Raw genomic sequence first — 288,358 nt, 5'->3', positions numbered from 1 at the left:
ATCTCGCTTTTTCGGAGTACACGACAAAAACAAGGGAAATTATATCACTGAGTGCTTCATCGACGGGATTGTGAAATACAGAACGCTTTACGAATGACAGATGTCAAGAATATAAAAAGCGCTCTAGTGTAAGGTATGAAATTCGAGGAAACCTAGCAAGCAACTCGTAGAGATCGCCACCCAGACAGAACTGATCAAGTACACGAGACAGTGGATCAACTGATGGCTCGTTTAGATGATTTTTCCAGACTAGTCAATGCTTTTATACAGAATAGGAGTGACAAGAAACTGACTCTAAAGTGCTGGAAATGTGGTACTGAACGCCATGCTTGAAAGAACTGCAGAACACCCCAGTGCACCGAAAATAAGACAGCCGATTTAAACAGGGAAGCCAGTGCCTTGAGATGGAAGAGTTGTGACAAAAAACCAAAGTGCTTAAATTGCGGTGCTGACGGCCACTATGGAGAAATAGCAGAACATCCCAAGCCACGGAAATAAGACTACTCTTCAGCAAGGACGCAAGAAACAGATTAATGATCATATCACAGAGAGGAGTTTAAATGATAGTGAGAAGCCCCATTCTAAGCAGTTCCTGCAGTAAGTGGCGGCAATAACGGACGTTTCATCATGGGACATAATAATTGAGTTCCTTGCAGTATGCTGATCAATACAGGAGCGAATGTTACTATCATTTGGAAAGATTTAACTTAAGAGTTCAAAGGTGAACTCATTTGGACGCCATCCTGTGTTACCCTCCAGACTGCGTCTGGTGATAAAACCGATATAGATGAGAAGTTAACTGTAAGCTTCACATTTGTAAGTGCCGCCTACTATGACACGGCCTACGTGCGCACATTACCGATTCCTCGTATACTTGGATTGGACTTTCTAAGGAAATACAATCTTTCCTTGGACTAAAAGTAACGATCTGCATTCAGCATCTTAGCATCCACCATCAGATGGGATCCTCACCTGGAAATGGCGACGCCTTCTCTGGAAGACCCTGCTCAGAAAGCTGCCGATATAATTTCAGGGTCGAAAAGAAACGCGAGCTGCTGATTTCGGCCGCAAAACAAATTATAATATCAACAACGGCTGATCGAGACCCGTGGAGTGACAAGTCAGGAAAGATCAGCTAGAAAACGGCGACATTAAACCCATAATTAAATTAATAGAGTCTTCAAATAGAAAACATGCGTGGCAGGACGTTACCATCTATAGTCCTAAGACAAAATAATATTGGGCTCTCTGGGACTCATTCCATATTCGAAACAGCGTCTTTTACCGGAAATTCGAATTGTATGATGGAAAAGTATTCCGATGGCAGCTGTTACTTCTAAGATGCCGGATGCCAAATATCCTTAAAAAACTAAATAGCAGCCGTACAGGAGACCACTTTGGAATAATGAATACCTTGCCTTGCAGAGAGTTCGTGAGCGTTTTTATTGGAATAATGAAATGGATGACGAGCAGAACTGGTGTCGAGCTTGGGATGCCTGTACAGGTCGGAAAGAACCGAGGAAACACAGCTGAGGCAAACAGCAAAGGTACAACCTAGGAGCAGGTTTTGAACATATCGAATCTGACATTTTGTGAACTCTGTCACGAACTGCTGATGGCAACAATTGCATCCTCATTGTCATTGATTAATTAACTAATTGGCCTGAAGCTTATCCTATTCCTGATCAATACCCTGTTACAGCAGAGGTGATGATACAGCACTGGATTTCCAGGTTCGGAGAGCCTCTTCAGTTACATTCTGATCAGGGAAGGAATTTTACCTGGGCTGTAATCAAAGAACTCTGCAAAATACTCGCCATTGACAAAGCCCAAACGACGCCTTTACATCCCAGATCAGATGGCCTGGGTAGAGACGTTTAATCGAACCATCCTTAATAACCTCTCATTCCAGTAACCAACAGGACTGGGACAACAGGTTACCGCTGTTTTTATTGGCTGATCGCAGTGCTGTCAACGAGGGTACCGGCCTTTCCTCATGTCGATTATCTTTGGTAGTGACCTCTGTCTGCATTGTTATCTCTTGTTTGGTCTCTTTCCGGATGAGACTTCGTCCTTCGATACGACACGATAACTACAGAATACCGATTCAACGAAGGAGACAAGGTGTGGTTCTGGAATCCGACTTGTCGGAAAGCACTCTGTCCTAAACTACAGTCACCTTGGGATATTACTATAATTGTAATGTATGTGACATATCAATTAGTTAAAGTTTATGAATTGTGCATATTATAAATTGTTCTGTAATATGTTTTGTTTAGTTTGTGGTTTACTATACGGATGGTTTCTTGTAATGCCTATCTATTTTTGGGTATTATCCCTTGGAAGTACTTGTAAGGTTAGATCCTCTTGTAAGGTTACCGCATTTTGTAAAAAACTATTGTTGGAACTTTTATAATATGAAAGTGTCTCTAATGTTTTGTAAACTGTACTGCTCTTCACAGAATCCAGCAAAGCATGTGTTTCTTTTAGTATTGCAAGTGGTATAGACTGTTGTCAATAGTATAGTCTAATGCAATGCCCTGTGTCATGTCCTGAATTAAGTTCAATATTTGGCATGCAATGCTGCACAAAGTACTTTTTACTAGTGAGGTAATATTATACAGAAAAAGCATGATTAGCAGTGTATATATTTAACCTTTTATTATATAAGGCATGGTAACCTCACTGTTGCATGCAGAATTCAAAGAACTTATTCTGTGGAATAGAAATACTTTGTTTCTGTGCTAAGCTGTTAACTAATAGTACCGCAGGATGCATTCAATGTATCACAGCCTGTTCTAAAGTGTTATACACAAATAATAAATTTATAAGAATTTACATGCATTAAATGATGAAAAAACATACATATCATGTTAATATTACACTTATCTGAATATTTAATGATAATTCCATAACCTATATAAGATTCATTAATTAATTTCCATATGTAAACACATAAAAAATATCATTTAGCTACATATCTATAGATTAAGTCTTCTTGTAACAAGCATATGCTAAACACATATAGTGAAAATAATCCAAAAAATAGAATTTTTTTCACTCTTTTTCCTAACGTAGTGCAATTCATTCCATTATATTAAAATTTTATTAAAATGCAGCAGTAATTTGATTTTTTTCTATTATAAATCAACGGTTTTAGAATGATCTTACTTTACTGGATTTTTATTTAAATGAATGTATGTTTAAATATCAAAATAAATGCAAAAAAAAAAAAAAAAAAACCGTCTGAATAAATTTTAGCCAAAACTGCTAAGATAATATTCTTATTTTCAATAAAATTTTTCAAGGTATATCATTTATTTTAGTTCTTTTTCTAGTATTAAAGCAGCTAACCTAAAACATATATCTCATTAATTGTTAAAAGTATAGCTTAAGTAAGTTTTATGTGCATACTGAAAAGGCAGAAAAAAATAGCCTTGATTTAAAACCTGTTTTAAAGCAGTAAGTAAATAAAATACACTGGTTCTATTAACATGTCAAACACATTACTGTTATGTACTATAAAAACCAATCCCAAGTATCACATCATGATATATAACACTCTTAAAAAAGAAGAAATATCAGATTAGGAATATACTTTTTTATGCATTTTATAACAAAGAAGAGTAAAACATGTAACATCACATTATGAAAAATCCTGCAAGTCATTACAATAACCATAAGACATTGACTAATAAGGTAAAACTCAGCTGATCATTCTTTCACAGTAGCACAAAGTTTTTCATTCAAAATTATTAATAGGCCGAAACAGATTTACAATTGGTCCCTAAATTTAAGGTCACACAAAAATAAATTTGATTTAGCTGAACACGAGATCTTCCATGACAAATTTATGAGCATTGACAAATTTATAAACAAATAGATTTTCTTTAAAATGTACTTACAAATTTAACAAACGCAAGCATGAAATTTAACATTAAAATCTAAAGCAGCAGTAGGTAATAAAATGAATTTAATTACACATTTAAGAATGCAATTTGCCGATAAATTTAAATTTTTATACGAAAATAGAACAATATTAAGGAAAAGTAATTAATTTTGTAAAGCTACTTAAAACATATTTTCTGTTCACACATTTAAATAAATTTAAGGTAAGTATACTTAAAAATACAACATGAAGATTTACTACTAGGTAAAGCATGATAATGGGATCAAAACAATTTGTCGAATATTTAAATTAATACTCAACATCTTCATAATTCCTAAAAAATACTGAATATATTAATCTTACTATAAGGAAAAACCAAAATTATTTGTAATTTAGGTCACACTATCAAGGTTTCAACATTGGCGCCAACTAACAGATTTGGCGACAATATATCAGAATCAAAATGGAATCCCAGTCGTACAGTAAAATTAAATAAACATAAGGCATATCACATTTTTAACCTTTGTGATAACCTAGCACAAAGTTTACGTGAAATGTAGGATACAATTTTACAAACAGTATAAACCATTTGTGATAATAAAAGAAACATCACAAACAGTATTGGCAATACTTTACAAACACATGCACATTCCTCAAATGATTTTGTATTTATAAAATCAGTTGATAGTCAATAAGTGACAGTTGTATGGAAAAATACGAAGCTGATCTTACCTCACCAACGACACACTACTGGGCCCGGAATTCATTAATCTTGAGGATAATTAATTATCCGTCAATTTAACGCTAGCTTTGACGAGAATACCAATACTTGCGATTTAACTACTTGTGACGTGAGAGTCCCGCGTGATTCCTTAAATCTCACTTAACGCTGTGGTTAAAAATGTCATGAATAGGGCCCTTAGTTTACTCCAGTACTGCAAGTACATAGCTGTGTATGTTATCCGTAGTTAAGTTTTGTACTTATTTTTCTTCTAATGTTTTATTTTTAGCTTATGTTAATAGTTTAATCCAGTGATAATATTTTAACTACCATTGATCTTATAATTGCATCTAGCTATTTCAATATGAATGTATACGCTGCACATAGTGCAAAGTTCGTCTAAACTCAATCTTGCAATGCATCTGTAAACTTTTATTTCTCCTTAATTATGATTTAAAAAAATGCCGCTGGTCTGTTGGGCTGTGGTGGCAGCTTCGGTTGTACTACATCCTTTTCCGCTGTGGCAGCTACAATACCGTTAGGTTAACCCTTAAGTCGGGAGCTCTCACAGTGGCGTTAAAGTCACCTTGGGATGGTCGTCCACAGTCCTGAACAGGTTGAATGACGTTGTAGTTCGGATCCGTAAGTCATTAAACTCTAAAGTCGTTTTTTTACGACAGGCTAGCTTTTTACTATGGCCTCAGTACGTAGTGTATATAATGTAAACAGGATACGACCATAGTTATTTTTGTTTCTAAATTTGTAAATTTGTGTACTCATGTATTTATTTAGTATTTGATTTTTTTAAAGTTAGTTATTGTAATTATTGTTTATGTTGTTTGTTATTGTAATGTAATGCGTATTGGAGCTTTAGTTGTAAGTATGGCTTCCTGTCCCGGGATTGCAATGCCCGGTACGTGCAGTCCTTGGGAGGGGCGCAGTGTTACTAAATTTGTATTTAGATATTTAATGTTAGTAGATTAAAATTAAAATCGTTTTATTTCCCTGTGCAATGCAGCACGAGGCTTATTTTCAAGAGGAAACTAAGCCAGAAAAGTAAAAATACAGGAGCACGTGCATTTAAAATTTAATAAATAGATATCTCGTAATTTATATTTAAACTGAATGAACGTAATTGACTACTGTGTTACCTGTAACCGTAATTCAACTCTTTTGCTTTCCAGAAATGTCGAGAAACAAAAACATTATTAGCGCTCTCTCGCACCCGAACTGAAAAAAAGCAGGAGAGAAATATCTTAGCTCAGTTGTTTACTTAACTGCTGTAATTATTGTTTATCGGATTAGATTTCTCTGCGCTGTGGATTGTGTTCTATTTAAAGTTTTAGTATTTTAAAGTATAGGTACTGATTGCATTGTGTGATATAGTGATATTGTATGAATATCTCTGAATTAGAGCTGTGTTATATTTCTTGTGATAAGAATGAATTTTTTTAACCTTTTATCGGACTTGTGCATTCAATCTGTTACGAACCCGTTAGCACTCAACACATTTTTGTGTCAGAAGTGGCATTGAATATGAATAACAAAAGCGAATCAAGAACAATTAAGATACGTGGCTGCTTTTCCTGTATTCCAAGAAAGGGTGGAAGCTGGGCAAGCATCCTTTAAAGAGGACAATAAAGCGGGACAAGAATCCGTTAAAGTAAAATGGAAGCTAGTTCAGAAACTATTAAAGAGAAGGTGAATTCTATTCAAGCAAGGATTGAGGCAGGTCAAGAGGAATTTAAAAGAGGAATTACCTGCATAATAGGAAACAAATTTGAGACTATGGAACAGAGAGCAGATGCTGTCGAAAATAACGTTGGACACTTTGAAAAGAGAGTTTCTTCTGTCAAAGGACAAATAGAACGGATATTTTCTGCTGTTCAGTAACGAATCGAAGGAAGAGTTTCTGCCGTCCAACACCAAATCGAACAATAAATTGATGACAGGGTTTCTGCGATCGCCAAAGAAGCTCATACCTTGAAAAATTCGTAACGACGGCTGGATGCAATACGGATGGTTTTCAATTTTTACCGATGCCTACTCGTCTCTCTCTGAAGCTAACTTATGTTGGGAAGACCTGCCTATGATGGAAGACAATATTCTAAGAAAACTATCACTTTAAACCAGGGTTTCTTAAACTGCGGGTAGCGACCCCCAAGGGGATCGCGGGAAGTGGAGCAGGAGGTCGCCAAAAATTTTAGCAGTTTTGATATCTCTTTAACTTATTATAATAGTTTTACACTTATTATTTCACACACTTAAATATTTTTGCACAATGTATCTGAAAATAGGTAAAGATAAGACAATACAGACAAAGAAAAACACGAAAACGGTTCAACGCATTCTTTTTATAATATTGTAGATTCCAGTTAATTAACTTCTGTCTGTATACTGGAGTAGAAGGAAACTACACAGGAGAAGGGTTCACGTACCCTTTATTAACTCTTTAAAATTTACAATGCGTCAACTAGAGGATGACAAACTTCGCCTCTGCTTGGGCGGTAACTCTAAGTCAGATAAAGAAAATAAAATTTGAAGATATTAACAAGCGATATGCCACTTGAACCAGCAATAAGCAAACGTGCATACGCCAGAAACGGCAGCTAGAGCCTAACTCTCCCTTTCTCCTACCGAAACTCGGCTTTTAACTACCTCCTTCGAAATAGAAAACTTGCATTCGTTCACGCGCGCTATAACATTTAACTATTCTGGCACTGACAATTAGGGGAATGAAGGCTTATATGAAAGTTTCAAATACAACTTTAAATTATTTGTTAAAATAAATATAAATCCCTTCAATATAAACTTTCATTTTCCTTGCTTTGCACGTGACGCTGTCATTTTGTCTGTTACGTATTTAAAATTTTCACATTGTTCTATGTCTTAAAATTAGAAATTAAAGTTAATGACCTAAAACTGCGATAGTATATTACAGTACAAGGGGGAAAATAGACAATTTCACTCACGCGTGTGTCGGATTTGAGCAATATTTATTGTGTCCCACAAAATGTTTGTAAATATTCTGGTGTCCTGGCGGTCGCGAAAAAATCTCAGTGATAAAAACGGGTCGCGACTGAAAAAAGTTAAAGCATCCTGCTTTAAGCAATAGACAGAGTGTGAATACGAAGTCTATATCAGAAGTTAATACGTAAAATTCACTCGTACATATGCTGAGGCAGAATTATGTAAACCCGATGATTACATTTAACAACGACAAAGAATTATTATGTATGGTGGTAGCTGTTAGCATATGCAAAATTCTTTGAGGTATTCTAAATTTCCCGCATTTTTGAGGAGGGAGATGATATACTGTATCATTGCAAACTGGGTTTTCTTAGACTGAAACCATCATAGACTATTAGGTCCAGATCATAACAGTACATATATGTGAGAACTCAGAGAGATATTTGCATAAAACTACGTTTAATACAGTTTGACTCTTTAACGATACAATGCGTACATTAGCTTTTGTCGCCGTACGTATATAAAGTATTAATATAGGTTTGAATGCTGACCCATATGACAAGATTTATTTTTCCGTCAGAAGTCACAAGAATTTATAATGCTGTGTAAAATTTGCTCTGCATTTCACGTGGAAAAATTAGTCGGATTTTAGCTTCCATGGAAATAGCAAAGTAAAGATTCGCCTTGTTACTAAGCAATAGAATGTTTTGTTATTAATCTTCTGCTAAGTTCCGAACAACGGCTTTAATAGCAGATTCGGAATTTTACTAGATACTATTTTTAAGGTTGTAGGAGCCATGATGATCGATGAGATGCAGAGAATTTTAAATATTAAGGATTTATTAAGGACTATATTTCTGTATTTTAATCTTTGAGTACAATGCTTGGTTATTCTATGCTATATTCATGAATTTAAAGATCTAAAAAGAGTGGCTTACAGACTGCAACCTCCGTGAGGCTCAGAATGGTATCGGAAGAAACTTCCTGTTATCCTAAACATGTAAAATAACTGAAATAAGCCTGAAAATATTACAATAAGTAGTTTAACCTTCCAGCACGCGCGCTTGGCAATTTTACATGAGCACGCGTGCGTCGTATTTTTTACAACATCCGTTATTTTACCGTTTTTGGCATGAAAAACGACAGAAATGAGTGAATATTGATAATAAATTTGTTAAAAAATAAAATATTAATTTTATTATTGCAAAATACAAATGATATCACATTCACATATAAGTAAATTATTTTTTTTAATTCTTATGTTAGTGACATGGAAATGCAATGATGTATTTCATGATAGAAAATTTTAAATTTATTATTTAATAAGTATATTTTAAAATCGAAGCTAATTTTAATATTCACGAAAGACAAGTATAGACAATAAGAAAGGAAAACACTTTGGTAGGAAAAAACTTTAGCATTACTTACTTCTGAAAGGAAATTTACTTCTTACTGGTTACAAAAAGGCACTTTAAACTAACTTTAATGTTTTTATTTATTTCTAAAAAATAGAAATAAAAAAAATAAGGAATGGAAATCGCTATTTTTCTCTCATCCAAAGATTTTCTTGTCTTCCTTTTCTTCATCATATAATTCTTGAAAAATCCGAGCAAAATCAGCTAGTTGCACATATTTTTTTGCCATGAAAACCGATATAAAATTTACAGAGCCAAATGTATTCAAATTAAAATAATACATGGCAATTAATAACACAAAATTACAAAATATTTTCCGAATTTTAAAACACGACCACGCGCGTGTCGTAACTATTTTGAAAAGGCTGCCACGTAGCACAAAAAACCATTTAAAAAAAAGTCAAGTGACTTCCTGTTGGCACATTCCATGACGTGGGGAAGGGTAGAAAGGAAGAATAGAAATGACCTTCAGACGTCTCAGCTTCGATATGAGAAAAATGTGGTTTAAAAACTGATTTTGTCGCAAATTTTGCGCGAAGAAGAAATAAAACTACTACAAATGACACTTATTTCACACAAGAATGGACACTTTCTCACTTTAATGAACACTGTCACAGCCAGCTCGGGTTAAGTTATTAAGGGAAAACATGAGGGATATTTGCTTAAATAAAAAATACGTTCGTGGAGGATCTTCTAACGAACGTGGGCTCGATTCAAATAACACATGGAGGAAACCTGCAAATGGGGTGGGGGACATTCAGCCTGTTCTCTTCTAATTTTTCTATCAGTATTCAGCGATTCTTTACGCTTGGCCCCGGAGGATATTTGATGCTGAAGAGTAATCTCGCTTGTTTTTTGGAAGCAGTATTAGGATTCAAACTTTGTACAGTTGAAATTATTAAAAGCATCGGCGGATTTTCATTGCTTTTGCATTCAATAAGCTTCCGAGTGCAATGAAAATATTAACCGACTAAATTCAAGAGTGTCATGTATTTAGTACTTCTCATTTCAAATCTTTTGCAGTTGTGTCATTTCATTGTTTCATTGCGTCACAATTAAACGGTGGAGTTTTCAGTGCATGTTAGAAATATCAAAGTCTATCTAGTATATTGTTTTTTTATCAAGTCCGCCGCTGTCTTGATTATACGTCTTCCAAGCTATCATTGCCTCCATCCTTTTTCTTTTCCTCCATCATTCCTTCATTTCTTTACGCCACCTATCTGCGATGGCAATTCCCCCATTTAATATATCTAGTATCCAAGATATATTAAAGGCTGAAATTCTAGCAAAAATACTTCTGCCATATTTTCAAGAAAGGGACGTCTAATGAACAAAATGATCTGTCAGCGATAAAGTTACAAGAGGATAAAGAGCTGAGATGACAGCTGATACAGAAAGATACTCTTAAGATGCGAATACCAAGAGAAAATAACCCAAAACCAAAAATACTGATGAAAGAGTATTAGCAATCTGCCTGTCTTCAAAAGGGATCAACAGCAATAAAAAAAATAATAATCGAAGAAACTCTTTTCAATTTTCGTTTCCCAGCATTAACATTATAGTAGGAAATCAAGCTTCAAAAGAAAATCTTTCTGTTTGTTTATTTGTTAGAGCAAATGAAAAACTCTAATTTATCAGAAATTGCTTTGAGATTTTAAAAGCATTTCTGAAACTGTAATGGTAAATACAGGAATATTTTAAAAAATTTGATAAGGAATATTTAAAGCCTGTATTTTCTTTAAGAACTGTTTTTATAGAAAACGGTTTTACAGTTTTTTCTTAACTTGTCCTGCCACATTCTCCATAAAAGCATTCTAGTACTTAAGTTTATCTTCGTAAACATATAATGAGATTATAATAAATTTAAAATTGAAATATTATAAAACAGTCATTTGTTATATTTTGTACAGTAACAAGTAATGTACATAAAAGAAACCTATAAATAAAAGTAAAGATGTTAAATTTCCAGAAGAAAATAGCATGAGAGTTTTTGCACTTAATTGCGATATAAATACTATAATACTACAAATAAATACATTATATATTGGAACTTTTAACTGAGCATTGAAAAGAAAATCGCAAATAAAGTGTAGATATGCTTGTATATACGTGCACACACACACAAAAAAAATGCACACACACGTGCGCCGGATAGCTGAGATTTTTAATCTTCTCAATGATTTTTTTTTTTTTTTTGCTTTGTTTTTTTCATTTTTAAGCATGCGTTTGGTAACATAAATTATGCATTGAAAATGAAATGCGCATAAAAGCACGGCTTCTCTCGACATCCATTACCAATTAATACGCATCGATAATAAAAGTACTTTTTCTGTAGTTCGTTATTTGAAAGCATTTCCTCCTTCCTATATATACACTCCTGAGCAATAGTTAAAATCAATCATATTTTAAATCTTCTAATAACATTTAAGGAATTTCAGGTCTCAGTAAATATGTATATAATAATGAAATCTATATGTGAAAATAAAAAATTAAAAACTGAAAAGATAAAAATAGTAAAATTGTGTGTAAAGGTAAGTAACCATTATGCTGAACACAATGAAAACTAAAATTTTCAAAATAAAATAACAGAATTATAAGAGTCATATGATAAATATTTCAATATAAAAGGAATTTTTGCTATTTCAGAAAAATTAAATGCCAGTTAATTTTTTTTAATCTTATTTGCTTGAACAATCGTGAAAAGAATTTTCAAAAAGGATGAATTTGAAACTGGATGTTATCTCAATCTGACTGTAAAGATGTATAAATTCTAAGGGAAAAAAAAAAAAGACACTTTATCATTTAGCTTTGATTATAAATCGAGGATCTTCCTGACTGTAGATTGTAAACGAAAGCTAGCAATCATACGTTTTATGATGAAAAATTCATGTGTAATTTTGTTTAAAGTAATTTTCATCAACGACTGAGATGCATAATAAGATGTTAGAAATGATATTCAGAATGCATTTCTTTGTTAAATCTCCCTAAGGACAAATTTGTAAAAAGTATGCAAATATGGTGTAAAGTCATTAATTTTTTTTTAAGATGAGGGAAACGGGGGAAATGAGCAATGCCTCCGTTATCTGCCTAACGGGAGGAATGCTTTTGAAGGACTTTATAAGGGAAACTGGCTTGTATACACCTGCGGAAAACCACGAAAACGCCCATGAAACAAGCACTTTTTGCAGGATTCGAACCTCGAACCGATCTAGCATGCGTTCAGTGGCTTTACCGCTCTGCCGCTGTTGGGCCGACAGTAGAAAAAAATACCCTATAGTTCTTTTTGCCTGTAGCATTGAAATAAAAAAATTAAAGAAAGATCAAATCAAGCACAATATAATATTCAGATAATCGAATTTTGAAAACTGTATAAATAAGTTGAAGAACTCCAAATAATAATAATAATAATAATCAGGCCAATGAAATTTATTAATAAATGCTATATTTAGCAATAAGACTTAAATTTTCTTTAAACTCCTTAGGCAGACTAAACTTGAAGCACCTGTTTCTATACCTGCTGAATATTTTTCCTGTACTTAATGACTAAACAAAATTAAATACTTAAGCTAAACAATATAAGTTCAACAGCTATCATGATTTAAGATAACACGTAAGCTCGCAGCACATTTTATAGCAGAAAAAGAAATGCAGTCGGAAAATAAATCACTGAAGCAACTTTTAGTTTAATTAACAAGCAATAATATCACAAAAATTTTCTGGATATTTAACCTGAACCGTTTTTAAACAACTAAGAAGTTTAGAAGAAACAGTGTACTTTTAATTATGACCTGTGGAAATAAGAATCCAATGTTAAATATAAGTAATTTAAATCTCTGCATTCGCATATTATCTTGGGAAAAAATGCACGTAATTGGTGTTTGATAAAACACATAACATAAACAGTCTCATATTAGAGATATAACATAGAGATAGAACAGTCATAGAGATAAAACAGTCTCATATTTTACGTGAAAATATATTATGAAACAAAATATTTAACTTATAAAACTGTTCTTGAACAAATTATACAAAACTCACTGAAAGAAAACAAAACTAATATGCTCAATTAGTTAATTGTCATATGCAAAATATATAAAACAATAAAAGATATTATGATTAAACGTTAATGAACTGTTCCATTTATATTTTACCGAAACAATTAGTTTTAAAGTATAAAATTATATTTCTTATTGTTATTTTGATCTGCAGCAGAAGTATCATGTGTTTAAATACGGCAAATACGTGGGTAAACCTTAAATAAAATCCGCAAAACATCAGATTAAATTTTACCTGCATTAAAATACTACTATTTTCTAAGCAATATTAGTGTAAAATAATCATAAAACAGACTGAAAAGAAAAATCCTCTATTATTGATCACAAAACGGAAATTTTAAATATCTTTGTACATAATTTTTTTTTTTTCATTTCATTCAATACAAAACTTGTAAAGGGCATTTGGAAGAATGTTTCTTACTGTAACTAAAACTTTTTTTGAAGTTAAAAACACTTTATAAGAAGTAAAGAAAGCATCAGTGAGGAAAGAGTTTTCAATTGTTAGTAAAGTTTTATTTCAGATATAAAACTTTTACCCGACATGGTATTAAACAGGAAGCTTCTTTTATGGGATCTGATTTTCTCCCGTCTTTACTGACGTCTAAATTTTGTATTGAAATAGCAATGATGGGAAAAGTACTCAGAATGAAACTAAATATCTTAGTTTTGCTTCAAATTTTATCTCATAAGGTATTTCCTGTTTCCTGACTATTTTGAATGCAAATAAATGCATATTTTAAATTCTTTTCAAAAATGATTGTTTCCATTAATTCGTTTGAATTCATAACATGCGAACTGATTATTTGGCGATAATGCGCAGTAATCGCGATAGTATACATGCATAATATTTTGAGCACACTAAATAAAGAAGCTGTTCGTACATTTTTAGACGACTTAGGTTTGCTGTAAGAAACAACTTGCTTGGAAAACTTTTCTAACTACAACTATATTTTTAAAAGTATAAATTGCCATCTACTTGCCAGTTTTATTTCCATGCAAAATGGTGCATTTGAAGGAGCAATGAACGGAAGTCTATTCTTCTACTCTTTCCAAAGAAAATTATTCCTATTTAGTTATTAAAAAAGCTGCGAAAGTCATGATTTTTCGGTATCTAAAGCAACGATAGATAATATTGACAATAAGAAAGAAAAAAAAAAAAAAAAAAACTTCAGAGTTTGGCTTCAACAATAAAAATTGTTCAAAATACATATCCAAAAAGAAAAGCCGAATGGTTTGAATGTTGCAAAGATAAGAACTTTAATGTTAAACGAAAAACTGTGAAATAAAAAGACAGTTGAATAATCATTAAGATATGCTCAGGGTCAACTGTAACGAAAGTGATTAATGCTGATTAGAATAGGAGAAAAAACGTGATGTGCAACGTCTTTCTACACGACATCTAGCCGAAAGTAGAACGCGCTGCAGAACTCTTTATGAGAAACAATTATTCGAACAAAAATGGAAAAATGTTGTCACAATAGATGAATCTTGGATATATTTAAATGGCCGCAATAAAAAGATACCCATTTATTATCATCAAAGCGAACCTAAAGCTAAACCTAAACTCAACTTACAAACCATACTGCCAGTACTGGCAAACCGGTAAATTTAAGAAGCAATCAAAGCAAATAAATTAATTAACCAAATTAAAATACTGGGCAGCTAGCCCTTAACTCTTCCTCCGAAGTAGATTCCCTGGCCTCGCCAGCAGTTTTACTTCGATCTTTATTCTGAATAAATTCAACATAATAGTTAGAATAAAATATGATCCAACTAAATATTATTTTGTTTTAATAATTTTGCGAATGGATATTTTCCATCTTTATACAACACGGAAGGCTTATTCACTTAAATTAATCAATTTTACATAACTTTTAAGATAAATTCACGTTTGTGAAATACATTATTGCTTACTAAATAATCTTTCTAATTAGATTATATAAACAATCACAAATTCACAATTCAAGTTGGTGTCAGTTTTAGAAATTTACTATATAATCAAACTATTTCAAAATATTCATATCTCATTAGACTATTTACAATTTTTATAATTTCTAACTTGAATGTTTCTTACGTAAATATATACTTTATATGACCTCTTGAAATATTAATTTAAAGTAATAAATTAAGTAAATATTAATTTAAGTTATTTGGAAACGTAATGCGTTTTATCGTCTGCAATGTTGAATTTCGTATTTGTATTCGAATTAGTTTCAATTTTCAATTGAAATGCTATGCGCTAAATCGTCTGCAGTGTAAACGTAGAAAAGGTTATGCGTTAAATCTTCTGCTGTGATATTCAAAATAATTTTGTTTTGTTGTATTATGAATGTTATGACATATTGTTATTCATTTTTATTATATTGAGTTATATTTTTGGAATTGCTGAGTAAAGACGTTTTTGAGGATTTGTCGGATTGATGATAACATTACAGATTTTGAGTTTTAAGTGGGTCTGCATTTAAAGATAAAAATGGATGTTGATATGTTGAAAAAAAGCGTACAACGGCATGCAGTGCCTTTACTAGGACGGCTAAGATTCTAAAAACCGAACTTTGTAAAAATGTTCAAGCGGATAGAAATGTATTAAAAGACAAAATTTTGAAGTTGCAGATGATAATTGCTGAGTTGAGATCTTGCGATTCAGAAATACTAGATTCAATGATTAAGGGAAAAGCCGCTGAAGATGATCTGGAAACAGAGGTCATAGGCTGCGAAGAATATTCAGATGAGTTTATCACGCTTAATCGTCAGGTGAAAGAGAATATAGATAATGCGGTTGACCGTAGTGTCAATACGAGTTCTAACACGGATAGTAGCATAAGTGCTTCTAATGAAAAACGGTACAAGTTGCCGAAAATTCAAATTAAAAAATTTCGATGGACAATTATTAAGTTACCTTACATTTTGGGGTCAATTTAAAACGATCCATGAGGATAAGGAGCTTAATGACGTTGACAAATTCCATTATTTAGCTCAATCAATGTTACCCGGAACTCGGGCTAGTGAGTTGATAAATAGTTATCATTTAACGGCTGAAAATTACCCGAAAGCCATTTCTGCGTTTGAGGAGCGTTTTGGAAACAAGGAAATTTTAAGTGAGATATATGTGAGGGAATTGTTAAAATTAATTATCCAAAACGTACGCTCACAAGGGAAGGATCGGTTGCCGCTAGTGTCACTGTTTGACAAAATCGAATCCCATCTAAGATCTCTAGAGTCTTGAGGCTTAGCCCTGGATACTAATGTTTCCTGGTTATATCCCATGGTCGAGTCTTGTCTGTCTGCTGAGATGCTTCGAGTATGGCAGAGAAGAGTTTTGTTCAGTAAAGAAGGATCACGTCTCACAAATCTCCTGGAATTTTTGCGTAAAGAGGTCGAAGGAGAGCAGAGAGTTAAACTAGCTAGGTCTGGATTTGAAATTTCTCCTACTTCACGCAATGAACATTCTAAAGATGTAAAAGTTAAGGTCAAAAAACCAATCGCTAGCGCAGCAAGTCTAGTTGCTGTCAAAGAACAAAAATGTGTTTTTTGCGGAAAATCTCACGAAAGCAAAGAATGTTTTACAGCTCGATCGATGAGCTTAAAGGAAAGACAAATTAAGAGAATTAAAATGCTACCTCCCCTGTCTTAAACCAGGGCATTTTGCGAAGAAGTGTCCACAGTTTATTCAATGCTATTTGTGTAGGCGATCTCACCCTATAATTTTATGCCCGGAGGTATCAGAAAATAATGCTGACAATAACGAAAACCGAAACGAGTCAGTAATGTTACAAAGTACAATGTTCTCTTCCTTATGTATGAATGAAGTCACTCATATGACGTTAAATGGTTGAAATAGTTGTAGGCACTGTAAAGAAGGTGGTCAGGTGCCTCTTGGATTGTGGATCTCAACGATCTTACGTTTTACAATCCACAGCTGAAGCTTTAAATCTGAAAAGCACTTCCTCTGAAGCTTTAACTCACGCGTTATTTGGCGGAACAAGGACTGAGTCAAAAAATCACAAGAGATACTCTATAGGAATAAACCCGGTTGGGAAAAACAAAGTGTGCCAATTTAGTTTTCTGGATCAAAATACCATTTGTGGAGGCATACCACGCATACCTAAAGGACCGTTATCGAAGGAATTATAAAGACACAGAATTTGGATTTCAGATGTCGGTGAGGGTCACCCGGAAATAGAAATCCTCATAGGGAGTGATATTTATGGGCAAATACTTACTGGTGAAGTAATTCAGCTTGAGGGTGGTTTGACAGCCATAAATACTAAACTGGGATGAACGCTGTGCGGGGAATCGAAAAGAACGATTATCCAAAGTTTTGAGGGTACCCCATCTATGTTAGTAACTAATCTTCTTATTCAAGACATGGAACCTTCCTTTATGTGGAGGTTAGAAACTATCGGCATTGCAGTTGATGCGCAAAGCATTTCCAGGGTCGCAGAAGATCAAGCAGCGAAAGAGCAGTTTCTTAGGGGCCTTCGCAGAACCGGAGATGATAATAGCATAATTTTAAAATTGGTTTTCAACTTTATTTCAAAGAAATATATACCAAAGAGCTTAATCTACATTGTCTAAAAAATTAAAAATTTCTCTTTCGAAGTTTTATTACGTTACTAATTGCTCCGAGATAAACATTACGCTATATGTTCAAAAAAATAAAACTTAAATAATGGTCTTTCATCAGAATTTCGTAGTTGAGAATAATGTAAATCTGATTAGTTTATTGCTTTAAGAATATTTTCAAAATATTTGGAGCTTCAGTTTACAATGGAAATTTTAGACGATTGCCATATATTTGCATAAATCGTGTTAATTACTCAGAACTGGAGATTTTTGTGAATGTAATTGCCCATCCTGCACTAAAGCGTATACTTTGCTTTCAGTTAACTACATGCAAATTATATGTAGTTCACCTTAAGTATACAATATTATCGAACCAGTGACTGGTTAATTACCATTCAGTAAAAATAAAGATGCTGTTAGTCTAGTTCTTCAGTAGTGGTGTAGTGTTTATATTTTAGCTCCTACTTCTTTTGAGCTTCTAATCTTAATAGTTCCTTGTTTGCATCTCTCTTAAATATTTAAATTTGCCTTATCGATCTAACGGAGAATCTTTTTTTATTCTTCAGTATCAGAGAGTGGTTCTGAGGAACTGGTTTAAAAATTTTATATGGATATGATTAAACATTTAAGATCATTATAAAATGCAACTAAATAATTATCTGTATTGCTCGGAAACAAAGGTTTCTACTTGTAGTTGCCATGTTGAAGTAATATTTTCCAAAAACCAATCAAGGAATTAAAAATCACCAGGCACAACGAAAGATTTTGATATAGTTTAAGGGAAGAAAGTTTACGGGTGTTTAATGCTTGCAGTGAACTATTAAGTTCTTGCGTTGCCGCATGAGGAAGGGTCGTCAAAATAAATATGTGGGAAATGTAGTACCGTTTATGAGTCGAAAGGAGCGGTGAACCAAATACTTACTAGAAAGAGTATGGAAACCATAAAAAAGACTCATTAAGATCCCAATGAGGCAGCATCTCGATGAAGTAAGGAAACTAGTTGCAGTTTTACTACTGTCTAGTGTGGAAGTAGTGACATGGATAGGAATGTTCGTATTTTCTTGTCACTCCCATCAGAAGGTGAAACTGTAAACGTTGCATTAGAAAATTAACCTAGGGTGAATTTCACACTAGCTTTTCTTAGTTCGAGATAGATGCAGAAATATTGTGAAATGATGCAAACATTAAAGGAAAACTGTCTTTTAGAAAGATATAATATTTTGTTTTTCTAAAGTCAAAAGGAGTTTTCTGAAAACAGGAAGGCATGCAGGAAAAGAGGATAAGAAAAATATTTTGTGTTTTGACGTTGAGAAACATGAATATATGTAACGTTATTGTAAATCAAACCCCCCTCTAAATAGGAAGAGACAAGGATTTCATCAGCGATTTCATTTGCTGTATTTATAACAAGTAAAGACATTTTTTCTAAATATAAGAATAGGAAGCTGAGGAAAAATTATAATTTTCTTTTCTGAAGATTTTTTTAAAACTCGTTTACTTAAATTAAAAAATGACAAACGTGAATATTTGCGTCAATTAAAAAAAACATTTTTATAATTGACAGTATATGTTTGCCACCATCGGTTGTGAAAATAGAAATCGGGTGAAGTCATTTGTGAACACGGTACATGCTGTCTAATTACACCAGTTATATGAACAAGTAAGAATTGTTTCATGACAATAATAAATAATTTCTCACTCTTTACTAATATTTAATTGCTGAAAAGGAAAAGTTGTAGGCAAGCTGATATCTTTCCTTAAATCAAATTCATTGTTGAGGAATGTCGGATATGGTAATGCTAAATAAAACGTTAGGTAGTGAGCTAGGTAAAGTTGCTATTAAGCTCAGTGTTATAGTTCATGCAGACACTTTGCCTGCTTTATCTGTAAATGGTGTTGCATAAATATCTAGTTGAGCCCTGCTGGAAAAAGGACGGACACTAATTTTTCAAACAGAGTTCCCAAAATGTCTGCGGAGTTGCCATATTAAAACTGTTCCCGATAAAGTTCCTAATATCTCTTTTGAGATATTTACGTCTTATAGCTGAAGATATATTAAAGGACCTGGTCTGAAACTATTCAAAATTCTGAAAATTCTGAAATTCTAAAGTATCAATCGAGAGTCCCTTTGTGAATGATAATGTTCCTGTAATATGTGTGGAGTAAATTTTGGAAATTGTAATTATGAGTTGATGATTTAAATATGTTTCTTATTGATATTGTAAAAATCAGTCAAATGCTCTCTATTCAGATCTTCAGCATTTCCTTCCAAGCTGATTTTCAAGGTTTTAATTCACATTTCGCTAAACGTGTTACACCAGCGTTTTCAAACTTAAATTACCCTCGGGCCGTATGAAAGATCTGAAAACAACTGACGATTGAGTTTTTTTTTTAAATTTAAAACTTTTTATTAACGAAATAAACTATATTTTAAATTTCAATTATTAATATTTTTCAAAACATACATAAATAATAATAATGATATTATAGCAAAAGGGAAAAATTAAAACTTATATTTATTTTCTAACTCAAATCTAAAACTTGGTACCTGCAAGATATTTCTGTTGATTACACTCTGCAATTCAAATGCTTTGACTGCTAAATATTAAATTTTCAGAATAATAACTTATTCAAAACAGTTGTTAACATGTTTAGTTAATCATAAAGTATTTTATTTTAATTTAACCTGAAATAAATTATGAAAACACTCTTAATTTTCAGATAAAGTTTTCCAAATCGGAAAAAACTTGACAATAAATAATGACAGCTTGATATATATTTTCATTTATTAAATTTTTCTTCGTGTAAAGAAAAATGCATATGTTTGTAAGTATAATTGTAAGTATAGTAAGTATTCGTAATATAATTGTATTTATAATTGATAATTGTATTATTTGTAGAATAAGTATTATTTATTTCTTACTACAGCCTGATATACGATGGAGTTTCGATTTTCATAAAGCGTTAAAGAAAAATTACTATAAATTATCTTCATAACAGATTGTAGACGCACATCGGTCAATCGGGTTGATTCCTTATTAATTTTCAATCGTGAAGAAACACTATTTTTACATCAAAAATTCGTAACTTATTTATTTTTCGACAAGTGCGAATAAAAGTTAATGAAAAAATAAAATCTATATCTCCAATAATAATAAGATTTGAATAAGATTTTTATCACAACATTAATTACACTCATGTCCATAAATTAAGGATAATTCGGAGTCACGCGGAAATCGAACTCTAAAATAAATATATCACCTGTAAAATCACTACACACATCTTCAACAATCATATACAAATTTCAGGAAGTAACCAGATGACACCGATGGTACGTCACAATGACGAGAGTGTAAGAGAGTGATATATAAGGAATACAGGCAAAAAAGTAAAATTGTTCGCAGGCGCTTTATAAGCATTTCAGTGCAATAACCGAATAGTTATGACACAAAAGACGCATTTGGATGATTTTTTACGTGGTAGAATTATCGGCCGTCTGGAATGTGGGCGTACAAAACTGGAAGTATCAGACGAACTTCGAATTGCCCAGAGTGTCATCTCCAGGCTTTGGCAACGATTCCAAGATGATGGTAATGTGAGTAGACGTTACAGTACAGGTCGGCTCAGAGTTACAACGCAGAATGAGGCCCGGTATTTGGCAGTTACTGCCAAAAGAAACAGGCGGAGCACAGCCTCAGACCTGTCTCGTCAGCTCTTTTCAGCCACTGGTACGACAATTTCAAGGCAGACCGTGTACAGACGCTTAAGGGAGATTGGTCTATATGCTCGTAGACCTGTCAGATGCGTTCCACTTACTGCAACTCACTGTCGCCTGCGGTTAGCCTGGAGTAGAGAGCATACATTGTGGATACCGCAACAGTGGGCTTGTGTGATGTTTTTCGACGAGTCCAGGTTCAGCTTGCAGTCTGATTCTGGCTGGACTTTCATATGGAGAGCTCCAGGTACCCGTTACCACCAAGAAAACATCATTGAACAACACCGTTACGGTGATGCAAGAGTGCTCGTTTGGGGTGGAATTATTCTGGGTTCCAGAACGTATCTGCAATTTCAAATTGGAACCATGACTAGCCAAATCTATCGGGACGTCATTCTAGAACAACATGTAGATTTTTTTTCGGGGCGCCATGGGCGCACCTTTTGTGTTTATGGATGACAACGGCCGTCCTCACCATGCAAACATCGTAAGAGAATGCCTTGAATCGGAGGATATCAGCCGTATGGACTGGCTAGCATTCTCACCGGACTTGAATCCAGTAGAGCACGTGTGGGACATGCTTTGTCGACGAGTTGCAGGCCGTCAACCTCCTCCTACATGTCTACCGGAACTTCGGAGAGCATTGCGTTTTGAGTGGTGTAATACCTCCCAAGATCAGATCGATAATTTTATACTCATAATGCCTAGGCGTTGTATGGACTGTATTGCATCGTCTGGGAGACATACAATGTATTAACAATCATACCAACCATGTAATATTGGTTTTCTGTAAATAGGTTTTTTTTTTTTTTTTTTTGTAATTTCCTCCAGGGAGAAAAAATTGCTAATTTTTTTAATAATATCTAACATATAGCATCTTTTTTTGCTCTTTACCTTTTCTTTAATAAATAAGCTTTACAAATAAGTCAAATTTGTTTTGCTTTTAAGTCTTCCTTTGCCTGATTTTGCATTATCCTTAATTTATGGACATAAGTGTAGATAGCTCCCTTTACAGATTTTTTGAAACAATATTCAAATTTATTTTTAGTAGTAATGAAAAAAAAAATTACACTTGGTCGGGAAATAATTAAAAACTTGATATCTCTGTAACATTGTATTTGCAACAAATTCATAATTGAAATGTCTTCGACAATCGCCAATTTGAGACCACTGTGTCACAATACATAATTAGTCTCGCGAAATGCGAAAACGCACTGCGTAGCATTTCATTGTATTTCGTACTTGTATATCTTCCAACACAATTAAATATCATACGTTCATCTGAATAATATGTGTTTATATTAACTTTAAATATATATATTCCACAGTTATAATCAAATCAATTTTGTTGCTTTATCTTTTAAATACTGTTACGTAATCTTAATTAGAAAAGGACTCGAGTGAAAAAAAAATTTTGTAAGGTGTGGAAGCACATAGCCGGTATTACAAGTACAAAAGGGAAACCTTCTACGATTCTGTCTTTCAAAACGTAGAAAAATAGCCAAATTTTTCCCTTCCTGCAGGCGATGCGGTCATCGCATCAGGTCAAAATGCATTTTTTAGCATTAAATTTGGCGAAATTTATTATTACGCTTTAGACATTTTATTAGTGTTTAACAATGCATAACCATATTATAACGTGAAGCACTATCTACAATAAAGTTTTTAATTGATTTCATGATTTATTTTGTTAACTATACTGCTTATTGCTGCTCCTAATTTGAGTTATGGTTTTATTTAAAACAATAGAATATTGATCCAACTTATTTAATATAATCCAATCTTATTTAATATTATTTATGGTAATTTCATTTAATCTTATTGCCAAGTCTGAAAATGTACGTAGAACTTTAATGTTAGATTTATTCTCTAAGTTTTAATTCTCCCTTTCTCATTCCCATGCAGTTCACATAATAGCGGGGTTTACGCGTTGCTTCTTCTATGTTTAGAGATTCAGTAGTTTGTTAGCACATACAGGGAATACGCTGACTTATGAGAAAAATCTCTTGTATCTATACTTTTTTTTTCTTTAAGCACCATAGACATATTCTGTAAGCATTTTTCATCCAGTATTATGTCCAGTCGACAAATCTCAAATTGATAAAATGATGAAATATAAAACTTTTATTGCGTGATTTTATAACACTGTGTACGCTATTCGAAACATTATCTAAGTTTACAAATGATTTATGTTCTGTTAAGCTGCATGAAAGACCTTTGAGACATATGATGACGAAACAAAGCGCATTAACGCAACTAAACGTTTTATGCGAATGATGTTAGAGATGGTTATTTACAAAGTATACAGACAGCTTAGAGAATTATGCTTTCAACATGTTATGTTTTGTTATTTCCAAACCGGAAGACATTTAATATACATTTATCAAGCAATTGCTAATTATACACTATTTAAATCAGGAAGTTCGCTTTTATGAATAGATTGTCGCTTTATCAGATTAATGGATTAATAAGTCATATTCTTCATGCCGCTGTTTTTTCTTAGAAATAAATCTGCTGAGATCGGATATTTTAAGATTTCAAATGAAAATGAACATTCAGTTTACATTCAGAAGCTCATTTTGAGTGGCCTTAGAGCTAAAGATTCGAAACTCCATTTAACCAGTTGGAGTTTTCCCTCTAATTATATTTGTTTTATGTAACTCATTATTTCAGGAATTATAGGGTGAAATTTTATTTGCTCATTATACCTAAGTGTAGTTAAATGTCTGACCACGAACAAAAAACTACGCTTTTCGTGTTATGTTTTTATATTTCCTCAATGCTCTTTGCCCTTTACAGTTTGTGTATCCTTGGATCAATAGAACGTTGGCAGTTTGATCACAGTGTTCATATTCTTGCAAAATGTTCAGCTGCGGTAAGATAGCTCCCCGCAAAGAGGAGTTAGGATTACCAGAAAGTACCAGGGGAAGGCAGGTTACCACATTCGTCGCAAAACCACCCATTGGCTATATTTGGCGACAGAATTGGCCGTATGCATTCTTAGCGGTTTCCTCGGGAATATTCTCAAAGTAGGTTAAAGCTACCCTACCTGTAGGGAGAAAATAGAATAGTAGTATTATGTTGAGTTCAAAGAGTAGTAGTGTCAAAGAAAGTGTATATGAAGAAGGAAAGGTTCCGTAGACGTAATATAAACCAGTTTGTCTTCTACGCCGCTAGAAAGAAGAGGGAAGGCGACCAAGGGATTTGGCGACGGAACGTTTTGGCGAGAATTTTCCCCTTTGTGATGTACCTGGCCGAGATTTTCCACCTTTGCCACGTGTACAGGAAATTGAGGAACACGGGTTAAGATGAACACGGGTTAAGAATCGTATTTTGACTTTTCACGATAAATTTAAACTCGAATTTTCGTGCTTTTTTGCTTTACTAGTTGAACTTGTATCATCCATATCGCAGTTTGATGTCTGATTTTATATCTCTCAATATGTAGGGGAGAAAAATGGAGTCACGCAGCTTTAAACTCTTGATAAACGTGACCGTCGAACCTGTTCGAACTTCGACATCAGCTTCGAGCTTTGGTGCTTTTTGGCGACAGATATTTCACGCATGCGCAGTTGTGTCCCTTTACGTTCGGAGGGAGCCACTCCTGCTGCTGTGAAGCTTTCCTTCTTAACAATACATATTCTTTGGTAGTGTCTTGAGTTTAGGGATTAGCTTGAGAGCGACTAACTGGATCGGGAGCTGTATTTTAGTGCTTTGCCGTAAAGCTGTTTTTACCGATATAGCGTGAAGGCTGTGTTGCTGATTGTTTCAGCGTGTTTATCGTAGGCTGTAAACTGGAACTGTCTTTGGAACTGTCCTGTGTAATATTAGCGAATAAATTGTGTTTTGATTCTTCATCAACTGTTGGCATCAATTATTCAATCCATGAACCCGTAAAACGCAACAATATGAAGATATTATACTATTTATATGTGTGATATGTTTTACAAAACGTTAACCGCTCTTGAGAGAAGTTTAACATTAACGGATGCAAAAAGTGTTAATTTCCTATAAATATACCATAACAAAGTTTTGTAAAAATGAATTAAACTCTTTGTTTGAAACTTTAATTTTACTAGGTTTACTATGACATAGAGAGAACAGATCTTCCAACAGTAAATGTTCAAGAAGTTTCATGGAGAAAAATCAATTTATTTTAAACATTCTGCATTCTCTAATTTCGTAACTCGGTGGATTAAATATAATGTTTACTTCAAAACATGTTTCATTATAAATGTAAAATCTCAATAAAGCTTCAAAAGGTTAAACATTGGTTTAACGTTTGTATAAAATTACGTGTTACTAAAATAGAAATAAGGAGAAAAGCGAGCGACACAAAATACGTAGGATGGGAACTTGCAATTTTAGTTGTTATATTGTACGCCAAAATATGTTTTCTAAAATATATGAATTCGAAATGTATCTTTAGCGGCTACTGTTATGCTGTAAAAGCTTGCCTTCTGAAAGTACCTGAGCAAATATTTTAAAGTCAAGTTTTGCTTGGGAAAAGTATCACAAAGTTTTTATAGCTGCACGCATTACAGAAAGTTAAAATTAAAAAAAATTTAAACATCCTTCTTTAACTTTGATGTTTATCGCTATCTTTAAGGTGTATGTTATTTCGAAATTTCAACGTAGAAATTAATGCCCTTCTTTTCTCACGGTAGTTTAGAACATATAGTAGTAGGATGGAATGCATCTAACAGAACAAAAAAGATCCCGAAAACTATTTATTATAGACACTGGGAAAACATTGTTCCGTGCAAGCGACAAAGAACTATTTCCATACGAAATTACAAAAAATTAAAAGTGTCCCCGAAATACCAAGGAAAAATAATTAACACTGAAAAGAGAATAAAATACACATATAAAAATGTTAACATTCACCATTTTAGGTAAATGCAATGACAGTAAAGAATAGTATTTTAACGAAAAATTGGTTATCATTTTTGATTCTATTGAGCGGGGAAACCAATACTTATAATAAAATAATCAGTGACTCTGAAAGATTTGAAATTATTTCTGAAAGTAGCAAAAATGTATGCGTGAACACATCTGATATTTTCAAGGTGTTCGGATCGATCCAAAAATATAAGATTACTTATATATTTCTGTTTACTTACTTTTATTACTATATATACTTCAGTTACTGCTATATATACTTCTGTTTAGTTTTGAAATACGACCTCATTATCTTTTAAAACTATTAAGATGTTAACAGCAAAAGATTAAATTTTGGATTTAAAAGTTAATCAGCTTAATCTATAAAAAGCTATAGTGTCTGAAAATTACCGAAATTCGATAAATTAGGTTAGAGATTCTAAATAGTGCAATTTGGAATATTATTTTTCTATCTATCTAAAGCTGCAAAGATTATAATTCTGCAATGGTTAATATCTAAGAAAAAATACGTGAGTAAAATTAAGGAGTGAAGGAAAAAAATCTCTATCGAACTTTGGGAAACATCTCTCTGCAATATCGAATTCTAATCGAAAATACGTAGCTATGCAAAATTTCAAGAAAAGTAGATTTGGGAAAGAAGATCAAATGTCAGTCTGAAAATTTGAAATATAAACAAGAAAACCAAGGTTGAAAAAGTCGGCGCCATAGCCAATACAGCTGCGGCGGCCACACCTGGTTGCATAATATAAACAAGAAAAAATATTTACAATTTTGGAAGTTCCAGGCGTCAAAAAGCTCAGCGCAAGCCCAGAAATAAACTAAGTAAAACTGTGGGATAATAATATTCTTATTAATACCGAAATATTTTATCTCAACGGGACATTAGTCCCGAATGGGATATTAGCCTCGAAATGGCATTTTGCGTCGAAACATTTAAATGCGATGTATCCCGTTTCAAGTTGTTGCCACCAAATATTAACGCCCGGCATTGTAGTTAAAGAAATTAAATAATGAAGAACTTCCATAAACGTATGCATGTTCTCCCATTGTGAAGAACAACGGTGCTTATGTAGAGACATTAGATTTTTTTTGGAAGCATGAAAGATAAAAAATGAGCAAACCTCTCGCCAGAAATCGAACCATGGACCTCTGGAATACGTGTCTAGCTTGCAGACCACTCACTACACTACGAAGGCATGCTAAGAAGGCGGGAGAAATACTTTATATACCAACCTTTTTAAAGGGCGACTTGGGTTTTCGGAGACCCAGTTGCCAAATCCTGGGTGTGGAGAATCATCGTCCACCACCCTTTTAGTTTGGGCACCACTGTAGAGACATTCATTTTTTTGGGGGGAGGGAAGTATGAAAGTTGAAGAATGAGCAACGCTCTCGCCAGGAATCGAACCACGGACCACTGGAATACGCGCCCAACGTGAAGACCACTACACTGCGAAGGCATGCTAAGGCGGGAGAAATACCCTATATTTAAAGCCATCTAATTTCGAATAACGTAGTCCACCGAACATAGGCACCTGGAAGCCCGAATTATGAACCTTGAATTTGTTTTATTATCTGCTTCATATTTTGCAAACTTCAACGAATTTTTTATTAGCGATTTGAAAGCAAACAGTAACAACACAGTCTATATATATATATATTAAAAAAATCTAGTAAACGAAAGTGTCTCTTCGAAATTCTAGTGATATACTGTTTTTAAATTGTATGCAATTTTGGTGTTGAATCAAATTTTTGTGGCGTAAGCGCAGAAAAGCGTTATTTAATAAACATAAATAACATTCATAATGAAAACACAAAAAAAGACTTCTTAATAAAAAAAAACTGAGAAAGGACTGAAGAAAACAGAAAGTGTATGCCAACTTCAACTGCAAGTGCAAAGAAAATTATGCTTAATAATAAATAATAAAAGTTAAAAAGTTAAAACTAAACGCAAAGTTAAACAAACAAACAAAAAAAAAAAAAAAAAAAAAAGAAAAAAAAAGAAAAAAAAAAAAAAAAAAGGTGGTTAGTAGAAGTGAGTGTAAAGCAGCTTGGTAGCTGCAAGACAAGCGAGGGCTTAAAAAGCTTTAACGAAGACTTTTAAGCGACAGTTAAAATATGAAACCTTCCAAATTAAAATAACAAAATATGAAACCATTCAAATTTTGTTAACCATAGTATGCATTCTTTTTTTTTAATATACTACAGCTTCTTTGTTGAGAATCTTTATGATTACAGTATTAAATTGATTCTTATTCCTTCAGTTTCGTACGAATATTGAAAAGAAGAAATTTTCTAAGAAATCTGTTCAATAGATTTCTATTGTGTAACATACGGCTTATCGTGCCATCTAGCGGCCACCGGAGGGAATACAGTGCTCTGTAAATAATAGGAAAACTGTAAATAAAAAATGTTACAGCAAGACAGAGTTCAGAAAATGAAAACTAGAAAAAGTGAAAAAAAAAAAAAAAAAAACTGATGTGTGCACCATATGACTTCCTTGTACGGAATATTAAATTATACGCTTTTATTCTTGCCTTCATTTAAACTTATTGGATTGAACTAAATCTACTTCGTCGATAGCGCATAAATTACAATAGAGTAAATGCACTCTTTAAAATTCACTATATTTGTTGACCATTAAATCTTTTTCGTCGATAGCGCATAAACCACAATAGAATAAATGTACTCTTTAAAATTCACTATATTTGTTTACCATAGCGACACTCTGGCTCTAGGTTTGCTTAACAGCGTTACATTTCGTTCATATTGTAGCTCAGAATGCATACAAATTTATATCATTTGAAGAATTATCTAATCTCTGCGACATGTTCTATTCAAATACTATAATAAATATAAAACAATGTATAAAAGAAAATAAGCAAGCAAAACAAAAAAGAAACAATTTTTAACACACGATTCAGTATTTCTCATTCAATTAATTCAGTTCTCCCTTCGCGACAAGGCAAAAATATATAAAAACTCCAAATATCTGTATTAAAAATTACGAAGTAAATCTTAAACACTTATTTCCTCGAAAAAATTCGAAACAGGATTAAGCGTGATTTAATTCGCAGTAATAAATGAAGGCGTTATCTTTGTTGTTGCGAAGCTAAGTTTCTCTAGATTGGCAACATATCCACTATCCTGCTGTTTCAAATGTAAACAAGCAATGGCCGCCATCAAAAACTTATTTGGCTTAGCGGCACTTAAACAACTTTAAAATTGTTGATAATTCTAAAAATATTGCCTACAGATTTACTAAAGGCATAAAAACCTTAACCGAAAGATAAGAACAACATAATTCAATCATTTTGAAAGCAAAAAATGCACAATTTACAAACATATAAGAGTAAAGAAACTGAGATCAATGAGCCGGGTAACAGAGGGGATATATATATAAATATATTTATATACGTTTGGCGCGGCCGATTGTAACCAAAATACGAGGTGCACATCTACATGTTATAGCAGTCTTATATACAAAATTTCAACCTTCTGACGCTACTTGATTTTGAGTTATGCGAGATACGTACGTACATACGTTCGTACAGACGCCAAGAAAAATTCTCTTCAGAATTCATTTTAAAGCAGTTTTATAATTTTTTTGGTGGAAAAGAGTCTTTTATTCTGTTCTATGTACAGATATCACGCAAAATCATCGTTAAATTGCATTCGATAGCGGTCAAAATGGATATTTTCGTTGAAATATGCTGCCTGAAACTTTTCGCGATTACAATACTTCCTTTTTACTTCGTACAAGGAGGTAAAAAAGAAGTTTCAAAAGTTATTTTTAAGAAAACAGTAACTGACGTAAGCACAGAAGGCTAAACAATGTTTTAATGATGCTGAAGGCCAAACATTGAACGATAAATGTCAGCGGTGGGATAAACGATGTATGAATGTTTTGTCTTCTAGTTTTATGCTTTTGTAAGTCTCGTATTTCTTTCTTTTTATGATGTGGATAATAGAATGCGAATGCGTTTTAGCAATAAAATAATAGCAACACGCATATCTTCAGTGTAAGGCTAGTTTTAAAGGAGAAGAATAATTAAAAAAAAAAAAAAAATTAAAAGCTAACAACACTTAGATTTATGGTGCCATGTTTATAATCGTAACTTGTGTGGGAATTTTTAACAATCTTATCACCGTAATTGTAGGAACTATAAACCCTAAAAGGATAAAGACTAGTATGCCGAATTTCTCAGTAAACTCAGTAAAGAAGCAGTAAAGAAGTATATATAGAAACTTGTAAAATGTCGAAAGAGAATTTTCCAGCAGATAGTTCTAAGGGCAGGTAAAAGGGTAAAACGATATTGATACATATTCTAATCTCAAAATTACATTCATGAAACATTAGATGAAAGAGACAAAATTAACTCAAAATGCAAAATATATCTTGGAAAAGATTTTACGTATTATAATAAATAACATTAAGAAAATCAATTCCAAAAATGAACCTGAGTTCACTTGGAAACACACATGATGTCTAAACAAAAGAACCTCAAATTCGCAGTGCTCCATATTTGAAAAGCAGTCTGTTAGGCACAAGAGATTTTCATATGATATACCATTTCCCTAGATCAGTGATCGCCAAACCTTCGATCGCGAGCTACTAGCTCACGAAGACATTTTCTGTAGATTTGCGTTAACCCTTTGGTTAGCTTACCCTGATTCCTCCAATGAAATGATGCTAAGCACAAAAGGCGCTGACGACAACTGTGTGTTCTTCCGTGCAACTGCCATTGTCAGCTTCAGCTAAGAATTGATTGCATACGCGTAAGATGCACGTTATTAATTAATTTATTATTATTCCGCCTGCTTCACCGCTCAAAGGGCAGTTTTTCGTGTGTATATTAGCCATTTTCTAACTTGGATAATTTGATTTACCCATTGGTACTAAGCTAGGTCTGTTTCTAATAATGGCATGTTCAAGCAAAAAAGGGAAAAAAAAAAAAAAAAAAAAAAAAAACTTATCACTTTCATTCAGAATTGGAAAATTGATTACTTCTTTACACAGGTAGAGGGCAAATGTGCGGGTGTTTACTGTGCTGTGCAACTGTTTCAATTGGGAAGAAAGGGAACGTCGAACGCCACTTCAAATCCGTTCACGCAGGAACAGAAAAGGATTTCCCACTGAATACTACTGTACGGAAAGAAAATGTATGGCAGCTAAAACCTGAACTTAATGCTCAACAATCAACTTTTTCAAAACCATTAAACAAAGAATAAAGCAGCAACTGAGGCTTTATTCCCAGTTTCAAATATCATTGCACAGAATAAGAAATCATACGAAGATGGAGAAATAATCAACTGCATTTTTAGAAGCTGCAGATTCATTATTTGACAGTTAAAAAAATAAAACTGAGATAATGCCTGCTATTAATTTTGTACAGCTTTCTGCAAATACAGTAAGGAGAAGGGTTGAGGTTATGAGTTCTGACGATCTAAATTGATTTTCATCTCCTCAGCTATTTCTCTTTGAAAGTTGACGAATCTACTGATATATACAACTCAGTTGGCTCTTTTTGCTAGAATGGGTTTTTGATAATTTCGAAATAAGAGAGGAGCTGGTAAAGATTATTCAATTAACAGGACCACCAAAGGACGGGACCAATTTTTAGCAATTAAAGATCTTATCAATCCTGAAAATATTCCTATAAATGACATGGCGGGCTTAGCAATTGATGGAGCTCTGCGATGATAGGCCGAGGGAAGGGATTCATTACTTTGAATCGTAAAGACAATAGCTTTCCGAATTTTCTGTCTTACCATATTATATTTTATTGAGATTGATGCTGAAGAGTTCTCTACTTTTATCACGGAGCATTTTGATTTTCAAGAGACAGTTCTGTAGTGGTGTTGGAACTGATTGATTTTAAAGAGGATTTATGTGTAAATTGCTTTCTTCAAGCTTTAAGAATGTTTGGCCTCTCGATCCTAAAGAAAAATACCCTAGTCCAGGTTTATCTCAAAGTGAAGGCAATGCTCAGCTCTACATATCTGTGTCAGATTTCGTTTTCCAGTACGAAATTTATTAAAAATAAGTACAAAAACAGACTCACTGATGAACACTTGCACAGTTATTCGAATAGCAGCCATTTGATGACAAAAGAGGTTCATCCTTCTCGTTAAAGTTAATAAGTCTGATAAAAAATCTATTACTACATTTGTTATTTATTACTAACTACATTTTAGTTTCGTTCTTGTTTATGTAAAATTCAATTTGAATTTATTTTTGTTAGATACAGTTTAATTAAAACTGATTTCATATTTACTAGAAATATAAGTTTTTAAAGTTTACGTACCTACGTATGTGTGCATATATATTTCCATAACTCCTTGTTGCAATCAGCAGCACTACCCAAAGTATATATATATATAGACATATATATATCACGGTCCCCCGGGGCTCGATTTAGAGAACTATGTGAAGTTACTTCCTAGGATCTGTACCTACCGGCAGTCTCGGCGACAGGAGTATCCCGTAAATGGGGAGGTGCGGTCTCAGAGACCGCTACAGGTGTTGTTCCTATCATCCCTTTTCTATATTTAGTCTGATTGAGTGTATTCTCCTGCTAGCTTCTCCTTTTGTAACCTTGATAATTCTTACATATTGGCTAACATTTTTTGCGCCTGCTTCATTGTGAAATTCTACTCCATTGTCTGAGAGCGGTATGTCAGACCGCACCTCCCTTTCTGTGTTACTCTTTCTGTCCCAGGTGGAAACATGGCTCTGAGACTCGATCTATAGCCTTCTAATTTGCGTTATGCAGAAGTGCTGTAAAGAATTCTTGATGAAGTGGAAAGTGAATTTAGCGATGAAGATGAATGCCAAGAAGATTTTGCAAATGAAAGTTCGCATTTCTCGACATCAGAATTTTCTGAATCTGACAATGAATGCAGTGAACCAGAGACTGAATCCATTTCATCTATAAAATGTTATTATGAGGGGATCCTCTTCAAGTGGTCATCTGTTGAACCTCAACGAAATGTGAAAACTCCCGCGCATAATATAGTTCATCTTTCACGATTAAGAGCATATGGAAAATTGGGTGAAAATACGAATCCTAAAAGCGTTTGGGAAGTTCTTTTCACAAACGAATTATTAGAAAAAAGAAAGAACTGAAAACTTCGTATTTATGCGTAAGTTGTAAAACGCCAGTTTGTTTGGTATGTACACAAAAATTATGTCATGAATGTGCACAAGAATATGCTGAGTTAAGTTGATATCTTTTGCAAGAACACAATGGTATTACTGATAGTAAGGCACTATCATTTTTTTTTTTTTTTTTTTGTACAATATTTGTATTTTTCATCTGAATGTATCTATCACATGTTAATTTAATGGAAAATAATTATTATTCTTAAAAAAATAATAGTTATTGTGGTTTGTTTTGCATGATTTACATTTGCAAGTGGTTTTTCATAAAAAAAAAGTTCATGTTGCAGAAAAGATGTTCCTAGTGTTGATTGATTTCTTTGTAAAATAATTTTTCTTTCTGTTCGAAGATAAGTGTTTATAGAATGTATGGGTAAAATAAAATTTTAATATTTTGATTAGAACATTTTGTTTGAACCATAACGACACGCGGTCTCTGTAACCGCACGTCCCCGGACCGCATGTCCCAATATTTGACCTTCCCTGTTACGGGGTATAAAAATTACGAACCTAGTGGTTCTGTAATCCCCGGAAAAGTCACTTATTGGCCGGCCCGTGGATACATTGCGTCCTAGAGCAGATGGCTCTAGTAGCCCGGGGATGGCGCCCAGGGTTTTCTGGGTAACGTCCTCTCTGCGACGGGTAGCCCAAGCGACTGGGAGGTGGCAGATAGACGACCAGCGCCGCCGTATGGCGGCTGGTGTCAATTCTCTCCAAAGCATGGAGGTAGGAAGTAAGTCTAATAGTTCTTACCTCCATGCCTTTCAATGTTCTTACCTCCATGCGGGGAAAGGAGTTGAACTTCCGGACCTGTTCTGAGGGTGGCTTGGCCGCGCAGTGCCAGCCTTGCGAGGCGGAGGGTGAAATCCATTAAATTACTAGTTACACGGCCTTTGTTTTCGGAATACTTTGTTGTAGTCATGTACTTCCAATTATAGAAATGTTAAAACTAATGGAAATATTCGTTTTTTGGCAATGCCAACTTTAAAAAAAAAAATGATTTTGGACAAATAACGAAATCTAACGTTTATTGTGGTATTCCGTTCCTATACTCATATTTGGGAATTCGTTATGAAATAATAATATTATAAGAAGTTTGACTCCCGTACGACAAAATTTGACTGGAATATTTAACTTCAAAATTTGCAATTTTTGATGTCATTTACAACTTGCTATGAAGGATCGGCCAAATAAGTTAGAATAATCCAAGAAGGTAAGTTTAAATAATGTGCATCAAAACATATGTATAATTTAATAGACCGTAAAAAGAAGTCATTTGCCGTGTATTATTTTAATTTGAATACATTTTGCTCTGTAAATTTTATATCGGTTTTCATGGCAAAAAAAAAAAAAAAAAAAAAAAAAAAAATATGTGCAACCAGCTGATTTTGCTAGGATTCTTCAAGAATTATCTGATGAAGAAAAGGAAGACAAAGAAACCTTTGGATGGGAGAACAATAGCGATTTTCATTCCTTATTTCCTGTCAAATCCTTATTTTCTTTTATTTTTATTTTTTAGAAATAAATAAAAACATTAAAGTTAGTTTAAAGTACGTTTTTGTAACCAGTAAGAAGTAAATTTCCTTGCAGAAATAAGTAATTCTAAACTTACTTTTTTCCTGCCAAGGTGTTTTCCTTTTTTATTGTTTATACTTGTCTTTGATGAATATTAAAATTAGCTTCGATTTTAAAATATAATTATTAAATAATAAATTTTAAAATTTTCTATGATGAAATACATCACTGCATTTCCATCTCACTAACATAAAAACTTTAAAATAATTTACTTATATTTGAATGTGATATAATTTGTATTTTGCAATAATAATATTAATATTTTATTTCTGAAAAAAAAAATATTATCAATATTCACTCATTTCTGTCGTTTTTTGAACCAAAAACGGTAAAATAACGGATGTCGTAAAAAATACGACGCGTGCGTACTCATGTAAATTTGCCAAGCGCAGCTGCTAAAAGGTTAAAGGAAAGTATATATTTAATCTAGGAAACCGCAAACCAGCTTTTGCTAATGCGTTTAATACAATCCCCATTAAATCTGCAATTACAGTAATTTTTAAATTAGAGTAGTTTTTGCACTAATAAATGAGAGCTTCCTGTTTGGTGTTTGCACTCAGCAAGAGTTATTTCAAGTCTTTCTAAAAGATGAATAAATTTAGTTAACGGATGAAATACTTATTTTCAAATTCTTAAGGCTAGTTAGAACCAGAGCATGAGTAGAATCATTTAAAAATATCTTACGTAACTTTTTACTTGCGAGTAGAAACCTTCCTGTAGTTTTCTTATGATCGCGAGGAAAATTCAATTTACATCTACTTGAGATAAATTATAAAACTTCTTACGATGAAACTTTCTCGGCATGTAAGAGCACATTTCGTCACTTAGGAGCTGTTGAATAAAACATATCGAGCTTACGAAAAGCTTATCAAAAGGAAACCATTAATAGGTTAAATTGATTTCCTTTGAAGAGTCTCTTTTAGTAAAAAATCCTGCCAGGAATTTACTAACAGAGCGTTTAGAGCATCAAACATATTAACAGCATACTAGTAAATATAAACATTAACATTTTTGTTAGTTTCGTTATACTTAATTTTAAATTAAACACTAGAATCCCATACTTGGTATAATTAATAATACAGATTTCACGTGAATAAGCATGCTGCATTATAACGCTATCAATTAAATTAATTAGGTGATTTGGTCGATTTCATGTTTTCCATTTGGATCGAATCCTGAAGTTCAATTTTGATTCTAATCTATACACTCGAACTTTATGAATTTATAGCGATAGCAAAGCCATATTTTATTAAAAAATCTTTTCAAAAGTCATTAGAATTTTTTTCTAAGGGTTGAAAGATTTCACAATTCTTTTTTTAATGCTGAAACTAGTTATCCTTTTTAGTCCAAAGCGGCTTTGGGTCAGAGCCCCTTTGGACAAAGCCCCTTGTTTTCGTTTTGCGATTTTTGCGTCGAATCACTATAAACGGCGTATCACTATAAACGGCCAATTGTTGTTCTTTCTTTATTATTTTTAGGAATTCTGTAAGGCAACAAAGTATAACATAAAATATATAGAAACTTTCTAAGTTATAAACTTTCAGTTAAATTGAGTAAAACTATAAAAGTAATTTTTTAATTAGCATAATATTCTCAGTCGTATATGACTCAAAAATTGTTGGTTTCTCATAAATTAAGCGTAGTTAGGCATAATAAATTTCAAGAGAAAATAGAATTGGCAATATGAAAGTAACATATATAAAAATGATTACAATAAAATTTTTAAGTTTTCTGTGGCACTTCAATTCGTGTAATAGCAAACTTATGACTTTCAGTTTCAAAGGAATAGCAATATATATGTGATATCTAAAATTATATCATGTATTTTTTGGTACATTAATATAAAACTGTGTAGATTGTTTTAATTATTTTTATTAATGTATGCCAGTAAATGTCTATTCTTTCAAATTTACGTAAGCTATCAAACATAAAATAAGGCCATGTGTTTGAGTTATTGTATGTCATGTCAAAATGCATATAAATAAAGACGTATTCTAATTACGTTTATTTCAAGGAGAGTACTATAAAAGCTATAGTCACTTGAATAACCACTTATGTTCCTCCATATGAGCTTTAATTATTTTCAGATATTTTTTCCGATAGTCTGGAATTACATATTTACCCTATCCTCTTCAGTGTGCTTTAGTTTTTCTAGGATTCTCTGTTTATTCTTGTAAAATTTGCATCCCGTTTGTGATACGAAACTGTACAAGCAGCTTTTTCCATTCCCTTTTTCAATATCTGGTTTCGATGCTGTGATATTGCAATGGCAGCAGTTGTGGGCACTTGGCCGACTAACACTTCACATATTACACATTAAACTGGCATGCACATTCAGATGGTACGGACAGTTAGCTGACTCGACATATAGTAGATATGCACGTTTAGTTGACAGAGCATTTAGTCGATAAACCAGTAAGCATACAGTTACCTTTAATCACCAGAACACTTAACCGACAAGGGACATTTAAACTAAAAGGCATTTAGCCCACCGCATATTTAGTCAACAAGCAATTCGCCGACAATCCGTTTAACTGACAGCATGCTTAGCTGACAGAGCATACATGTAGGGAAAAAATGCGATAATGTTTTATTAAACATTTGTTCATATTTACCTGACAGACGGTTATATCAGACATACATCTCTTTATTTCAGAAGGATTAAAGGAAATTTCAGCCTTCGGAAAAATGCAGTAATATTATATGAAAAGAAATGAACGGAAAAAAGCAAAAACAAATGTAACGGAATCTGTCGAGGAACATAGTACTAAAACGGAAAAACTAAGATCTCATGAATATGAAAGGCGTTAAAAATTAATGACGTCAAACTAAAGAAGAAAAATTTCATAAATGTGGAAGTTTCAAAGAAATGTAATTTACTAACTGAAAAAAGCCTTTTAGATAATTTTAGCAGATCTAATTTCAGAATTTGGATTAGGTGTCGAGTTGTGATTAGCTATCAAAATTTATTTTATTTCTTCTTTTGGAACATGCAATTCACGTTCATTGAAGGAAAACTTTTATGCTCTTTTCTGTCAACCTACTTTTATGCTTTTTTCTTTCAACCTACATATAAAAAATTATACTGACATGATAAGCTAAATTTCTACAAGAATTAAAATCAGAGATTACAACTTTAAGAAGCGAACAATGAGATGTTAGTGATAGTTGTAAAAAATAAACTGAAAATTAATTTGTCTAGAATCAGAGCAATTGTATAATTGAGAGATATATGAAATGTTATGATGATTAGATTGTTAGAATTATTTTTATTAGCTGAAATTATTTTAAGATAACAAGAGGAACACTTTAAAAGGCTTCGTCATTGCTCGCGGCAGAAAATACTCTCTTAATGGAAAGTTATTTATAATAATTATTTTCGCAAAAAGAAAGTATTCCGAAAATCAAATTTTAGGAGTATGAGATAAGTAATAGCAAAAAGAAGATGTATGTTTTTTAATTGGCAGAGAGACATGATTTTGAATGGAGAAGCAAATAAACGGGAAAATATTTACGGTAAAAAATTTCATTTGTAGGTGAATTTCTAGATGATCAATATCGATATATAAAATATTAGAAATGGAATAATGTAATGTCTTTCTCAAATTCTGTAACAAAGCTTTTTAAGTGATAAGTTATAAACATTTTAATGAAAAGAGTCTAGCGCTACCCATTATAAATTCAAAGAAACACGAGGCATATGCTAGTAATGAGAAATATGACGTAACGTTTATAGTAATTATTAGGAAATATTTACAGTTCCAAGCTCTGATGAAACTGCCGCGAATAGCATGCATTTTGCATGCTTCGATCCGGCTGTCCTGAGATATGCTTCATGGAGCACATCAGGTAAACAATTGCTGAAGTGTGGGTCCACAGGACAGGTTAGATGGTGGCAGAGTATTAGGACATAATGTGAAATAAAATATTTAACGCCGGAGAATTTCAAATGAGGTTCAATTGAAATGTACAGTTATTTTACAGGAAAGTTGTTCCCCTTTTATTTTGCCCGTATATCTATTACATTTTGCGTCTCAAACAGAGCAAAGTTTTAAAAAAGAGCTATATTTTTCACTTATCAGACTTCTAACAAATCAAAAAGATATTGTAATGTCAAAAACGTATGCCAATAAAATAAAATTACTAAAAGTTATGCAACTATAATAAAAATACAAGTGTTTTAATAAAAATTAAAAACTTTTCAATATTTAAATCACAGTTGAACACTTTATCATGATTTTGAATTGCAGTCTTCAAAAATTACCCATGGAGTGTTTTCAGTTAGTAAAGTGCACTTTGTTGAATTCTTTCACCTGAAAAATTTCTTTTTCTTTAGTTAGTGACAGTACGTTTTTCAACGCTTCCAAATTCTAATATCTTAGCTTAGTGGTCTTGCGGTTTTCCCGCACGGTCTCAAAACAGCTTCCGGAACAAAAATGTTTTATTTAAATATAAAATATCTTCAATAAGTTTTAAATTTTGCTTATTAAGTATTCTTTAAAACATACATACCGACAAATTTATAAACAAATTTATAGAGGGGTTATAACAGGCATCAAGAGAAGAAAATGGTAATAATCGCAAAAGTGAAAATCGCAAAAATATACGTCTACAGGACAAAAAGCTTGACGAAGAGAATGGCTCACCAGCTTGTCGAAGATTAGGAACACTGCAGTTGAACGCGTTGAAAGAAGAAGACGCCTTCTCGTATAAAAATTTCCAGTGCGGTGTGGGAAAAATAAAAGCAGCAAGAAAGTGCTCATTAGTGGGGAGTGCAGAATTCGTAAAGGTGAAACTTCATTCGGAAACATTTCAGATTATAAGAACTGGGATATGCATCTGATTGACGACCAAGTAGGTGGCAATGTACGCCTAGCGAAGAGGGTAAACCAAAATCAATATTTGGGAAGGTGTTAATCGCACCATACCACGTTCACGAACATAAATCGCAGGGCAAGAACGCAGTGCGTGCTGACTTGAAACAAGAAAACCGAATATTGCAACGGTGTGACGTTTCCCTGTTGCCTTGTACACTATCGTTTGCAGGTAAACTGAGCATTTCGCGCAAAAGTATATGGAAACCTCTGGGTCTAAAAAACATGCACCCTTTCCATGTCCATCTCCTAGGCGATGCCAAGTTGTATGCTTGATGCCGCACAGAATAATTCACAGTTTTCCACCCCTGTTTTATTTTAAAATGAAGCCTGCTTTACGACTGAAGTAGTGGCCAACACGCTTAATGCGTATATGTGGTCCTCCAAAAATCCACACAGTTCTGTCTTTGTGAAAGTAAGCTCGGTATCAACATCTGGGCAAGCAAACTCGGAGATAATCAGTTGAGACCGTTCGTTTCCCCCGAACGCGTCAATGGCGTAAATTATCTTGTTTTTTACAGCACGTCCTCCTGGATTTGGTGCAGAGAATACCGGCCACTGTGCGCCAGAACATGTGATGTGTCATTCTTGCAAGATAATTAACCAGCATAGTTTTCGATTGGTGTGCATAACTACCTTGATGCTTCATATGCCGGGTGGTGACTTCCCTCTCCCTTGACATAAATCTCTCGGATTTCTTACTTTGGGATCACCTGAAATCGGTTGATTCTCAGACGCCTGTGTATACACTAGAAGATCTGACGGCAGAGATTGTCCAAGATGTCCAAATGTAACGTTTTTGCGAATATATTGCTCTGACTGTTCTGTCATTATAAACAAGGACCGCTCGAGATTTGCTCTGTTACTATCGATGTACCTGCACAAAGCCCAAGAGAAATTCAACTAGGACAACTGAAAGATAAAAATATCAAGAAAATTGTTGAATCATATGAAAATCCGGATTAAGAGCAGAACTTTGTTAATTGGAGTTCTCGAGGTTAGATCATAAATCAATGTGTTTCATATTAATATCCACTCGAGAAAGCTCCACAGGAAGCCCAATTAGTAGTCCTGATTTTTGAGCGAGAAAGAGTACTAAAAAGTATAGCGATGCTCCATCAGCTGGACATTACAGAATCGAAGGAACATGTCATAGAAATGCAAGGCGATACACATAAATCAATGTGTTTCATATTGATATCCTGTCGAGAAAGCTCCACAGGAAGCCCAATTAGTAGTCCTGATTTTTGAGCGAGAAATAGTACTAAAAAGTATAGCGATGCTCCATCAGCTGGACATTACAGAATCGAAGGAACATGTCATAGAAATGCAAGGCGATACACATAAATCAATGTGTTTCATATTGATATCCACTCGAGAAAGCTCCACAGGAAGCCCAATTAGTAGTCCTGATTTTTGAGCGAGAAAGAGTACTAAAAAGTATAGCGATGCTCCATCAGCTGGACATTACAGAATCGAAGGAACATGTCATAGAAATGCAAGGCGATACTATTGGACTGGTATGCGCAGATATAATACCGAATACATCAAGAACTGCCATGATTTTAGTCGTTACAGTAACAGTCATTACAGTTACAGAAGGCTATTCAAAGATCGATTTATAATCAAGGATTTGAATCTTTTTCAATAGATCAATTTGTACATTATTGAACAGTAATTGAAAGAAATGTATCTTCATCGTAGAAACCTGTACCATGAAGTTTGTACAACTGTTTGCACTATCACTACAATAGCTGCAATTACACTAACACAAGACCTCTCCCTGCTATATTATCCACCTAGACGTGTCATTGGTGACAATGGACAGCAACCTATATTAGTGTTGCAATGCAACAAGTTGATTTTTTAAAATTATACACACATTATCTCCAGTTTACCAGGCACACGAAAACCCTGTGCAAAGGAAGAACTTATACCTTAAGCCTGGTTTAGCTCTGTTAGTGGAAAACTAACATATTTCCTGGAGTGACACGCTACCAACAATCAGATTCACTCTTAACATAACTAAATGCAACTCCACCGGTCAGAGATCTGTACATGTTACCTTTAAACGAGGGCTACCTACTACAAACAGTATTGCCCATGATTTACGATATGTAGCTAAAACTGATAATTCCAGATAAAACAACATATCTAAACAAATTCGCCAATTTTATCAAACACGTAAGGGAACAAAGATATCGATAAGAAATTTAAGAAAGCTTCCCGCTTATAACTCAGTTCGAAGAAGAGGTGGACCAATAAAAGCTTTTGACCCTGATAGATGATTTGGTCTGGTCTGGTTTATATAATTACGCAAGGCACACGAGGGCTATAAGCCTAAAGGGAGACATGTTTCATGATGGACATTCTAAGAGAAACTGACTCGCATACACGTTACACATGGGGAAAAACAGGAAAACGCCCATGCCGCCAACCCGTTCGCCGGGTTCAAACCCGGGACCAAACTACTAGTGTTCAGCTACTTTACCAGCCGACAAGTGGTGAATCCTTTAACCTGATGGAAGTGTTGTCTCTACTAGAAAGCAGCCACGGAAAGCAAGTCCACTAAAGGGAACTTATTAGGTTTGAGGGGAAGAGTACAAATGCCGTGCATCATTAGTTCAAACAGAAGGTTCTAGGTTACATGCTGAGAGATTCACCCCCATATTTCCGTTGGGCTTGGAACTATTCTTGCGGACAACGTAACATACAAAATTATCGCTTTTTATACATGTGTGTTTATAAATAGTTTCATTAACAAATTGGTGTCGTATCTTATTATCTTAATTATTGACTCCGAGATGTCTTGTTTTAAGTTATAACAAATAAATCTGTTATGAACATTCTTTGAAACAGTTTCATTTATTAGCTTTAAAAATTCCTACAAAAAGCAAATACGATTTAGAACTGGAATGACTGATTACATGCATTTAAAAAGATGATGCTGTGGAATATATGATCTATTCGCAGTGTAAAATGCACTTCATTCCAACTGAATATGTTAAAAGAATGTACCAGTTTATTTTCACAGCGCAAAAATATATTAAATACATTATCCCAACTTTTTGATAATCTCATTTCACCTACAACATTAGATGTAGTATGATATAGCAGTGCATGCTTATTTTAGACCATATTATAAAAAGGTTTGTTGCTTTATGTGGTAGTTGTTTAACACCATTAATCTTTATGACGCTTTTGTAAAGTTGGAAGGTTTTCATAAAATTAAATGCATTATATTTAAAGAAATATGATTTTCGTTTCTCGTGTTTAATACCACACGTCTTATATTTATTATTTAGCTGCGGAAAGTATTGTAGTCTACCAACATAATTAGGTAGAATATTATAAAATAATTTTCCAGGAAACTGATTACATAAAACTTCAAAAAACGAAAGAAAGTGTTCACTTTTAAGCTGCGTAAAGTGGCAAAATGCATAAAAATTAAGTCCCAATATATAAACAATTCTACTTTAATTACTTTATAATAATGCATCTTTTTTCATAATATTTGAAATTGTTGTATATTTTTAAGCGTAACTTTGTCTTGTTATTTGCCCTTTCCTTAATGATTGTTTATATATTTTTCTTTTAAGTATATATCACATGAAAATTTTTTTCAAGCGACAAGGGTTTGTTATATGATAATTATCTTGGCTTCTACAGAAACTCCAACGCACTGACGAACAAACTGGAGGAAAGACTAGTTACCTGTTACTGTGTGAAGAGAGCAGTGGTCTTCAGGTTTTAAAAGACAAAAAATAATTGTTTAATTTTTTATTTCTTATAGTTACAGAAATAAAAGCTTGCGCTCTTTGTGCGGGGTACGTTTTAAAATTAGGTTCAATTACGCTTAAAAGCTAAGAGACACAAACGCAATGCATTATTGTAATTCACTCCCTACACATGGGCATTTATTTTTTATTTATTTATTTATTTATTTTTTTGCTGATTTGTTGACTTGAATTTTAATTACTAAAATTATTTTATCCATTTACTATCAGAGTCGAAGATATTTTTGCCATATGTAGGAAAATTTCTAAAACAACAAAAATTTAAGAAAATAAATTTTTAAATAATATATTGTTGCTCCAAAGAGTTTCATGTTTGATTTTGCTGAATAACAGCCCGAAAAATTTTGTAGTAGTTTATTTTATTTCCGTTGCACCGTACTGCCACTTGGTATTGCAATCTACCACAGATTCTTCCTTAGGCTGTTTAAAATGTAATTCCAGAGGGTACTGCATTGAATATATACTATATATGTGTATATACACTCACGTTTGTGAAAATTGCAACACCATGAAGGACTTACGCGAGTGAGCTGAAATTTTCAGGAAATGCAAAGTAGCGCATGATATGCAAATGATTAGAATTGCAAATCCGTAGCGCATGCGTATGCTGAGCAGCGCCCTCTGAACGGCTGATGGATCCGAGTAAATAGACGGCTGTAGCGAGGCGTGTATGGTTATAGGTGGTTATCTGCTAGTGGTAAACGTTAACTCAATCTGTACTTATGCCTCGTCGACGAAAGAGAGCGAGATTTGAACAACTTACAGAGTTTGAACGAGGGAGAATCATCGGCCTTCGTGAAGCTGGATTGTCGTATCGTGCAGTAGCCTCTCGTGTGCAGCGTAACAGCAGCACAGTGATGCGCGTTTGGAAGCAGTGGACGGACGAGTGTCGGACAACTCGGAAATCCGGGAGTGGACCCCGAAATGTGACGTCATCTCGCGATGATAGACACCTGGTCCGCATGGCGCGGACGGACCGTACAGCTTCCTCTAGACAATTGGCAGCGCTGTGGTCAATAGCTACAGGTGTTTCATTGTGTGCTTCATCAATTCGTAGACGTCTGCTGCAGTGTGGACTGCGCGCACGGACTCCTTTATACAGGATCCCCCTAACGCACGACCATCGCCGCCTGCGGCTACAATGGGCCAATCAGCATGGAGACCGGCGTGCTGATTGGCAGCATGTCGTGTTTTCTGACGAATCCCGCTTTAATTTGTGGTACCATGATGGCCGCATTCGTGTCAGACGCTATGCCGGTGAACGCCACCTTCCGGAGTGCATTATCGAACGCCACAGTGGACGAACACCCGGAGTTATGGTCTGGGGCGCCATAGCATATCATAGACGATCTCAATTGCTACGAATTGTGGGCAATCTGAACAGCAACCGGTATATCCGTGAAGTTCTACAGCCCGAAGCTGTTCCCTTCCTTCAAAGCTTGCCAGGCGCTGTATTTCAACAGGACAATGCCCGCCCTCATACTGCTCGGATTGTTAAATCCTTCTTTGCAGCGCGGCAGGTACAGCTTCTTCCTTGGCCTGCGTGTTCCCCGGATATGTCGCCAATTGAACATGTGTGGGATGTCATTGGTCGGCGTCTTGCTCGTGATCCTCGTCCTGTTGCGTCTGCAGACGAACTTTGGGTACGCGTACAAACGATATGGAATGCTCTTCCTCAGTCAGACATTCAAACTTTGTTTGACTCCATGCCACGTCGTGTAGCAGCACTTATTGCGGTGCGTGGTGGCCACACAAAATACTGATTCTGATCTCTTGTTCTTGTTTGTTTGCTTTGAACATTTAATCATTTATTTGTACCACTACCACTCAACTGTGTATTAAATTGCATTCAATTATGACGATTCCTTCTTGGTGTTGCAATTTTCACAAACGTGAGTGTATATATATATATATATATAGATAGATAGATAGATAGATGGGTGCTTCAGAACTCCGCATGACAGTTAGAATGCAGGTAGAAAATATTAATAAGAATCAGAATCAAAGAGGAAAGCAGGGTCCCAGATGCTGCCCTCAAGTTATAAAAAGATACAAAGACAAAAGAAGGACACAATACAGAAAGCAATAATCAGTGCTTTAGTAAACAAAAAAGGGTGTAGAACAGTTAGAAGAATTGCAGGAGGATTTCAAAATTCCGTCTAACAGCATTAATGCATGATTGACACCAACACTGCATGGATTGGCGAACATCCTCAAAAATACTGAGCGTTTAGAGGGTCAAAGCAGCAGTGATGGCGATTCTTGCAACAAGGTCAATTTCAGAATCTACTGATGTTTTGTAGACAATGGCGTTCATGGCACCCCAAAAACAGAAATCAAAATACGACGAATCAGGTGATCTTGGGAGGCATGCGATGGGATCACCACGCCCAATCCGTCCAGCTCCATATGAACAGATTTGATGATCCCGTGCGTAAAATGTATAATGAAATGGAGCCCCATCGTGTTGAAACCACATTCTTCGCTAATTTGTGAAAGAACATAGGTCAGTGATCCCGGAAAACACTCACAACTATCTCATTTTTCTGGAAAAACCTTTTCCTGAAAAATGAGGTACTTGTATATGTTCATTCTGGTTGGTAAAATGTATGTGCCGACCTAAGAGTCACCCACGATTCCCGCTCACGCATAAAAGAGCAAACGACTATTGTTCGGCACATAGTCAAGTTCCGTGTGGATTGTCTCACATGTGCGGATTATGGTGAAAAGAACGTAAGCCTTGCGTGCAGAAGGCGCCATACAGTTAATGCAGGGAAAGTAGTGGCAGCGCAAGTGCATGTACATTGTTGTCGGAATATCGGTCCACAGTATTCAGCACACTCTCTTCCAGGTTAGTTATTCGTATTGGTAGCGCCGTGTCGGTGTTATGCAACGGAAGTCTAAAGGATCCATATTAAGACAGGTTCTGATACACATAAGCGAACATCTGGAGATGTAGTACTCGGAGCGTTAGAAATACTTCTTCATACAGCGGTACAACAGCGTGTCCATTTCCATTAGCTACACTATAAACTAAGTTATAATCAGCTAACTGAGTGTTAACAAAACAGTGCATATTCACCTCACTTCGACTACAATGAAAAAATTGCGCTTGCTGACCTCGAGAGCTCACTTGCAGCTCCACCTCTCCATCTGGGACCCTGATTTCCTACGTGATTATGAGAAATATATGTGTGAATTTGCTTTCCTACAGGTGGGTGTATATAATTCTTCAAGTCTGTATATATAATTCTACAGGTTTGTGTATATAATTCTACAGGTTTCACTAAAATCTAGTTAGACTTGCTGTATTCCTTAACCAATAGTCAATTGTTGAATTTTCAGAATTACTACAAGATTGCGTATATTGGTCTATCAATTTTCCTGCAATAGGATCAAAGACACAGGTCTGTTTTAAGTATACTAAAGCACTAAGTAACTGGCTTGTTAACCGTCATAAAGTAGATTTGGCAGCATTTTGATCCAATTTATACTCCATTTTTAGATTCTTATCATAATCACATTCTTACTGGCAAACTTGGTATAGTTACTGACGTTTCTTTCTAAAGAAAGCTTATGAAAACATCTAATGTAGAAACTACACAACTTCCTGCTATGGCATATTGCATATTCTTTCTAGAACAACAATAAATCGATATTAAATATTGTTAAATATCTACAACAATAAACTGATATTTAATATTGTTAGATATTTATCGTTAGAGTAACTGCATATGTAAATTTATACAGGGTGTTTCAGCAAATCGGTTACAGACTTTCAGGAGAGATAGAGTACACTTAGAAGATGGAAAAACACGTAGCAGTGCAAGGTCGGAAACTCTTTCCTGGGACGGTGGTAAAGACACAAAACACAAGAAAGAAAGGACATGAACAAAGTGAGAATATATGTTTATTATGCTTAGTGCAACGGCAACCGAGAAATAAGTACAAAAACAGGACAGGACAGGACTAAGTGTGGGAAGCACCAACACATCGCCATTGGCACAATTGGTGTCGCTCCTTCACATTAACCGTCTCAAGATGAACACCTCCACAGGGCGTACTTCCGCTACGCGTCTGTGTTAATTGAAACTTCAATCATAAGGGCATAAAGCACTTGTGGTACAGAGCATGGCCGGGAGATACAGCTGCTGATGACAATGGCATTACAATACAATACCATACATTACAGTTGATGGGGAAATTATAAATATAAATATATGTACACAAATAAACACAAATAAAGAAATAGAATTGAATGGAAAAACATTAAACATTATTATCTTGGCTAAGTTATGGTGATATTAATGTGATGTTTTGGGGAGAATCTAGCAGTTTATAGATGGTTCACAGTTCATTGACAGTTCATGAAAAGTTCATGGATTGGGTCAGAGTTGATACATACAGTAGAGTTAACCAGTTCCAGTTATGCCATTTTTGATGTGCATAACTGTGGTCGTATTGTCTAGGTGCTAAATCAGTACTGACCTTGATACACTAAGATAAACTATTGCAATGACTATAAAGGCCCCCCATTGGAAAACTGGCGTTCGTACCAGAGAAAAAGAAGAACTTATAACAGTTATGGTGCACACAGTTTTAAGCCGTGACGATGGAGTGTGTCAACTATGTTTTTGATACTAATGTGGATTTTTCGGTGCTTTATCAGGAAGCGTTTGAATTCTGTTCCTGGTGCTGTGGGATGGTGGATATGATAGTCTGCTGTTATTGGGCATTGGAATAAATAATGGTCTGGATCACCCGGATTGCCACAAGCGCATATTTCAGTCTCTGAAAGGTTTCGTTCATAGAAGTACTTTGGGTACGGTCCATGACCAAAGATATATTGAGAGAGATAATAATTATAAATGGTGCGCTCAGTATCGACACATGGGAGAAGTGAAAGCGTCCTCTGTAGCTTGCGGTCCTCGATCCCATTGTCTCTGCCACTCTTCTTTGGCCATCACTTTTAGCGTAAACTTCAGTGTGGAGCGTGGCCATGGTATGTGGATGGTAGTGCCTGACTGTTCGAGGGCTGCCTGCTTTGCTAGGAAGTCCGCTCTTTCATTCTCAGCGCAATGGCTATGACCTTTCGTCCATGTAAGAACGAATTTCTTTTGGCTGGAATTGATAATTATTTATATTGTCGGGCTATTGGTGAATTTGTGCAGGGATTTTTAATAGCATAGATTGATTGGCTGTCACTGACGATACGGACTGTGTCCGTTGGTAGTTGGTGGAGCTCTTGCATACTGTAGAGGATTGCTGTCAGTTCAGCTCAGTGCACGCTGTTTAGATCTCTAAAGTGCCCTTGCCATTCTGTGTGTGAGCTAAGGTTATATTGGATGGTTGCAGCGCTGCAAACCTTTTGTTCGATCTTTGAACCGTCAGTGAAAGCTGTGGATTCCGTTGTGGATGGTGGTTTGACGAAAATGCAGTGCAGGTTTTGAAGATTCAAAGCTGGGTGATGAAAGTACATTTTAGGCAGATCTTCGTAGTCTGTTGGGTGGAATGTGGTATCATTAAAGTTAGTTGTTTTCTTGAGTTGGAGGACTATTGCGGAGATTGCGTCCATTTGTGCTTGGATAGGGAGCGAGAGCACACCTGCCAGTGTCTGTAGGGCGTTGTAATAGGTAGTTGAGAATGCTCTGGTGATATTTATAAGGAAAGGTCTTTGTATGGCGTTTAGAGCTCGTACCTTTCTGGTGGTCATAGGTATTGCTCAAATAGCGGCTCCATATGTGATGATCTTGTTCACCACGGTTGTCAGTAGTATTTTCATAATTCGGTGGTTCAAGCCCCATGAGTAACCGCACATTGTCTTCAGAGCTCGCGCTATTTTGATAGTGGTGAGTCTTTTATTGTGTAAGTGCTGAATCCAGTTGAACTTGTTATCAATGGTGAGGGCGAGGTAGTTAATCGTTTACACGCATCGGATCCTGTGGTTGTCTATTTTAAATGTGGTATTCCGAGTTATACTTCGTCCCGGTTTGTGGACAATCAGTGCCTGCGATTTTTGGTGTGAGATCTGTAGTTTTATTCTTTTCCATAGAGCGTTGAAAATTTGAAGGGTGCTATTGCAGTTTTCCTGGAGCGGCTGTTGATGATAAAAGTTACATCGTCTGCAAATGCTACGATTTGTGTGTTGGCAGGCCAGTGATGGTCGATAATATGGTTTCTGTTACTTGTTCCTTTGCGATGATCGAGTTGTTGTGGAGAAAAAGATGTATACTTTTTCTATTATGCAGGTAGTCAGTTGTTGTTAGATAGAGGTTTCTTGGACACTGAAGGCCTCAGCAGGCCACCAGAGGGAATCAAAAGCGTTCTTCAGGTCGGGGCATAGCAACGCAGAGTGTAGCTATTGGCCTTTGTTAACTTGGATTTGCGTTAGTGCTGTATCGATGGCAGGAATTGTGGAGCTTTTCGGTTTAAATTCGAATTGGCGAGAGCTGATTTTATTGTCCTTGAATATATGGTATTTCATTCGGTTTATGAGGAGTCTTTCGAGTAAATTTCCAATAGCTGGTAGAAGATTGATCGGGCAGTACGAGCCTGGATCCTCTGGATTCTTTTTCTTTTTTGAGAAGAGCACTATTTGTCCAATTTTAAAACAATCGGGAAAACAGTGGTGAGCCAGACATTTGTTGTAAAACTTGAGCAGAATTTCTGGAGATGCTTTGTTGATGAGCTTAAGGACTTGGTTATTAATGCCATCGGAGCATTCTGCTTTGGCGTTGTTAAGGGATTTTACGATTTGAAATATTACCTTTCTTGTGAATGGAATGTCATCTGGTGTGTTTGGTGCTTGTGTGGATGTTTTTAGTTCCTTTTGCTCCGATGTATCTTTTGCACTGTCGTCTTTCAAGAAGACTTGGTCCAGGATACTATTGATGGTGGTGCTCGTGAGGTCCGTGCCATTACTTTGTGATGTATGGGTTGTTGCGTGGATTTGAGTTTGTTTATAAATCATGGAAGTGGTCATTTTTTAAAGGTCTCCATAGGTAGTTTGATTTTTAGTAGAGTAGGTAGTCCAGGATTTTAGTTTTGCTTCAGTTAGTTTCTTTTTGTAGATTGCACGTTGCCTGTTAAAGTGGACCCATGCTGCTTTGCGCTCCTCGTCGGTCGTTCTCCTTTCATTTTTCGTCTTAGAGCTTTGGTTTTCTGGCGCTCTGCTCGTAGTTCCTTGGTCCAACAGTTGGCCTTCGTGTTGTGGTTGACTGTTTTCATTTTAAGGGACGTATGGCTGATTTCTTGTATATGCTTTGTAAGATTTGTGGCATATGCATTAACTTCATCTTTGTAGTTGATGCTTTGAATTTCATGGATATGTGCTTTGGTGTTCAGAGCTTTAGCAAATTTCTTTTCACCATTTCGGTTGATGCGATAACGTAGCGTTTGGGTGTGCGGAACCTCAAATACGATATCAGAAGTAATTATTTGATGGTCTGAGATGCACTCATCTTCGCAAATACGACGATTGTTAATCATGTTGATTAAGTGATGGGAAGAGAGTGTTAGGTCTGGCCACCCTTTTCCGTTGATTGTGACAAAGGTTGGCGGGTCTTCTGGGGTATTGTGTAGTAAGAGGTTGTGGGCGTTGATGTTAAATCTGGTGTTGTTTTGGGGATAAACCCATAAATTACTGTGGGCGTTCTCCAGAAATCAAATGTTGGCATGGGTGTCTTTGAAGTATATGGTGGAGATCGTGAAGTGTAGTCTCTAGTTCCTCAATTGGTGACGCATAAACACTGGTAAAATATCTGATACTTGAGAAAGAGATCTGAACTTGATGTTGAAATTGAAATAGTGATGATATCTCTGTACTTCTTAATGAACAAATGTACAAAAACAGATTACTGTCGTCAAACAAGGTGTGGTGCTACTTTGGTAGACGGTTGTACGGATTTTTGGCGATTTAAGTTGGCGCGGTTTTTAAAAACGTCAGCCATCTTGAAAAACCCTGTTTTTTGTATTTTACGCATAGTAAAGTATTCGAAACTTTAAAAAAATAAATATCGTTAAAAATAATGCATTAATTTTCTATTGAAAATGTTGTTTTTTAAGATGGCAGGCAAATGTAAATTAATACATTTACTACGAGCATAAAATCCTAATGTAAGGTTAAATTATTACTTTGATATGGCAAAGAAATAGAATAAAAACACAGCTATAAAAACGTTGCGCCAACGTTTAATTGGATTAAAATACTACTTAAATTGAATATCGAATTAAAAACATCATACCAACTTTTAAAAGAATTAAAATATTACTTAAATTCAAATCCTTTAAAATAAGCTTTATAATTATTTAACATTAAAACTTACGTGGCAATAAATATCTCGGCAATTTTTGAAAACATTGAATTAATTTATTTAATAAAAATTGAGGTATACAATTATAAAGTAAAAGAAAAATATGTGCTTACATTATTTTGAATATTTAACCTGTCTGATATAGATAAGTACCACAAAAAAAAAAATCGGAATCATAATTTAGGTATCAATGAAAAAAATTTTGAAAAATGTAATATAATTTTAAAAACGTAATCTAAGAGAAAAATGTTGAAAAATGTAATCTAAGGATTCGAAGAGAGGAATAATAAAATTTTAAAATGGCGCGGTGATGCACAAATATTCAGTAACCATTCAGGGCGCTGATTATATCACGAATAGGATTAAAATTATTTAAATAATCATACATAATAAAATTATTTAAAAAATGCAAAGTTAAATTGTATTTTAATATTTAACAGCCATAGATGGTGTTTAAAACATTAGATTAAATTTATAGATATTGAAAACAATTACTTTTAAAGTAATGTGAAGTCATTCATTACATCATTCATAACAAAAAAGTCCATAAAGTATCTTAAACAATAAATTTTTTATTTCAAATAAATATGCAAAATTATTTAATTTTGATTTTTAATATTTAGAAGCCGTAAGTAATATTTAAAACACGGAATTTATGCATAATAAAACGCATTTTTTAAAAATAAAATGACAACAAAATATCGGTTACCATAAATAACTTGTCTAGCAATAGGTTTGCCAAAAGTCGTGTGGCTCGCCAAAACAAAATCGCCAAACTCCGTGCAACTGTCTACCAAAGTAGTAGCACCCAGGGTGTTCGAAAATACGTTTGATGCGGATCTGGAACATGGTATCGCAGGGGTGGTCCGGTGCATTGACCAGCAAGTTCATCAGACCTCTCTTGCATTTACTTCCTCTGAGGACAAGACATTGGTGTAAGATATTCCCGTTAGAAGTGCTGAGGAACTCGTTTAACTTATCATAGTAGGTGTTGTTGAAGTCTGGGACATGCTCTGCATTTTCCAGAACATCAGATTTTCCATGTGTCGGGGATGTCAGCCCTGCATCAGGTTCCGGAGTCATAATTTATAGCACCTTCTTTAATGACGATCGTTGTCTATTCTGGTTCTTGTTTCTTGATATTTTTTGTTGTACTGAATATAATAAACATGCTTCCTCACTCTTTTCCTGTTCTTTCTTTCTTGCGTTTTGCGTTGTCACCACTGCACCAAGAAAGTCTTTTGACTATGCATTGTTGTGTAGTTTTCTATCGTCTAGGTAAACCCTATCCCTCTTGAACGTTTGCTACCTATTTGCGGAAACACCCTGTATATGCAGTTAGATTTCGTTACTTCTCGAAAATTACTTTTTTTAAATTTTACATTGCCGAAACATAAATATTTTCGTCACTTGAAACACTTTTAGAATCGGAAGTGTACGACTGCGCCTAACGATTCCGAAAAGTAAGGCCTAGTAGAAATTTTTAAGCCGGGTAAGGGGGTGGATATATATATATATGTATGTATGCGGGGGGTGCAATGTGATGTCTTAGTTAAATAATTAATAATTAAAGGTTAAATTATTCACTTAACCAATGATTAAACATTTGACAGCTGTAATGGTCTGGCAATGACTAATTGAGTAAATGCAACTTTGAAATGTTTTACTGCGTGGATTCAATGTTGGACTTGTAGACTGACGTGGGCGAATTTATTATTGGATAAAGCAATTGTAAAGGCACAGTATTTGCTTCACACGGGATGATGAGTGCAATATGCACTCACGATATAAGTTTATAATTCTAATAATTTCCATAGTTTGGAAATTATCTTCAATTTCAACATTACTGAGGATTTTAAAAGACTAATAGTATTTATTATATCTACAAAACATTCAATTGTTTCAATATCCTAAATTATTGCTCTTAAATGGAAACGGTATAAATTTCTCTATGATTCACAGGAACTTTCGTGTTTTTCATTTAAAAGTCTCATTGCGTGTACCCTCGCTCATTTATTTTTGATTATGCATTAATGACTTTCATTTCAGGCTAATCTTCAGCAAGATAACAGCAGCTATCTGAATAGTTGAAAAGCTTAAAATATCTCTGATTTCGGAGGTTGTGAATGCATTCCGTTTTTGAATATGAAATGAATTTCTTATCATAGTTTGTAGAAATTATATTCTCTCGATTGTTTTCACAGACACAGGCAGGCCTAGTCTTTGTGATCGCTCAAGGAATCAGGAATGAATGCCTAATAATTTTCTTTGCTATCATGATAAGTAAATTGGAGTTGTATAAAAATTTATACTACTTACTCTTAATTATTTTTATCTTGATTAGATAAGTTCCTTGTACCATTCGTTACATTTTTCCTATTTATCTAGTATTCCTGCTAAGTCCTCTGGATTGTTTAATATAGGCCACTCGTCGATAAAGTGTTTACGATCTACAAGAGAATTTTCTTATTCAATTAACGGGATAGCATGATTAGTTCCTTCAACACCATAACTTCGTTAATACTTAAACCCATTACTAATTCTTTAAAGTAATTGCTGATCTCAAAAGATAATCAAATTAAAGGAGTTGACGTTAAATGACTTTTTTCATCAAGTGCAGGATAGATTTTCATGCTCACTAAATAATTGACTAAATTGATCCGCACTTAATTTGAATCGGCGGAACAGTAAATGCTTTATAAATTCGTAATTATTCACATTCTGTTCAGTCTCTAGCAATCAAATAATTAATTTCGTACGACTCCAGTCCCAAAGACTGAGACACCCTAATGAAGCACTTCTAGTTAAACACACCCTGCTTGGTATCCAAACAAAACTAAAGGATAGGTAATGTCACCGTCATTCATTTCGTACTCGTGCACTAAATCATTAATTTCTAAACATTTCTATTGATTGTACTTGAATTACTGCACTTGTTTTTGAAACTTCTAATTTAACTTTTATTTTCAACTTTTGAAGCTTAGTCTTTCTTTGCTCATTTACACTATTGTTTTGTTTTATTTAATAGATTACTTAAAGTCTGTACAAAAGAAGCTTGGCGATTTCTTTTTCATAATTCTTGTATTTTAAAATAACATATTTTATATTTACAAACTTACTATTAAAAGGGATTACTTTTCCTCAGTCGCTACTCTATCAAAGCGCATTTCTACCTTCAGCTGGGTACACCATCTCTGTATTAAAAAATACCATTAACAAATGGTTTTTCCCCAAAACAACTATTTTTTTTCTAATTGTATTGCATGAATCGTCAAAGTTGAGCTGTTAACGTTTCAGCACAACTTTACAACTTCACTTAAATGTAAGCTTTGTAAACAATTTTATAGTTCCTAATTAATTCTGATAGTAAACACATAATGCTTACAAAAATGTTTTGTAACGTGGGAACATCACGCCTGTTTCTAATGCAATATATAATGTCCTGAAACATGTTGCCTGTACCCACTACAATAGATAACATCTTAAAATATGCACCTTCACAACTATGTATTTCGCAATGTATATCATGTAATTTAATCCCTTTTACTTGAGCTAATTTAACGCTGAAGGGTAGGAGTACCGTTGATGCCGCCGCCGGTGGCAGTACTTATAGTGCTCACTGGAGTCACAATTTCCGTCACGACTCGAGGATGATTGTTAGTTTTCTAGTTAGTGTGTGGGGCTAATACCTGCTTACTTAGGGTAAATATTAAGTGGCCCCCTCACTTGTACATAACATAACATAATTGTATTGCATTCAACGTATTCCCATGAATATATCAAATAATTCATAAATAATTACTTCCATAACTTCAGTTTCATTCTTTCATTCGCAGCACACTTAAATATACGTAGGTATTCAACAAAATAAGATGGAATTAGATAATAATCCTAATGCGAGTCCCAATTTTTAGATATTAAATGTTATCTGGCTTTATTCGTTAGTTGCTATTTTTAACACTCTGTTGTTTCTTTAATTTTACTTTTTAATGCGATATATTATTTATATCCTTACATCCACCAAAATGCTGTAAGGTACAACGCATATTACCAATACATTCACTTACCTACTTCCGCAAACAACTCAACTCTTAGCTTTCCTGTTGTTGTTGTTGTTGTTGTTGTTGTTGTTGTAGTGTCCACATTACTTCGAAGAAAGGTTGCAGAGCCTACTCGAAAGATACGATGCGCTTTCTGTTGGCGTCTTTTTAACTCTAACATTACAGTGTTTTTGGTTACCTCTAACTACGGTGTGCCTTCATTTTCCCTGCAGTGTAGTTAATGGAAAAAATACCTGTCATCTTAAAATTTTTATAATAATATATGTTGTAGATTATTTTATGAAATAAATTTTGATTACAGTGTTAAAATTCTTAAAATTTTTTTAACTAACTCTTTTACAGAATTACATGGCAACAGCTTCTCTTTTACAATATAACCATTAATATTATTATTATACCTAAGACAAAATTCTTTAAACAATTAGCTAAGCCATCATAAGTGAATTCTTTATTCTCATTTCTTTTTATTAATTTAAAGGCGTAAAGAAATTGCCCCGAGCAACATTTATTCCGGTCTTCTAAACGAGCACAGTCAACCGAAAATGCTCTTCTTTCATCTTTTTCAAATAAAGATATACATTTGCAAAGCATTTGTTTTTCTTGAGCTAAAATCCAAAATTTATGCCAAATTTATAGGTTTTCCAGCACATACTGAATAAAGCGGCATTTTCTTTTGCATGAACAATTGTTCACCAACTGTGATATTTTCATCTGTGTTTTAATATAATAAAAATTTCTCAATGAAGATATAAAGAGAAAGCAAATGTATCAGTTTGTAACTTTTACGATATAATTGACTTAAAAGGTCCAAAATATTTTATTATTTCCAAATATCTATCCCAAGGCATTGCCTCACTAAAGACTTTGGGGCCTGAGGATTTGGCCTATAAACTCAAATAGAAAGTCCGTTATCATTAAGCATATAGTAGAGAAATAAAAGCGTATAGCTCCATGAAGTGACCAGTTTACATTTCCTGAATTTTGACATGCCTCATTTAGTACCTTACCGTAAAGATGCAATACTTTTTCATTGATAAAAAGTCTCTTTGCGATACTTGTATTCCAATCAATTACTTTCTGCAAAAGTAGTTTCTCCACCAGCTTTTGGGCAAAATATTTTTATCAGTATATTTTCCAAATGACTTTACTGAAATAATTTTCTTTCTCTCCTTTTTACCATAATTTTCTATTTAATCATCTTCTGATGGATTTCCTTCATTTCCTCAAAATCTAATGTACAACACCTTATCTGAACATCTGATTTGTTCCATGTCTTTGTCTTCCTTTCATATCACGACTGCTTCCTTGTCCTGACCGAAATGCTTAACGTCTGCAACTTCTTTCACTGCAATTTTAATTTTTGGAATCGATACAAGAAAAAAAATGATACACCATATAGCCAGACAGTGAAATATTGCAATAATTTCCTTTTAAAATATTTACGGAACCACCATTTGTCATTCCTGTAATAATTCAGTCTTTATCAGATGAAATAGAATACATTTCTTTATTATATTTATCATAAGAATTGATTTATCGAACCACAATTGTCTTTGGATAATTCTTGTAAAACTTTCACCAACCGTCTTCTGATAGATATTTTCCTCCAAATGAACGGGTTTCGCTTTTCAATAATATCAGCAAGTCCGTTGGCCAAAAGTTTAGGAGAATCAGGTTTCAGCTTCTTAATCATGGTATTTGCAACAGCGAGTTAATGACGAGCTTCCTTGATAATAGGAATAACTTGTACTGCAGCGTCATAGTCCATAGCATTGCATACACAAAATTCGCAACTAAGAAGTAAAAGTAATTCACATCCATAAGTAAGTCTATTAGAGAGCAGTATTTTAGCAGGAAAGACAAAGAATCCATCTTTAGAGATGCACAGTCTTGACTCCGGTGGTGTCGCATGCTCAATGAAGAAACTAATGACTTGCTTCACTATGTGGTCGTCACTAGGGTTAGCAACTAGGTTATGTAGAAATCTCAATAACCGGGCCTGGTCCTGGAGCTTAGGTGTTTCACTTTCCATGTTATGCATATGCTTGATTAATTCCATAATTCCTTGATATATCAGCTCCTCAGTGTTGCATTGGCTTCAGCAGTTTGAATGGCTTCACGTAAAACATCCACTTTGCCTAAATGATGGTCATAACGCGTTTCATGAAGAATCACATCCGCAGTTACTGTAGAATAATTCAGGATAGTATGAGATAAAGCAGCCAAAGAGGCGACTCTCGCAGTTGAAGCATAGCTGAGCTGGTCATTCGAAATTTTATCGGCCGATAACGGCATCAGATCGCTATGCCCCTTAAGAGCAGTTTCGTCGGACATTATGCTCAGCGTTTTTGCACAGACGTAGTGCAATCTTCAATAACACATTACGGTGTATTATTCAAAAACTGAAATCTTCAATAACACGTTACGGTAAAACAAAATGTATGCGGTTTTTTCCTAAAAATTAATATTCTTTAAAAACTTAGTGTTTAATTCTTTATTAAAATATAAATGCATTTTATAATTCTCGCTATCTTTTCCAGTTAATATTAATGCACTGAGAAGCTTCAAAATATTAAAAGTTATCTTTTCCGGCTGATGTTTGGAAAAATTAGTTTAATTGAAAATTAACTTTTTAAATAAATATTATGGATTAATGATATCGCTTGGTTTGTTTGCCTGTTTGCCTTTGTACTTAAGTTTTGATTAAAATTGATACGTATTATGCAAATAAAAGATTACCAAATTACCAAATGAAAAAAGAAAGATGTTCCCTCAGACATTTTCACTTTGTATGGGAAGCAAATATTTTCGGGTAATTTCAAAAAAGTTTCACGGATTTTCTTTTACATGGTGACTGGGCGTATGAGTACATGAAATGGATTATTTTAAGTTTTTTTCCGTTTGTTCTTCCGATCACACATTCATGGCATTCTATTCTCATCGTTTACACACTCTCTCTTTATAAGAAGGTAAGAGATATTTTTGTCCCACACATGTTGGATTAGGCGATATTTTTTTTAATTGTATTGTTACAGTCAAGTGCTATATATCAGACTTTCAATTAACAATTAAAAGATTAAATTTTTTTTTACAAAAGAATTTCCTCTTTAAAAGCATCTGTTCTAAGGTGTCTAGTTTCCAAACATTAATTAAAAGATTACAACCTATTTTCCGAAAAAGTGTTCTTTTTAAAGGCATGTGTTCTAAGATAAAAGAAAGCTTGATAATTTTGCTTCAATGCATTACTATAAAACTCGCATCTGTCTGGAAATTAACGACTTTAATTTACGGGATGCGGTTGTTTAATCCCCAAAACTAATTAAAAAACTTAAGCTTGGTAAACATGGTTACACTCTTTTTGAAATTCCCATATCGCCGCTAACGTAGAGACAAACAATCTTAGTATCTCCGATATGCGTATCCAAATATCCACTTATTATAACTCCCTTCTTGAATATTATATATCACTGAAATCATAGAGCCAAACACGAATCCTCTGCCTCTCTCAGAAGTGGAAGATGACAAACTTGACCTCGTCCGTAAGGCAAGACGGTAGATAGGATGAAGCCAGCGTGGGCATTCAGTGATTTAACTCCATGTTGCATATGCGCAGCAGTAAGTGAAGTTTAAGCTTGAAAACTGTCAAATCTTCTAATTTGCAATTTTGTGTTTTAATACGGCGATATCTCTCCTTTGAGTATACACTTTTCGTTACACAATTTGTTTCATTAAAATGCGCTTTGCGGAAGTCAGAAGAACAGCGGGTTTGTTTATGGGAGATTTCGGTTTCAATGATTACAATTCGGTTGAATAAAAAAGATCCACATAAATAATTTGTCAGTTAGCTCTTTTTCAATATTCTTCTGCAATATCCAATATTATTCTGCAAATCGGCAGAGGATGTCAATAGTGTCGAGAAACACCTGGAACATGGCACTGTACATGCCAAACTACTATATAGAAGGCAGAGAAGAAAACCACGATGTGCCATTCACAACGTACCAGAGTCAGTAAAAAAAGCAGATATCATTACTGAACTCAGCAGGGCAGCAAATGTCTCACACAATGCAATTAGTGCCCTCTTTGTAAGCTCAAGGAGAGAAGATCTAACAGAATTAAGTAGATCTTTGAATGTGAGCCTTCCAGTTTTGCTGCCATGATTAGAGTCAGAAAGGTGTTCACAAGGTGGATTGTGCACACTATCTCAGAATGCCTCATAGCACGAATGTTTCAAATGTTAACAGCTGGGACATACATAGGATGTCTGTAAGAACAAAAGGTGCTGCTGTTCCTTCTGCGGAGACAACCATAATGTGCGGTAATGTCACTTACAGCACCCTGTCTGTATCAACTGCAGCGACTCGAGCTACAGACACGGTTCCATATACGATTTCAGGCATCCTGCCTATTCACCGCAATGTCCGAAATACCAACGAGCTATATATCACAGCTATATATGTTACATCCGTAGCATCACAGCATACTAATAATCCATTCCGAGCACTCATTCCTGATGAAGAACCCGAAATACCTCAAGCAATTTTATGACACACAAGAAAACTTCCACCCCGCTGCAACGAGTAACTGGTATTTGAATGAGCTGACCACGGATATTAACGGTATGAAATTTATGTAAATACACTTGCAAAGAATACGAGAAGCAACGGCTCAACTCACGCAATTCGTAATGCAGCATGAAATTGACTTCATACTTATTCAGGAACCTTATCAGCATGGAAATAGAGGCATCAACTTCCCACGTTCTTGGTTAATGCAGAAGAAGCATATTGACCAGTCAGTGCCACTGACGAACCCATAGACGCCACCATTTGCTGCCGGCAAAGACGGTCTCTCAATATAATCAGATGTGCAAGAGACGTAATCGCTATAACAATTGAAACAATAGGACTGAACCTACTAATTACTAACGTTTATATTCTACCTGCAGTAGCCGTGCCAGTTTCATTTCGTCACCAACAACAAATCCTGGAAGCATATCCAAAAGCACACCATTTACTAGCGGGTGATTTTAACGCCCCCTCGGAAATGTGGGGTTATTCAGATACTGACGCTCGAGGGCAACAGGAGGACTTCGTTGCCTGTAATGATCTCGTTCTGCATAATATTCCAGACACTCAACCCACATATAATACTATCCACGGGTAGAGATCGCCATATTTTACCTTAACAGCAGCCTTTGCATCAAAATTGCACTCTGGATGGCTGATGATATCCTGTCTAACTCGGACCATAAATACATTTATTATAGCATAGGACACCATCATGAAAAATTCTCAATCAAGAGCTACAAACTCACGCGTAGGACGCTAAAAATTTTCCGCCAAAAGGTCCGCAGTACTTTCACACGTGCAGAACAGAGTTTAAAAGACTGCCGCAATATAGATGACGTTGATAGCTTCACTAGCACACTAATAGAGCTCCAGGACATTTGTGCCTCGACGTTTTAGATTAAATCTGCAAAGGTACACTATGTTTCCAACTGGTGGACCAAACGTCTCAGGACACATAGGAATAAGACCCGAGCTCTTCGTAGAAAAATGAAGTCGGAGCACAATCCAGAACGCCGAAAAGAACTAAGTATTATCTACAAAAAAGCATAAGCTCTGTATAAAAAGGTCATTCTCCAAGATAAGTAAGTGTATAGCTGGAAGGCGTTTTGCACAAGCAATAAAAAGCCTTATGAGGTATTGCAAGAATTCGCAACGAATACGTTCTTTGCCCCTCTAATTCACAAGGTCTACCCAGGCGGCACCAATAATGTGAAACCGGCAGAGGAGCATACGAGCACTATTGCGGCAACACTCACTAAGATTCTTGATGTAGTCTTTCAAGATGAATCTACATTGGACGCACACAATCCAGAACACCCAGCTTACCTTCTACACTCTCTACAACAGAAGATGACGTGTTATTTACGCAGCCTGAAGTTTGCGCTGTTTTACGGACTCTACCCCAGAGCCCGACTCGCTAGACTACAACATTGTCAAGGGGATGCATCAAGCAAAACCAACGTTTCTTAAAACATTTTTACAATAGGTTGTTGCAACTGTATTATTTTCCGAAGCCATTCTCTTCCAAAAGAAAGAAAAGGACGTCAATGATCCGTCCTCTTTCCGGCTCATCTGTCTCCTGAGAAACATTGGCAAAATTTATGAAAAATTTATAGTTCAGAGAATAAAGCATTACTTGGAGATTAAAGGTGAAATCACGGACTCTCAGTATGGGTTTCGAGAGCAGCGCTCAAATATCCATGCTCTTAGCGTCATACAAAAGGAAATCTATTACGCGTATGACTCTGGCAACTACGTAGCCGTACTCAATCTCGATCTGGAAAGTGTGTTTGATTCCTTGTCGTTGCCAGCAATTTGGAGGCACTTCACGAAGCGCATATCCCTAATAGTCTGCTGCAGGTGTGCAAAAATTATCTCTCTAATCGCTCTCTTGTAGCAGTGCATGACAGAGGAGTCGTCGAGAAGAAGCAGACCAGGTGCATGACGGAGGAGTCGTCAAACCCCAGGGTTCATGTGCGGGTCCTGACATATGGAATGCAACTTTTAATTCCATCCTGAAGACACTGTGACCAACCCACACAAAGGTGACTGCTTTTGCTGATGACGCGACATTCATCATCAGAGGCAAAACGAGAGACCAGCTGGAAAGAAACAGTAATGAGGCCATAGCGCAATTTTTACGGCTCTGTGAAGACAGGAAATTCACAATGTAGGAGCAAAAGTCAAAGTATTTGATCGTACACGAACCAGGCCAAACAAGAAATCCAGTTTTGAAGTTAAAGGGCTGTACAATTGAACTCTGGAACTAAAACTACTGAGGCTTATAATCGATGAAAAGCTTTCTTGACTGCCTCACCTCAGAGAAGTTCGCACGAGGACACGCGCAATTGCAAATACTTTAAAGGGTCTTCAAGGCTCAGACTGGCGTCTTGACCACGTGTTTTAAAAATTCTCTATCCGCCTGTCGTGGAAAAAACGGCCCTCTTTAGAGCTGCAATCTGGCCATCTCCAATGAATGAAAGAAAAAGAAAATTGCTCAGCAGTAATACAACGCCCCTTTGCTTTGGCTATTACGAAAGGATACCGTGCGACAGCAACAGCGGCAGCTACAATACTGGTGGGACTTTTGCCACTATATATTAGAGCGGCACAAGAAGCAGCAGTAACGACTGCCCTACAATTACATCTTTGCACTACTTTTTGGGCCGCAATGTTTTGATCCAGAGTACTATGAAACAAAATGTCTCATAAATGCAATCCATCCATTACACCATGGAAAAGGGGTTATAGAACACACCACCTCTCAGTACAGCTCCCACTCCACGGAATCTATACACGTTTTGACTGATGGGTCTAAACTAGATGGTCAGTAGGCTGTGGCCTTGACCTGATGCGCGAAAATCCCTGTCTGGAAACATGGAAGTGTCACCTGAGACCCAACAACTCGGTCTTTCAGGCGAAGGCAATACCCATACGTCACGTCATAACGCTCTCAGATAACTATGCAAGTTCCCGTTTCCACATCCATACAGAAGCCTATCAGTCATTCATGCCCTGGCGCAGCCCAAGACACACTTCCGAAGTTATCGCGGAAATACAACAGATACTCAAAGACCGCTTTTCACTCACTGAGATCCGCATGTCCTGGATAAAGGCACAAGCTGGAATCCAGGGAAATGAGGAGGCGGACCGCCTCGCCAAAGGATGAGCACGGAACCTGAATGCACAAGCACTAGAGCTCAAACTCAAAGTCCCATCTCAAGAAAACAACACGGAATACCGCAATTGAACAGTGGCAGCATGAGTGAGACACAGTTCCCCAAAAAAGAACCCATGATTACTACCACAACGTTTGAACTCTCGGCTAGTCTCTTCCCCTTCAATCACCAGGTGTGTTACCGGGCAATGGACCCTTCCCCATATTTTATTGGGAAAGAAATATCACTATAATAGATTGCGTCGTATGCGGAGACACAGGCAGCCCTGAGCATTTAACTTCATGTTCCCTTACAGAGCAGCTGCATGTAAATCTGCCAGGTCAGACGACGCAGAGTAAACCAAACAACCTGCTTTTATAAAGAAACTAGTTAAAATTATGACAAAATTAGAGGCATTAGGAATTGACCTGTGCAGTGTGAACTAAGACGCGCCATGCCCAAGCTACAAGCAAAGTGATCAGATCACACGCACAACACATTAAGCTTGATTTGTATAATTCAGTATCCGTATGTAATCCGTTAATTGTGTAATTCAATAAATGTAGGTATGGCACGCAACAATTCAGAGTATGATTATGTATCATGAATATTATTCTACTAGGAATCAGTATCAGTAATTGTATGTACATACGATTATATTTTATGTATGTTTTTCAATTATGATTCAGTATATACTATGTATTTGAATTATGTAATTTCATTACATTTTTGGATTTATATTTTATATTTGTATTATGTACTAGTACGTATGTACGTATTATGCACGATGGGTAAGAGCTTCGGCTTCCTAAAAATACAGTGCAATTTATATCTTCAAGGGCCTTAACTCTTTCGCATCGAAGCCGCCCGTAGCGCCCGTTCATTCAGGCAACGTCAAACCGCCCCAACGCCTCGTTTATTTTCTACCTAGTTTTTTCACCTCCACGTTAGTGTATGGCTCATTGGTTTCGCGAGTTGTTAAAAGACATGTCAATCATTCTTTTGAAGTAAATAAAGGAGAAATACGGAAAGCTATTGACGTTCGCAGGTGCAATGACGTTCGCAGGTGCAATCCGGCCCTAAGGTGAACCTGCACACAATGGAAGAAACCGTAGAAAAACCTCCAAGAGCAGCAAGGGGGAAAGGAAAACTATTCCAAGAGAAATTCGTAAACACGGGCGTTTTCGATGTTTGTTGAAAACAGATTTGGTCGTCTCTCGATGCGAAAGAGTTAAACTGCTGAGTTGTTAATCAATTCTGTATGGATTATGTAATACTCTGGGACGGAAGCCAACTCAGCGAATTTCAGGCTTTCAGTAATTGTGTAATTCAGTATTCTGTATATAATCCAGTAATTGTGTAATTCAGTAAATGTGTGTATGGCACGCAACAATTCAGAGTATGATTATGTATCATGAATATTATTTTATTAGGAATCAGTATCAGTAATTGTATGTACATGGAGCAATCTACATGTAGTTGAACGATTATATTAAATGTAAGTTTATCTATTATTTATTTATTATGATTATCAGTTATCAAATGTATCATGTATGCAAGTAAACGAATGTTACATATGACCTGTTCAGTACGAACTAACACACGCTATGTCCAAATTACACACAAAGTGATCATATCACGCACACAACAGACTAAGCTTGATTTGTGTAATTCAGTATTTGTATGTAATTCAAAAATTCTATGATTATGTACCATGTATTTTTATCTCATGTATGTGTATCTTATGTATGTTTATCTATTATGTGTATCAATTATCCACGTCTCATATGTGTAAGCAAGTATGAATAAAAGTTATTATGTACGATGCAACCAGCCCTTGTAAGGCAATATTCATTCTTTCTATTTACGAGTTGTTCTGGACATTTGCGGGATTAGGACAGTCCCTGAACAGTCTGTATAAGCCTTCCGAGTGTCCGGATTCTGCTCGTAATTGTCAATTGTAGTTCAATATTACTCCACTATTTTATGATGGTATATGTGTATTCAGCCCTAGAAGTAGCAAATATCATGGTAAGATCAAGAACTAGGCATTTAAAATTTGATTTTTTTTGCTTGTTTGAGTAAATAATTTGGAAATAAAAATCAGAAGTTATTTTTATTTTTGTTTCGTTAATGGCATACCATTTGGCTCTTTTTCTTTTGGCGCGTATTCTCGGCGTTAGGCATCCCAGTTGGGTGAGACTCATTTCCGTGCATTAACTATTCGTATAACTGTTAATTACAGATACGTTTTTTATCTATTGTTTTTCCCCTGTTTGCTGTCATGAGTTTGACGATGTAGGAAATGTAAAAAATGCTGAAGCGGCTATTCTATTTTCTCAGAAAAGCGATGTGCTTCAGAAACAAATATTGCGCTCAAATACCTATCTCATTAAATGATAATAAGATTCGAAGTTGACTTACCCGAAAGAGAAGGCACTCAAACACAACGCATGTTGCTATATACGAGGGCTATCCAGAAAGTAGATTACGTTTTGGAATAAAAAAATAAACAAAGTATAGGAAACAAATTTTATTATATACAGATGAAAGCCACACTCAAATACTACTTTTCTACATAGTCACCATACAAATTAAGGCATTTATCGTAGCGATGTACGAGCTTGGAAATTCCTTCGTCGAAAAATTCGGCCGCCTGCGCCTTCAACCACTTCGTTACCTCTTCTTGCAGCTGTGCGTCGTCATCAAAACGCTGCATAGCCAGCCACTTCTTCATTGCTGGGAATAGGTGGAAGTCGCTCGGTGCCAGGTCGGGACTGTACGGCGGATGAGGAAACAACTCCCACTTAAAAGATTCAAGAACTTTACGAGTGACATTTGCCGTGTGGGGCCGGGCGTTGTCGTGAATCAACAAGATCTTAGAGCTCAACATTCCTCTGCGCTTGTTTTGAATTGCTCTTCTGAGTTTTTGGAGAGTTTGGCAATACCTTTGAGAGTTTATTGTAGTGCCTCTTTCCAGGAAGTCCACCAAAATTACACCTTTTCTGTCCCAAAAAACAGTCGCCATCATCTTCCTTGCCGACATTGTTTGCATGCATTTCTTGGGTTTTTGGGGAGAACTTGTGTGCCCCCACTGCATTGATTGCAATTTCGTTTCACAGTTTACATGTTTCACCCATGTTTCGTCACCAGTAACGATGCGATCGAGTAAAGAGTCACCATCCTTATGGTAAGCGTCCAAAAAGTTCAACGCTGCAGCCATTCGCTGATTTTTGTGGTCCTCTGTCAAGATTTTTGGAATCCATCTTGCACAAAACTTGTGGTAACCAAGTTTTTCGCTGATGATTTCGTGCAACAAACTTCGCGAAATTTGTGGAAAACTCAAAGAAAGTTCCGTTATTGTGAAATTTCGATTTTCACGGACTTTAGCATCGACTTTTTCGAGAAGTTCGGCGGTCACTATGCTGGGTCTCCCACTTCGATCTTCGTCGTGAACATTGGTTCGGCCATTTTGAAATCTTATGACCCACTGACGCACTCCACCTTCAGTGATAATGTTGTCCCCATACACTTCACGAAGCTGCCGACAGATTTCTATCGGTTTACAGTTTTTTGCAGTCAGAAACCTTATTACTGAGCGCACCTCGCAGCTCGCGGGATTTTCAATTAACGCAGACATTTCAAACCGTCACAGTATCTGAACGGAGCACAGCACGAACCTCTCACTAGCACGGCTAGATGCAGACTGAGCTGCGCAACGCTCTGACCCCAAGATGGCCGCGCTAGCCCCGCCCCTAGCGGACACAGACGGAAACGTAATCTACTTCCTGGATGGCCCTCGTACCTTACGCCTTTTATTACCGCCGTAGGATATATTTGCTTATGGTGCCAGAGTTAAATTTGCTGAGTTTTGTGAACTGTAAATTGAAATAAATCGCAGGAAAATAGTTGACTGGGATAATTACATACGAGAAGTACCAGCCAATTCTTTGTTACCTCATCATACGACAAAATCATGTGACATTTGTAGAAAGCCAAAATCGTAAAGAATGAAACAAGTCGAAATGGGCAAATAAGGCGTTAAGATACGTGGTATGGTTTTAATAGAAACAAACCTTATTTTCATATTCATTAGGCTAATAAAAATGCATGAAATATATATATATATATATATATATATATATATATATATAAAGTACATGAAATATTAATATTAATGCACAATTTATGGTACTTACAGGACAGGACAGGAACAAGTACAGGGGGTACTATATCATAGCTATGAGCAAAAATGGTATTGCCCCGGTGTACTACCTTTCCGTATTTATTGAGAATTAAACAAAGTGACATACAATCATACAGATGATATTAAGGTACAATAACATGCCGAATAAATACTAATTCAAAAGTTAAACAACAAAAAACAGCGTTATATTTTTTAATTTTCACATGACCAGTTTCGATGGTTTTACCGAAACGCCATCGTCAGCTGCAAAAGCGCAAAGGAACGAGATAGGATATAATGATCAGATAAGATAAAAAAGCCTGAACAAAAAATAAGCTAGTGGCTCCATCTGTTCATGAAACCAGAACTGAAACATAATTTCTTTAAAGGCCGAAGGCAAAGATGGATTGGAATTGCGCATTTGCAGCTGATGATGGTGGTTCGGTAGTCCTGTGAAAATTTGAAAATATAACGCTGATTTTTGTTGCTTGACTTCTGAATTAGCAAGTGTATCATACTGATAGTCTAGATAGTTCATTTCAGTTCAGTGTATAGCATTCGATGGAAATCATCTCTGTTACATAGTATGGAGGTAAGGCACAGATATGAATGAAGACTGTTGGCACGATAAAAATGTGTGTTTGGTGGAAATAACAATGACACTCTGAAATTATTGCAGAATGAGCTTGATAGATTAAGAAGGAGAGGATTGAAGATTAAGAGTGTCACATATTGAGTCCTTGTCTGTGGAGGTAGTCGAAGATGTTCTTTATCTAACTGAATGATTTTCGGTGCTTGATTAGAAATCGCCTGAATTCTAGACCTGGGTTGCCTGAATGATGGAAATAGTGAACAGACGTCATTGGGCAGTTGAATATGTAGTGCTCTGGGTCTCTGTTGCTTCCGCAAATACCTCTGTCAGAGGAGGCTTTATGTCTGCTGTATAAGTAGCGTGGAAACGGGCCGTGGCCCGAGATGTACTGGGAAAGGACATAGGATGAAAAGTGACGTTTTCGTCTACTTTAGAGAGGAATTCATACATTCGTCTTCCTTTTTGTCCAAAACCCGCCTAACCCGTTGACAGAGGAAAGACGTGCGATTTGGAGCTTCACAATTAACAGCGATGATTAGCGAAATTTTGTCACAATGTTCTAATTTTTTTTAAAGTGCGCGTGAACATTTAAGAAATAATTCGGTACAAGTTTTGTGTTTGTGCGCGCAGTGGTAAAAACATTAACAAAGTTGAAGAGTTGTTAATGTTTTTGTGATTCGTGCTTTACGTAGATTATGTCAGCGTCCTTCATTGTGCTTCAACATTGTGCTGTGTCATATAAGTATATATAAGTGCTTCAAACATTTTCGAAGTCCAGAAAATGATGCTTAATTTAGTATATAAAAAAATTATTACCTTTGGATTACCACGTCTTAGTGATCTGCACTCATCACGGTCAAAGTAGCCAAATTTTTTTCTGTCTATTGAACTGTGTATTATTCTGTTATATTAAGCGGCTCGTGTTTTATCACCGAAAATTTATGTATAAATTTTGCGTAACTTTGACTCTTATTTACTAACAATTTGTGTCAGCCTTATCGTCAGATTTCACGCAACAACAACTCGTCCTTGAGGAAGGTCGAGCTAATACACAGTTCAACAGCGCCTAGTAACAAGCACTTGGTTTCCTTTGCAGGCTAACAATCTTTCAATGATATTTGAGCGCTATTATATATTCGTATGATTCTTAGTATGTTCAAATTTTAGATTTCGGCGTTCTTGTTAATTAATATTTTGTACTAATTGATTTGATTGCACACTTCTTATTTTTCATTGATTTTAAATGTTTTGATACATGTTTTATATGTTGGTTCCTTTAATGCTAATATGTTAACTCAATGGATTGGTGCCAAATGTTCATATACGTACATAAAATTATGCTACAGTTCAGGTTGTTTTTTTTATATATGTAAAAAGTCAGTAATTGAAAGATCTGTCGAACAATTTGTTAAAATTCAAAATTTTTAATTATCAGTTTTAAAAAAACTGTTTTTCCGGTTCAATTTCTGCATAACCATAACTGTTTTGGCTGTTGGCCCCATGCATTATTGTTTACTTTCTCTGCCTGTAATACAAATTCACTGCAAGGACAGTGTGAGTACGGAAAGCCTGTTTTACAGGTTATCATCTGTTACTCTAACATCATATGTCACTGCTATACCATCTTTTGAGCACAGTCTATTAGCTTTTTCTTTAAATTAACCTAATATTTTTGGTATAGCTTTTTGTGACTATTAAAGTAATATATGCATTATGGAAAGACTCGATACGTCTTCTTATAAAAGTGTTCTAAACATCGAAAAACTTCTACTGAATTGTCCGATCAAGAAAAGATTCTTGCTCTTCACGGCGACAGCGCCAGGATAGTTAAAACTACTCGCGGTGTTAAATATCTCCTGCCACAAGAAGTACGAAAACTTGTTATGTCTAATCTTGAAGTTCTACGAGATCTTTCTCTGGAAGAACACCTCTATAGACCTGAAGTTACTGACAGTACTGTTAATACTGAACAAACTCCAAGACCGGATGTTATAGACAGTGCAATCAATACTGAACAAACTCCTACCAACAACGCAATAATTAACGAGAGGTCCTCTTTAGTTAACACTGCTATAACTTGTCAACCCTTATTACCGCAACAAACACAGACCTTTACAGACGTCTTACGAGGCATAAATAAACCTAGTCTACTTATCCATCCAAAGGATAAAACACATCCAAGCGACTTACGACGTGAATTGCAAAAAAAGGTACTACTTGCAAAAATCTCAGTGGTAATGAATAGAATACAGCCAGCTCCACCGGCTGGTCGAGAGTTCTTTTTTAACACCAAAGAAGATGTCAACAAACTCCAGGAACATATACAGAAGGCCGCAGTGCATGCGAAGGTCAAAAAACGGCAAAAGCGACGTCAAAGATGTACAATACATAACGTCTCGGAACGAATCAAACCGTAGGAGCTCACTGCAGAGCTTAGCGCCACGGCAGGAATTTCAGCCAAATCCTATAAGCCACTGTTTAGACTTAAAGAATGACGCCTTAATAGGGTCAACTTGATTTTGGAGTGCACTTTAACCAGCTTTGCGGCCGCACTCAGAGTCAGAAGAATTTTCACAGCTTGGCAAACACATAATATCACGGAGTTCCTGGGAATACGAAGATGTTACCAACAGTTTGGACACTCCCAAGACACGTGTAACACGATGTTCTGTGCCTTCTGCTCTGGATCCCATAGAGTTAGCGAATGCGATGCAGAAACACCAGAGTGCATCAATTGTGAAGAAACCAACAACCGCTTCGGCACTTGCTACAACTCCCAACACCCGGCGTATCACCCGAACTGCCCAATCTACCAGCGAGCAGCTCACAACGTTCGATGCAACACAAAATATTGATATTTTTCCACTACAATCTACTCCCACGCATAATGTCACTGAAATAAGTCCTATAGCTCATATTAATTCTTCACAAATAATCTCAACGCAGCCAATTAAATGCTCACAAATTAATTTACAACACGCTAAGGCTGCCATTGCTCAAGCAATTCAGTATGCAATAGAGTACGGAGCGGATATGATATTTGCACAGGAACCGTACGTCAGGAATGGAGTCGCTATTATCTTCCCGCTGCAATGAAACATCCCCCTCGTGCTATTATAATCTGTTGTAAGGCACACTGGGCTCCCTCTATCATTTCTCGAACGCGGAACAATGTTGCAATACTTCTCGACGTTCAAAATCTGACCACGATCATGGTTTCGCAATATTCTTCTCCAACAGAAGACCATAGTAATATAACACAATTCATGAATAACACGTTACAACGTTTCCGCATCTCAAACATGATTTTTGCAGGGGATTACAATGCCCATAGTAATGCACGTGGGGATATTCAACAACGAATGATAAAGGTCGAGAGCTTGAAGATTTTATTTCTTTACATAACTTAATTATTCAGAACACCTCCGATGCGCCTTCTTCATTTGACACCAACTATGGCCATGCATGGCCTGATCTTACAATTACAACAACACAAGCAGCGGAATTAATACAAGATTTGAAAGTGGAGGACGCTATAAGTCTCTCGGATGATAAATATATAACATTCGATATAGACAAGGTTACTTCAATCCCTATCATTAAGCGTTACAATCTTCCAGGTCATAGAATAGCTTCTTTCGATAGAAAAATACGAACCCTCCTACAGACAGACAGAAAGAAGTACAGGAGGCACCAAAACATCGCCATGGGCAAAACTGGTATAGCCCCACTGCACTAACCATCTATAGAAGTGTACCCTGACCGGGCACGCAAACACCCTGATCGGGATTTAGTTTACATTGCAGCATTCATAATACACAGTTATATATTAATGGTGCATAAATTGCATTGCAGACAATATTGTCTCAGATATACTTTACACGGGTACTTTGCAGTTGGATTGATAGATACAATAATTACAATAAGATATTTACAGATGTATATACATATTTCTTTCGTGTTTCGGTTTGGAGCTTTGTTGGCGGGGAGGAGTGTTTATGGTATGTGGTTCGTTGTTTGTTTAGTTTTTTATTACACGATTCACAGTTTATAAGTTCTCATTCATAGTGCGATTCATAGTAAAACATACAGTTTATGAATTTATTTCATGGTATATAGTGTTGAGTACGTAGTACTGGTGCATCTTTCACACATTGTACAGTATGAAGTAGTTCATAGTTCGTAGTATGAGAAAAGTTTCGGTTGTCTCAATAAATGGATATATTTAAGTGTGTTTTCTAAAGGCACTCCTGTACAGTATGAGGGTGAGAGTGGATATTCTTATTGTTGCGTTTTATGAACTTAGAGGATTATTTGGGGTTGTAAGCTATGGATGACAACACAGGTCCAGTCTTTGTCGGTGTAAGAAATCAATAATATTTTTGATGTTTTGGAAAACTTTACGGTGCTTAATAATGAATCATCTTAATTCTATTCCAGTGTCGGTGGGATGGCGAATGTGATGGCCTGACGTTAGCGGACACTGAAACATGTAATGTTCAGGGTCTCCGCTTTCCCCGCATATGCATCTATCCGACGTAGCCACATTGCGATCATAAAAATACTTGGGGAAGGGACCGTGACCCGAGATGTACTGGGTGAAGAAGTAGGTTGAAATTGTGGTATTTTCATCAGCCTTGGGTAGTAGTTCGAATGTACGTCGTCCTTCTGGTTCTTGTTCCCATTGACGTTGCCACCTTTCATTCGCCATTTGTTTTAGTATGTACTTTAATGCTGATTTAGACCATGGGATATGAATTTGAGATCCTGTTTGTTCTAGAGATGGCTGTTTTGCTAGATAATCGGCCCTTTCATTGCCTTCACAGGCGTTGTGCCCTCTGGTCCATGACAGGACAAATTTCTTATTACTTGTGCTTATGATCTCTTCAATTTGCAGGGCTGTAGGAGAATTTGTGTGCTGTTCTTTGATGGCATGTATGGAAGACTGAACGTCGGTGACTACGTGGATGGTATCTGTATTTAAGTCATTAAGTTGCATAATGCTGTTTAATATGGCTATGAGCTCTGCTTGATGTACGCTGTTTTGCGGCCGAAGGTAACCTTGCCATTCAGAGTGGAGGCCTGTTTTTTTTATGGTGACTACGCTTTCTACTTTATTTTCGATCTTTGAGCCATCCGTGTATGCAGTAAAGTCAGTTAATGGAGGTGGCTTGTCGAGGTTGCAATGAAGATTGTGAAGATCCAGAGCGGGATGTCTGTTATATTTCGGTTGCTTTTCTTCATATTCTTGTGGATTGAAAATTACGCCGTTGTACGTCGAAGTTTTCTTGAGTTGTAGGATGATTGTGGACAGTGCGTCGATTTCTGTTTGAATTGGTAGTGGAGTCACCCCGGCTATTGTTTGTAGTGCGTTGGTGGAGGTTGTTGAGAATGATCGGGTAATATTGATCAAGGAAGGTCTTTGAATTGAGTTAAGAGTCCGAATTTTTCTTGCTGTAATGAGAAAGGCCCAGATAGCGGCTCCGTAGGTGATTATTTTATTGACTACTGTTTTTAATAGAATTTTAATAATGCGATGATTAAGGCCCCAGGAATATCCTTTCATCGCCCTTAATGCTTTTGCGATTTTGACGGTGGTTAGCTTCTTTTCCTGAAGATGCGGTATCCAGTTGAATTTCTGGTCTCTGGTAAGTCCTAAGTACTTAATGGTCTTCACACATTTTAGTTTATTGTTTCCAATCCGTAGCGTGGGGTTCCTGGTTATTGTTTGTCCTGGGTGGTGTATTATATGTGCGTGCGATTTTATGTGTGATATTTGGAGTTTTATTCTATGACAAAGGTTGTTGAATATATTAATGGTGGTGTTGCAGTTTTCCTCTAATTGTCTTCGTGTAGATCCTTGGATTATGAAGACAACATACAACATCGTCGGCGAAGGCTACAATCCTTGTGTGATTTGGCCACCGATGATCGATAATATTATTAAAGGTGATGTTCCAGAGGTTCGCGCTCATACACAACCCTTGGGGACATCCTAACACAACTTTTGCATGCACAGACCCAGAAGGATCTCGAGGACTTCTCGGCTTCTCTACAAACTACCATACACCAAGCCTGCAATGACTACCTTCCAATACGCAATGCCAAACGCTTGTGTGGAGTTAATTGGTGTAATGGATCGCTTCGTACGCAAAAACACAAATGCAGAGCACTTCGACGGAAGTTAAAATAGGCACGCAGACTCAAATTACAAACAGATGCATTAGAACGTTATCAAAAAGAACGAGCCTTATAAAAGAAAATGGTTATAGAGACGAAAATTAACTCATGGAAACACTTCTATACGGACACTAAGGACATTTATGGTATTCAGCACAAGATTGTGCCTTGGAAACTATTTAAACCAGCCCAGTTTCACGTCTCAACTTCCATCGAGACCAACACCGACTTTACTGCGAAAACTCTTCAGCAGGTCTTAGATACAGTTCTCTGTCCTGACATCTCTTCAGATGATACAGACTACCATCACTCTGTCAGAAATGATCCAACACTATTAACAGCTCCTCCGGAGTTGAATTTTACGCGTAAAGAGCTCCTACACGTGCTTACACATCTCCCGCGAAAGAAAGCCCCGGGACCTGATGGCATGGATTACACCATTGTCAAACTTATAATAAGATCGGCTCCAGACATCTTTGTCAATTACGTTAATAATAAGTTTCTTTTTACAGGGACATTCCTGAAAATCTTTAAGATTGGCCAAGTGGTGCTTTTTTTTAAAAAAGAATCGAAATTCCTCAGATCCTAGTTCCTTTCGACCTATTTGCCTGCTTTCGTCTATGGGCAAGGTGTTTGAAAGATCACTGATGAGTAGCCTCCGTTCTCATCTTCACTGCAATAATGTCCTTAGTCCTCGTCAGTATGGATTTCACCCCGGCCTGTCAACCATCCATACATTATTTGACATCAAGGAAGCTGTCTTAGAAAATAAAAACAATGGTTACTATACAGCTCTTGTGAGCATTGATTTGAAAAGCGCGGTCGATAATCTATATTGGCACATCATCAAGAAAGTACTTAGGGCTCATGTTGACATTCAATGATCCATTTAATCGTGTTAAATTTATCTTTAAGTATGAATAGTGGTCGAAAACTGGTGATGTCGCTGTTCGTTGCTCTGGCTAATGTAGCACATACCATTTCTGCTGTTGTGTTTTGTGGAAGTTCATGAATTGTGCATTTCGGAGTTCTTAGTTTTAGTATTCTTGTGTGAATTAGGTTGCTGGCGAGCTCTGTATTGTTAAGCTTGCTGTTCAATTCATTAACATCATTCTTTGAATTTCAGCATACAGGTAGCCCACCTTGTTTAATCCATTCAGTTTTCTTTATTTGGTTCTGAATGAACATTTTCAATAGGTAGGATGTCTTGTAACTTTTCTTGAAGTTTTGAGACATTTCTGGTATCGTCTGCATAAATCAAAAGGATCGGTTGCTTTTTCTTTTGTTGCAAGACTTGTGCGTATGAAGCCTTGTTGGCAGATGGTGCTGAAATGTCATAATTCATGTTTTTTTTTTTAAGCATCAGGGTGATGGCGATCTGACTGTTTGTTAGGTGATGCTGAAGATTCATTAAATATGGGTGACATCTCTTCATTTGCTGTATCAGTATGATTGGGTGTCGGTCTTGAGGGTCTGATTGAGCAATTATTCGGTGTATAGTCTTTGAAATAGACGATATCAGGGTGCTGATGATTTAATTGCAGAGGTGAAAGATTTATAGGTGATGTTGAAGTATCGCTCAATAGAATAGCTGCTAGTTCGGTTGCAGTATCTTGAAGACTGGGTGTTCGTACTGTTGGCTTGCTTGAGCAGACGTTCCTTGGATATCGAAGATGCAGGTGATGGTAATGGATTTTGTTGAGCAGTCGGATTAATTTGATAAGGGATATTGGAATTAAAGTTATATAATGATGAGGGACTGAACGACCTCGAAATATCGTGGTAATATTATAAGGTATTTCTCCCGCTTTTCTAGCATCCCTTCGTGGTGTAGTGGTTTTGCACGCTAGGCGGGTATTCCAGAGGTCCGTGGTTCGATTCCCGGCGAAGGCGATTGCTAATTTTTAATCTTTTCTGCTTCCAAAAAATACTAATGTCTCTACAGTGGCGCCCGAACTAAAAGGGTGTTGGATGAGGTTTCTCCACAACCAGTATTTGGCGACTGGGTCCCCTGAAAACCAGGTCGCCTTTAAAAAGGGGGAGTATATAAGGTATTTCTACCACTTTCCTAGCGTCCCTTCGTGGTGTAGTGGTTCTGCACGCTGGGCCGGTATTTCAGAAGTCCGTGGTTCGATTCTCGGCGAAGGCGATTGCTAATTTTTCATCTCTTCTGCTTCCAAAAAATTCTAATGTCTCTTCAATATAAGTGTGAATGTAAAACTGTAACGAATTGAAGTATTATAAAAATTATGATAATGGCTATGCTGTATGATAATGGCATGTACCTTAAATTTAGCTGTTTTCTTCCTTCTCTATTTTAATATTATTTGGTAATATTTGTTAAATACATAAAGTAAAGCATCATATAGTCAAATTATTATAAAATAGTGTTTGAATTCGCGTTTTACTAATTCAAATTATGATTTGATCAACAATGGCTTCTAAAAATTTTTAAAAATAAATATTCAACAAAATTCAATATTTTAATTAGTAACTAACATAATTGTAATTATTTTTATGTAAAACTTATATGTTTGGAAGGACAAAATTTAGGGCTATTGATTTACATAAAAATTCTTATATTAGAATATAAATTAAAACAATATATAATAATATAAATGTTTGAGTATTGACAGTTATATGTTATTATATGGTAACGTATTGTTAGAAATTCTAAACTTACAAATACCAGAATTCAAATGTAAGTAACATTCGAGTGGCTTGTCCCACAGTTTTCGAACTTATATAATACGACTTGTGTCCTCGATGGCTTTAATCTAATATAAAATGTATCCACTTAATGTCACCTTTTACGCAGTCCAAAGTAATCCTTTAAGAGCGCCGGTGCTACTTTGGTAGACGGTTTCACGGATTTTTGCCAATTTACATTGGCGCAATTGTTGGCGTGGTTTTTACAAACGTCAGCCATCTTGAAAAACGCTGTTTTTACATATTTTACGCATAGTAAAGTATTCGAAAATTAAAAAAATAAATATCGTTAAAAATAACGGATTAATTTTTTGTTGAAAACGTTGTTTTTTAAGATGGCTGGCAAATGTAAATAAATGCATTTACTAAGAGTATAAAATACTAAAGTAATGTTAAATTATTACTTTCATATAGCATAAAATAAAAACATCGCTATAGAAACATTGCGCCAACATTTAATTGGATTAAAATATTACTTAAATTTAATATCGAATTAAAAACATGATACCAACGTTTAAAAGAATTAAAATATTACTTAAATTCAAATACTTTACAATAAGTTTTATACTATATAATTATTTAACATTAAAACATATGTGGCAATAAATATTTCAGTAATTTTTGAAAACAGTATATTAATTACTTAATAAAAATTGAAGTATACAATTATAAAGTAAAAGAAAAATATTTCTTAAATTTTTTAGAGTCGTCGAGATTACCTGTCGTATATTGATAAATACTACAAAAAATCGGAATCATAATTTCGATATCAATGAAAAAATTTACCGGTAAAAAAGGAGGAATGTTTAATACTTTGTAAACGATACGATCTACACGTGTGATCCACATCTCTCGCACTTCATTGAAGAAGCAATTAGCGAGGTTTCCTCCAAAAATTTAAAATAAATTTCCTCTGACCCTTGTAACAATTTTTAAATAAATCTTTGATTAGGAGAGCCAGGTTGGCCATAATAAGGTCTCAAACGGCAATTTTTTTATTCTGATACCAATAATTCTTGGTAATTACCAATAACAACATTCATCTTCGAAACGGACATATCCATTCGCTTTGAAATCTAAGGAATTCGAACAGATGAATAATAAACCTTTCAAATGGCGCGGTAATGCGCAAATATTCAGCAACCAATCAGGGAGCTGATTACATCACGCGTAGAAATAAAATTATTTAAATAATCATACATAATAAAATCATTTTTAAAAAAAATGCAAAATTAAAATGTATTTTAATATTTAACAGCCAAAAATAATGTTTAAAAATTAGATTAAATTTATAGATATTAAAACCAATTACGTTTAAAGTAAGGTGACGTCATTGATTATATCAATCCACAACATAAAATTATATAAAATACCATAAACAATAAAATTTTTATTTCAAATAAAAATGCAAAATTAAATTGATTTTTAATACTTAGAAGCCATAAATAATATTTAAAACACGGAATTTATGCATGATAATAAAAAAGCATTATTTTTTAAATAAAATGACAACAAATTATCGGTTACCATAAATAACTTCTCCAGTAATGGATTTACGTATCGCTTGCAAAAACAAAATCCGTGCAACCGTCTACCAAATTAGCACCAGAGCGCCATAAAAGCACGTCTTACAACTTAAAGGTCTGAGAAAGAACTTTTATGGTACTTACATATTATTTCTTCAAACGGCCAAGTAGGACGATTTAGCGCCAATTATGGATTACTCAGTTCCTGTAAAATTCCGCGGTAACAATTGGCGATTGGCGACCATTGATGAAATTTCCGCCTGAGGTCGACTGAATAATACTTAAATACCGAACGTATTACTGTATTATCAATAGTACTAATAATTTTTTAACGTCACTTATTCATTTCATAATTTCAATAACTTTATGTCCAAGCAGATTCTGAAATTCCATATCCATTTTAAAGTTTCTTAAACTGAGTGATTGTCTTTGATTTTAAAATGCTGTTGAAGAAAATGTGCTTTTCCCAAGCTTAAAAAATATGTAATTCAGCGTGATGTCCACACAGTGTTGCAAACTTAGCCGATAGGGGGCGTTAGTGAGCCCTTGAATTTAAAACTGATTTGTTTACTTTTACCTTTAGAATGTAGTTGAATGTAGATAAATGTGTAAGATGTGTCTTGTCAAGTGAATTGTCCTTCGTTATAGTGTGTCAATAAATGATTAAAAGCTAAGTAATTTTCAATTACTCTCTTTAGAAGTTCAGACGATCAAGAACCAGGTAAGATCTATTATTTATATAAGATTTTATTTTATGGTGCCGAACTACCGAGAGGTATAGTAATTGAAAATGGCACAGCCTAGTGAATTAGAGAAGTTAAAGAGTAAAAGAAAAACTATTCGAACTTCTTTAACTAAAATTGTGAATAAAATAAATGACACATTAAAAGGGAGCAATATTGATTATGATGATTTGGATGATTTAAAATGTCAGAAGAAAAAGCTCATCAGAACTATTAGCTAGATTCTATCATAGAAAGCATTTTGAGTTATTTAGAAATGCTTGAACCTGATGTTCTGACAAGCCAGGAATACCGCGAAAAGATTCCGAGTTCCAAATCGAAACTATAAAGACACTTTAAGCGTAAACGTGAAAACCAAAGTAAAATTGATTCACTCAATGAATCCTCCAGAATTTCTGAAAAAAGGGTAATTATTAATTATCCTAATGTTAAGCTGTGGAAATTAAAAATAGAACCGTTCGACGGCAAATATGAAAACTGGCAGGGATTTTGGGGACAGTGCAATTCATGGGAATAAACAGTTATAAAAAATTAATAAATTTAACTATTTAAAATAGTTCTTAAAGGATTCTGTATTAAAATATATACAAAGATTGACATTAACGCAAAATAATTACGATTTAGCTGTTGAGCTATTAAAAGAGTGATTTGGTAAAACGAAATTATTGTACGTTCACATGTAAACAAACTTTTGGGCTTAACTCCTGTGAAATCATGTTCAAACTTAAAGGAACTGAGACAATTACATGACACAATTACTATACATATTCGAGGTCTAGAAACAGCAGGAATAGAACTAAATAATTACGGTGGAATTCTTTTCGCCATTTTGGTAAAAGAAGAGAATTATATTATTAGAATATTAGAATTATTAGAATATAATCATTCTGTTAACGAAGAAGACTCGTGGAATTGTTCAACATTACTTCAGTTTCTTAAAAGGGAGATAGAAACATGCGAGAAAACATTTTTATTTCGCAAGACCGATGAAGCCGATAAAATGAAAATTTCACAGGTAAGGAAATATGAGAATTCTAAACGTCTACCGACAGCAGCAGCGTTAAATACTACTACAATAAAAATGCGTCTATATTTTGTTCTACAGATGAACATACGATCGATAAATGTCCTTTACCTATAAGTGAACGGAAAGCTAGTTTATTACGTCTTGGATATTGTTTTAATTGTTTAAAAATCTCATATTTCTAGATTTGCCACAATTGAATACGGTGCAAGAAGTGCGGTAAAAATATAGCCATTATATTTGCGAAGAGGGATCAGTTACAAAAGACTTATCGGGAAATGAAATAAACAAAATAAAGATAAATAACAGCAGCGATATAAATCATACATCAAATTATTCCGTTTCAAGTCGAGAGGGCTGCAACATATATTTGCAGACAGTCATAGGTATGCTAACTAAAGGAAAACAGGAAGTGAAAATGAAATGTTTATTCGATACAGGGGAGTAAAAGAACTGTTATTGATAAACAGATATCTCGTAAATTAAAATGATATGTCAGGAACGTTTAAGTATTTTTGTTTTTGGTTACAAAGCAGGAAAAACAATCATGAGTAATCGTGTGAAGGTAAACTTGAAAAGTGTTTATAATTCGAAGGCAGTAATAACCTTGTATTTCCGAAGCTACAGTTGAAGCACCTGGTAGAGAGATTAGTGATTATTGTAAGCAGATGAAAATACAAATGGCATATGAATTAGATTCTGAAAATTTAAGAATATCGTTGTTAATTGGTTCAGATTATTTTTGAAGTGTCGTTACTGGGAAAATAAAAGGAATGTCAGGATCATTAGTAGGAATGGAAACGAAACATGGGTATGTGTTCAACGGATCTGACGCTTCAATCAGATCAAACTCTAAGGAAGTCAGAGTAGTGAAAACTATTATTCGAAATGAAAACGTAGAAGAAATGGAGATTTTAAAGAAAATATTTGATTTAGAATGTTTGGGAATCGTGTGCAATTATAATTTTAAAGATGATGAGGTTTTAAGGGAATTCGAAAGCTCTATAAAAATGGTTAATGGTGGCTATGAAGTCAGTCTTCCGTGGAATGAAAATGTTGAATTTTTATCCGATAACTATGCTATTGCCGAAGGACGTTTTCAAAAATTAGTTTAATTTAAGAAAAATTCTTCCTTTCTTAATCCACACGAATTTATTTCGAAGCATGTTGCAGAAGGAATAGGCGAAAAGGTTGATTCCAGTATGTCTGAAAGTAAAGCTAAAGTTATATGCCTCACCAAGCAGTAATTCGTGAAGATAAATTAACTACAAAAATGAGAATTGTTTTTGATGCATCTTCTAATGTAATAAACTCCGTTTCCCTTAACGACTGTCTGAAGCCCGTGTAACGAATCTGCATTTTACTATGGCGGCCCGAAGACCCAATCAAAGCATCCGGTGCTTCAGTTTTCGCAAGCATAAAATTCTCCACGGTCATAGAAGGGGCAAGTTCTAGATGTAAAGCTCGAGTTGTAACACATGTAAACAAAAGCAGATAATGTTTATTCTTGCTATCCTTTGTAAAGGAGGGACCAGCATTATCCAGCCCTGTTACAGAAAATGGAGATGATTGAAGAACACGATCAGGTGGTAAAGGAGCGGTTTCCTGTGTATCGGCACGCACCTTGTATCGTTTACACAAAAAGCACTTACTTAACGTGGACTTGACGAATTGGCGTCCTTTTATGATCCAAAACTTTTCTCTAATATCGGCTAAGGTAGCTTCGACTCCAGCATGAAACAATTTGGTATGAGACTCAAAAATTACTAGTTCACTGTATCTATCTTCATAAGGTAACAGCCATGGGTGTTTTTCTTCGAAAGCAAGGTCTGAGAATTGAAGTCTGCCCTTTAAACGCAGAAGACCATCGGTATCCAATTCTGGGTTAAGTATATAAATCGACGATGTCTTTTCTAAACATTTTTCACTTTATAGATCTAGAATCTCTTTCGCAAAGTATTTTTGCTGTGTAACATTCACCCAATCGAGCTCAGCTCGCGAAATCTCAACAGAGCTTAATGGACCTTTGACTTTCACTGAATTTCGTTTTATATTGTTCGTAAACCGCATAACATAAGCCGTAATGCGATACCCTTCAGCAGCCTGTTGAATCGCGTTAACTCTAGTAATGCCGAAGATTCTACGTCTTGAACAGAAACATGAAGATATATTTTCATCCTTGCTTCGTTCTGAACGCTCTCCTCGTCGATGTTGGTCTGTTGATTTACTGGCCAAACACTTTCAGGTCGAGAGAACCAGCTAGGTCCCTGTAACCAAAGGGAACTTCTCACGAGATTAAAGCATTTTCTCCTCGAGATAAAAGGTCAGCAGGGTTTTCACTCCCACTGCAGTGAAACCAGCATTCAGGATGCGTGAGTGAGTGAATATCAGAAACCCTGTTTGATACAAAGGGTTTCCAGTTTTTTGCGCATCCCTTTGTCCAGTAGATAGTTACTTGCCTATCACTCCAAAGAAACTTTTGATGACACAGTTCAGGGAATAGCTTTGTCAAATACATAGACAATTTGGCTGCTACTAAAGCAGCCATCAACTCCACTAGGTAGAGTCATGACTAGGTAGAGTCATAGTCTTGATTGGAGCTACGCGACTTTTCGCTGTGATGAAACTGGTGCAAATTATATTTTTTGAATCAGGGTATCTAAAGTATGCTACTGCGCACATGAAGGCTAACGTTAGATTTTTCACTACTACCAAAATATTTTCTCGGAAGAGAAAAATCCTCCAACACCTTTAATTCAGCTTGCCAGAGACTACAGTCCTCAATTATTTCTAATGGAAGGGTATCATCCCAGTCCACACCTAATGTACAAATGTTTTGTAACAGAATTTTCATTTTCATCACAAAGGGTTGAAATACACAAATTGGATCGTAATCTTTGGCCACCATTTGGAGAATAGTCCTTTTTGTGGCCTCAGCATTGTCATGGGATAAATTTACTAAAAATTCGCAATTCAACTTGATCTTATCTGCTTCAGAGTTCCAGATCATGCCCAAAAATTTTGATTCTTTAGCTGGTTCTATGTTATAACCTTTTCCAATCCACCAGGAATTAAGTTCCTCGGAATTTGACCTTCTTTTTCTCAAATTCATCTCAGGGTCTTTAAAAATCTTAACCTCGTCTGAGGATAATCGACATGCATCTTCAATAGTTTCTGCACCGTAGTATAAATCGTCTACGTATAACGAGGAATCTAACATTTCATAACTTTCTGAATTTGTGCTTTTATATTTTTTAATGTGGAATTTTATAGTCATCACTAAAATTGCTGGACTACAGCAAAGTCCGAATGGAAGACGTTTAAACTTTAAAACTATATTTTCCCTCACTATTCCCGAACCAAAGAAATTTTAAATATTCCCTATCCTTTTATAAGATTCCTATCATTAAAGAGGCCTTAGCTAAATCTCCGCTGAAAGCAATTTCATATTTCCGAAATTTTAAAATTATGTCCAAAACTACAGGGATCAAACTCAGCGCTCGCGTCGTAAACAATCCTACACCTTGTGGTTTCCTTAGGTTTTATTATTTTCCTGTGCGGCATAAAATACGATACCTCCGTTATTTCCCTATGAACACTTCTCAACTATACCCTCCTTCATTTGCTCTTCAATTACGGATTTATACTGCTGATAAATCTCAGGATTTCTAATAAGTCTCTTTTTAGGACTTTCAAATCGTCTTAATGCTATTCCGAAATTATTTTCTAACTGCCCTGCTTCCGATTTCCATAATAAGCTGACATAGTATCTATTACCTTCTACCCGTACTTCCTTTTCAAAGCTCTGAGTAGGCGCTTAATCCCGGAACGAATTCTATTGTTTGCTGGAAGAGTCCAAGATTTATAGCTATGGTACATGAAAGTAGGGATGAGCTAAGAGGAAAAAGGAAAAGGGATTTTGAGTATAGGGAATTTGAGTCGTTCCGGGATTGAGCGTCTACTATGAACGGGCTCCTGCTTTGTGAGGGTAGCTAGCGTTTCGTTAGTAAGTGTATTATTTATTATTCTTATTGATTGTCTGCCCTTTTTTTTTTGCAATTACAATTTTCTACAATACCTTAACCCCTTCGCGCCGACTGTCACGTATAGGTGCCAGCAACGAACGCACTTACCTACCGGCCGACACGCAGGCGTGCCAGAGGATTGTTCCATTCTCTACCGACTGTCAAGTATTTGTGCCAGTACTTTGGAACGTTTTTCAAACTATAATTTCTGCCACAAGATGGCACTGTATGTCCATATGGTTTCAGATACATGTAAATTAGATCTTCTACTCGAAATGAGAGAAGCATGACTCACATACACGTGTTTTTGATTATATAAACAAACGGGGAAATAAATGTTTCCGAATGGCGTGATTTATGACGTCTCTTTAAATCGCACTTTATTCGCACGTGGTAGTTGTTTACTGTAAGTAGAGAAGTTTTATTTGCTCTAAAGCGTTGGGTATTTCGGTTTGCAGTTCAGTTTTTAGAAAATAATTAGATCTTGTTAGACGTGAATTCTTTGTTTTTACCGTTGCAATGTCGAAGCGTCGAAAATGTTTAACAGAGCATGAAATAGCAGAAATGATGCAAAATATTTCAGATATTGATTCTGAAATTCTGATATTGATTCTGAATAATTAACTGAAGGACATTTTCCAAAACTTTGTTCAGAAGAGACTGATAAGAAAATGAGACGACGATGCTTCGTTTGTTCACATTCCGGAAAAATCCTCCAAAACGGCAAATGAGTTATTACGAGTGCAAGGAATGTAACGTAGGACTGTGTGTAGATCCCTGTTTTCAAATTTTTCATACGAAAAGAGAATTTTAAGTAATATATTTAGTTTTCAGATGTATAATGTTAAAATTCATAAAATGGTGAGTAATTAAAATAAAATGTGTAAAATATGCATTTAAACAAGAAATAAGGTAATTAAAGTATATATATAAAAATATTTATAAAGCCGTTTAAATACTCTATAGAGCATTATTAAACAATGCGTTGATACTTCGGAAATTTCATGGATTTAGGCTTAGTAGCAAAAAAGCCCCCGGCCCTGGAGAGACGCTCGCGTAAGACACTGCCGGCCTCAGCGATAAGCGCGCGTTTTCGCTACCCGGCTCGAAGGGGTTAAGTAAATAAATACTTTACAGTTACGTATTGTAACTTCATGTAATACTCTGTTACTTTACAGTAATAACAGTTCTAATAAATATTAAATTTCGTTGGAATAAACAAAATTATGTAATTTCGCCAAAACGTTATGCCTTTAAGCAAATTTTAAATGAGCATACAATTTTACATTGCAAACACGTATTTCTCTACGAAATATTGTTTTTTGTTTCATAAATTGATAAAAATTAATCTGTCCTTAAACAAAATGTTCAATAAAACATGGAGCATAAAAATAAGCAGTGAAATTCCTTCCACGGTTCGGGAATAAGTCAGCGAGCATATCCCTTTTTTCCCTATTACCCACTGAAAGCCTGTCCATGATCTAATTATTTCCGTTGGTAACTATTCCGGAACTTTTCCTTTCTATTCCTCTCACCTGCGTATATTGAACTCGCCCAGCTAACAATAGCAGGCGTTCCGAGATTGACGGTCTAGTAAAGCTCTGAATCATTTCCCTCACCTCGTTAGAAATCGCTGAGTCATCGGTAAGGCCCATCGAATCTAAAGCCCTTAACGATCTCAATGAATCAGTAACGCAAGAAGAAATGTTTACTATTGCCGTGTCTTGAGATACTATTTCGCTCTCTTTACTTTGAAGGCCAACTGGGACCCATCCAAACATAGTAAAAATCGCTTAAATTTCTTTTCCTAATTGGAATCCCCCCCCCTTACCATCTTCCAGTAATAATCGACACCTTATTAGAATTCCAACGCTTCTTTTACATAAACAAGCGATTCGCAATCCACACTCATTCATCATTTTTAGTCTTTGTTTTGACGGCGTGGTCATCTGCGCAGCCATAATGGCATCAGTGACGAGACAGCTGATTTTTATTTTGTTTTTTTGCTTCGCATCCGAAACACAGAATTCGACAACTTTATATGTTTTAGGTACTGCGTATTTCATTCCGAAAGAATAAATAGACAATGTTTCTTCTCCAACAAATTTTAAGTTTAATTTCTTAACTACACTAATATGAACAAAACTTCGTGTACCACCACAATTGAAAATTAAATTAGTTAACTCTGACTTTCCGTCATAATGAGCTAACACTGAACAGGTTTGCAATAAAGCATTTTTCTTAAATGATTTATTACATGGAACAACAGAAAGCGTGTGTTCTTTAGGGGAGTTTTGTGTTTCATCTATTGAATTGTCTTGCGACCTTTCGCACAATTCTTTTATATTTTGATTTGAAGTTGTTCGCGTTTTGTTACGATTTGAACTACCCGTACATAGTGACTCACGATGCGACTTATTCTAATGAAGATACTACAATACTCGCGGCACCTGTAAGTAATGTTTTCAAGTACGCGTATTTTTCTATCTTACTAAGACTTTCGTTTTTGTCTATAATGCTTTCGTAACTGTTCCAAAACTCCGTAAATTTTTCAGGATCACCTGAATATTTCTCTAAAACTATTTTTGGAAGTTTTACAGTACTTTGTACATTTTGCAGTCTAACCAAGTTTTGTTCAGGATCTTTAATACTTATTTTATCCTCTTGCAACATTCGATTAATTCGTTTAGCTCGAGAACATTTTTCCTGATATTCCTCAGAACTAACTACATCCGCTTATAGAGAATCTATCTCAATTACGGAATGAATTGCCTCGTCTTATTCTTTCAAATTACTTTTCTTTTCTATTAATAATTCATGCACTTTGCATAATTCATCTGTATCTTTCTTTGCTAAGCTATCTCAACTTTCTTTAATAGTTTAGATACTACCGTTCTCAATGCGGTTCTCTTTCATTTTAATTTATCTAGTTCTGCCATACTTCGCGTTAATACGTAAATGTACCCAAGACTGCAAATTATCAAAATTCAAATCCAACAAGTTCAAAATTTAATAATAATCATGCTCTTACCTAGAACATGGTCTGGACACATACTTCCTCGTGAAGTTCACTTTAACAAATCCAAACATTTCCCTATGATGCACCATTATAACAATCAAAGCATCCGGTGGTTCAGTTTTCTAATGCTATTTATTATCCGTTATATTTATATATTTACAACTGTCCTATTGTTAGGCGGACTACCTTCACAGAAATCATGTTGCCTAATCAAAATGATATTTCGTTTTTACTTACGTGCATTGCGCTACTGTTAAGTAGCGCCCTCTACTTCTCTCTTTAGAATAGCCCGGTTCGAATTTAACACCAGATTTGTTGGCCTTATTTCTGCAGTTCAGATTGAAGAGGGTCACCTTGACAGGTAATATTGAAAGTGCATTTTTGCAGATAGCATTTGCACCGGAAGATAGAGATGCTGTCAGATTTCTGTGGATTAAAGATGATACGAACATATAACCAAAAGTGCTGAGAATGACGCGGGTAGTTTTGGACTAAGGTTAAGTCCATTCTTGCTTAATGCAGCATTGAAACACCACGTAAGTAAGTACGAAAGAGACTACCCAATTGCGTTCCAAATCCTAAGTAACAAATTATATGTTGATGATCATATCCATAGTTTTCAAGATGAGGAAACTGCCTTTGAAGTATATCTACAGGTGAAGTTCGTTTTAAGAGAAGATGGATTTAACATGAGGAAATGGCGAACAAATATATCTCTACTTCAGAATCGATTCAATGAGAAAACTGCTCCTGATACTTCGCCCTGTAAGGTAATCGGCTATTGCTGGAAGTATGTGGAAGATTGCATAAGCATTGACAACGAAGAACTGATGACTCCGAACAATGTATATGAATTCAAATCGTCGAAAAGAGGTGTAATAAGAACTGTTGGAAAGGTGTTTGATCCAATTGGACATAGTTCTCCGTTTACAATTAGGGTGAAAATGATACTTCAAGAAAGATTGGAAGAGAAGACTGAAATCGGATGAACTCTTACCACCAGATGTGGCGAAAACGTATGAATATTGGTGTGAAGAATTGCAATACTTGAAACAAGTGACGTCACCACGGCATTTATTTGAACTAAAAGAAGATGACTAATTAACTAATTGGCAACTTCATTGTTTTGTAGATGCAAGCAAAACAGCCTATGGAATTGTAATTTATTTACGTTACAGCGATTTAGTTGGAAACTCTAGTTCGGTTTTAGTAGCTTCAAAATCAAGAGTTGCACCAGTGCATGAAATTACATTACCTAGGCTGAAACTTCTTGCAGCGCTTGTAGGAGCTAGATTATTTCAATACATTCGAAACAACTTGGAACTTCCGAAGGATACTAAATTTTATTACTGGTCTGATTCAATTATTGTTCTTCATTGGATCAAGGGAAGTTCTCGAAAATTGAAGGTGTTTGTGAAAAACAGAGTTGAAGAAATAAGGAATATTTCTAATTCAGATTGGTGGAATCACTGTTCTAGAAAGTAAAACCCAGCAGATTTGCTATCTAGAGGAGACAACTTAGTGGTTGTTAAGGACATGGAACTGTGGTGGAATGGATCCCCTTGGATAAGGAAAGACGAAGACCACTGGCCGCAATCTAGTAATGAAACTGCTGATTCGTTTGAAGCTGAATCTGAAATAGAAAATTCTATCACTTTTTTCGTAGGAACTGAATCAGAAACACTTTTTGACATACGGAAATTCAGCAAACTTACCAACGTATTACGAATCACAACTTGGATTCAGAGATTTATTTACAATGTGAAGAATTCACGCAATAAGAAAAATGGGTGTTTGACAACTGAAGACCTTCAACTAGCTGAACAGTATTGGATCAAAATAACACAGATAGCATACTTTTCGCAAGAATATTTGGCCTTACCTAAAGGAAGACCATTGCTAAGAAATTTAATCATTAGGCAATTTAACCCTATTCTAGATGAAAGAGGAATAATTTTAACACTCCGTTGAGCGCGCCTGGAATTTCCCTCCGTCGGGCGCGCTGCATCCGAGAGACGCACATCGCATTTTTAGTAATATAAGTGGTGTATTTAATTATGGCAAAGCAGACTAGGGCTATCTGCCTAAGGGGAGGGATGCCTTCGTGGAAGACTTTCTAAGGGAAACTGGCTCATATACACGTTACACATGGGGAAAACTACGAAAACACCCATGCAGCCAGCCCGTTCGCGGAATACGAACCTCGGACCGAACTACCAGTGTTCAGCTACTTTACCGCTCGGCCGCTGGTGGGCGCTTTAGTAATATAAAATGTTTTATTTGATTTTCTAAGTGTCCCTTCTGTTTCTTTTTCGTTCCAGAATACATCTGGGACTTTTTTTTTTTTTTTTTTATTAATGAAATGCAAATTACAGAATTCAGGAAATACGAAATACAACATACAGGAATACAGTTACAAAATCAAAAATACACAAAACAGTGACAGAAGATTTTGTAAAAAAAGGAAAATGTATTTATTTATTCATCAGAATGATATTCTATTTGAGGCTCTTCTCTTCAGAACATATTTTGCACATCATGACGCCATGATTCAACGAAAAATATTCATTACGTTTCGTGCATGAGTATTGCGTCATTCTGCTTTTCTTGAATCCGTAGCATGCAGAACACCCTTTTCGCTTATTTGGAGCGTTTGGACATTTTACGGCATTTTTATATTCTAGAGACGGCTTGTAATTTTCCAACGTCCTTTGCAAAGCTCTTGATAAATTAGTTTTTGTGAGGCGTCTAGTGATTTCTTCATTTGTCAGTTCTTTTACTAATCCTCTTAGATACTCTCTTCTGTTTTTTGCCTAGATAAACCACTAGTCCATTTATTGCTGAAATATTCAGCATAGAATAAAATACAACTATTGGCTATCTTCTGGTGCTACGGGCACAAATATATGTTCCACACATTTTATCAAGAGCATCCACTCCAAACTTTGTGTCGTTATAAAAAGTAATTATTTCGGGTTTTCTTTCCTCTCCCGTTTCACAATCAATGGAGTTATTCATATACATAATCGATGCAAGTTCTTTTTTGGTATATATGACACCAAAGTGCAAGTTTCATGAAAACCAGAGAGACTTGAATAAACTTTACTCCCCTTTGAATTTATAAAGCAAGGAGGTATTTCTTTTTTCTCAAAGTACCTACGTGTGAAAGTTTATTATCTTTCAACTCTTTTATTAGGTCAATTGATGTGAACTAATTATGTCCTATTATGTTTCTTCCGCTGTTGAAAATTGGTTTTGCTAATCGAAGAACGACATCTGAAGATGCATTGCTCACATTGTATGGTCCTTCTGGTTGTCTCCCGGCATATATTTCTATATTTGATGTATATAACACTTTTGCGTAAACTATGGCAAATATTTTTATTCCATATTTGTTAGGCTTTGTCGGTATATACTGACGAAAAGGGCACTTTGCTCTAAAACCTTCTAACTTTTCGTCAATAGTTACATTTTGCCCTATGGAATAATTTCTTTTGCAGATTTCTACAAATAATTCAAAAATCTCTCTTACCGGTGCTAGTTTGTCTAATTTCTTCCGCTCATCTCTTGTCTCTTTGTCGTCGAATCTACAGCGTCTAAGCAAAAATTTAAAACGTTTTATAGTCATTACTATCCGAAACATTTCTACTCCCATTCCTTCTGTTCACAACAATTCTTCTAAAATTTGCCTATTGCTTCGTAACAGACCTGCTAAATATAGTAAACCAACGAAAGCTCTAGTTTCGATTATATATGTTTCGAGTGCGTCTCTTTCTCAACTGAATTTACCTCTAATTGAAGAAATAAATTTATTTGTATTAGTGACGATTATGTCTAGTACTTCATCTGTAAAAAAAAAAAAAAAAAAAAAAAAAAAAAAAAAACAGTTCCAAGAATCGTATATACTTCTTGCATTTTTTGCAGTACCTATTACTCCAGGTAATTTAGTTATAATATTATGTGACCTTCGTTTAACATTTTTACGTCCCTTTGATTTTGCTCATCTTGTTGATCCATCTTTACCGATAAAATTCTTACCTTCAGAATTAAAATCATCACCTTCATTTTCTGAATCACTAAAATCATTTTCAGTATCCCATGGAAGCTCACATATTTCTAAAATTTCTTCTTCATCTTCAGTTTCGTCCAATTGTTCATCATTTAATTCTTCTTTATCACCAAATAAAATTTTCTGCGCAATTTCTAAATCTGCTGGGTTATTCAAATCTAAGTATCTTTTGGAATTCATCGTAAGGGACAACCCTTGTCGGACGCGTGCATCTGATGAATGGACAGCTTCGAATAAACTCCCAAAAGTGTACTCCTTCCCCCTTCTCCCTCAAGGACAACTACATTCCTGAATAGCGCGCGACCGGAAGGGCAGATACTGTGAAGATCAATGACGTGAATTCCTGTTTTCGGTAAAAAACAAAGATAGTAGAAGGCTTGCATCTGAGAGATCACGCGCCCCCGACGGAGTGTTAATCGGAGGGCGTATTCATACTAATATTTCGCAACAAGAAGCACATCCAGTTTTGTTGCCAAGTGCTTGTAACTTTTCTGATCATTAAGGACTGCCATGAAAGAGTAAGACATGGAGGTGTAGCACAAATTCTAACTCATCTTAGAGCGAAAATGTGGATTTTAAGATCCATGCAAAGAATTAAGAGTGTAATACATAAATGCCTTTTATGCCAGAAATTTCGAAAAGCCAGTGACTCAGATTACTGCGCCACTGCCGGCTGACAAAATATCAGAAGCATATCCTTTTCAAACGACCGGATTGGATTACTTAGAACCATTATATATTAAAGATCGAGATACCATGAAGAAGACTATAAACTGCTCTTCACTTGCGCAGTAACAAGAGATACAAGTAACAACAGATAGATTTGGAATTGACGCTTGACTTAACCACTCAGTCATTTCTACAAGCCTTTCGAAAATTTGTTGGAAGAAGAGCCATTTGCAGTGTAATCTATAGTGAAGAATAGTTATATTGCCTAGAAGTTATATTGATAGAGACAGAGGCAGTTATCAACTGTAGGCCTCTCACTTATGTTTTTAGCGATCCAAATGAATCCGAACCGCTAACACCTGGACATTTCTTGATTGGACGACGAATTGACATTTCTTGATTGGACGAATTCCTTCCTCCGAATCTCAACTTTTGAAAATGAGAAGGTACCAAAAAGATTTACGTAATCGAATTTGGAAAGGGTGGAATGCATCATATCTTCTTGAGGTTAGGTCAGCTCACCAATCACAATCAGCAAACCGGCTCTCAGAACATCGAGAGGACATTAACACCAAGTCGGGCCACATTCCCTCGCTGCCTCTTGGGCTGCCTTAACATGATCATATAGCCTTCCTCAGACGACTGTGTCGACGGGGCGCCAACCCACCGAACAGCTCGCAGAGACTTTTCATGTTCATCGCCACAATCCATCGCTGGGGACTGCACGGGGAGCCGCCACCCCCCCCGACACAGCGCTTATATCTACATGAGTAGCCCTCCCACAGCGAAGGCAACGGACACAACAGCACCAGTACGGTCCCTGCCAAGCCCGCGCCTACCATAGGATGGACCTATGGTTCTAGTCCTGTGAAGAATGATTATTTACCACGTCGAATCGAAGCTGACAGGATACAGATTCAGTCAGTGGTCTCGGTAAACCCCGGGTCTCCTTCCATAAATGGTCGGTTCCAAAAATTCACACCAGTCGATCCCACGGGATAGTTGCTCAGAGTCATTAGCCTATACGGAACTAGGAGCAGGCCACGGAACCGTATAATTTCCAGCGGGGCCACGAGGAGGCTGACTCTGAGCTGCGGGAGACGCAAGCAGGCGCACCTGAAAACATTCCCACAGCCCCTGCCTATCGATCACACGCCGGGTCTCCTGCCTTCCGCCACTGCCTACGACGATCTCCCGCGCACGGTTCACGCCGCCTACAGTGGTTTCCAACCGGTTCCGATCATCCGACCCCCAGGTCAGGGACCGGCAGATTGGTCCTCAGATCAAACGCCGGGTCTCCTCCTGCTGTAGCGCAGTCGGTTCCGGACATTTGTCCTCCGGAGGCCAATCGTCCCCGCCACATCGAGAGGACACTGGTTTTTAAAAAAAAAAAGGTGAAAATGCGCCTATACTTGTATGGCGAATGGGTATTGTGACAGAATTACATTCTGGACGTGATGATCGTGTCCGTGCGTGCACCGTTAGACATTCAAATGGAACTCTCATTAGGAGACCTGTGCAACTGTTATGTCCTCTGGAACTCTCAGTCAACATTTAATGAAGATTTGCGTCTCCTGACGAACTGTTGACCCCGGAGGATGTTGCAAACTCATGCGATAGCGGGCGTTAGTGAGCCCTTGAATTTTAAACTGATTCGTTTACTTTTATCTTTAGAATGAAGCTGAATGTAGCTAAATGTGTAAGATGTGTCTTCTTAAGTGAATTGTCCTTCGTTATAATGTGTCAATAAAGGATTAAAAGCAAGGTAATTTTCAATTACAGAGGTTGTTCACACATTTTTTAGACGATGTATATTGTATTCACAAAACTAAATTACATAAAATTCTTGTGTTTTAAATGTTCTATTTGACATCCCTTATTCTGAACTATCGTTCCACACCGCAATTTCCAGGATAATAATGCCTTTTGAAGTGGTAAAAGAGGTATACTATCCCATTCCTCCCGAATATCTTTCCAGAGTCCTGTTAGCGTTTTGGGCCAACGTTTGGATAATGCAGTTTTTAAAAGTCCGAAAGCACAAAAATCTATAGGTGACACATTAGTAGGGATATAAGTGAAGGGTATGGCCTTGATACCAGTTTTTTGTTCCATTTCTTGTAGGAAATTTACAGTGGATTTTGATGTGTGACTGCTAGCTTTGTCGTGATGGAGTCTCACAGATTGATGGCACTGTGGGTAAAGCGATGGTATTTCATACAGAAACATTGGCGATAAAATATGTTCTTGATAGTATTTGGAGTTAATCTTGACTTTTTTTGCACTCGCTTTATTTTTAACTTGCCATTATAAGCAAAACCAGCAACAATCATGAATCCCTTAGAAAAACTCTTTCTATTCTTTGAACCATGTACTTAAATTTTTTTCTCCCCTTTTAAGCTAATAAATGGCTCTATTTTTGTTACAATCATTTAAATACTCCCATGCTTCATATATTGTGACAATTGTTTTCCATTTTTCTTTGGATGAGTGTTTCTCATATAGAATTGTGCAGCGTGTCCTGCGTTGAGCGATATGCTTTGGAAGAAGACGATGCACATTGCGTTTTTTCGCTTTTTTAAGATTTAAATCAACGTTTATCATTTTGTTTACAGTGGACACCGAGCATTTTAATAATTTTGCAACTGTTCTTTGACTTAAGGATTTTTTTTTAACATTTAACTTTCTTTTAACATTAAGCAACGTACCTTTGCAATAGTAGAAGATGTCCGCTTTTTCCTTGGATACTTGTTTGGAATTTTTGTCCCACTTGAGGCTCCAATTTGACGTTTGTTTCCTTTCTTGTTGATGATATCACCTATCGAGGCTGTAGATATCACAAAACTATGACTCTCACATCGTTTTTGGATAACGGAGTATGCATATTTCTCTTCGGAAAGAGCTTAAATGTAGCCTTAGAACCCCTGCTTTGTTAAATTCGCCGTTTTGAATAAAAACAAAACTTTCAAGCCACAGACGATAATTTTGACTTTTAAAAACATAGTACAATTGCAATTAATTCTTTATCATACCGCTTACCAAAATCGTGTAAAAAATGTTCGAACAGCCTCTGTACTCTCTTTAGAAGCTCAAAAGATCAAGAACCAGGTAAGATCTATTATTTATATCCGATTTTGTTTTAAAGAGAACTCATGTGAAAGGTATTCATAAATTCGAAGTTTGCAAAAGTATTTAAAGTAATACTGTTGGATATTCGCGGAGCAAATATACGCGATATCCGATTCTATGAATTTACTTGAAAGAATTATTCTACTACATATTTAAACCCTTCGTATGAAGCTGTGAAGTATCATATTGAGTATATATAATTTATTGACTTTTTCTGGTACATCCCAGAAGAATTTACCAAAGTATCTGCATAAATATGGAGCGGGAGGTTTTATAATCAGTATCAAATATCTTTATTATATTTCGCTGCAAAATATTTTGACTTTCCTTTGTATATGTTAAGTCTCAAAATTTAATTTCGCTTCAACAATATTATTCCATTTTATTTCCTAAAAAAGTGACATATATCCTCTCATCTTTTTTTAGTGTTTTCCAAGAAGAAACATGATACGGTTCCCAACACATAAGCTCTTGTTTACATTATTATTTCCAATTTCCTTCCGTCTTGATTTTTGAATTTAAGATTTATATAGAATGAGCATTTTCAAGTAGATCACGAGTCAATTTTTTTAAATGCCATTACTATGAAACTAAAAACATACATGGTGAAATAAAACTGAACTTTACTGGTGGTAGCCTTAATAAAATTAATGGCCGTAGAATTCATTTTGATTCTGAGTCTTCCTTTCTAAGAAAGAACAGAATAATTTATACATCTATTTTCTTCTTTTCCTCTGTATTGTTTTAGACCGTCATCTAAATGATAACACGAGCAAAATAAAATACTTTGTCTTATTTAAATCAAACAACACTTCAGGAATAAAAGTCTATAAGAGATTTTAATTTCACATTGCTCAACTACAGGCTTCTCAAGCAAAACAGAAAAACAATATTAAATCTCTGGTAAAAAGATGCAAAAAATAAGAACCCTGAATTAAAAACCTTACACCAAAATACAACGGTGTGCAAAATTAAGAGAATTTGCATATTACAGGGAATTTCGGAAAAAATAATGGATAGATTTCAATGAAATTTGCTATGAATGTGCGTTTATAACAAAGAAATAGATGCAATCTTCATAAGTCATTTTATTTAAGAACGACTATCAGTAAAGCCCATAGTGCAGGAGATCTAAAAATCCACGTTGCGATACAAAACTAAAAATGAGTCTAATGTCGGGTATTATCCCCTTTTAACCAAACAGGTCGCGCAACATGATCCCATGCTGACAGGAGGCAGTTGATGAGTCCTCGTGGAAGACGATCTCAGTCCTATAGCAAGGCTGTTTTCAACACGAGAATGGTTCTCGGAGCAGCGTGGCGAGATAACATTTCCTCACCAAGAGCGTTTGAGGCATTCTGTATGTTAAGGTCATGAAATCTGGCTGGCTAATCTGTCCGACGAATATGCTCATTTGTTTGGTAATCGTCGACCAGCTGCGTTGTATGGGGACAAGCGCTGTCGTCCAATAACAGGAACGCAGGACCAACTACTCCCCTGTAAAGTCGAATATACGGCTTTGAGATCTGTCTATACCTCATAACAGTGAAAACACCTCGTCAAAGAGATACAGGGATGTGTAGCCGTCCAACATAATTTCTGCTTAGAGCATTACAACACCACCAGCTTAGCGATCTTCGTCCCTGAAGAGGTAGGGATGATATCATATTCCAATAGCCGCCCAGTCGGTATGGTGGTCAGGAAAGCTGACTGCGATGCCGAAGGGCTTGGGTTCGAATTTCGGAGAAGGCATGGTTTTAACTGTCCGTCATTTCATAGGAAAGGCAATGGTGGCCCACCTATTAGGTACCTCCATAATAAAGAGACCACCACATCTGGCCATGTATAGATTAATGGACTGGGTTACATTTGGAATTGTTCACAATCTGCCACTGTAAAAAAATCATATTCCTGGATCATTCCAGATATAGGTACGCTGAGAATCAGTGTCCAGTCTGAATCTCTACTCGTCTGTAAAATGCACAGTGCTTCTCTGAAGTCTGGTCCAAGGCGCATGCCGTTTGCACCATGCTAAATGCACCCTCTTTTGTGTAATGTGAGTGTAACGCAAACAGCGTGTCTTCTGACCTAAAGCCCTATTTCATGAAATCTTCGGGCAACTGTAGATCATGACACTCGAGTTACAGTGGCAGCGTACATCTCACGTGAAAGCTGTGAAGCTATCTTAGTCTTGTGTTACCACTCTGGGAGTGTAAAATAAAGGCACTCACTCATCGTTGTGGATCTTGGTCAATCTGGTTAAGGTCTTCTCAATATAGTAGATTTAGTGTCCTGAAAGTGTTACCATAAACTGCAGACGACAGTGAGCAATACATCTAGATCTGTAGCTATCTGCGTTTGTGATTGGCATGCCTCCCAACAACCGACAATTTTGCATCTCGTTTTGTCACCCATACGTTCGTGGCCACTCACGTTTACTTGATACTTTATAAAATTTGACCAGGGCTTGCGAGAAGCACAGCGAGTGATATGAGGAAGTACGAGTACGCATATCTTAAAAAAATTCCTCATGCGCTTGTATCTCCTCCACAATCACAGGTCCCTAAACGTGTGTATTCAACTCTGAATATTTGCATAATTTTTCAGTAGGATAAGGTTCAATACGTGTCGTAAAATAGACATAATTTGCAAATTCTATTGCACACAAGGGAACATGCACACAGTCAGGACAAGTGAAACTTATCTTAAACTATAAATTTTCGGGAAACTTAATGAACGGTTATAATGAATTTAGTTATTACTGATTCTACAACCTTTCTCTGCCAAAGCTGTAAATATCCATACAAACTGTACGATGACATGTGGAAGGAGACCACTCACAGCAGATGCGTTCCAGGTTTAGTGACGATAGACGTTATTTATCGGATGCTTGTATTTTGTAAAAGTGATAAACATGCCTTCAAATGTTACAAGAAAACGTCCCGTATATCTCAAAAAGAAATTGAATATCTTGTCAATATCGTTGACGTAGAATACACTGATTCTGAAGAATCATGTAGTATTCACAGCGAAAGCAAAAGTTTCTGCAAATGACTATCATAATTTTTCGAATGACTGTGAACAAAATGATAATTTTTATCGAAAAACGCACTTCAAATGAAACAAAAAAGAACCAAGTTGGGCGATACGAACACCAAAACATAACATAATAGTTCGGTTCCCTGGTTTGAAACATCCTGTAAAAATAGGCTCTAGAACAGAGCCCGAAGATACTTGGAATTTATATTCATGTATATTGTTCCAGTCATATCCTCATCCTACAAAAGGGAAAGAAAAAAATATCCTTTCATTAGTTAATCAATTTATTAACATCATCTAAAAGTTGGAATAACTTCCGCTTTTTTGCCAAGGGAACTGAAGATAACAATTAAAAGAATCTTTGGACAGAAGGAAATGAAGAGAATTGATTTATCAAATCAAGAAGAAAAATTAGAAGAAAGAAAAACACGTAGTCTGTACCCACTTTGGAGAGAAAAACAGCACACAAATGCTTGGAAGGCAAGAAACCAGTGTGTCTTCCGTGCTTTAAAAAATGTGTTTTGACAGTATATCATCTCACGATTTATCCTTGTGAACAAAGATATGCTAATCTATTATTTCCTTAAAACGAAAAAAATAGTCATATTTTTATATGAATTTAACTGCGTAAAATAAAATTATTTATGTTTAAAATATATTGATTTAAATTAGCTAGAATTCTATAAATATGCATAAAGCATCTATAACATCCCTTAAAAAGGCATAAAAGCTTTGCGCTTTTATTTAAAGCGGTCTATGAGGCTGCTCACAATAATTACGCAAGAAATATTATCACAGCAGTTAAAGGTTAACTCATTTAACGTATCTCTACCCTTTATCTAGCTAACTTATAATGATTTAACTTCTATACCTAGCTAATGATATAAGATGCCTCAGGTATGGCCGAATGGGTAAGGCAGCTGCATACTGATTCCTCAACACGCGTTCGAACTCAAGACAAACGAGTTGGCTGCATGGTTAACTTTTCATGGTTTTTTCCCCATGTGTAGTGTGAATATGAAACCAGTTTCTCGTAGAAAGACCTCTAACAAAGCAGCTCTCCTTTTATGCAGGTCGTCAGTATGTGATTTTCCGTGTTTTGATAATTTAACCATGAAATGCGATAAAAATCAAATTCATAAAACATGATACACGATGCATAATTTTTAATGATATTTTTGAAATTTGCTTCTAAAAGGATATTGAGAAGAATTTAAATCATCGAAACAGTTTTTCATTGAAGGATTGTGTTACCAATCGTTATGTAGTTTGGTTTCAAATATTTCATGCAAACAATACACCAGTTTATAGTTTAATTTAAATGATAAATTAAGTGCAGATTTGTTATGCTGAATGACAACTTATGTGAGTGCTGGCGATTAACCGTTGAATAAAACGTACCGTACGTTTCTCAGAATGGCAAAATTTGTCACATGCCTAGGATAAGAAATATGTTATCAATAACTGAAACGTAATGTAATGTTTCGCAAAAAATGGACAAACTAAGCTGTAGGATATTCTACTATAAAAATTATTTGAATACTTCTTTTAATATTTTAAGAGTATATAAATTAAAACTCGATTCCATGTTTTCAATCAGAGTTGTGACGAAAGTTAGGATAATCAGAGCTATGAAAAACGTGGAATATGCTGTTGGTAAAATTAAATTGATGTTTTCATTTGCTTCTTTAATTTTTTAAAGTCAAAGCACAAGAGGGCTATCTAAAAATGTAGGAATGTGTTTGTGTAGCGCTTTGTACGGGAAAGCGTGCTTGTATGCAGGTTACACATGGTGAGAGCCATGAAAATGCCCATGCAGCCAGCCGGTTCGCCGGGATTCGAAACCCGGACTGAACTATCAGCGTTCGGTCGCTCGTGGGTATGGTAAGAATGAGAGGGATAGCAAAATAATAATGTCAAGATAAATAATTTCACATTTATTCATATTACATACAGATATAAATAAAATTTCACATTAATATATATTGTGAATGCATTAATTCACTTTAAATAATTAATGTGAAATTTATGAGGGGAGTTTACGAGCAGAGAAGGCACAGTCTGAAATTTGAGCGAGTGTTAAAATCTGAGCGCATTGGCTTTGCCCTGAGTACATGACTATTTTTAATGACTTGGGATTATTTAAAAATGTCACTAATATTTAACAATCGATGTTAGATGACATTTAAGAAAGTGTTTCAAAATATATTGATAATCATTCTTCTTATTATTATGAAACGCAATTTAGATTAGAAATATTTTGTAATGTTTTAATTATTTTTCCCAGTTGAAAACTTTGTTTATTTTTCTTATTAATGATTTCCTTTTTGTATCAATCCCATACCAACAAAACATTAAAATTAGTCACTAAATAAACAAGATTGAAAATAGCAAAAATGATGTTAAATTAAATAGTACTGCGAATCTGAAAAGGCACGTTGAAGTGAATAGATAACTTGTCTTTTCTGTAATTATTCTCAGATTATTCAAATTACTTTTATGCTAAATTTTATGAACTCAGATATAATTTAATAAATTGTAAACTAAGGTTTTTAAACCTGTGTGTTTATTAAATATGAATTATTATTCTTAATGAGTTTTCTATGGTTAAGTTTGGTATTGTTCTGTTATTAGAAGCAGATTCAGGAATGTATGTATGTATATATTGATGTATGCATGTATATATGTAATGTATGTGTGCGTATATAGTATATACGTGTGTATGTCTATACATACATACACACGTGCATATATTCAAACATTCCTTAATCCGTTCCCGATAATAGAACAGTACCTTAAGTTTCTGGAAATAATCATTCAAGTGAACACTTCGCAGCTGATAAAGTAAAGCTACTTGCTATCCTGTTATAGCGTAACCGATGATGATATTTCGATATACTACTTAGATCTGTTTTACAACGAGGCTGAAACATGCATCTAAACTATTTCAAGAGAAATGTTTTGAAGCATCATTTATTCTAGTATATAGTGATATTATTATTGGGGTATTTTAAGCAATTCTAATTGAAACACTTTCTTTAGATTACAGATTTACGAAAAGTTGAATACAGAATTAAAGTCATAAAAAAGCTGGAAATAATCTACCTACCGCACTTGGGTGAATTGCATCTTGGAAATAGCCGTAAATATATATTTAAGCTTTAGGCTTGTGATTGCCATAGGAAAACTGCAGTTGTGGTGCTCAAGAGAGTAAATTTAGACAAGTCTTATGACTTTCAATATGATGCATTGTTTGCAATCAGAAATGTGTTTCAGAATTAGTTCTCATTTGTCCAAATAATCTATGAAAATTTATTATTGATATAAAATGCAGTCTTTAAAATGTTCACTTCAGCTGTAAGAAAAAAAGTAGACGTATTAAATTAAATACATGCTATTATAGAAAATGTAAAATTGGATATTAATATCTGTAAATTAATGAAAATGTTTTAAATACAAGGCAACAAATTCTATAAAGCTATAAACTGAAGATTTATAGTTATTGATCCAAAAACTAAATTTCGATTTACACTGCATGCAAAATAGGTTTCTATCGAAGTCGTACATGTAAAGTATTTTCCTACAAAGGAAAATTTAGTACTGTCTTTTGTTCTGAAATTTTATTGTGTTACTGGAGAATCTAGAAGAAAATATAATTCTTTAAAGAACATTTTAGTCGCATCGGAGAAAAATATCATCTTACACTCTCAAGAGGATGCTAGTACGTTTATTGAAGTATTGAATGGCATCTAAAACTGAAAGAACACTCACTGAAACTTTTGTGTCTGCAAGATAGGGTTGCCAGACTAACTATTAAAAGGCAATCTCTAGAAATCTTGCCTTTTTCTCGGTTTAGTTGGCTTTGGGCATTTATTTGGCACTTAAAAGTTCCGATCTTTTTAAATAGGAAAATTATTAAAATGAAAATCAAAAGTAGTGTCTTAAAATATGTACTAAAAATAGACATTCTGTTGTTAGAATCAGGATAATAATACTGCTGACAAATTAATGTGAGTAGTATTATTGTCCTAGGGCATACATCGTATATTGAAAATTACATATATTTCTTACATATGACCGTATTTATCCTGTAAAATGTATTTACTTCAAGCGACTTACCAATGACTGACGAACAGAAGACTTGAAATACTGGAAAATCTTTGGAATGATTTCAGACAAAATTAGCATGTAGCTCAGGTAAATAGTGCATATTTTCTTTTGTCATGTCTTCACGTTTGTTACATGATCTCATGTTTGTTCAAATCATCCTCATGTTCAGTTAAAATTAAGGAATTCAATGTAACTTTAGAGTTTATTTGGCAAACCCTTACGGGAGTGAAATGTTTGAAAAGAAATAATGATGTATCTGCTGATGCTAACGTCTGACTGCGTTTCTACAATATATATAAGTTAGCTTCACTAAAATAATCTGAATAAACATCTACTTCTGTATTAGTGTATCAAAAACTTTCATATTCTCTCTAGCAAGCCTGTATTCTTTTATACGTTATTATTCATACGACTATATCAAACACCTGTTTTCAGCATGCAGTATTCGTAAATGTAACGAGCTGTTTTACCAAATGAATCAAATATTTTTCGATCTCATTTAAATTTCGCTGCATTACAAACTGGAAGCGATGCAGCTTCCAGTTTGTAGGTTTGCAGTCAAAGGAATTTGCCGAAACATGCATATAGACCAACCAACTTGACGCAGATTGGTGACTTTTACAGAACATGAGAAATTAAAATTCGTATTTGGACAGAATTGTTCATTACATGCACACACACACACATACATATATATATATATATATATATAGATAAGATAAAAATATGAAAGAAAACTTCTAATTTTAATTTGCCATAACCTCTTTTATTTTTTATTTAATTCGGGAACTTTTGGATTTGATGAATAAACGAAATCAAAACTGATCAGCCAGAGCATTTCGTAAGTGAAATAAATGCTTATTTTAGTCTTAAAAGAAACAGTATATTTATTTTTACAATTTCCAATTTTGTTTGCAACATGCTACGTATTTTTTTACGTAAAAATATAACAAACTTTTAAGAAACGCTTATCAAGGAACACTCCAAGTAACGACGTTTTAATCTCGACTCGTTGTTGCCACACGGCGAATCTTAAAAACTATTCAAAAGATTACATCATGTTGCCAATTAGGAAGTCTTAATAATCATATAGAAACATTAAATTATGTTCCACTACATTACTCCCCCTCCAGTAACTGTGTTACGATTTAAGAGATTCTGGAAGTGGAGTGATGTAGCGTAAGCTAGCATTAGAATTAAAAATACTGAATACAATAAATAAATACAATTACAACTAAACATATTCAATAATAGAAGTTAGGAAAAATATTCAACATTGTTACTAAAACGTAAAGGACGTTTTATTAGTCGTCCAGTTCGTGAGATTCCAGATCGTTCATCATTGGTCTCAGACTTTAAATAAGTCTGACGTTTGGGCTGGGTGTGAGAAGTTTCTGGTTCCAGCCTTTGCTCATCTGATGTTAAACAATAGGCTGGCTTCAGCCTGTCAATCGAAATGTTTACTTCTTACCTTCGATTTGTAACAAGAAGTATTTTTCTATTCTCTTAAGTACTTTGAAAGGTACTTTATAACTAGGTTCTAATGGTTTCTTGACTCTATCAGTTCTTAGGAAAACATGAGTACACACATTTAGATCTTTATGGACAAAAAAATTTAGGAATCATTTTTCGCTGTACCGCAGAGGGCTTGAACAATTCCATTTGTGTTTGCAAATTATGCAAAAATGTTTGAGGTGTTGTAGAAACTGTCGGTTTATCAAAAACTTATCCAGGAAGTTTGATTGTTTTCCCGTAAACCATTTCTGCAATGGAATTTCCAGAGTCTTCTTTTAAGGCTGCCCTAAGACCTAGAAGAACTGTTGGAAAGGATTCGCACCACTTAATGAAATTATGACATTTGATAGCAGCTTTCAAAGTTCGATGAAATCTCTTAATTTTGACGTTACACTGTAGATGATAGGAAGTTGTGTGTTGAAGTTTGACACCACATATAATTGCCAAGGTTTGAAATAGTTCAGAAGTAAACTGTGCTCCACGATTCGTAATAACTTGGTAAGGAACTCTAAAACGAGTGATCCAATGTTAATAAAAAGCTTTGGCAACGGTTTCTGCTGTTATGTCACGCAAAGGAATGGCTTCCATCCAACCAGTACAGCGATCAATGCAAGTCAAGCAATACACAAAATTATCAGATGGTGAATATGGACCTATTAAGTCAATGTGAACTATTGTAAAACTTATCAGTCTGAATTATTTACTTATCAGGCTGCTGATAAGTTCCTAGTTCAGATTTTGTATGTGAAATAAATTTGGACGTCATTTTCTTAACGGTCGACTTGATTCCTGAATGAGCGAGCCCATGGATTTGTTAAAATATATCCATTCTAAACTGCTTGGGTATAAATGGTCGGTAGTATTCGGTTTTGAGGGCCGTAAGAAATCGCCAAACTATTGTTGATGCCAGTGCTGCCAAAAATAATTACGGCAACCCTAACGCAAGAAAGGAAGTATAATAGTAAATAACTATCTAAGATTGATGTTTTAATTTCATATACTACTTTTTTATTATTATAATTTATATAGATAAAAGGCTAAACATGACTGAATGGAAGCATACGAGTAAATAACTATTTCAGGTCATTATTATAATTTATATAAAAATTGCTAAACATAACTGAATGGATGCCTGCATCGCTATTTCGCTACCGAGTTATCGCTAAAGCATAATTTCATGTCGTTGGTTGTTCAAGTATAATTTTCTCTAATGAATGATGCCTTTTCTTTGAAAAAATTCTCGGTAAAGTGCAGAATCCCCCACGTATTTGTTTCCGCTTTTTACAAGGGTAAAAACAATTGGATTTTTGTCAATTTTCTTTTACTTTTTAAGTGAAAATAGGTCGATGTGTACATAGATAAAGTCAAGGGTGTGCGCAGTGCTATTTTTGTGTAATTCTGGGATTTTTTTTAAGTGAAAATAGGTCGATGTGCACATGAATACGGAGTATGTGCAATTCTTAAAAACGCGTCAAGCAGTGGGTGATTCTGCACTTTGCCCAAAATTCTATTGCCGACTTTTCGTCATGGGCAATTTCCAAATCGTTAAATCCATAGGATATTAAAAAAGGATTTAAAATCAAAAAAGGATTTAAGAATTAAACTAGTATTTCAATGGCGTCTTAAGAAATATAGAACTATATAAACTTACGCAATCTGAAATCAGCGCGTACGCTAGATTTGGCGCGCTGTTAAATGGGCTAGATTCGGCGCTTTTACCCATACATTTTCGCTGCAATTTGTTACGGTCCTCAAAACGGAATAGTACCAAATGGTCTAATGGTAGAAGAAGACGAATCACACCACAGATTTTTACCAGATGGAAGTATATAACTTTTGAAATTTAATGTTTTATTTTGAGCTTGTAAATCTTGTAATTCTTTATCATTAACTTATTTGTCAGCAATTTTATCATAATCAGTGAGTGAAAGAGACATCAGCTATTCTTCATAACTGATCTACGACAATTTTTTCACTTCCACTAATGTGGCATATGTTTGTAGAAAATTGAGATATGTATTGCAATTGGCGCATGTCTCGGTGATGCCTTTTCGCTCTTTTGTCTGAAAGCATAAACTAGTGGTTTATGATCCGTAAAAATTTTGAAATCACGACCTTCTAACATATGTTTAACCCGCGAGCACACGCACCGATCCGACGAACACGAGAACATGCGCCGGGTATGTCATACCCGAATAAAAGGTTTGTAATTAAAAATTTGCCGAATAAAATTAATCAGTTTTTAAAAGAAATTAAAATGTAAAACCAAGTTAATACTTCATTTTAGACAAGATATGAAAGAATAAAGAGAGGTAAAATTATTTACTTACAATTTTTTTAACATTGTTTACAAAATGAGGTCATATGTTCCATACATATACTTTTGCTACAATTTTCACAAATGAATCTGGTCTTTCTATCTTTTTTTTTGGGGAGGGGGTACTCTGTACACCTCTTGTAAGTAATTTTAGATTTTTTTTGGAGGGGGTTGGTTCATTGTTAACACGTTCATCGATGGTCAGTGTTTGTCTAGAATCAGGAACTACAGATGCTCGTCGTCGTTCATTTTGAACACTTTCTATTAGCTGCATCCCTAAGGCTTTGAGAAAAGTACGCCTGGTACGGTATTCCGTTGGTAGTTCCTTCTTTGATAGTAGAATTATTCTAGCATTAATGGCAGCCACGTTTAACACTGAAAAGAAAATCACCATAGGCAATCGACGTGCTACTCTTGCTGTAGAATACGCAGCTGTCATCTCATCTACAACATCGACTGCTCTTTTTGCCATGTTATAGAATGTAATGATTTCAGGCTTTTTAGATTCCCCAGTAGATTCATCGATTTGATCGCCGGAATGCATTGTGGATAACAGAAGCGCACTCTTATTTTTTTTTTTTTTTTTCGGCACATAAGATACAAGTGTTGCTTCTTTCTGAAAACCGAAAATTGAAGAATATACCTCTATTTTCTTTGCCAGAAACTCAGGTGGCATTTCTCTCTTATTTTTACGCATTGTACCTACTATCGTAATTTTCTTCTTTAGGAGATGAGATAATTCATATTCCATATACCAATTATAAACTGTTAAATTTCGACATGACATGTATAAGGGACTTATTAAACGTTTTACAACTTCGCTTGCACCATTTTCAACTTGAAATGGCCCATCTGGTTGTTTACCAGCATAAATTTCCTTACTCCAGGTATAAAATACCATTGCGTCTACAAGAGCAAATATTTTTATGCCATACATTGTTAAGTCCCTCTGAAGCCAGATGGCGCTGCCATCGTTACTGTTTACAAAAAGAATGTTAATTACTTTAGAGTTGGCTTCAATGGCGAAGCAGAGAGTGATTGTGGGAGCCTGAGAGTCTCTCAAAAATTAGTATAATAAAGATAAAGATATGTTATAAAGTAGTTTGTAAATTAGTTTAATTGAGAGTTACAGTCCATTTAGAAATCGCCGGAACATTTGAGTGGTCCAGTAGAGCCGCAGGGATATCAGCTAAGTAAATAATCTAGTATAAAACAGTGAGTTGCCATTTTGTTTCTATGGAATTTGTGTTTGTAGATTATAGCCAGTTGCTGAAAGAAAGGGGTAAGTAAAATACCCTTGACACTCTATTCATTGTTAACTGTTTAGTAAATTCTGAATTAAGTTTGTGTGATAATTTATTATTGATAAGTGTAGCGAAAATGACTACGAAACTGAAAGATGTTCTCACTAAAAAGAGAAAACAAAAAACTATCTTATCGAAGTTGCAAAAGAAACTTTGTGAGCCAGATTTAAGTGTTTGTGATTTAGAATTGTTAAAAACTAAATTTAACAATCTGCAAAATGAATTCGATAATGTTTTTGATTCTATTATCAATTTAAGTAGTGAAGAAAATATCGAAAAAATCTTCAGTGAGCAAGATGAAATCAATAGTAGTATTATTGATATAGAATTTGAAATAAATAATAGATTGTCGAACGTTGTTAGAGAAAATAAAGTAGAAAATGCAGTAATTTCTGAAAATACTGTTGTGCGTTTACCCAAGATTTCGTTACCGACATTTTCAGGAGAAATACATTCTTGGCTTTCCTTTAAGGATATTTTTAAAGCGAGTATTGATCAAAACCCAAATTTATCAGATGCTGTAAAATTGCAATATTTGAAATCAGCACTGAAAGGAGATGCTTTTAGAATTATCCAAACGATAACTATAACGGATAATAATTATAAGTTAGCGTGGTCTCTCCTTGAAGAAAGATACTCGAATCCTAGAGAACAAGTGTATGCTCATCTTGAAAGATTTATGAGTATTCCCGTTATTCAAAACGAGTCAGCATCTGCGATTCTAAATTTAATTGATGTTACAAGTGAAGTTGTAAGATCGTTAGAATGTTTAGAACAAAAGTTAGATGGGGTTTCATCCGCTACATTTGCCTTTATTCTTAGCCAGAAACTTGATCAGAATACTAAGTTATGGTGGGAAAGGAATTTAAAGAAAGAAAAAATACCGAACATTACAGAGTTATTAGAATTTCTAAAGGATCACGCGAGGACATTAAACGCTTCTAGAATTCCAGTAATGTCTAAATCAAAAGCTTCAGTAAGTCAATCAAAGGTTTCTTCAATGGTTTCATGTGTGACTGAAAAACGTGCTTTAATTTGTAAACTGTGTAATGTGGAACATAAATTATTTAAATGCCCTAAATTTAAAAAATTCAGCTTAAAGGATAGAGTAGATTATGTTGAAAAGCACAACTTATGTTTCTGCTGTTTTGGAAATCATGGAGTGAGAAATTGCCCTTCAAATTACTCTTGTAGGCTATGCAGAAAAAAGCACAATTCGTTACTGTGTTGTGAGCGAGAAAAAGTTTCGATTTTCCCAAATAGAGACAGTTGCGAAATCGCGTCTCTGTCGGATCAAAAGTCAGACGCCAGTTCGTCTACGGAAGTAGCGAAATTGAACTGTCACGCAAAGCCATTTATAAATAAGGATAGCGAGTGTTTTATGACAGCTAATGTAAATAAAAATTTTAATGCACTTAATAGAGTCCTGCTATCGACAGCGGTTGTTTATATTGAGGAAAATGGAGGAGAAATATTTTCAGCCAGAACATTGCTTGACAGTGGAAGTATGATTTATCTTTGTTCATCGGAATTAGCAGACAAGCTTCATTTGCAAAGAGAAAATGTAAAATCAGTAGGATGTTTATCTGGGATTTCAACAACGGTGAAATAAAAAATAAGTGCGGTTATTTTAAATAGAGGAAACACATACAGTCGTAAACTAGATTTTTTCGTAATTCCTAAAATTACTCATTTGATGCCTTCTAGACAAATTGATGTCTGTAATATTGAGATTCCACAAGGGGTTACGTTAGCTGATCCAGACTTTCACAAACCGGGTAAAATTCAGTTACTTTTAGGATCTGAAATATTTTTGGATTTGATAAGATCCGGGCAAATTTATGTACCAAATACAAATTTAGTGTTACAAAATTCAGCATTTGGGTAATTGGTAAGCGGTAGCATTGAAGATTTACCACATGAGAAACAATTAATGCATTGTGGGTTAATTTATGACAATGTCGAAGCACAGTTGAAGAAGATTTTTGATTTGGAATCAATTGGTATCAGAGATGATCCCAATTCTTACGATGAAGATAAAGCATTAGAGATATTCAACAAAACTGTTAGTTTCAAAGATGGTCGTTATATTGTTAGTTTGCCTTGGAAGAAACGTTGGGAACATTTAGGCGACAATTTTGGTGTCGCAGAAAAAAGAATAAAAATCCTGATGAGAAAAATGCAGCATGATAATACATTATACCTGAAATATAGAGAAACTTTAGAAGAGTACCTAAATCAAGGGATAATAGAAAGAGTATTAGATTCTACGAAACCAGTAAACAAGCCAGTTTTTTATATGCCGCATCAGGCAGTTTATAGAGACGAAAGCATTACAACAAAAATGCGTATTGTATTTGATGCGAGCTCACATGAAATAGGTAGTCTGTCCCTGAATGATTGTTTGTGGCCAGGTATTAATCTGAATCAAAATATATTTCACTTGCTGATATATTTTAGACTTAATAGAGTTGCAATCTTAGGAGATATCGAAAAGGCATTTTTACAGATCGTGTTAGCTGAAAAAGATCGAGACGCAGTTAGATTTTTTATTTGTTAAGAATATTGATACACCTTTGCAGAATACCGACGATCAGCTAGAAGTGTATAGATTTAAGCGTGTACTCTTTGGTGTTAATTCCAGTCCTTTTTTGTTAGCGGCAACTATAAAGCTGCGTATCCAAAAGTACAGAAATGTGTATCCTGATACCTTTCAAATTATTGATACATGTATTTATGTTGATGATCTTGTTACAGGAGCAGATGATGTATCAGAAGCCTTAAAAACTTCAAGGGAAGCAAAGGAAATTATGCGTGGAGCTGGATGAATCTACGCAAATGGGTGACGAATGATTATCATTTAGCTAAAAAATGGGAAGAAGAAAATTTTGATATTCATCCCCTAAGCTCAAATGGAAAGATACTGAAAGTATTAGGAATTCAATGGAACATTCAGGAAGATAGTTTGAGTATAGAGACTTCTTGTTTGACGAAAATTTCGAGGAGAAAGAAAAGTACCAAACGCTTCATCCTCCAAACAGCTGGAAAATTATATGATCCTCTTGGACTCATCACACCATTCACTGTTAGAATAAAACTTTTACTACAAAAGCTATGGTTACGTAAATTACCATGGGATGAAGAGCTTCCTTCTGATTTGAACGACGAGTGGTCTCAGTGATGTAGCGAGCTTTCAGAACTTAGTAACATTAGCGTTCCAAGATTTGCTTTGGATTCATGTGATGAAAATATAGAGATCCATGTTTTTTCTGACGCAAGTCAAAAGTTGTATGGTGCAGCCGTTTACGTAAAGGTACAGAATCAAGAAAAAATTTCTATGAATTTGCTGGCTTCCAAGAGCAGAGTTTCACCTGTCAAAAAAGTTTCCTTGCCTCGACTTGAATTGCTGGGTGCACTGATTGCTGCAAGATTGGGAACGGAAGTTAAAAATGTTTTAGATCGTAAAGGTTCATCTAATATCTTTTTTTGGAATGATTCTAAAGTTACACTGTATTGGATCAAAGGATCAAGCAGGAGATGGAAGTCTTTCGTTCAAAATCGCGTCAACGAGATTCAGAAGTTGACTAATCCAGATTCATGGTTTTATTGTTCAACCAAAGACAGTCCAGCCGATCTTCTAACGCGTGGAGTTAGTGCCTCTTCTCTAGTGAACAATTCTAAGTGGTGGACTTGTGCAGAATTTTTACAGAGCCGCATCTTCCCTACAAGTGCTTACAACCAATAGTTCCAGAGGTTGAGAACCTAACACCAAATGAAAGGGAGTCCTTTGTGCAAGAAAGAAAAAGATCTAGTGACATTAATGACATTTCTGAGAGAACTATGTTGATTGACATGAACTCTAACGTTTTAGACGAACTCTTGAATATTAGTAACAATTATTATAGAATAATTAATGTTCTTTCTTATATTTTTAGGTTTATTTGTAATTGCAGGAAAGGTGAATCAAGAAAGGTAGGCCCTCTTCAACTAGAGGAGGTAAGAATAGCTGAGGAAATGCTTATTAAGCATGAGCAGAAGTTTCTATTTTCTAAAAAGGACATAACAGGTAACTTAAAAAATTTACATCCCTTTGTTGATCGTAAAGGAATAATTCGCGTTGGTGGCCGTCTTGAAAAAGCTTCTTTACCAGTTTCTCAGAAATATCCTGCAATCCTACCAAAAAATTCTAAGCTAAGTAAGATTTATTTTTCTAGTGTGCACAGAAAATTATTGCATGTTGGCCCCCAAGGATTATTGAATGCAGTACGTTTAAAATTTTGGCCATTAGGTGGTAGAGATTTGGCGCGAAAAGCAGTACATCTTTGTGTGACATGCTTTAAATGCAAACCGATTTTGTCTTCACAGATTATGGGCAATTTGCCATACGAGAGAGTTAATAGATCACCCCCATTTAGTGTTTCAGGTTTGGATCTATGCGGTCCCTTTTATGTGACTTACAAGCATCAGAGAAAGGGCGTGCTAAATAAAATTTACATTTGTGTATGTATATGTTTTGAGACACGAGCTATTCATCTTGAGCCTTTGTCAGATTTAACTTCTAGTGCTTTAATTGCCACTCTTAAGCGTTTCATGGCCAGACGTGGCAAATGTGCGAAAATATTCACTGATAATGCCCCTAATTTTGTAGGAGCAAATTCTCTGTTGAAGAAATTTTACAATGTAATTAATTTTCCTGATAAAACTTTGGCCTCATTTCACTTCCGAAAGAATAGACTGGAACTTTATACCTCCCAAGTCCCCTCATTTCGGAGGGCTATGGGAAGCCGGTGTAAAGTCCGTAAAGTATCATTTAAAGAGAACGATAGGAGATTTGCGTTTTACATATGAGGAGTTTGAAACTATAATTGTGCAGGTAGAGGGAATACTAAATTCGAGACCTTTTACACCTATTTCCAATGATTTTGATTGTTATGACGTTTTGACCCCAGGTCATTTTTTAATAGGGAGATCAATACAGACGATTCCGGAGCCAATGATAACAGAAGTAAATGAAAATCGGTTAAGCCGGTGGCAGAGAACAACGAAAGTAGTTCAAATTATTTAGAAGAAATAGTCAAATGACTATTTAGGAACTCTGCAGCAGAGAAACAAGTGGATGATAGAGAAGGACAATATTTCTGTTGGTACTATGGTACTCGTTAAGAAGGATTATCTGCCAATTTGCAAATGGATATTAGGTCGGGTTATTAAAGTCTATCATGGATCTGACAATAAAGTAAGAACGGTTAAAATCAAAACAAAATCAGGAGAATTGAAAAGAGCGATAACAAAGATCGCCGTTCTTCCGATAGAAAACTGAAATGATATTTTTGCATATGTATTGTATTGTTATAGTATTGTAATAGCTGTAGTTATAGTAATAGTATATTAAGTTGTTTATAAGTATATTAACTTTGTTAAGAATGTTTGTGTAATTTCTTGAAATTTTGTAATTTCAATCCGGGGGAGTGTTAAGTCCCTCTGAAGCCAGATGGCGCTGCCATCGTTACTGTTTACAAAATGAATGTTAATTACTTTAGAGTTGGCTTCAATGGCGAAGCAGAGAGTGATTGTGGGAGCCTGAGCGTCTCTCAAAAATTAGTATAATAAAGATAAAGATATGTTACAAAGTAGTTTGTAAATTAGTTTAATTTAGAGTTACAGTCCATTTAGGAATCGCCGGAACATACATTGCTGGCTTGTTGGGCGTATATTGTTTGAAGGAACAACGACCTCTGAATGATTCCAACTTCTCATCAATGGTCACATACTCTCCTACAGTATAAGCCTTTTGGCAATTTGTGACAAAATTTCCAAAAATTCTCTGATCGGAGCTAATTTATCAACGTCTCTTCTAATGAGACGATCTCTAATGTCATCAAAACGGAGGCATCGTAAAAGAAAGAGGAATCGGTTCACTGACATTGTTTCCTGAATATATCCATTCCCGTTCCGTCTGTTGCCCACAAATCTCTTACGTTCACATGGGATGATTTATAAACTCCACATAAGTACAGCAATCCAATTAAAGCTTTGATTTCCAACTAATTTGTTGTTTCGCTTCCAGAGTTTCACGAGTGAAATTTCCACGTACTGAATCAATATAAATATTTGCATTGTCGACTACATGTTTTAACATATCTTCATCGATAAGCAGTAACCAGAAATCTAAAGGTGTTGAGACGTCTTTAGAATACTTCATATTTCCAGGGAGTTTAGTTATAATATTTTTGGCGCCAATTATAACATTAGTCCAGAATTTATTTTTGTTCCATTTTAATCCATTTTTTCCAACATAAAACTCATTGCTACATTCCAAAGTTTCATGTTCTGTTTCTGTAGAATCACTACTCTGTATGGATAAATCATGATTACTATTATATTCTTCGTAATCAACATCTTCACTAAATGAATCCTCATCAGAAGAAACGGTTTCAAGAAGATTTCTCAATCTTTTCATCTCTTCATCGTAAGGAATATACGGCGCCATGCTTACAACTCAAGAAAAACCTATAGTAAAAGCTTGAAAACGAGAAGTGCGAAGTGACTCACTGAGAAACGCGAGTACACGCGCGGGTATGACATGCCCGAACAATGGTGTTCCTAAAAAACCGTTGCACCTGTCACCTCAGGAATTTCCCCCATTTAAGTATGTGACCTTGAACTCAGCTACACCAAGTTTCGTCCTTTTATGAAAGAATGGGTGAGAAATATACAAAAAGAAAAATGCACATGGGTATGACATACCCGTTGCGTATGCTCGCGGGTTAAAATGTTTAATTGCAAGATATGTTCCCAGTAACTCGCGGTCATAAGTACTGTAATTTTTCTGAGTGCTATTTAATTTTTTTTTTGAATAAAACGCTAAAGTTTTCCATGATCCATTTTCAAACTGTTGGAGAACTGCACCAATAGCCCAATCAGATGCATTCGTGCATAGTGACAAGGGCAAATCTGAATTATGATAAATTAAAAGAGCTACGTTTGCCAAATCCTGTTTACATTTTTCAAAGTTAAATATAGCTTCATCTGAATTTGAGGCTATGGGGAAATTTTCTGGGAAAACTTTAATTTCACTTTAAAGTGTAAAAACATATTTTCTTTTCAGAGTAAAATGTTCAAAGAACATCTAAGTGAACTATCCTGATGATATTTTAATTAGACGATTTTTAAAAATTTATTATAATGCGCGATCTCTGAGACCGCACGTCCCCTGCTATGTTCAACTTTTTCACCTCCCCTGTTACGGATTAAATTTAAAGAGGCCAAATGGCGTAATTATGGCAGTTTTCTGTTTGTCCTCTTCGGCTATAGGAATTTGTAAATAGGCTTTGAAAAGATCAATTTTGGAAAATATTGTTTTGCCTTTTAAAATGTTGTTAAAATCATTAATCCTAGGGATAGGGTATCTGTCAGGAATATTTATAGAATTAAGTCTTTGATAGTCTCCACAAGGACGAAAATTTCCATCTCTTTCTAAGTGGAGAGGACTAGCCGATGCAGAGTAGACTGTCTTATTATATTGTTTTCCAACATTCACTGAAATTCTTGCTTGGCAATCTGTAACTTTTTACGGTCTAGCTGTCTTGGCTTGGAATACACCGGTTGACCTTCAGTTAAAATGTGATGTTTAACATTGTGCTTAACATTTGTTATCAAAAGATTAGGTTTTGTAATATTCGAATACTTGGATAACACATCATGATATTTTAACTTATCATATACTAAACTTATATCATTCATTTTAGAGATGGATGTAATGTCACACTGAGTAGTAAAGTTAGTTACACAAAGTTAGTAAAGTCGCTCTTTGTATTTATCGCTACTACGATTCCAAGACCGAGATTGGCGAGAAACACTTGAAGTTTCTATTTGTTTTTCCAGAAAAGAAACTTTTAGCAGTAACTCATCAACCGAAGTTAAATTTGTGCCAGAGGAATAAATTTCAGGCTTTGAATTCATTTCCATTATTTTGTCGGCCATTAAAGCTATTTTGTCTAACCAATCATAGGAAACCAGTAAAATATTTTTTATCAAGTCAGGCATTTTTTTCAAACCACAATGTTTTGAGTACTTTATGGGAAACGTCATCAGTAGCGAGCGATCTCATTTTTTGAAGTAATTGACTGGGTTTCACATCCCCAAGGTCACGGCCAGTGACTAAGCGCTTAATTCGCTTATTTTCGCTCTCTTTGAATGTGTTTAACAGTCTTTCTTTAACTAAAGCATATTAATTATCAATTGTTTTATCCGTAATTATATCCCAAATAATTTCAACATATTTTGGCTCTAGTTGAGAAACTGCGTAATTAAATTTGGTACTATCAACAGTTATTGCAGTAATTTCGAATTGAGCTTCTATTTGAAGAAACCAAATTTCAGGCTTTTCTGGCCAAACAGGTGGAACACTCACCTTGCAAGTTTCCAGCGTTGATGTTCCTTCCATAATCCAGTGTTACGGTCACCAATCTTTTAATGTGGATTTGATGAATAAGCGAAGTCGAAACTAATCAGCCACGGCATTTCGTAAGTGAAATAAATGCTTATCTTGGTCTTAAAAGAAACATATTTACTTTTACAATTTCCAGTCTTGTTTGCAACATGTTACTTATTTTTTATATAAAAATATAACAAACTTTTAAGAAACGCTTATCAAGGAACCAAGTAACGACGTTTTTACCTCGACTCGTTGTTGCCACACGGCGAATCTTAAAAACTATTCAAAACATTACATCATATTGCCACTTAGGAAGTCTTAATATAGAAACATTAAATTATGTTCCGCTACAAACTCCCCCCTCTCTCTCTCTTAAAAACAGAACTAGAAGTCTAAACTGTGTCATTCAAATTAATCATGCGATCTTACGTAACGCTTAATGCAGGTACATTTTACCTAATCATCAAACTGTAAACTAAAACTCTTTTAACTCGACTTTTGACTATACCCTTTCACTCCTCTCCTTCTTTCTCTAAATTGATGCGTCACTTTTTCACTTCAGCTTCTCTCTGTGCACTGCTTGGGCGTACTTTCGCTGTGCTCGCTTCCTATCCCAACATTTTTCAAAAATGTAAATATTCTTTAATAGGCACGAATAGAGTTCCAAGTAATTGTAGCCACAAATGTGAATCTAAGTAAAAAAGGAAATTTAATCCGGCTCGAATGCTTCTTCTTCAAAATAGATGGATGCTGTAAGCATCAAATATCTACGCCATTCAGTATTTCTACGCATCTACATTTCAGTGTTTTTACATCAGTACTTCCGAAATTGTGCAATTGTTATGTAAGATAAAAATATGCAAATCAAAATTAATTCCGTAATTCTCCCTCTGTGTTCTAGAAATCGTAATTTTTCTGGACTGCATCATTTCTAGATCAATCCATCTTGCATGGTTTGCATAACGCTGATGACGTAGCTAACTCGGAACCTAAAGTCAAAATGTTGAGAAATGAAACCTTTCTGATTTAAACTAAAACCTTCTTTTAGTGAGCCTCCATAGTGGATAATTGCTCACTTTTAGCTTCAGCTCTCCTGCAGTCAAGATGCTACTTCACTCCGTTTCGTTTGTCGTGCTACTAACTATGCCATTATCTAAAATATGATTCTGTATATAAAATTGTCGGACACGAATTGCGCCAATAATACGAATTAATTATCAAAAATGTATATGTGATGAATAATACATTTTTGATAATTAATTCGTATACACGCATAAAAGTGATATTCAATTGGGCTACTTCTGTCTACAAATGTGTTCTTCAAGAGTCATCTTTCTAACTATGTAGTAAAATCTACCCAGGATATAATGCATAGAACCATTATCAAGCTGTAGCAGCTTACTCATCTTATTACATACATACATATATATATATACATATATTTACATAAATATTTAAAACTTCAGTTAGATATTTATCCTGAAAATAAATCAATAAATTTACTTACAAGCCGGTTTCTGCAATTTTTGTTCCGATAGAAATTTTGGGTGTGATCCATTTTAGAACAAATTTAGCGAGCTCTTCAAAAAATATCCCTACAACAAAAATATTTCTGTGGCAGTTATTTCTTCCATTGCAGCTACGAACAATAAGATATGTTTTAAAAATTGAGTTTAAAAGGAAACAAATATGACGATTAGTCTTTAAACAGTATTGAAATCCGGAATACTAAACAACTGTTACGTCATTGTTATAAGGGGATGGTGCATTCTATACTCCTGGCAACGTCTACTATGGTGGTTTACAGTGATAATATTCCGTATATTTCGTTGTGTAGAATAAACAACCGAGTATCACTGGAAAAGTAAAAAATATTGACTTAGAAAACGGCAACAGATTGTCAAGGTCCTTTGGAGAAAATTCCTATCATATGATCAGCAATGTACTATAACTAACAAAATGTAGGTTTGAGTGCTTTCCAATAACTGTGTGCACCACACCAGCTACATGTAGCGAATTAACTCTTTGAATGCATCCACTGAGATACTCGAAATTCAAAATTTAATTTATAAGTAACTCGATCTACAAAAACGTCTGTGTCTCATTATATACAAATAAAATTTAGACATTTTAAAAAAAGTGCACCTTTAGCTTTCGAAGTATCCTGCTCTATTTTAGCTACAAATAAACAAATTTTGTTTTAAATAAGTAAAAATATTGTTAATTCCGTTCTGTAATATTTTTGGCTGTACCATAGCCTCCATTTTAGTCAACTTTTATGAGAAGAAAAATAAGTGCAAACTAACTTCTAGTTTCTATACTATTTCAGACAGAGAAAGCTTAGCTGGCATTCATTCTGCCTTCTGTTGGAATTTCACTCGCTGGCACTTGGTGTTTCTATGATTCAACTATCGCAAGCTCAATTTTGTTTGGCATTTTGCTAAAACACTTAGAGTCGTACTGAAATTAATTACCATGAGGTGAGGAGTTACATTAAATTTCTCGCTTGGAAGAAAGAGGTAATTTATTATACCTGTGGTCATTCTGTCGTCAGTGGCTTTCGCGCCTTTTTTTTCATATTCACAGAAATAAGTGCCAAAACTTAGGAATCGTTTTCAGCTCAGAAACTAAGAATGCTAAAAAAATATTCTTAATTTGTGATTTTTAAATGAAGAGTATACATATTTCGTTGCTTAGTTTTAAATAAAAGTCACTATAAACCATATAAGCATATTCTTTGGTAGAGATATTCTTTTTTGTAACAGAATGAAATGAGATTTAATCCCATTTGAGCGCATTCTGCCATAATCGCTATTGAATTAATGGGGCACTTGCAATATCGTGATCTTTTATATAATTGTTCGGGAATTTTTGTGTAACTGATGATATATAATTGTTAGTTCTTGTTTTTACGTTAAGTGAAGTTCATGCAAGTGGTAGAAATAAGGCATTTTACAGCACTGCTGAAAAATCGATGCGTAATTAATAACATTTTGTGACATAGAAGCTACAAATATGGAACTAAAAATTACATCTCAGAACCCACGAAGATAGCCAGCAATACTACAGGACTATCATGATAAGAAGACAAATGAAAGAAACCTACAGGGCCAAAAAAAAAAAAAAAAAAAAAAAAAAAAAAAAAAAAAAATTCGTCGAAAGCAGAAGAAACAGTTTGTTTACTGCAGAGAACGCAAGGGCCATCTGCTTAAGGAGACGGATGTCACAGTGGACGAATTACTAAGTGAAACTATCTCGCGTCCACGTTTCACTCGGGGAAAACTGTTAAAACGCTCATCAAGCCAGCTCGTTTACTGAGATTTGAGCCCGGGTCGAGAGTTCTGCCAGAGTGCAGCAAATTTACTACTTGACTACTTTTAAGCTGGTAGGAAAGAGACGAAAAGGCGATTTTCTGTTCACTCAAAAAACAGCCGTAAATGAGAATGATGGAAAGCTTTCGCTTAGATGGTTTTGACTGTAATATGATGAATTTGGTACTGGTTTTAATATTTAGAAGAAAAATTCAATCGCTTTCAAAAACACTTCCTGTGTTACAGGAGAAGACATTCAGATAAAAAAAAAGAGAAATATTTATCCTGAAATAAAAAAAGAGAAATATTTCCAACATAATATTGAATTTCTATGGAGAAAAATTCTAAAATAAAAGAGAAATATTAATCGAAAGAACAGCTCTTTTGTTGAAAAGAACGCAATATCTCATAAAAGTGTGTATGTATTTGTGTGTATTTAATTATGGCAAAGCGCACTAGGGCTATCTGCCTAAGGGGAGGGATGCCGTTCGTGGAGGACTTTCTAAGGGAAACTGGCTCATATACACGTTACACATGGGGAAAACCACGAAAACGCCCATGCAGCCAGCCCGTTCGCGGGATTCGAACGTCGGACCGAACTCTCATAAATGTGAAACAATTACTTGGATGAAACCTATGTGGGCGGAAGTACGAGATTTTCAAAATGCTGTTTGATAACTGGATACAGTGTTGGCATCGTGCAGAACGAAAAACGGTCTGAAAGACTCAGTGTTTCATCTGCTGAAGACAGCGTGGGTTTTTTCCTTATTCTTCCGTCGTATACATAGAGACTACATAGAGAACTACAAACTAATACTACATAGAAAAAAACTATGGCAGGCAACTGAATTCCTCTGTCTCTGAGTGCAAACTTCATTCCAAATGTTCTAAAGAAAGCCGCGATAATTTTAGTCAGTGGCTCTTGTCACACTACGCAGTAAAATAAATATCCAGCTGCGTTCAAACTGAAAAATAGGAATTACACAAAAATATAGAAAAAATAAGCATTGCTCGCCAAATTTACGAAAATAGAGGTGATAGAGATTTTTAAGCAACACACTTCTTTCGAAAGTTATGTAAATTATTTGGATTCTTTCAGCGCAGAGTTTTGCGACTGTACGTCTCGATCCGTACCAGTGCGACAATAACCTAATTGAATTCTTTTAGGAAAGTAAAGCAATTTATATGGATCCCAACACAGCTGGAGACATGGTATCAGATGTTTTCAAAATTTACGGAAGAAACTGTAGTAACATAAAATTTTAACAAATGCTGCATACATCACGAAAGCGTAGAAAAACAGTACTGAGTAAAAAGATAGTTTAAATGGAAGATTTATGTGAGCCTTCAGTCATTCCATCTGAGTCCCATCTGAGTAAGCGAATGATAACTTCGATATGAGTGTAATGACTTAGGCATAGTACAATGACAAGTACTAATGTAATATCTATGTATGTATAGTAATGAATATATGTTTTAAAACAAACGACCTAAAAGTGATGTAATTATTTATCATAATATAATTATTACAGTTAATTAAATAATAATAAGTTACATTGATTTATTTACATTGGTCAAACTAAAAGAGCCTTAAACTTTCGATTTGAAGAACATGAGGCATATGTTAGGAAAAAAGAAACACAGAAATACTCTGTTGCCCAGCATTGTTGGCCCGAAAAATCAAACTTTCCTTTTCTCTGCAACCAAATTTATTCAAACAACATCCTCCATTGATGAGTTAGATTTTCTAGAGATGTTTGACGTTCAAAAGAATCTTTCTGTTCTAGTTAACTACCCTAATTCCAAACCATCTTTATCTTCAGCCTTTAAGGAATTTCTGTTATAGTTTTCTTGTTTCATCAACAGATGGTGCCAGTAGATTAGCTTCTGTCCAGGCATTCTAATCTTATATTATATCATTTCTGTATTGTATCTTGCTCATTTGCACTTAGGTTTATGCTTATGGCAGCTTAGGTTTACGATTCGGTAAAAACATCAAACTTAGTTCTGAGAAAATTTGCAAATATAACGCTGATTTTGACTTCTAAATTAATAAATGATAATACTCGTATGTCGTTGTACAATTATTGTAATTAATTAATAAATTTAACGCAACGATTAAAAAGAATTACAATTATTAATTACAAATACAAATATGATATTTGTTTAAGAGAGTATAATTATTATAATTAATTAGAACATTAGATATATTATTAGGATTCATTGCAGTCATAATACAGTAATGAAAATTATACATAAATATTAAATAATTATAATAACCTTTTATAACACTATAGTAATATTCATTTATTGCACTTTGTCATAAAATTACGTAGAAACAACAAAATTAAATTTTTAAGACATCTACACTTTTAACAGTATATAAACAAATGAACAAAACTAACACAACGTAATCAAACAGTTAATTACAGATATTAGCGTATGAACTTAGATTATCAAAATGAACCTTTTTGTTTCCGTACGTATGCGGCTCTTAGAACTGTTTGAAAATAAGCAACAAAAAGACGTCACAAAATAAGTGTATGCCCTATTTTTTTCTTATCTTATTAGGAAGATCACATAAGGAAATGGTCTGCAGGAATAATAATTTATAACCCCTTTAAAAAATCTGAAAAGTTAATTTTTTTTTTGGTGCTCTCGCCGAGCTCGTAGTCTACCAGTCTTCTTGTACTCATTCTTGTTAACCTTTTTTGTCTTTTTAGCTGTATTAATAAACATCGTTTTCTTTGCACTTAACCATATACAGTTTAACAGCAAAAAAACAGCGTAACTTATAAGTATGTTTAGAATTCTGGATGCAGTGTTAAATATTAGCACAACATTCGCCAGAGAGAGAAAACAGAGAAGCTATCAAAACAACCAACAGAGAAGCTAGCACACATTCGCTAGATAAGAGAAAACATCTCTAGGGTAACTAGAAAATTATGAAAATTGTAGCAAATTTATTGCAAAACAGTAAAATCTCTCATATAGCAGATACATCACAGCCGCATGTACATCAAACAAAATTTTCATATTACGCTAAGTAATGTGAAATAAAGAAAAGGCTGAAAAGAGAAATTTCTTTTAACTGCGTAAAATGTTTGGTTACTTATATCACCTCTTCGTCAGCGTGTATTTAAAAGTTCGTCTGGGAACAGAAAAATAGAGAACATACAATGCAAGACACTTCTTGTTTTAAATGTCTTTATCCGAAAAATCGCAGACTGCATTAATTATGAATTTATTACGTAATTCCATTAAAAATTAATTATGTCTTTTCAAAACGTAAAATTTAGAGGTATTTGCCATTGCAAATTTTTGTACACTTATTTGTGCAAACATGACGCCTCTGGGTCCAAATAACTCTGGATTTAGAAAAATTATTTCTGCTATGTTACTAATATTCAATTCGGTTTTCCCTTCAAAATATTGTCCATTTAAAAGTTGGAATTCTAATAAAAGGCTAAGGACGTATTTTCGACAAAGAGACCCTTTACTTAAATAGACAAGTGACACTTTATTGTTTAAAGAAAAAAAAGTCCCAAAGATTGAATGGTCCTTAAAAGTTCTTTCATTTGCCTAATGGTATGAAGTTCTTAAAAGTTCATTGAATTGGCTAATGATTTTATCTTTTATTAAGTTCATATTAAATTGCGGCGTTTAAGTAAAATCAAGTTTTAAATTTTGAAGCATAAAGCTCGAATATTTGCTCTTATAAACTCTTTAGAAGGGGAAAAATCAATATAAGAAGAAATTTTAATGAAAGTTTCATGATGAAATTGTCTCACATTCCTTTCTTATATATAAAAAATGCAATTAATGATACTCCTATGGATGTTTTTACTCTTTTACAATAATTTACTTTTCTACAAATTTTATTTTGTTTTTTAAACTTCGTAGTATTTCCTAATTCCAAATAATATTTGCTTTAAAATTTGAAACTTCTACCTCTCCGTAATTTGAATAGCTCTGCCATAAGATAACGCTGCCCTAGTTTAAAACCTCATAACACGACAAACAAAATGAATGTAGATAAAGATAGCCGAAAGTTTACTTTTCTTATTTTTGCGTTGAAACTATGATATATTTTTATCATATTCTTCTGAATTGTATTCGAATTTTATTGTTGTTGTTGTTGTCTTGTCCATATTACATGGAGCAATGTTTGCCAGAGTCTACTCCGAAGAGAGGTTGGACTTCTATTTTCCGCCCCCGATTGTGAAGGAGAGCATCACGGGGGGGGATTCCGGAGGTCTCCCACCCCTCTTCAATCCCACCAATCCACACGAGAGGACTTTCGGCTCACCGCATATTTAGAGAGCCACGATGCCGCACCGACACTATACATGTACAAACATCCATGTCTTACACATGTTTCGAACCCAGCCCTTCTGTACTGTAGTTGGTTCCCCTAACCACTATACCGTCTGGGCGACATTCGAAATTTATTAGAGGAAAGGATTGCTTTTTTAAATTCTGAAATATGTCGGGTACAGGTATGTCCGGAAAGTAGTACGACTGAAGTTTTTTAAAAAATGTATTCACAGTTTTGATACATCGACTTAATAGTTTCAAAATATGCCCCTTCTGCAAAAACGCAGTGTTTCCAGCTACTCTGCCAATTAATAAAGGCTGTCTGGAACACAGAAACAGGAATTCTCTTCAGTTCCCTCGTTACGGCCCCTTGAATGGCCTGGACCTAGCCGTGGTGCCTTCTTTTCCTGATCCTTTTCCATAGAGGGAAGAGAAGGAAGTCCGGAGATGAGACATCTCGGCTGTAGGGTGGCTGGGGAATCCGTGTGATGCCATGCTGGGTCAGGAATTCCATAACAGTAAAAGCGGTGAAGCTCGCCACATTGTCGTGATGAAGTCTCTATGATCCAGCGACTGTTGAACGAAGGCAGGCGACTAGTTTTCTTTCGCCCAAAGATTTCGCACTTTTACTAAGTTTTCGTCCCTTTTTTCAGTTAAAAGGCTTCCTGACCGTTGTTTATCTTCACCTTGTTCTCTTCCCTGCCGAAACAATTTATGCCACTCAAAAACTCTTGATCGACCCATGGCATCACTCCCATAAGCAGTCCTGATCATGGCATAGGAACTTAACTGCAGTTTTACACAGTTTGCCGCAAACCTTTACCGTATAACACTGCTGTAACAAGTTATTCATGGTGGAAATGACAAGGCACATTGAAAGGAGTTCATCTTAGCCTGATCCTCTTTTCGTAATAGCTCGGAGACGATTGGCTACTGCTGCGCTGCTAGCTAAGCTTTTCCACAGCTCAAAATCAGTCTTTCCACTTCGCGGATAATCCTTGCATACTTTACATGCTTTAAAAAATCGGTTTAGCTCCATAGCTCAAATTTCCCCAAGTTAAAAAACATCTATGGTAAACTGGCAGCAGTATCATTGAGATTCATAATAAATTAATTTTCTCCTGCAGCATAGGTTTGTTGTTAATATAATCAACCGAGCATACAAATTACGAGTAATTAATATCTGTAAGGATGGTAGTGAAACGCTAAAACTTAAGCTCCTTCTGTGAGAAGAGTATGTCTACACTCAAATTCTTTTGACTTTTTCTTTCCCTTTAGTAACATAGTTTAGTTTTAAATCGATATTGGCAAAGCTGCTCTGCGCGAATAATAAACGCTAGAGCAAAACCAAAGGTGACAAGCTGTTAATTTACTTCTCAAATCGTGACATTCGATATTCCCGAAAGTTCAGATGAGAAATTTGTTCAAAATTCTTCGAGTAATGAAATTTAGCTGTAAATATAATTAGATTGAAGAGAAATACAATTATTCGTTTCGTGGATTTTTGCTTCCTTAGATTCTATTCTCGAATTTATTGCTTCCAGCTTTTCCACTACTTCTGCTATTTATTTGAAACGTACCGCGGAACTAGAAATTTAATTCTAATAAATTATATAATCCTATTTCTTTAAAAGTGACTGTTTATGGAGCAAAGGTTTCGCAGAAAGATGCTGATTGGACGAATTCTTTATGTTTTAAAATTGAATTTCCATTTTAGTTTTCTGTTCACGTCGTTGTCATGGTTTCTCTCAGAAAACTGACTTAAGAGTCGATAGAAAAGTTTTATTTTTCTACACTTATGAAATTCCATATTTGCATTTCTTTCCTAATAAACTTTATGGCTTTCTAAAATGTAACATATGCAACAAGTAGACGAGATATTTCATATTTTTTCCTTACATTCAGCAGCAAGCCTTCAATGCCTCTTTGTTTCTGTTCTTAGAAAGAGTCTATGAAGTTGATTACTAAACAAATGTGTAGGCAGACTTACCCTTTCTTCAAATAACTAATTTAAAATTACAGTGCATGGCTTGAAGGTTATATGGAATTAGAAAGGTGGCAGAAATTAGTTCAAACTAATCGGAAGCATGTAGATTCATTAGGTTTATTGGAAGCAGAAAATATGAAAAATATGCAACCGCCTTCGCCGGGAATCGAACCATGGACCTCTGGAATACCGGCCCAACGTGCTACCGTTACACCACGAAGGCACGCTAGGGAACGGGGAGAAATACCTTATAAGCAGAACAAAAAATATTAATAATGGGAGGAGGGCAATCATAAAAGTAATGAAGTATTTATCTTTTATATTTTGTATGATTTGATGAGAAATTTATTAACAATAATTTAGGTTAGCCTATATAAATTTAACTTAACTTCTCGCTTATTATCTTATGCGTGCTCGCACCCAGGTGTCTACTTCGGCACGCGAAATGCGGTATCACTTAAAATATTCTTCAGGTGTTAGTTTCTGAAATTTATTTATTTTCTAATTGGAAGAATGAAATAAACCAATAAATTTAACAATTTGTTATCTACGTAGGGCGATAAAGATTTTTTGCACTATTATCAATAAATCTAAATTTGATAGAATTTTTATGAAATTTTGGCATTGGTAGTAAAAAGACAAAAAAGACTCTAAAATTGTTGCTCACTTCATCAGTTTATTTTTTTAATTAAGAGAACAGATACAAAACTCCTGGTGTTCCACGAAGCTTACAGATGTAAGTAAATAACTCACAGTACAAGGAATTCAACAATGAAAACTTAAAATCTAGGCTTGAAGAGAGAAATCAAAGGAAAAAAAAATATATAAAAAAGGCAAATACTACAAGGTGTGGCTATTAATTTTCAGGACTGCTCTAATAACACCAGAACAGATGATGAGAAAAACTTAACCTTTTAATATGTTTCGAAGTAATCCCCATCGGCCGTAACACACCTCTGTGCTCGGCTGTATAAGTTGTGGGAAAAACTTGTAAACTCCTTTTTTGGAAGGCTCTTCAATGTCGACGTCATGTTCTTCTTGATGTCTTCAACATCCACAAAGCGTGCGCCTTTGATCGCAGTTTTGAGTTTGGGGAACAAAAAGAAGTCTGCGGGGACGAAGTCAAGAGAGTATGACCGAACATTCCCAAACTCAAAACTGTGATCAAAGGAACACGCTTTGTGGATGTTGAAGACATCAAGAAGAACGTGACGTCGACATTGAAGAGACTTCCGAAAGAGGAATTTGAAAGTTGTTTCCACAACTTATACAGCCGAGCTCAGAAGAGTACTACGGCAGATGGGGATTACTTCGAAACTTATTAAAAGGTTACATTTTTGACATCATCTCTTCTGGTGTTATTAGAGCAGTTCTGGAAATTAATTGCCACACCTTGTATTATCATAAAAATATTAAAATATATTATGCATAATTAAATGATGTTAATACTCCTATAAAAGAAAATAAACGAACTTATACCTAATGTACCAACTTACCTCAAAAACCAACCTTCCTACCTCAAATAGCCTACCTACCTCAAAATACCAACCTACCTCAAAAAAATACCTAATGTCTCTACATATCAACAGTACAAAACATCAATACATAACGTAATCATACAGAGACAATACGCAAAATAATACAATCATATAAATAATAATACTAAAAGTTCAAAGAACAAATAAAATAGCGCAAGACTGCAAAGGCCTCGGAACTCTTAACGAAATTATAGAAAAGAGGAGGCCAGCAAATAGAGAGTTGCCCTAAACTCACTTTGCATGCACTTCTGGCAGTCGCACGCAACCTACAATGCAATAAAATATGTTCCACTTGTTTTTTCAATTACGTAACTTTCTGAAATAAATCTTTCCAACTTTTAATTCTTTTAAATCCCTGAAATTTATTTATTTTCTTTTTGCTTTGATCTAATATATCCTTTTCCTTTCCAAAAAAAAATTATTTGGTAAACTTAGAATAAAACTTGCTCTCAATATGAAGTTGTCAATATCTCTTGAAATGCTTTCCAAACGATTGATTTTAAAAATGTATTTTACTAGTCTAAATTTTGCACCGTTTTTCATGAGCTGATTTAATTCTTGTTTCTGTACTATGTATAGATTTCCTGTAATTATATGTTTATATTGTTCTATATTGATATCTGGATAGATCTGGTAGGAATTTCTCTGATATCTGGTAGGAATGATATCTGGTAGGAAATATTAATAATAATCTGAAATTAAAAATACAAAAATTTCAGTGATAGATTCAAATGCAGAACGATTCTTGACGAATTTAGTATCGTAAAATATAAATTTTATACAAGAAAACTTTTTATTGTAATTAACTCCAAGATAACTGTAAGTTTAAGGAATTTTATTTCAATCAGAATGCATATATTATACTGAATATAACCAAAAAAACTTGCACTTTCCAAATGAATAACATCTAACGACATCTAATCATAATTACATATAACTTTCTTTATAACACAATAAATGCATAAAATTAATTTTAAGTTAAGATTTAAGGTAAGATTTTAAGATAATTTTAATAGGAAGGTAAAATTTAAATTATGTTCATTATTTAAAAAAAACTTTAAACTATTAAAGTTTTGAAATTTAACTGCTATACTATTAATGACTATTAATACTTAATAAATTCTTAATATTAAAATAAATGTCAGAAACATGCTATAAGAAAGAAAATACGTGATTGAAAGTAAACATATTTGTTATATTTGGATGCAAGAAAAGGGGATAAAATAAGGTCATTCATGTCAAAAACATCATAATTTTATGCAGTTCTTACACAGTGTATTACATCGACATTACAAGTATTAAATACATACATTACTACTTCGTACATGTCCGCATAAGCAAATGCATACAAAGAACATATAAACAAACGCATTTAAAGCAAACGCATTTACATTTTGTCGGCGTATAAAAATGTCCCCAAAGCAGAATATTAATTAAAATTATATCATATTACTAAATTTTAACATTTTTTTCAGAACACAATTATTAAAAACATACATATATATTAAGATACTTTTATTTAAATGTTATTTCAAGTACACATATAATATATAAAATTAGAAAATATATTTTTATTAGAAAACGGCAAGTAGAGTGGAATAAAAAAACCTCTACATTTTATAAAAAAATAGGTTTTAAACATTAGAAAAATCTCACCTATGAAATGCTACTCCTCCACCTTTAACGTATCTGGAATTACATCCATATGCGGTGCACGAAATTACCATTTTTGAAGTTTCTCTCTCTAGTGCATTACAGCTCTATGGTCCAGATACCTTCTGATGATTGAATTTCGAAAATCTCGATATCAGGATTGCATAATATCACTGAGCTATCTTTAAGTCTGTCATTGATTGAACTTGCCAACAGAATAAGTAGAATACTGCAATGAAATAGTCTGACATCAAGTTAAGCGGTCGTCAGCATTTTCCCGGAGAACACAGTATTAAGCTCTTTTTTGTTTTATTGCATCGACGGGATCCAACAGGCTGAAGAGAACCTAATCCAGTGGGCCAGCTGTTCTGTCAACGGCGTAAATTAAAGTAAGCATGCTAACTACAGTATGTATTGGTTTTACTCAGTATACCTAAAACGAAGAATATATTTTAATACTTCCTATGTTGTCAAAAATATTCTTAATACAAAACCAAGAAACAAGATTGCTGCCTGGCTTCTTAATGGTTATAATATTTATAAAACTATTATTAGTTTCTGAGAAGAAAAATTCTTGTACTTAATATTCTAACACGCACTACAAATTTAATAACAACTTCTGAACTATTTTATTTCCTTGTCACGAAAGAATTTATTCGAATGAAATAAATCGGTCGTAAACTGAGAAAACTGCGTTTGAAATTTCATATTCAGATATTGTGCTTTCTGATGTTCAGTAATATAAATATGCAGTGCTTTTATGAAGAATATAATCTATTTTACGTCTTAAATCTAATAAAACCCTACCCAACCTCTACTATTGTTCAATATTATTAAACAGAAAAGGTCTGGCAAAGAAAATACCAATAGCGTTTGAATTGAAATTTCAAAATAAAACACCATGTAGAAATTCATTTAATGTTTTTCAATAAACGATGAGCAAATTAAATTTGACATTAAATTTCCCAATAACTGTCTTCGAATCCAAAGATGTAACAGCAGAATTTAAATTACAAAATACGTAACTTCACTCATTCGAAGTAGAAATAATTAAATTTATTTTAAATGATGATTGTATAACAAATTGCAACGTCCAAAGAAATATTTTGAATGCCCTAAATGCGATATATTAAAAAAAGAAATGGTTTAACAAAAAAAAAAAAAAAAAAGCTTGATATTAATCACTTTTTTTAACATCGGCAGAATGTAGACTATTCTTCAATTATTGCAATTAAAATTAAAAGTAAGCATTTATGTAATTCTTCTATAGCAGTGAAAGTATAAGTACCTACATAATAAGGACGTTTGGCTAAATGGATTAAAAAAACTGAGTAAAATAAGGATAAAAAAAGACTTAGTATATTTTCTTTTATTTCAAAGAACAAATATTTTTTGTGACACTGTTCAAAGTATGTTTTGTCTTTTTGGTACATGCATAGACCCACATTGCACGTTTCGCACATGTATCTTCTTCTATGATGTTTCTTCCTTGTGCTATAAAATGTACACTGATTGGATCTAAATTTCACTGATATATGTCCAGCGTTATTTAGTTTCTTTTCATCTGGCACATCAAATTTGTGGTTTTTTTATGTTAATGGGGGGGGGCTTGGTCTTTTTGGCTTTGGTACGGTTCATTCGTTTCCCATTCATACTTATTTTATTCGTATTTCGTCTCAAAATATTCAGAAAATATTTTTAATTTAAATAAAACTTACAAATTTATATTTGCATTAAATTTAAACCACAGGAAATAATTTATAAAATCACAATACTAGTTTGGGGAGCAAGTGTGTTGAGGTCGAGAAGAGATTTTGGAAAAGAAAGACTTTTACTGGGTAGGTGCATGTATTTTTGAGTAATAAAATAACTCTGTGATTTCAAAACCCCTTATCTATATCCGGGTAAAAATAAACAATTCTATTTGAGAAGCAAGCAAGCGCCATTGTGAAGAGCAGTGGTTTCGAGGCGCGACCACAGAGCCTCTAGAGCACTGTGACACAATGCTCTAGTAGTCGCGCCCTGAAACCACAAAGCAAATGCCATACATATAGAGGGTTTTTTTATATACGCAGTTTAATTATTGCTATTTTTATTGTTTATGATAGAAATCATGATGTGCGATGAATAACGTTTGAAATTTAAAGTTGTTTATATTAATAAAAGAAAGTTATTTTGTCTTATTGAAAACGAATTTGAAAACGCATCCGATTTGAAGTACTAAGACCTAAAATATATATGATTCTGTAGTCATTTTGTGTTATTTAGAGGTAAAAGATCATTAATCAATTGACTTTCACTCAAAAATTTCGGAAGGAAGAGAAGAAAAAAATTCGAAAAATTGGTGGTTTCAGGGAGCGACCATCGCGCGAGTTTAAAGCAAAAAGTGCACAATTTACAAACATATAAGAGTAAAGAAACTGAGATCACTGAGCAGGGTAACAAAATGGATATATATACAGGGTGTTTCACAGATCATGGGACAAACTTGGAGGGGTGGCGGACCGTAATAAAACATGCATTTTTTTGTATAGGAATGTAAAGTGACAGGTTAAGGCAGGAAAGCAAAAGAACGACACGAGTGTTTATGTACAAAATCAACGAAAATTGCTTCTTTGTAGCAATACAGAATTCACAGTAAGCGTTCATAAAAGGGAACACTAACAGTAATAGGAACTACAGCTGTGATTGGCTGGCAATGCAAGCGGTAGAGGGCGGTAATGAGCCGGACAAACCACGATCCGATGTCGAGCGTGATGGGTGAGTTTACCCTCAGGGAAAAGCTGACATGCATCTCATGTATGGTGCTGCTAATGGAAATGGCAGAGCAGCGCTACGGTTGTACCAGGAACGGTTTCCGAATAGGCGAATGCCGAAGCGCACAATGTTAGAGAGTTGTATCGGTCTCTGTATGAAAACGGGCCACCTGAAGCCAACTCTGACACTAGGAGTGAGAGAAGAAGTGCACGACAACCTCGCATTGAAGAATCCATCTTGAGCATTGTGCATGAATCACCTCAGACAAGTACAAGAGCTATTGCACGTCGTCTGACACTGAGTCATTCCACCGTTTGGAGATTATAGCATGAAAATAGTTTGCACCCATTTGCAGAAAGTCCAAGCCTTGCAAGAGACAGATTACTCTCTTCGAGTTCATTTCTGTCATTGGTTCTTGCAGCAGTGTGCGGCGCAGGCGAATTTCCCATGGGATGTGCTATTCACGGACGAGGCAACTTTCTCACAGGATGGCACCTTCAATAGCCACAACATGCTCGTGTGGGCAAGTCATTATGACTTGTCAGATGGCCCCCATAAAAAAAAGTGTTGTGGATTATCCACACGGCACACATACACAGGCATTCCAAACCCGCTTCTCTGTGAATGTGTGAGCGGGTATTGTTAACGACTACCTCGTAATCCCATACCTCTCACCTGCACTTACAAATGGCTTATGTTATCACATTTTTCTGCAAGAGGTGCTACCGGAATTGCTGCAGAATGTTCCGGCTGTCGTTCGTGATCGCATGTGGTTAGAGCATGATGGTGCACCAGCCCATAACCACGTGCGGGTCCGCAATTAGTGTGAGGAGATATTTCCGGGCCGATGGATTCGCTGTGGTGGACCCGTTTGATGGCCACCCGGTTTGCCAGATTTATCCAGAAAATATTTTTTTATGGGGCCATCTGAAGAGCATCATTTACGAGACTCCCGTTCACTCACTGGAGGACCTCGTTGCACGACTATCCATTGCGGTTGCAAGCGTGCGCGAAACGCGTGTCGTTTTCCAAAATGTTTGTCAATCCCATCTGCGACGTTGCCGAGCATGTATTACTGCTAGTGGTCGCAATTTTGAACATCTATTGTGAATACTGTATTGCTACAAAAAAACACTTTGCGTTGATTTTGTACACATTTTCCTCTCGTGTCGTTTTTTTTTTTTTTTTTTTTCGTTACTTCTTTAACCCGTCACTTTAGACCCTACATTCCTATTAAAAAAATGTATGTTTTAGTACGCTCCTCCACCCCTACAAAATACGAGGTGCCCATCTACATGGTATAGCAGTCCTATATACAAAATTTCAACATTTTGAGGCTACTCGTTTTTTAATTAAGCGAGATACGTACGTACATGTACAGACATCACAAAAAATTCTCTTCAGAATTCATTTTAAAGCAGTTTTATAATCTTGTTGGAGGAAAATAGTCTTTTACTCTGTCCTTACGTACAGTTGTCACGCAAAAATATCGTTAAATTGCATTCGATAGCGGTCAAATTGGATATTTTCGTTGAAATATGCTGCCTAAAATTTTCCGCGATTAGAATACTTCCTTTTTACTTCGTACAAGGAAGTAAAAAACAGAAACGTTCAACACGAATGTAGAATAAAGTTATGCATGTTAATATAATGTTCGTGATTTTATTACTCTATAAATTATGATTTTAAATCAAATTTTTTCTTTACAATTCTCCTAATTATAATATTATTAAGAATAAAATAATTTAAATGACTTTCAAATCGAAGCAACCCCAGATTTCTAAATTACAACGCAAACAAATTTAAGACCGAAAGAAGGCAGCTTTTTTAATTGAAAATCAGATTCCAATGAAGTGAAGTAAATTTAACAATTAGAATCTAGTGAAGTGAAATAAGTTCGAAAATTGAAACGGAATATTAATTTAAAGACATTAAGAACTAAAGTAGAGCTAGAAAAGAAATTCGAAAGGATTTAGTTTTTAACGTTATAAAGATTTTGTTAAGGTTTTTTATGCTCTCGTTGAGCATCGCACGGTCAAAATCTGCTCTTGGACTCACTCTAGCAAACAATCTTTTTTTTTTCTTTTTTTTCATTTTAACTTTTACTAAATATGGCTTTCGCTTTCTTCTCACTTACACTGCATACACTTCAACAGCAAGATCACTAAATATTTAGAAGTAGCATGCACATTTTTTTCTTGTTTATTTTCAATCTTTCCCAAGTTCACATACCAATATTCAATTTTCCTGGTAGGATGACTTATAAAATGTTGTTTGGATTTTATTATTAACGTTTCGTGTGTTATATGTATTAATTAAATATCACCCTCTCCCCTCTCTCTACATATATAACACAGTTCAAAAGTAAAATCATAAATTATGTAAAAACAGCATATCTTAAGAATTCCCCATAGAGTGTTTAGAGGTTTAAATACATTTTTAAAATTTAGTTTCATAGTCATTATATTATTTCTTTAAAAAATTGGACGCTCGAGCGGTCAGCCGCCCAAAATAATTATCATAAAAATATATATATATGAAGATGTTAATGGCTCCAGCTAGTGTCATCTCATAAATATATTTAATATTTCTGATTAGATATCTCATGATTTTAATGCATTTGTATTTCAGTCAATAATATTGAAAAGCAGACAAAAATGTTCTTAATAGCTGGGTTAAATCTCTTTGTTTGTTACTAGGTAATCAGATAAAATCTAAGTCAATAATCAGATAAAATTTAAAAGTTAAATATCTTAAGTTTTATTTAATGGCACACAATTCATATGGCACTCTAATCGTATTTAATGGCAGCACAATTCATTTGGCACTAATCGTGCGTATTTAGGAACATTTACATTTTTGATAACTATGCACAAACAAGGACGCAGCAGACAGTAGTCCAGCTAGGCCGAAGAGTAGCGAGGCAGTGTTTTATGTTCAGGGTGAAATCTTAATTCAGATTGAGTTAGTTTTGGTTCTCAATGCATTTTGATTGGATAATTAATACTGCTGTAAAATTACTATTGGTTGTTTTAGTTCCATTTACATCATCAGAATTATGTAACAGTCATATGACATAGATTAATCTCGAATGACGCAGTGCAAAGAGAGTTCCAGTTTTATCTTTTACATATTCTTTATTTTTCTTATGTATACTGTTACATACTACTTTCTAGTATTTATATATTACTATTCTACTTTTTTTATACGATTCTACTTTTATACTTTCTATTCTAGTACATATATATACTACTTTCTAGTATATATATATACCAGAAAGCCCGGCGGTCATCCGAAATGACCGCTGTTCTAGATATTATAAATTGTAATTAAAATGATTTGTGCAAACGTGTCAAACTGATTTACCCAGAGCAGGCGGCGAGGACGCCCTTTTGCGTACTGCCCAAAGGGGTTTTCCCCTTCTACTTACTTAATTGCTTAAAGTAGTGTGCTATGAAGGAAACCGCAGGCGGTACATTTCTTATGAGCCACCGCTAGCTCAATAAACAGAGGTGATTTAAATAATAAAATGTTAATTCACATGTCAAAAATCTCTTTGTACATAACATTTCTTTTGTAGATCTTTCCATCATTTTTAAACTGGCTTTGCAGAGGGCCATCAATTATTTTTAATTTTACGTCCGTTCTTTCACGAACTCTTGAACAGGCAACATAAAGTTGACCGTGTCCAAGTGCAGGCTCAGGTAAAAAAATGCCAACTCGCTTAAGCGTTTGGCCCTGAGACTTATTGATGGTCATAGCAAAGGCAAGTTTTACAGGATACTGTCTACGTCTCAATTGAAACGGCAACCCTGTGCCGTGGCAACTTCAACCCATTGCTAGTACAGTTGCGCAAGGAACCAATAAATTTTCGGCGACAAACAGACACTTAAGCCGATATGATAAAAACTTTTATTTATTTCATTTTATTTGTTTTTTCATCGTTGCCGGTTGCATATTTCCGAATTCTAATATTTATAGGTGTAAAATTTATTTATTAAATGTTAAATGCATGTGCTCTTGTAATTTTATTTTTTCCGGCTTAGCTTTCTCATAATATTCGTCACGCGCTGCACTGCACGGAAAATAACACAATTTTCAGTTACGCAAGCAACCACTAAACTATCGGCGACAAACACTTAAGCCGCATATATATATATATATATATATATATATAAACCAATAATTCATAATAATTTATGATAAGAAAACTATTTTATTTTGAATTAATATATATATATATATATATATATATATATATATATTAATATGTAGTATCTGTAAGGGAGACACAACCACCAGAGGGCCTCAGCAGCGAGAGCGAGGTGAAAGAGGAGTATAACAGAGACTTTCTTCTGCTATCCCACGCGAAGGTGGTGAGACGTCTACACGTGTAGGTGTAAAATAAGGAACTGTAGTTTTCCACGCGAAGGTGGTAAATTGACTGTATAATACATCAGCAAGTGCGAGTAGGCACTAATCGGTTATGTGATAAGACTGGCAAAAGCTATACAAAATCCTGTTTGGATCAAACGGCACTTGTGATTAATCTAATCTATACCTTCATCGAATTTTCTTTATTAAATGTTCTGTGGTGTGAAAAACAACGTTGGAATTGTTATCTAGCTTCTTCAACTCCCCCTCAGCCGCTGTACTGTTACATCCAGGATCTTCATGGTGTCCCACTTATATATATATATATATATATATATATATATTATTATTATTATTATTATTAATTTGAAATTAAAAATTCGGGCTTCGAGGTATATATGTTCGAGTGGAAGACATTTTAAAAAATTAATTAAATTAAAAGTTCAAAAGTTAGATTAAATATTTAGTGGCTCTAGCTGCAGTCGTGTTTATACACTTGTGATATATATACATACATATAAATATTTCATTACATCGCTGTAACATTAGAAGACAACAATTTTAAGAAAGGTTTGGATGAAAAGTACATTTCAAGACTAATAGCACCTCTGGGGCTAAAAAATAATCCAAGAACTTTAACCGGAATTGCTACTACAATGTTAACAATCCAAACGTGAGAAAAATCTAAATACGGGTAGGAAGGAATTAGCGAAAAAATGGGAACCTAAATTAAGTTAGAATTAATTAAACGAAGGAGATTTAAATAATATAATATTAGCAATCTGGTTTTAAGATTTTCATCAAAACTAATAATATACGTATAATCAAAATAAAATCCGTAACCTACTTAACACTCGGAGACTCATTTTGTGATGATGGCAAAGGTCATGTGATCTTACGAACCTATAACATCACAAAACCAAATGATCTATAACATCAGGAGCTAATTTTGAGACTTCTTGCATCTTCTCTTAATGCTTTAGCAACATTAAGAGAATTAGTTTAATTTATGGCAGCACTGATTGATCAACTAATATCAAAAACAATATTCTGGTATCACTGCATTCGTCGTTCACAAGCATGAGGTGATAGTGACGTGTGGTGATGAAAGCGAAGTAATAAGTAATGATTTGCCAGGAATATAAGAAGTGGGCAGTAAATTAATCGGGCAGTGAGCAATGTATTTCCATCTTTGATAACTGCAGTGGCCGTTTTGGCTGAAGTATTCATTACAATGGCTTGTGAAAATGAAGAAATGAGCTTCTTAACGTGAAAATATTTGCTTTAAATTGAAATTGTATTTAAGATTCAGAATATGAGGGAAATTTGCTTTTCGGATGATTACCAATCTAACCTAAATTTAAAATTCAACTCTACTGGAATGTACTATAATCCCGTACAGCAAAGAATTACAAAATAATAGTATTTTTAATGTTTTTATTTCGTTTATTAGGAATGAAACACATCATGTTTATTTTTATACAAATAAGCTACAAATCAGCTCGTCACTTCAATCAGCATGATTGCTAACAACATTTGTAATGCAAATATATCTCTACGCATCTCAGTGTCAACAGCTGTCAAGGTATATATATGTTGGTTAAAAATAAAGTGATGTAACCATCCATCCATATTCGGAACTTGAAGTCACGCAAAATTTCGAGAACTGAAACTTATTTCGTAATAAGCTAGCTAAACCAAATGCTTCTATTGGGGAGCCTCCATATTGGATAATTGCGCACTTTAGCTTCTGCATCTCTTCTTACTAAGACGCTGTTTCTCTTTGCTCTCTTCCTATCGCAACAGTAACAGAAATGTAACTGTTCTTGAATAGGCACCATTAGAGTGCCAAGTAAATTATGACTGCAAAAGCCAATTGAAATAAAGTTGAATCTTTAATCTTGTCCGGCTGCCAAATTTGCTGTTTAATGTGAATAGGTATTCTACGCCATCAAAAGTCATCATGGATATACAATCAATGCTTCTACGCCATCAACATTGCTACGTCTATTTTCATTACAATATCAATCTATATATATATATATATACACTCATGTCCATAAATTAAGGATAATGCAAAATCAGGCAAGGGAAGAGTTAGAAGCAAAACAAATTTGACTTATTTGTAAGGTTTATTTATTAAACAAAAGGTAAAGAGCAAAAAAAGATGCTATGTGTTTGATATTATTAAAAAAAAATTAGCGATTTTTTCTCCCTGGAGCAAATTACAAAAAAAAAAAAAAAAAAACTATCTACAAAAAAAACAATATTACATAGTTGGTATGATTGTTAATACATTGTATGTCTCCTAGATGATGCAATACAGTCCGTACAACGCCTAGGCATGCTGAGTATCAAATTATCGATCTGATCTTGGGGGATATTATACCACTCAAAAAGCAATGCTCTCCGAAGTTCCGGCAGACATGTAGGAGGAGGTTGACAGGCTGCAACTCGTCGGCCAAGCATGTCCCACACGTGCTCTACTGAATTCAAGTCCGATGAGAATGCTGGCCAGTCCATACAGATGATATCCTCCGATTGAAGGCATTCGCTTACGATGTTTTCACGGTGAGGACGGTCGTTGCCATCCATAAACAAAAATTGTGCGCCCATGGCGCCCTGAAACAAACGTACATGCTGTTCCAGAATGATGTCCCGATAGATTTGGCTTGTCATGGTTCCAATTTGAACATGCAGGTCAGTTCTGGAACCCAGAACAATTCCACCCCAAAAGAGCACTCCTGCACCACCGTAACGCTGTCGTCCAATGATGTTTTCTTGGTAGTAACGGGTACCTGGAGCTCTCCATATGAACGTCCGCCGAGAATCAGACTGCAAGCTAAACCTGGACTCGTCGGAAAACATCATACAAGCATACTATTGCGGTGTCTGCAATGCATGCTCTCTACTCCAGGCTAACCGCAGGCGACAGTGAGTTGCAGTAAGTGGAACCCATCTGACAGGTCTACGAGCATATAGACCAATCTGTCCTAAGCGTCGGTACACGGTCTGCATTGAAATTGTCGTATCAGTGGCTGAAGAGAGCTGACGAGACAGGTCTGATGCTGTGCTCCTCCTGTTTCTTTTGGCAGTAACTGCCAAATACCGGTCCTCATTCGGCATTGTAACTCTGGGGCGACCTGTGCTGTAACGTCTACTCACATTAGGATCATCTTGGAAACGTTACCAAAGCCTGGAGATGACACTCTGGACAATTCCAAGTTCGTCTGATACTTCCAGTTTTGTACGCCCACGTTCCAGACGGCCGATAATTCAACCACGTAAATTCTGGCTAAGCAGCCATGTTGGATTCTTACCATCTGTCATAAATGGAACTCAGTCATCGCTTTTTTGATTTTAATTTGTGTCACACCTCCTGCTCGTTCAAACACGAGGTGGGTTCTTCTGGTGAACTTAGCATAATAGGAAAATAACACTTGTCCGCTTTGACATTTTGTTCACTAATTTATTACACATACTGCATTATTGATACACCATAAAACGAACACACTGTAAAATAACTATACACAATATATATACAAGGCGCGCAAAGAAATTAAAACCTGTTTCAGTTCTCTATACTCCCACACGGCATGCTTGCCGGGCCAACGCCAAGTGCCAACCAATCCAGTCTTTCCCCCCTACCAGCCTGCCTTGGCCGGTTTTTCCGGGGTAGGTCACTTCCGTTCGTCGTCTTTCATCAGGGGAAGGAACTTCACACCTCCCCTCTGGTTTGTAAATATTTACGACTGAGTCGAAAAATTTGAAAACCTTATTATTTTGTCCAGGTAGTCCTTCTTTCCCAGGTCACAGCACAAGTAATCACAGTAAAGTCAGAGAGCAAAAAAAAAGGGTCATGCTACAGTTATAAACACTAACACAAAAACACATTACACATATAAACATAAAAACTTCACATGTCCAAATTTCTATAGCAATACAAACAAAACATTGCAATATAAAAACAACTCTCTGACACTTCTGTAATGAATTATTCTTTTACTAGAGCTACCATAATAACACAATAAAACAATAATGACATATAAGTAATGATATTACCTTTTCTAGAATAACCACAATAATACAAAAAATAATAAATGAACGTTACAATATCCATATACTTTTTGCCATACTTGCATTGAACTTTATCCTTTCTAGTGTTACAATAATAAACAAACACACACAGAAAAACTATATGATACCAAACATTAGTTTCTTTTTTTTTTTTTTTTCAATTTACACTCATGTCCATAAATTAAGGATAATGCAAAATCCGGCAAAGCAAGAGTTAGAAGCAAAACAAATGTGACTTATTTGTAAAGCTTATTTATTAAACAAAAGGTAAAGAGCAAAAAATGAGGCTATATGTTTGATATTATTAAAAAAACTAGCGATTTTTTTCTCCATGGAGCAAATTACAAAAAGAAAAAAAAACATATTTACCAAGACCAATATTACATAATTGATATGATTGTTAATATATTGTACATCTCCCCTAATACAGTCCGTACAACGCCTAGGCATGCTGAGTATCAAATTATCGATCTAATCTTGGGGGATATTACACCACTCAAAAAGCAATGCTCTCCGAAGTTCCGGTAGACATGTAGGAGGAGGTTGACTGGCTGCAGCTCGTCGGCCAAGCATGTCCCATACGTCCTCTACTAGATTCAAGTACGGTGAGAATGATGGCCAGTCCATACGGGTGATATCCTCCGATTCAAGGCATTCGCTTACGATGTTTGCACGGTGAGGACGGGCATTGTCATGCATAAACACAAATTGTGCGCCCATGACTCCCCGAAACAAACGTACATGTTGTTCCAGAATGATGTCCCGATAGATTTGGTTTGTCATGGTTCCAATTTGAACATGCAAGTCAGTTCTGGAACCCAGAATAATTCCACCCCAAACGAGCACTCCTGCACCACCGTAACATTGTCGTTCAATGATGTTTTCTTGGTGGTAACAGGTACCTGGAGCTATCCATATGAAAGTCCGGCGAGAATCAGACTGCAAGCTAAACCTGGACTCGTCGGAAAAAATCACGCAAGCCCACTGTTGCGGTGTCTACAATGCATGCTCTCTACTCCAGGCTAACCGCAGGCGACAGTGTGTTGAAGTAAGTGGAAGGTATCTGACAGGTCTACGAGCATATAGACCAATCTGCCCTAAGCGTCTGCACACGGTCTGCCTTGAAATTGTCATACCAGTGGCTGAAGACAGCTGACGAGACAGGTCTGAGGCTGTGCTGCGCCTGTTTCTTTTGGCAATAACTGCCAAATACCGGTCCTCATTCAGCGTTGTAACTCTGGGGCGACCTGTGCTGTAACGTCTACTCACGTTACCATCATCTTGGAATCGTTGCCAAAGCCTGTAAATGACACTCTGGGCAATTCCAAGTTCGTCTGATACTTCCAGTTGGGTACGCCCACATTTCAGACGGCCGATAATTCTACCAGGTAAAAAATCATCCAAATGCGTCCTTTGTGTCATAACTATTCGATTATTGCACTGAAATGCTTATAAAGTGCCTGCGAACAATTTTACTTCTTTGCTTGTATTCCTTATGTATCACTCTCTTACACTCTCACCATTGTGACGTACCATCGGTGTCATCTGGTTACTTCCTGAAATTTGCATATGATTCTTGAAGATGTGTGTAGTGATTTTACAGGTGATATATTTATTTTAGAGTTCGATTTCCGCGTGAGTCAGAATTATCCTTAATTTATGGACATGAGTGTATATTTACTAAATAATATTGATTATATTATCTCCTAAGATTAGTTATAGTAGAATTATCTGAAAATAGTGAATTCATAATAACAATCCTGCCATTAATGCCATTCAAACAAATAACATAAAAACATTAACTGCTATGACTTTGAAAACTTATATACCTCAGAAATCTTTACTAGTCTATTAGATCTGCTTAACTAGATATGCTCACGATTATGAATCTTAAATGGATAACCTACCTAAAATGCACACTTTTTCATAATAACATCAAATTTCAAAATCAACTTTTGAACAAGTCAGAGGTCTAAAAATAGGATCCCAGTCCAGTACCTCGCTCTGTAATATCTTTTTATTTATCAAAGAATTTAACTTCCAAAAAAATCTACAACCATAAGAATTAAATTACTACAAGCACACTTACAGATATATTGATGACCTTATTACAATCAATAATTTTAATAAAATTGAACACTCCGAGATTTATCCAAATTGTTTTACACTCAATAAAACTAATAATTCACAAAATAGCATAGACTATCTAGATCTTCAAATCATTAACTACAAAAGAATTTTACTTTTTCACAAAACAAGAAACTTCAATTTCATTACTAACACATTAATAAATTGGAATTCCAACATATCCAAAAACGTAATTAACAATACAATAATAAATAAAATACAATGAATTAAAAATATCTGCACAGATACTATAGATCTATAACGCGAAATTTTGCTCCTTATTAAAATTCTCAAAAATAATCTAATACCCAATCAATTTATTAACCATTGCCTTAAAAGAGCAGGCGTTAAATACTCACTCTAAATCATTTAACTGATAGGGATGTGATAATTTGTTCCTAAGCCTGAGAAAGCGGTATAAGTTGCATGACTATCAGTTGAAGGATTTGTACATAGTGTAATTACTAAGCTGTATATAATGTAAAAAAGCTAATTGTCTTCAGACTTATGCTGTTACTAAAAAAATGGGCCTATTTCATAATCTTTAGTCTGTCAAATAGCTCTTTGACAGTGAAAATTCCTTTTTTTTCCTTAATTTCTTAATCGTTACGACACGGCAATTAGCCAGAAATTTTAAATAATTAATAATATTTAAAATAATTTCTGGCTAGTATTTTCAAAAAAACTTTAATAAATGCTTTCACTCAAATAAGAGCTCCTCAAAGAATTCCAAGTCCCTCCCACTACCATAAATTGCTTCACACAAGTCTTACCGACTGATATAATTCAAAGCCCCCCGCTGCCGCTAAAGAATTTTCTGAAACACAACCCTTCTGAGTCAGACGCGAAGAGAACACTTTTCCTACTTCCAACTAGAAAGAACGTAAGTTAATTAGTGCTTTTTCTGGCCTTTATATCTTCATGTACATTCACTTTTCTTATTATATATTTTAAAAAAAATATTATTTATTATTTATTTTTTATTTTTTGATATGTTTTTACAAAGATTGCATTATTTTTCTTATATTTTGCAATTTTGTAATGTTTATTTCAACTACTTTGAATTCTATTCCTAATGACAATTTCCAATGTTTAATTTTTACAAATAATATTGAACTAAAACGCATAAGCACGAGGGTGTCGGGGGACAGTTACTCGAGCGATATCAATTTTACTGCAGAAATTGCTTTTCACTCAAAATTGAATTAGCTAAAATGCTTAATCGGAATGAGTTCTTTGGTTCTCTGCATTGGTTCTTAATCCCTTCTATTCACGGAAATGTTTGGTCTAGCTTAAATTGCCGGTTTGGCATAGCCTTATTGCTCGAGTAAAGGACGAAACACCTTCATATTTATTTATTAATTATTGTTCATTGACCGGCAGTTGGTTTGTTCCCTTTGAAAAGTCAACTAATTTCCGAACAATGGCAATGATTAATTGAATTTAACTTAATTTCTCCCTTTTGCAATGGGAATTTTGTAATTCATGATTTAATTCAAGCCTCCGTTAAACATTTTTTACAATTTACATTCAAGTTACTTCAAAACATCTTTCGAAATAGAATACTAAGTATGGATTCACTCTTTTCAGATGATTCACTCTTTTCAGATAATTCTACTATAATTAATCTTAGGAGATAATATAATCAATATTATTTAGTAACTAAATTATTATTAACTTACTTTGCAGCAATTGCGCAAGTAGTAGAACAACTCGATTTCGCACTAAATAAATTTAAGATCATACAACATTCGATTTGCTAAATAGCAGCTATTAGCGCTATTTATCTCTTTTCTAATGTACCCACTTTATATATATATACGTATATGTATATACATATATGTATGACAAAAATATCCAAATCAAAATTATAACTTCAATTAGCAATTTACCTTATTTTAATTTATGTTTTTCTCTTTTCTGCTCTAAAAGTAGCAGTTGTTTACAATAACGTTCTGGATTCCGTCTTTTTAAAATTATTCCGTTTCCTACTGTTCCGATGTCAAAAAAGAAATTCTTTGTTTATGTAATCCCGCTTTGTGGATAGCTCTAAATCAATCAATTTTAAGAATCTTTAGACTATTTTTCTTGAATGCGCACTTACCTCATTCCTTTTTTCACTTTCCCTTGCTCTGTTAGCCTGCATCATTCAGCTCTCTGCTGTGTGTCCATTGCATGAATATACAATATGCACAAAATTGTGGGGTGTATATGTGTATATGGCACGCATAATGATGTTAAAGAAGAATCTGAGTATTAAGAATTAGCTCCCGAGCAATAAATTACGTATTGTCTTCGGCCACTTCTGAATGTGAACAAAATCAAGTAGTTTTGTATTAATAATCCTTCATTCTGGAAACGAATTTTAACGTAGAATAATAAAAGGATGAGATTTTCTTCATTTAATATATCGCATAATGCAGAGACAAAAAGCTCAGAGCTAATACATTTAACAAACACAGTTATTAAGAGACGGTCATTATGCACCCTCGAGGCGATTATTTCAAAGCTCATATTACTTTAGTACCTTTTATTTGTTTTTTTATTTTTATCATTGGCTTACAGAGTTTTCGCAAATATCTTAATGATCGAACACCATTTTACAGGAATGGTTCTGTAAAAAAATAGCATTCCAAATTACGTTTATTTCGAATTGCTAATTTAATTTACACACCCTTTGTAATTCTACAAAATTCGATTGATGTTTTCAATTATCATCTAACAGATTTAAATCCCAGCATCGAACAATGTAGGTTTAAAGCAGTCTTGGAATTTTCACATGCTATCACAATAACTTTTCGCTTTCTTTTAAAATGAAAGTGACAAAAAGAATACAAAAAGCGTGTTCTACTATTTTTCTATGCAATTTTTTATTTCAAGTAGAAAAGCTAGCTTTCTTTGTGACTTCGTTTACAGATGCTTTTTCTAAGAAATAACGTCTGTTGTTTTTTGTTCTTTGTAAAAATCTGCAAATCCCACAGCTCTTTTTTAAGCAATGACTTAGTAAATATTTTCCTTCAAACTGTTTGAAGATTTCCATCCGCTTCACATTAGATTCTATAAGATAATTTCAAGCAACAGTGCAATACTGCCGTTTTCCTTGCTTTTTCTACTGCACCTTTTTTTCCTTCATAATTAATTTAAATTTTCTCTCTTCCTGCTTCGTAATTATATGTTTGTTTATATTTTGCCAGTCATCGCATTGTATTGCTCGTGATGTCATACAATTGCGATTTTATTTTATTGCCATACTTAATTTTGTTTTCTTTCTTATGGATAAATTCTTCATTCAATAATTACTCTATTCCTTGAACTAACGTTTTCACTTCCTATAAGGAATTCTTTGCAAAGGCATTGCATCTGCGATTCTTTTTCCATTTTATACCCGCACTTATGGCATTTCACTTTAACAAAGAATGTTCTTAATTTTCTGATCATATTAAATATTATTTTCTTTATTTCCAGGATAGATTTTTCATTTAACTCTGACTTCGTTTCTTTTTCCTTGCGACAGATTTTACTTCCTTATTTTATTGCAATGATTTAATTCCTCCTAATTAGTAGATTCGTTTGATTTAGTATGTATATCCATAGAATCTAAGAATTTATTATCATTTACAGGTTTTTGCAGTGAAATTTGGTATGCTACGCTTTTGTCAGTTTAATAAATTACACACATACTTCTCAGTTATTTAATTTTTATATTTGAATTCATTAATTTTATAAATATCTCTAATTTTATATCTCTAACGTCATATGTATTTATAGAAAACTCGGTTTCGGATATTCGCATTTAATGCTCACTTTTTTAATTAATCGCATTTTTATTAGTACGTTTCTGTATATGATTTAGTGCATATCATTTGAATTTTAAGAATAGGAACAAGAATATCGTATATGCTAGCGCAATTTCTGCCTTTTGCTTTTACTAATTTCATCATCCGAAAACAACGAGCGTTAAATTATGCGTATAGTGGAACTTCCAAAGGACAGGGTTACAGTAAGACCATATAAAATAAAATGTGGTCTTGGGTAAACTACAAATAGCTATCATAGTATTATTTTCTTAAAAAAGTCTTCACTTTAATTGAAAACACATAGCAATATTAACATTACGCTATCTAATAGGATATCTTTATTAATACTTCTCTGTACCTTGAATCTCGTCGGTTTTTATTTTGTTTTTCTGCTCTTTTAACCTTAAATTGTCCTTAAATAATTAGAGAAGGTGAATTTGCAGCTGACTCAGCAAAATCTTAAACTTAATGTCAGTTCTAATTTGCTTCTTTGTGATTGGCAAATTCTTGTATTAGGCTGGGATAAGGTTCAGCACTTAGAAAAAAATCGGTGTGACCTTCGCAAGTAGTTGCGGGGGTATACAGTAAGCAAAACGATAATAAGTTCGATTGTAAGAACAAAACAATCACTAGGTCGACGAAGCCATTTTAAAATTTAGGGAAGCTCTTTCTATGAATACGTTGAACAAGGGTAAGTATCTTAAAAATTCTTAAAATACGACGCTAAAATTCTGAGAGTGATACGCGAGGAAATATGGTACACGTTAAGAAGTAGCTGCTTACATATTAAAGCATTCAATTTAGTAGAAAATGCCAAATTTCAGAACCTATCTAGCATCTGTCTCATTCTCTGGCAATCATACGCATAACCATTCTTCCGGCAATGAAAGAAACTGCTGTAAAATTTCTTGAGGAATACAGAATTTCGCTGAAATGTTTTTAAGGGAACAACCAGGAAATGCATTTCCTATACAGCCGCTGCTATTGAGATTTGTACAGAGTCTTTAGAATTCTCTGATATATTTGTAAGCGAAAACAGATCACGGTGCACGAAGAATAGCGCTAAAAATTACAGAAAGGTTTAAAGAAAAATGAGTGTGTGTTATTTTTTTAATGTGTCACGTAATCTTTGCTTAATGATTAAAATTTATTTTTTAAATTGCTAAAATAAATTTACTTTTCGTATTTTAGTAATGCTTACCGACTTGAACATAAGTGGCTTGGGATAAGTAGCTTAGATAATTAAATACTGATAGTTTGTGACTCTTTCAAAAAAGTTCGCGGAAACCACCAGCTCGCACCTGATATGCAACTTCTACATTTTTATCTGCATCGCCAAATTGAGCCAAGGTGGTTGCGTTAACTTGTAAATACCAATAATTATTATCAACGAAATTTAGCTTTCCGTTTGCTTTTTATGTGGGTCTATATGCTTGAATAATTAATGATAAATAATAGGCTTGAAATAAATTATCATAGAAATAAAGATTTAAAAAATTTCTTTAAATATTTCAGCTTTTTTGTAATAATATGAATTTTAAAGATAGGAATTTAATCAGTACATAAGATATAACTTGTTAAACACGATCAGATATAATAAACTCAAACCGCTATAATATGCGGCTTGTTTTGGTTACGACATTACGACATCGTACAATAAACACAACGCATCTTTAAAGGTAGAGAGCTATCTAGGTAGAATAGCAACGGTTGAAGGTAATAACATTCTTTCTTGTCAGTGCTCATTATACAAATGTACTAAGGCTACACGATGCTTGGAATGTTAATACAACTGCGTGATTTATTCTTAGTACTCATCTTTAGAAATATTGTTTAAGTATTTATTTACATTTTCTAAAATCAATTCATTAGTACTAAAAGAATGATCTTCCAGATAAGACTACATCTGAAGGAACAAAAAGCAAGCTGCATGTACGAAATCTGGTGAATAAGGAGTTGGTTGAGAACTCTGACATCTTTTTTTTACTAGAAACTGTCTGATGGAAATGGAATTGTGCGACAGGACACTGTCATGCAGCAGAAAGCAACTAAACGATTGAGTTCTTTTAGGCATGATGCACTGAATTTTCTTCAGGTGTAGGTTCATTGCGTTTGTTTGAAATATGGAATTCATCGACTGTTCCCAGAGAAAAGCTATTTTATTTTTAATTAACCTGTTCCGAAAAAAAAACGGTTATTCACATTGTTTTTGCCAGATATTTTTAAAACGAAAGGATATATGGCTGTGGTGGATCGTCCTCAACCTAAGCAGATGCATGTTGTTTCGTAAGTCAAGCCCCAAGTTTCATATCAAGACGCAAGTTCCTTGAAAATATAATGAGTAATATTTGTCACTTGGATCAAATCATGGCTCGGGGTAATTCGATCTTCTTACTGTTTTATATTCAATGCATGATGAATAAAATAAGAAAAACTTTCATTTTACGTAAGGTTCCACGAAACATTTGTGTTTTACTTATGTTAATCTAATGAACTATTAGTCACACAGGCAAGTAACAATATTTCAATAGCATAGAAATGTTTTGATATTCTCTTTCGCCTTGTATTCATCATTATCATCCTCGAATTTATCATGAACATATTCCAAACATCAAACGAAAAACTTTAGATTGTTTTTAATGCTTGATCTTCGTAATTTTTACTTATTTCCACTGCCTTTAATGTTGTTTTTCCTGCTTTACAGCCAAATAATTTTTCTATTCTTTATTTCAGCTTTTGAATCCGTTAACAGCAAGTGTCCGGGGGGTTCAAAGAAAAAAACTGCATGGGAATTTGGATCCGTAAACAGATGATATTTTAGGAAACGTAAGTTGAGCTGTCATGGTAATAAATGCTGTCAATTATCATTTGGGTGATTTTCTGAATATTCTTAAAAATTTATCCTAACACTTTGTTAACTCACTGTGTATTAAATGATTTTTTCTCTTTTCATTACGGCAGATTTCCCTTTGTATAGGGAAGCACGGTTCACATGTTTCTTATTTATGTGTTTCGTACATTCTTATGTGATTTAATCTCTCCCCCTGTTTAATTTTATTTATGTTCGAAGCAAATCTTTTTATTTACATAAACATAGTTTCAGGTAAATATCACTTTTCTTTTGACTTATTTATCTAGGATTTATCTGTCAGCTAACAAAGGCTCCCAAAAGCATTTTCGTTTTCTTTCTTTTGGCAGCATTTGTAAATTATAATATACCAGAAGAGATAGGATTACGTAATATATTACAGTCTTAACAGGGGTCCAATTGTGGATCGTGGGTGGAAGGGAGGATCACATGGAGAAACAGAATAGACAAAGGAGTCTGCTGATGGGAGAGAGATTATAGCCGTATCGCTGGATAATAATGCTTATTCTGATTTATTATTTCCTATATGCTTTGCCAGTTTACAAATTTATAATTAAAGAGCTAATCTGACTATGCACGAAATTTTCTTTAGGAAATTTAAGTCTAAAATAAAGTAATAGAAAACAAGTTAAAATGAAAAAAAAGCAGTTATGTTAAACTCTTCGTGGGGAAAAGTGTTGTTTATTCAACTGCACTATTCTATTTTATTTTATTAACTTTACGATATTTATTTTCATTAAAATGAAGCAACCTAAACATAACACTTCTCGTTTTTATGATTATTACTGTGCGCAAAAGGCTTTTACTTTTTAAAAATATACATCGTATTTTTAAGAACTGAAAACAGGATAAAAATATTATGAACTTTTAAAAGAGCAGTAATATATAAAAACATTTCAATTCTGTTGTTGTTTCTCATCCCCGTGACCAACAAAGCTCGATCAGGTCCATGAGTCCATTCACCCTGAAAGAGACCAGTACAAAAAAAGGGTCTTGAACCAGATCCTCTGTGTTAAGCCCTGGACAAGGTAAGGTGTGATCAGGAGAGGTCTGTGCAACACTTGGTGTATATTTCAAAGTGTTTAGTACCACCGACAAAAGCCATTGATAACACATAGCCACTAAGGAATCCAGTAAGTGCATTTTGATCTCGTCTATTGCTGCTCTGAACCAAGGAGCCATCAGGGCACTTACTCTGATACCATGGGTGCACTGGTGGGACCATCCAAATGGCCTTCTTCTTTGCCTTACATTTAGGAAATAGCATTTCAATTCTAAAGCCAGTGTATAATATAATACGTAGATACATTGATGACTAGGATATAGCTGTAATGGGTTTAGGCAGTTGTTTTTACAGTGTTTGAGTGATGTATAACAAAGGAGAGGCTTGCAAATAGACGTGACCGTAGGTATATAATTGTATTTATTGATTAAGGAAGCCTTGACAAATATAATTAGGTTTTGCACATTATTTTGGTGGTACTATTCACCGAATCTTCATGATTCATATTTAAGGAAATTTACATCTTAATTTTTTATTTCTGTTGTTTAGTCTTAAATAATAAATTATTCGTTTTTTAATGTTAATTAATCATTTTATTAATGTTTTCAATGTTCTAATTTTATATTAAAACCTTACGCTAGTTTAAGTTTTTTTAATATAAAGACAGGAAATGGTAACAGCAAGTACAGAACGAAGGAATAAAATGGTGGACCAGATGACAGTTAGGTCCTATCCATTTAACTCCCACTCCTCTTCTCTCACACTTCTAGGGTCAAAGCACGCTTCTAGGGTCAAAGCAGTCGTTATTGTTTCTTTTACCCGTTTTTATAGCATCAAGTTATATCCTAAAATCAATGTATTGTACTAATTACATATGAAATGATGCATCGTTTATAAATTTCTCTCTAAGAAATTTTTATATTTATTGTTTCTTCCTTGTCCCCATTCTCTTATTGAAAAAAATAGTAAAATATTTTAATTATGCGTCATTTTTTAACCTCTCAAGGACGTTTCATTTAATGTCTCAAGTTATTTATCCATATGCTATTTCTTTCTTTTGGCAACACTGAAAGTTGTATCTGAGTGTACAAGTTGAGGAGAAAGAAGTAAAATACGTCAGATTCGTACACGGCTTGATACCCATTTGTGGGACGACACGAAGTTGCCTGGAGAGAAGAAGAGGCAATGTAAGGGAGTGTAGTGCTGAACAGATAGATATTTGGATAAGACACTCCGATCTGTATCTTTTGGTAAAGTTTTTTAACTCTTCGGCTGCTTGTTGGCTGTTCTTAAAAACTAAGCTGTTCCTAAGATTCCTTGAATCGAAAGACAGTCTTATTAAAAAGAAACTGAAATAATAATAATAAAAAGAACGCTAGACTTTCAAACGTAAAGATCTCGAAAAATCTAAATATTTCAGTTTTAGCTCTAAAAACTTTGTTCCTGGACGATTTTGAAAAAAAAAAAAAAAAAAAAAAAAATGAAATTCTCGTGAAAATTTAGTATAATTAATCACAATCACTAAAAAATCTTAATTTAGGTATCATACCAAAATGTTATGCAAATTAAGAAAGCTATCTCCATTAGGAAAGTTGCTTTTTATATGGAAATTTGTTTTGCTACACATTTTTAAATATACATCTCATTCTTATGTGAGCGCATTGCAATTTATCTCGCAGTATAGATTGTGCTACAATATCATCATAGTTATGTTTAAAATGAAAGCGGGTTGATACACAAATCGAAAGTCTTTGCTGATGGAAATCATAGATGACAAGATAATATTTTTAATCTACTCTGAGCTCTGTTAAAACAAGTTAAGACCATTAGATCACAGTGTGGGAGTGTGGGAACCATTAAGATGCTTGAGTCATTTATGATGTTCAAACTATTTCACACTATTACAGAAAGGAAGCGAATTAAAAACGAGAAAATTAATTAGATAAATTTTATTTTACGATTAATAAGCATTTTGGATACAACAGAGCAATAAACACAAAACAGGGATTTTTTTTTTTTGTTTGTTTTTTTTTCCCCTATAGGCGAAGAACATGTTTTTCGTAGTTTAAACTATCATTATCTTACAATACTTTTTAAAACAAAATATAGAAGCTTTTTTTTTACATTATTCTATATCGTTAATTTTAATTTTATTGTAAAACATAATTTAATGCCCTGTATACTACATTTTTTACTTTAATCGCCTTCAAGATCTTTCACTACAGTAAATAGTCACACTGATAGTCGCTCTTTCTAAGATAACCAGCTCCAATAAAGGCAGAAATTATCTCGAATTGTGGGTAGTTGCCTTTTTAAGATATCTCATTTTCTGCTGCTCTTTTAAATTTCTGAAATAAAGTTCTGTTTTACTCTTTATATGAAGAAAACTTCTGTATGAGAATTTTTATAGAAAGCTAAGCATGAATTCATTCAAATCGGCAGTTCTGTTGAATGGTTAAATTATTCAAAAGGGGCAACAAGTCTGTCCAAAGGTCAGGGATTTGATTTGCATGCTGTTTGTTGCATGCTTGTTTGATTTGCACGTACTTCACTCTTTCGTCCATCTTTATTTTGTGATTTTACCTTGTACAATTACCTGAAGTAGATTTTTAGATGATTACACGAGCTGTGATAGTTTAACGAAATTATCATTTTACCCACTGAACTAGTCTGTTAGCCTAACTGAAAATAAGTATGGGATTATACTAAAAACATATACTTTTTTTAAATTCAGTTGCACTCTTAATCATGTTATAAACTGATTTGGAAAAAGCTCAAATGATGTATTACGGTTATAGTGTAAAAGCAGATTATTCCTGTCGAAATTGATGAAGAAGGTTTAGAGTAATTTTCTGATTTGTTTCGTCTTTCCGTTTCTAAACTGAAAATATTTCAAGCGAAGATTCCATGCCAAGTGCAGATGATTCAAAATCATTTCAGCTGCAGTGCTGCTGAAACATTCTGCATGATTTAAAGTCGTTTATAGAATTATGAATATTTGACACTACATCGTAACTTTAATATTCGTTGCAAAACGTTATATTGAGGTCAAATAACACGCCGAGCAAATATTAATTTAAACGTCGAATAACAAAACTCAGTTAAAAACAAATATTTTTGCACTTTGGCAGCTGACGATCATAATTCGGTAAAACCCTCTAAACTAGTACTGTGAAAATGAGAGAATATAACGCTGTTTTTTGTTGTTTGACTTCTAAATTAACGGTTTAATAATTACGAATATATTCGTTTCTGTCTTGAATCACAACATTTAATTTATTGTGGAAATCAAAGTTATAACAAGAAAGAGATGAATTTTACCATTTATTTACATGAACATAATTAATATTGATTCTTTTACAGTTATAATGTTTCAATGCATTGGTTTGAGTACATTTGTGTGAAAGTACTGTCCTGTAAACAACGCAGTTAGTTTTTGAGGAGGTTTAAGAGTAATATTTTAAAAACTTAGAGCTCCCTGCGAAATTCCGACACAATAAAATGCCATATGGAGTGATTTTATTATGATGCTGAATTATTTACACTAAAACCTGTAATTACTTCTCCTATAGATTAATACAAAAATAGTTACCCATTCGTATACAGAATTGTTCATATTTCTGTGAACAATTAGCTTTAAAAATTTAATATAATTCTTTTGCAACATTTCTGCATTAATCTGAACATATACAGCAAGGATTAGATGCTCTAAACAGCCTGCTCAAGCCAGCGCGCTCTAGTGAACACTGCAAAGCGAAAACATGAATATAATGAGGAATAAAAATAGAGATTGGGGGAAAGAATATTTACTTAACAGGTGGGGTATTAAGATCATGTTCATAAATATTAATCATTTTCCAAATATGAATTAGCTAGTCAAATATGAATTAGCTTTCTCAGTTCAAGCGTATATTTTAAGCCTTGGATTAGATTAGATTATTATAGAAAAACACATGAAAACTATTTGTCTAGATTCCATCCTGATTTTCATCAGGTAAAGAACTGTTTCATGCTTTGTTCATGCAGTTAAAGAACTATTTGTAGCTGCTCATATTTTATAGAAAAACTGAACTCATCGGATTTTCTATAAAATATGCGCTGTTTGTTTAAATATTTTTTTTCTTTCGTTCAGAGATTGTTAAAATGCATTCTATACACATTTTAACTACCGCTGGTATGTTGATATTCAATTCAAGCGTGCAAGAACGATAACTTTCGTAAAACGTGTTTAATTTCATCCTACTGGTTTCGGCCCACCAGCGGCCGAGCGGTAAAGTCGCTGAACACTGGTAGTTCGGTCCGAGATTCGAATCCCGGGAACGGGCTGGCTGCATGGGCGTTTTCGTGGATTTCCTCATGTTTAACGTGTATACGAGCCAGTTTCCCTTAGAAAGTCCTCCACGAAGGCATCCCTCCTGTTAGGCAGGTAGTCCTAGTGGGCTCCGCCATAATTAAATAAACCAAATTAAACCAAACCATATCTTACTGGTTTCATTGATAACAGATTTTAAGGTACTGAAAACCTATAAATTCTATTGCAAGATCTTATGCTTTCCGTCTTCAGGAAAATTTCATAACACTTTGCCGAATACAATTCTGTAAAAAAATTTTTTAATATGTTTTATTTTTATTTCAAGTACGGTTTTCTATGAACACAAATTCGTAGATTGAGTAAAAGAATGATACACGCACACAAGCAGAAAATCAAAGATTCATCCATTAATAGTATGTAGTGGATGCATAAGATGCATCCAGAATATGAAAGATTTTCAGATACACGCAAACAATGTTTTAAGAGGATGCAATAAAAGTTACGTATCTTTTGCGTATCTAATGCAAAATCGGTTCCTGAAGAAGCTTTATTTGATGATTGCGTGTTAGTTAAAGAAGATTCTCTTATGAATAAACAAGGCGATGTAGAGTTTCATATCACGAAAGATGCGAACGACTTAGCGCGAGGGAAGGGGATTGATTGCTTACAATTTCAGTTTTTTAAATGTTAAAACTTTTATTAAAAACGCAGTCAGCTAGATGAAACTAAATACCTGAGCTATTTTTAATAATCCCTGATGAATGTTGCTGTTGCCGAGTATTCGATTAAGATGCTAAATTACTTTGTATTTCTTCATAGATATTATTATCATTGTAAATTATATACAATATATCTAAAATTGCTAACCACTTCTCCTAGCTCCATTTTTTTCGGTTCCTAGGAGAGTATACTTGATTTTGTTTTTGCGGAAAATATGACGAGGTAAGTGTTCTTTTGATAGGATAATTATTGTAATATTAATACGACGAAAAGTTAGAAAATTCCAAAGTCTAGCTAAAATATAATTAAGTATCATAAATTAAGTTAAACTATCATTTTAAATTATATAAGCAAACAAGAAAAAATAACGTGCACCTAAAAAACATTTGAAAGCTTTCGGATTTTATATTACGGCCAAAAGGACGTCTTTGTGACAATTTGTGCGTTAAATTTATTTATTAAATATCATTTCTTCGCACTTAAACAATAAAATTCAATTCAACAGCAATATAACAATGTATTTAAAAGAGCATATCTTTAGAATTTCCGATGCATAGTCTCGCGCACTGGAGATAATGTTTTTCCGTAATAGGCCAGGAAAAAGGTTAATGTTCCATATCCTAAAGTACTTTTTCAAACATTCATACAAGTTACTTGATCTTAGATTGAAACGAAACAAGTAATTTGCAAATTTACTGCGACCAGATATAAATGAGAAATGCTTTAAAATTTGAAACCAAAAAGCTGAAAATATATGAATAATACAAATAATCTTCCTAACCATAACATAGCTCTACATACGAGCGGAATTAATTTAAATAATTTTTATTATATTTCTAAATTACACCATTCATTAATTAATACTTTTAGGTCACTTGAAAGTAAAAGTGAAACGACAGGCAACTTAATATGATAAAATTAATTAAAATAAAAGTTTATTATAAAATATTAAGTTTCTTTATACAAAATTTCTGATTATTGTCAGCAATCTATTTAGTATGATTAACTAACAAAGAAAGAGTATTGTTAACTATGCTTTTAGTATGATTACTAAATACAAAATTCTGATGTGGACACCCCATGACTTCCTTGTACGGCCTATTAAATTATACACAATTTTGCTGCATTTCATTTAAACTTATTTCCTCGAATTTCATTAGGAATATATTTCTCATTCAGTTAATTTAGTCCTTCGCGGCAAGTCAAAAATACATAAAACCTCAAACCATTATTTTAAAACATAAAAAATAACTGAAAGTTTTAAAACTTTATATTAAGCCCAAAGGGTCGTTTCTTTAACATATAATTGTTCACCTCTCTTTTTACTGGAAATCGGGAGTACCAATCGTATATACTACATACTCACCCCCTTACCCAATTTTAAACGTTCTTACACGGCTTGGCTTTTAGTAATCGTTAGGCATAGTTACATACCTTCAATTGCAGAACATACACTTTTTGCTGCACTTCATTAAAATTATTTCCTTGAATAATTCTGAGTTAATTAACCGATCTTTCAGCGCAAGCTGAAAATGACATTAAAAATTGTAAATTTTGAAATTAAATATCCCTGTCAATTTTTGTTCATACGAGAGTTAAACTTCTTTTAATTGTATTTTCTCATACCGAGAATAAAACGTTTTCAAATATAATTATAAGTACCGGGAAACCAAATTAAAAGTTAGATTTGTCAAAAAGTATACTTTTTTTAAATTTGCAATTTTAAAATCTTGGATATTTTCGTCATCTTAAACATTTATGTAGTTGGAAGTATATGACTATGACCAACCATTGCTAAAATAAAGGGTAAGTGAGGAAAAAGCCGGTGTATGTATACGAAGGCTGTAAATTAAGTAATGGCAACATAGGTATAAATCAATTTTTAATGAACTTACAAATAAAATTGCATTACATTCCTTCTATGTAATCACCAGCAAAGCTTATAACCTTTTGCCAAATGTCGGGAAGCCGTTGTAAACCAGTGGCAACGTGTTGTTTGTTAATGTGAGCGACCGAGCGCCCTACTGCGTGCAGTACAGGTGAAACGTCATGACCTCGGAGGGGTTTTTCAACTTCGGAAACAGATCGAAGTCACAAGGACTCATGTCGGGTGAGTAGGGAGGGTGTTCCAGGATTTCCCACTGCCACCGTCGCAAAAGAAGAGTGGCATTGTTTGCGACATGGCAACGAGCGTTGTCATGCAATACGATAGAAAGATTGTTGTACAATAAACGTGGACATTTGCGCCGCATAACCAGACGCAGATGGCACTATGCAAATCGACACTAGTAATCTGCGTTGACAGAATATGTCAATCCTTCACCCGACTGGATTCCTGTCGAAATTTTTGTAGACGTGGCGAATCTTGGTGACACCATTCATTTGGCTGACACTTTAATTCAGGCTCATAGGCTCGTGCCCATGTCTCATCAATGGCGACAATACGCTGCAGAAATGCGTCTCATTCATTGCGGTATGTCTCCAAGTGGGTGCGAGCCAGTGCATACCGGTGCCCTTTCTGTACGTCGGCTAGTCGATGTGGAATCCAGCGGGAAGCAATTTTCCTCATGTTGAGAGATTTCTTCATTATTTATTGCGCCACACCGTTTGATGATTCAGACCAATCTTTATGGATAATTCTCGTACAGTTCGGCGGTCTATGGTAAGGAGACCGCTCAGGATGTCAATCTGCTCTTGAAGAATGGAGGGCCGACCTGTGCGTTGCAAATCCGCAGTCTCATTCCGACCCGAACGAAATGCTTGAACCCATCGTGCTACTGTCCTATACGATAAAACATTTGTGCCACAGGCTTCCACTAATCCTCGACACATTCTGTTGCATTTTTGCCACGGGCAACCTCGATTTTAAGCCACGACCGCTGATCACCTTTTGAAAACATGCTTTAGAGCGATAGAAACGAAACTCCTCACTTTAGCGCCACACAACAACTACCCTTCTAAGCAGATCGACTGTTTTTTGCACTCTACACATCGACAACAGCGCCACCTTACCGCTCCCATATCCTATTTGCACATGTCAGTCTTTCTGCGAGTTTCAATGTTAATTTGCCACTATTTAATTTACAACCCTCGTATATATCACCCACTCTCTTACCTACTCTTTTATTTTCGCAATCACATCTGATTTCGCGATTACATGTTATAGTAGTCTTTATACCAAAGTTCAAACTTAATCGTTCTTCAGTTATACGAGATACATACGTACGCACTTGAAATGTCACGAAAAATCCCTTTTAAATTCATTTTAAATTGCTCTTTACAATCCATTTTGGATAAAACAGGCCTTTATTTTATCCTTAAACACAGACACAAGCACAAAAACGTCGTTCGAATATCTATGCAGCGGTCACTCAAATTCGAGGTATTCCGACATGGTGTTGTTTGTGTTCTGAGCTGCCGCTCCGTTACATCCCGAATAGGCTCTATCGGATTAAAATCCGGCAAGTTAGGTGGCAAGGACATTAATCGGAATTCATCCTTATGCTCCTCGAACCACTCCAACACAAATCGAGCCTTGTGACATGGGACGTTAGCCTAGAAAATTAAATTTTCAGTTGGAAAGACAGACATCATATTAGGGTGGAATTGAACCGCAATTATATTTAGTAAGCAGATTTCTTGGTCTGTGTTTGCACAGTCCCATATCTAATAGTATCTCCTAGACTGTGTGTTCCAAAACACTTGTACTTGATACTGCATTGTATTGGGCTGTCAGCTGAGCTACGGTCTGACGCCAGTTTTGCTGTACCAAGAGGGACAGCCTTCGACGTTCTTTTTTTTATGATGTGTGGACACCCAACACCTTGGCGTGTACTGTTGGCGTTACCGTCATTTATCCACTTTGCATAAATACTAACAATGGCAGACCCTGAACAACCTCCCAGTCGTGCAGTTTTGAAGATGCTCGTTCTGCAGAGCTCGATGTCTGCAGAGCCGTTACAATCTGGCCTCTATTAAATTTGTTAAATGTTAAGCGCAAGAATGATTCCTTACCTACTACAACCCCCCCCCCGAGGGTCGACGTAGAGAACTCTGCGAAGCTACTGGCTAGGATCTCTACCTAGGAAGTCTCGGCCACGGGGGTATAAAATTTATGAACTTGGTGGTTCTGAAGGCTCTGGGAAAGGTCACTTATTGGCCGGCCCCGGAGTCCGGCACGTCCTAGCGCGGCGTGGTTCTAGTAACCCGGGGGTCTCCCCCGGGGTCGCTGGGTAATGTTCCGCTGCGACGGGCTCGCCCAAGCGACTGGTAGGAGCATTAGACGACCGGTGCTGCCTGGAGCCTGACCCCAGGTGGTGCGCTGCTCTCCTGGAGGGTAATAGTGGAGGTTGAACATCCACGACGTGCCCAAAGGGAGAGTGGACCTGTAGTGGGCTTAAGTTCCCGGAGCAGGGCAGCCAAAATCCTCTAGTTACCTACTACAACAGTAGTTAAATAACATTCCCACTTATTCAAGTACCCTCCACGTCATCCAGACGTGTTCCTTGAAAAATATGGAGATGGTTATAATTGTTTTGCTCGTCAATCTGTATATACTTATGTAATGAAGCAAAGTTAGCATTACTGATGTCGAATTCGTAATAAAACAGCAAGAATTTTGCGTATAATACTGAAGTGTTGATCCATAATGAATAGGAAATTTGGCAGTGAAGGCGGATTAAATATTCATCTTTATTTCAACTGACATATGATGCCACAATTTACTTGGCATTCTAACCGTGTCTATTCTAGAACATTTAGATTTTTGAACTATTGCGATAGGAAGAAAAGCAGAACATTCGCGTCTTAACGGCAGAAGAGCTAGAAGCATAAAAGCACATTTGTCCAACATGGAAGCTCGCCAAGGGAGAAAAGGTTTCATTTCTCAAAATTTTTGGTTGAAATTCCAAATTAGCTACGTCATACTTTAAGTTATAGTTTTGATTTACGTATATTTTATCTTTATGTAAAATATAAAATAATGCCCAAAATTCTGGACAATTCCGAAAATTCTTGACTAGTCCCTTCTTAGATTTTAGACAACGACTTTGCCATCAGTATAAATACCCCGCTCTTACTAAGTTTTTCCTTTTTTCCCCGGGGCTTCTAGCTCGATCTTCACTAACATGTAGTAGTCGTCTGTTACCTTTGTTCACTGTTTGAAGATGTGATATGTTGTACAGATATTTAAAGTGTTTATTGCATTCATAATGTTGTCCCAGCTCAGCAGATATGTATTTCTAAGAAATCATTCTTTAGAAAATAAATATATGTAGTGGAAAAAATTGTTTTTGTGATTCTTCAAAACTTCAGCGCAGCATTATTCTATTGAGTAACCATCCATCTCCGAGTTAACTGCAAGATAGCTGATCTTTCTCCATAGAAAATGTTTCTTCATTTCCACAGCCTAAATCATTATATATACATATACATAATTAATCATAATTAATTATAGTATAATGATTATTATAATATGCGTAGTTAATATATAATTAATCTATCACTTTTATGCGCATAAAAACTTATATATATAATTATCAGCAGCTAAAAGATAGAAATTGGAAATTTTGTAAGGTTTGCAATTCCTGACAAGCATTAAAAATTTCTGCTTCATTATTCTTTTAAACAACATAAAACTATAATGTGACTTTAATAGAATTTATTTTATCTTTAGATTATGCCAGAGTTTCATTTAATATTTGCTTTATATGCAAAATTTTTACAGTACCTGAAAAAGGAAAAATAGAGATTTGTTGCCTTAATCAAATGTCCTATTTATATTAAGAAATGACTTTTTGCAGCTATCATTTTCTTCTTAGAAATTCAAGCTCCTAGAAAACAGAAGCAGCCGTGAATACATTTGAGTAGTTGGACGTTCTTTAATATTTCCGCTGCTCAGTTAACTCCTCGTCTATTAAATTGGGGATGGAAAAGTTGGCTATTGCTCGTTGATCTCATGCAGTTCCCACATTAATAAGACCCCCTTTAATTAAATTTCGCGGAGCTGGTGCATTACCAAATAAACATAAGCAAATTGATTAGAACTATAGTCCGGATGAGTAACACCTTTATTGCAGTTTCAGAGATTTTCGCCACATCTGGTGCAAGGTTCAAATTTTTTTTATATTTTAGATTACATTTTAAAATTTAATATACTTTTGCACATTTTTTAATTATATTGTATTAATTAAATCCTTTATTTTTAGATATTTTAGCACTTGTTACTTTAGTATTAGAAACAAGAGTGTCATTTTAAATGCATCTTTGCCTTTAACACCAGCCTTCTCGTAAAACATTTTACTTACCAACCCATACTTCAGAGTCTAGAACCGCGGTCGCTAACCGATGGTCTGTGAAACATTTTTGATGGTCCTCAGAAACCTTAGGGCATAATTTATGCCTTTTGTACGTACAAGTTTTACTCATTAATAATTTTCGTTAATTATTTTATGGTTTTCAGATTGAAATAAAATAGATAATAGACGCATAATGAGTGAAAAAAAGCAAGCGAATATTTTGCATTTTTTTAGTAAAACTCAAGATAGAATAACTAATGAAAATAGTATTACTTGATTTAACAAAGAGGTGATCAATGAATCATAGCATTCACATTCCTGCAAGTAAGAAGTCTACTCACCAAGTATTACTAGATGTTATTAATATCACAAATAAAAATCGACGCGAACGTGTCTCGACTATTTGAAACACTTTGTGAAGAAATGGGTTCCCATTATATTCTTCACACTGAAGTGAGAGGTCTTTCGAGGGGCGAAATACTGACATGACTGTTCGTCCTGCTCGACGAAATCAAATTATTTTTCAGCAGCAAAATAATCCCAAATTTTAAGAACTCTTGTCCCACGATTTGAGTGGGTAGCTAAGCTTGCATATCTGGCAGATAATTTTCCTCTGTTAACCGAACTAAACATATACAAAGACATTTTAAGCACGTGTTTACAGTACGAGTAAGATAGAGGCTTTTCAAAAAATATCACTGTGGCAAACGCTGTAGAAGGAAATCTACAAATGTTCATAAATTTTAATAAGAGAACGATCTCAACCAGCAAGTGGTATCCATTATTCAACAGCACTTCCAGTTAGTAACAGAATGTTTTGTTTTTTATTACCTAAAGCTAGAAATCCTAGGCATGGAAATATTTGGAGAAAAGAGATTCATTTTCAGTAAACACTGAAGATAGCAAATTAAGCATGAATGAAAAAGCCAGATATATTTGTCTTGCGAGACAGATTAAAAACTAAATTCTAGTCATCTTTATAAAGACTTCATTATTGCCTTTCTATAAAAAATGAATATCGATCACTGAGTGGAAAAGCTATCAAAATTTTAATTCAATTTTCAGCAATATATTGGTGCGAAAAGACATTTTCTTCTGTAACAGCTGTTACAACTCGGTACAGATACTCGGCTTGAAATAAACGTGACTTGTAGTGATATCACTAAAACTAAAAATGCACAAACTGATTTCAAAGAAACAGGAATAAATATCACACTAAAAATGTGTAATATTTACATAAACCTAAATTTTTCATTTCTTTAATTAATTACTCTATAATCCTGTTACATTTAATGGGTGCATTTCACATTAATATGATAAAAGGTTTCTGATTATATAAATTATTTTCTAATTATATAAATATATTTACCATTTTTTTCTAAACTTATATTAGTGATCCGCAAATAAAAAGTAATACATTTAATGGTCTATGAAGTTCTAAAGGTTGGTGATCGCTGGTCTGGAAAATATGTAAATGTTCGTTAAAATTCTACATATTCATGGATTTCTAAGCTACAAAATATTTAATATTTCTTCTGTATCCGGAATGTTTAGAAGCAGCTGAAGAATCACATTCGAAGTAAAATATTCTAATAGCATCCAAGAAAACAGCGCTGTAGGCGTATAGATTAATTAAACTAGAAACTTTTTTTTTCACAATTTTACAGTCGAAGCCTCAGATGCAACAAAGAAAATAAATCTTTGTCGAAAACACTCTGCTTTAATTAATACATACGCCTACATCACTTGCTTTCTTTTGAGTTATAAGTTTAGAAATAAATTTGCAGTAGTGGTTTCATAACGTACTAGATTTCTCATACTAAATCATTTCCTTTCCTATTTTATTTTGCTTTGAAAGAAGGGGCATATGTTATATATTTCATTAATAAAATATTTTACATTTTCGAGTATTTGCAGTAGTAGTCATAATTAATAATTCAGAATTTAAATCTTGCATAACTTTAACATCTTGAAGAAAACTTAAACATTTTCGAAGATTGATTAAATTTAGTTTTTCCTAGAAGTATTGATTCACAAATGTTTTAAGATAACCCTATTTATAATGTAATTTCAAGTTTTAGAAGTACTTCATATTTTTCTCTTCCGTTGTTACATACTAAGAAATTTCAAGCATTTATTCTGTAATATCTGTAACTGCGTTTTTTGGAAACTTGAAAAGTCTTTAACAATTAATTATGTTAATTAACAGTGCCTTATATTTTGGAAAACTAGAATCGTTCAGTTGATAGTAATGGTACTGATGTTATGCAGTGGTATTCAAAGGTTTCAGATTTTTAATATAAAAAGATCATAAGCATATTTTACCCTTGATTTAGTTTGCATTATGTGCAGAATATTAATCAGTAAAATTACTAAAATACAAGGAGTAAGGCAAAAACCATCCCTGGACAAAAGATACTGGAAATGACCAGATATTCTTTAATTCAGAAATCTACATGACGCGGCATATGTTTCACGCCCTTTTATACAAAGTGCTGACTAGGATATGATGCAAGACTGTTTAAGCGGTTGTCTTGCACATATTTTAAATTCTAAACATTTCTAACAGAGCAAAATACTGTTCATGAGTGACTTACACACTTATTTATAATGAAAGTTTGGAGATTTCTGAATCACACTATTTTTCACATTCTTTTACTAATTTACGTCAGAGTTATACATCTGAATGGATAATGCCTCAGTATTTGTTCAAAGCTGATTAAAGCGGTATTGATTTCATAGGTAATGACATTAGTTCTAGAAAGTGATGTATATTTTTAACAGAATTTATGTTTTAGTTTACTATTGGTTTATAAGTTATTTTCTCCCTCTTTTCTGCATACATTCGTGGTGTAACGGTAGCACACTCGGGTCGTATTCGAGAGGTCCAGGTACGAGTGCCGGCCAGGGCATTGCACATTTTTCACGTCTCTCCCTGCTTCATAAAATAAACTAATGACTTTATAAATTAATGTCATTAGTTTATTTTATGTCATTAGTTTATTTTATGTCATAAAATAAACTAAAACTAATGACAGGTTTACTTCCTCATCAAGGTCTGTAAACATTCGATGTAAGAATATATGAGTTAATCTCGACCATAGAGCATTGGAAATATAAATCCTTGAATTGTAAGCCGTGGCCATTTACTAATCATAAGCACTGACCCAGTTTGGGTAAATATTGAGAAAACTGAATAAGAAAAGAAAATTATATTGCACATGTCCATAAAAAATATTTAAAAAAATATTTAGAATTTTATCTTATTTTGTGACATGTCATGACGCAAGGAAAGATTTTTGCACCTAGGAAATATGGTGTAGGAAAAGTATTCTGAAGTAGAAGTTAACAAATATTTCAATATTGGAAGTTTCGTTACACCTAAACAGTTTTCAAATAAACAATCAAAAAAAAAAAAAAAAAAAAAAAAAAAAAAAAACAGAAAAGTGCACTTTAAAAGCGAGCAGAACATTCCCTCGCTTCAAAATTTCTAAACAAAGAAATACGTATGTTGTAGGGAAAAAATTGCAAATGAAAGTTAGTAAATATTTAATTCTTTACAACAAGCTGAATTTTGTTTTAATAAAAAAAATTAATATTACTAGCCAATAATATAAAAAGTAAAAAATGTTTAGTTTCGTACATTTTTATACTTAGCATTACAAACATTTCAACCAATAGGAAGGGAGACTTTGGAATCCCATTCATCCCTTTTGGAGTCGACGCTTGTATCTTTCGATTTAGATGTGCCTTTGTGTTGTTCGTTCATATAAATAATAATACAAATAATTTCCCAATTAAAGATTTTAAGTTCACAAATTTATGTATCTGGTGTGCTAATTAATTGATTAGCAAGCAACACTTACAGAAACGAAATGGCCTGCAAATTAGATCTAATGAGGAAATACGTTGTTTATCAGTTGAAACAAAGTAGATTAGGTAATCCTCTTTGCCTTGAACTTTCTTTGCAAGTGAGTTTTATGAAAAAACGTACGCAGCATATTTTCTTCACATACACTAAAACTTTCACCTACTTTTACACAATGCAATTCATATAAAACATCTCAAAATGCTATTGCAATATTCAGAAATAATTTATTGGATTTCAGTGATGTTCAAAATTTTATATGCTCGTACCCTGAATGAGAACCAGGATCTGTTCATTATCAATGCTGAAAACTGTTTCCTGTCTCATGCAAGCATATATGCTTGCATTTCGTTAAATTCTAGAATACTTTTCTGAACTTATTTACATTAACGGTTTGAAACTGTGCCTTATAACGTCTTGTTATGGTTATAGGAGTTCTGGTTTTGCTTTTGTGCGGTTAGCCTTTTAGTAAGCCTCAAGAGAAATGGGGACTGAATTGAATAACGATAAAGTATATAAAGATTATCTGTACAAGGGAGAAGGTTTCCTTCAGAAGACAACAGGCAGGTATTAGATCAGGTGTTCTGGATGACGAAAAATGCTTCCCGAAATAATTCAATGCACTTCCCTTCCTACTTTGAGAAACTACATTTTTCAGTTTTGGCTGCTGTATTTTAATCTGGTTTCAGCTTACAAATTGTATATTCAAATACACTCTACTGTTGAAAAACTCAAACTCTATACATCAGAGATTCAATCTTTTAACAAAGATCATTTTTTAAAAAGTAATCCAAAATTTAATGAAAGGCAATCTCTTCGATGTGAAAAGAAAATATTTTCAGCATCGACTAAGAGTAGGTCCTATTTTATATCGTAGATGGTTAACTATATATAAAATGAAATTCTTTTATCTCTGTAATATTTTTAGTCATTACTGTAACACTGTGTTACTGACTGTAAACAGTCTTTAGGGAGAGACAGAAAGGAATTATCACACACCAATGATAAGAATCCTAAGTCTGTGCTATAAAATAAAATAGTAGCAACATAACATTTAAAACACAAATTAAATTTAAGATATATTAATGGGAATAAATGAAAGATGATTTTTAAGACTGCGAAAAGTGCATTAAAAGACTCACTTTATTATTATTAACTGAACTCAACTTGCCAATGATTCTGTGCTTTTAAATTTTTCCTGAGTCGTGCAAGACTGTAAAGCAGAACATCATATTTTTTTAAGAACTAAATTTTAAAAATCTAGGGAATCTGATTTGCCACATGTCACATGATTTAGTATAAAGAATATTTTTAGAAAGGAAAAATATTAAAAATTCCTCAGTGTTTCATACTTCTTAAGATCTGTGAAGAAGATTTAGTCCTTTGTCGATTACTTTCAACTTGGAAGGTACAGAGCAAAATAGTTTATTTTCCGTGTTTTTATTCATTTGACTTTAAGAGAATACTTTATTGAATTACACGTCTTCCTGTGCTGTTGTTTCGCATTTAATGTTATTAATTGCAATGAAAGAAGTTTATTGGAGCAAATGCATATTTTAAAGCATTTCGACTGTGCATTTTGAAAACCTCTAATGGTTATCAGTATTTACAGAGCTGTTAAGCATTTAGGTTGGAAATTTTTTCCAGCTTAACCAAACATATATTCTTCAAGAAGATAACATCTGTCCTGTAATTCTTATTAATAAGACTGAAAATGATTTAGAAATTTATAATTAACGAGAAGTAGATGACACGTTATTAGAAAATGACTTTTATGTATGAGGAATAACTTATTTATAATTATTTTCTTTTAATTTGAACCGCATACATTCCTTCTTTGTGCATTTTCTGCAGTTTTTATTATGATAGTTAATTATTAATGTTCTAATATTTAGAAATATGTGTATTTATTTATATAGGGAAGCTAGGGGCTAGTTGTAAAAATATTTGGAAAATTTAAAAAATTTTTTAAAGTATTTACGATTATTTTATTATAATTGTTGTTTTCCGTAGCATAACTATTCCTTCATCATATGCACAAAACCAAAATTCGCACTTATGTTGATTTCAGCGCAAGACGTATTTTACCAAATTTATTCATCTGATTTGCCCCAGAATTTGATTAAACTGTAACAAACCTGAGGTAAATAGTAACAATAAAAAGACAGAATTTAAAATTATTAAATTTAATTTAAGTGACAATGAATGATATAAAGCGGTTTATAGATAAAAAGATAAAATTATTTAACCAATTATACAAAGATAAAATTATTTAACCAATCGAGATAAAAGTCAATTTTCATCAGAACTGCATTTAACGTAAGCAAATAATAGATTGTTTTTTTCCTCACACATTTAACGTGTGTCCACATTTTACAAATTAAGCACTGACCCATTCTTCTTCATTAGGATCACTCCTTACCCCAATTTTATTTCTTTATTTTCTTTTTGGATTTTCTCTAACCTTTCTATTTCGTTTATCTTCCTTTCCTTTCTTCGTTTCTGATTAATTACTTCACTTCATATTCTCTTTCCAATACTTCTGTTTCAAGTGTATGAGACAGAACGGCAGACTTCATTTTGCAGCAGGCTCGGTTAGACTGTTTCAGAAGTCAAGCCTTAAGGACAGGGGCCTTCGAGGGTGAAAAATTGATTTCTCTATTTTCGAAAGGAATACTAGATAGAATAAAATAATTTGCATGTTACTATCTAAAGAAGAAAGAATCAAGATCTTGGATCAAGATTTTGTTACTACGTGCCGCATCGCATGGTTTCGAACATTTTTGTAATTTATAAAAAAATACTGCGATTAGTGAAAAAATAAAAGAAGTATTTTAAAACTAAATACATAGCCAGAAATTTTTAAAAAGACCAATTAACATACATTAAATCACAATTTACGAAAATTTTTTTCCGCTAAGACATAGCACTTGCATATAATCTCTCACTACCCATTTCGGTGGGGAATTGACTGTGCTAATGGAGCGCGTCATAAAAATCGCGTACTGCTGAAACATTTCCTGGAAATTCTGATAAAAATATTTTAAACATTAACCGCCTAACTGCATGTTACTACTTACTTCTTTTACAACTAACATCTAGCTTTATATTATTTGAAGTAGTGTGCTAATCTGAACTGAAAACGTTCTGCGACCACCTCGGCCACCGTGCCGTTGCTAGGCGTACAGGCACGTAATAATAAAAATTGAAACACAGGATTTTTTTAATCTGCGTCCCACGCAGAAAAAGCCTCTAGATGTCCACGAAGGCTCACCTCCCGGCGCTGATGCCGTGGAAGGCGTAGGAAAGTTTTGCTACCGAAAGCACGATATAATAATAATCCGTGCGTGTGGAAATAAAAGAGGAAGCCGTCTGGACAGCGGCTCCCAGCACATTTCCAAGGTGTGCGCTATAAAATGGTGGATTCGAGTTGCTTGCAGCTTGAACGTTCTATGAATGTAAAAAAGCTACCTGGTTAATCCTGCCAGTAGTCATAAATGCTTACCGAATTTCACAAATTTCCCTATTTCTTCCGAACGAATAAACTGATGATGTTATATATGCTTCAATAACTTGAAAAAACTCGGGAAAATTTGTAAAACTTTTCCTTTCGTAAGAATTTTAAATCGATGTTTTGAAGCGTATTTTCCATTTTCTTCAGATTTGTTTCAATTACTTATTCCATAATATTTTACGTATTTGAAATTTTTATCTTATTAATAATTCCCGTGTTTTATCATTTAATTTATGGCTTTTTTCGAAGTAAATTAATTTTTTATTTCTCCTCGAAAGTCCCCCCTCTTTTGGACTTGAACTTGGTTTACAAATATACGAAATTTAATATCATTTTTCTGTTTCGTATGTTTTATATCTATTTAATTTCTTGTTTGAATTCCTTATAATTCTCGAAACTGAATACAGTTTTTGGAATTTTTTGAAATGTTTAAATGTAAAAATTTCTCTACAAAGGTGTACGAACAAAAACAACTTAGAGATATTTTTCTCTGCTGAAAGTTGATGCATAGGACTGAAATGTTTTAATGCTTTCACATTAAATGTATTTTACGCCTTTCAAAAAGCATATTATTTCCACACACTCACTCTGTTGTTCGTAAGAGTACTGAGAAAAAAACTATTATATATTTTATGATATAGTATAACTCAAAATAAATATTCTATGAAAAAAGCAGTCTCAGAAATTTATATATAAATAAATACAGTTAGCAAGTTATACGAATTTATAGTTTGTTTGATAGTTTAAAAAATAATTCATCAAAATGTACCTGTTTTCCTGCACAGTTTTCATTTTGATAGAAATTATTTTTTGGAAGTCTTTTGGAAATTTATAATAGTGCTTAGCTGCAACTATTGTTATTGGAGATTTGAATTTATAAAAAGTAATTTGTGGGGATTTACCAAAGGTGACGCATATTCTAAAGATGAAAATTTAGTGGATATGGAAGATTTTATTAGAATTAATACACTAATTAATTTACTTAGCTAAAACTACTTTTTACTAGTTTCCTTATAGCAAAATACTATTTCGTCCTAAAAGAGTTCTAGCGATAACTGACCTTTTTTAATTTACAGAATTAAGTTTGAAAAACTGTCAGTTATATTTTTAGTAATAGTCAGATAAATTGCACAAACCAAATTTATGTAACTGATTATTAATTTTTTACGTCATTGAATTTTATTGGTTTAAACAATAGACAAGTGGTCTTAAAATCAAACTGAATGCAAAGTCTTAAAAAAAAACGCTGAATAACACGAAAAGCTAATCTATTTAAAAGATAAACTCTGCAGCCTGAAAGTTCACATAATGCGCTCTTCGTTTCAATAATAAAATAATTTAAAAAAAAAACAATTTTTTAAAATTTTTTTCTTATTTTGAGATAAAAACAGAGTACTATATTCAATGCAGCTGAAATATTATTATATTTTGCTTATTTTTATATAAAATTGCTTTATATTACCATTCAGGATAGCTTTGATTTAAAATAAAGTATCCTAATTGTTCAGCTATTTTAAATAGAAAGCAGCGATTGTTCAATGATGTGATTATCGAATTGTTTGCAGTCTTGCAGATAGCTTTCTAAAACAAGTGAAGACCGAATATAGCATTTCAAATATATTCTCTCCTTGCAAACATTGTAAACGATGTCACATTAGAAGATAATTAATACTGTTAATTTTTCTCCTGAAATCATTTTAATTAATAAAAATGACATGATGTAATGAAATAATATTCTATACTGAAGTTTCGGTATTATATCTCATGGTCGACACTGTCACGTACTTTACGATGAGCGTTAGAAAAGCAAGAAACATTTTTGGCAGAGAAAGAAAAAGGGAGGTAACTATTCCATTTTAATCAATTTTTCAACACTCATTTGCTCTCTACTGGCGAGTTCATTCATGCTCGGAAAAGAGCTTACTGAAATCAAACAACATCCATTTATACCTGAAAGTAATAACAGTACATTTTACGAATTGAAATGAAAATTGACATATTATGATATATGGAACAGTTATTATTTTCATACCCAGCATTTTCCTATAGGAAATTTTGCGTACTTTTCAAAGTATTATTATTATATTAGTATTATCTTCCTTATTATTAGTTTGTTGTACAGGCTGTTTCTCAAAGCATTCGATAAATTGTTTTTGACGCAATCAAACCAAGATTTCCTAAATAAATTTCTGGAATTCTACCTGCAAACAAACAAACAAAAAAAAAACACTTAAGAAACACAAGAAATAATTAGTTATGAGAGGGATAAACCAGTATCCTTAGCAGCATGACACTAAATGTCGATAATTCGAGTAACAGATGGCTGAGAAGATGACACCAATCTTTGCTTGGAGCTTTTCTTGCTGAAACATACAGCAGCGACTGATATTTGTGAAACAATTGCAAGAACAAGAGAGATAATGGAATACGAGTAAAAAATAATGAGAGAAAGATGCGTTATGGAATACGAGTAAAAAATAATCACAGAGAGATATTGCTATGTTATCTTCCTTTCCCTTACCATTAGTTTTGTGTTTGCGTTATGCATGAAGATAAGTGAATATCATATGAACCGTCTATCACAGTTCGGTTATCTAGATAAAGATTTTTATACAGGGAAAATACTAGTATCGGAAGTGTATTTATTATCTGGTACAACAGTATATAATATTGTAAAAAAAGAACTAATATTTACGCAATAAAAAGAGTAACTATTACATCTTTCATGTCAAAACATTAAGCACATTTCTCAGTAAAAATATATGTAAAAAGGGTCTGATGCCAATCCAATATATATTTCTTTCGCAATTCTCAGTAACATCTAAACGACTGATGCTTAAATATCCAGATTTATTTCACTTTTCATTTGTAGAGCAATTTTCTGATAAACTTTGTTTTATTTCACATATCTTTACTGCAAAGCTTTATCCATTCTATTCGTGAGAAATAACTAATTTATCTACTCGAACTATTAACTAATTCATCGAACTGACAAAATTCAAAATTTACATTTTATTTTAATCAATTACATAACATTTTACCATAACTGGCCGTATGTTTATAGGCGCTAAGCCGGTAGTCAAGCAGGGATCTCGTTTCGGAAAACCGGCCAGCGGGCTAAGCGCTTCTTTGACATTTTCTTAAACATGAAGACGTTAACCCCATAAAGTCCTCCATGAAGGTATCCTTATTCTCAAGCAGATAGATCTCATGTCTTTCCGCATTCAAACAAACAAGCAATAAGTATAAGCAATGAAATTTCCACTGTATTTCATTAAAAATGGAATGCAAACAAGAGAAAATCACGTTAAAAGTATTACCTTAAAAGGTCTCGTATTCTTTTGTATCATAAAATAGCCAAACGTTAGAAGAGTGTGCAGGGACTATTCCTAAGTCTTAAAGAACGTAGAGCCAGGAGAGAGGTGTAAAGAAACCTTTAGTAACTCAGATTAAAGTGCACAATTGTCATTAGCTCATGCTTACAAACGTTAATACTTCTCGCTTAACTCAAAAGCCTTAACTAACTTACAATTAAGTAAAAGCTAAATTTATCCTAACGACTTTCACAGGTTAATTATCGCGCAGCCTGGCTCTGACTTGTAAATGTCGGCGTAAACAATCCTAATGGCAAGAAGCGTTCAACGCCATAAAAATATAATCGCTAGAAAATCAAGATAGCAACTTGGCCTTTAGGCAAGCAGAGCACGCTCTGAATTGACCTTGCAAAACCTTTCATTAAATGTTGCCTTTTCCACCTCATTTAGACACATGCCTGCTAGATCATTTCAATTCTGACAAGAAGGCGTGAGTTGAAAGCAAAAGTGATAGGAAAAGTTGATTCAAAATAAAATAACTCTTAAGTATATAAGGTATTTCTCCCGCCTTCCTAGCATGCCTTCGTGGTGTAGGGGTTCAGCACGCTGGACCGGTATTCCAGAGGTCCGTGGTTCGATTCTCGGGGAAGGCGTTTGCTCTTTTTTCATCTTGCCTGCTTCCAAAAAAATATCCTAATGTCTCTACAGTGGCGCCAGAACTAAAAGGCTGGTGGATGATGATTTCTCCCCAACCAGGATTTGGCGATTGGGTCCCCGTAAAAACCCCATTCGTCCTTTAAAAGGGGGACTATATAAGGTATTTCTCTCGCCTTCCTAGAGTGTCTTCGTGGTGTAGTGTTTCTGCACGCTGGGCCGGTATTCCGGAGGTCCGTGGTTCGATTCCCGGTGAAGGCATTTTCTAATTTTTCATCTTGCCTGCTTCCAAAAATTACCTAATGCCTCTACAAGTAAATTAAATAAATCCCTATAACCTTAATGTGAAAGTAAGAAAAGTAATGTTTATACATTTAGATTAGCAGTAATTTCTTTATGACTTTTATTCCTATATCTTTAATATTTAAGCACTATAATTTAGCATTTTTGTTTTCCACTTTTTCTTCTTATTTCTGATAAAATAACCATTCTTGCAGTTCGAAAAAAATCTGCAGCGATTCTTTAGCTCTATCAGCTAGAGAATGTTTTTCAAAATATTTCAAGTAAAGAGTACTGAACTGTCTCAATAATGCATAAATAATTTCATTAGTAAAACAGTGTGTTACTGTTTCAATTATGAAAATATCTTTGGAACAACTTCAACTCTCATGAAACAAATCTGTAATGACATAAAATTTAAGGAAAAAATGCAGTTTTCTTAACTAATACTCGTATTAAAATTGTGCTTAATTTGATAATAAAAGCACAAAAACATAATAAAACTACATACTATGTTGTTGTAAAAACACAATTAAGCATATTACGAGTTTTTTTATAATAGAGCAGATTTTTAACCCTCTTCAACTGCAGCAACTGAAATGTTTTATGTATGTAAATGCAGTCTTGCCCTCTAGGTAGAAAATGCAAGCAAACTTACTGTAATGACTTTTTCTTTTTTTCATATTTTTTATTTTTACTATTATGTTTGCTATTTTTATCTGCGTTGGCGCAGCTCATGTTTTTCATATTTAAGGAAAATCGGTATGCAAAATTAAATGAATTTCTCTTCACATCTTTTTATATTGCAAAGCAATGAATAATGATTCAATTTCGGAATACTAGAATGAGTCTGGGGCGTTTGGTATAAGGGAGCAAGAGACGCTGAAAATGTAAAAAAAACTTATAATGTGTTGATAGCTAGAAATAAAGGAAGATCATAACGAGTCTCATAAACGGAATTTTATTTAAGAAGAAAATTTTATAACTTTTCACAGGTGCCTTTTGAAATACCTTCTAAATAGGGCAAAGCAAAACTACTGATTTGTTTACTGCAATGCTTCATGACCCATTACCGTCAAAATATATATACCACAAAAAGAAAACTATGTGAGGTATGATTATTTTATGCCTTCCCTTAATGTGTTTCTCTTGACATTCTAAGTTAAATATAAGAAAGCAGTGGTAAATGAAGTTTTCTCAATGCAGACTTTGTAGGAAACTGTGCTTGTAGTCAAGTCTGATAGTATGACAAAAGACCGCCAGGAAAGTTTTACTTCCAAGAAGATAACATGAAACTGTTAGTGCATTAGAAATGTCGTATTTAGAAAGTCTTTAAATCTTGGACGGAATTTGACTGTCAAGTAAAAGTACTTCATTTAGATCGAAATGAGCTGCAAATACTAAGTCATTTTACTTAGATAGTTGGATTTTCTCGCTGAATGTCATTCAGTGCACCCACTTTGTGATTTCCTATTCAGAGCCCATCATTCATGTTTGTAACACATAAAGTAATCTATTGCATGCATAATTAATACTTGGCATATGATATTTTAATATTTGGAATCTAATTATAAAATACCAAATAATAAGTTATTAATAGAATAGGTATTTAAGAAAATTCTAAGAAATGCTTTGCCCTTAATATTCAAGTACTTGAAAAGAAATTTTTAAAATATCACTAAAATATTCTGGAGAATATTCCTTTAATGAGATGAGCCATAAGCACTTATAAAGAATACAAATTGAAAATGGAAAACCGAATAAGCCTGAAATATATTCAAACTCTTTCGAACTAACTCTCATGTCTCTACATGACTTTCGGTTTTTGTGGATGCGGTTCTATACAGTATAATTATTGCAGCTAATATCCAATAGGTACTTCTCCGAAATAGTGATCATATTAAGCCGCGGTCTTCTTAGAAAGTTGGTAACCCTGAGAATCAGAACTTTATGGTAGCATAATTTGTCCAACATTATTAAAATTTATTCAGTCAGAGATTAAATAAAAATGTAATCACAGTGATTAAACATGGAATGTTAAAGACTTAATGGAATTTATTCTGGCATAAATTGAAAGTCGCAAAAGAGCAATGCAGTTGAATGACAGTGGAGAAACCTAAACAAGACACAAAGCCGAAATGTTTCATTACTGGGAACAAAAATTAAATGATCCTCTTTACTCAATGTACGATAATGAAAACAACAAGCGCAATAAGCATTTTGAAAAAGTTCATTTAAAACTTATAAACATATTGTTCCAGCTACTAGAAATATTGTATGCATAGTAATTGACTTCACGATTCTGAAATTAAAACCATGGATGACAACAGAGATATCTTAAAAGGTCGTTGTTTTTTATGCCTTAAACCTCAGCATAGAATAGAAGAATGTAAAGAAAGAAAATTGTGAAAAAAGAAACATGTACGAAATATGTAATAAAAAGCACAATAGATTTATTTATTTTCGACTTGAAACAAAATCGTGTCGGCAATTTCGCCCGATAATAAGATGTTCAGATCACTAAATTAAAAACCAAAAGTTTCTGCGGTATATTGCTACAAACATGCACTGTAATGACACTGTAATGATAATGTTAATCTGTGCTTTATTTTTTTTTTTTAATCTTTTAACTGTATTTTTGTTTCTCTGCGTCGGCTGTGCTGCGTTAACCATGAGGCCGATTATTATCGGCCAGGAGGGTTGCAACACACTCGTAAACTAAACTAAACTGTAATGACACCATTATTCCTTAAAGAGAATAATTTAGAACCAGTTCGTATTCTGTTAGACAATGGTTCGATGAGAAGATCTTAAATTCAGGGCAGATGAAAATAACCGGGACAGATGTAAATTACCTGTTATTAGAAATGACACTTGTTCTCCTTTGGGGTTAACTAGGCAACATAACGAACTTGTAATATTGTGAAAGTCAGAATCGAAACAGAAATCGACCATCAAACATAGATATTGCAGCTTTAGAGAGCAGTTTCGGGAGTTAGAAGCACTGGCAATGGAATAAGAAAAGGAAAGTAGTAAAATAGATCATGCTATTTTGAAGAACTTAACAAAACTGTCAAATTTAAGGAAGAGTAATATGAGGTTGATTACCTAGGAATAAAAATTCACCTGATTTAAAAACGAATTATATAAGTGCTTAATCTTGCCTTACGAAACTGTTTAAAAGGTTTACAAATGATTCCGTGTTTCATCAACAGCGTCAGGCGGTTACAGAACAGTATTTAAAAATGGGTATAGCTGAGGAAATTAATCAAAGTTCTGAAGAAACAGGTTGAATAACTGCATGGTGAGGCATGCATTTTATTACGTGCCTCACCATCCAGCTTTCGGACCTGATACACTCTTAAGAGTTCTGTTTCATGCATCTAGTCACTCAAAACACGAATATTCTTTAAATTGTTTCTATTCCGGTTCTACTATAAATCCACCGTTGTTAGAGTTATTAACACATTTTTGAACATATAATACAGTATTTACTGCAGTCAATGAATGAGACTTTTTCCCTATTTCTCTATCTCATGAAAACAAGAATGCTGGGAGATTTTTGCGGGCAAACAACCTTGCATACAAAGATGGAGAAGCGAATAGGAAAGTACTTAGGATCACTCGTTTTTGCTTGGAACCATATCCAGGCCATTTTTGATTACCACTACTATCAAACACCATATACCTTTGAAGAAATGAATAAGAAAGCGGTCAAACAGTTGAATATGTGCTTATACGTAGATGATTTAATAGGTGGCAATGAAGACAAAAACGGAGATGTGTGAAGACATTAAAATTAAATTGAAATTTGCCAGGTTCAACATGCGAAAATGGGAAACAAATTGTGCAAATTTGCAGAAAGTTTTTAATGAACATGAAAATGGCGAAATCCAGAAGATTCTGAAACAAAAGGTATTGGGATATAAATAGAATTACAATGTGAAAATTATCTTAATTTATTACACGAATGTATTTAGAATGGAATTTAGGATTACGTTTGGTTGTGGTTCAGCGAATGATTACTAATTATTTTTCTTTAGCATCTCAAACAAACTAATCGTTTTAATTTTTTTAATAGGAAAGTAATAATGGCAGTCAAGGACAAGTTTGTTAATGCTGATTTATTAAAAACATGGATACAAGAAATTAAATACCAGATGTCTTTAGGCGTTTGTTTAAATTTTTTCGGTTTATAAATTGAACAAAATATTAGATAAGATATTTGATAATTTCAAATCCTCGATATTTTTCAGTAAAAGAAAAATTCAAATTATATAAAACTCTGGGCTTTAAGAAATAAAGTAGATTATTATTTTTCACAAAATTAGATTTGTGAAAAAAGTTCAGATTTATTGATAAATTCTTTAATTTTATTGTTTTTATTTACTTTCTATCTACATTTATCCCTAACTACTTTATATTAAATTGGCATTATGTGTTTGAATTGTTAGATATTTTGATTTAATTAATAAATGTGTTAAGTCCGTAAGGGTAAAATGTTTTATTTTTAAGAATGTACAGTGATTTTTGCAGAATTTGTTTTTTGATAATCGGAAATAATTTTAAAAAAAAGGAATTTCAGTTTTTTTCAGAATTGTGTTAGGTGAGACTATTATTGATTTTATTTTGCATGTAATATAAAAAGACATTTCACTGTTAAGTCAATTATTTTATTTTTGGCTTGATCAGCATATTTGGTATTGGATATTTTCAAGAAAATAAGTAGATGCAGTTATAGATATTTCACAGACATTTTATTGGTGAACATGGACATTTTTTAAGGTGACATTAAATTTTTACATTTCACATTGCGAATGCTAACATTCTTCAATATTTTTAACAGAACAATTGTTTTGAGAGTAACAGTTTGCCAGCCTTAAATCTATAAGTCACGTTGTTTCAATGAAGGCAGCAACCAGATTTTTGGTGTAAAAATTGAACTCTTCCAGTTGGCAGCATTACTAGCAACTAAAATGTTTAACTGGCAGTGAAATAAGGAAGTGAGATAATTTTATATGTGTAAATAAATTTAAAGGATAGCTCTAAAGCAGTAAAATTAAGGAATATAAAACTTTTGCATTAAATATTAAATATTAAATAACGATATTAAAGTTTTTTTAAACTTTAACATCTTCTCAATTACAAATAAAAATTAAAAAAAAAATAAATATAACTTTAATTGACAAAATTAATGAACGTTTTGCCAGTTATCTTTTATTCATGAGGCATTTTACAAATAACTAAAAGAAATAAAAGTTAAAATTAATATAACAATAAATAGATGGCTTTAAATACGCTCTCGTTGGGGGAAAGGAATGTTTAAAATATTATAAGATATTTCTTCCTCCTTTCTAGCGTGCTGTAGTGGTTCTTTCCGTTGGGCTGGTATTCGAAAGGTCTGTTGTTCGATTCCTGGCGAAGGCGACTGATAAGTTTTTATCTCTCTGTCCTCAAAAAAATCCTAATATCTCTGCAGCATGAAAACGATGACAAAAGTTGTAGATAAATGGCCATTAGATAAATTCAAAATACTATATTCAGTATAAATTTAAACACTAGAATCTAATATAAATTGTGAAGTTCCTTCCCCTGATGAAAGACGACGAACGGAAGTGACCTACTCCGGAAAAACCGGGGGGGAAGACTGGACTGGTTGGCACTTGGCACTGGACCGGCAAGCATGCCGTGTGGGAGTATAGAGAACTGAAACATGTTTTAATTTCTTTGCGCGCCTTGTATATATATTGTATATAGTTATTTTACAATGTATTCTTTTTATGGTGTATCAATAATGCAGTATGTGTAATAAATTGGTGAACAAAATGTCAAAGCGGACAAGTGTTATTTTCCTATTATGGTAAGTTCACTAGAAGAACCCACCTCGTGTTTGAACGAGCGCGAGGTGTGACAAATTGGCGCAGTCGACAGGATAATGGGAAAAAGGAAATCATCAAAAATACGAAGGAAGTAAGACCGTAAAAAGGGATTTAAGTGAACGTGGTTTAAATGAAGGAGATAATTCGCGAAAGCAAGGAAGATGACAAAAGATGGTCATGAAAGACGGGAAGTGGCACGCGTAAGCCTACACGTGCAAATAAATGAAAGGGTGTATGAAACCTCATCGTGTGAAAAATGATTAGCCAATGTGTGGTAAAAGTGATCATCAGTATTACCGTGGTGATATTAATTGAAGTGTTCGTGCAGCGTGGTGAAACCAGTGTGTGGTAAAAGTGTTCATCAGTATTACCGTGGCGATATTATTAAGTGAAGAGTTATGCAGTGCGATGATGAAATTGTACAGAATGGAGCGCAACTCGTCATTTTCGACTTCCGGGATCAAAGTAAAGTCCCTCTTAATTTCTTGGGAAAAACAATATATAAATGAAGAGAGCTCCCTCCCTATAATTACTCATACTATAGTAACTGAGAAAAATTAAAATTGTGTTAATGACGGTTAATAACATGATTAGATTGATCTGTTTTTGTTGTTGCTGTATTTTGACAAAATGTTTTAATCATTAAAGGTAATAGGTTGATTAAAAATTAATTAGTTTAATGATTTGAGAACAATAAGTAAATGTTTGTTTCATTGCCACAATATGTAAAGTATTATTACGGCGTAAGGCAAATGTATTCAGAAATATTTCTTTTTGTACTAATTAAAAAGCTAAGATAAATTTTGGTATTTATGTGTTAACAATATGTGGTGAAATATATGTTAGTAGTGTAATATGAGAAAGGTATGATTCATGATTGTGTTACCTAATGATAATGTTTGCTAAATGAATAATGGTAGTATTCAGTAGTAGTGAAATATGTATGTTTGCCTGTAAAATCAAGTGTTATTTATGTGTTGTATGTGTAAAGCTGTAAAACGAAATATCAGATATTAATATGGGCCCTAAAAGAAGAAATAGGGCGTCAGAAGAATCTGATGAAATTATTAAGAACATGCAGGCTCAAATTAAGTTAAAGGAAAGGGAGCTGCAGTTAGAAAAGTGTAAGTTAGAGGCAGATGCGGCTAAAGACCGATTAAAAGAGATGGAATTTCGGGAAAGACAATTAGAGAGAGAACATGAGATAAAAATTAAAGAACTAGAAATTCAGATTAATAAAATAGATAAAGGTGGAAGTAAATCCAACTCAGAGGATGAAGGGGTTTCAGATGCTGAGAGCAAGGGAAATGATTTCTTGAAACATTTAAAAATAATGAAAGGAGTTATGATTGACCCGCCACCTAAAGCTGAGAAATGGCCATTCTTTTTCCATCATGTGGAAATGATGTTTAATCTCTATAAAATTCCTGAAGAACATAAGGGGAAATTATTTTGCAGAATTTAAAAACTAAAGTTAAAAGTTTGATTTCAACTCTGGGTGAAAGGGATTTGGATAATTATATTAAGATTAAAGATACAGTATGAAAAGATTTCCAGATTACCCCATTGCAACATAAAAAGAATTTAGAAAAATGTGTAAAAAGATACGAGGAAACGTATACTCAGCACATAGCGAGGGTTGAGGCAGTACTTGATTTCTACTTAGAATCCAGAAAAGTTAAGACTTTTAATAAATTAAGAGAACTATTGATTGTCGATCAAGTAAAAGATCAATTACTCGCAAATGATAAGGCGCATATTCTGTTAAAAGAGGTAGAAAACTGGATATCTCCTTCGGAGCTTGCAAATGATTTGGATAATTACGTTGCAGCAATGCCTAGAAATTACAATACGAGTGCTCAGAAAGTAAATAAAGTGGGACCAAAACAGGAACCGATAAGACAAGGGGAGAATTTAGGACGACCACATAAGAGTAAGGGAAATTTCAGTTCTGATTACAGGGTTGATAAGGAGAAGTACAAAGGGGTAAAAACTTTAGAACCTCAAGGAATGGTGCAGACAAATAAGAAAGTTCTAAAATGTTTTCAGTGTCAGGGTGAAGGACACATAAAGCGTTTTTGTCCAGCGATAAACCTGATAGTGAAACCCAAGAAAGGAAGCGAAAAAGAGGATACGGATGAGGTGGAAGCAAAGGGATTAAATAAAATATGCGTAGGGTTGAAGTTAGCTAACTATGCAGAAGAAATTCCGTTAACTAGGGCAAGTGAGGAATTACCTAGGCTAGATTGCCTACCTAGGCTAGATAGGCAATGCTTTGTTCAAAGGAGTGATTGATAGCGGAGCAGAGGTTACTGTAATCCGAAAATCGGTAGTTCCACAGAAATATTTGGAGTCTGGAGGGAAGATATGGTTACAACCCGCCGTAGGACACCAGGTAGCAGCCCAATTAGTTACAGTACCTATCAGTATCTGGTCAGGAGAAGAGGATGTACAGCCCTATGTAAACGTTCATGCAGCAGTAGTGCATAATTTGAACGAGGAAGCGCTGGTGACACCTCGAGATTTTAGACTTCTCAGGGAATAAGGAGATATTTACTGGGGAGAAAATAAGGAAGAGAAACTAGTATTGGGAGTTGGTCAGGTATCGAGTAACTTGGACGGAAAGGAATCGACAGAAAAAGCCAGTCACTAGGTCGAAGGTGAAACAGAAATAGCTCGTACTACACCGTTGTAAGGAGTAAAGATGAGGGGGAAGTAGAATTGGGGGGCAGTGAGCAAGTGTCAGCTGATAACCCACCCCTATCGCAAACTCAACGTTTAAGACAGGAGCAAGCGGAATGTGTTTTGCTGAAAAGCGCGTTCATGGATGCACGTCATAACAAGAATGGGTATTGGCTAGAGTCAGGAATTTTGTACCATACAGGAAGTATCAATAGGCAGCGATGTAGTCAGTTAGTTGTTCCTCAAAGCCGCAGGAAAGTAATTGTGAAGTTGGCTCACGAAAGCTTACAAGGGGGGCACTTCACAGCAAAGAAGACGGCGGAAAGGATTAAAATGTTGTTTTGGTGGGAAGGATTGTCAAAGGAGGTGTGGAAGTGGTGTGAAGCTTGCAAGGATTGCCGGCTACGAAGGAAAGTTAAAGTGAAGGATAGGGCTCCAACTACAGCAATAGGGAGGCCAGAACTTCCATTTCAAGTGATTAATGCGGACGTTTTAGGGCCGATTGAGCCGAAATCTTCAAGAAGGCAACAGTATATGTTATGTGTTGTTGATCAACATAGCAGATGGCCGGAGGCAATTCCACTAAAGGCGGTAACAGCGAAGGCTACATGTGACGCTTTCATTGACATTTTCCATGCGAACAGGAGTTCCGAGAATGATAGCCATGGATAACGGAACGAACTTTAAGGCTAAGTTAACACAAGAATTTTTAAGTAAGTTAGGGGCCTCGCCAAAATTTTCTACGCCATGGTATTCGCAGTCAAACGGGCTAGTGAAGAAGTGGATAGGAACAATGAAGTCAATGTTGCATCACGCGATAAATACTCAAAGAAGAAACTGGGATAAGCAGTTACCATATTTGTTATGGGCTTATAGGGAGATACCGAATTCAACTACCGGAGTCTCAACATTTTTGCTGATGTATGGTCGGGTGCCAGTGGGGCCACTGGCGATACTTAAATCAAGTTGGGTAGATGAGACGGTATTACCACCAGGAGTTGGGGAATCAGTTACTGAATATTTAATATCTCTTCGAAATAGGTTACAGGAGGCAGATAAATTCGCTGAAGACAGTTCGGAAGCTAAGCAGCAGAAATATGTTCATCATAATTTGAGGTCTCAGGAAAATTAATTCGAGATAGGAGATGAGGTAGTAGTACTGATACAAACGTCAACAAATAAACTTTACTCGAAATGGACAGGACCTGGAGAAATAGTTGCGAAAAGTCTCCACATTCATATTTGGTAAAATTGCCAGATGAATCTGTTAGACATTGCATCAAAATAAGTTACAGAAATATATACAACCTATAAATGCAGTAGGGATAATCTATGAAGCTGCCACAGAATTTGGGGAGGTGCAGCACGCGCCTATTCAAAGAAACCTTTAAGTAGACAAACATTTAGATAGGATCTGTGTTTCAGAGGAATGGAAACATTTAGATAGGTCACAAAGAGATCAGTTGAGCAGATTAATCAAATTTTTCCATGTAGTGTTTGACGGGGAGATTAAATGTGCGAAGATAGGATCCCACAGTATCAGGCTAAAACTGGGAGTTGAAAGAAAGCAACCTCATGTTTATAAGATACCTGAGGCGTTGGAACCACAGGTGGAAAAACAAATTGCTGATTTGTTAGAAAGGGGTTTAATTGAACCTTCCACAGCAGAGATTGCTTACCCTATTGTGTGTGTAGCGAAACGGGATGGAAGCGTACATTTATGTTGTGATTATCGAGGGCTTAATGCGGAAAGTCAGATAATCCCATTTCCTATGCAAAATGCAGAAGAGCTTCGGTATAAGGCAGGTGCAGCACGTTATTTGCCTATGCTAGATGTTCTTAAGGGGTATTGGGAAATCCCTATGGAGAAGGAAAGTAGACATCTGACGAGTTTCATTTCTCCGAAGGGTCAGTATCAGTGGAAAGTGATGCCGTTCGGTTTGTCAGGTGCTGCCGCAAATTTCCAAAGAGTTATGAACCAAGCTCTTACACCACATAGTGATTATGCTGAAAGTTTCATCTATGATATAATTGTCTACTCGTCAACGTGGGAAGAACATCTTAAACATTTAAGAGCCGTACTCAGTACTTTACAGACATTAAACTTTACGGCTAATTTAGAGAAATGTTCTTTTGGCAAGTCGGGGGTAAAGTATTTAGGTCACATAGTAGGCTCTGGCAGACATGGCCCAGATCCGGAGAAATTGCAGGTCATTAAAAATTTAAAGCCACCTAGAACCAAAAAGGCATTAAGATCAGTTTTGGGGTTATATAATTACTATCGAAAGTATGTTCGGAATTATGCAAAAATAACTAGGCCGTTAACTGATCTCACGAGAAAATCTATACCTAATGAAAATCTATACCTTGGGGGTCTGAAGCCGAGAAGGCATTCAAAGAATTAAAGGATGCATTGTGCAAGGCATCGTCTTTATATACGCCGGATATACGGAAACCTTTTGAAATTAACACAGACGCCTCACTAATAGGTATTGAAGCGGGTTTACTTCAGCGAGATGAGTATGGGAAAGCTAGACCGATAACGTTTGCTAGCCAGAAATTAACTAGCGCTCAGTTTAAATGGAGCACTATAGAAAGAGAAGCGTATGCAATTATTTGGGCTCTCGACAAGTTCGAAACTTGGACATACGGAAATAAAATTTTGTTGCATACAGACCATAACCCATTAAAGTACTTAACCGAAGGGATACCCCGGAATGCTAGATTACAGAGATGGGCACTAGCTCTATCTCGCTTCCAAGTCATTGTATTGCATACACCAGGAGCTAAAAACTCCGATGCAGAAGCATTGTCTAGTATTCCTCACGAATGTATAAGTGACCAATAATGAGAAATACACTCATGTCCATAAATTAAGGATAATTCGAAGTTACACGGAAATCGAACTCTAAAATAAATATACCACCTATAAAATCAATACACGCATCTTCAAGAAACATATGCAAATTTCAGGAAGTAACCAGATGACACCGATGGTACGTCAGAATGACGAAAGTTTAAGAGATCGATATATAAGGAATACAGGCAAAGAAGTAAAATTGTTCGCAGGCGCTTTATAAGCATATCAGTGCAATAACCGAATAGTTATGACACAAAGGACGCATTTGGATGATTTTTTACGTGGTAGAATTATCAGCCGTCTGGAATGTGGGCGTATCCAACTGGAAGCATCAGATAAACTTGGAATTGCCCAGAATGTCATCTCCAGGCTTTGACAACGATTCCAAGATGATGCTAATGTGAGTAGACGTTACAGGTCAGGTCGCCCCAGAGTTACAACGCCGAATGAGGACCGGTATTTGGCAGTTACTGCCAAAAGAAACAGGAAGAGCACAGCCTCAGACCTGTCTCGTCAGCTCTCTTCAGCCACTGGTACGACAATTTCAATACAGACCGTGTACAGACGCTTAGGGCAGATTGGTCTATATGCTCGTAGACCTGTCAGATGTATTCCACTTACTACAACTCACTGTCGCCTGCGGTTAGCCTGGAGTAGAGAGCATGCATAGCAGACACCGCAATAGTGGGCTTGTGTCATGTTTTCCGACGAGTCCAGGTTTAGCTTGCAGTCTGATTCTCGGCGGACTTTCATATGGAGAGCTCCAGGTACCCGTTACTACCAAGAAACCATCATTGAACGACAGCGTTACGGTGGTGCAGGAGTGCTCGTTTGGGGTGGAATTATTCTGGGTTCCAGAACTGACCTGCATGTTCAAATTGGAAACATGACAAGCCAAATCTATCGGGACATCATTCTGGAACAACATGTACGTTTGTTTCGGGGAGCCATGGGCGCACAATTTGTGTTTATGCATGACAATGCCCGTCCTCACCGTGCAAACATCGTAAGCGAATGCCTTGAATCGGATGATATCACCCGTATGGACTGGCCATCATTCTCACCGTACTTGAATCCAGTAGAGGACGTGTGGGACATGCTTGGCCGACGAGCTGCAGCCAGTCAACCCTCTCCTACATGTCTACCGGAACTTCGGAGAGCATTGCTTTTTGAGTGGTGTAATATTCCCCAAGATTAGATCGATAATTTGATACTCAGCATGCCTAGGCGTTGTACGGACTGTATTAGGGGAGATATACAATATATTAACAATCATACCAATTATGTAATATTGGTCTATGTAAATATGTTTTTTTTTGTAATTTGCTCCATGGAGAAAAAAATCGCTAGTTTTTTTAATAATATCAAACATATAGCCTCATTTTTTGCTCTTTACCTTTTCTTTAATAAATAAGCTTTACAAATAAGTCACATTTGTTTTGCTTCTAACTCTTGCTTTGCCTGATTTTGCATTATCCTTAATTTATGGGCATGAGTGTAAATGAAAAAAAAAAAAAAAAACGAAACTAATGTTTGGTATCATATAGTTTTTTTGTGTGTGTTTGTTTATTATTGTAACACTAGAAAGGATAAAGTTCAATGCTAGTATGGCAAAAAGTATATGGCTATTGTAACGTTCATTTATTATTTTTTTGTATTATTGTGGTTATTCTAGAAAAGGTAATATCATTACTAATATGTCATTATTGTTTTATTGTGTTATTATGGTAGCTCTAGTAAAAGAATAATTCATTACAGAAGTGTCAGAGTGTTGTTTTTATATTGCAATGTTTTGTTTGTATTGCTATAGAAATTTGGACATGTGAAGTTTTTATGTTTATATGTGTTATGTGTTTTTGTTTTAGTGTTTATAACTGTAGCATGACCCTTTTTTTTTTGCTCTCTGATTTTACTGTGATTACTTGTGATGTGCCCTGGGAAAGAGGGGCTACCTGGTAAATGCCAAAATAATAAGAGTTTCAAATATTTCGACTCAGTCGTAAATATTTACAAACCAGAGGGGAGGTGTGAAGTTCATTCCCCTGATGAAAGACGACGAACGGAAGTGACCTACCCCGGAAAAACCGGACGAGGCAGGCTGGTATGGGGGGGGGAAAGACTGGATTGGTTGGCACTTTTCGTTGGACCGGCAAGCATGCCGTGTGGGAGTATAGAGAACTGAAACATGTTTTAATTTCTTTTGGGCGCCTTGTATATATATTGTATATAGTTATTTTACAGTGTGTTCGTTTTATGGTGTATCAATAATGCAGTATGTGTAATAAATTAGTGAACAAAATGTCAAAGCGGACAAGTGTTATTTTCCTATTATGCTAAGTTCACCAGAAGAACCCACCTCGTGTTTGAACGAGCGCGAGGTGTGACACAAATTAAAATCAAAAAAGCGATGACTGAGTTCCATTTATGACAGATGGTAAGAATCCAACATGGCTGCTAAGCCAGAAACAATCAATAATCCGAAGCACCTGACGCGCGTCTTCCCGAATTCATATATATAATGTGTTTGAGTTTGTGAGAGAATCTTTAGCAACTATCACTGACCGGTTACTCTGTTCTATCTCCCTATTACCGTAGTGATGGTTTATTAGCTTAGCTTCGGTAATCGCATTTGCTTAGTGATTTAGGGCCAAGCCAAAACTTAGTTCATCGCATGTTACTTTGCATTTAATATTTTAACTTTTACCTGCGACGTTTGTTCTGCGTTTTCCGGAAGTTACGTCTTTAGTTATTTAAAGTGTGCATAACTGCCATGATGTAATATCAACAAGAATTTTACTTTAAACCTTCATTTGATTTTGCATTTAGTGTGCTTTAGTAGGAAAGATGGGATAATTAGTTGTTTCTCGTTTCTCTGATATTTACGGCTCTAGGAGTTGACAGTTAATGCAGACCCGTGCGTATTCTCCTATTAACTGTATAAGGTTTATGTTAATTTTATTAACAGTTAAATTTTAAGTTAAACTTCCTTTCCTATCGCCTCTTAATTTCAGCTTACCACTTCCGGCCAGAATGCAGTTTTAGAATCACGTTTGAATGCTAATGAGGAAGAGTGGTATTTAACCGCGAAGTTCTACTGTCTTAGTGGGCGAGATACCAGATATTCTGACTAGAACGCGTCCGCCTTTTTAGGCTACTCTCTCGTAAGCTATTATTATGTTCCGCTGTACTTTAGGCCCTTAATAGCTTCGCTGTTAACCCATTACCCGCTGGTGTTGCGTTGACGCAACGGTCAAAATAAATGCGTATATAAATATAACTACCTAAGATGTTTTATACCAGCAGATGATTTTGTGTAGGGAATATTATGAACATTATTTCTGTAAAAAAATATTTGTTTTCAACAATCATTTTGTTTATAATAATTAATCTCATACTTTAAGCAAAATTTTCGACCGGGTATTTTTGCTGAAAATATTTAACGAAAGAATTGCCGTCTTTATGAGTGATCTATTTTTAGTCAAGGTCACCGCTTATCAGAACATTACATTAGTCAGATGTTTATATTTGTGTTGGGAAGGAATGGAAAACAGGTGTTGCGTTGACGCAACGTCAGCGGGAAACGGGTAGTCAATATCCTTTTTCACTCATTCCTTTCGATGTTTTGGTTCATGTTCTGGTTGTTTAAAAATGTCTAGAACGAGGTATCTTACATTAGAAGAAGCCTTTCAAAGATTTTTTGATGAAGAAACTGATGATGATAATGTTAGTAATGACCAGAATGAAACTGATATTGTTGTTGTTCCCCCAGAAATTGCAGAAACTAGTGACGAAGAAGAAAGGAATGGCAATCTTTTAAATAATGATAATGATATTTTACCAAATGATACTGCTGGGGAAGTTGAAATTCACGTAAGAAGTAAGTTTCAGCCTTCTGAAAGCAGTTATAGTCATACTAAAACGTTTAAAAAGCAGAAGACTGAGATCTTGAAGTGGATAAAAAAGGAACTGTTAGTTATGTCTCAGGAAAAACATGAAGAAAGAGATAGAAGAGAAATTATAAAAGACAAAACTAGTGCACAGATTTTCGATTTTCTTTTTGGTTTAGACATTTACTCTCTTCTTGTTAAACAGACAAATATATACGCTCAGAAAAAAATCGCCAGAATTTATTGCATCTAACGCCTATATGAGAAGATTTATTGGAATATTATTGCTTACAGGATATCATTCTTTACCTCAAGAAAAAATGTATTAGTATTTTGATAAGGACATTTCTGTTCCTGTTGTACGAGAATTGATATCACGTTTGCAGTACAGGAATATGAAGCAGAATTTGCATTTGACCATAGTCAAATTGACAATACTGATAAATTATATGAGGTGAGAGCGTATCTAAACTTACTAAATATCACCACTTTTTACTATTGAAAATGTAAAGTCTCTTTTAGATTCCAGACGCGAGAATGCATTATTCCTTTTGCAAACTCCTATTAGTGGAGTGTAGAATTAGCCAGAAATAAATCAGCAGCAGGAAGACCTAGTAAATTCAGCATTCAAAAACCATTCCATGGAGATGGTAGATATTTTATCGTAATGTCCGTTCATAACAAAAGACATTTTTGTAAAGAGTATAGCCAGACTGTTTATAGATGCAAAGTATATAATGTAGATTTACATCATGATTGTAATCAAGCTTTTCATGCTTGAACCATTCAAATGAAATAATCTGTATTTGTAAAAGAAATAAATTGTATAATTTAATATTAAATTAATTACAAGTAAAGTGATTTGTAGATTTATAAAACGTTATACAGGTAAAAAGTAATCCTGCGCTCCACTCAAAAGAAACATCACACGAGTACAATCCTACTCACTAAACATCCGTAGTCTTATTCTACTGACGTTGCGCGAACGCAACACTCGCTTTTTCCGCACGTAAGAGCATTTTTTTTTATTTTCAATGTAAATTTATGTTATAAATGCTTAATTTCATATTTGTTATTATTTTCATGAGAAAAGAAACATTCCTTGTAGTTTTGGCGGTTAATGGGTTAAGGGGTCAACTCTGTTAGAGTTTTGATAGCTTCGGCTATATCTTTTTTTTAGTTAAGATTTATTTAGTTTATTTCTTAGTCTCTTAAGTTGAAGCCCTAGTGTCGGCTTTATTGTACAACTCCAAGACGGAGTTCTGTTAAATCTCATTTGAATAATAAAGGATATTTTAACCCTTTCCAAGTTTATTTACTGTCTCACGAACTCAAGCAATTATTCGCTTACTAGTTCTTAAGATTCTTCACATCCAACTCTAACTTAGAATTACACATTGGAGAATCCTATAACTGAATAATTACTATTGCATTAGCATCAGATTTATTAGTTCAAAAGAATTTCCATTATTGATATTTCAATTATATATTCTTTAGGAGGATTATTTAATATATTTATTATAATTTCTGTATTATAAAGCATTTTGTAGAGTGAGAAAAACAATGCGAAAGTTAGTAAAGTCATCCTATTTACTAATTTATAATACAATTTGTTACATAATATTAAGAATACATAATATTAAGAACTGTTACATAATATTAAGAATATTGCATGCAATTTCCGAACACTTTCCGTTAGTTGCTCTGAAAGGCTATATGTAATTTTATTGATATTTTGTTAAGGCATTGGAGGATTTTTACACATATATTACCTAAATGAATTTGTTGTAAAGTTATTGCTTATAAGTAAAGTTATATCTTTTTTTAATTCATTAAGGAGGATTTTCTTATACTAACTCAGCTATGGGATTTAGGAACACTTCGTACTTATGTCAAGACATATTTTCCTTTCTAAATTAAGAAACAATTCTTCTTGTTATAAAATTCTTATTCTATAAATTAAAAAACTTATTATTCTCTAAATTAAAAAAAGTTCTTATTCTCTTAAATGAAAAACAATTCTTCTTCTTAATGGATAATTCTTCATTTTCTATGGGTTATTCACTATAAAGGTTCGATATTTTAACCCAGTTTCCATTGAGAAAAAAGATTGTTTTCTTCAGAAAGAGATTATTCGTTATAAGACATTTCAATGAAAGCGGAAATTAATTAAATATAAAATTTTTATCTCCTTTTTACTTTTTCTTCTTCATCGGAACTTAATCAGAATTTTCTTAGACATTAAAAGTTATCCTAATGCATTTACTTTCTAGTCATGCTGTACATAATATTCTTAAAAAGATGAGATATTTTTTTAAAACAAATGCTTAATTAATTATTAGTAAATTTACAAGCAATGTTTCACCAACTAAAGTCATTTGAAATAATTTCATTCAAAGACAGACAGCATTTACACCTAAATTAAAAAGCAGAAAGATACTGTTCAATTTTTTTAGAATTTAAAGCATGAATCACTGTAGAAAAATATACAGTGTTTACAGTGATTAAATAAATAATCTAAAATTACTAATTTTTCACATTAAAATATGTTTGTTTTAGTAATTTATGTGGCCATTTTCGAGACCTTTTACAATTTAGTACGGCAATATTAATCCCTTTTCTGTTGGCTAGAATATCTCAATTGTGTTTGAACGCTTTGATCAAAATTCTAGTTCAGTATAAGACTGGAATTTACTCATGAAATATATTAAAATAAAATATGAAAGTATTAATTTTCTTCGTCTGTGCTGAAACCATCAATGTAATTTATGGTTGCTGAAATCTTGGCTTTACAAGCAGTGAAGATATCTACAAATACAATGATCGAAATGACTTTTGATTACCTCAGAATTAAAAAATAAAGATATGAGTAAAGCATACAGTGAGACTGCATTTTCATATGACAAAATACTAAGGAAAAGAAAACCTTTGTTTTCTAGTAAATTAAAAAGGCACACATATGTAGATTCAACATATGAGAAGTAGATTTCTATGTATTAGAAGCAACTCTGTACTTTATGTACATTCTGTGAATAAGAACACTCACAGTTCGTTTCTTGATAACAGACTTATTATAAATCTTGTTGAAAACGATGTTTCTAAATGATAATGATTTAAATCCCATACAGATGGTTTCAGCTTCTTCCGCTTATTCACTTTCGAATGAATATTAGGCATATATCTTGAAGAAAGGAAATATTATTAATTAATGAAGTAATGTTTGTGAAGCTATCGATGTTTATTTGTGGATCAGACCAAAAACTGAAACGGTATTATTAACGCAAATTGCATTAGCAGAAAAGGGCTATAAGTCTCAAAACGGGATTTTGCGTTGGATCACTATGAAAGTCTGGATCCCTTTTCAAATTGTTGCCACCAAATAGTATCGCTCTGTATTATATTTAAAGAAATTAAATAATAAATTAAATTATGTATGTTTCTCTCATAGTAAAGAACCTTCGATACCTAGAACGATCAAATTATGAATAACATAGCCCTCTACACGAATATGGGCACCTGGAAGCCCAAGTTTGCTTTATTGTATATTTCATATTTGGTAAAATTTTAACGAGTTTTTGATTAAAACACTCAACGATTTCAAAGCGAGCAGTATCAAAACTGTAGGGAATAAACCATTTTTGTCTCCAGCGCGCTACGCTGTCTATTGAAAATTCTAAAGATATGCTGTTTTTAAATATTTTCAGCCCAAAATAATGTCAGCCGAAATGCTCTGGAAACGTGTATGTGTCTGTAAATGAAAAAAAAAAAAAAAAAAAAAAAAAAAAAAAAAAAAAAAAAAAACGCCGGTTTGGGGGCAATATGAAATCTGAAAACTTTCAGATTTTATTTATTTATTTTTTTTTAATTTTTGGTAGGATAAGCATACTGTACGTAAACCTCATAATAATATTCTAAATAACTTTATGTTTTTCGGCTTATTTGATGGTTTTCAATTCGCGTGCCTGAAAAGGCTGAATGTCTTGATATACAATGAAAGGATAGCTCATTAATTGCAGTTATTAATCTTTTCAAATAAAATTGGATGTCTTTAAACATTGAATTTCCAAATAGTAGTTTAGCCATTTAGTCTTATATAAAGCAATATCTGATTAAAAGTTACACCACATACCTACTATACACTCTTTTGCAAAAACATCGAAGCACCAAGAAGGACTTTTGCGATCGTGACGAAATTTGGTATGCAAAAGCATCTTAATCGAACATGCAAATGATCAAAGTTTCAAGGCAAATGAGCAGGAATTGCGATCATAGCGCGCATTTCTGGTGGGCAATTGGAAAGTATAAAACCAGTAACAGAGGCGGACAATTTACTGTTTTTTGTTGCTGCCATTGTAATTCCGTAAAGAGGCAACTAAAGATGCCATTACGACGATATCGAAGACCTTACAGACAACTAAACGACTTCGAATGTGTTCGCATTGTAGGGTTGCGAGAAGCTGGCTGGTCACACCGAGCAATAGGCCACCACCTGCAGCGTACAGACACTGCTGTGCAAAGATGTTGCCAGCAATGCTAGCAACAAGGAAATTGTCGACGAAATGAATGCTCTGGAAGGCCAAGGAACACAAATGCGAGGCAAGATAGGATGATTTTTCGCCAGGCCCCAACAGTCCCAACGGTATCATTGTCGACTATTCAACGCACTACAGCCACGTCTATACCTCCTTGGTCCGACCACCATCTCACGGCGCTTGTTTGAGGCGGGGTTAAGTTCACAGAGGCCTTTAAGACGTTTGCCATTGACCCCACAACATCGGAGGAGTCGTCTGGAGTGGTTTCGCAGCCGATCATCATGGCTGCCATCAGACTGGCATCGTATAGTGTTCAGAGATGAATCTCGCGTCACTCTTGAAGCAGATTACCACCGTGTTCGTGTCTGGAGAGGACGGTGCCAGCGGTCCCAATCACTCTTTGTTTTACAAAGGTATACAGCCTGGTGTGATAGTGTGGGGCGCTATTTTTTATGACAGCAGGCCATAATTAGTCATCCTTTAACAGCTCAACAATATGTTGATACCATGGCCGGTTGCGTTGATACCATCCTGTGCCCTTCATGGCACGTCATCCTGGGGCTATTTTCCAGCAAGATAAGGCCAGGCCACATACCGCTCGCATATCTCTGGACTCTTTCCGTGTGGTTGATACTCTTCCTTGGTCAGCTAGGTCACCAGACCTTTCACCAATCAAGCCTGTCTGGGACATGGTAGGCTGCCATTTCGGGTATCACAAAATATCGCAGATCTGGAACAACAACTAATGAATGCCTAGCAGAATGTGTCGCAGGATAACATTAGGAACATCTACCACTCCTTGCCTTGAAGAATTCAAGCATATATTTTCGCCAGGGGCGGTTCGTCCAACTACTAATTTGAACACTCAATGGGTGATTGTGAGCCGTGATAAGGTACTATGGCCTTGATTTTTTAATCAATTTACTATCTGTGCATGAGCTATACACATATTCAGTTTTATGAGAAACAACCACTTTCTTCATGGTGCTTGGATTGTTTTGCAAAAGAGTTTATATCTAATCGTAATACCCTAGACATTCTCCTTTGCTCTAACGGAGGGAATTTACCATATATATGTTACACGACTATTCATTTGCCAATTAATCTGTTTAAATAATGGTATTGTGCATTAGTATTCATTTTTAATGCAATTTATACAAATTTCAATTATCTATCTCCAAAATTTCCTGCTATCTTTGATAATGTTATTTTGAAGCATCATCGTAAATTTTGTCATTTTATCATGGAAATGTGTATTAATTATGTACGCTTTTGTAGGTTTTATGTATTTAATATTGCATTATAACGAATTTTTAATAATGCTTGTTCTAGAAAACGATGTTTTTAAATAGAATAGCTAAATAAATTAATTCATATTTGTATATGAGAATAGCTTACTCCTTGCTTATTATTCATATAATAATCCTTTATTTCAGCCATTATAATTAATATTCATTTAATAATCCTTTCTTTCACTTCCTTCCAAACAGATAGAGGAGAGATGCTCATTGTACAAGATATGCTTGTGTAAAAACAAATATCAAAATGAAATAAATTATTTCTAAGTTTTATATTGTATCAAAACCTGAAAAGGCTTGATACTAAGGATTATCCTATCATTATATATATATATATATATATATATATATACTTACATATATATATATATAATGTTGACTTCGTAATATCTACAGAACTTGGCAGTCGAGGCGGTTTTAATTCCATTTTTATTTTACAGTTGACGTTTGAAGCCACAGTTCACTTGACACTCTAGTTGTGCCTATTCAAGAACATTTACATTTTTGATATTGTTGCAATAGGTACAGAGCAGAATGAAACAGCGTCTAACCAGTACAAAGGAAAAAGCTGAAGTGCGTAGTTATGCAAGATGGAAGCACATGAAGAGAAAAGTTTTGGTTTGAGTTCAAAAGTTTCAGTTTCCAATTATTACGCCATCAGCGCAGGCCATGCAAAATAGAATGATCTAGAAATGACCCAATCCAGAGAAGTTATTACGATTTTTAAATCAGAAAGAAAGAATTAAAGACTCACCGTCAGTTTAAATTATAATTTTGATTTATATATTTTTATCTTATATATAATCTGTGTGTGTGAGATATTTGCAGTGGCATTGGAAATGATGAAGCTTAGCAGTCTGGTCACATCAGAGTCCGGGTGTAGTGGTTGCGATGTGGAAGGCAGCCGAATTGAAGACACAGCAGAATTTTACTTTTAAATACTCCATATTTTTATTCACTTAAAATGGCAGATCACTATTCTTTAAGATTCACCAAAATTACATATCCAATAATGATTTAAATTAAAATAAGGTTAAATTTAAGCTTTCGACGTCATAACTATTCTAACAAGGGGAAGAAGAAGGGACAGAGCAGCGCAAGGTCTTATGGCAGCGATGGCAGGGAGCAGTCTGACTAAAAATGGCACGAACTCTGCATTTATAGTAGCGATTACGAAACATGCCAGGATGTTCTCAAAAGTACTGGTCTAGGGTAAAGATCCTGAAATTGTAGAAAGTTAATTAAAGGTTGCCTGTTCCCGTAGAGCAAAGTCATCGTATTTTTTATATTTTACATCCTCCCCTCCCCGTCAAAACGAGAGGCAGGGAGAGCAAAGCATTACTATGTTAGTGAAGCAAGAAAACTTTTAGAGTATGAGGAAAGGCATGGAGAAAAACATCCAGGACAAAGCTTACAGGCTGAAAAAGACTTTAACTTGATCAAATAAGTTATTTGTCTTAAATTTTAATTTTGTAGGATTTTGAATTTTCACAAAACACTTTGATAAAATGTACACTGCCAAAAGTCAGTTGCCTCTTGCTAGGCAACGGAAGTTTTTCGGTATTTTGTACTTAAGCAATCCCCAACCCTCAGCAAATTAGTCACGCTGATTTGTTGGATATGCCAAACATTTAAGAAATTGAATAATCGTAATAAAATTTATATGAGAATTTAATTAAGAGTAAAAAGTATAGAAAAGTGTTTGGAATTATGGTAAATGAATATTATAATTATGATTATTAATAATTGTATGTTAAATATAAAGTATGTTGAGGGAGAACTGATTCAGAAACAGAGGCATGTTTTACCTCTGCCTAATTGTTCCTTTTACCCTCCTCATATGATATAAACTTTAAGGCTCCCACCTTATTTAAATTTTTATATAAGATTTTTATTTTTCCATATAATGGAGTGTGAGTTTTTTATAAATGGAATGTGTAGTGCAATTCACATAACCACTAATGAAACTTTTAATACAGGAGTCAGTTTAAAGGGGATTTGCCCAAATAGCTGGATGTGTGTACTAGGAGATAGCTGTGGGGTCTTCCAATTTGTGTAAAATAAGAAAATTGTAAAATGTAGTAATGAAAGTGAAAACCATATTTTCAAAAATGCTATTACAAATGATAAAATATTGCTTGTAAACGTTAAAATTAGTATAGTATAAAATTTTAAGACTTACAAATGATATTTCGTAATAATTAATGGGTATATAAAGTTTTTACAATTGTGATATGGTGTGTACAAAATTTTTTGAAATCCTTCTCTGAAGTATCAAAACAGTGATGTGAATGTGCCAAAAACAAGAGCGTTTTACAGATTGAACGCAAATTTTAATAGGACTCTAAAGATGTGCAATAGTCCTTAAGATTATTTTTGAACTCAAAATTTTACGCATTATAATTTTTTTGTTCAAAAATTAATTTTTATGTTTTGTATTTTCAAAATTATATCTCTTATATTTTGCTGCTCTCATGTTTTTCTCACAAAAAAGGCTTTTCTATCACTTCGCCTTTTTCTTTTTGAAAGGGGGGATGTGTAAGATAAAAAAAGTATGAAAGCGAACTTCTAAATTTAATTCACTATAACCCCTTTTACTTTTTATATCATTTGGGAACTTCATTTCTCTGTCCCAAAAATAGCTCAATAAATCTAAACTGCGTCATTCAAATTAATCATGCGATTTTACGTAACGCTTAATGCAGATGCCTCTTGACCAATCACCAAATCGTAAAACAAAACTTAAAACTGAAACTTTTGCCTCCTTCCTTCTTCTTCTGCATTAGTAGTGCGACACACTCTCTCTTTTCTCTTAAGCTTCCGTCTTGTTAAGACGCTTTGCTGCAATCATCTATGTGCTACTATGATAACTTCTACCGTTATGGTATCAAAATTGGGAATATTCTAGAAGTGGGCACGATTGGAGTGCCAAGTAATTATGGCCACAAGTGAATTTAAATAAAATATGGAATGTAATTCGGCTCAACTGCTTATCCTTCATCAAATTGGATGGACGCTCTAAGCATCAACTATCTACGCCATCGGCCATTTCTTCGTATTTACGTCGTAGTGTTCTTACATTCAATGCTTCCAAAAGTTTATTAAAATTACATATATACGTATAATGGCGGGAACTAGCCATTTTTAGACTTTCGCCATTACTAATGCTTTCGCCTAGAAGTGGGGACTATTGTTTTCTGAGGGCATCTTATAGGCGGCCCCTTTTCCTTCTGTGAGGGGACAGACAATTTACATCCGTGCCTTCTCCGAGATTCAAACCTGGACCCTTTTGTATCGCAGTAGGCTCCCTTAACTAGTACTATACCGTCTGGGCGGCTTCTGCCATTATAATGAAACGCTACAATGGATCACTACGGCTTTAAAGCAAATCTGAAAACTATAGAGAACGCACTGAAGAATGCAGAATTCTAAGTTCTGAACGCACTGGTATTTATGAAAGATCAGCTTATTTTATTTACGGAAAACTTTCTCCTTTGCCAGCGCAAGCAGTTCTTTTCCTGTAATTAGGAAAAATGAAATCAGTAGTGTATATGGTCACTGAACTTATTTCTAGCATTTAAGGAACTGCGAGGAATTTGTTTACGAAAAGAGATATTCCGAACTGTAAAGTTGCAGAAGTGTTTGACAAAATAAAAAGTATTTATTTTCAACAACAACAGTATTTTCGTTATTCGTAAGTGCTAATGGGCAAGGAATAAGAAGATAAATTTAGAAGTATCCTTTATTCTTTTGTGAGGTTTATTTAAATTTTGTAGCACTTATTTAGTTGTGAAACCTTACCTTTAAACTCTTGTTTTGCCACTTACTCCCTACAAAAATGATTTTTTTAGTACAGCGTTGCATGTAAATGAGGTAGAAGGAGTATTTTAGAAAGGTTCAGTTTACTTCAGTACGATAGCTTAGGAGTCCTTAGTGGCGCGTGTTTAGCGTCAGGCTACTTCATTATTAAGCCAACTACTCTCGGCCGTATTTTACGTGCCTGTAGATAATCGCAGGCTAATTTAGTTAGAAAACTGTGTCTAGCTCTGGCTAAGCCAGTTTAGTTTAGAATTATTTTGGTTTCTTATTTTCTTATCTTGATTTAAAAACCCGAGTGGAGGCTTTCCTGTAACTCCGAGAAGAGGCCATCTGTTGTCATTGTGTAAATAAAAGAGTATTTTAATCCCTCTCTAGACTTTGTCGTTAAATGCCTGAACTCAGCGACAAGTCACTACAGAGTTCAATAAGTTCCTCCACGTTCAGGAGACACGAAGTATTTAGTAATATTATAATCTTAAGAGAATCTTTTCATTTTATGTGCTTCTCGTTCATTAGATAAGACAATCCTTCAAGTTAAAACAGAAAACCTGATGAGGATAAACACATTTAGTTCTTTCGTAATGGTTAAATAATAGCGTGATTAAAGAGATGTATCTTTATTAAATAAAAAAGCAACTTTATTTTTACTAAATAATTTCTTTTTAATTACCTTATATTTCAAAATAATATTTTTAAGAGAGAAAGCATTAGGATATAATACAATTATTGTTTATACTTTCATCACTATTTCGAAATGTAATATTTCCTGCTGCTAAATTTGTTAGCGTATCTGAAGCTCTATTTGTCACCCTTTAACAGAAAATAATTTATTTAAAATAAATGTCAAAACATTCTTTAGCTTAAGCGTGACAAAGCTTCTCTAATCCTACTGACAGATTAAATTTTATTGTACTTGAATGCAAATCTGTTTGTATTGTGTCTTCCTTATCTAGAATGTAGATCTTAAATTAAGGATTGCCGTGAATATCTTTCTCCATTTAATGAGTATTTCGATGAAGGAGTTAAATTCTGAGGATTAAAACCATCTAATATTTTAGAAGTTGAGATTTTCGAAGTGTATTTAAATAAGTATTATAGGTAATAGTGAGGAATGAATATTTTTTCATTGACTGTAAATATAAACACTCAATTTTCACGAAATGTTGAAGGTTTGTGATTTAGTTCTTCTTCCTAAAAGGTAAGAGAAAATTAAATTATATTATATAATAAATTATATAATAAATCTTTACTATCACTTCTTATTTTCTACTTCCGGCCAGAATTAAAAGCTTTAAATTATTTATGCAAATTTGTCTTGCGAACGCCAAGTCCTTTAGTTGTGGCTTTTTGCCAAGCAAGAGAGAGGAAGGAGTTAGTAGAAGCAGGCCGCTTGCCTTAGCAGTTTTACTCGGTTGCTGGTTGCCTTCAAGGCCAGAGGTTTAATTCTCTTGATAATTTTAAACGTATCGTAGTGTTAACAGTTCTCTGTACTACATACGGCCTTTCTGTTAATATACGGCCAATCTTCAAGTAGACCCTTGTTTATTAATCCAAATTTAGTTTAGTTAGAATTTAGTTAATATTTTTATATTCTTACGTTCAGACCACAAGTGGTTGGTCTCTGTATTCCGAAGTCCGGAAATCATTGTAAAGAGAGAAAAATAAAGGGTTTCGTATACCCTTCCTGTGTATCTTGTCTACTTCCCACATTTATTGAACATAGCTTTAGTAAGCTCCCTGTTCCGAGTCAGGTCATTTAATGGAAAGAGAAGAACCTGATAGTGGCGCCCGACGAAGAAGAATAACCATGGCCGAGTTTCAAGAAGAACCTGTGCAGCCTGCAGAAGCGGCTCAGAATCCAGAAATGCCTGCTGCCGCCCTGGAAGGATTTGGTTACATCGTCCAGACCATGCGCGCATCAATGAAACCAGAAGCAACATTTAATGGAAACTCACCAGTAACCAGTTTTTTGTAAAAATTAATCAGTAGTGTATATGATGTATCCCGTGCAGGAGTTCCAGAAAGTCACCTTAGCTACCAGCGCTTTGAGGGGCCAACCGCTTAATTGGTTCAAATGTATAGGCAGAAGTCTCTTGGGTCAAGCGGGAAATCCCACCTATACTTACGAAAATTTCAAGACTGCCCTAGTAAAAGCCTTCCCTGTCGTAAGGGATCGTGCAAAATTAGAAACGGAACTTTTCAGCATATACCAGAAACCAATTGAAAATATCTCAAGCTTTATTTTAAGAAAAATTCACGTCTTCAAACTCTTGTATGGAAACCGTCCGGATCCTGAGATAATTCAAGTGATTTTGCCGAAGTTACTTCCCCAAGTACAAGACTTTATTGAATTAAGGAATCCGACTACACTGGAAAAGTTATTTGAGCTAGCAATCCAGTTTGAAAGTAGAAGAACGGCGGACATTGAAAGAAGACGCCAATATGAGCAACGAAACCAATTTGGTGCGCCAAGACCACAGCAAAGTCAAGCACACGGCTACGGAAGCAAAGCGAATCATGGGGCAAGGAAACCCGAGTATCCAAAAACTGCCGGCGAACGTCGACAGTTCAATAGCAATTCAGAAAAACGTCTGAAGGCCAGTGGAAAATGAAGGAAAGCATGGAAAGGAAAAAACAAGATTTAAACTAAAACGGATTTCTGCTGACGGGAGGGTGCGGAAAACCGAAGGCCAAGAAAACCCCTCTTCCTTCAAGTTAAATACAGTAATGGTGAAAAATTTGAATCTTCCAAAGATTGAAGTGTTGGTGAATAACATCCCAGCCACCGCACTCCTGGATACAGGCGCGCAGTGTTCCTGTGTGGCAGAAGATTTTGTTAGGAAGTATTTTCGGAAATACCGCATATATAAGGCCGATAATAGTGTTAGCTGCACAGGGAGAAAGATGCAAGTGTATAGGTAAAGTACCGCTATACGTTCGTATCAAGGATGAACAAGTAAAGATTATGTTTTTTATAGTAAAGAATCTGCAAGCACATATCATCTTAAGAATAGATTTTCTTTCAGAGGCAGAAGCAACACTGGATTTTAACGAAGCGTCCCTTAAGCTGACGATGAAACCAGTTCGAGAAGTAAAAACAGAACCACCAATGTTAAACCTTGACCACCTGCCTAAGGAAGAGCAACAAAAAATCCGACAAGTGGTAAGTGAATTTGCTTCGTTATTTAGTAATATTCCAGGATTTACTCAAGTTACTAACCATAGTATCGACACCGGAGATTCACTGCCAGTTCGCCACAAACCATACCGGTATGATAAGAATAAAGAAAAAATTATAGAGTGGCACATTAGAGATATGTTACGTAAAAAGATCATAACGCCCATCTCAAGTAGTTATGCTAGCCCGTTGGTTTTATGTAACAAAAACAATGCCTATCCAGTAACACATCCAAAAAGGTGGCGTTTTGCAATCGACTATCGTAAATTAAACTCCATGACTAAATATCCGGTATATCCGTTACCTATTATTGAAGATATTCTAAGGAACATAACGTTTACCAAATACATGACGACTTTAGACTTAACGACTGGTTATTTTCAAATAGGGATTAGACCGGAAGACGTGCCTAAGACTGCTTTTACAACCAAGTCTGGCACTTATGCATTCCTGCGTATGCCGTTTGGCCTTTCAGGGGCACCGGCAACATTTCAGCGATGTATGGCCATTGTGCTAAGGCCTGTTCTTGGAAAGTCCACATTTATCTATTTAGACGATATCATTATTACTAGTGATAATCTGGACAGGATTTAAGACAGGTGTTTTCATTATTAAATGAGGCCGGTCTAAAAGTTAATGTCGAAAAGTGCAAATTTGCAGCCCCTGAATTAAAATACTTAGGTTACAAAATATCTCAGAAAAGAATCGACACAGACGAATCAAAAATAATCGCTGTGCAAAAGTATACGCCGCCAAATACGGCGAAGAAGCTCTCTTCTTTTCTAGGACTTTGTTCATATTATAGGTCCTTTATAAAAGATTTTGCAGCTATTGCTGAACCATTGTTAAAATTAAAAAGGAAAAAGGCAAGATTCTCGTGGACGGCCGAAGCCAATAGTCCTTTCGAAAAATTAAAGCAAGCATTAACGCAAGCCCCGGTTTTGAAATTTCCTGAAAAGGATGAAAATTTAGAAATTTCAGCGGATGCTTCAGATTATGCGGTATAAGCGGTACTTTCGCAAAATCAGCAGCCAGTGGCATTTTTTAGCCGAACTTTAAATCAAACACAAAGAAACTATTCCGCAACCGAGAGAAAGGCACTTGCTGTTCTGTTAGCAGTGCAAAAGTTCCGAGTCTATTTTGGAAGGGAGCCAATAACAGTGTATTCTGATCATGCGGCGGTAACTAGATTGTACTCAGGGAAAAACTTATCCCCAAGGTTAATAAGATGGGCACTCAAATTACAAGAGTATAATCTGGTAATCAAGCACACCCCCATAAAGGAAAATATCGTAGCAGATGCCCTATCCAGAATAAAAATAGATGAAGAAGGCAATACTGTAAAGGTGGCAATGCTCACAGCATGTACAATAAATTCCCGAGAAACTGTAATAACCGAACTGGGTAAGGATCCTGAGTTTAGAAACATTTATGAGTATTTAAAGGACCTGAAAATTTTTGCCACCAAGATATTGTGGCGATAAGAAATAGGGCGGCCCATTACGAACTAATAGATGGTCTATTATTCTACACAAAAACTACGAATTCCAACAACGAATTCCGACCTGTTATCCCAGCTAGTCTTAGATTAAATATCCTGCAGGAGTTACACGACAGCCCATTAGCTTCTCATGCTGGTATACGAAAAACTATCCTACGTGTACGCGAGGCAGTCTATTTTCCTGAACTGCAAAAGTTAACAAGGGCGTATGTCCAGTCCTGCCCAACATGTCAAGCCGTTAATTATATTAATTTCCGCCCGGCCGGGTTTCTAAATAGTATTAAATCCGAATTTCCAAATGAAATAATTGGCATCGATTTATTGGGCTCTTTCCCAAAAAATCAGTTAAATAAAAGTCGGTATCTCCTTGTTATGATTGATCATTTTAGTAAGCGGACCGAAATTGTTCCCTTAAAACGTGCCTCCGCGAAATTAGTTACTGATTCTATTTTAAATAAATATATTTTAAAATACGGGGCGCCTCTAAAAGTTATATCGGATAATGGTCCTCAATTTGTAAGTAATATATTTGAAGACATGTGCCAAAAACTGGGCATACGTCATTTAAAAATGGTCCCGTATCGGCCGCAATCAAATATAGCGGAACGGGTCAATAGAAATATAGTGAAAATTGTCCGTAGTAATGTTAAAAATTTTAAGCTGGTATAACTATGTCAATGAATTTGCTTTCGCCCTTAGGACCGCAAAACATGATACAACGGGCAAAACTCCTGCTGAGTTATTTTTAGGGAGAAAGATTATAACGCCGTTAGATAAATTATTTTATGTTCAAAAAAGAGCCCCAGAATTTAAAATGGGTGATATAGAAAAATTAATTAAAGAAGCAAAAAAGAACACTGAAGTAGCAGAGAGAAAACAAAAACTTTATTACGATATGAAACGACGGGGAGTAACTTATAAAGTAGGAGATGAAGTATTAAAAATTAAGCATTCACTTACTTCAGCACCAGAAGATAAAACCGCCAAATTTTTTCCACAATTTGAAGGACCACATGTCATAGAAAAAATAACTCGGGCTGTAGTGGTGTTAAAACCCAGGAATGGTGAAACATGCTCCGCAAACATTGACCAGATAAAACCATACTATGACCGTAATAAAATGCAAATATTTAAAGATCTTTTGCAGGATCCGGCACGGCAGGCACAAGCTCCTGAGGTGAACAACGACAAGCACAAGGGAAGCCATTAGGAGGCAGGAGCAATTGAAAAGAAAGTTTCCCCGTTGGAAAATTGAAGGTAACAAGAAAAAGAAGCCGTTCCACCGACCAGAAAAGACAGCGCACGACCATCCCCAGAATGAAGAAGGGAGAAGTACGACGAATGCAAAGAGAGCCAGGACAACCATTCTTACTGCCACCACCATTCTTACTGCAAGTGGCAGAATTCAAGATGTTTTACCTCATGTGAGGTCTACCTTTATCGCCAAAAAGGCGAGAAATGAGTTGTTACCTATTTTGGTATTATGTTTTTCAATTACTCGAGAGTAAAACTAAAGTTGATATATAATAGGAATGTGTAAATACTTGAATATTGTAAAAGTTATTGTATAAAATTTTATTTAAAAGATTCTGGCAAGAAAGAAGTTTTAGTCTGAAAGACTTTTGAAATGTAGTATCTCAATGTAGAAGAATTGGCACGTGCTTGGAAAAGAATAGAAGTTAACAATGTACTACTAATGTATGTTTTAAAATGCGTAAAATTAACGGCATGTTAATATGTTCTTATATACAATGTGAACTGTTATGTTAAACGTTAAGAAATACTGTGATATGTTAAAAGTGAAAGTAATGCCAAAAATTTTTTAACTTATTCGTGTGACTGTAAAAAGAGAAAATTATTGTGAATATGTGTTAAAGGTTGAATGAATGTAGTTAGGCTCTCTGACGCTACACTTCAGAGTTAGCCACTTTCAGAATAGTACCTCAGGGTTTAGAGATGAATATAAGGTGTGTTACGAGGTCTTGTTATGTTGAATTTTAACACGTTAGTGTTTTGATTGCAGGCGGTAGTGTTGAACACTTGTACATAAAGACATTCGTGTTTGGTGTTTTCTTTTACAACACATGTCAGAGAGCACGGGAAGAGATAATTAAATAAAGTCATGAATGAAATAAGAATGTTAATAGAAATATAAATATTCATGTTACTTGCCATTTAATTGTGTAACATTTCATTAAACTAGTTTTCCTTCCAGATCTCTGGAAGGAACCAGATTTCAACTAAAAGCTCCTGTTTAGATGCAGTACAGATGAAAAGTAATTGTCCATGAAGTTGATAATGTAAAAAAACGATTTTTTTAATTTTTAGTTTCTAGTGAGAAAGGTTTGTAAAAGATTGGCCTCGCGTTAGATTCTAGAGCTAAAAGTTTTCAACAAGGTCGTTTTAGACCTCAGTTTCAAACTAATTAACTCTGGCGGGAAGTATGTAAGGATCTTAAGTTTTACTAACGTTTATTTTATTTTAAATCTTTACTATCACTTCTTATTTTCTACTTCCGGCCAGAATTAAAAGCTTTAAATTATTTATTCAAATTTGTCTTGCGAACGCCAAGTCCTTAAGTTGTGGCTTTTTGCCAAGCAAGAGAGAGGAAGGAGTTAGCAGAAGCAGGCCGCTCGCTTTAGCAGTTTTACTCGGTTGCTGGTTGCCTTCAAGGCCAGAGGTTTAATCCTCTTGATAATTTTAAACGTATCGTAGTGTTAACAGTTCTCTGTACTACATACGGCTTCCTGTTAATATACGGCCAATCTTCCACGTAGGCCCTTGTTTATTATTCCAAAGTTAAGTTAGAGTTTAGTTAATATTTTTATATTCTTACGTTCAGACCACAAGTGGTTGGTCTCTGTATTCCGAAGTTCGGAAATTATTGTAAAGAGTGAAAAATAAAGGGTTTCGTATACCCTTCCTGTGTATCTTGTCTACTTCCCACATTTATTGAACATAGCTTTAGTAAGCTCCCATTTCCGAGTCAGGTCATTTAATGGAAACTGAACCTGATAGCATATGTAAATTAATATTAATCAAAACCTTTAACAGAGAATTCTTGATTTAATGTTTAGATCTTTCACATAACAAGGAAAATTATGTATCATTTGTTGCTTGAGACTCGATTTGTACAAAAGAATTGCATTAAGAAGAAAAAAAGTATAATAAGTAAAATCCCATGATTATCCTTGACCACTTGAAAGATACATGGAACAGATATCTAGTAAGATATGAGGTTTTCATTACCATACAGCTTTCGTGCGCAAATTATTACCGTTATGAAATTACCAAATTATTACCTTTATGAAATTACCAAAATATTACCTTTAAGAAATTACCAAATTATTACCTTAGATGGAGTTCTGGTAAAAGTGTAAAAACGTTCATAATTTTCTGAAGCCAACTAACTATGCTAGAGATAATGCGTTTTTCTGCTTTTGAACCTAGGAAATTTCGTACAAATGAAATTGAGGCCGAGTTCCACAGTACATAATTGAAGTTATTCAGCATTCATTTCAAATGAAATATTGGGTCTTTGAAAGTTAACGTAAAATTGTCAAAATACGATTGTAGAAACAACATTTTTTCGGTTTGTATTCTGAGTACACCAGCAAAAGTGGTGTGAAAATACATTAAAGAAAAATATCGTTAAATAATTCAGATATTAAACATTTGCTAAAAATGCTATATAAGAGAGCAATATGCATTATAGATGAAACTTATTCAGCGGAGCCATCTTTAATAAGAATATAGTTTAGTTTAGTGACGGAGGACGTGGGCACCACCCCTTTACCATTATGGTTAATTGGTTTAGCGCCATGTCCACCCTTATCTAAAGCTGACTCATGTTAGAGCCACACGAGATCCACTCATAGGGCACATTGATTAGTGTTACAAAACATAGATATTAAAAATGGTTACATCTGTGTGAACACAGTACTTATGAACAAAACTTTAGCAAGTGACACATAAGATTACAATTCAATACCCTAGCAAGTAATTTTAGCAAGTTACATATAAAGTTTACAATTCAATACATAAAGAAGCTGTATCATACATAATAATTATATTATACTGTTGTGATTGATAAGTGACGACATTGTCAACATGAATTTACTAATGCAAAATTCAACATTTAAACTCAATATACAAAAACCCAAGAACATACAAATGCTTATATTTCATACATTGCCAACTTAAAAAAATTTATAGTGGAGAAGTATAAAAATACTTAGATCTCACATAAGTCTCTAATATTCTGAATGTCTTTGTTAACTTTTATATTACAGCTTACTACTAAAGACACAGTCTATCTATCTATACTATTAAAATCTGTGTGCCTCTGTCTGTTTGTGTGTTTGTAACATCATCTTCTCAAGAACGGCTGGGTGTAGAGCTTAGCGGAAGGTACCGTTGGATTCAGAATTCCCGTGGCTCGCCATATTGACCATCGGCATCTTCGTGCGACTTTAATTAGCCGAGATATTAATTAAAAACTGATTTTCTCCCTACATTTCCCTACGTTTTGCACTTTCTTTCACGGGTTTCCCCTATTTTAGGGATTTGGCCGAGTGCCAAATTCGTTTTTCTCGAATATCTGCGGAACGGCTCCGAGTTGCGATTCGAAACGCATATCCCCGTATTCAAAAAAAATCAACGAATCCATCGATACCGGTCCCATCTTCGTACGACAATAATCGGCGGAGTTATTAATTAAAAACTGCGAATACGTTATTTCATTTTTCGGAGTGGCAACCGTCTCGGAATTAGCTGAGATAAAATTGCTTTTTCGAAAGCGCCGGGGAGATGACAATTGCTTCCTCTCGAGATTTGTGCTGCCGAAAGGTCACGTGTCAATTTCTTTTTTCTTAAATATCTATGGAACGGCGCTGAGTTGGAATTCGAGGCAGGTGTCTGCGGATTCCAAAAAATTCTACGAATCCAATGATACCATTCTCATCTTCGTAGGACGTTAATCAGCTGAGATATTAATTAAAAACTGTGAAAACGCTAATTTTCGGGCTCATTTTTCCGATTGCAACAGTTTCTTGAATCGCCGCAGATACAAATCAAGGTTATATTCTAAAGTTGAATAAAGCACGCGATTGCATGTTACCTAACTGTATTTTAAAAATATTTCGTTAATGTAGGCATTTTAAATAAACAGCTGCTTTTCACAATTTTTTTTTAATTTCAGGTTAGGATGATTGTCACGTTAATTCTTTTATTGATATTGAATAAAAGTTATTATATTACATTAAATTTAAATGATGACGTTCTTGAAGTTGTACAACTTTAATCAGCTGAGATATTAATTAAAAAATCTGAAAAAGCTATTTTTTAAAAATATGTTGTTATTTTTTTAATAATAAATTTGATTTTTTGGAATAATATATTTTTTTATGTTATTAGATACGTGCACTTAATTTAGATATTATCTTTTAATGCAAATGATATTTTAAATAAGTTCGCACCAATAAAAATTAAATTCACACTTTTTTTTTTTTTTTTAGATTAAAGATTTTTCTTTGCTCCTTTGAGATGGTATACGGTAACTTTCGAATCCCGGTGAGCAGGCAGGCTACACTCATGTTTTTTGTGATTTTACGCATATCTGTTGTGTATGCAGTGTCTTCTGGATGCATAAATGAATAAAGCTGAACTCTGGTAGTTCGGTCCTAATTTCGAATCCCGGCGAACGGGCTGGGTCCATGGGTGTTTGCGTGATTTTACGCATGTGCCTCGTGTACGCAGCATCTTCTGGATGCATAAGTGAATAAAGCGGCCGAAATTCGCTCAAAACATCTGATTACTGGTAGTTCGGTCCAACTTTCGAATCCAAGCGACCGTGTTGCCTCAATGTGTGTTTTCGGGATTTTTCGCATGTGTAACGTGTATGCGGTATCTTCTGCATGCATACTTGAATAAAGCGGGAGCAGCCCGCGCAAAACTACAGAACACTGGTAGTTCGGTCCAACTTTCGAATTCCGGGGTACTGTACATAAAATTTGGTCGCATACGTGAATACAGCGCGCGGATACCGGGTAAAACCGCTGAACACTGGTAGTTCGGTCAAACATTCGAATCTCTGCGAGCGGGCTGGCTGCATGGGTGTTTTCCTGATTTTCCGCATGTGTATAGTGTATAAAGTGATTTCTGGATGCATATGTGATAAAAGTGGGCGCAGCCTGCTCAAAACCTCTTAACGCTGGTAGTTCGATCCAACTTTCGGTGTCGGCGAACCAGCTGGCTCCCCGGGTGTTTTCTTGCTTTAACTCATGTGTATCGTTTATGCAGTATCCTCTCCATGCTTATGTGTATAAAGCGGGCGCAGCCCGCTCCACAAAATCGCTGAACACTGATATTTCGGTCCTACTTTCGAATTCCGGGGTACTGTATATAAAATTTGGATGCATACGTGAATACAGCGCGCGGATACCGGGTAAAACCGCTGAACACTGGTAGTTCGTTCAAACTTTCGAATCTCGGCGAGCGGGCTTGCTGCATGGGTGTTTTCGTGATTGTTCGCATGTGTATCGTTTATAAAGTATCTCATGGATGCATACGTGAATAAAGCGGGCACAGAATACTGGTAATGCGGTTCTGGTAATGCGGTAATTTCGAATCCCGACGAACTGGCTGGCTCCATGGGTGTTTTCGTGATTTTACGCATGTGTATAGTGTATGGAGTATCTTCTGGGTGTATATGTGAATAAAGCGGGCAGAGCCCGCGCAAAGCCACATAACACTGGTAATTCGGTCCAACTTTCGAATACCGGCGAACAGGCAGGCTCCATGTTTGTTTTCGTGATTTTACGCATGTGTATCGTTTATGCACCATCTTCAGCATGCATACGTGAATAAAGCGGGCACAGCACGCGCAAAATCGCTGAAAAATTGTATTTCGGTCCAACTTTCGAATCGGCAGCGGGCTGGCTGGAGGGGTGTTTTCGTGATTTAACGCATGTGTATAGTGTATGCGGTAACTTCTGGATGCATAGGTGAAAAAAGCGGGGGAAGCCCGCGGAATGCCGCTAAAAAATGGTAGTTCGGTTCAACTTTTCAATACCGGCCAAATTTAACATAGGATATCTTTTAAAAACGAACAATGATAAGCGGGCTTCAGCCCGCTCAGCTGGCGGGCTTCCCCGCTAGTCTATACTATTAAAATCTGTGTGCCTCTGTCTGTTTGTGTGTTTGTAACATCATCTCCTCGGGAACGGGTGGGTGTAGAGCTTAGCGGAAGGTACCGTTGGATTCAGAATGCCCGTGGCTCGCCGGATTGACCATCGGCATCTTCGTGCGACTTTAATTAGCCGAGATATTAATTAAAAACTGATTTTCTCCCTACATTTCCCTACGTTTTGCACTTTCCTTCACGGGTTTCCCTTATTTTAGGGATTTGGCCGAGTGCCAAATTCGTTTTTCTCGAATATCTGCGGAACGGCTCCGAGTTGCGATTCGAAACGCATATCCCCGTATTCAAAAAAAATCAACGAATCCATCGATACCGGTCCCATCTTCGTACGACAATAATCGGCGGAGTTATTAATTAAAAACTGCGAATACGTTATTTCATTTTTCGGAGTGGCAACCGTCTCGGAATTAGCTGAGATAAAATTGCTTTTTCGAAAGCGCCGGGGAGATGACAATTGCTTCCTCTCGAGATTTGTGCTGCCGAAAGGTCACGTGTCAATTTCTTTTTTCTTAAATATCTATGGAACGGCGCTGAGTTGGAATTCGAGGCAGGTGTCTGCGGATTCCAAAAAATTCTACGAATCCAATGATACCATTCTCATCTTCGTAGGACGTTAATCAGCTGAGATATTAATTAAAAACTGTGAAAACGCTAATTTTCGGGCTCATTTTTCCGATTGCAACAGTTTCTTGAATCGCCGCAGATACAAATCAAGGTTATATTCTAAAGTTGAATAAAGCACGCGATTGCATGTTACCTAACTGTATTTTAAAAATATTTCGTTAATGTAGGCATTTTAAATAAACAGCTGCTTTTCACAATTTTTTTTTAATTTCAGGTTAGGATGATTGTCACGTTAATTCTTTTATTGATATTGAATAAAAGTTATTATATTACATTAAATTTAAATGATGACGTTCTTGAAGTTGTACAACTTTAATCAGCTGGGATATTAATTAAAAAATCTGAAAAAGCTATTTTTTAAAAATATGTTGTTATTTTTTTAATAATAAATTTGATTTTTTGGAATAATATATTTTTTTATGTTATTAGATACGTGCACTTAATTTAGATATTATCTTTTAATGCAAATGATATTTTAAATAAGTTCGCACCAATAAAAATTAAATTCACACTTTTTTTTTTTTTTTTAGATTAAAGATTTTTCTTTGCTCCTTTGAGATGGTATACGGTAACTTTCGAATCCCGGTGAGCAGGCAGGCTACACTCATGTTTTTTGTGATTTTACGCATATCTGTTGTGTATGCAGTGTCTTCTGGATGCATAAATGAATAAAGCTGAACTCTGGTAGTTCGGTCCTAATTTCGAATCCCGGCGAACGGGCTGGGTCCATGGGTGTTTGCGTGATTTTACGCATGTGCCTCGTGTACGCAGCATCTTCTGGATGCATAAGTGAATAAAGCGGCCGAAATTCGCTCAAAACATCTGATTACTGGTAGTTCGGTCCAACTTTCGAATCCAAGCGACCGTGTTGCCTCAATGTGTGTTTTCGGGATTTTTCGCATGTGTAACGTGTATGCGGTATCTTCTGCATGCATACTTGAATAAAGCGGGAGCAGCCCGCGCAAAACTACAGAACACTGGTAGTTCGGTCCAACTTTCGAATTCCGGGGTACTGTACATAAAATTTGGTCGCATACGTGAATACAGCGCGCGGATACCGGGTAAAACCGCTGAACACTGGTAGTTCGGTCAAACATTCGAATCTCTGCGAGCGGGCTGGCTGCATGGGTGTTTTCCTGATTTTCCGCATGTGTATAGTGTATAAAGTGATTTCTGGATGCATATGTGATAAAAGTGGGCGCAGCCTGCTCAAAACCTCTTAACGCTGGTAGTTCGATCCAACTTTCGGTGTCGGCGAACCAGCTGGCTCCCCGGGTGTTTTCTTGCTTTAACTCATGTGTATCGTTTATGCAGTATCCTCTCCATGCTTATGTGTATAAAGCGGGCGCAGCCCGCTCCACAAAATCGCTGAATACTGATATTTCGGTCCTACTTTCGAATTCCGGGGTACTGTATATAAAATTTGGATGCATACGTGAATACAGCGCGCGGATACCGGGTAAAACCGCTGAACACTGGTAGTTCGTTCAAACTTTCGAATCTCGGCGAGCGGGCTTGCTGCATGGGTGTTTTCGTGATTGTTCGCATGTGTATCGTTTATAAAGTATCTCATGGATGCATACGTGAATAAAGCGGGCACAGAATACTGGTAATGCGGTTCTGGTAATGCGGTAATTTCGAATCCCGACGAACTGGCTGGCTCCATGGGTGTTTTCGTGATTTTACGCATGTGTATAGTGTATGGAGTATCTTCTGGGTGTATATGTGAATAAAGCGGGCAGAGCCCGCGCAAAGCCACATAACACTGGTAATTCGGTCCAACTTTCGAATACCGGCGAACAGGCAGGCTCCATGTTTGTTTTCGTGATTTTACGCATGTGTATCGTTTATGCACCATCTTCAGCATGCATACGTGAATAAAGCGGGCACAGCACGCGCAAAATCGCTGAAAAATTGTATTTCGGTCCAACTTTCGAATCGGCAGCGGGCTGGCTGGAGGGGTGTTTTCGTGATTTAACGCATGTGTATAGTGTATGCGGTAACTTCTGGATGCATAGGTGAAAAAAGCGGGGGAAGCCCGCGGAATGCCGCTAAAAAATGGTAGTTCGGTTCAACTTTTCAATACCGGCCAAATTTAACATAGGATATCTTTTAAAAACGAACAATGATAAGCGGGCTTCAGCCCGCTCAGCTGGCGGGCTTCCCCGCTAGTCTATACTATTAAAATCTGTGTGCCTCTGTCTGTTTGTGTGTTTGTAACATCATCTCCTCGGGAACGGGTGGGTGTAGAGCTTAGCGGAAGGTACCGTTGGATTCAGAATGCCCGTGGCTCGCCGGATTGACCATCGGCATCTTCGTGCGACTTTAATTAGCCGAGATATTAATTAAAAACTGATTTTCTCCCTACATTTCCCTACGTTTTGCACTTTCCTTCACGGGTTTCCCTTATTTTAGGGATTTGGCCGAGTGCCAAATTCGTTTTTCTCGAATATCTGCGGAACGGCTCCGAGTTGCGATTCGAAACGCATATCCCCGTATTCAAAAAAAATCAACGAATCCATCGATACCGGTCCCATCTTCGTACGACAATAATCGGCGGAGTTATTAATTAAAAACTGCGAAAACGTTATTTCATTTTTCGGAGTGGCAACCGTCTCGGAATTAGCTGAGATAAAATTCCTTTTTCGAAAGCGCCGGGGGGATGACAATTGCTTCCGCTCGAGATTTGTGCTGGCGAAAGGTCACGTGTCAATTTCTTTTTTCTTAAATATCTATGGAACGGCGCTGAGTTGGAATTCGAGGCAGGTGTCTGCGGATTCCAAAAAATTCTACGAAACCAATGATATCATTCTCATCTTCGTAGGACGTTAATCAGCTGAGATATTAATTAAAAACTGTGAAAACGCTAATTTTCGGGCTCATTTTTCCGATTGCAACAGTTTCTTGAATCGCCGCAGATACAAATCAAGGTTATATTCTAAAGTTGAATAAAGCACGCGATTGCATGTTACCTAACTGTATTTTAAAAATATTTCGTTAATGAAGGCATTTTAAATAAACAGCTGCTTTTCACAATTTTTTTTTAATTTCAGGTTAGGATGATTGTCACGTTAATTCTTTTATTGATATTGAATAAAAGTTATTATATTACATTAAATTTAAATGATGACGTTCTTGAAGTTGTACAACTTTAATCAGCTGGGATATTAATTAAAAAATCTGAAAAAGCTATTTTTTAAAAATATGTTGTTATTTTTTTAATAATAAATTTGATTTTTTTGGAATAATATATTTTTTTATGTTATTAGATACGTGCACTTAATTTAGATATTATCTTTTAATGCAAATGATATTTTAAATAAGTTCGCACCAATAAAAATTAAATTCACACTTTTTTTTTTTTTTTTTAGATTAAAGATTTTTCTTTGCTCCTTTGAGATGGTATACGGTAACTTTCGAATCCCGGTGAGCAGACAGGCTACACTCATGTTTTTTGTGATTTTACGCATATCTGTTGTGTATGGAGTGTCTTCTGGATGCATAAATGAATAAAGCTGAACTCTGGTAGTTCGGTCCTAATTTCGAATCCCGGCGAACGGGCTGGGTCCATGGGTGTTTGCGTGATTTTACGCATGTGCCTCGTGTACGCAGCATCTTCTGGATGCATAAGTGAATAAAGCGGCCGAAATTCGCTCAAAACCTCTGATTACTGGTAGTTCGGTCCAACTTTCGAATCCAAGCGACCGTGTTGGCTCAATGTGTGTTTTCGGGATTTTTCGCATGTGTAACGTGTATGCGGTATCTTCTGCATGCATACTTGAATAAAGCGGGAGCAGCCCGCGCGAAACTACAGAACACTGGTAGTTCGGTCCAACTTTCGAATTCCGGGGTACTGTACATAAAATTTGGTCGCATACGTGAATACAGCGCGCGGATACCGGGTAAAACCGCTGAACACTGGTAGTTCGGTCAAACATTCGAATCTCTGCGAGCGGGCTGGCTGCATGGGTGTTTTCCTGATTTTCCGCATGTGTATAGTGTATAAAGTGATTTCTGGATGCATATGTGATAAAAGTGGGCGCAGCCTGCTCAAAACCTCTTAACGCTGGTAGTTCGATCCAACTTTCGGTGTCGGCGAACGAGCTGGCTCCCCGGGTGTTTTCTTGCTTTAACTCATGTGTATCGTTTATGCAGTATCCTCTCTATGCTTATGTGTATAAAGCGGGCGCAGCCCGCTCCACAAAATCGCTGAACACTGGTATTTCGGTCCTACTTTCGAATTCCGGGGTACTGTATATAAAATTTGGATGCATACGTGAATACAGCGCGCGGATACCGGGTAAAACCGCTGAACACTGGTAGTTCGCTCAAACTTTCGAATCTCGGCGAGCGGGCTGGCTGCATGGGTGTTTTCGTGATTGTTCGCATGTGTATCGTTTATAAAGTATCTCATGGATGCATACGTGAATAAAGCGGGCACAGAATACTGGTAATGCGGTTCTGGTAATGCGGTAATTTCGAATCCCGACGAACTGGCTGGCTCCATGGGTGTTTTCGTGATTTTACGCATGTGTATAGTGTATGGAGTATCTTCTGGGTGTATATGTGAATAAAGCGGGCAGAGCCCGCGCAAAGCCACATAACACTGGTAATTCGGTCCAACTTTCGAATACCGGCGAACAGGCAGGCTCCATGTTTGTTTTCGTGATTTTACGCATGTGTATCGTTTATGCACCATCTTCAGCATGCATACGTGAATAAAGCGGGCACAGCACGCGCAAAATCGCTGAAAAATTGTATTTCGGTCCAACTTTCGAATCGGCAGCGGGCTGGCTGGAGGGGTGTTTTCGTGATTTTACGCATGTGTACGGTGTACGCAGTATCTTTTGCATGCAGACGTGAACACTGTTTTGGGCGGGCTCCCGCCCAAAAGCGCTGAACACTGGTATTTCGGTCCAAATTTCGAATACCCGCGAAAGGGCTGGAAGCATGGGTGTTTTCGTGATTTTCCGCATATGTATAGTGTATGCGGTAACTTCTGGATGCATAGGTGAAAAAAGCGGGGGAAGCCCGCGGAATGCCGCTAAAAAATGGTAGTTCGGTTCAACTTTTCAATACCGGCCAAATTTAACATAGGATATCTTTTAAAAACGAACAATGATAAGCGGGCTTCAGCCCGCTCAGCTGGCGGGCTTGCCCGCTAGTCTATACTATTAAAATCTGTGTGCCTCTGTCTGTTTGTGTGTTTGTAACATCATCTTCTCAAGAACGGCTGGGTGTAGAGCTTAGCGGAAGGTACCGTTGGATTCAGAATGCCCGTGGCTCGCCATATTGACCATCGGCATCTTCGTGCGACTTTAATTAGCCGAGATATTAATTAAAAACTGATTTTCTCCCTACATTTCCCTACGTTTTGCACTTTCTTTCACGGGTTTCCCCTATTTTAGGGATTTGGCCGAGTGCCAAATTCGTTTTTCTCGAATATCTGCGGAACGGCTCCGAGTTGCGATTCGAAACGCATATCCCCGTATTCGAAAAAAATCAACGAATCCATCGATACCGGTCCCATCTTCGTACGACAATAATCGGCGGAGTTATTAATTAAAAACTGCGAAAACGTTATTTCATTTTTCGGAGTGGCAACCGTCTCGGAATTAGCTGAGATAAAATTGCTTTTTCGAAAGCGCCGGGGGGATGACAATTGCTTCCGCTCGAGATTTGTGCTGGCGATAGGTCACGTGTCAATTTCTTTTTTCTTAAATATCTATGGAACGGCGCTGAGTTGGAATTCGAGGCAGGTGTCTGCGGATTCCAAAAAATTCTACGAATCCAATGATACCATTCTCATCTTCGTAGGACGTTAATCAGCTGAGATATTAATTAAAAACTGTGAAAACGCTAATTTTCGGGCTCATTTTTCCGATTGCAACAGTTTCTTGAATCGCCGCAGATACAAATCAAGGTTATATTCTAAAGTTGAATAAAGCACGCGATTGCATGTTACCTAACTGTATTTTAAAAATATTTCGTTAATGTAGGCATTTTAAATAAACAGCTGCTTTTCACAATTTTTTTTTAATTTCAGGTTAGGATGATTGTCACGTTAATTCTTTTATTGACATTGAATAAAAGTTATTATATTACATTAAATTTAAATGATGACGTTCTTGAAGTTGTACAACTTTAATCAGCTGGGATATTAATTAAAAAATCTGAAAAAGCTATTTTTTAAAAATATGTTGTTATTTTTTTAATAATAAATTTGATTTTTTGGAATAATATATTTTTTTATGTTATTAGATACGTGCACTTAATTTAGATATTATCTTTTAATGCAAATGATATTTTAAATAAGTTCGCACCAATAAAAATTAAATTCACACTTTTTTTTTTTTTTTTTTAGATTAAAGATTTTTCTTTGCTCCTTTGAGATGGTATACGGTAACTTTCGAATCCCGGTGAGCAGGCAGGCTACACTCATGTTTTTTGTGATTTTACGCATATCTGTTGTGTATGCAGTGTCTTCTGGATGCATAAATGAATAAAGCTGAACTCTGGTAGTTCGGTCCTAATTTCGAATCCCGGCGAACGGGCTGGGTCCATGGGTGTTTGCGTGATTTTACGCATGTGCCTCGTGTACGCAGCATCTTCTGGAAGCATAAGTGAATAAAGCGGCCGAAATTCGCTCAAAACCTCTGATTACTGGTAGTTCGGTCCAACTTTCGAATCCAAGCGACCGTGTTGGCTCAATGTGTGTTTTCGGGATTTTTCGCATGTGTAACGTGTATGCGGTATCTTCTGCATGCATACTTGAATAAAGCGGGAGCAGCCCGCGCGAAACTACAGAACACTGGTAGTTCGGTCCAACTTTCGAATTCCGGGGTACTGTACATAAAATTTGGTCGCATACGTGAATACAGCGCGCGGATACCGGGTAAAACCGCTGAACACTGGTAGTACGGTCAAACATTCGAATCTCTGCGAGCGGGCTGGCTGCATGGGTGTTTTCCTGATTTTCCGCATGTGTATAGTGTATAAAGTGATTTCTGGATGCATATGTGATAAAAGTGGGCGCAGCCTGCTCAAAACCTCTTAACGCTGGTAGTTCGATCCAACTTTCGGTGTCGGCGAACGAGCTGGCTCCCCGGGTGTTTTCTTGCTTTAACTCATGTGTATCGTTTATGCAGTATCCTCTCCATGCTTATGTGTATAAAGCGGGCGCAGCCCGCTCCACAAAATCGCTGAACACTTGTATTTCGGTCCTACTTTCGAATTCCGGGGTACTGTATATAAAATTTGGATGCATACGTGAATACAGCGCGCGGATACCGGGTAAAACCGCTGAACACTGGTAGTTCGCTCAAACTTTCGAATCTCGGCGAGCGGGCTGGCTGCATGGGTGTTTTCGTGATTGTTCGCATGTGTATCGTTTATAAAGTATCTCATGGATGCATACGTGAATAAAGCGGGCACAGAATACTGGTAATGCGGTTCTGGTAATGCGGTAATTTCGAATCCCGACGAACTGGCTGGCTCCATGGGTGTTTTCGTGATTTTACGCATGTGTATAGTGTATGGAGTATCTTCTGGGTGTATATGTGAATAAAGCGGGCAGAGCCCGCGCAAAGCCACATAACACTGGTAATTCGGTCCAACTTTCGAATACCGGCGAATAGGCAGGCTCCATGTTTGTTTTCGTGATTTTATGCATGTGTATCTTTTATGCACCATCTTCAGCATGCATACGTGAATAAAGCGGGCACAGCACGCGCAAAATCGCTGAAAAATTGTATTTCGGTCCAACTTTCGAATCGGCAGCGGGCTGGCTGGAGGGGTGTTTTCGTGACTTTACGCATGTGTACGGTGTACGCAGTATCTTTTGCATGCACACGTGAACACTGTTTTGGGCGGGCTCCCGCCCAAAAGCGCTGAACACTGGTATTTCGGTCCAAATTTCGAATACCCGCGAAAGGGCTGGAAGCATGGGTGTTTTCGTGATTTTCCGCATATGTATAGCGTATGCGGTAACTTCTGGATGCATAGGTGAAAAAAGCGGGGGAAGCCCGCGGAATGCCGCTAAAAAATGGTAGTTCGGTTCAACTTTTCAATACCGGCCAAATTTAACATAGGATATCTTTTAAAAACGAACAATGATAAGCGGGCTTCAGCCCGCTCAGCTGGCGGGCTTGCCCGCTAGTCTATACTATTAAAATCTGTGTGCCTCTGTCTGTTTGTGTGTTTGTAACATCATCTCCTCGGGAACGGCTGGGTGTAGAGCTTAGCGGAAGGTACCGTTGGATTCAGAATGCCCGTGGCTCGCCATATTGACCATCGGCATCTTCGTGAGACTTTAATTAGCCGAGATATTAATTAAAAACTGATTTTCTCCCTACATTTCCCTACGTTTTGCACTTTCTTTCACGGGTTTCCCCTATTTTAGGGATTTGGCCGAGTGCCAAATTCGTTTTTCTCGAATATCTGCGGAACGGCTCCGAGTTGCAATTCGAAACGCATATCCCCGTATTCGAAAAAAATCAACGAATCCATCGATACCGGTCCCATCTTCGTACGACAATAATCCGCGGAGTTATTAATTAAAAACTGCGAAAACAATAATTTCGGCACTCAGTCTTCCGAGTGGCAACAGTCTCGGCAGTCGTCGGAGATAAAAATGCTATGGGAACGCCAAGGCCGTTCGCCACTAACAAACTAAGAATAAAAAATTAAAATAACTTAAAGGAATAAACTGAAAAGCTAAAATAAAACTAAAAATAGAAACATTCTCTTCATTTAGTTGTCGTTAGTTGAATGTAGATTGGTTTATGCCCTTGATAAGTCGAGTAAATGACGTCATAGATAAAATAAAAAGTTTTGTTTCCCGGTCTGGCAACAGATCAAATAGAATCAAAAGTTTAGTTTCCTGGTTTGGCAACAAAAATTTTATTTACGAATTTTGGATTTGGAAGGAGACCGTCGCAATTTTTTCCAGCATTTCAAATTTCGTAAATATTCTTATTATTACTCATTGCACTTAATCTTTATTTCTTTTTACAGGATATTTGATTGTTTTTTGCATTTATATTTGTAGTTTTAGTAATTTAAAGTAGTATTTTAGACTTTTATATGCTCCTGTTAGTTTAGAACTTGAGAATTCTTCGGAACATTAACTTGGTGACTCTTTTTATATATTTAATGTATTATTTTGTATTTTTTTAAAGATCTATTCATTCGTGTTTTATATTTCTGTTATTGTTGCTCGATAAATTGCATTTACATTTTATATTTTTGACATTTTCCTGTGTGCGATAACAATTATCGTTTTAAGGCGATCGAATGTTCTATATTTTATTAGATTTGTTATTTTGTTAGGTTTTGTTATTTGAATTTCAGAATTGATTTCAGAAGTTCCTAATTTATATTTGTATTTATACCATTTATTTATTTTGTGTTTAGGTTTTCATTTTCTGTTTATTAGCATTGTTCTCAGATTGACCTAATTAATAGAAATATTTTCATAATTTTTATCTGTGCTTGGAATTTTTCATAATATTACCCATATTATTTCTTATTTGCCAGCAATTTTTTAACAGGGAAGTTTTTGTTTTACATTTTTGATTTTTTAAAATTAATTTGCTCTTAAGTGGAAAATTTTTCATTTAGTCTAGGATTATTTTAAAATTTGTGTTGTATGCATATAGAATGCATTAATTTTTTTTCCAGCAGTATTAGTTTAATGAGCAATTTTTTTCTTTCATCTGCGTAGTCAATTTTTTGAGTCGAGTTAATATTTTAGTAGTGCTTTTTTTAACGTACTGAAATGCCGAAACGGAAAAGAGGCATTACAGGAGATGCATCAAGAAGACGAAGAGCTGAAGCACAGAGTTTACGGCGAGCTGCAGAAAATGAAGAAGAAACTGCTGCGAGACTGAGCACGCAAGCGCGTCGGCAAGCAAACCTACGCGCTCAAGAAACGGAAGAAGAAACCGCTACGAGACTCGGCAGGAAAGCTCAACATCAAGAAAATTTACGTGCTGCAGAAACGGAACAAGAAACCATTAGGAGACTCAGCAGGCAATCCCAATGTCAAGAAAATTTGCGTGCTCAAGAAAGTGAAGAAGAAACCAGTAGGAGGCACAGACTGGACTCTCATCGTCATCGTCAAGTTCGAGCGGAAGAGTCGGAAGAGGACGCTGCTACACGAAGAACGCGAGACGCTGCACGCCACAGACAAGTCCTATCCGAAGAAACAATGTCCGTACGAGAAGACAGGCTACGCATGAATGCAGCACAACGTTCACGCAGCACTCTTCACAATGCAGGAAGATGTGGACTCGAAGTTTATGTTGAGCAACACAGCGCCGGTTCAATGGAAGCTTCCTGCGATCTCTGCAACGGATTGTTCTTTACGGGAGAAAGGAATGCAAGAGGAAGATACATGCACTGCTGTAACAATGGGAAAATTGTCGAAGCTGAAAGAAGATATCCAGAAGAATGGCACAATTTAATGAATGGGAACCACCCGTTTTCTGAAGAGTTTTTTGCCAACATACGTACTTACAACTGCCTGCTCAGTTTTGCTTCATTGGGTGCCAATATAGAAATGCCTTCGGGTTCGGGTCCCTACTGCTTCAGGATTCACGGTGCCATATATCATCGAACGAGCCACCTTCATCCGCCTCATCCCGGTCAAGAACAGTATGCTCAGCTGTACATTTTAGATTCGGATCAAGCCCTCAGGCAGAGAATGAACATATTTGGAAATGTTGCCCTGAACGCCGAACTCCTGAGACAGTTGGACACAGTTTTAAGGAACGTTAATCCATATGCGGAAGCCTACAAGATGCTGAAGGAATTCGAAGAAGAAACTGTACGAGAGCAAGGTGCCGAAACTGCTGCGGATATCCGCATGTACATCAAGGGTGAAAGTGTTGCTGCAGGCGAGCACAGGGGACGTTACAATGCTCCGAAAGAAAATGAAGTTGCAGTCGTCTTCAAGAGTACGGACGGCGCTCCTCCATCGAACCGAGACATCGTGATCCATCCGAGAGGTGGCGGTCTCATCAACATCAGTACCTTAAATCCCAACTTGGAACCCATGACGTACGTACTTTTCTTTCCTCACGGCGAGCAAGGATTCAAAGTCGGACAGCAATACACAGAGTTGCAGTTTTACAGTCACAGGGTGTCCGTACGACGAGATTGCTACAACCCGATTTTGTATGGCCGGAAATTGTTTCAGCAGTATCTCGTGGATGCATACGTAAAAGTTGAAGGCAACAGGATTGCGTACCTCCGGAGCCATCAGACGAATCTGAGAGTGGAAACTTACATGGGTCTTGCCGATCACATTTACAGAGTTGGTCAAGAGACGGGCGTCCGCCCTGGAATACCGGTTATACTTCCGTCAACGTTTATAGGAAGCCCTCGCTGCATGCAGCAAAACTATCAGGACTCGATGGCCATTGTGCGCGACTTTGGTAAACCGGATCTGTTTTTGACTTTCACGTGCAACCCTAAATGGCCGGAAATAACAGAAAACTTATTCCCAGGACAGAAGGCTCACGATCGCCCGGACATCGTTTCGAGGGTATTTGACCTGAAGAAAACGGCTTTGATGCAAGATTTGACAAAGAATCACATCTTAGGTGCGACCATTGCAGATATACACGTCATCGAATTTCAGAAGAGAGGATTGCCTCATATGCACCTTTTGTTGTTTTTAGCGGAAGAAGACAAAATAAGAGATGCAGAGTGCATCGACTCGCTGGTGTGTGCTGAACTTCCAGATGCTACTCGACATCCGGAGCTACACAACATTGTGAAGTCATCGATGATTCACGGACCCTGCGGTGAACTGAATAGAAACTCTCCCTGCATGAGTGATGGTGTATGTTCGAAAGGATTTCCGAAACCGTTTCAGGCAGAAACTAAAGAGAACGTGAATGGCTACCCACTCTACAGAAGAAGGGACGATGGAAACTTTATCGTGATCAAGGGTCATGCCATCGATAACAGATGGGTCGTTCCTTACAATCCGTATTTATCGAAAAAGTACAACGCCCACATAAACGTTGAAGTATGCAGCTGCATAAAATCGGTGAAGTATTTGTTCAAATACGTGTACAAGGGTCATGATGCAGCTAAAGTTGTTCTGGAAGAATCTGGAGATAGAACTTTAATGTGGGACGAGATCAAATGCTTCTTAAATGCAAGATACGTGTCTGCCCCTGAAGCAGCGTGGAGGCTGTTTGAAAAAAGAATGCATTCTAAGTCGCACTCCATCATACGACTACCGGTTCATTTGGAAAACCTGCAGCCCGTCTATTTTGCCGAATCCGAAGAAAGGAATGCTTTCCAGAGAGCTGCCGAGAAAAATACCATGCTCACCGGATGGTTTGAACTGAACAGGACAGGTCCCGAAGCGAATGGTTACCTGTATGCCGAAATTCCTAAACATTTCACCTGGAGGAATCATGCCTGGCAGACACGAGTTAGACTTGGAGATTACATCATTTCAAGAATGTATTCTGTTAGCCCGAAAGATGTTGAGCGTTTCCATCTGAGGTTGCTGCTGTGTCACGTTAAAGGAGCGAAGAGTTTTGCCGACTTAAGAACTTACGAAGGTGTGGAGTATTCAACGTTCAAGGAAGCCTGCCGTGCAAGGCATCTGCTGCAAGACGACGAAGAATGGAAAAATACTCTGGCAGAAGCATCAGCTTTTCAAATGCCACCGCAGCTAAGACAGCTTTTTTGCTTCATCTGTGTTTTCTGCAACCCTGCGGAACCCGTCGCTTTGTGGAATGAATTCAAAGAGTCCCTTTCTGAAGATTTTGCGAGATCTTACTCCTTAGAAGACAGTTTCAGCCTTGCACTGAGAAGTATAGAAGACCAGTTAGAAGTACACAATGTTTCGCTATGTTCTCTTGGTCTCCCGCAACCAACATTGACTGATGCTGTTTCTCTCGAAGTCCCGCAGTTCGATGTCCAGTATGAAAACGAACAAGCGGAAGTGTTGAACGGGATGTTGAATCCTGAACAGAAATTAGTTTACGACTTGGTTTTGGAAGCTGTACGAGATGAGAATCCTAACACACCGAAGACATTTTGTGTTAATGCGTTTGCCGGAGCTGGAAAAACTTTCCTTTTTAGGACGATCCTTCATGCTGTTCGAGGAATGGGCCACGTTGCCATTCCCGTTGCGTGGACAGGCATTGCTGCTGTGCTGTTGACCGGTGGAAGAACTGTACACTCTACTTTCAAGTTGCCCGTTCCACTTCTGGAAAATTCTTCGTGCCGTGTGAGACAAGATAGCGCTGAAGGAAGGTACTTGAAGACTGCGAAACTTTTCATATGGGATGAATGCACCATGACGCCTCATTACGCTTTGGAAGCTGTCGACAGATTGCTGAGAGACTTGACCGGACTGGATGTTCCTTTTGGCGGTAAAACCTTAGGTTTAGGAGGTGACTGGAGACAAACATTACCTGTTGTCGCACATGGAAACCGAACTTCTGCGATCGAGAGCTGCCTCAGGAACTCCTTTTTGTGGCCACATTTCAAAGAATGCACGCTTTCCACCAATATGCGATTGAATCCGGAAGAACAAGAATTTTCAGAATGGCTTCTGCAGTTGGAGACGGTCGTCTTAAAAATGACAGTGGCTTGGACGAAGACATTATCGAAATTCCATCTTTGTGTGTGGTCAACAGATCGATAGTAGAAGAAATGTTTGGCTGCGGTAATGTATTCGACTTACAAGACTTGGCCAGTAAAGCGATTTTATGTCCAATGAACGAGGAAGCTCTGAAGCTTAATGAAGAAATTCTTTCCACGTTTCCAGGTCAAGTTTTCACGCACTACAGTGCAGACTCGGTTATTTGCGATGACGAAGAAGAACAAGAAACGTATCAGCTGGATTTCATCCACAGCCTGACGCCTTCTGGAATGCCACCTCATCGTCTGAATTTGAAAGTTGGAGTTATAGTTATGCTTCTACGAAATCTACATCCATCGGTTGGACTCTGCAACGGAACAAGGCTCATTGTGAAGAGAATTATGCCAAACGTTTTAGATTGTGAAGTCATCTCTGGACAGAATGCTGGATCGAGAGTTTTCATTCCACGTGTTGAACTTTCACCATCAGATTCAAACCTCCCCTTTCAGCTCAAGCGAAGACAGTTTCCCATCAGGCTTGCATTTTGTATGACTATTAATAAGTCACAGGGACAGACACTTAAGAAAGTTGGGATTTATTTACCGCAACCAGTCTTCAGTCATGGAATGCTTTACGTAGCTTTTTCAAGATGTTCGTCTATGAGGAATGTTCGTGTTTTAGTGAAAGACACCAAGAAGCAAGGCCGTTTGATGCCCGCATGTTCTAAAGTATTCACAAGAAATATTGTTTACAGGGAGGTTCTGCAGTAAAAAAGTTACTCGAGACATTGAAACAGTGAGATTTTTGCAACACAAAATGAAGTTAATCAAGCCAAAGCAAAAATGGTGTGTGGTGTGGTGTATTTAATTATGGCAAAGCACACTAGGGCTATCTGCCTAAGAGGAGGGATGCCTTTCGTGGAGGACTTTCTAAGGGAAACTGGCTCGTATACACGTTACACATGGGGAAAACCACGAAAACACCCATGCAGCCAGCCCGTTCGCGGGATTCGAACCTCGGACCGAACTACCAGTGTTCAGCGACTTTACCGCTCGGCCGCTGGTGGGCCCCAAAGCAAAAATGAAAAAGATTTGAGGATTTTGGATGACTGGGATAAATTGAAGCAAGTCAAGATGAAGCTGAAACAGTTTGAGAATTATGCATTAGTCGGCTTTTATGTCTGTTGTTACAAAGTGGAATTTGTAGTAGTTAGGCAATCGGAAGCTGTATTATTTTTTCAATGTTGTAAATATTTTTTATAAATTTTCCTTTTCAGGTCTACATACAATTGCGTTCATTAATTTTAAAACATTTTATGTATTTTTCTTTTTTAGGTATTTATGGAACTGATTTCAATCACATAAAAATATTTCTTTTTCAGGTGTATATAGAAATGATTTGATTCAAATTAAAATGTTTTTATACATTTCTTTTCAGATGTACATAGAACTTGTAAATACTTTTTGTCAGGTGTATATAGAAATGATTTCATTCAAATTAAAATGTTTTTCTTTTCAGGTGTACATAGAACATGTAAATTTTTGTAAATAATTTTTCTTATTCATTGCTTGCATTTTTGTAAACACATACAAATATATATATATCTTAATTGTGCGTGTGTGTATATATGTATATACAATTGCATCAATATATATATATATATATATATATACATATTTATATATAGTGATGCAATTTTGTCTATGATTCTGTAACAGCAGACCAGGGAAGGGGCTGATACCTGGGAGAAAAAATAACCCCCTGGTCGATGAGGTTGCAGAGGAGACCCCAGGTGTCAGGCAGTTTATGCCGTCAAAAGCCCACCAATTTTTTCTGTTTACATTTTTTTTTTCTGTTCAAGTTTTTGTGTTTAATATAAACTTATAACTAAGAAATTATTATTATTATTATTATTTCTTTTCAGATAAATACGGATTGTAGCTCGCCCATCTGGCGTACTTACTCGGTAGATTTTAAAAATTATTTTCTGTTTTTCTTTGAACTATTCACGCAATAACTGATTTCATTCATATAAAATATTTTGTTTTGCATGATATTTAATATACTCAAGGGATAGGCCTGTAATGTCTTTCCCAAAGTTGTGTCTTTTATAGACATAGGTACAGTAAAATATTTTACGGGTTCACACGACTGACATTTTATGAAACGTTTGGAAAAGTTTCTGTGTGCTGCCCTACTGTGTTATCCAAAGAACAACAGTTGCAGTAGTTGATGATAATGTGTGTACAGCCCCAAATAATTGGAGACAAGGATATTTTGGAGTTTGTTCAAAGCTAAAAAAATATCATTGATGCAGATTCCGACAAAGAAAACGAAATGAATAATGCAGTTCTTGTGGATGATTTTGTTTCATTGATTTTTTATTAAATACATGCCTATATGCATATCTGTGCAAATAAAATGTACTCTAATAAACTTAATTTTGTTGAAAATATGTTTTTTTTTTTTTTTCAATATCCTTTAACACGAAAATATTCTTCTGTCCCTTCGGTTTCGTGTTAATAATAATGAAAGTGAGAAAAACAATTTTAATCATAGATTTAAAATTATTTTTCTGTTTTTGATTTAAATACAAAATATTTCCACAAATTTCACACAGAAACTATTTTAGACACCAGCAAAGAATTGAGTGGGTGCAGCCCACCCATCTGCAATACTTACTCGGTAGATTTTAAAAATTATTTTCTGTTATTTATTTATTTTGAATGCGATAAAAACAGGCGACTAACTAATTTGGTTTATATGTATGTACATATATATTTTCAAATGTATATACAGGGGATATTAGACACATACAACACTATTGACACAATATGAGCTATATCCACACAATGATGGAACAAGGTGTGCAGCAGATGCAAGACATGGGCATGATTCACATGATATTTGATATACTCGAGGGATAGGACTGTAATGAGCAAATGAGTTTGTTCCACAAAGTTGCGTCTTTTACAAACACCCAACATTCGAATCCCAGTGAATGGGGTGGCTGCATGGGTGTTTTTGTTATTTTCCCCATGCCACTTTCCTTTAAAAAGCCGACAAGAAGGCATCCCTCCCCTTAGGCAGATTGCACTCGAGTGCTTTGCCGTAGCTGAATACGCTACACCACTACATTACACACGGAAGTAAAAATGACACTTCCTGTGGTCGTTGCCTAATTATTCAAAATATTTTGATAATTGTTATCTGTTCTTAGAATTTCCATAGCATTGCACATATTATTATTTAACATTCTGTTATTTACCAGCAATTTTATAATCTGCAAGTTTTGGTTTTACAATTTTTGATTTTTTAAAATTAACACCACCTTACACAATTTGCAAACGAGTTCAATAGCCAAACATTCCCTTTCATATTACATCTGAAGAACTGTTGTAGCATTATGCAACAAACATTTCGCTGTTCATTAAAATATAGGAACACTTTTCAATCAAATTTTGATTAGAATTTGATGTAGATTGAAAAGTTGTTTTCAACTCAGCTGCCTTTACACTCGCAGTTGTATTTACAATTGATTTTCACGCTGGACTTTTATCATTTGTCTTATCCGCTAAATTTTAAGTGTCAGCAATTTTTTCTGCGGTAACAGCATCTACAAATGACCATCTGCCATGAATATTCTTCACACATGCACGAGTTTTATTTTAGAACCGCTGATGCTTTGGGTTTATGATACTACTTGCTAATAGTATGCATTATGATAGCATAAGTAAAAAAAAAAAAAAAATTTACCAGTATAATCAAAATAGAACAAATTCACGACTAAAATATTATCAAGAGTCTTAGAAGACCCTTCGAAGAACATTTTTAGAAGGTAAACAAAGATAACTGACGAAAACTGATCAGCTCGAAAACCCACGCTTGAAAAATGTAAACAAACGCCGCCGAAAGCAGTTACAGTTACGACTAAGATCAAAGGTTTGCTCGCAGTTAAAAGTATTACTTCCGAGCATGAAAAAATTGTAACATAATGCTTTTAAATGTTTTCTACTATTTTAAAGGCATTTAAATGCCAGTATATATTTACTGTTATGAAACATAATTACAAAAGAGATGTTAAGTATAAAATATATAGACAGCAGTTGGAGTTTACCAAAAAGAATTTAAATAAAGGAATTTTAACAACGAGTATACTGTTGGAATATCACACCCGAAAATTTTCGCGATTACACTTCGTACAAGCAGCTGAGCGGTAAAATCGCTGAACACTGGTAGTTCGGTCCAACTTTCTAATCCCGGCGAGCGGGCTGGCTGCATGTGTGTTTTCGTGGTTTTCCGCATGCAGTATCTTCTGCATGCATACGTTAACAAAGCGGGCGCAGCAAATGTAAAATCGCTGTACACTGGTAGTTAGGTCCAACTTTCGAATACGACGAAGGCATCCATCCACTGAAGTAATGGGCTTCAGGCTGCTCAGCTGGCGGGCTTGCCCGCTAGTCTATACTATTAAAATTTGTGTGCCTCTGTCTGTTTGTGTGTTTGTAACATCATCTTCTCAAGAACAGCTGGGTGTAGAGCTTAGCGGAAGGTACCGTTGAATTCAGAATTCCCGTGGCTCGCCATATTGACCATCGGCATCTTCGTGCGACTTTAATTAGCCGAGATATTAATTAAAAACTGCTTTTTCCCCTACGTTTCCCTACGTTTTGCACTTTCTTTCACCCGTTTTCCCTGTTTTAGGGATTTGGCCGAGTGCCAAATTCGTTTTTCTCGAATATCTCCGGAACGGCTCCGAGTTGCGATTCGAAACGCATATCCCCGTATTCGAAAAAAATCAACGAATCCATCGATACCGGTCCCATCTTCGTACGACAGTAATCGGCGGAGTTATTAATTCTTTATTGTTATTGAATAAAAGTTATTATATTACATTAAATTTAAATGATGACGTTCTTGAAGTTGTACAACTTTAATCAGCTGGGATATTAATTAAAAAATCTGAAAAAGCTATTTTTTAAAAATATGTTGTTATTTTTTTAATAATAAATTTGATTTTTTGGAATAATATATTTTTTTATGTTATTAGATACATGCACTTAATTTAGATATTATCTTTTAATGCAAATGATATTTTAAATAAGTTCGCACCAATAAAAATTAAATTTTTTTTTTTTTTTAGATTAAAGATTTTTCTTTGCTCCTTTGAGATGGTATACGGTAACTTTCGAATCCCGGTGAGCAGGCAGGCTACACTCATGTTTTTTGTGATTTTACGCATATCTGTTGTGTATGCAGTGTCTTCTGGATGCATAAATGAATAAAGCTGAACTCTGGTAGTTCGGTCCTAATTTCGAATCCCGGCGAACGGGCTGGGTCCATGGGTGTTTGCGTGATTTTACGCATGTGCCTCGTGTATGCAGCATCTTCTGGATGCATAAGTGAATAAAGCGGCCGAAATTCGCTCAAAACCTCTGATTACTGGTAGTTCGGTCCAACTTTCGAATCCAAGCGACCGTGTTGGCTCAATGTGTGTTTTCGGGATTTTTCGCATGTGTAACGTGTATGCGGTATCTTCTGCATGCATACTTGAATAAAGCGGGAGCAGCCCGCGTAAAACTACAGAACACTGGTAGTTCGGTCCAACTTTCGAATTCCGGGGTACTGTACATAAAATTTGGTCGCATACGTGAATACAGCGCGCGGATACCGGGTAAAACCGCTGAACACTGGTAGTTCGGTCAAACATTCGAATCTCTGCGAGCGGGCTGGCTGCATGGGTGTTTTCCTGATTTTCCGCATGTGTATAGTGTATAAAGTGATTTCTGGATGCATATGTGATAAAAGTGGGCGCAGCCTGCTCAAAACCTCTTAACGCTGGTAGTTCGATCCAACTTTCGGTGTCGGCGAACGAGCTGGCTCCCCGGGTGTTTTCTTGATTTAACTCATGTGTATCGTTTATGCAGTATCCTCTCCATGCTTATGTGTATAAAGCGGGCGCAGCCCGCTCCACAAAATCGCTGAACACTGGTATTTCGGTCCTACTTTCGAATTCCGGGGTACTGTATATAAAATTTGGATGCATACGTGAATACAGCGCGCGGATACTGGGTAAAACCGCTGAACACTGGTAGTTCGCTCAAACTTTCGAATCTCGGCGAGCGGGCTGGCTGCATGGGTGTTTTCGTGATTGTTCGCATGTGTATCGTTTATAAAGTATCTCATGGATGCATACGTGAATAAAGCGGGCACAGAATACTGGTAATGCGGTTCTGGTAATGCGGTAATTTCGAATCCCGACGAACTGGCTGGCTCCATGGGTGTTTTCGTGATTTTACGCATGTGTATAGTGTATGGAGTATCTTCTGGGTGTATATGTGAATAAAGCGGGCAGAGCCCGCGCAAAGCCACATAACACTGGTAATTCGGTCCAACTTTCGAATACCGGCGAACAGGCAGGCTCCATGTTTGTTTTCGTGATTTTACGCATGTGTATCGTTTATGCACCATCTTCAGCATGCATACGTGAATAAAGCGGACACAGCACGCGCAAAATCGCTGAAAAATTGTATTTCGGTCCAACTTTCGAATCGGCAGCGGGCTGGCTGGAGGGGTGTTTTCGTGATTTTACGCATGTGTACGGTGTACGCAGTATCTTTTGCATGCACACGTGAACACTGTTTTGGGCGGGCTCCCGCCCAAAAGCGCTGAACACTGGTATTTCGGTCCAAATTTCGAATACCCGCGAAAGGGCTGGAAGCATGGGTGTTTTCGTGATTTTCCGCATATGTATAGTGTATGCGGTAACTTCTGGATGCATAGGTGAAAAAAGCGGGGGAAGCCCGCGGAATTCCGCTAAAAAATGGTAGTTCGGTTCAACTTTTCAATACCGGCCAAATTTAACATAGGATATCTTTTAAAAAAGAACAATGATAAGCGGGGTTCAGCCCGCTCAGCTGGCGGGTTTGCCCGCTAGTTATTATATTAAAATTGGATATTAATACAGTTAAATGAATAATTGCACTTAGACTATAAATACACTATAAAAACATTAATTCTTAACAATTTCTAAAATGCAATGATTCAAAACAATGATTATATGCGAATATTAGAACAATGATTCACTATAAATATACAATGCTTCAATACTATTACTTAAATTAATGATAATACTATTCATATTATTAATCATATATGCCATGTTGACATCAAAATAATATTTTTTTTCATACAGGTGCTTATTACTGAAATGATGTTACATATTACTAGCAAGCAATTCAAAAATAAGATATTATTATATTAAAATTGGATATTAATACAGTTAAATGAATAATTGCACTTAGACTATAAATACACTATAAAAACATTAATTCTTAACAATTTCTAAAATGCAATGATTCAAAACAATGATTATATGCGAATATTAGAACAATGATTCACTATAAATATACAATGCTTCAATACTATTACTTAAATTAATGATAATACTATTCATATTATTAATCATATATGCCATGTTGACATCAAAATAATATTTTTTTTCATACAGGTGCTTATTACTGAAATGATGTTACATATTACTAGCAAGCAATTCAAAAATAAGATATGTACAGTACAATTTTACTTGCACATTGGAAATACTATACAAATAAATAATTCAATACAATGATTCCGTACGATTGATTACTCATGAATAAGTCATTATGATTCTATACGATTATTCAAATGCAATGATTCAATACAACAATTCTATGCGCTTATTAGAACAAAAATCTATATAATTATTCAAAATTTCAATATTATTGCTCAAAAACCTCACTACCCAAGTGACACAAACATTTAAATTACACCATTAATTAATCATTACAGCAATGATATTACATGTTACTTGAAAGCACTTAATTATAAATTATGTACTGTACAGTTTTACCTTGCACACTGAATATTATAAATAATGTAATGATGCAATACAGTGATATTATACTGCTTCTTTAGACCATGTACCAAAGCAATAATTATATGCAGTGACTGAAGTATAAAGATTACGATACAAGTATTCAGTGATTTAATATATATATTCAGATTTGTAGTAATACTATATATGTTATTAATAACATTTAAATATATGGCTATAATCATTTAAGTACCTATTATAGTATTGATGTTACATTTACTTGTAAAGAAATCAATTGTTAAATATGTACAGTACAGTATAACTTGCACTTTATTTGTTGACTACAATTCAGTGATTCAATAGAAGGATTCTTTGTGATTACTAAAATATAATAATTTAGTACAGTGATTCTATGCATTTACTAAGTACAACGATTAATCATACCATACCAGTTAACACAATGATGCTATAAAACAATACAATTACTCTTATTCAATATGATTACTCTATTTAGTAACAGAACTATTCCGCTATCAATTATACTAGTTAGGTAAACATTAAAAGTAATAACCTTATCATCTATACGATCATCAATACGATTACTCTATTACAATGTTTCAAAACTATGATACAATAAATTAATACTATACACAATTTCTCTGATACAAAACGATTACAGTACTAAAATAATTATTCAGTATAAATGTAGCCGAGGGAGTCCACATAAAGGGATAATTCTTAGTTTTTATTTGCATTAGTTTTAGCACAGTTCAAGATAGTTTATTTTATGATATACTTTAGAGACATATATAAAATTAGATTTGACACAGGTCAGTGCCGAGGTCCATAAGTTTATTAACAATTTTGTTAATCTTTCGTATTGCATGCTTGTTATTTATCATGAACCTGCTAAATGCTTGCTCATTCGTTGGCGGGATCGGCAGGTGCAAATCAGTTGTTAGTGGGCAGTTAGCTACATAATGTTCGGGTGTGCCCAATTCACCGCAAATGCACTGTGCCGTATTTGTAATGCCAAACCTTTCATAATATACAGGAAAAGGACCATGTCCCGTTATATACCGTACAAGTTGAGAATGTATTATGAGGCGATCATAAGTTACTGTGGGAATATGATAATAAACACGACGTCCTGTGTCGTCAGAGTTCCACTCTTCCTGCCACAGGGATTTGATTTTTTGCGTAAGATTTTTCTTTAGCCAGGAAATTGGCCAAGGTATCTTAATTTGTTCAGCATTTATGTTTTGCGCCGCTTCTTTGGCTAGCTGATCCGCCAGCTCGTTTCCTGTTTGGCCAGCATGGGCCTTTATCCATTGCAGCTTTACGTTTAAATGACTGTTGTCATGTAATTTCGACTGTATGTCTGCTATGAGCGGGGAACAGTGCACTGGATTTAAAAGTGCATGCAGAGACGATAAGCTATCTGTCAATATGGAGCTTCCATTATGTTGCTCCTGTATGATGTGGGTTAGTGCCCGGTCAATTGCTAACACCTCACTCTGGAACACACTATTATTGGTGTCCAGGTGACCTTTCCAAAGTGTTAGCGTGTCCAGGTTTTGCAGGGCTATGTAGGCACAGCCTGTGTTATCATCTATTTGGGAGCCATCTTTATAATATACTAAATCAGCATCCGTTATGTTGGTATTTTGCTTGAGATTAATGTTCACCCCTTTTCCCTGTTTCGCTGGATGATCACATAGCCATATCAACTTCTTCTCATATTCCGCTGGGAAATAATTATCCTCATGGAGGGTTGCTGGTTGGCCTAATTGGGCGACTGTTTGATAAATCGCTTCTTTTTCCACACTAAGATGCAACGGTGGCAGACCGGTTAATACCCATAGTTTAAAAGTACGAAATGCCTTGGTAATATTCAGTAAGAACGGTCGTTGTATGCTTAAGAGATGTTTTATCTTGCGACCTTGCATAGGTAATGACCAAACTGCCGCCCCATATGTAACAATTTTTTCAATTACTGTTTTATACAGTACCTTCTGTATGTACGGGTTAAGGCCCCATTCGTGACCTTTCATAAACTTAAGTTGCTGAGCTATTCCCAGCGTCTTCTTCTTCAGTTCCATAATATGTGGTATCCAATTTAGTTTGATATCAAATACTATTCCTAGGTATTTCAGTTCTTTAACAATTCGAAGTCGATGATTATTCAAAGTTATTTTTGGTTGTCTTGCGAGCGTACCTCCCTTTTTGGGAACTAGAAGTATTTGTGACTTTGCTTCAGATATCTTTAGTTTAATTTCTGCACATCTCTGATGAAATAGCGATCAGGATTCTTGGACGTTGGTCTGAAGTTGTTCTCTTGTTCTACCCCGAACGATGAGTGCAGTATCATCGGCATACGCAATGATGCGCGTGTGCTCTGGCCACGCATTGGTTAATATACCATTGAATGTTATATTCCAAAGAAACGTCCCAGCACACGAGCCTTGCGGACATCCTTGATTTTGATTTTGCACTACCATACCACTATTATGGGGTACTATTAGCAATCGGTCAGAAAGGTAGTGTTCCAAAGTAAGATAGATATTTCTTGGGCATTTACTTGGGTGCAGGGCTTGAAGAACCGCTGGCCACCACAGCGTGTCAAAAGCGCTTTTTAAGTCGATGGAAATGAACGCTGTGTGATAGCCAGCAGACCTATTTTCTAGGATTTGATTCTTAACTTCTGTAAGCGCATGCAAAGTAGACTGTCCTGGACTAAACCCATATTGTATTGGGCTTAAGTATTTCGTAACATATAGATGATGCCGCAATCTTGTCATGATCAGCTTTTCATAAACCTTCCCCAAAGCTGAAAGTAGACATATTGGACGGTATGACTCTGGAGACGTTGGATCTTTATTCTTTTTCAAAAATAAGACCACTTGCCCAATTTTGAAGCTGTTAGGGAATGTCCCCGTTTGCAGGAGCTTATTGAAGAGTGATTGAAATGGAGTTAAATTAGTGCTTATAATTACTTTTATAATTCGGTATTCAATACCATCCGGTCCTGGTGCTCTGCGCTGGGGAAGCTGGCGCAGCACTTGCTGAATCTCCCTGATTGTGAAGTAAGGATCATTTAATGTAGCAATTTCTGAGGGCTGGTTCCTGATTGTGGTCTGTTCTAATGTGTCTTCATGGGATTGTCTGTGGTGAAGACTGCTGACATGATTGCCTTTATTGTATCTTCTGTGTATTGGCCAGTACTATTGGGTGTTGGCAATATATGTAAGGTGGCTGGTTTAAAAAGTTTTCCTGTCGCAATCCTGTGGTGGAGTCCATAGGTGGTGGTTGTTTCTGTACAAAACTTTATCCAGCTGCTAATTTTTGCATCTAAGATCATGCGTTTGTAATACGCTCGCTCTTGTTGGTAGATCATTAGTGTTGTGGATTTTAGTTGCTGCCTACGTTCTTGCTTGAGGCGTCGGCGCAGAGCACGACATTTTTGCTGTTGAGTACGCAGTGTACCATTCCACCAATGGAGTGCGGTAATTCTTTTTGTAGTACGCTTTGGGAGATGTTCATCACACACTTGTTGTATTGTTAATAGAATGTCTTTCGTAATATTTTGGAGGGTCTCTCTACTTACAGCATGTCTTATTGGATTAACGAAAGGTGTTAGTCTGTTACTAACAATAGAAGTGAAAGTGCGGACCTTCCGCCCTGGTAGGTTGTATCTTTGGATGATGTTAGTTGCAGTGCTGCTTGCTATACTATAGCGTATATAGTTATGATCCGATAAAGAATATAGTTTGCAGACGAGCTTAGGAGAGAGAAATGACGTATTTATTTATCCTCAAGAGACAAATTTTAAAATTCCCTGCAGATTCCTTTTCTCGGCTCAGCTTTATTTTTGAAAATACTCTTACTAGTGATTGTTTCTCTCGCATTAACCGAATGAAACTGCCACGAACTGGACTGAAATAAATTATTTGAATTATAGCAAATCATGCAATGGTTTGTAACTAGTGAAAGGCAAGACTTTGTTTGAGGATTTAAACTTGCCTACGATGGCGTTGTTAGCCAGCATCCTGTAGAAGGAGTACATAATCACCTTCCTTTATCTCACCTCAAGAAGTTCATAATAATCTAGTTTCAATGGGATTTGCATTCTTTAAAATCTTAATGAATTAGTATTTGCAACAAAAACACGCATAAAAAAATTTGTGTTGCATCTTTAATTTACTTAAAGTAGCGGTTCCACAAATGTATCCTATGTATACGTGTGTGTTTCATATAGATAGATAGATATAAATATATTAAATTAATGCGTCTAAAATCCATCCCACATTCATTCTGGAAGAAACCATATATAGTAGTATGAAACTAGATGCACAGAGGTAAATTACATGAAAAGTGCAAAAATGTTAGAACCAAAAATGAAAAATGAAGAAAAAAAAAAAAAAAAAAAAAAAAAAAAATGAAGAATGAATTTACATTTTTCGCTGCATAGACATTGGGCTAGAGGGGTGGTGTGAAACGAAAATAGTGAATACGCAGCATGTATTGGTAACGAATGTAACCCTATAGTCAACCAGTGCATCTTTGAAAACTGCCGCATTAGTTGATTTACCTTTTAACTAAGACAAATTAAATGTGTGTAAGTCGAAAAAGGTTCTTTAGAGTTATTTTTTAGATGAAATCTTCAATTTTACGAATCTCCTTTGCCTCCCTTTTTTTTAGATGACAATATTACATGCGTGTTTTTGACACCAGACGAGAAATATGGTCTTTAATAAGAACCAAAAATCTTTTCGTGCGTTTGGTTATATAAAAGCAAATTTTGTTATTGTAATGTCGTTTTGGAATAGAGCACATAATCTGGTGCTTAGAGAGCCATCACTAAATAAAAGAGCATGACTGTGGCAGGTTGGCTACAAAGAAGCCTTGATCTAACATGTGTCAATGCTTATTATGATTATACATCGTGGACAAGTTTCATACCACTTCAAACCCTGCAAGTTAAAATAATCTTAAATGATGCATCATAACAACTGCTAAGATTGTTAACATAATCATGCTTAGCCATGTTTGGGAAAAACGTGACTATCACATTGATATCTGTCGCGCGATTAAAGAGTCACATATAGAACATTTGGAACTCTACCAAGTTCTACATTTCGGAGATTATTCTTCAAGTCACACAAATACTTCAGCCATGTTTTTAAAACTTCTGTTTCTGTAAAAGTTTGAAAGTGCTTATCTCGTTTAGGCTAACCTTCTAATAGGAATTTTTATGCTTAATTAATTTTTTTCGTCGTAATTGAATAAGAAAATCATGTGCCATGAGAACTTGAAGAGGAGGTTGGAGGCAAACATTTCTGAAGATGGGTAAGGGTGAAAACCGCACTGCACGCTTGACTAAATATAGAACACCTAAAAACAACTCTTCTCACGAAATATCCACATACTTCCAACGGGCTAGAATACCTTTCATGCAAGTCGTGGACAATGCTAAAGAGTACTTTTGTTTTCTTACCTGTTACGGTTGGTTTTTCTGTCTATATTGTTTTGCTCTATAGTAAATAAACAAAGTTTACATTTGAAGCATCCTCGTTGAAATGAGAAAGCCATATAAATTAAACTCAGCATGAAGTGCGTATTTTACATGCAGAATATGGCTACTATAATAACACTGTTGTTATAGAAAATAAATCTTATAATCCTATGTTTAGTTTGTTTCAAATATTACTCATATTCTGAAAAAAAGTTTTAAAATATTTTTTAATATTTTAAGTGTCTATGTAATGCAATGATTATAAAAAAAAATTATAGTTTTATATTTTTACTACTTTATCGTTTGAATTGATCTGTAGCAATATCATCAACCATGTGTGTTTTGTTGTTACACACTTAATCTATTAATAAATCTGTAACTCTTTTGAAATGGCTATTTGTAAGATCCAAAGAGCCCAATTTCAACAGCATAAAAATACTTTCCAGCTAATATCGATCCATTTCTTCTGATAAATTCTTGAAACAGCTCCCATAGTGTAATTTAAATTTACGTTGCCATATATTTGAAGAACAGTCTTCTGTTAAACTCCGTTGAAGTATTTCAGAACTTTTATTGGGTTCTTATGCCCATTCACTAGACTATTCGAAGAAGAGCATTCGGTGAATGACCTCAGCAAAATTTGTCTCGAATCCAGGAAATTTTCTGGTTTGACACAGCGTCTTTGAAAAGGAGTTTCCAGATAATGTCAATATTATTTCTTTTATTTGTTTATCTCAGAAATACTTATTTTCAAGTTTAGCATAAGAATTCCCAGTTTTTCAGAGGAAAGCGAGAACCCTGAAAGGAAAATGTTATCGTTGTTTAACAATTTATAAATATAATTACAATAGAATCACAACAAAAATATTATTAAAACGGCATTAGATAGTATTGAAAATGCATTTAACTAGAATTGTAACGCATTTACATTGTAATTTTAATTAAATGTTTAAAGCTCTAAAAGAAGCCTTAGAAATTGGAGGACAAGAAGAACGGAGCTGGTCTATAAGTAACTTACCCCATGTGTTCCACTGCACGAAATATAAGATTTTATCTTCCATGCGTCATCGCCCGTAACAAATCCTCAGAATGTTATTATTTGGCTGTTATTAAAATTCTTAATTTATTTTTCATGTGCCCTTTCCCAATACGAATCCCCGAATATTGCATTTTTAATAAAACATAAAACATACTGCTTTTCAAAATCAAAGAATGCTGACAGAAATAAAAGTTAAGTGTTACTTAGTGGAAAAAGATTAAAAATTTTTTTACAAAAATATTGTTTAATATAACTTTTTAACCAGTGTTTGCCAGTGTATTAATCTCAGAATATTAAATTTAAATCAAATTTATGGAAATTTAATGATTTCCCTTTTTTGCAACAATTCTTTCTTAAATATGATATATGCCACTTCTGACACAAAAGCAAGTCCCTCATCTTGATTTGAGACAATTTAACGACATGTTGAACAGGTCTTGTGGAATTCAGCGCCCCTTTTCTGAAAATGCAATTTTTAATTCTTGAGGGTTCATGGAGGAATTCTGAGAGATATCATCTTCTGACACTAAAGATTTACATTCAGTTGGAAAGGATCAGTTTCAGCATCACCCCTTAACAGCCTTTACATGAAGCTCCCGTCCACATACTTGTGTCTGGTTACAGAACATCTATCAAAGATATATGATTCTACGCCAAAATGGGAGCCGCACCGTAGAAACGGGATCGGCAGGTTGCATATTCCTTGTTCTCTCCATATCAAAATAATATATATAGTAGACTACGGAGGAAGGGCTAGAAAGAGAAGCCTCTCTTCCACCACAGCTTATGCAGTGCTGCCAAACTTTAAAAAATGATAGCATAAGAGGGTATAGCGCTTCTCCTTACGACCAGAGCAGGTTGCCTTGGTAGTGGTTTAGTGATACTTCCGTAGACTATAAATGCGTACATGACGGAAAGCAGGGACTTTGAGCGCAAAAGGAACATTCATTGCTGGATGGGTAATAGCAGTTTGTATAGTTTAAAGGCATTTCTTCACAAATCACACTTTAGTTACCTTTGATAAGTTGTAACATTGACTTTGATTATTAATTTCTTTTATAAAATTCTGAGCTACTGCACAACTTAAACATGCATTTTTTTAAAAAAAAATTATGTCATGTGAAAAGAATTATAAATATGTTAAGGTGCCTTTAAAATGTTAAAATAAAGCAAAAATATAACACATTTTTTAAATCTCAATTGCCTTATAATTAACTAGTACAAGCGTGAAAACTTGTATACTTCTTTTTCATATCCTTGATAGAAATTTTTGTTCTACTTTTATTTTATTTTTCACATAGGTCAGGTTGAGAAAAGGTAAAACATGCAAGAGTTATCAGCCTATGGGGAAGGATACCTTTATGGAGAACCTTCTAAGAAAACTGTCTTTTGTAAGTGTGTATTGTGAATAATGCAGATAACTTTCATTCAATATATATTTATGCAAATTTTATATATATAAAATTCCATATTTGGTAAATTATTGTAAATTACTTTACTCGATACAGAATATGAAGATAAAATAAAGATTTTCATTCACGGAAATTTCAAAATAACACGTATATATGAATATTTATGCACATCCGTTTTAAAATTTATTTGATTAAATACGTAAATATTTATTATATTGTTTGTACGTGTATTTGGAAATGAAGGTATTTTACACTCATTAACTTCTGTGAATGTTACTGTGAAGAAATCTAGTTATACTATCTAAGTATGTAATGATCTAACATGTCATTGCAAACATAAATTTAAATCCTGTTAACAAATATATTTATTTACAAAAGAATTTAAGCAAGAATGTTTGTACTGAAAATCAATGTGTTAAAGTGTTTTGTAAAGTGTAGTCTATGAGTACTTAAGGATGTAATAAAACAGAATTTTTAAAATTTGTATTTCTGAATTCAAAGATTAAAAATATTTGATAAGTATTAAAAGAATTATTTCCTTATTATTTATAATTCAGTTATAAGTTCGAAATAATATAAAAACATCTCCCTTCCTCATCTCTTCCTGAAATCCTCGTGGAGGGTTAAGTGCATGGAAATTAGAAATCAGTAGCAATATTTAACGTACTATCTATTAAAATAAAAGATGCGCAAGTTTAAAACAAACCAAAAGGAGCATTAATTACAAGTAACTATGATGTTTAATTTAAAAGATGCCTCAAAATCTGTAAATCATCTCATATTTGAAAACTATTTCAGAAAGAAGCTCTGGAACTAGAAACCAGCGCGTGATTCTAATATTAATAACCCAATAAACTTTAATTTTAATTTCTGTAATCGGTAACGGAAAAAAATTGAATTATATAAAAACTTTTTTTTAGTGTAATTAGCGAAAATTTGTGAAAAGATTTCATTCAAATTATAACTGTTCTGAACGTGGGATAAGTATATCATTTAATTCCATTCAGACGAAATGTTGTTTAAAAATGTATTCTTTCACATAAATAGGATATGAGGTGTTTTATCTCACCTTTCCGCATATGCCTTCATGGTGTACCTGAAAGCACGTTCGGCGCGTATTTGGGAAGTCCGGAGTACAAATGCTAGAGAGGACACTCAGAATTTGTTCACCTACCTGACTTGATAAAAGCTCTAAATGACTCTACAAGGGGACTAAAACATTCTAGAAAGAAAAAGAATATATATACATGTGGGTGTCTTTCTACTTTACTTTAATAATGACACCAATGTTAAGATTTAGTATTTTAATGAAAAAAAAAGAAACATAGAAAGATGAAAAGAAGTAAGATAAAAATTTAGCTCCATAGCATAGGGTGGCATAACAATAGTGGTAATCCTCACACCAAATGGGTTTGAAAGTCTCTTAACAACCACGTAATAGTTTTTAGGATCCGTTCGCCACGTTGCCGTCGCAGTATCTCTCACGCGCAGAAGTGGGGAAGTTAACTTATCACACAGCTTCGAGAATCATCTAGCTGCTGATGCGGTTGCCAGATGCAGGAAGGCGAAAGGTTGAGTTGTAGGAGCGCATTACCACACGGCCATTCTGCCTTGCCGGGCGTCCTCGCCTGGGGGTTAATCTGAAAAGAAAGAGAAAAAAAAAAAAAAAAGCAGAGAAAGTGAAAAAAAATCAATGTCCAGGTGGCGAATGTTAGGTTTGTGCACCACCGGTTCGTCTTATCAGCACAGGTTGACATCATAATGGTGTCTTCATGGCGTATCTTTCGTACTTCGTAAAAATCAGAGGGATGTACTGTCTCATAAGGACCGAAGAATTTGGGACGAAGTTTAAGTCCAAGTTTCAGTTCAAGTCGAAGATTCAGTCCAAGTGGAAGTTTCAGTTCAGGCTGGATTGGCATTTGGTGTCCATGTTTGTATTTGCAGGCAGGTTTGCGACGTTTCTTATACTGTCGTATATGTGCTTGCTGTAAACGAAGGAAGTTCCGTTGAGCTTCAATGCATAATGCAGCTTTTTCATCATCTTGCTGTGTCAGCAATTTCATTGTCTTTGGAGTTCGTTTAAATTTTCTTCGTTTATACTTCCAGGCTTTCTTCTTGCGTTTCTTTGGCTGTGAAGCGGATAAAGTATATGAAACGGTAATTTTTCTTCCAAATATTTCAGCATTCTTTGTTGCCTCAAAAGCTTCAACTGGAATGTCAGAGACAAGTTGTTTCCTTACATTAGTTTTCTGTTCGTTGGGAATTTCTGCACTTTTAGCAGGTGTTTTCTCGTTTGCTTGATCAGCACATGCTTGTTCAAATTGATTCAGTTTATTTTTTACAGTTTCTTCAGTATTCTGCACATTTGGATCATTATCGACATCATCATCATCATTAGCTTCATGACTGTCATTATCATCATCTTCATTATCATCAACATCATCTTCATTGACATGATCTTCATCAACAACAGCAACGTCATCTTCATTAGCTTCATGAGTGCCATCATCATCATCAGCACCATTATCGACATCATCATCATTAGCTTCATGACTGTCATTATCATCATCTTCGTTATCATCATCTTCATCAACAACAGCGTCATCTTGATCAACATCATTAACATCATCTTCATTAGCTTCATGAGTGCCATCATCATCATCAGCACCATTAGCGTTATGATTGTCGTCATCATCAATATCATGATCTTGATCCATGTCGTCGTCTGCGTCATCACCATCTTCATCAACATCATCGTCATGAGCTCCATGATTGGTATCAGCATCATCTTTGTCATCGTGATCATTCAAATCCAAATTGTCATCCTCTAAATCAAATTCTGAATCGTCATGTGCATCATCATTATCATTTTCCTTAATTGTTTTCCTCAACTGAATTTCATTTGCTATTATTTTCTGAAAATCTTCCATAGCAGTGTTAACTTGATGTGCTTTGTGGGGAGTAATGATATGTCGAAATTCGTAGAGAATTTCAGATTTTGAGATGTGTGAAAGATCAGGTGGAAATGTGTGATCATGAGTAACATTAGCAACACTAACACAAAATTGATCATCATTATTGTTGCATAAATGAATACCATCTTTATCAAATGTAAATTGAGTTTGTTGCAAAAAGTCTATTCCAATAATGGCATCAAGAGGAAGCATATAGTCTTTTACTACATGGATTTTAGCAGGTAAAATAGTGTTTTGAATTTGAATGTAGTCTTGAAAGAATCAAATACTTTGAACTGTGTCTCGGCCAAGTCCTGAGAATGTAATTCTGGAAGGATGTAATGGTGGAGAACCAATTTTGCGGTATGTTTTCTCCGTAATAAGTGTTGCTTGTGAACCAGTGTCGTAGAGAGCAGTTAACTGAGTTCAAGTTCAATATCAACATGCATTGGATTTTTAGAAAAATTTTGAGCAGAAAGTGCATTTACAATACTATCAGATGTAGAACAATTACCAGATCCCGTGGTAGAACTACCAGAACATTTGGGACAGTTGGAATGAACGTGACCATAATTGTGGCAACCATAACATAATTTGCCGTTAGATTTATTTGGACAAGTATTGCTTTTGTGACCTTCTAAACCACAAGAATAACATACTGGTTGAGTGTCTGATATACGTTTAGCATCAATTTTAACATTGGGAAAGGAATTTGTAAATTTCTTTGGAGTATTTTGCTTCATATTTTTTTAATTGTTAAAGAGTTCTTCATAAATTTTCAGTTTTTCTTTAAATTCAGGGATGGATTTACAACCGTATAAAATTATTTTGTTGTTTGATGAATCAGGAATACCGTTGATGACATAGTCAATCAAAGAAGAATCATCCAGAGAACCTTTGTGTGCGAGGTCTCTCATAGGTAAAAAAATATTCTTGTAAGGTTTCAAATGTTTTCATGTGACGAGATTCCATTATTTTATGTAATTGAAGGCTATTAATTTTTTCCGAAAATTCATCTAATAAATGGTGTTTTAATTGTTCCCAATTAGTAATTCCACGAATTGATCTAATTAATGTTAAAGCTGGACCTGTAAGACATTTTTTAACAAAAATTACTTGGTGTACAGGATTCGTGATTTCATAGAGATTAAAAATATCTTCTATTTCCGAAATAAAATTTTCAACTCTGTAATTATCCCGAGAGGAAAAGGGTTTGATTAAATCAACAATGTCCTTTAAGCCAAAACATTGAAACGGAACAGTCTGTGTTTGCGGGTGAGTCGATATCAATAAATTTGCAGGCGCACTTTCAAGAGAGATTTTTGCCTCCGTTTGTTTACATAAAGAGTCATCTGAAGTGTGATTAATGGCTGTTTGGGCGACGCTATGCGTCGAGGGTGAACTTTGCACCAAAGCGTCTTCTTCAAGGTCGCTGTAGTCAGCGGAATCTGATTTTAATAATGATACATTAGCAAGATTCGTAAGAATATTGTTAGCACAGTTTTCAATATCGGTGGAAAATTCTAAATGCAGTACGCTACATATGGCAATTAAATCTGTGAGAGAAAATTCTTTGATAATTTTTTGTTTCGTATCTTCAAAGTTAAATGGTTGGGGAAAACCAGAAAAATTGCGTAACCTAACACGATTCTGCCGATGACCATCCGAGTCAAAAACTAAACGATGTAAGAGCTTGATATGCTTTGTACTGGCAGTTTTTAATGACTGTGCAATGTTGGGATAATCGTTAAGTGTAGCCATTATTTATCAGTTTTGTTTTTACCAAATATGAAATTCACAAAATATGTATGTTTCGATTTCATCAAATATTATTTGTCTGGTTTCAGAAATTGGTATACCAAAATATACTCTTAATTTTTCATATTCTTCACAATAATATTAATTCTTCTTAGTATATTATGTTAAAACACTCAAAAATCATAAATGAAATTGTGAACATATGATTCAAACAAATGGTAAAATATATCGTCAAACAAATCTTCATATAAGACTATGTTAAGAATGAAAAATAGAATTTCACGTTAAGATATGATATCAAAATTAATAACTTCAAATAATATACAGTCCTTGTAAAATATAGGCATCACAAGAAATAAGAAATTTATGCATCAAATTCGAAAACGAAAGTAATTCTTCAAAGTAACTTAATTACTTTGAAGAATTACTTTCGTTTATAATTACTTTATAATTTTTTAATATATCACAATTCTGTAAATAGTCAGTAATGTATTTTCATCAAAATCAAATACCTTTAGTTTATTCATTTAAACTTCATCAAAACTGTTTAATTAATTATCATCAACATCAAATTCGAAAACGGAAGTGTTAATTCTTCAAAGTAATAATCATTCAAAAATAAAATGAATTTTCATCAAAATTAAATGCTTTTCGCTTCTTCAAATAAACTTCATAAAAAGGCGTCATCAAATATTCATAATAACTTGAAAGAATATTACTTCCTCATTAGTACTACTTCATCGAATAAAATTAGCTCTACTTACGTGCTGACGAATCACAACAACTGGAATCTTGCGATATTATTCCACAGTAGTCCATCATGTATAATTATACTCGTTATCTTATATGGTAGTCTAGGGGGTTTAAAAAGCTGAAGAGAAGAACAGATTTTAGTTCGAGGGGTCGAAAGAGTTCGTGAGGCCGAGCCCCCATGTGGGTGTCTTTCTACTTTACTTTAATAAAGACACCAATGTTAAGATTTAGTACTTTAATGAAAAAAAAAAAAAAAAAAAAAAAGAAACATAGAAAGATGAAAAGAAGTAAGATAAAAATTTAGCTCCATAGCATAAGGTGGCATCACAATAGTGGTAATCCTCACACCAAATGGGTTTGAAAGTCTCTTAACTACCACGTACTAGTTTTTAGTATCCGTTCGCCACGTTACCGTCGCAGCATCTCTCACGCGCAGAAGTGGGGAAGTGAACTTATCACACAGCTTCGACAATCATCTAGCTGCTGATGCGGTTGCCAGGTGCAGGAAGGCGAAAGGTTGAGTTGTAGGAGCGCATTACCACATACATTTATATTTGTATTTACGATATAATTACAGAATGTTTCTCCGAGCTTGTCAAGACCTATAAATTCTAAAGATATGTAACTGAATGTTTTGATAAACAAATAACGGCTTCAAAGAAGTGCATAGGAAAATCATATTCGAGCCTCTGCTCTCCTTCTTTCTTCAATATAGCAGAATCGTCAATAAACAGCACAGATATTCATTCTTCAATTATATATGACGAAAGCACCACCTCGAGTCCTTTTGGAAGATGAAAGAAATAGAATAGGAATTATTATCCTCGTAAAACGTCCAAACTTGCGAAGCCTTCGTACAGGAGTAGAATGACATATTTGCGTTCATTTGGCAGCCTGAAGTTCTAAAATCCAAACCTTTTGTAGTCGATTTATGACTTGTATAACCCGAAAATTCAAAAAAAAAAAAAAAAAAGATAAACTTTGTAGCATGGCCACGCTGGCGTAGGTTTTCTACTGGTTCACTGTTGTTAAAAGGCGTGATTTTTTCTATAGCAGAATAAGTTGTAAGGCCACATTTTGATAGCTTGAAATTAAATGGAGAATACATAATATATTAAAAGAACTTTTTTACGAAATATAGTTCTAAATATATAACTTTTAGAATTATATCTCACCACAACAAACGTTAAAGTATAATTTATTCAGATAGATAATGCTTTTCATGAGTATGTAAGGATATCAAAGAAGATATTTTAAGTAATAAAATTTTGGAATTGTTACTCATAATCTGTGTTAAAAATGTGGAAATCCATTCTTGAAATTAAGCACAAATACTGTAAACAAAGTAAAGTTTCTAAATTACATACGTTTGAAGAATTTTAAATTCAAATTATATAGTATTGGGTGCTTATAAATAGGTATACGTGTATATATTGTGCAATGTCTTGCCACGTATTCATTATTTTAAATTGTCACTTAAAAAAAAAAAAATCGGTTGTAGGGAATTCCTTTCAGCTGTCCTTAGCTTTATTATTTGTGGTGCATTTACATGTCTAATTTTAAAACATTTCGTAACAAAACCGAGGCTTGTTTCGGTAAGTTTTCCATCAACTTCAAAACCACTATGAGATATTTTAAGTTTCCGTAAAAACAATTTTTCAAATTTTTTAAATGCATTTTAATCTTGAGATTCGTTTTTGTCTAAATCACTCAAAAGTTTCATCATTCCTTTATTTGTACAAGAAGCGGACACATTTTGCTTATGATTATTTTGATAACATTAATCGAATGCAAATATTAAACGAAAAAAAAAAACGATCTCCAAAATATAATAGAATTTAACCAATTTAATGCAAATATAACTAGAACCATATTGTTGCTTGTGTACGGGTTCGTTTGGAATTGAATGCACAAGTCCGATGAAAAATGAATAAGATTTATTATTATCACAAATAAATAAAACACAATACTTCAATTTTCTCGATATTCGTACAGTATTGCAATATCTCACAGTAGTTATCTTTTAACTACTGAAACGTTCAACAGTACTCAATTCAAAACAGCTACAGAAAGCTAATCCGCGAATTCTTTCGGAAGAGCAGTTTTCTAAACAAGGTCTTAAAACAACAAACTAACTAACTAAATTGAGTGCACCTGGATCTTCAAAGTTCTGATTATTTATTGCTAGTGTAAAATGTTTTTCACCATTTGCCACTTCGCTCAAATACCGCCGTCCCTATATGTACATAGTGTATAGTTACAGTAACTCATGTGCCTCAGTGTTGTACAAGAACTTTAGTGTTTAATTTCTCAGACCAAGACTTCACTGAATTGTGATATCTACTATTTCAAGATGCATTGGGCTGTGGACAGTTCACGGGAGGGTGACTCCCACGTAACTACCACTGACCAATCTGTGTTTTACAGAAAGGATGAATTTGAACATTTTGTTTAGCTAATCTGTTGCACTTAGTTGTGCCATTTGCCTTCATTTAGATCGCGATATTAGTTTAATTATTCCAATCTAGATAACCTGTTTCAAAACTTGATAATTATTAATATTTCCAATATTTCTCATTGTACGCGTAAGCTGGTGACCACCCACGTGACAGGCTCCTGCCAATCATCTCCCTTACTCCACCTACATTTCACAAAATTTGACAAGTTTCGCCTAGTTGGCGCGGCGTAAATCGCCTTAATTAAAAACTTAAGTACCAACGCCTTAGGGCAATTTACCAACAGAGACGGTTAAAGTAGCGGTTGGCTACTAATTGCCGCCTAGCTATTGACTCGATTTCGATTTTTAACTAAATTGAGAGGTTTTCCTCCTTTTTATAAGATTTTAAATTATGCGCGAGAAATTTCTGGAACTTTCTTGCAATCAAAAAGAGATATTTATTTATTAAATGTTAAATGCACGTGCTCTTGTATTTTTAAATTTTTCCGGCTTAGCTTTCCTTTAATATTCGTCACGCGTTGCACTCCACGGGGAATAAACAATTTAATTTATGATTCAACTAACATTAGATATTTAAATACCTAATCCGTAACACTTCCCCCTCCCCAAGGAATGCACGCCCCGGGCAGTACAATCCCTGGACAGGAAGCCAAACTTAAAACTAAGCATAAAAGCAATAATAAACATTACATTACAATAACAAACATCATGAGCAATAAATGCAATAACTAACTTTAAACAAATCAAATGCTATCAAATACTAAATACAAATCAATGTGCTACTTTGATAGACGGTTGCACGCATTTTGGCGATTTTTCTTTGGCGAGTAATAAGACTTAAGGTAAACACATTGCTGGATAAGTTATTTATGGTAACCCATACTTTGTTGTCATTTTATTTAAAAATAATACTTTTTATTATGCATTAATTCCGTGTTTTAAATATTATTTATGGCTTCTAAATATTAAAAATCAATTTAATTTTGCATTTTTATTTGAAATAAAAATTTTATTGTTTATGATATTTTATGAAATTTTATGTTTTGGATGATATAATCAATGACGTCACCTTACTAAGTTTTGAATACTTTACTATGCGTAAAAACAGCGTTTTTCAAGATGGCTGACGATTGTAAAAACCGCGCCAACAATTGCGCCAACGTAAATCGCCAAACATCTGTGGAACCGTCTACGAAAGTAGCACCGAAATCAAATACAAAATACAAATCAAATACAAAATACGAAACAAATACTAAATACAAATTTAGAAACAAAAAGACCATAGATTTACACTATTTACAATTATTTACACTACGTACTATGGCCATAGTAAGGAGCTGACCTGTCGTAATGAACGACTTTAGGGTTAGAGTTCGAAGACTTACGGATCCGAACCACGACATCATTCAGCCTGTTTAGGACTGTGTACGGACCATCCCAAGATGGCTGTAATTTCGGACTGAGTCCTTTCCGGCTCAACGAAAAATCTTGTTGAGCCGTCTTTCTTCCTGACGAGAACGATGGGAGATGCCCGTGGACTTGCTGAAGGCTCGATGGCATCGCCTTCTTCCATATTTTTTAACAGTGTTCGCACCTCTTCCTGTTTAGCAAACGGTAGACGTCTTGGATATTGCTTGATCGGGGGATGATCTCAGGTATCGATTCTATGATGAGTCAAACTAGTTCGACCCACGTCAGAAGACGAGCGGGAGAAAACAACTTGAAGATCTTTGATGACGCGATCGGCAGCAATCCTCTCTTTATCGTTTAAGACGGATTCCACAACCACACGTTGTTTCCTTCGTGGAATTGATGTTCAGTAGCCCTTGCGTCGTATCGTGTCTTCATCTTCTCCGTCGCCAAGTTAACTCGTTCTCGTGAAAAGTTGTATATCACTTCAAACTGGGTCTGGAGATCTTGAATATATTACTCAGGCGATGAAGGAGCATCCAGAGGGCGACTGAACAAGAGATCACAAGGCAGACGAAGATCACGACCGAAGAAACAGTGCTAATTTCTTGTCCCAGTACTGTTGGTTTCTGAAAACCACTAATGAGAGGTTATTGAGGATGGTTCGATTGAACCTATCTACCATGCCGTCCTGGGGATGTAATGGCGTCGTTTGGGTTTTATCAGTTCCAAGTAGTTTCCAGAGTTCTTTGATTACTGCCGAGATAAAATTCCTTCCCTGATCGGAATGTAGCTGAAGAGGCACTCCGAACTTGGAAATCTAGGGCTGTATCATCACCTCAGCTACTGTGACAGCCTCTTGATCAGGAATAGGGTACGTTTCAGGCCACTTGGTGAAGTAATCAATGACGACGAGTATGTATTTGTGGCCATCAGCAGTTCGTGGCAAAGGTCCCAAGATCTGAAAGGCGATACGTTCAAAAGGCGCACCTGCGTTGTAACGTTGCAACTTGCCTTGACTGCGTTTCCTCGGTCCTTTTCGATTTGCACAGGCATCGCAAGATCGGCACCATTTTGCACGTCATCCTTTGCATTATTCCAGTGCAAGAGCTCACGAACTCTCTGCAAAGTCTTCATTATTCCAAAGTCAACTCCTGTAGGGCTGTTATGTAGTTCTTTAAGGACATCAGGAATCCGGGATCTTGGAAGTATCAGCTGCCATCGGAACGTCTTCCCATCATCCGATTCGAATTCCGGTATAAAACGCTGTTTCGAATGGGAAGTGAATCCCAGAGTACCCAGTATTGTTTTCTTGTATGACTATAGATAGAAATGTCCTGCCAGGTAGGTTTTCTGTTTGATGACTCCATTAAATCAATTATGGTTTTAATGTCGCGGTCTTCCAGCTGGTATTTCCTTACTTCATCATCACTCCGCGGGTCTCGATCAGCCGATGATTATGTTCTAATTTGTCTTGCGACCGGAGTCAGCAGCTCGTATTTCGCTTCGACAATGGAACAATATCGGCAGCTTTCTGGGCAAGGTCTTCTAGACAGGGCGTCGGCGTTCCCGTGTGATGATCCCTTACGATGACGGATAGTGATGTCATATTCTTGGAGTCTCTGTATCCACCTGGCTATTTGACCCTCAGGATTCTTGAAATTTAAAAGCCAGGCCAATGAGGCATGTTTCGTGCGGAGCAGAAATTTTCTGCCGTATAGATAATGATGGAAATGTTCTACGGCTTTAACTATGGCGAGCAAATCTTCCCTAGTGACACAGTAATTCCTTTCCGGTGTAGACAGGCACTTGCTTCAGTAAGCTACTACACGTTCTTGGCCGTCTATTTCTTGGGACAAAACAGCACCGACACTTTCGCTGCTCACGTCCGTGTTGAGAACAAATGGTCTGTCGAGCTGAGGATACATCAGAAGTGGAGCATATGTTAAAGCTTCCTTTAAGTTGTTAAATGCATCCTCGCATTCTTTTGTCCACACAGAACCCTTGCTTGCTCTTTGTCAGCTTGTGAAGGGGTCTTGCGATAGAAGAAAAGTCCTTCACAAATCTCCTATAGTAGGTAAAAAGCCCTAGGAAGCTACTCAGCTGATGGACATTTTCGGGAAGTTTCCAGGACTTGGCTGACACTTTAAGGCTTCTTAGGAAAGACCTTTCAAAACAGTCTCCATGGGGCGTTCGAATGTTGCCGGCGCATTACGCAGTCATAACGGCATCACCTGGAACTGCCAAAGCTCTTGTCCCGTAGTAAATGCCGTCTTTTCTCGGTCTTCAGGATGTATTTCTACCTGCCAATACCATTTCTTTAAATCAAGTGTTGAGAACCACTTGCTTCCAGAAACTAGAATATCGTCAATTCTAGGAAGAGGGTAATTGTCTTTCTTCGTAACCTCATTCAACCGGCGATAGTCAACGAAAAATCTTGTTGAGCCGTCTTTCTTCCTGACGAGAACGATGGGAGATGCCCGTGGACTTGCTGAAGGCTCGATGGCATCGCCTTCTTCCATATTTTTTAACAGTGTTCGCACCTCTTCCTGTTTAGCAAACGGTAGACGTCTTGGATATTGCTTGATAGGGGGATGATCTCAGGTATCGATTCTATGATGAGTCAAACCAGTTCGACCCACGTTAGAAGACGAGAGGAGAAAACAACTTGAAGATCTTTGATGACGCGATCGGCAGCAATCCTCTCTTTATCGTTTAATTGCGCATTCTGCAATAACTCCGATGTAATGCTATCTGAGTACACTTCTGGGACGTTACTCTTTCTTTCAGCGGTGGTTACTGGAGTACATGCTGCAACCACTTCACCTTTCTTAATAACTCTCGCCTTCTCAATTATATTGGCGACTCTCACCGAGATAACCGTTCTCGATAAGTCGATGAGTGTTGAGGCTACTAGTACTCCTTTCGGGCTATTACAGTTATTGGGATATTTTATGATGCCTTAGCGAAAATTTCTATTTTCGGCTATGGATTCAGAAAGTAAAAACTCAGTTCTTGCGGGTATTGTGATATCGTCTTGAGCTATAATTTTGTAGATAGATTTCACTCCACCATTAATTCCCAATAGGGTTATATCCTCAGATGTAGAAAGCAATTCGTTATTTTTAGAGTCCAAGGAAAAATTGTATTTCCTTAGAAAGTCCAATCCGAGTATGCAAGAATCAGTGATCTCTGCTACATATGCCGTGTGATGATAAGCGGTACTTCCAAACGTGATGTTAACGTTTACTTTTCCGTCAATGTCGATCTTCTCACCGGACACAGTCTGGAGGGTAATGCGGGAGGGGGGGCGTCCAGAGAAGTTTGTTTCCCAGTTGTTGAGCCAAATCTTTTCGGATGATGGGAACGTTGGCTCCTGTATCTATCGTCATATTGCATGGAACTGCATTAAATGTCCTATTATGAAAAGTTCATTACTGCCGCTTCTCACTGCAGAAATCTGAAGTGCTTTAAACTGGGGCTTTTCATTATCTGGCAACCTCCGCCCCGCGAGAGGGATGGCCACTAATTAGTTTCCCTGCTGCTTGCTAGGAGCGGTCTTAACATCCGTGCCCTGGGGTGTTCTGCAGTTCCGCCGTATGTGTCCTTCAGCTCCACAGTTCCAACATTTTAAGGTCGGTAGCTTGTCATTGATATTTCTTCTCAAGGCATTGAGTTGTTTGGTTATAACGTCTAGACGAACAATGACTTGATCCGTTGGCTACAGGACATGAGCAGTTCTGATTGGGTGGCGGTCTCTACGAGTTGCTTGCTGCGCTGCCTCGAATTTCATGGCGTACACTAGAGCGCTTTTTAAATCTTTAACATCCGCCATTCGTAGAGCTTTCTGTATTTCAGAATCACGAATGCGTCGATAAAGTATTGCAGGGACATGATTTCCCTTGTTTCTGTCGGGCACTCTGAAAAGGCGAGAGGGGACAGCCTTTCAACATCCATGGCGAGCTCCTCGAGTGATTCGGTGGGTTTTTGTTGACGAGATTTTAACTAAATCCTACAGTAGTCTTCCAAATATTTCTCTCCAAAGCGCCGAAGAAAGTTTTTCTTCGATGTGTCCAACTTTATTTTCAACTCCGTCAATTCTGCCTTCCATAACTTCGAATTTGTTTTCTATTACGCTGGTAATTTCTCTTTTCATTTCCTCTTGACCTGCCTCAATCATTTCTTGAACAGTCTTCATTTCTACTTTAACAGCTTTCATCTCTTTTGTAACAGATTCTTCCCTCTTTTTCTGGCCAGATTTCATCTCTACTTTCATTTTTTCTTTAAACGAACAAAGGCTGATATCAACGGTCTTAATTGTTCTTCCATCGCTCTTGTTATCGGCATTCAAATCCCACATCTGACACCAAAAATTGTTGCGTGTGAACGGGTTCGTTTGGAATTGAATGTTTAAGTCCGATGAAACATGAAAAAAATTTATTATTATCACAAATAAATAAAACACAATACTTTAATTTTCTCAGATATTCGTACAGTATTGCAATATCTCACAGCAGTTATCTTTTAACTACTGAAACGTTCAACAGTACTCAATTCAAAACAGCTACAGAAAGCTAATCCGCGAATTCTCTACGGAAGAACAGTTTTCTAAACAAACTCTTAAAACAACAAACTAACGAACTGAATTGAGAAGTTTTCCTCCTTTTTATAAGATTTTAAATCATGCGCGAGAATTTTCTGGAACTTTCTTGCAATCAAAAAGAGATATTTATTTTCTAAATGTTAAATGCACGTGCTCTTGTATTTTTTAAATTTTCCGGCTTAGCTTTCCTTTAATATTCGTCACGCGCTGCACTGCACGGGGAATAACACAATTTAATTTATGATTCAACTAACATTAGCTATTTAAATACCAAATCTGTAGCGCTATAAATACTTACTTTCATAAAACTTTAAATAGGGAAATGTCATTAATAAGTGGTTGTCTGCGATGTTACACAAATTTCATTTATGAAGCATTAATATTCTCAATGCTTCTGGAAATTATTAGTTCGATGCTATACCCCTAATTTTAATATTCAATGGGCCTATTTCATCTCAACATTTGTAGGGAATTCACCAATTTCTCGTAATCTTCTTCTTTAGAAGATTTATTGTATGATGTTCTTGGATAAGTTTTAGAAAGCGCCAGACAAATATCTTCTTACTTTTTAGCTCCTCAGGTTTCCCTTTTTCATCATTTATAGAGCTAATAATTGCAATGGAATTACGGTTACTATTCGCCCAACCATCAAAATAATGTATTTCGCTAGTAGCATATAACGGATTGTAGAAACTAATAAAGGTATTTTAAAACAACATTAACGTTTAAAAATGTGTGTTTCGATCTGAAATAAAATATCGCTCTTGTAAACGACGAAAAAAAAATGAAGTATGCTAAACACATACTTTTAACTCATTAAAAAATTGTTTCTGTTGCACTTCCAAGATGCATCACTACAATTATTCCCAGGAAGAAAATATGGAGTAAATAAAATAAATGTAAGTACCTGTAAAAAAAAAAAAAAAAAAAAAAAAAAAAAAAAACCTGAAATCTCAAAAATTACAGCAAGAAAATTACTTTGTAAATGAGGGGTTTTATCTGCGTTATGTTTTAATTCCAAATACATTATGGTTATAAGTATACAAAAGTATTTTTTTTTGTAATATAGTTACGAAGTAATAAACTTACACCATATTGCAGTTATGTAATTTAATTATAAATACAATGCAATATTAACTGCACTTGGTATTATTCAAATGCTTTAGAACCATCTATGGTTCTAAGGCATTTATCTTAACGAAATTATTCATCCAAGAATAAAATATTCATTCCTCTCTCCGAATACTTTCAAGAAAGTTCTTTCATGAAGATTTTGCTGCCAAAAAGAATTGCGTCACTTTACATACACATCTTATCCATTTACTCAACACAGCAGAATTAAGTGCATTCATACGATATAATTATTTAGCATTTCTGAATGTACGAATGTCTTCTACGAAACAGTTTTCTGTGCTATAATTCCAGCTCAGAATTCCTTGAGATGTGCAAAAATGTGCTTAGATTTTCATTTAAAGAAGTAAATTTTACCTACAATTATTCTAGGCAATTGAAGATTTTATTTCAGACTATGCATTTGCTTTGGCTTACAATCAGTTTCTATACTTATACATTCCGATTTGAAAGCAAAAGGAAAAAAAAAAGTTATGGATTATAGATTAAATTATTAAATTAGAAAAACTGAAGTTTGGGTTTGGCATCGATACATTTTATTAAAAATTTATAAACAGTCTCTTTAATGCTTAGATTCTTATACTTCACACAACAATAACTATATTTTGCACTTAGTGAATTTTTTGTTTCTTTTTTTGAAGCAGAAGACGTGACAAATGTGTAGTGCGCTCTCCGGGATTCGAATCCTAGACCTCTCGAATACGCGTCGAGTATGCTTCAAATTACACCACAGAGGAATGTGGAAAAGAGGATGAACATACCTTGTAATATGCAAATTAGATCTAGAGTAATATTAATGTAATTTATTAATTTACTGTAGGTATAAATATGTATGAATTATATGTTATATTTAATCAAATGTTTTTTGCTCGTCTTGTTTCAATGTATGTTACGCTACATTGCTGAACTGTACATTATTTGTAATTCATTATACATTATTTATAGCTCAGACTATTTGGCGAATGTAACACTGCACAAGTCATCCCACGTGGAGAGAAAATAACCATTTTACAAAATATCACCATTCATATTCGATATATTTAACTGATCTTGCAAATTACTACTAATAACAATAGCGTATCTGTTTGATGCAATTTAAAGGCTAGTTAAATTAAACGATACCCAACTGATACATTTATAAATTTATTCAGCATTATTATAATGAATAAAAGTGTTTTCAAATGTCATGTATTAATCACCTTGCGCAGAAACTTTCAGTTTTGAATAATAGAGATATTAAATAATTGAAAAATAAATTAGAGTAAATAGTTAAGCTTTTATGAGCAAAACCTCATCTCAGATGTACATGGAATCGAATCCCACGAAATGAAAGCTTAGGGAATGCTTCACTTCAGAAAAAAAAAAAAAACTTTGTTGTTTTTGTTATTATTTATACTCACTTGTCTGACAGTAACATCAGCCCAAGCCTCCGAAGTTCCTCGGGCAAGGAACGCAAGATTACGCCTGTCGTTCGCAACAGCCTTGACCGCACTGTTGCTCAGTTCCGTCTCCAACTTTGATGTAGGGCACCACGGGGATACAGGTCCTAGGGGCTTCCACCCTTCTTCCTTTCCACCAAACCACGCGATATGTCGGCTCGCCGCATATTTAGAGTGCCGCCATGCCGCATCGACACTATACATTTAAAAACATTCATGTTTTCACCGGGATCCGAACCCGGGCCATTCGGCACGGCAGTCAGCTACTCTAGCCACTATATCGATTGGGCAGGAAAGGAAAAAAATCTTGAATTCGTAGATGCTTTCATTCATTCTTTTTCTGACATGTGCGGCCGTTTTCCGTCTGATTGGTGGCAATTTTATCTCTACTGCTTTGAACCTCCTTTTATAGTTTTCATAATTTTCATTCACTCATATCCTAATATAAGTTGTTGGGTTCAGATGAATTCCATGATCTTCTGAAATATTAATCAGACATGAGTTAAAACAACACGCCAAATAACGATATTGAAGATACTGAGGCCAGAAAATTTAGCCTAAATTTCAAATATTTAGAGAACTAGTTTTGAAAGTGTGAGCACAATCTCTTTCTTCATCAGCAGAAGGGAAAATTTTGAACGAGAAGCCTGTGTGCAAGTGATAACAATGGATGTTGAAGATCTCTTGCTCTGTTTGACAGAATAAAGAAGATTTGAAATTTCACTCAACAACGAATTTCTTTGATCCTGCATTTCAGTTTACTTTTGAACTTGAGAGGTTAAGTTCTCTTCCATTACTCGACATCTTGGTCATTTGAAATATACCAACTTCAGTGCTATTGTACACCATGACTCTTCACAGCACTCAAAAAACAAAATAAATGTTAAGCAGACTATAAGAACTCTATAGTTATTCCATCACACGCTTTGCAGAATTGAACTCCTTGGTATAATTTCTTGTCACATACAACTAATAACAAAAGCGTATCTATTTGATGCAATTTAAAGGCTAGTTAAATTAACGATATCCAACTGATACATTTATAAATATATTCAGCATTATTATAATGAATAAAGTGGTTTTCATATACATGTTTATATTAAGATAGTTTTAAAATTTCGAACTACGGAACATAAAGCATGCGTTAGGAAAAGAAACACTTAATTTCCCTATTGCCGATCATTGTTGTTCAAAATATCCCATTTTTAGTTTTCGTGTAAACAAAATTATTCAAGAGGTATCTTCTATTGACAAATTATGTTTTCTAGACGCTTTTCACATTCATAAATGTCAAGCCCACGCGTGAGGACAGGGTTGTCTTCGTGATTTTCATTCGTCTATCTGAAGAAGTAGGTTCTGTATTTAAGTTTCGGAACTAACCCTGCAAATTTATGAAACTTTTGCTATTTCTTGCAACCTGGTGTAACTCTGTCAAAGTTTCCAAATGCTTTATAAAACTAAAAAAGTCAAATCAGGATGACAAAAGCTAGACTGAAAGAATGCAAAGAAACAGATTCTCTCATTGAGCAACGATGACGTCAACATAATCAGTCGAACTATGCTGCCTGCATCTAGTATATTAATAGTATTATTACAAATTACTAAGTAAACATTAAGTTAATAGCTATATTCGTAAAAGGACAGTTTCAAATAATTTCGCTCCACATGAAATGATATTCTAGAAACTCTAAAATTTAGTCAAACTTAAAGATACTTTTCTAACGCTTACCGAATTCTTCCTGATTTTATCATAAAGCTCGACAGATTTTAGAATTCAGTATCTTCGGTTTTAGTAAAGCTCCTGATGGATTTCGATCAGAATTCAATATTAAATTTCTTTCTTTAGATTAAAACGTAGTATAACAAACAACAACATATTGTTATGTTTTTCTCTTCACTTTAAGGGTTCGTGGATTTGGAGTGAATAACGACAACAGCACCTGATGAAGAATGGAAACGCAATTTATTCAGTATTATTCAAGACAGCTCCAAAATCACGCTTTCACGGTCGTCAAAGAATTACTATAAACAGGCTGAAACAATCAGGGACACAGCCTTTAGATTATCAGTGGTGACAGCTTCATGGCGAACCACCAGAGTACAGCTCCCGACTCTCCTCGGTCGTTTTCGGAACTCTATTTACTCTCGAGACGCTCCACGCTACAACTCTCGATGCACTCGACGATACACTAGAGTATAACTCCCTAATCGGTTCGGTCGTTCTCGGAGCTCAACACACTCTAAGATAAAACTCGACGATGTATACTAACTCGCGATACTATGAGACTCTCTCGAATGCACTCGACCAAGTCGGCGCTAGACTATGAGACACTCTCTCACTCAATGACTATCTACTCGCTAGACGAGACACTAACTGACTCTCCGCGTACCAGCAGTGTTTATATATCTTTTCGCTTGTGTTCGAGTACATTTTGGGATAATCCAGAAAGAATTCGTTGAGGAAGGTTCTCCATCCGTCTATGGTATATCGCCAATTTTGTCGCCAAATGTGTAAACCCTGCCTCCTTTGCCATTTTCTGGCAACCTTAAACCTGCTTTTCGGGAAAGCTCTCTTACCGCGGTTGTATATTTCGTAACAATATTCATATTGTTTAAAGCAAATTATTAAAAGTGCTTACGAAAATTCTAGGGCTTACAAATCAAATGCAGGATTTAAAGAATTTAAGGAAAATTAACTTCAAAGAAATTCATATACAAACTTATTAGCGCAGTTTAAGCTAAAATCTTATTTAAACTTCAAAAACATAAATTAATTTGCTTACGTTTCAGAAATACCCCAGTTAAAAGTTATCAACACGTTATCTGACGCAATAACATTTTTGAAGTTAAGTATGTCAACTAATAACTATAAACATAAATCCCTTTAAAGCTATTCAAATATTTACAATTTAATCCCCTGCATTCGTAATTTTACTTTAAATACACATTTACAGTTGCAATTCAATTAACCCTTGACAAAATATTTTAATAGATTAAAAAATTACTTGTAAACTCTAAAATGAAAAGAATTAGCGTAAAGTAGTGTAGCTTTACTTGCCGTAAAATGCATATAAAATACAATTCGTAAGGATTTCGACTCCGTCAACACGACACGCAAACAAACGAAATGTTATCTGGAAAAGGGATCTAACAAATAAACCCCAAATTTTCTAGCTCATTAGTTTAATTTAAGCAATTCCGTGCTTGTTAACTTTAATATATACGCAACTTAAAGGCACTGAACGATAACAAAATTTCAAACTTTGTTCATGGTCATTAGCACGAAGCAAACTTTATATCAGTTCCTCTTATTTTTCTCATACTTTTAGTATTTTGAACATCATGTTTTAGAATATTAGAAAGATTAAGCGGAGTACCTATTTTTATTCCTCCTCTTGAGTAGTTTTGCTAATTGTATGATATAAACTTTTAGCAAGTGCCTTCTCTTCGTGAAAAATCCTTAACTGCTATGTGAACTAATATTAAAGTGCGCAGAAATTTTGTGAAATTTATTTGTCCTTTGCCGCATTGGGTTTTATGACAATGTGGCAAAGCAGTTTCAAAAGCATCCATTAATTTGGAGTAAAGGAATAGAAAATAACCAGCAGAAACGAAAAATCAAAATACATAACGTTTCGAAGTGAAAAATTATTAAACAAAAGTAATATTGAAGCACAGTGAACATTTTCATAGGAACTCTCGCAAAGAATTTGTGAATCTTGTTTTTACAATGCAAACCAACGAACAATTCTTCTTAAATATATTTGCAAGTAGTCTAGAATTTCAAATCAACTAACTCTTTGCTTTGTGTTATTTTGTTACAATACGTGTGCTTAAAAATTTCGTTTCTTTAACTGTGATATTTAGATGTTGATTCGTAGATGCATATAGAAGTACTTGCAGTCATTGGTCGATTCAGCACTTTTATTTCTGTATAAGCAAATCTTGCCATAACTGTACACAGCCTAATAGTAGCACTTGTCCCCGCAATTTTATCACACTGTTCTTTTTATGGTTGCAACAATAGAATTCAAATGGGGGTGTGGTGTATTGAGGATACGGCAAAGCACATTAGGGCTTTCTGCCTAAGGGGAGGGATGCCTTCGTGGAGGACTTTCTAAGGAAACTGGCTCGTATACACGTTACGCATGGGAAAAACCACGAAAACGCCCATGCAGCCAGTTCGTTCGCGGGAACCGAACCTCGGACCGAACTATCAGTGTTCAGTGATTTTACCGCTCGGCCGCTGCAATAGAATTCAGGAAAGATGTGACATGTTCAGACAGGAAAAGACAGCAGTAATGTTCGCTTGATTCAGAACAATTTAGAGTTAGTTTAGATATATTTTAAGTGGTTAATATGAAGTGTTAGTTCCTCTACTTGAAATATTTATTCGCTGAAGCATTTTGTAATATTTATTCACTGAATTATTGGCTTTGTATAGGAGTTATATGAAGCAACTTATTTTAGAGGATACAGTTGTAAGAGATTTTTAGAGTCATTAGGTTTTTATGGAAGCAGGATACACGAAAAAGGAGCAATGCCCTCGCCGGGACTCCAACCTTGACCTCTCGAAAACTCACCGAGTATGTTATCGTTACATCATGAAGGGATGCAGAAAGGAGGGAAAAAATACCTTACATACTGCCCCTTTTACAGGGCTATTGGGGATTCGAGAACTCAAACGCCAAATCCTGGTGATGACGAATTATTATCCACCACCTTTCAGCTCGGGCGCCAGTGTAGATTCATTAGGATTTTGAAGTAGGAAACAGGAAACATGAGCAATGTCCTCGCCGGGACTCGAACCTGTATCTCTCGAACACGCTCCATGTGTGCTACCCTTAACACCACAAAGGCATGCAGAAAGGGGAATGAAAATACCTTATAATTTATTATAACTAGTTACTATGTATTATTTAGTTACTACAGTTATGATACAGTATGGCATGAAGAGATTTGTTATAAGCATTTACTATTTTTAGGATACAGTAAGGTACTGGAACCTTCATACATCGATAGAGTAAAACTCTCAGTGCAGATAGGGGTAATGTGGAAAAATAAAGCTGATTTCTGCATCTCGTTTAATCCAGTTTTATTTCTGTAGCCTTTCCTAATCCATATACTCAACATGACAAATTCCATATTAATATAAACAAGATGACGTATGAGGCATGCAAATGATGGGATGGAACAATACGTTGATATTCAATAAGCTCGAGCATTTTCGTGGACCTACAGCTCAAAGTTATAGAAAACGCATTACAATCAGCTGCTCCTTAAATGTATTTTTTCCTAACACCTTGTCCATTTTTCATTGCTCTGATGCGCGTTTAGGTAGCAGTGGCGCTGCTCTTCGGTTCAGTGCGAAGTGTAAGAGTTCTATATGATAACATTTTTTAAAGTACTCATGCTGCTGCTTGTTACTCTACAGTAACTTGTACTTATAACTATTTGTCTTCTGAGACATTTTCAAAAGATATCATTTAGCATTACGATAATTAATTGATGAAACGTAACCAAACTTACTTCTTAAGTTCTGTTATCAGCTGAAATCTGCTTGGACTAACTTCAATGAAAGAGCTCGTCGATGCATTTTAAAAATTAATTGATAAAAGGTAACCAAATTTAGTTCTAAAGTTCTGTTGTTATCTGAAATCGTCTGGGGCAAAGTTCAATAAAAAGCTCGTAAGTGCCTTTTAGAAAAATTTCGTCATATATCTCCTTTTACGAGAAACAAAGTTATTCTTGATGAAGAACTTATACTGTCATATCTAAAATATGTTACATACTTTTATTGATATCTTAAGTACCTAACTGACATTATAAAGTTTTACAGAAAATAACGACTTTTTAGCCTAGTTAAGCTTTTATTCATTTTTCTTGCTTCTTATCAACAACTAAGCCAAAAGATAAAATTTAGCACGACATTTAATAAATGTTGGACGTAAAAATCAGATTTACAAGTAACTCCAGTTAACAATTTCGCAATTATTTACTCATGAGCTTATTACACATAACTTTAGTCTGGGAAACTTAACTTGCCTTTAGTCTCACAATAATAGGGAACTTAAAATTTCATCTGCTTGAAGTTCTAGAATGATTTAATAGGAAATTTAATGAACAAGTGATCTTTCCCTTCTTTCGACTGAAAAGCAATATTATGTAGATTAATACTTTAAATTAGTATATTTTAATTCTAAATCTTTAAATATCCTTTTCTGTATAATTTGACTTGTTAGCTCTGTAACATTAGGTACTTTCCCAAAGCAGGATAAATGACAAATGAGGAATGGCCTCGCCGAGACACGAACCACAGACCTCTGGAAAACGAGCCGAGCTTGCTGACCACTACAACACGTAGGCATATTAAGAAAGCGGGAGAAATACCTTATATATTCCTCCCTTTAACTCTTTCGCATCGAAGTCGCCCAAAGCGCCCTAGCATTCAGACATCGGCTCGACGCCCGAAACGCCTGAATAATTTCCTACCCAGTGCTTTCCCCCATCACATTACTGCATTACTCATTGCTTTCAGGTGTTGTTAAATCACACGTCAATCATTCTTTGTTGTCAATTTCCTTGTTTCCTTTGTTCCTTCCTTTCCTTTGCTTACTGTCAGTGTTTAGCTTTTGATGCCCGAAGTTGCAATCCCAGTGTCAAAGCGTCGAAGAAAGAAGTTCTCGCTTTACTTAAGTAAGGCTATTGTTAGCGCTGTAGTATTCAACTTGTCATGGGGGAAGGAAAAGCATTCCAGGAGAAATTCTTAGATACGGGCGTTTTCGATGTTTGGGAAATTGAGATTTTGTCCTCTCTCGATGCGAAAGAGTTAAAGGGCAACTGGCGATTAGGGGTCCCAATCACTAAATCCCGGTCGCGAAGAATAATTATTCGCCACTTTTTTGTTCGGGCACCTCTGTAGAGACATTAGGTATTCTTTGAAAGCAGGTAGATGAAAAAATAGCAATGCCGTAGCCGGGACTCGAACCACTAACCTCACGAAGACGCGTGCTGACCGCTACACCACGAAGGCATGCTAAGAAGGCGGGGAAAATACCTCAGAACTTGACCGTAAACGTGAGGTTTATATTCAGTAATAACGGCAGCAATTGGCCAAAGGGAGAAACACACTGTAAAAATGGATTTCTAGCAGTCAATTAAGGCTGTAAGAGTTTGAAGAATTAAAGCACTATTAGACTTATTAGATTAAAAAAAGCATGTTACAATTACCTGTCTAAAGGAAGATATGATTTTGTGAAGAATGTTTTGAGGGAAAGTCGCAAAGCACATAGAGAAAACCACGAAAAACTTCCAGCAACCAGTCGGTTTGCCGACATTTAAGCTTCGATCGAATGGGTTAGTTTTTAACAGTTTCACCGTTTAACCTCCACAGGGCTCATAAAAGAACAACATTTTATATTTATCAGATAGGCAGACCTCTACAAAATTTAAGCCGTAAAAGTGTTTAATGGTATTCATTTAACAGAGCACACCAAAACCCCTCCCCTCACACCAAAAAACTATTTTCAGGTTTTCACGTGCTTTTTTGCTATTCATTTGAATGCTAAATTCAAAAGTAAGATTGGAACTTGTGAATTGCACGCTATTTTTATTCAAAATTGTTTTTATCGCACTCTGAGTATTCTAACAGCTGTTCATTGCAATTAAATGTAGGATATTTGTAAAAAAAATCTTGATGAACAAAATTTGATGGCAGAATGAATATATTTTAATAATGAAAAAATAGATGTGGAGATAATAATGAAAGAGTGTCCAAGAAGTGAATTTAAAGTTATTTTTATATTTATTTCAAAATATAGTTTTATGTATTGTTTTTAATTTTTAATGTAGAAAGCTTTTAACAAACATTCGGCACAATAGAAATAAGTATGTCTCTATACCTACTGGTTATTTTGTATAGTTCCGAGCAAACTTTGAAAATTTGAAATTAATCTTCCAGCATGTAAATTGCTTTATTACAATATTTTTATTTGCACATACAATAATTTTATTTGTGAAGAAATAAAACTATTGTATGTGGTTCTCAATTAAAAAGTAAGAAGGCTCATGTTGCATGTATGAAAGAGACGGAAAAGTAAGAATAAATGCTGGAAGATAAGAATTATCAGTTAGAAAAATTCTTTACCCTATTGAAAATTACTACCTGACGGTGCTTTATTAGTAAACAGAAAATTTCTGAGCCATCTATCCACATAGACCTCTCTCTATGTGAAGTCACGTAGAGCTGTGACGTCATACCGCGACGTTTCTTGATTTTATTTTAATTCCACGAGGCCATACGACGGAGGCTTACTCCATTTATTCTATCCTCTTATTAATCAATCATTTAAAATAAGGCACAAAAAAGTAATCTTAAGTAAGTAATGACATTTTGAATAAATTTGAAGCTGATCAGACAAAGGTTAGCTTCAGGAGAAAAAAAACAATCTGCAGAAATTTTTCTCTTTTTCTTGCTTCTAAAAACAAACATTCCCTGACAATATCTGCATGAATCTAAGATTGCTTAATTTTTAATTTGACTTATTCATGTTGTAAGGTCCCTCACTTGAAATTCTAAGTTAATGTTGGAAGTGAGGAACCTAGGAACTGATAAGCGAATAATCGCTAGAGTTCGAAGACAGGAAACAACAAGAGAGAAGGGTAAATAACCCTTTATTATTTCTATAAGATTTAACAAAACTCCACCTGGGAGTGAACAAATAAAGTCCGCACTTTGGAGTTGAACTTAAAAGATTAAGAATTAAACTAAAACTAAGATTAACTAACTAAGTATAGCCAAAGCTATCAAGGTACAATGAGAGTTGGCCCCTTAACCTATTTTACTACGAAGCTTAGCAAGGGCCTGTGTACGGCCGAGCGGATAACAGCTTTGAAAGAGAGAGCGGTCAAAAAGGCAGACGCGCGTAGTTCAGAAACTCTGTTTCTCTCTCTCGCTCAGTAAGTAACTTCGTGGTTTAAATACCGCTCCTTCTCATTAAATATTCAGCAAATTCCAAAACTACGTTCTGGCCGGAAGTAGTAAGTTGAAGTTAAAAATTTGACAGGGAAGGAACTTTAACTTAAAATTTAACTGTTAATAAAATTAACATAATTCTTACATAGCTTCCATACTTTAAATACTCGAAAAATAAGGTTTCAAAACGACCTTGTTTAAGACTTTAAAGTCTGAAAACTTACATTAACTACACTCTTCCAACTTTTACATTAACTAAATGAATTTAAAGTTTCGTTTTTAGGGCCAAATTTACAACAATTCTAAAAGCTAGACTAAAGCTAGGAAAAATAAAAATTTACAATGCATTCTTTCTGGACATTATATCTTGACATAAATCTTCTTCCTACATACTCTTTATTCAGCTAGACTTATTTCAGGTCTTGATCCTTCCATATCTGAAAGGAAATGTCATTAGTAATGCATTTTTACAAAACTTGACTTTAAATCCTAGCTTTACGCTTTTAATTCATTATTTGGCCCTTATGCACTTTCATTCATCTACAGATTTATTTCACCCATGCTCTCCAGCAAATGTACTGAAATGTACTTAGGGTCTTCTATGTTGTGTTACCGCGAACAAACTACCGCTACACAACACCTAACTTTGTTAAAATTTAACACACTAGGCCTGCCAAGACTCTGTACACGAAAACTGTTTCCTACTGTAGTAAGCAAAAGCTCATATTTTACTTTTAAACGTGTTAACTGGAGAGCCTAACATTAAACACATATATATCAATATTACTTTCTTCCGTAACTCCCATACACAAAAATAAAAATTTATTTTCTATGTCCTTTTAATCTTTACAATATTTCAACACAAAGATCAAACATTTATATATGAACATAAACATTTAAATATTTACACATCACTTTTGAATTCATTTTACATCAACAGTCATAGTTGCTTAATTACACTTTAGCAAAATTTACACGAAATCTTAACTTTACGTTAACATTTTAGAGTATTCCAATAGTCTTCCGACTAAACTTATTCAGAACTTACTTCTCGCAACTTGAGAGTTCTTAACAAAAAGTATTTAACGCTAGTAGCTTCTCGCCAAATTACTAACATAAAAATCTATGCTTACGAACATTTACAAAATATCGCTATCTGCGATTTAAGTTTTCTAAACAGATTTAGCAACTTATAACAATATGATATAATTTGAACTTCAAAGAAAAATTATCAAAGAAATTTTCACTTATCTTTTTCTGTACTCCTGCATCCTGTCTTTACAGAATTGATCAAATGTAGAAAACCTGATAACCTCCACTCTTCTTCTCGATGTTCGATGTTCCGCTCCATTCAGTTCCAGTGCTTTCCTTTTCTGTCCTTTATGTAGGAATCTGGGACTCTTCCGGACAGGTTGTGGATTCTGGAATGCCAATTTCCTTTTTGAATCCGGTGGGGCTCTCCGTCCTTCAGGGTCTTTGAATCTTCTCTTGGTCCTTCTAACTTGTTGCTCCGGCACGGTTGTGCCTACAGGTCTTTTCTGGCTTTTCAGTCTCCACGTTGGTCCTCCTTGGGTCTGCCTTGTAGTCGTTGATGCTGGAAACTGTGGTTTACGTCTACTTTTAATTCGTCGTTGAATTTTCTCCTTTCCTGGAACCTTGTCAGCAGGCCTCCCTCGTGTAGTCGATGGCACTTGAGTTTTTGCAGCATCCTGGGTTCTGACTCATTGATCTGTCGGTGTTAATTTCCTCCTTTTTTGTGCGCTTTTAGCCTTAGTGGTATGGGTTTCCCTGGTCGACGTTTGTTGGCTCTGCTATCTTTTTTGCGTTGGGGGACTTGAGCTGTACTCCTGAGCTGGCGGGCTTTTCTCCTTACTTCCAGAATCCTGTAATAAATCCTGCAGTATTTTAAAGTCAGTGCGGCTGTAATAAGGTTTTAACTGATCGATATTTGCCACCAGTTGTTGGCCATTTCCCGCCTTTAAATAAAACGTGGCTTCTCTTATTCTTTCCACCACGTACGGCCCTTCAAACCTGGGCTCAAACTTTGCCACTCTCTTTTCTGGTGCCAACGATAACGAATATTTCAACTTCAGCACTTTTTGTCCCACTGTATATTCCAATTCCCTTCTATTTCTATCATAATAAATCTTTTGTTTTTGTCTTGCTATATCAGAATTTTTAATAGCTTCGTCAATAATTTCTTGAACGTCTTTTAACTTAAATTCTTCTTGTCCCTGTTCGGGCGCCAATTGTAAGGTCCCTCACTTGAAATTCTAAGTTAATGTTGGAAGTGAGGAACCTAGGAACTGATAAGCGAATAATCGCTAGAGTTCGAAGACAGGAAACAACAAGAGAGAAGGGTAAATAACCCTTTATTATTTCTATAAGATTTAACAAAACTCCACCTGGGAGTGAACAAATAAAGTCCGCACTTTGGAGTTGAACTTAAAAGATTAAGAATTAAACTAAAACTAAGATTAACTAACTAAGTATAGCCAAAGCTATCAAGGTACAATGAGAGTTGGCCCCTTAACCTATTTTACTACGAAGCTTAGCAAGGGCTGAGTACGGCCGAGCGGATAACATCTTTGAGAGAGAGAGCGGACAAAACTGCAGACGCGTGTAGTTCAGAAACTCTGTTTCTCTCTCTCGCTCAGTAAGTAACTTCGTGGTTTAAATACCGCTCCTTCTCATTAAATATTCAGCAAATTCCAAAACTACGTTCTGGCCGGAAGTAGTAAGTTGAAGTTAAGAATTTGACAGGAAAGGAACTTTAACTTAAAATTTAACTGTTAATAAAATTAACATAATCCTTACATAGTTATCTTTCAATAAAGATATTATGATAGGTGGTACAACATTTGTCAAATAATTTCTAAAAACATTATGAACAGTTGTGACTGAAAATTTTTGCATTAAAGACATTATGAACAGTCAACAGTTTTTTTTTTTTCTTTTTATAATTAAAATGCTGTAAGAGTACCAATTTATATGTTTTCAGTTATATTTATATAAAATTAGTTAAATCCGTTCCATTTAAAAATGTATTAAATTCCATTTATATTTTTTCTTATCTTTTAACGGTATCATTCAGTTCATGTTATCCGACTAGCCGTTGATAAGTATGATCACATTCACTCTATTTAATTTTACCTCAGAAACTATTTCTAATTAGCTTTTCTTTTATTTTTTTGTAGTTTTCTCAGTCTCTATTTTGTTCCTAAGTAAACATAACCATCTGTACCATCGTATTTGCACGGTTCACTTTCACTGTCTGTTGGCAATTGTCGTCCGTGGTATGCCTAGCAAGTCATATACGGTCTTCTTCAGATCTTTAATCACAATCTCACACCTTCAAAAAAAAAGAATGCTCTCCTCAGATCTCAGTATGTCAGGCTTCCTGCAGCAGCGCTTAAAAGCTTTATTTAAAATAGTTTTCTAAACGAATTATTTTCGAAAGATTTTCAATCAATAGAGGTGTTTTCAATTTTTATGCATGTATAAACAAGTTAGTAAAATATGATTATAATATTAATTATTTGAAAAATGAGTAATATAATGTCCTAAGCATGATACTGGAAAATTATGAATTATATGTTTGCGTAATGCTGCACTTTGTAAAGCATCAGAATGTTTATTCACTATCTCGTTGTATAGTCCTAACAGCAATAATTTAGCAATGCACTAATATTCTGATTTTCAGATAAATGTGTTAAAATAATTCACTGTAACTTTCAAAAATATTACGAGATTGGAAAACCTTGAAATGTGTAAAGGTTAGAAGTCATTAATATCCGAAAGCTACGTCAGGTATCTTACTGTAGTTTTTTTTTTTTTTTTTTCTTTTTGATTAAATAATTTTAATTTTCTTTTTTCCTGTTTAGGATATTCTATCAAGCTATGCTGTTAACTGTTTGAAATTGGTTTATTAATTGTTTAATTGTTTAATGTTAGATTTATATAATAAATGTTACTGTATTAGAGATATTGTATCGTTATTGAACTTTTATCTCACACTTATTCTTTTTCCTTGTGCAACATATATTTGAACATATTTATTGAGTAAACACAATTTCTCCTAGTGAAGTTGGCTTTATAATCTCCTTTATTTAGTAGAGTTATCTTGTTTGGAATAGTAATCAGACGTTAACTCTAAATACGTATACATTATTTAAATAATAATATTATCAAGATGACTTATTTGATGAGTAATGCCGACTACTAAATTATTTAATGAGACCAACTTTAAGCATAGTATCTCAAGTTTACATAATCCTTTTTCTTACATATATTTCTATGGGGCGCTGTTAGTATAATATAAATTTATTTCAATAAGACACCACTTATTTGAGAAGAAAACGTTCCTTGCCCTACGTAATAATATGCTTAAATTGTGTCATTGATTATGTGGTAATAATCAACATTTTGCTGCAAAATATCAAGTCCTCATGCTTCTCAAAAGTATAAAACATTTACACTAGAAATATTAACGTAAAATTATATTAACTTAAAATTCAAAACAGAACGATTTCTTGAAAATCTTGGTGTGATCAGTAAGAAGCAAGATAACTTCTTTTATAATGCCATTAAAGAAATGGAAAACGATGATGTGGTTATTGGAATGATCAAAATATGATAATATAATTACTGATGAATATATTTTCCCAATAATTCAGAGCCTTGACGTAATACAGAACAACGGTAGCTTCAACATAGCAAAATAATTGATGAAAAATTTGTCTTGTGTAAGTATCACCAACTACATTTTAAAATCTGCTTAATATCTTTAATGTAACTTTATATATGTGACGATTCGGTTTTGGGGAGAAAGTTGAAACTCAAATCACCCTTGAGTCATAGCTGAGCAGAGGTTTCTTAGGACTCGTGCAAAAATCACAAATGGCTTGCTAGTTAAAACATCTTTTTAATTTTTTACAAGAACAATTATTCAGAAATATACTTCTGTTAAAAATTCTACAACATTAAAGGTGCTAAACACGCTCCAAAAATTCGATACATATAATTTACATTTTAGACAATGAAGAAGGCGAAACGAGAGACGTAATTTATTCAGGAAACAGCAAGCAAGGAAAAGCAACGCGTACTCACTTCGGTCCTGGCCCACCAGCGGCTGAGCGGTAAAGTCGCTGAACACTGGTAGTTCGGTCCGAGGTTCGAATCCCGCGAACGGGCTGGCTGCATGAGCGTTTTCGTGGTTTTCCCCATGTGTAACGTGTATACGAGCCAGTTTCCCTTAGAAAGTCCTCCACGAAGGCATCCCTTCCCTTAGGCATATAGCCCTCGAGGCTTTGCCATAATCACACACACACTTCGGTCCTATTCACAACCAGAAAGTCATTGTGTTAATCCTGAACAGCGAACAACGATGTATATATTTATATATATATCCTATAATAGAATTCCTGCATTCATGCTCACAACTTTAAGGGACGGTAAAACAGAGGAAAACTAATAATTATCGTATTATAACGCGAGGTGGAATGTGAATAATGTTTGATACTTATAGAAATTTCTCAATTGAACTAATACCATTTGAAATACAGGCATAGCAAAACGACAATGATGTGAATGGGGTATTCTTTTGGGGATTCTTAGTGCTGCGACAACACTAATTCTGGTAATCGGATGATCTATCACCCTTAAAATTGTGATCACCAATTTTGTTACAACTTGTATATATAATATCATTAATTATTTAAATTATTATTGTTTAACTTTTGATTTACTTGCAATTTACTGTTAATGTAAAACCTCTAAATAAAGTGCTTATGTGTGTAATGTTGCTGGCTTGTTTCCTGGTGTATTGTGCATTCCTGTGCATCGCTAAAATGTATTATGTGTTGGGTTTTAATAAAAAAAATCTGATGTGTACACCACATGTCTTCCTTGTACGGAATATTAAATTATACGCATTTTTTCTTGCATTTTATTTAAACTTATTAGATTGAATTAAACCTACTTCGCCGACAGCGCATAAACCACAATAGAATAAATGCATTCTTTAAAATTCACTTTGTTTACCATAGCGACACTCTGGCGCTAGGTTTACTTAACAGTATTATATTTCATTCATATTATAACTCAGAATGCACAAAATGTATATCATTTAAAGAATTATCTAATCGTTGCCACATGTTCTATTGCTATAATGCTAGAACTATGTATAAAAGAAATTAAGCAAACAAAACAAAACAGAAACAGTTTTTCACAGACGATTGAGTATTTCTCATTTAATTAATTCAGTTCTCACTTCGCGAGAAGGCAAAAATACATAAAAACTCAAAATATCTATATTAAAAATTACGAAGTAAATCTCAAACCCTTATTTCCTCGAAAAAATTCCAGAAAGAATTAAGCATGATTTAATTGGCAATAATAAATGAATGCTTTATCTTTGTTGTTGCGAAGCTAAATTTCTCTAGATTGGCAACAAATCCACTAGTCTCCTGTTTCAAATGTAAACATCAATGGCCGCCATTAAAAACAGGCTTAGCGGCAATTAAACAACTTTAAAATTGCTGATAATTCTAAAAATATTGCACACAGATTTACTAAAGGCATAAAAACCTTAACCGGAAGATAAAAACAACATAATTCAATCATTTTTAAAGCAAAAAATGTACAATTTGCAAACATATAAGAGTAAAGAAACTGAGATCACTGAGCCGGGTAATAGAGTGGACATATATATAAATATATTTATATACGTTTGGTGCGACCGATTGCAACCAAAGTACGAGGTGCACATCTACATGTTATAGCAGTCCTATATACAAAATTTCAACGTTCTTGGGGCTACTCGTTTTTGAGTTATGCGAGATACGTACGTACGTATGTTCGCACGTACGTACATACGTTCGTACAGACGCCACGAAAAATTCTCTTCAGAATTAATTTTAAAGCAGTTTTATAATTTTTTTGAAGGAAAAGAGTATTTTATTCTGTCCTTACGTACAGATATGACGCAACAACATCGTTAAATTGCATTCGATAGCGGTCAAAATGGATATTTTCGTTGAAATATGCTGCCTGAAACTTTTCGCGATTACAATACTTCCTTTTTACTTCGTACAAGGAAGTAAAAAAAGGTATCCGGATGTTTAAAATTGCTACGCTTTCTTAATTGCTATGAATCCTCGGCTATAATCTCCATCTTGTTCTCCATGTATCAAAGAAGTCGGCAAGATTTCAGCCAACACGAGAATACTAGTAAGTGATGTCTGAAATTGTGACATAAAATGACGAAATAGGCTCGTGAATCTTGATTTCGCTGGCCATTGTTATGAAGGATTAAATTGATTACTAAGGAAAACAGGAATATAAAATTCACAAGTACTTTAAATTAAAAATCGTTTTTGCTTATACGATCACTAATGAAATATTTCCTGAGAAACTCCGTTTTAGTGTTCTTGTTACATCATCAGCGTTGACGTCATAATATTGGCATGAAGAAACAAGCAATGATATGTGTATAGAGAAAATGTAGTGAAGTATCCATAAATAGAATGTAAGGTAGCCAAGTACGGGTATAATAAAATCTGTCAAGTTAATAGCTATAATGATGACTACCCGAATGTAATGCTTTATGAACAAGTTCTCCATGAACTTTCATATGTATTGTAGCAAGAATAAAGGAGAATGAAAATTCACTTTTTTGTGCTGGCTTTATCTGCAAACCAGCCAAGCTATCAGTAGTCTTTCATGATAACGATCGGAGTCTTTGAGGAAGTAAATTATGAATAATTAAATAATAAATTATAGATTTCAGCGTTCGTCATCCTTTCAGTATTTGTAATTCAATTTTCAATAAGAATTTTTACCACCCCTTTTTCATACGATTAAAATGTAAATAATAATAATGTATTTTCAATACTTTGACATAGTGATGGGCAACTTCGGTACTTTCTTGTACCCGGTACGAGAGTAACGGGTACAGAAAAGTACCCGGTACAAAATAACCGTTACTCAAGTAACCGTTACTTTGAAAAGTACCGAAAACCCATTTGAAGTACCGAGTACCCAAGTAACGATTTGGAGTACCGAAGTAACGAAATACCGGAGTAACGGTTTGCTGTACCGGAGTACCCTAGTAACGATTTGCTGTACCGGAGTACCCTAGTAACGATTTGGAATACCGAAGTACCCTAGTAACGATTTGGAGTACTGAAGTACCCTAGTAACGATTGGAGTACCGAAGTGCCCTAGTAACGATTTGGAGCACCGAAATACGCAGCTAACGATTTTGTGCACTGAAGGAACTAAGTGCAATATCGCCTAATGATTCTATTAATTAGGCATGAAAGAGCAAAAAATGCAAAGGAAAAAAAGGGAGGGACATGTATGTTTACATAAACATGTCCGGATAATTTCTTCTGGTGTTCCATTCGATAGTTTCCCCCCTCAAATAAGCTTCAGAGGGAGTAAAAAAAAAAACTGCCAAGTCAAAGTTCATCTCTCTTCCTATCGGAGGAACGTTGTCACGTCCTGGGGGGTAAAGCAGGCGTTGACAATCCTGCGTTAGGCACGTGACCTGGGTTTAGTTTTTGGCGAGATGAAAATCTGTTTTTAGAACGGGGAAGAATTATCATAAGTGGGTCAGTTATCTTTGCTCTTTCATTAGAAAAGTTTAAAATTGCGTCTGTATTTTATGTTGATTGGCTTAGTGATCCACTAGATGCTGTGACAGTTTCTGAAGTAGGTACAGCGGGATAAAAAAGGATCATATTTATTTAAAAAGGATAATATGATTTACGTTGCAATATTAAGCAAGCAAACGAAAAATATTTTTCATGATTTATGCTAAAAATATGTTGAGGAAAAGGAAGTAATCTAGTTTGTAGTTGATTCCATTCTCCAATCCAACAACAGCAACTTACCAAATCAATCATTTGAGATCCACGCAGGTTTTCTCCTACAAACGATGTAAAATCAAAACATGCACAATTCGAATTACAAATCATCTAGCGCTCTCCTCCCTTTTCCCTCCTGACTATACCGACTCCAATCACAAGCGAGCAATGCCGGCGACAGTAACTCCAACTGTTACTATTCCCCCCCACACACACACACAACGAACGGCCTTTCGAAAAATTTCCACTATTTCACATTCGTCCTCCCGCGCACACAAAGGCAATCAATTATACTACCTCAAACTCTAGTCTCCGTGACGAACGGAACGGAAGTTCCCCCCTTTCACGTTCGCCATTCCATGCCCTATTTCAAGGTCATTCATGGACACAAGGAGCGCATACCACCATTTCGCAAATACAACCAGATACTACTGTCCTCGTACCAAAACCGAAGTGAGCTGAACCGTCATCGATCCTCCAGTAACGAATACCGAAATACCGAGAAGAGATGCTAATTTTCGTTACAAAGTAGCGAATACCGAAAGTTACCCGTTTCGGTACAGAAGTAACGAATATCGAAAAGTACCCGTTTCGGTACAGAAGTAACGAATACCGAAAAGTGCCTGTTTCGGTACAGAAGTAACGGATACCGAAAAGTACCCGTTTCGGTACAGAAGTAACGAATACCGAAAAGTACCAATTTCGGTACTGAAGTAACGGGTACTTGGATGTACCGATTTTCAGTACCCGTTACAACTAAGTACCCGTTACAAAATACCCGGTTCGGTAGTACCGACTCATCACTACTTTGACATTAATGTTGCAATACGACCTTAAATAAAAATTTTACGAATTACCAAGAATAAGCAAAATTTTAAGACGCAAACGCATATGCTAAATGTTGAATGTCATTGAATTCCAGAAAGTCTTCAATCAAGTCGATCCTTCTATCGCTATCGAATCTATCAGCAATGTGTATGTTGTTCGCGCCTTACCATTTCGTATTAACATGGTTCCTAGGTGCTCAACTTCACAGGTTAAGAAACACTGGTCTAAGCGAATATCACATTTAAAGTAGTATACAGCTGGAGAATCTAAAGTGGTAATTTGTGTTCTGATCTAAACATTAATCAGGAAGATTTATTGAAAAGAAAATATAAGGTGCAGTATTAAGTCCTTCAGACTCTATTAGATTGAAAAACTAATTATTGCTCCGTCTGAAATAGTGCAAAGTATTATCAAGGATTTAAATAACATTTTTATTTAGACTTAAATTAAACAGAAAGCACAATTTCTGCGTGCACTGAGATTCCGAGTAGCAACCTTGGGGTAATACAAACTAGGGGAGAACACAACACAAAGCTAAATTCGCAGTTTAGATGTTTCATAGCAAAGACTGCCCATTTTGACCTTGCTAAGCAATTCTAATGGTACAGTTTAATGCTAACAAGGCAGTTAATGCCAGAGTATTAGCATGCAGAGATGAGATGGAGAAAATAAAGCTGCAAGCTCTAATGTATTAAAAATATTCGCCTTTAAATACATTTTAACTTCATTTGAATATGAATGAAATGTAATGGAAAGGAGAAGTTATAGTAAATATCGAAATCATAAACACTGGTTAATTACCATAAAATTCCTAAGAATAAATGCCTAATAAAGTAAAAGTTAAAATCACAAATGCTGAAATGTGAGGAGGAATGTAACATGGAGAAATGTGGACTCCAGTGCATAAAAGAATTACACTTCAGGGTGCGGCAGCGTTCATAGTAGGATATTAAAAACACACCATAAGGTAGTAACTGTAATTTATTTATTACATCTTATGTCGATTAATAGTTAAAGATATGCCATTTAATAATGTGTAAGTCATTGTCCATTGCGTGTATTACATTTTGAATATGATGTCAGTCAAATAATGCACATTCATCTAGGCGGCGTTGGAACCTTGCCATAACTTGGCGTAATGTATTCCCTGGGACATTGCCGACGGCAGTTCTGATGCGATCCTTCAACTCAGGAATGGTGGCACAACGTGTTCGGAAAACATTTTGCTTCAGGTGGCCCCAAAGGAAAAAGTCTGCACAGGGAAGCGAGGCGGTCAGGAAATGTCACCAAAACTGGAAATTACTCTACCTGGAAATGTCTGTCGCAATGGTCCCATGACGTCCCAAGACGAAATGTTGCCGAAATAGACGCTGGGTAGCAATAATAGAGCAGTTATTCTTGAAATAACTTTCAACAGCAAATTCCACCGATCCATATGACTGTCACACTCGAAATGCAGCTCATTAGTATACAAATGCGGCGCGAGCTGGCGCGCATTCATGCAGTACGTCATTGTACTACGCAAGTCAAATTACGCTATGAACGCTGCCGCACCCTGTATATTCAGAAGCATAAATCATTTTGTTATGAATTAAAGGATATATTTGATTTGCTGTACCCAAACTGTGATTAAAACGATATCGAAAAATTTGTTGAAAATATGTTTAACGTTCATGAAAATCGAAATGAAGTAATTCTCAAAGTACGTAAATAAAATATCTGAGGCTCATGTATTGTTTTTGAAATCTGAGACAAAAGCTGAGCGAATTTCTCCAGAAAGCTTTAATCTCGCAAAATTTAATTTGTCAATATTTTGTGAGAATATGAGGGAGTAAATAACTTTTAATCACATTTTAACGCTTTTGTGCCCAATAATCCTAATTTGTTAAAGCGTCAAAAACTGCAAGAATTTAAACTTTCATTAAGATGTTACGTTTATCGTAATGGGAAATCAGTAGCTTTCTCAGTCAACACGTATATCATAGTATGGGAGTTATTAGAAGATCATTACACTGATATCCATGATTTAATATCTGCAAATATTAGAGGATTGATGTCATTCACCTCAATCCAGAACTAACACTGGTTCCAGCAATTTTGGGTTTAGTTGATGGATTGAAGGAAGTTTTCCTGTTTTAAAGGAGCTGCAACAAAATATACAGAACACTGAAAATATGTTGTTGGTTTGTGTAGTTGTGCATAAACTAGACTCACCAACTTAATTCTCGTGAAAATTATCGGTAAAAAGAATAAATTTCAAGATTAGGTGGAAGGAGCTGGGTTTTTCAAATATTATACAAGGACATTGGAAAATAGCAAAGTGTCAGTGGGAAAACTTTATGATAGCCATAAAATTAAAAGCGTTTCTTGAAAATTCTGAAAGCACCTACTGTCAATAAGCTAATAGTGCAAAGTGCTCAAATTTCTTTCAATAGACGTACGGACGAAACCAAAATAAGTGAATAAAAAAAACATTTGCTAAAGTATCTTTCGAACATGCATTAAGTTAAACATTTTAAAAATATACATAAATATATGTATTACGGGAAACTTAATCACCGTATGCTGCACAGAGAAGTTAAGGAAACCAGAACGTAAATCGTTTCCTCCTCCACAATCACCCTATTTATTCCTAAAACGTACGGTCAGAACAATCTTCAAGTTCGAAGAATCTCCGAAAGAACAGTCTCTGCCTCCATATACAAAGCGCAGTCAGATTTCATTCTTTTTTTCGGTGATTAGAAAATATTTTATTTTCTACCACGGGAAAAGCAAGAATTTGTGAAATACAGGTATTTGTTGGTTACTGGAAAGTCATTTATTACAAGACAACGTGCATAACGATTGAGTTAGAGTATGAAAAGTAGTGGCAATTTATGTTTCTTTTTTAGTACTCGTAGAAATGGTGAAGCTTATTTATTGTTTACTCCTTATTTCACTAGTCTTTGTTCCAATTGCTCTTTTCATATCAGAGAAGTTTATTGATAAACTCTCTTTTGTACCTTTACTCGCAAGTACTTATTATAGTTATAATGATTTATCGTTGTCTAAATTATTTAAAGTCGAGATTTTTACTTGGGTGGATACGTTTTTACGTTATTAGATGAAGATATTATAAAGCGAGGGCAAAACCTTCGTTTCATTTCGAGTTCCAAACTAGGTTGATTACTGAGGCTCAATAACTTCTGAGATGCCTAAGTAGAAAAATCCAGTGTCCGTAAATAATGTTGTCTTAAATACTGAAAAATTAGTTGTCATTCTAGAAAATTACGACAATCGTCTCAAACTGGCCCCAATTCAAACTGGCATGCGGGATCCAAAGCAATTTTATGCGGAACACGATTGCATTTCGCAAACGTTAATTAGCAGTAATGTTAAATTAACTATTATGGCAATACTTCGAAAAAGGGTTTAAGAGTTTAATAATTTTGACGGCAATTTTAAATTATTTTCATTACCATTAAAAACAAACGTGAGTAATGGCCCAGGAAATTTAAAAATGGAATTAATTAATTCACACTGTGATATAAATCTTATTTAAAATATTAATATACAGATTTGATTAAATTTTGTCACATTTTTCAAAAGATAAATGCCCTCAGTTACAAAATGTTGCAATAAGAATAATCGTTTTGTTTGGAAACACCTTGGTATGTAGAAAATTTTTTTCCTGCAGTTGAAATTAATAAGTTTAAAAAACCTCCGAGTGATTGATGAGCATCTAGAGTTTGTAGTGACGAAGTTTTTAGTATTTTTTCTTGAAGGTGAAAAACTACATCAGAACCAAACGCCATGAACTATCGAGTTGTAGCAAGAATAAAGAATTCGGATATTGTTATCGAATTTCGAAGTACCGCTCGTTTGTATACGGAAACATGGAAAATAAATCACTTATTATGATCAACAAGTTGGTTAATATGATCAAAATGTTTCAGCATATTTTTTTAAACTAAAGTAAATTCTCCAGATAATTTCAGAATTGAAGAAAAAGTTGCCAAATGATATATATATACGTATATCGTCAAATAAGGGATTAAGTTGCCAAACAGTGTGTTTTTGTTTTAACCAATCAGCTAATATTCGTACAAAAACGAGCTTAATTTGACTTAAATTTTCCGTAATTCTATCGATTTTGAAAGCCATGGGACCAGATTGTCATTCTTTAAATATTTATGCAGAACCCCAACCCTTGGGGTTCTGCATAAATTCTAATATTACGGAAAAAAGCAACCCAAAAAAGGTTGCATTTTGCGTAATATTAGAAATTCTCTTCCAATGAGGGATGCCCTCCAAGTATTAAGAATAAGGGTACAACATCGACCAAATAATTTCTACAGATTTTAGAATAATTCAAAAAGTAATTTTTTATTTTTTAAAATATGGTGCTGCGAAATTTATTTTATATGTCTGACAATTTAATTTATATGTCTCTTGTTATATTTATATTAAAGTAGGTAAATTTCAGTCCTATTTTGGAGAAAATTTTTATCGCTGTTAAATGTTATCATTCAGCTGAAATTTTTCTCACCGTTTAAAGTTATTCGGTTAAAGTTAATAAAATAACCCCGGGCAAACTAGATCACATTAGGCGATGTGTACTGATATACAGGGTGATTCGGAATTCATCATCAATATTTGATGGGGAGGTAGATAATAGGAAAAGAAGGAGATTTCACATAGGAAGGTATGGTCGCAGACGAACGCATGGTGGTTTAGTGGGCGCTGTATGTGCACAACTTCCATACATAAGCACAGCTGTTTGACGTATGCAGCCAGTCGTCTTTCGACTAAATGACTTAGCAGAAGTAACATGAACCGGTATAGCTGGAATGAACTTGCAGTTATGCATGTAAATGCCAGTCATATTCCAGAAGTTACGGTTGCCCATGTAACGCCGTTGTGAGTTATGTATTCTAGCACATGGTCAGCAGTTCGAGCACCTCTTGTAAGTCTGTAAAACCGAAGCAAAGAAATGTTACATATAAGATAATAATTGTTGTTTTCCTTACTACTTCCTTCTTATCTGTCCATCATTGAACTGGGGTCATTTTGACCTACTATATGAGATATGCGCCCATGCATTCCTATGCGAAATCTCCTTCGTTTCCTATTCCCTACCTACCCACCAAATATTGATGATGAATTCTGAATCACCGTGTATGTAGTATTTATGAATGGTACGAAAATGAAAAACAGTGAATAGGTTAACATTATTTATTCTCAGTTTTTGCCCACTTGAAAAAATTTCATGATTTGTTTATTTTTTATTTAATTAATTTATTTAGTGGCTAATTCATTAAAATTATTTGAAAATAATGTCGGTTTGAAAATTTAATATTTAACTTTAATTTAATATTTAGTACGTTTGAATTACAAAATGTAACTAACAGAAATTTCTTGCAGATATCATCCATTAGATTTCAAAGAGAAAATAAATAACAATTGGAATTTGTTCCTTTACGTCATTATTATTATTGTTTATGTATTTTTAGATAAATGTTTAGCTAATAAAGAATAAAGGAGAAAAGCTAACTTTGTTAGAAAAATTTTTCCATGTTGGTAAAGAAAAAGGAATGTACAGCCTGTCAACTGCTTGCAAACGCATTTGGCCCGCATGCAGTTAAATTGTGAGACCACTGCTTTAAATATCTAATATTCTCAGCCTCTTACAGCGGAAGAAAACTCCATGAGACTCATTTTGAAGACTCGCATTCTCGAGATGAACAAAGAAGTTATTAAGTTCAACTTTCTTTCAAACGTACTGGGAAATTTTGGGTGACACTCGTGAAATCACCTTTTGCAGATTTCTTATTAAAGAAAAGAGAAAAATGTAAAATCATTGAAGTTTTTAATAAAAGTACTGTTTTACACTTTCCTAAAATTTGTCAAGTGGTTTCTATACTGTTTTAGTCGAATTTCGTTTTTTCGTCACAAAATTGTTGAAATTATTTCTACTTTTGCTTTAGTTTTCTCTTTCCGATAAAACTGCTAACTAGGGCAGCATTTACGAATGTCGTTTCTATTGAACGCAGAGGTAATGCCTGAATTTCCCACGAACAATAAGAAGCTGCCAAAAAGCATATTTTCCCCTCTCGGTGTTTGAAACTGCTCTCGTTATATATGCACTTTTTTAACTTTACGGTCAGATACATTAGAAACTAAAGAATTAGTTTCTGCATTGCGATAATTAGCTAGATACATACACCCACATTATTCGTATTACTGAAAGACCCATGTTAAGTTTATATAGTTTAAATAGGACTGACTATTTTTCGACTATATTTAAATTCAAAATTTTTACTTAATTAATCATTTTGCACAATTTGTGCTCAAACTACATTTTGTAGTTAGTTTTATTTATCTAAAGTCCTCAGTTCTCACAGCTTTGATTTATTATCATATCTAAATAGTATTCCATGAAATAAAAATATCGATCAAAAACTAGTCAAAGTGTGAGATAATTAATTTACTAGAAAACCCGGCGGTCATACGAAATAACCGCTGTTCTAAATATTATAAATTGTAATTAAAATGACTTGTGCAAAGGTGTTTGCTAATTTAAACTGAATTACCCAGGGCAGGCGGCGAGGACATCCCTTTGCTTACTGCCCCACGGGGTTTACCCCTTCTACTTTCTTAATTACGTAAGAAAAGTGCCATTGGCCGAAGACGATAAAGGAAACCACTTGTGGTACATTTCTTAAGAGCCCACCGCTAGCTCAATTAATGAAGGTGATTTAAATAATGAAATGTTAATTCACATGTCAAGGATATCTTTGTACACAACATTTCTTGTGTAGATCTCTTCATCATTTTTAAGCTCGCCTTGCAGAGGACCATCAATTATTTTTAATTTTGCGTCCATTCTTTCACGAACTCTTGAACAGGCAACATAAAGTTGACCGTGTCCAAATGCAGGTTCAGGTAAAAAAAAATGCCAACGCGCTTAAGCGTTTGGCCCTGAGACTTATGGATGGTCATAGCAAAGGCAAGTTTTACAGGAAATTATCTACGTCTCAATTGAACTGTCACCCTGTGACGTGGCAACTTCACCCCATTATCTAGTACAGTTACGCAAGCAACCAATATACTATCGGCGACAGACAGACACTTATACGGGAGTGAAGTAACATCATCTCCTCCGAAACGGGTGGCTCCCGGGCTTAGCGAAGCACACCGTTGAATTCCGCAGGTCCGTGGCACGCCATTTTGACCATCCGCGTCTTCTTGGGACTTTAATTAGCCGAGCTATTAATTAAAAACTAATTTTGCCCTACGTTTTCCCTACATTTTCGCTTTCTTTCTTGGGTTTTCCCTATTACAGGGATTTGGCTACTTGCCAAATTCTTTTTTTCTCGATTATCTACGGAACGGCGCCGAGTTGAAATTCGAGACGCGTATCCTCGAATTCCAAAAAACTCTCCAAATCCATCGGTACCGTTCTCATCTTCGTACGACTCTAATCGGCTGAGATATTGATTAAAAACTGTTGAAACGTTTATTTTTGTGCTCATTTTTCCGAGTGGCAACAATATACTATCGGCGACACACACTTTAGCCGCTTACATATATAAATACTACCCACTTTCAATAATTATTAATTTATTACATACTTAAAATGATTTGAATTATGTACTTAAACGGCAAGATATCAATTATATATGTGTATACATATAAGACAAAATATATCTAAATCAAAATTTTAATTTTAATTGCTATGTCATTAACCACTTAACTCAACCTTTTAATTTGCTTATAATTTGCCTTTTCGTTTCTAAAAATAATAAATGATTATCAAATATTTCTCTGAACTAATCACATCTGATTGAAGAACAAAATGCAATTTTACCTCGTTGTACGAAAACGTATTGCAAACAGAGAAAAAAAAAAAAAAAAAAAAAAAAAACTACTTTTTAATTCGGTTAATGAACATTGCGTTGTTCAAACTTGGTTTTTCAACCAAATCCATAGATCCTGTTAGATTTTAAAAAGGTATTCTCATTATCCTGATATTTTCATTTAATGGCTTTCTATTTATTAATTTTGTTGGTGCATTTAATTTTATATCATTATTAATAATATACGTTATTTATAACTCTGACGTAAGTATGTTAATTTTTTTAATTTGCTCAACTTGAAATATTTCTTATGATGTTCAATGAGAAAATTGCTGAAAACGTTTTCGGACATTTCAGCTAGGGAAGGAATTAAAATTTATTGCATTAAAAATACTTATTCTGGAATATTTTTAAAACTTTTGCATTATTACGAGAATGAGGCTAATGTGAATGACAAGTGAAATAATTTTGAATACTGTTAAAGAAAATTATATATATATTTTTTAATATTAATATAAAAACTAATTAAATGTTGTAACGGTGAATATTATTTGAATAAATATACAAAAATTAACACTATATGAAATTGAACAACTATAATAAAACTGAAAATGGATAATATAATTAAAACGTGAAGTATATAAGAGAAATAATTTGAAATTATGGTGGGTTAATATTACGATTATACGACGAATGAGTGAAAAAAGTATATGATGTAAGGACAGTATTTTTCCCTCTAAATAAGTGGTTCTCTCACCCTCATATATATCATATTTAGGGACAGGTGAAAGCTATCATTGTTATGATTGTATGTATTGTATTTTTTAAAGATTAGATTACTCGGATGTGGCAACACAGGCAAGGAATACCTGCCTTAGGCGAGCAATGAATTTGTTGAGGACTTTCCATAGGAAAGTGGTTTAAATTTCATGTTAAACACAGACAAAACCATGAAAACCAACCATGCACCCAACCCATTCAGGAAGCATCAAATCCGGATCTTACTCTCAATATTCTATCATCTTAACAACTTAATCATCGGTGGGATTATTTTTAGTCCAAAGGAGCGTTAGCTCAGAAGGGCTATTAATTTCGTTTTGCTTTTTTGCGTTGATTTACTTTGCAATCTGTTGCCGCCAAATATTATCACCATGTGTTATGTTTAAAGAAATTAAATAATGAAGAAACTGCATGAATGTATGTATGTTTCTCGCATTGCGATAAAACAACGGTACCTAGAGCCATCCAATTTCGAATAATGTAATCCTCCACCGAATATAGGCATCTGGAAGACCTAATTTGGAATTTGTTTTATTCTCGATTTCATATTTTGTAAAACTTTAACGGATTTTTGATTAACAAAATCAACAATTTCAAAGCTAGCAATGGCAACAGTGTACGGAAAAAAAAACATTTTTATCTGCAGCGCGCGAAACTATGTATCGGGAATTCTAAAGATATGCTCATTTAAAAATTATTTTGGAATATTGCTGTTGAATTCAAATATATGGTTTAAGTGCGAAGAACATGATGTTTAAATAAATAAAGGTAATACGCAAAACGTTAAAAAACTCTCCTTTGGGAGTAATACAAAATCTGAAAATTTTAAGATATTTTGATATTTTTGCTGATTTTTTTCTTTTAATGCTTTTATTTTGGTATGTTTGAATGCAGTTCTCAAAGGCCAGTTAACCTTTTTTTCCCTGAGGTTAATAGGAAAAACATACTAGGAGCGAAACCTTTTTCAATCGACTGCTTGTAGAGACATTAAGATTTTTTGCAAGTAGACAAGATGAAAAATTAGCAACCGCCTTCGCCGGGAATCCACGCACCTCTGGAATACCGGCCCAGCTGCTGAACCACTACACCACGAAGGCACGCTAGGAAAGTGGGAGAAATACCTTATAAGCTCTTACCCATTGCTGAAATAACACTCACGCCTGTTAAAGAGATTTTGACCAAGCAGATGGAAACGTATATTTTTAAGAGTTGGGAAACCTTCAGTTTGTATCAAATTATTAATTGATAGGGAAATATAAGTAAGAACTGAATTATAATTTCAGCAGACTATTACAAAATTTATGACGTTAAAAGTAAGTTATAAAAATGAAAACTAGAATACTGTAAATTTTTGTAATTTGTTACAATATATCAGGATATGTAAAAGCTTTTTTAATTTGTGATATTACGTGAAAAGACTTCTCTGAATAACCATACCAATTATTTGGATTCTTGAAAACGGAAAAGGTTTTGAAACTGAATCTAAGTAAGATTCTTTAAACATTGCAGTTAATTTCAAAAATGAAATGCTCAAAATTTATGTTTCACATTATTTAAAAACTCTCATTTCGTTCAAAATTTCATAATTTGTAATTTCCGTTCGATAATATTTGTCCTTTATTCCAATTTTTCTTTCGAAAAAAGGCTTTATTGTGTCTTAATCTTTCCCTCTTTGAAAGATGCAGAAAATGTAAATCAAAGTTCTAAGTTTAATTTGATTCAGTCCTGTAACTCTAATATTTTTATTTGGTTATTTTCCGTTTCAACTTTAAAACCAGGAGCTGCCTATAACAAAACACTCTCTACTGAGTCATTTTAATATTAATCCACGTCATGAATCTTGCATAACGCTTATGAATCAGATGCTTACATAATACTTACATAATACCTAAGCTAGCTCGTCAGGCGAGCCGGGCTGCGTCCTAGATAAAATGAAATAAATAAAATAAAACCTAAGCCAAAACTTATTTCAAATTTAAGAACCAAAACTTATTATAAACCAATGGAGATAAATCTGCATGGAAGCTTAATACTTTTGAAAGGTGAATTTCGTCTTGAACATACCTTATTATCTCTCTGCTTCTCTGTAGAACTAAATTGTTATAGTTCATCTTACCGTAATGTCTTTAAAATGTAAAAGTTACTGAAGAAGGAGGGCTCAGCGAGACATGTTAGATGTTTCTGCGTGAAAAATAAAATTGCAATTACAATCTGTAAAGCTCCTTTAAGTCTTCTGTGTAATTTGGTTTCTTCCCTTTTCTATCCTAAAAATAGATACGTGCTTGTAACAAACTTCTCTGAACTGCGTTATTTGAAAATTAAAACCTATCCTGTATAATGATCACGTACTTTCATTACCCAAAATTACTTGCAGCCCTATAGTTATATTAAAATTCGCAAACCAGTATCTTAATAAGTCAGTGTTAATAAGAAGGAATCATAGCGTTCTTAAGCTAGCATCCTTGTAATCTAATTATGTTTGTGAGTCTAGCTTCTGTTCCGTTAACATGTTACCCATCCTCTTTTACACCACGAATTATAGCTATAGAAATATAATTTGTAGTTACGGCATAAGGCGTCATTTTAATTTTCTAATCAATTATTTTAATTCACTATAAAATTCAAATATTCAAAATAAAACGATTCTACCAAGAATCGTTTTATTTGCATACCAGAACGTAAATTTATAACTCGCGCAGTATTAAATTTAATTAAAAAAGTACTTAAAGGATGGCTTTGGAGGGTAAAATCAAAGCGTGTTCTGGCAGCTTGGAAGCCATGCCGTTAACGTTGATGCTCTAGATCAGAATTCTGCGACATTACGTTGTTCTTGTCTTGCTTATTTAGAGGTCAGAGGCAGCTTGCGTGCTAGTTAAACTGTGAAGCTGTTAGGCTGTACTTAAATATCATTAATTTTAATTTACGTATTATCTTTGATTTAAAGTCCAAAAAGTATTGGCTTCTGTAAGCATGAATTGATGCTGTCATTTAACTTTATTTGGATTAATAAAAGGGTCATTTACATCATTTCTTTGTCTCTATGGCATTCATAAGACACAGTGAAAAGTTATAAGTTGTCTTTCAGAGTTCTGGTCTAATTTTACGCTACTGAAAAAGACCAGATTTTACAATGGAACAGAGAATACGCCCATATTTGCGTTTGTATGTTGTTTTATTGTTATATTATTTAATGAATTATTCAAAAAGTAAAGAGGTTGTGTGAATATTTAGAACTCTAAGGTTTTAAGAAATAACATGAAGTTATTATATATATCATGGTAAAATATTTGTTATTACAAATGCATTCCTGTTCATACCTAAGGAAGAATTGTAATAGATTTGCCAGCTCTGCTAAGACTGATGAATTATTTATTTTAAATACTGTGCGCTGTTGAAACTACTGCAGTGGTGTTTAAGAACATAATATTGAAATACAACAAACGTTAACAATAAACATGTTCGACGTTGTGCATGTATCTTCTTTATAATTTTAGAAAATTGGTCATATATTTTAATTATATCTGAAAAATATAGTAAATGAAGATCAGAAGAGAAGACTCGTCAGTACATCCTAGATAGGTAACACATACTTGAAGATCTCTAAGTAGATGAATACTCCCCGAAACGTGTTTCAAATTCCGTTTTATATTTTCCTGTATCACCTTATATAAGTATCTGTGTAAATTCTTAAACTTAAGCTGCTTACAAATCTGAAATGTTAAAAGTAATTTTTAAGTTTCACAAAATTTAAGATTCTGACATGGCCTTTTAAGAACAGAAACAGTTAGATGGCAACTACAACATATCATATTACAGCATCTAAAGATCGTTATTTATCATTGCTGGTCAGAAGAATCTATGTAGCTGCCGTATAATTAGCCGGAGACATATTAAGTTCTCTTTATTGTTATTATAAGTTTTAATCATCTCATCTCTATCTTATATATCCATTTATTATTTCATATTTAACTAATTACAAGCGATCGACCAGTAAAATCGCTGAACACTGGTAGTTCCAACCATAATTCGAATCCAGGCAAAGAGACTGGCTGCATGGTCGTTTTCCTCATGTGTAACGTGCATACGAGCTAGTTTCTCTTAGAAGCTCCTAAAGGCAGGTATTCTTTCCCTTAGGCAAATAGCAATAGTGCGCTTTGCCATAATGAAATAAACCAAACCAAATCATACTTTACTAACTCTTTTAAAATGCATTGCTAAGCGATGAAATAAGAGAGCGTTTAAGAGAATTGACTAATTATTGACAGATTACCTTTGACCTTATTATTTGCGAAAAAGGTTATTGTGTTTTCCTTGCTTTTTATTTATTAGTTAATCACTGCTAATCGACAAGAACAAAATTTGTCATCAAATGCTAACATGTTTGTTTGAAATTATCACATTTTTAGTTAGACTTACACACGATGAATAAGAAGGTTTTTCTCCAAAATAATATTAACTGCCTGCACTTTTCTTCCGTCACCAGACAGATAGCTGACCCTCAGTCAGTTCTCAGATTGCATAATCTATCTATAGGTTAGCTACCAGTCTATCACGCACAGTCTATCGCT

The sequence above is a fragment of the Stegodyphus dumicola genome, chromosome 3 (assembly GCF_044657685.1).
Source record: "Stegodyphus dumicola isolate Sdum_Otavi_A_Nest chromosome 3, ASM4465768v1".
Lineage (NCBI taxonomy): Eukaryota > Metazoa > Arthropoda > Arachnida > Araneae > Eresidae > Stegodyphus > Stegodyphus dumicola.
This window is presented reverse-complemented; position numbering follows the sequence as displayed.